The sequence below is a fragment of the Syngnathus floridae genome, chromosome 7 (assembly GCF_059516105.1).
Source record: "Syngnathus floridae isolate MCC-2025c chromosome 7, RoL_Sflo_1.0, whole genome shotgun sequence".
Lineage (NCBI taxonomy): Eukaryota > Metazoa > Chordata > Actinopteri > Syngnathiformes > Syngnathidae > Syngnathus > Syngnathus floridae.
In genome coordinates, this window is record NC_142419.1 from 5,007,291 (window position 1) to 5,295,648 (window position 288,358).

A 288,358-nucleotide genomic window follows, 5' to 3' on the forward strand; every position below is an offset into this window, starting at 1 on the left:
ATACAGATGAACTAGACAATGACAAACACTTGGACAACATATGAAGGGTAGGCTAGAGCTGATTGGGTAACACAAAGGAACGGGCAAACAAGCACCGGTGCACACAATAACTTGATGAGATAGACATTGTGGACACAAGAAAAAACAAAGTCCATCCATCCATCCATCCATCCATCCATCCATCCATCCATCCATCCATCCATCCATCCATCCATCCATCCATCCATCCATCTTCTTCCACTTATCCGGAAGAAGGAGGCAGAAGGTCGCGGAGGCAGCAGCTTTAGGAGGGACTCCCAGATTTCCCTATCCCCAGCCACTTCATCCAGCTCATCCCGGGGATCCCAAGGCGGTCCCAGGCTAGCTGAGAGACAGTCTCTCCAGCGCGTACTGGGTCGTCCCCGGGGTCTCCTACCGGTGGGACATGCCCGGAACACCTCCCCAGGGAGTCGTCCAGGAGGTATCCTGATGAGATGCCCGAGCCACCTCATCTGGCTCCTCTCAACGTGGAGGAGTAGCAACTCTACTCAGCGTCTCTCCCGAATGACCGAGCTTCTCACCCTATCTCTAAGGGAGAGCCCGGACATCCTGCGGAAAAAACTCATTTCGGCCGCTTGTATCCGGGATCTCGTTCTTTCGGTCACGACCCATAGCTCGTGATCATAGGTGAGAGTAGGAGCGTAAATCGACCGGTAAATTGAGAGCTTTGCCTTTTGGCTCAGCTCTCTCTTTACCACGAAAAAACAAAGTCCAAATCAAAAACCATTTTGATGAGATCACAAGCAAAAAGAAGAAAAAAAATACAGTACTCGGAATTCTTAGTTATAAATTGTTTCGTTAGGTATATAGTGACCACTGTGTTGAAATTTCCAACGCATAGTGTTTCTTGATGACCAAAGTTAATTATAACTTGCCCATCTTCCATATTACCAGACTAGACTAAGATCATGCATAGCGAAACCAAAGTGAGTCACGGTTGCACATGAATCTCCTGTTGCATTGTGGTCCAGTACTTAATATTAAAGCTTTTTAAACCCTCCCCAATACTTTTACGCTACATAAACATTTCCCATTCCCTTAATAACCATTCCCACACTGTTCTGTGCATTACCTTTACAGTAAATAAAAGAACAAACACGTGATAGTGTCACGTGTCATGACTCCTTAAGAATTCTGCACCGGTTGATGCTTTTTCCCTTGCACGTGACCGTATACCGCCTCCTGCTTTTTTTTTTTTTTTTTTTTTTACTTTTTTCCTGTCACGCACATGCACGCACAACAGCATATGCGGGAACCGAACTCATGGCACCTGCACACAAGACAGGCGAGTGCACCACTACACTATAAGCGACCCCTGCTGCCTCCTGCCCTTGAACTCAGCACGTCCGCAGTGATGCACATTGCTCAGAGGCACGCCCCGCGCTATCAGCGCTCACGCCTCTGTCCCGACTCCTGGACGGCAGTGGTTTTTTCCTACGTGCGTGGAAGCCAGCTGCGCACCCAGCGCTTGTCCTCAGTGTGGAGCACATTGCTCAGAGGCATGCCCAGTGCGCGCTATCAACACTCATGGCCGCTGTCCCGACCCCTGGACGGCAGCCCTTTATTTCCAGCCAGGTGCGCACCCGCACTTGTCCTCAGTGACACACATTGCTCACAGGCTCGCCCCACGCTATCATCGTGTATTTAAATGCCGTTCTCCCGTCACTTTTAAACCCGTGAAATAGCGCAACCGTGAAAGATGACGCGTGAAGTGGCGAGGGATCACTGTATTTATTACATCGATTGATAACTTATAAAAATTATGTCGTGTCGCTATATGGCCAGCATCGATGTAAATAAATCCAGTTCTCATCGATGAAGCTGGTTTGTGGGGCAGACACATGGATACATTGATTAAATCGATGTACACCCCTAGACATGACCCATCCAAACAACAATTATTGTATATGTGTTGGAATAATTTTAAGTGAAGCTTTGGCCTGCCAGACCTGGAGGCCTCACCTTTACGAGTTTATCTTTCCTTTTATCTAGGTTCTTCCTTTTTAGTGATAGGGATGTCTTTTGATCCCTGTCAGCCATTTGTATCCTTCCTGTCCTTATGTTGTCTGTGTGTTTTGGTTCCCGTAAGAGGCCTTCACTAACAATGAGCAGGGCTTATTTGCATAGGTGACATGTTCTTTGTTTGATTCACAGGAACTTCATTCCTTTTCATTTAGCGGTAGGTTTGGTTCATAGCGTGTAGTTTATTAGACCTGTTTTTCTTTGTTAAAGGTTACATACAGTTAGAAGTAGTTGCATAAAAGTTATCCCATATTTACTCAATGTTTGTTTAAGGAACTGCATACCGGTTACCTCACGTTTGTTTAATGTGTGTTGAAGTGTTTAGGAATAGTTACTTATTATTATTATGTGTTAATTTACCAAGTAGATAAAGTTAGCAAAGGTCTAGTTGCATTTGTTCCACAGCAAAGCGGCAATCAACGTACTTCAAGGTATTTGACCACAGTCGAAGACGAGTCAGCCAACTGTGAGGGAAGACGGTTGGGGACGGCCTCTGCGGGGGGTTCAAGAGCCAACAACGAAGTGCTAATTCACACCACACTACATTCTTTTGCTAATCAGCGTTGCTACAGACACGATCCCCCTTCCCTTTAGTGTAGCAACGCCTCTGTAACCAGGGCAACCATAACATTAAAAAGAGGGGCACGTGGAGAAAGGACTCAGAACTGATGGAGGTTGTAACTGAGATTGCTTTCTCTATCGTTCTCCTCGCGAGTAAACCTGTTCTGGTTGTCTTCTCCTCTTCATTCCAGCGAGTCATTTAATGTCTAATCGTATTTAGACCCAACAATATGTATTTTAATGGAGCCAATAACTTTTTGTTTTACAAAATGCAAATGTATTGCCTCTCAATCATAGACATCACAATTACAATTCATCATCATTTGATCAGCTCTAGATAACAGACACACTCAAGGTTAGATGTACGTAATTTAGGTGAAAACAAGTGAGCAACTCTATGAATATACAGATATTACCTTACGCTGTCATGATAATGTTATTGCTATTGAATTATTCAGTGCTTGATTTCCATAAATCATTCTAACCACATTAGCAGCAGAGCATGTTCTACTCACGTCAGGGTGGAATGAATGTGCATGTGATTAACCTTGGCCACAGCGTTTTTATTGTCTCTGTATCTATGTTAATTGTGTGTGTGCACGGGGAATAAGATACTGTAATGCAAATGCTGACAGGAGCATTAACCTGTGAATGTCGACAGTGTGTTTCCTACCTTAAACGATGGGCCTGGCCACATAGTCATGAATATCAGTGCTTAGATGACACCTTGTATAGATTACTGATGAGAGCAATTGACCTTTGTAGAGAACCTGTGACGCAATGGCAAAAGGCTGTTATGGTACTAAGTGTGCCTCATTTTGTTAAGTGTTTCTATGGAAAATGTAGAGTGCTATGGGCACTTTACTGTCAGGATGAGGAAAGAGGAACCAGAAAATACTGACACAAAACTTCTACATGGGCATTTGCATTACCTGTAGATTCCTCTTGTAGCTATAATCAGTCCCAGAGATGAAAAAGAAAACAAAGGGTGATTTTACAATTTCTCCTTGAGAAACTGCAATATCATGTCTGGTGGCTTCAGTCTGCTTCATTTATTATGAAGGCTGTAAGATGTGTCTGATGTGATCAGATGTGCTGTGACCTCAACAGGATCATTTCCTCTAGAAACAACAATACGTCATGTTTGCCATTTACACAGTGAGCCCCAATTTCAAAATCACACACAAGTATGACAACGTCAGCACCAACAATAATGAGTTTGGTAAATTACTTTGGCTGAGTTTAAGTGCATAGTGCGTGATTTGCCGAAGCACTCGGTGCAAACCCAATAAGCTTGAATGTTAAATGTCTTTTCACGGATGAAGTAATGAACAAGAAGGAGTCATCAACAACGAAAAAGTCCTATAAACTAACATCACCTATGCATATAGCTGAGCCAAAGAATGACCTGCATGTATCAAAGTCAAAGTCAAAGTCAGCTTTATTGTCAATTTCTCCACATGCCAAAGACACACAAAGAAACCGAAATTTCGTTCCCCACTATCCCACGGTGACAAGACACGGCTCACAATAGACAATCAAGTAATAAGTAAACAACAGCGTGCTGAATAAATAATGAATAAATAACACAACAAATAAATAAATAAGAGGAGCAAAAAAGGAGCAAGTGAGCGTAACGCAGACATTCCAGAAAATGTTGCAACAGTTCCGCACGCTACGCAGAAGGGGGTAGAGAGTTCAGGGTCCTAACAGCCTGGAGAAAGAAGCTGTTGGCGAGTCTGGTGGTGCGGGAGCGCAGGCTCCTGTACCTCTTCCCAGAGGGCAGAAGGTCAAACAAAGAGTGAGCTGGGTGACTCACATCACTCGCAATCGTGGTTGCCTTGCGGGCGAGATGGGAGGTGTAAATGTCCTTCAGGGAGGGGAGCGAAGCACCAATAATCTTACCAGCCCACATTGCCTCCACCTCGGGACAATAAATGTCCCGAGGAGGAGGCATCCTTTTTATGTGTTTTCTTTTGTGCATGGGCATTTGGACATTGCAAAATTATACTTGAGTGAAAGTAAACAGAAGTAAAGTGACTTGAGAGTAAAGAAAGTACTGAGTAATCAGTTATGTGCCTATTTTAATGTTGTAAAACATGCATTAGTGTAAAAATCCTGACATTTCAAAAGAAATCTTTATTTATGTAAAATAAAAATGAATAATATTGTCAAGTGGACCTCACTCTTGTGAGGTTAAACTGCAGCTCCCCCACTTGATAAGGTGGCTTGCTTCGAAGATTCGAATGGAATTCACTCAAATGTACAAGATTCGGACTTCTTTTCTTTCTTTCTTTTATTTTTCAGAGTTGTCCAATCCACACAGGTGAAAAACCTTTAAATACAACCAGAAATAGGTGGTCAAAATATAACCCAAAATCCACAAACAACATAACCCAAAATCAAACACTTAATTTAATTTTTTTTTTCTTATCTATTAGAAACGAACTTCAAAATACCGTAATTTTCGGACTATAAGTCGCTCCGGAGTATAAGTCGCACCAGCCATAAAATGCACAATACAGTGAAAAAAAACATATATGTCGCACCGGAGTATAAGTCGCACTTTTGGGGCAAATTTATTTGTCAAAATCCAACACCAAGAACAGACATGAACCAGCAACAACAGGCTAAACGATACGGTATGCTAACGTGACATATACACAAACGAGGAGCTGAGAACGGGCCTGAATAACATTCAGAGTTATTCAAATACCGTATTTGCCGGTGTATAAGTCGACTCGGTGTATAAGTCGACGGAAATTTACGATTTTATGATATATCCTTTGTATAAGTCGAGCTCAATTGTTGCATTATATTAAACTTCAAAATTCAATCAGAAATATGCGAAATTTATTGACGAAATGTGTTCAAATTCCGGGAGGCCGTGCGTATGCGCAGTGGCCGGAAATAGCTCCAGCCGAGCGGATCGGCTGTTTATAAGCACCGCGGAGGAGATCGCGGAGCCTCATTCGACTTCCAGCGGCCGGCGAGCTCGCGCCCACCGCCCAGCACATCCGGGAGGCCATGCGCACGCGCCAAGTGGCCGAAAATAGCTCCCGCCGAGCGGATCGGCACTTTATAAGCACCGCGGATGAAATCGCGGAGCCTCATTCGACTTCCAGCGGCATGGCGAGCTCGCGCACGCCGCCCGGCACATCCGGGAGGCCATGCGCACGCGCCAAATGGCCGAAAATAGCTCCCGCCGAGCGGATCGGCTGTTTATAAGCACCGCGGAGGAGATCGCAGAGCCTCATTCGACTTCCAGCAGCCGGCCAGCTCGCGCACGCCGCCCGGCACATCCGGGAGGCCGTGCGCACGCGCCAAGTGGCCAAAAATAGCTCCCGCCGAGCGGATCGGCACTTTATAAGCACCGCGGATGAAATCGCGGAGCCTCATTTGACTTCCAGCGGGCCGCGCACTCGCGCACGGCTCTTGCGCCATAAAGAGTCCGCCTCGGCTGGTTCCCCATGTCGGCCAGAACAAGTGAAAATTCGGCCTCTTCCCCTGGAAGTCTGGCCAAGTTTGGCGAATATTTTCTAAGTGCCAAGGACTCAACCGCCGTAAAGTGTCCGCCTCGGCTGGTTCCCCAGGTCGGCCACCACAAGTGAAAATTCGACCTCTTCCCCTGGAAGTCTGGCCAAGTTTGGCAAATATTTTCAAAGTGCAAACGACTCAACCGCCGTAAAGTGTCTGCCTCGGCTGGTTCCCCATGTCGGCCATAACAAGTGAAAATTCGGCCTCTTCCCCTGGAAGTCCGGCCAAGTTTGGCGAATATTTTCTAAGTGCCAATGACTCAACCGCCGTAAAGTGTCCGCCTCGGCTGGTTCCTCCGATCGGCCAGAACAAGTGAAAATTCGGCCTCTTCCCCTGGAAGTCTGGCCAAGTTTGGCGAATATTTTCTAAGTGCCAACGACATTCATTTAGAAATGGCGATTGAATGTTTACGTACCGGTAGTTATTGTCGTTGCTTGACACGCGATGACTCGCACATTCGCTCAATACCCAGTACTTCCCCCTAGCAGTCATCGTCGCTGCCTGGCTTTCGATGTCCGTTATTGAGGTGAGAATATTTGAAATTGTTGCTGAGGATGCGTGTTAATGCGATGAACGCTTTATAATGATTCAGTTTCTCGCTGTTTGATGAGCCTGACGGACGCACACCCACGCACAATGAGATGCATGAGAAACGGCCTTGGTTACCATCACATTTGAAGCGATGAATACGTAGTTAAATTTTATGACTCGGTGTATAAGTCGAGGTCGATTTTTTTCGGTCGATTTTGGATCGAAAAAGATCGACCAATACACCGGCAAATACGGTAAGTATTACATAAATAACACGTTTATCAAATCATCTGTGTCACTCCAAATTATTAAATCCGTATGCGCCGCGTATGCGCCGCGTATGCGCCGCGTATGCGCCGCGTATGCGCCGCGTATGCGCCGCTGACGTCGGACTCGTAAGTTGCATTTCTAATTATTCCACGGACCCATATAACGATATATAAAGTACACTACCGTTCAAAAGTTTGGGGTCACCCAAACAATTTTGTGTTTTCCATAAAAAGTCACACTTATTCACCACCAAACGTTGTGAAATGAATAGAAAATAGAGTCAAGACATTGACAAGGTTAGAAATAATGATTTGTATTTGAAATAAGATTTTTTTTACATCAAACTTTGCTTTCGTCAAAGAATCCTCCATTTGCAGCAATTACGGCATTGCAGACCTTTGGCATTCTAGCTGTTAATTTGTTGAGGTAATCTGGAAAAATTGCACCCCACGCTTCCAGAAGCAGCTCCCACAAATTGGATTGGTTGGATGGGCACTTCTTGCGTACCATACGGCCGAGCTGCTCCCACAACAGCTCAATGGGGTTCAGATCTGGTGACTGCGCTGGCCACTCCATTACCGATAGAATACCAGCTGCCTGCTTCTGCTCTAAATAGTTCTCGCACAATTTGGAGGTGTGTTTGGGGTCATTGTCCTGTTGTAGGATGAAATTGGCTCCAATCAAGCGCTGACCACTGGGTATGGCATGGCGTTGCAAAATGGAGTGATAGCCTTCCTTATTCAGAATCCCTTTTACCCTGTACAAATCTCCCACCTTACCAGCACCAAAGCAACCCCAGACCATCACATTACCTGTTAAACGCGGTTCGTTTATCGCGGTTTCACGACATTGCGGATTTTTGAATGTTAAAAATATGCGAAAAAATTCACATAAGTCGCTCCTGAGTATAAGTTGCCCCCCCACCCAAATTCTGAAAAAAAAACGCGACTTATAGTCCGAAAATTACGGTAAGTAGAAAACACCCATATTTAAAGTACCCAAAATAAACTAACTACATTTTTTAAAGCATTTTCCCCAAACAAAGCAGTTTTAACCCCTGTAAATACACACACAAATCAATTACTTCTGGCTCGAATACCTTTTAAACACACCACATTATTAACTGTATTTTCACCCGAATAATATTAAGAATATAATATTTTATCTTGAAGTTTTTACATGATTAATCACAAACACATTTTAATTTATTCATCACATTATTGGTCCATTTCTCTGCAAAAATTCACAAATGTCCAAAAGCTCACCGGCTCCTTCTTCTGTCTACAAGCCTTTGTCCTGCAGTCTCTTTTCCTCACATCCAGCTTTTCCCTTTGTTACACAAACACTGCTTGCTCCTCAATGTCCTGTGTGTGAGTGCCTCCAAACCACACTGATTTTCAACATCTCCACCTGGTGCACTCAATCTGCTGCCTCCAGGCAGGAAGACACACCCAAGCCTGAGGCAGCTCAGCCAGAGGGGTGCGGCCTGCAGCTCAACTCAACAAATATAGACACAGTGACCTCCAAGGAAACTTGTGATCTCAATGTCCTTTGATGCAATCAATGTGTTTGATGCATTTACAATTATCCATGATGTGTAATAGAATGTTGTCTGCTGGGAAAACAGACGAGAAATGTTCCTGCACAGAAGAGGCAGAGACTGGCACTGGTTTTTGATTTTCAGGATTTCATTTGTGTATGTTTTGTCATGTACTCTCCTTGGTGTGTTTGATTGATTGAACGAGGAACAGGTATCGCTCGTTAAGCCGGACCTGATTGCCAACACGCGATTGGTTAAGGAGTGGGTCCCTGGCCTACTTAAACAGCTCACCGCCAAAACTTTGCTTCCTCTCCAGCGTTTCCTCTACCAGAAAATTTGGCCCTCTGCTTGATTTGTTTATATCGCCCATTATCCTGAACAAACCAATATTTGGTACTACTTGTAGACTTTGTTGGCGTTTTTCTAGAAGTTCAAGCACATTTCATACAAATACTGTAAATACTGGTCAATATCTGTACGGTTCAGGGTTCTCACTTAGCAAATGCGTAGCAACTAAAAGTGTGCGTAACCACAAAACCTGAAAACAAACGAAAAAAACGAGACCACCCCATCTTAAGTAACGCTTTAAGTGCCAAGAGTTTTCAGAAATAGACGACCCAAAAAATCTACAAGTTTAATCTTTCTTATGGCACCACTCATGTTTACATAGCCATAGCAAACAATATTCTGTAGGCCTTGAAAAATGAGTGAAAATGCTCAAAATTGTCTGGGATTTCAGGGGTTGTCTTTTCCGAAAACGCTTGGCATTTAAAGAGTTAATGTCGATGACAATTATTTTCGTCGCTGGCATACAAAGTTAACTATATATGGTCAATGTGAAGCAGTAAGATTGTAATTATTTTTATTTTCAATTTTATTCTTTTTAATTTTGGCAATATTGGTCCTCCATCAGCCTTAAAGTGCACCCGTGGGAAACCCACATTGAGGTCTTTCTTGGGAAAGGGATCAATAATGTAAAATTTGGTCAATATCTGGTTTTCCCATTTTTGCGTCTGGTCTTGTATATCCCAAAATAATTCCTCTCTCTACCTTTAATGCATGGCGCCATGTTGGAACAGGTAGCCAGATTGCTTGCCTATGGATGGAAATATTTTTATTTATTTATTTATTTATTTTCGCTAGGTGACTTTGATAAGACGCCATATGAGTCCACTGCCAGCCAGACATGCTGTTTAGCAAACTCATTTCTGCTGCTGCCGCCGTAGCACCTGCTTCCTCATTCGGCTTGTACCCAAAATCCACGCCTCGGGAGTAGACAACACTCATTTCTAACAAATCAGAGTTATTCACCCAGTTTTGCTGTGGGAATTTTGACAAAAACGTTTGTCAATCTGTTATTGAAAAGCTGCCTTCCAGCTAGGCATGGCTGCTGCCACCGTGGCACCTGCTTTCTTGTTAGGCTTGCGAACCCAAAAAATACGGGCAGTAGACAACACCCGCTTCTAACGAATCGAAACAATTATTTATGTACATATATTCTGGCCACACCCTGGCCAGAATAAAGGAAGATATGGCATCTCTCTGAGATTTTTCTGGCCAGGGATGTTTAATGAGATAACAAGTGGGTATATAAACAACACACAAAGACTGTACATGCATTAGTTGATTGTTCCAAGTTCATTTAAAGACTGAAAACCTAATTAACTAAACCATGTTTTTGGCTCTTCTTCCCCATTCAACTATCTCATGATGAATTATTATGAGAATTTGCCTTTGTTATTTCCATGTATTTACTTGTGATTATGCCTAATTATTACAAAATATGCCATTGTCAGGTTTATATATATATATATATATATATATATATATATATATATATACAGTGGGGGAAATAAGTATTTGACCCCTTGCTGATTTTGCAGGTTTGCCCACTTGCAAAGAATGCAACGATCTATGATTTTAATCATATGTACATTCTAACAGTGAAAGACGGAATCCTAAAGAAAATTCCAGAAAATCACATCATATGAATTTATAAAAATTGATAACCGTCTGATGAGGAAAAACAAGTATTTGAACCCCTGGACAAACAGCATGTTAATATTTTGTAGAAAAGCCATTATTGGCCAGCACAGATGTCAAACGGTTTTTATAGTTGGTGACAAGCTTTGTGCACATTTGGCAGGGATGTTGGTCCACTCCTCCCTGCAGACAGCCTCCAAATCATTCAGGTTCCGAGGTTGTCGCCTGGCAACTCGAATTTTAAGCTCCCTCCAAAGATTTTCAATTGGATTCAGGTCTGGAGACTGGCTAGGCCACTCCAGAACCTTGATGTGCTTTTTCTTCAGCCACTCTTTTGTTGCTTTGGCGGTTTGCTTAGGATCGTTGTCGTGCTGAAACACCCATCCTCGACCCATCTTCAGCTCTCTCACTGAAGGAAGGATATGTTGGTCCAGAATTCTACGATACATGGCCCCGTCCATCCTCCCCTCAATACGATGGAGTTGTCCCGTCCCCTTGGCTGAAAAGCACCCCCAAAGCATGATGTTGCCACCACCATGCTTGAAGGTGGGGATGGTGTTCTTTGGGTTGTACTCGGTGTTCTTTGCCCTCCAAACACGACGAGTTGAGTTGAGGCCAAAAAGTTCTATTTTGGTCTCATCTTACCACATCACCTTATTCCAGGCCTCTTCTGAGTCGTCCAGGTGCTGAATGGCGAACTTCATGCGGGCCTGTAGATGTTTCTTCTTGAGCAGGGGGACCTTGCGTGCGCGGCAGGATTTCAATCCATGACGGCGTAGTGTGTTACCAACCGTTTCTTTTGTAACTGTGATCCCAGCTACCTTCAGTTGATTCATCAGTTCCCCCCATGTGGTTTTGGGATGATTCCTCACCATTCGCATGATCAGAGAGACCCCACGAGGTGAGATCTTGTGTGGAGGCCCAGACCAAGGGAGGTTGGCGGTGGTGTGGTGCTTCTTCCATTTCCTGATAACTGCACCAACAGTTGATCTTTTCTCTCCAAGTTGCTTTCCGATTCTCTTGTAGCCCATCCCAGCCTTGTGCAGATCAACAATCCAGTCTCCAAACCTGAATCCAATTGAAAATCTTTAGAGAGAGCTTAAAATTCGAGTTGCCAGGCGACAACCTCGGAACCTGAATGATTTGGAGGCTGTCTGCAGGGAGGAGTGGGCCAACATCCCTGCCGAAATGTGCACAAAGCTTGTCACCAACTATAAAAACCGTTTGACATCTGTGCTGGCCAATAATGGCTTTTCTACAAAATATTAACATGCTGTTTGTCCAGGGGTTCAAATACTTGTTTTTCCTCATCAGACGGTTATCAATTTTTATAAATTCATATGATGTGAATTTCTGGAATTTTCTTTGGGATTCTGTCTCTCACTGTTAGAATGTACATATGATTAAAATAGTAGATCCTTGCATTCTTTGTAAGAGGGCAAACCTGCAAAATCAGCAAGGGGTCAAATACTTATTTCCCTTACTGTATATATATATATATATATATATATATATATATATATATATATACAGTAATCCCTCGCTACATCGCGGTTCGTTTATCGCGGTTTCACTACATTGCAGATTTTTTTTCAAAATTAATTTTTTTTTTTAAAGTCAAAATAAAACTTCTAAATTGAGGAATTATGGCATGAAACTTGCCCACACGCCAGCAGAAGGCAAGGAGTGCCCACACAACTGCAGTGCATACACTTGTACCTTTTTATAAAAAAATGTTATAATAATAATAATAAGAGTTCTAAAAACATATTTACAGTGTTGTACCTTGTTATAGAAACATTGTTATAACAATAAAAGAGTTCTAAAACCATATTTACAGTATATACACTTGTACCTTGTTGTAAGAAAATATAATGAGTCGTTATAAAAACATATTTACAGTATGAATTCTCCATATTTGTCAGGTTCAGAATCAGCAAAAGGATCAGCAGACAAAACCAGTGAGGCAGAATGTTGAGTCTTTTCTCACGAGGAATGCATCCAGACTTACATCAATCCGATTACACTAAAGGTCTGTTTACACTCCTCTCTTTTTATTCAGGAATGCCCTACCTACAATGTGAGACTAGCCCCTGATAGGTGGGGGGGAAGCGTGGGCTTTGTCTCATGAGAGAAGAAACGAGATTCTATGTGAAACTAGAAGTCGCAGACAGGATCCCATGAGAAACGAAAAGTGTGCAAGGACAAAATGCTATGTGAAACAAAGTAGTCATGTGAAAAGAGTGCAAAGACAAAATGACATGTGCAGACATCAACAACTTTCTTGGATTCCCAGAGGTGTAGAAGGTCAGGAAGCTCCAGACAGCATCGTTTGACTTGTTGTGGACTAGGTGATGTCTGCAAGGTGAAACAGCAAGCATTCTGTGCAATAACTTTATTAATAAGTACTCATTAGGGAACGCATGATAACATATATATACAATTTATCTAACAGTCGGTCTCATCTCCAAGGGCGATGAGGTAGCCTACAGAGAGGAGGTCCTGAAGCTGGTTGACTGGTGCTCAGAGAACAATCTCGCTCTGAACACCAAGAAGACTAATGAGATCATCATAGACTTCAGAAGGCATAGCCCTGAGCCAGCTCCCCTCTTCATCAACGGCGAGCAGGTGGAGAGGGTCCACAGCACCAAGTACCTGGGCGTCCACATCTCTGACCGGATCTCCTGGTCAGAGAACATCACCACCATCGTCAAGAAGGCTCAGCAGCGGTTACACTTCCTGAGAGTCCTCAGGAGGTACAACCTCAACACCGACCTGTTGCTGACCTTCTACCGCTCTTCCATCGAGAGTCTACTGACCTACTGCATCGTAGTATGGTTCGGCAGCTCCACCGCCGCTGACAGGGAGAAGCTGCAGAGAGTGGTGAAGGCAGCTCAGAGGATCATTGGCCGCCCGCTCCCCTCCCTTACGGACATTTACACTACCCACTGCCTCATCAGGGCTAAGGCCATCTCAGCGGACAGCTCCCACCCTGGCTCTGTCCTGTTTGACCTGTTGCCCTCTGGAAGACGCTACAGGCAAATGAAGACCAGGACAAACAGACTCAAAAACAGTTTCTTTCCCAAAGCCATAGCCGCCCTCAACTCCAGCCGACACTGATGACACTTTCCTCCTGCACTACTACCGCACTTCATCCGCACTGTTTCCGATTATTCATCTACTTTTCTATTATTCGTTTACTTGACTATGTTACTTGTATCTACCTCTCATGCACTGGATGGAGGTCTCCAATTTCATTGTACTATGTAGAATGACAATAAAGGTTTTCTGATTCTGATTCTGATAATGCCACTGCTCAGGAGAGGTTGTTTGGCGAATACGATGCACACGATTGTGCATGTACTCAAAGAAGCGCCTCGAGTCGTTATAGATGTATCCGAGGACCACCTTGCTGTCAGAGTAGAATTTCAGAGCGTCTGGTTTGTGGTCCAGTTCACTCGAGATCAACTCTGCCAGCTCAGCAGCCAGGACGGCACCACAGAGCTCGAGTCGTGGGATCGTAGCCTCCGGCTGCGGTGACGGCCTTTCCCATCAAATCCCACTTTGCAATGGCCCTCCTTACTGAGTGCTCTTAAATATGCAACCACCCCTATAGCCCAGTTAGATGCATCACAAAAAACACACAGTTCTGTGTACCTTGGCTCCGAGAGTGACATTGAAACATAGCAGCGGGGCACATGGTGGCTGCTCAGCTCTTTGAGTGATGATTCCCATGTTTCCCACATGCTCGCCTTTTCGTCAGGGAGTGGAGTGTCCCAATCCTGGACCCCACTGGACAGCTCTCGCAGCAGCAGCCTGCCTTTGATGGTCACTGGGGCGGCCAGACCCAGCGGGTCAAAGACGCTGTTGACAACTGACAGCACCCCACGGCGAGTGTAAGGCTTATCAGCAATGGCTACGTTAAAGGTGAGCATGTCTGTGTTAATGTCCCAGCATAAGCCTAGATTCCTCTGCGCAGGGAGAGAATCATCATTCTGCCCCAGCTCTCTAATGCCAGAGGCCGGTTTTTCAGGTTCGAAAACTTTCATCACTGTTTGATGCAATTTTGCGCAGCTTCAAATTATACTCGGCGAGTGAGGCACAGGTACGTTTCAGCAGGTCTATGGCAGCAGACTCGGTGGGCAGTGACACGAGTCCATCATCAACGTAGAAATGTCTATGAACAAACTGTGTTGTGTCAGTGCCATACCTTGCTTCACCTTTCTTGGCAGCACGCCGTAGTCCATAGATGGCTACTGCAGGCGATGGGCTGTTGCCGAAGACGTGTACCCACATGCGGTACTCTTGAACCTCTTTAGACAGGTCATTGTCTTTGTGCCACAGAAAACTGAGGTAATCTCTGTGCTCATGCCTCACCAGAAATCCATAAAACATCTGCTAGATGTCCGCAGTGACAGCAATGAGATCTTTCCTGAAACGCAGCAGCACGCCAAGCAGAGTGTTATTCAGGTCAGGCCCTGTGAGAAGCACTGAGTTGAGGGAGAGGCCGTTCAGTTGGGTGCTTGAGTCAAACACGACCCGTACTTGCCCAGGCTTCTGGGGGTGGTACACACCAAAAAAAGGCAGGTACCAGCATTCTTCAGTCGTCAATGAATGAGGCAATCTCTGCATGGTTGTTTTCAAAAAGCTTTTCCATGAAGGAGTTCCTTTTCCGACACGTGGAGACAGCTTCCTGGGCCTAGTCTACTCGGCGCATAAGGGAGCTTTCAAAGCCACCCCCCTCCCCCATCTGGGGCTTTCTGACCATCTCACCGTTTTGCTTTTGCCCGCATACAGACAATTGGTAAAGGCATCCAGGCCGGTTCGGAGAAAGGTTCGAGTGTGGCCTGAGGGTGCCTCCGATGCACTTCGTGACTGCTTCGACACCACTGACTGGGACTTGTTTAAGCAGGCAGCCACCTACAACGATTGGACGGACATAGAGGAGTATACTGACTCTGTTACCTCTTACATCACGAAGTGCATCGATGATGTGACTTGCTCGAAATCCGTCGTCACTCGCGCGAACTGGACGCCGTGGCTGACGGGGGCTGTCCTCAGACTGTTGAGGGCCAGGGACAAGGCTTTCAGAGCGGGGGATGAGGCTGGCTTGAGGACAGCGAGGGCCGACCTGTCCCGAGGCATCAAAGAAGCAAAGAAGGCGTTCTCGTGCAAGGTCTCCACCCACTTCAAGGACAGCAAGGACGCACGTAGCCTTTGGCGGGGCATTCAGACCATCACGGACTACAAGCCCGCGCCGAGGAGCTGTGAGGGCGACGTCCGTCTGCTGAACGATCTGAACCGCTTCTTTGCTCGCTTCGACGCCCAGAACAGCACTTGCCCGCTGAAGACCACTCCCCCCCCACACGAGCAGCCCCTGCGCCTCTCTGCCGACGGTGTGAGGAGGGCGCTTGCCGCTATTGACACCCGTAAGGCGGCGGGCCCTGACAACATCCCGGGTCGAGCGCTGAAAGACTGCGCTGGGGAGCTGTCGGGTGTCTTCACAGACATCTTTAACGTTTCCCTGCAGCAGGCCATCGTCCCCTCGTGTTTCAAGGCTGCCACCATCGTTCCTGTGCCGAAGAAACCTGCACCGTCCTGCTTCAATGACTACTGCCCTGTGGCACTGACGCCCATCATCATGAAGTGCTTTGAGCGGCTGGTCATGGAGCACATCAAGTCTGTTCTCCCACCCACCATTGACCCTTTCCAGTTTGCGTACCGTGCCAAGCGGTCCTCTGAGGATGCCATCTGCTCTGCCCTCACCCACCTGGAGAGAAAGGACTCATATGTGAGGTTGCTGTTTGTGGACTTCAGCTCTGCCTTCAACACCATTGTGCCGCAGCGACTCATCTGCAAACTCGACGAGCTGGGCCTCAGTGCCTCCCTCTGCAACTGGCTACTGGACTTCCTCTGTCAGAGGCCTCAGGTGGTGCGTGTTGGCGACAAAATCTCCGCCAGCATCACGCTGAGCACGGGGGCCCCCCAGGGCTGCGTGCTCAGTCCATTGCTCTTCACCCTGCTGACGCATGACTGCACTGCGACCTACAGCGACAACCGCATAGTGAAGTTTGCTGACGACACGACTCTGGTGGGTCTCATCACGAAGGGCGACGAGACTCGGTACAGGTCGGAAGTTGACCTTCTGACCACGTGGTGCAGGGACAACAACCTCCTGCTGAACGTCAATAAGACCAAGGAAATCATTGTTGACTTCCGGAAGGGTCACACAACACACCTGCCGCTGATCATCGACGGTGCTGTGGTGGAGAGGGTGAGCTGCACCAAGTTCCTGGGGGTGCACATCAGTGAGGACCTCTCCTGGTCCGCAAACACCTCGTCACTGGCAAAGAAAGCTCAGCGCCGCCTGTACTTCCTGCGGAAGCTCAGGCGTGCATGTGCTCCTCAGGCAGTCCTGTCTACATTCTACCGTGGCACCATTGAGAGCGTCCTCACCAGTTGCATCGCTGTCTGGGGTGGTAACTGCACTGAACAGAACTTGAAGGCCCTGCAGCGCATAGTGAATACGGCTGGTAAGATTATTGGTGCTTCGCTCCCCTCCCTGAAGGACATTTACGCCTCCCATCTCGCCCGCAAGGCAACCTCGATTGCCAGAGATGTGAGTCACCCGGCTCACTCTTTGTTTGACCTTCTGCCCTCTGGGAAGAGGTACAGGAGCCTGCGCTCCCGCACCACCAGACTCGCCAACAGCTTCTTTCTCCAGGCTGTTAGGGCCCTGAACTCGCTACCCCCTTCTGCGTAGCGTGCGGCACTGTTGCGCTATTTTCGGGAATGTCTGCTGTACGCGCACTTGCTCCTTTTTTTTCTGCTCCTCTTATTTATTTATTTATTGTTGTGTTATTTATTCATTATTTATTCAGCACGCTTTTGTTATACTTGTTTACTTGTTTGTCTGTTGTGAGCCATGTCTTGTCACCGTGGGATAGGGGGGAACGAAATTTCGGTTTCTTTGTGTGTCTTTGGCATGTGGAGAAATTGACAATAAAGCTGACTTTGACTTTGAGGAAAACTGCTCTTTCATCTCAGCGTTTTTTCTCAAAGTGCACCGTAGAGAGCTGAGACGAGACAGGGCTTGCGCTCTGTTATTTGGGAGCCGAGGTCAAGGTGACTTAAATGGTAGGGGAGCTACCCAGTTATTCCTTTCATCCTGGGCGACTTCCTTTTCCATAATTTTCAAGAAGAATTCGTCCTCAAAGGACATGGCACACTTGTTATCACTATCTGTTCGCTGGAAAACAGTCTGCCCGAGCTGATCCTCGACTGGCAATGCTTTCAACGTATGTGTAGTGTGGCTATGCTTGTCCTCCCCGCTGTAGCATGGTTTCTCTTTCACACAGATGCTGTTTTGGCAAGGAATGAGAAGTGATGGACGTCCATTTTCAAGCACATGAGTTTTGAAGACGCTCAGGGTTGGCTGGTGGGCATTGTCCAGGCAGACTTCGCCTATAATGACCCAGCCTAAGTCCTGGCGCTGGGCAAAAGGTGCGTTATGAGGACCATTGACTTGATCTCTCACTTTGTGTGCACGTATCATATCTCTCCCCAACAGGATCATCATCTCTGCATCAGGAGCCAGCTTGGGAATGAGAGGAACGAGATGTTTCAGGTGCGCATGTGTGAGGGTTACCTCTGGAGTTGGAATCTCAGATTTGTTATTCATTATTTCATTGCACTCAATGAGAGGTGGAAGGTCTAGGCACACACTGCTTCTATCTGAAAACCCGCCGCCTTTCTGCCGATCATCTCTGTGGTGCCGGCGCAGGTCTTCATCAGGTAAGGGGAGAGGCTGCTCTTGACTTTGAAAAGGTGGAAATATTCAGAGCAGGCCAGTGAGCGGTTGCTCTGATCGTCAAGTATAACATACATCTTGACAGAGCGATCTGGCTGTCCCCGAGGGAAGACGCGCACCAGGCACACCTTTGAGCATGAACGTGGGAGGTTGCCCTTGCCACAAACTTTAGTGCATCGTGACGTCACTTCGAGTGGGGAATTGCCTTGTTCCACTGTGTCTATTTGTGGAAGGGCTGATTGATCGGGAGGCAGAGAGGTGTCTGGGTGCATCGCAGAGTTGTGTCTTTGGCTGTTACACTCACCACATTTCAATGATGCCTGACAATCCTTGGCAAGGTGGTTTGGGGCGCAGCATTTAAAACAGCGTTTATGTTCTTTAAGAATGTCTTTTCTTTCCTGTAATGTTTTTGCTCTAAATGATCTGCATTTTTCCAATGGGTGTGTTTTCTTGTGCACAGGGCAATAACGAGCCGGCTCATTGTTTTCCTTTCCATCGTCAATAGAGTTTAAGGTGTTTGCATCAGTGGTACCAGACACGTCTGTTTTGCGCACAGATACTGCAGTCTTAAATTCACTTGGCTTGAATGGAGCTTTCTCACCTTTACCGTACGGCTGGCTACTGATGGACAGGCTGAAGTTTGGGTCGTGACGAGCCTTGGCTTGGCCATACACAAAGTCCACAAAAAACGAAAAGGGAGGGAAAGATGTCCTGTACTTTGAGCCTACACCGAGCCATTTCTCCTGCAGGCCTGAAGGTAACTTCTCCACGATAGGCTTTATCCCACGAGGCGTGTCGAGGTAAGCGGGCCAGGAAGATATCCATCGTTTTTGGCTGCTAATAGCTCCATGAGGAGATCACTGAGCAATCTTAGCTTCGTGTTGTCTCTAGCAGACAGACGGGGAAAATCGTCCACTCTTTTGAACAGGGCATTTTCAATTATTTCCGGTGTGCCATCGCATTCATGCAGTCTATCCCAGGACAGTTGTAGAGCAGCTTTGGGCTTGGTGACATAAACAGCATGGATCCTCTTTACATGTTCAGACGAGTCTTTACCGAGCCACTTCACCAAGAGGTCCAGCTCCTCACTATATGATAAACCTAAGCCTTGTGTTCCATTTAGAAATGAGGACTGCCATGCCCTAAAATTCTCTGGCATATCATCAAATTTTGTGAGGCCAGTAGTCACTAATTCACTGCGAGCAAGAAACTTGGCAAAGTCTATCATGTGTGGAGGGCTAGCATGAGGAGGAGAATACCGACCTTGTTGCATATGTGGACTGTCAGGTGACTTTGGGGCAGATGTGTGCCTTGCTGCATGTAAAGACTGAGTCGGGATTCCGATGTCACTCTGAAGAGGCCTGAGGTTATCACGCAAAGGCCTGAAGTCATCCATACGTAGTGGTGTCGTAGGTGTGGGTGATGACTGTACTCACAAAGTCTGACTGGACCATGAAATGGGGGGCCATAATACGGAGTGTTGATTGCCTCTTGGAACTGCTCCTTTACCTCACGTTCCTCATTCACTGATGGTCTGCAGACGTTGTGTGAGGACCTCTCCTGAGCTGCCGCAGATGGTGGACTATGCGTGGGTTCGCGGCGCCAGACTCCACTGTAGGCTACAAGGGACTGTGCGTTGAGCTGTGTTTGGCTTTGCACATAATCTTCAGTGCGTTTTTGAGCCACATGTGCTGGCAAATGACTTTTTATGCTTAGCACATCTTAATTTTCTATAGCTGCAACTGCTTCCAATACTTCTGCTCTCACCCGTGCCACTTCTGCTTCCTTTTTCATTTCTAATTCTTCTAAATCTATGTCTAGCCTAGCTTGTTGCCTTTTAATTTCCAACTGCTTCCTTGAATAGGCTACCTTGGTTGCCGCTGCTTCAGCCGAAGCTCTGGCTCTGGCAGCTGCCTCCAGAACGGAATTGTAGGATGACGAGCGCTTGGAGTTAGCACTAGCTCTCGATCGACTGTGGACTGATGACTTGGAAGATGAAGGTCGACGTGAATTATCTTCAAAGTCCACCGTCTCCATGTCGATAACACTGGATACATCTTCGGCGACCATGTTTGAATCTTTCGTTGTTTCCTCAACTCACTGTGGTACAGCTTTTCACTGTACTGATCTCCCTGTGCGTTATGTACTTCATGTACGTTGTCACAGTTCATCAGCCAGCCAAACTCATGAATAGAACACTTGAGCCAGGATTCAGAGCGTCTTGCTCCCTTTATTTCTATTCAGTGTTAAACACGAGTGAAACTGCAAGTGAAGCAACAAACACAGTTTCTTCTATAAGTTTTCTTCTTATCTTATAAACAATAATAAAGTTATCCAATGAAACAATGATAACTTACAGCCGTTGATTCCGTGAGCATAAGGAGAGGAGAAAGATTCGCTTAGATGACACGAGTAAAGCCAACGTCTCTCAACTCATCAGTTGTCAAGTCGCTTCAACAAAAACATACGCAGCTTCCAGTGCATTTCAAAATACATTTCCGGTTTGCTTCCGAACAACAAATAACATTGTGTATGCTTCTTTACATAGAAAACATTTCTTACATCATGAAAACAATTCTGAGGGCAGAACACTGAGAATGGCGTTGTCATGATTGGATCACTACCCTGTCAATCAATCAGTCGTGCCCTCTCTACGTACCTAACATGTTTATTGGAGAATCACGCCCCTTTATATCAGACATGCACAAACACGTCAGCGGGAGGGGTACCGCGAGTCATCACATTCGGCTATCGTAAATACCTTTATGACAGCAAAAGACAGACAACACAGTACAAGATATGCAACAGAAACATTCCAGACAGCCAGACGACAACTTCAAACTTTGTCGGTCATTTGGAGAGCCATTCTGCCCAGTAAGTGCTTTTCGTTTATCTAAATAGGTGTGTATATATAGCTTTAAAATTGCAATAATAAGGTGACTTGACTTGGACTTGACTTGACCTTTTTAAGGACTTGGCTTGACTTGACATAATCTGTGACTTGACTTGACTTGACTTGACTTGACTTGACTTGACTTGACTTGACTTGACTTGACTTGACTTGCCCAAGAAAAAAATGACTTGGGACTTACTTGAGACATTAAGGTTAAGACTTGAGACTTACTTGAGACTTGCACATGTGTGACTTGGTCCCATCTCTGGTTTACGTTACATAAAAACATGTCAGAATGCGTACCCATGAGTGGCAATTTTAATTATTATTCTTCCTGAACTCAAATCTCCAACTCAGTAAGCCAGACAAAATTGATGCATGTTTTGTTGTACATTTACAGTATACAGCTGAGAAGCGCCGAGAGAACACCACTCTGGCGTGACCGTGGCAAGCTCAAAATTCCGACTCTCAATTGAACACACCGCAATGTCTTCCAACACTGTAAAAAATTAGGTTTGCTCAATGTGAAAGATAGAAGGAGCAATTTTCAGTAATTTGTAACTTTTTTCTCCTAGGTCTTGTGGCATGTACTCAATGATTGCTGAATTAAAAATATATCTTCAAATAGATAAAAAAGTTGAAAGAGGTACATTTTTTTTAACCAACAGCTTTGTTAGTAGCCAAGCAGTACTTGTTATAGTGTTCAGAAATAAGGTGAAAAATGCAACCAATGCATCTCAATAGAGCGAGAAACCCCAGCACAGCAAAGTTTCATGATTAACATACTATACAAGGGCAAATTCACCTGCACATTACGGCAACTTATAGTTCAGATAAAACTCATTAAATGTTCTTTTCAATGACGTAAAATCTATGACTTGAAAAAATTCCAAGATTGTAACCAATTGTACTATGTTCAAGGCATATAAAAAACTACATATATCTGCAACATTGGATAGAGAGCAGCCATTCATACCCAGTCTCTCAAAACTCATCATGTACAATTACCATTACAGTATTCCATGCAATTTAACAGTGACTGCTTCACAAGGAACAATATACAGTTCTTCAAGTGGAAGTCACCTTACCTTGGGTTGAGTACGTCTGGGAAAGGCAACTTTTGGGTCAATCTAAAGGAAGAGTATAGGTGAAAATATTTAAATAAGCTCGCTTGCAACCCTTATGTCGGCAAGTGGTGTAGAAAATTGAGAGAGATGCATATTACATCATGATTCAACATCAACAAAACAGAAACTGCACATTACAACCAAACGAAAGACACAGTGTTAGAGGCAATTTTAAATTGATTAGGCTTCACTGCCAAACCAACTTATCGGTATTACTAGTATGTATTTAGGCTACTGGATTTCTCTTCTTTTTCTGATTTCTTATCTTGTGCCTCGTCGTTCAGAATGCACCAATAACCAAGTGATCTTCAAATGGACTACATCTGGGTCGGTTTTAAAATGTCAGTGTTGGCAAGGAAAAAAAACTGCTTTGGAAAATACTTCCTGCAATCTGGGTAACAAAAAAAAGACATTTTTGTATCAAAAAAATACTTCCCCGTACCTAAATCAATGCACTTCTTGGATTGTCTGCATCCATCCACAGGCTTTCCCCACACAAGGGCTGCACAATATATTGAAAAAAATATAAATATTGCAAATATTGGCCAATGCAATATGCATATCACAAAGACATGCAACATCCTGTGGAATGGTATGCTTTTATCTGAATTTGACCAGTCAAACTTAAATATGCATCGCTATCCATTAGTTGAAAATTATCTACAGTAATTACATTTGATTGGCGAAGACTACATTGAGCTTGCTTGTTTTGTTGCATGAATAATTGTCATCCTTTCATTGGCTAATAAAATCGTGGTTTCTTTCGGTGCATGTTAAATATCACATTGGTATTAGCATCGCTATATTTTTCCAATATCGTGCAGCCCTTCCCGCACACATGAAGATTTTTGGTTGTAAGTGTTTAATATGTAGGACTACTGGCCTTGTTTCAAACACTACTATCAGTACAAATACATTCTTAACACACCTCAGAGAAGGATAAAATGTCTGATAAGCTTATATGCAGGCTTGTGCGTAATGGAATACATGTACTACCAGCGTTACATTTTCAGAATACAAAAAAAACAAAGTAATCGTATTCTGTTAGGGGCGAACTGGTGATGTATATATGTATATATATATATATATATATATATATATATATATATATATATATATATACACAAATATATATATATGTATATATACGTATATATATACGTATATATGTGTATATAATATTGTATATATAATATATATATGTAGTTCATATGGATGTTCACAAATTGCTTAGATTGCAAAATAACACTTTGGACTTGGTATTTTGTCTGTTGGAGGTGATATTGCAGGTCCTTGAAGCTGCTGGGGTTTTTCTCTGCCTCCAAGACAACCCTTGGTTGACTCGAGCAGAGCCTGTATGAGGTTCGTCGTGATCTGGGACCTCAGTGTCACTGTTTGAATGTATGTTATAAATTTCAACATCAAGGTTGTTTGGATTAGTTCTTGCTGGTTTTTTTTTTTTTTTGTTACGACCAGTGGCTCATCATCATCAAGGCTGAAGTCAGACTCATATGCTTCAGGAATTTCCTCAAAATCTGAATCAACAACTTTATTGAATTATCCATCCACCCATCCATTATGTGTACTGCTTGTCCCCACAGGAGTCGTGGGCATGATGGAGCCTATCCCAGCAGTCGTCGGGCAATAGGCGGGGTACACCCTGAACTGGTTGCCAGCCAATCACAGGGCACACAGAGACGAACAACCATTCGGACACGCACTCACACCTTTGGGTAAGACGCAATCACACCTATGGGCAATTTGGCATGTTGCCGTGCATGTTTTTGGGACGTGGGAGGAAATCGGAGGCACGGGGATAACATGCAAACTCCACACAGGGAGGGCTGGAGATGGAATTAAACCCGCAACCTCTGAACTGTGAGGCGGACATGCTAACCAGTGCTTCACCGCGCCGCCCTTCATTATGTACGATTATGTAAGAGATAAAAAGCCAGATCAGGAAGACAAACCATTTCAATGGCTTCTTTGACTGAATAAAACTTTCGTCAGCCTGCCATAACACGTCGCAAATCCTCCAAAGTATTCTATAAGAACGTTAGCTAAAGATGCTTTCAGTCCAACAAAGATCTATGTTAATATGCTATATCCCATGGAATTTAGTCCCCATCAGTTTTGCTCACTGCGCAGTCAAATGAACATTATATTATACCATTGCCTTTGATCAAATCTGCCTCTGATAGTGTGTAATCAATGTCACTCTAAATTATTAGAGTTTTCGTAGGCTATACCCTCAATGACACCTCAAAGTAATAAGTACATACCAGTGATAGGAAAATAACCTTTGTATGGACTTTTAGTCAAATATAGGCAATAGATAATAGATAAAGAATGTGGTATTCATTAGAACATGTCCGGCCACACAAATTTGCCCTGAAATTGAGCTGCCCTAACCTATAGGAATAAAATCTACAAATTTGCATATAATGTATACATCTATATGTCCATGCTTCATATTATGCAGTATTGGTTTCAAAATAAAAGACATTAGTTGCGATACTTACATGAAATTGATGACGAGAAAATCAATTTCAGTGAAACAAAAAATGCAGACGTTTTGAAAGTGAAAGAAAACGCCACCTTGTGACCTATTGGGAAACTGGTTGTTGCTATTGCGCAACAAAGTTCTGCAGTGATACTTCTGAGTGAAAAAAGGTGAAAGATATGAATGTGGATTAATTAGGGGGTTAAAATTTAGTTGTTCCAAATCTGCGCATGTATGCATGCATCTGCATATGTACCTATGCACACACGTACACACACACACACGCACGCACGCACGCACACACACACGCACATATAACATATATATACAATTTATCTAACAATATTATTTATGTCCTTCAGTCATGCTTTGATTTGAGGTAGGGTGATTTATTTTGAAGGCCATTTTCAGGCGGTACCACTTCCTGTTTTACCTTCGTGTTAGTGATGTGCATTCCAGTTCTTTTAGGACCTAAAAAAAAGATTCTAAAGATTCAGTTCACCTAAAATTTAGGTGAACTGAATCTTTAGAATCAGTTCACTCAAAAGATTCGTTCAAACGAATCGTGCAATGAAGCCCCCCCCCCCCCCCCACACACACACGCACACACTGATATGGCTTTTTTTTTTTTTTTAGAACATCCAGTGGAAACAATATCAAACAATATAACTACACAACCCCCCCGCCCCCCCAAATTATTATATAGAATAATAATTGGCTCGGGTAATTGACACATTTCATTCTATAATACAACACCTACACACTCCAGTCACTCACTCCAGTTCAGGGTGTCCCCCGCCTACTGCCCAATGACGGCTGGGATAGGCTCCAGCACGCCCGCGACCCCCGTGGGGACAGAGCGGTACAGAAAATGGATGGATGGATGGATGGATGGATGGATGGATGGATGGATGGATGGATGGATGGATGGATGGATGGATGGATGGATAATAATAATAATTAATAATAATAATAAATTCACGACTCGTTCGTGAACGGGAAGTTACGTCATTTTCTTCGTTTTGTTTCACGGCAAGGTTGTATAAAATACGGAAATAAATACAAAGATACTGAAAGAAAGACTTCAAAGCAAAAGTGCAATACAAAATAATTTTTGTGCAAAAATAATACAACACTAAGAGCTAGAAAAGTGTTTAAAAAATACAGTAACCAAACAAGCAAACACACCAAAATTGTGCAAAATAATACTTCACTAAGAGGTAGACAACTTAAAAAAAGGGACAAAAAAAATCAGTAACCAAACAAGCAAACACACCAAAATTGTGCAAAATAATACTTCACTAAGAGGTTAACAATTTAAAAAAGGGACCAAAAAAATCAGTAACCAAACAAGCAAACACTCCAAAATTGTGCGAAATAATACTTCACTAAGAGGTAGACAATTTAAAAAAAGGGACCAAAAAAAATCTGTAACCAAACAAGCAAACACTAAAATTGTGCAAAATAATACTTCACTAAGAGGTAGAAATTCCCCAAAAAGTGACCCAAAAATCCAGTTATCAACAAAGCAAACACACCAAAACAGTCAAATAAAGTCAAGTAAAACTGTCCTATGCATTGTACTTTCTTTTGCTCTTACTTCAGATTTGCATTCAAAAATACAAACTGACTAACTTTTGATGAACTCAGTCGATTTCGTCTCTCTGATAATATCTGCCCCATCTTGCTGAAAGTCCTCTCAGACGGGACACATGTAGCCACAATGCAGACTCTCTTTTTCATCACATGAGAAAGTCTTGGATAAACCACACCTCTATTTTGCCACCAAAAGAGGGGGTTTGAACCTCTACTTATAAGGGGCTCCTTCACAAAAGCATGCACCTCCAGCATTGAATCCGTTAATGCATTACGACAGCTGCTCACAAGTCCTGAGACCCGCTGGTCAAATTCCTGCCAAATTTGGCTGTCCTGCCCGGAACTCTGTGGCTGTGCTGTTTCTTCTGCTTCTCCTTCAGCTTGCTGGATGGGGAGTTTCACCTTAGCAGCAGCATTGCTAAGATGCTGGTAGGTCCTATCGGCATCCTCCTCCTTGCCGAAGGCCTTCTTTTTGAACCTTGGGTCCAGTGCTGCTGATTCAGATAGCAAAACATGTGCCTCAATCTTGTGGAACCTGTTTGACATTTGTCTTGCAATCGTCTCCACCATGGCTGTCACAGGCGCCGTCATGTTTGCAATTCTTTGTTTATTTGTGATTATCTTCCGTAATCCTTTCGCAAGAAGAATCACCTTTGATGCAGTCACATATCTGAGACAAGGGAAAAGAAGGTTTGACTCTGATAACAACAATGATAATATGAATGCATGTTGTTGGTGCATATGAAATGTTTAGCATTAGTAGTAATGATTAGTACATTTGCTTGAAAACTATAAAAGGTAAATATTATTTTCCTTCTGATTATTTTTTATTTTAAAGGGACACTGAAAGCAAAGCCTTGAAGGAATGGGGTCGAAATTCAAAAAGTCCTGCCTAGCTACAAAAACAGATATGCTCAAACCTCATTGAATAAAGTACATAAGCAGAAAAGTATATTCACATATTAAATCAATAAAAGAAACACTTTAAGCTTATAATTATACCTGCACACCAAATCAATAAAGAAGACATAACTAGACATTTTTGATAGGTGGTAATGACAAAGGTTTTTATAACTTTATGATCTGATATGTATTTCTGAGCACTTTGAAATAACAAATGTCTTTTTTATTGCCTAAATACCTTAATGACCCTTAAGGAACTGTGTAATGCATGCCTGATGCTTTTTTCTCTAAATCATGGACAAGGCCAGAGTCGTCTTGACCGTTCAGTACTTGATTATATCTTGTGTTTTGACTAAACGTCATATGTCACCTAATGCGAGGCGTCAGCTTTTCGATTACTACTGAACACTCTGCACAGAGGGAAATATTTTGCCTAACAAAGAAAAGATACGGTTGGAAGCATGATTAAACTGAGAATATAATGACGTAAGCAAAGACATGGAGTATCAAAAGAACAAACTTTGCATAGTCAAGGAACAGTAATAGATTAATGATGTCACAGCCAAAAGCTCACACAATTTCGTACAAAATGACAAAATTGAAAGAATGATGAAAGAATGAGGTGTGACAGTGTATGTGCAAGAATGGAGGAGAATGTTCACAGGAAGGTCACGTGGAGATAAAAACCAGCAGGTACCAGAGGGAGCCAGCCAAGGACTCGGCCAAAGATGATCGCCAAGGCCGAAAGACGGGATGGAAGACAACAGCCCCCACACACACAAATTTGCCACACTACCTGAACAGACCCCCAGGAAGACAGAAAAAAAGCCAGTCGATGTCCAGGACTCACCGTTCTCAAAATAAGGGGGGGGGGGGGGGGGGGGGGGGCATATCCTCACGGGACACCCGTGAGGATATGTTCCCCCCCTGTAACTTGGGCTAGGAATGAGGGAACCTGTTCAAATTTGCCACACTACCTGAGCAGACCCCCAGGAAGACAGAAAAAAAGCCAGTCGATGTCCAGGACTCACCGTTCTCAAAAGGGGAGGGGGGCAAAAATATTCACGGCTTGACATTTTTTTACAGCGTTCCTGTTACAATTTTTATCCCACCACCTTTCACTTTGCTTGGGACAAAAGGAGCCTTCAGAACTGAAATTTCTTCTCAGTTATTCATTCAAATCAATTCATTCAAATCATTCTCGTTATGAAAGATTTGATCACAAAATGTGTGTGGCTTTTTCTTAAATGAACACGTTTGACATTGCTATAGTGTCACCTTTTAATTATATTGCGCTGTCATTTTAAAGCAAATTAATAAATGCAACAATATTAATTTGCTTTCAAAATACTTGAGTAATAAAATGGATGGATGAATGATGATCACAATTAAGAATAAAGTCTCCTTTGTAATATATACTCCTTGTAGCATGTAACGGTTCCCAAAAGGAGGAGTTTCTTTGCATCGAGGTTTATGCAAAGAGCTCACGTAATTATATCGTTGCTTTTTGGTGAAGTGAGTGAGTGTTCCGTCTGTACGACTGGTCTTTGAATGCACCCCGCTTCAATGGCAGAACGCGGATGAATTTAAAGACATCAAATGAGAATAATCCTTTATAAAAATTAAAATTGATTGACGCAAACGTGAATTATTTATGTTTTTATTGAAAACAGCATAGTGCTGACGCCGTACGACGCCGTACGGCATCGGTTTTTCGCTTTCCAAACAAGGCGTGCGCGCTCCCGCGGCAGGGGAAACAAAATCTCACGGGGGAACTAAATCGAGCACAACACCTGTTGGCAGTCTCTTCATGCGCTTGCACATTAGCCATTAGCTTGGGGAAAACGAGCACAAAAGACGTGGTGTTTCAGTCTTTCCTTGGAAAAACGTAAATCTACACTTCTACATTTCACCCACTAAAATGTTCACGCCATGAGACGCAACACGTTCAATGACTGATCCGTTGATGCACGGGAAGGCAGTTCACCCATTGACTCGTTCGCGAACGGGAAAGCCAGGATTCGTTCTCGCGGTGAACTGGAAATGCGAATCACTCAGTGATTCGTTCACTCACAGATTCGTTCGTTGGTGATGCAATTCACGACTTGTTCGTGAACGAGAAGTTACGTCATTTTCTTTGGTTTTACGGCAGGTGGCACCAGCATTAGACCCCTACTGGTTGAAGTTATATGGCGGCTGTGGCTCAGGCAGTAGAGTGGGTCGTTTAGTAACCGGTTTAGTAACCGGTTTAGCAACCGGAGGAGGGTTAGCGGTTCGATCCCAGCTCTGTCACATGTCGTTGTGTCCTTGGGCGAGACACTTCACACGCCTTGCCTCCAGGTCGCCATTGTAAATGAGAAAGTGTTCTCAATTGGCTTACCTGGTAAAACATTGAATTAAAGAAAAAAAGAACGAATCACTTTAGGAAGTGATTTGTTCACACTCGTTCACTGAAAAGATTTGTTCTTTTTATACGAATCGTTCACCCACGAGCCAACACTAGTTCGTGTACATATGTCGGCTAAAGTGGTACAGGAGTCATTTACGATGTAACTGGGTCTCCAAACAAGAGAAATGAACTATCACATGCGTCTAACCTTTAGGACAATGTAGTATTTCTCCAAATGTTCATTTACATTCTTTTAGAGGTCTGTTTTCGCGTATTAGCATGATCACAAATTAGCATCTTTCCGCTAACTCGTTAGCCTGCCCAGTACTTCTTGTTAACATGTTACACGCACACACGTATAATATCTATATTTTCAATATTTATACAAAATTTCCTGTATGTAATTTATACTATTAATGTAATATTTGCATGTTCGAAACAATTATTTAATGTGCTAATAAAATATGCACTTGAATGGTTTCATATACATTTATTGACACAAAAAATGTGCAGATTTCACTTATCGCGGGTGGTTTTTGGAACCTATTATCCGTGATAAACGAGAGATTACTGTATATTATAATTATATATAATATATATTTATCTAATCACACACACACACACATATATATATATATATATATATATATATATATATATATATATATATATATATATATATATATATATATATATATATATATATCACAAAAGTGAGTACACCCCTCATTTCTGCAATGTTTTAATTATATCTTGTCATGGGACAACACTGAAGAAATGACACTTTAAGACAATGTTAAGTAGTCACTGTAGAGCTTGGATAGCAAAGTAAATGTATTGTTACCTCAAAGTAACTCAAAATACAACAATTAATGTGTAAAATGCTGGCAACCTAAGTGAGTACACCCCAACTGAAAATGTCAAAATTAGACCCAAATGCCAATATTTTGTGTAGCCACCTTATTTTCCAGCACCGCTGTAACCCTTTTAGGCATGGAGTTCACCAGAGCTTCACAGGTCGCCACTGGAATCCTATTCCACTCATCCATGATGACATCACGGAGCTGGTGGATGTTGGAGACCTTGCGCTCCTCTTCCTTCCGTTTGAGGATGCCCCACAGGTGTTCAATAGGGTTTAGGTCTGGGGACATGCTTGGCCAGTCCATCACCTTCACCCTCAGCTTCTTTAGGAAGTTAGTGGTTGTCTTGGAGGTGTGTTTGGGCTCGTTTTCGTGTTGGAATACTGCTTTGCGGTCCAGTTTACGGAGGGAGGGGATCATGTTCTGCTTCAGTACTCCACAGTACATGTTGGCATTCAATGTTCCCTCAATGAACTGTAACTCCCCAATGCCAGCAGCACTCATTCAGACCCAGACCCTGATGCTCCCACCACCATGCTTGACTGTAGGTAAGACACACTTGTCTTTGTACTCTTCACCTGGTTGCTGCCACACGCGCTGGACACCATCTGAACCAAATATGTTTATCTTGGTCTCTTCAGGAGCTTCACCGAAGAGTCACCCGAGGAGCAATCATTGGTGTCAAGAGAGAAGAGCAGTGGGGAGAGTACGCACCCCTGGGGGACGGCAGTGCTGGTGGTCCGGGTGTCGAATGTGATGGTCCCCAGCCTCACATGCTGTGTCCTGTTGGTCAGGAAGCTGGTGATCCACTGACAGGTCTCCACCCGCGAGCCTGACGAGCTTCTGGTGTAGGATGTCGGGAGCGATGGTGTTGAACGCCGAGGTGAAGTCCACAAACAGGATCCCGGAGTACGTTTCTGGGGTGTCTGGGTGATGCAGGATGTAGTGCAGTCCCATGTTGACCGCTTCATCCACCGACCTGTTTGCCCGGTAGGCAAACTGCAGGGGGTCCAGCAGGGGGCCAGTCTCATATAGCTCATTTAGGCCGCAATCAAAATGTGAAACATCTTCATGGAGACGCTTTGCAGCATGTATTTTGTAGACAGTGAGTTTATCATCATAGACCTCAGCGCTGTTGACCACAAAATGTTTGAGGAGTTCAGCTGCATATGGGAGAAGCAGGTTTCTTCTGTCATGATCTTCTGTGACAAGAATTGTAATTTCCACTGTCAGGCAGAGAAAATGGTGGTACAAATCTGTGTCTAAAATTCCATAGAGCACTACAGGTCCAGTGTAGAGCAAAAACTGTTGAAACTGTGTGACATTAAGATATAATGGCTTCCTTGCTACATCACTCACTATTGCATTTCTCAGTCCAACAATTCTGTTTGAGAGTTCAGCTCTCTGTTGTGAAGGGAGTCTGCGAGGGTTGGGGCCCTGACATAAGTTATGCACCTCACACCTCCAAGGCATGTAATTTAAAGACAAAAGTGATGAGACCTGCTCTGATCAATTCTGATGTGTAGCTAAATTACTAATGACTACTTTTAGAGTAAATTCAGACCAAATTGGACGAGCTAAACACAACCCAATTATCAACGGTTGTTTTTGGATGACAAAATTTGGGTCACATTGGTCGGGCTATAACATAACCCAATTTTCGTCAACTACTTTTGGACTAAATTTGGACATATTTGGACAACCTAAACAAAGCACAAATTTCAATGTCTATTTCCAGACCCAGCTTTCTACAACTACTGTACTTTTGGACTAAATTTGGACATATTTGGACAACCCAAACAAAACACAAATTTCAATGTCTATTTCCAGACTTAAATCAAGTGAGATGGACGGACCAGTTTTGAATTCAAAGTACACAGTATATTGCAGGTGAGGAAGTGTTTTGATTATAGTAGCATAGGAGTAGGACACTTGCATTGAAGATGGTTCTTTGTTCCTTCACATCAGGGGTTCAAATCTTTTTTTCTGCCATGAGATTTTTATGTTTTACTATTTTTACAATTTCTTAAAGCCAGTCAGTAAATTGTAAACCTTTCTTTCACGTGTTAACTGAAGAATTGAACAGTAATGCAGGTGAACAATTTCCATGTAGCTTGTGACAAATCTGCCGACAGGAAACAAGATTAATAGTGTTAGGTTACGGATTCTAGTTATTGATCTGACTCCAAATTGTGATCAACACTTAACTCATAAATTGCTATGTCCTAATCCACACACTGGCGCACCTAACAATTTTGCGAGTTCGTTCTGTCAAAGAGAAGACCAGTAGATCAATTAGACCAAATTTACCAATTATTTATTCCTGACAAAGCGCACTAATACAGGCCTGGGTCCCGGGTCCCTCACACTAAAGCTCGTGCGTTTTTGTGACCACCAAAAGACGACACATTCTTCCGGGTTGCCCAGTTTTAAAGAAACACAATATGAATATTAAAGCATGCAAAATACTGTGAGATGATTGGTGGATGGCCATCTCCTCCCCGTCCAGGTGTCGCTGAGGTCAGACGGTTGGGTTTTCCCCTCGAAGCCCGGTCTCATAGACGTGCTGTTGTTCTCGTTCCTCACCGACCTTGAGATTATCTCGTCCGGTGCTCCCTGTCTGGGCCTATACACAACACTTCCAAGAAAACAAGTTCATGCAGTTTGCCTGCACATTCTTCGCCCCCCACCAATCCACACGAGCACTCTAATACTAGATATTAATATGATTATAAGTTTAACACAACCTTAAAAAATATGTTTGCAAACTGCCGAAAGCACATTTTCCTTTATTCCCTCTCATGACCTCATTTATGAGGTCATCACCCGTTACTTTAGCAAACAGCTACCAGCGCGCTGTCGATCCTTCCTTCCCCCCGCTGCTCATGTTGAGTCACCAGGGCATATTGGCCCATCGGTGGCAACGGGCCAACGGTTTTCTCGATCAACCGGACAGTGAGTGACCTAATACATGGAATACAACAACAATCGCATAAAATCATAACTGTAGTAAAAATAGCCACAGCAACAAGCACAGACATGATGAGGCCTTTCCAGCTTCCGAACGTTTTCATCCAATCAGACCAAATATCGGTGTGTAGGCCTGAATGATCTTTCATCTTTTTGTTCAGTGTCCTTAGTCCTTCCAACACCTGGATCAGTCGGCCTCCTCGTGCCGTGTTGTTTGGGATGAAAGTACAACATGCATCACCAAACATTCCACATACACCATGTTCCTTAGCCAATAGCATGTCCAACGCAATTCTATTTTGGAACGCCATTAACGACGTTGCAGCCAATTGTTCATGAACTGCGGCGAATGATTCAGCTGTATAATTACCCAGTCGTTGGACATTGTAATGAACGTAATTAATACTGTCTACATTTTTATTGGGGGTGATCCATAGGAAGATACTTTCGAATCCCGAGAACACTTGATTAACGAGTTTATACTTATCTGACACACCCCGGGGCACTCCTATAGTGTCAATATATGTGGGATCGTCGTCGCTCAATCACGGGGGCAAAACGTCTCTTTTGGCTCGCTTCTGTCAGGAAGGAGTTGAGCCAGGGCGACCAAATGCAGCTTGAACCAGGATTTATTGCAGGGAAAAGGAGTTGGAAGGGAAGCAGGTGGGGAACCGATGACACAGACGGGAGGAAGACTCACGGCCAGCAAAACAGACAGACTGACCGACATGAAGTCCCCTTGGACAAGATTAAAATTCTGACCGTGAGCCTTCAGACAGACCGAGGGAAAACCAGATGACACGAACAGGAACACTGGGCATGAACAGGAATGGACACAACAGTAGACACCGACAGGGAGAAACACACGGGCAGGGCTTAAATACACAGGGTAACAAGAGGAAGCAGGTGACAGACATTACGGTAACGAAAGGGATGTGGCTGAGCGAAGTGGCACGGGCGTGACAGTACCCCCTCCACAAGGGACGGCTCCCGACGTCCCAAAAAAGAAAAAAAATCCAAGACTGTCCAACATGGGCCGGGAGGAAATGGGGAGGTGGCCGCACGTCACACACCGCCGAAGGACGACTGGGTGACGGCCGCTGGATCCACGCCGCCGGAACTGGTGGCGGCCGCAGCATCCGCGCCGTCGGGACTGGATCGGGGGGCGGCCGTGTGTCATGCGCCGTTGAAGCCGACTGGGTGACGGCCGCTGGATTTGCGCCGCCGGAACTGGTGGTGGCCGCAGCATCCGCGCCGTCGGGACTGGGTCGGGGGACGGCCGTGCGTCATGCACCGTTGAAGGCCGACGGTGACAGCCGCTGGATCCGCGCCGCCGGAACAAGTGGCGGCCGCTGGATCCGCGCCGTCGGATCTGTTTTGGGAGGGGGCAACCATGCATCTTGCGTCGCTTGAACTCATCTCCTTGGCGACCATGCAGCAGTTGCGGGAGCCGACAAAGGGTTGGTCCAAGCGCTAGTCGCTGTGATGGTCGGTGTCTTCTGTCAGGAAGGAGTTGAGCCAGGGCGACCAAATGCAGCTTGAACCAGGATTTATTGCAGGGAAAAGGAGTTGGAAGGGAAGCAGGTGGGGAACCGATGACACAGACGGGAGGAAGACTCACGGCCAGCAAAACAGACAGACTGACCGACATGAAGTCCCCTTGGACAAGATTAAAATTCTGACCGTGAGCCTTCAGACAGACCGAGGGAAAACCAGATGATACGAACAGGAACACTGGGCATGAACAGGAATGGACACAACAGTAGACACCGACAGGGAGAAACACACGGGCAGGGCTTAAATACACAGGGTAACAAGAGGAAGCAGGTGACAGACATTACGGTAACGAAAGGGGTGTGGCTGAGCGAAGTGGCACGGGCGTGACAGCTTCAGGAGCCCCGCCAGTGGGGACTCCAGGTCCCAATTGAGATTCTGTATTTCAATGGGGACAACCACCACAGGCATTATCAAAGACACGAGGGCACAGATACCTGATGCATTCTTCGGCAAGAGATCCTATAATTTGTCATCACCACACCACAACCAGATGTCACTGGTCTTCCTCTGCTCCTTCCATCACTGCTGGGTGAATTCTGGCATGTCCTGTTAAAGCTTGAAAACAAGTGAATTTGGAAAAAACGTTGTATATCACAATTACAAATTGAAACCTACTCACCCATTTCTATTTTACCACTCCCCCTTTGACACATTCCCCCAATGTGTCATTACGTATCAAAAGGAACCTGCAAAGCGTCCCCTCTCATCACCACTCTCATTGTAGCCAGGCCCGCGGAACCTCTAGCTCCCATCTGGGCCCCGGGACCGTCACCCCAAGTCCTTGAAACTTGACTGTCCACCACACACACTCGGCAACACAAACAAAAATCATCGCCCTCCTGCCAGTGAGCTTATAGCCCTGCTGACAGCGGACATTTGTACACACAAAAACAAAAACAGACATCAAGTATCAAAACAAAAACAGTCATAAAATGAATCCTGGCGCCCGCGGATCATGTCCTGAAAACCACGTCATCAACAAGTTCATCATAAAAACCAAAAGGGCAAGGGTTAACATATTCTTGTAAATCCAACACAAACTTTCCACGAACGCAATCGACAACCTGCAAGAATGAAAACAAGTTATGCAAGCAACGCGCAATCCGCTCCTTGGCTGGTGGCTGGTGCTGCAAAAAAAAAAAAATATCAAGTCACACAGAAAAACAAAGCAGAGCGTGCTATTGTCGCAAACACGTTCAAGCGTCAAACAATTGGTCACTGTCCACCTAGTCCGTCACCCCGTCGGGTGAGCTCAAAGTCGTCACACGTCAAATCGTCCAAAGTCTTGCTGTTCGATACTAGTTCTGTCTTGTCTGACCATATCACTGAAATGGGCCTTCTCCATCACACCGTTTTGTTGTCGATGGTGCCCCTGATTGATCATTGAGCCATGGTTCCGGTCAGAACTCATCACTTACCAGTTCCAGACCCTCCAGTCTGTACCACCCCTTCAGGTGAGAGGAATTTTATCCTCAATTGCAAACACATCACCCCAACTTCAGACCTCTCTGGCCAATCATACTGCGCACACACACTCAAAGTTAATATGTTAGTGTGCAGGCAAACATTGACTCCTAATAGTAACTCTTCACATTTGGACATAGTTGTCAACATGACCTATTGTAAAATCTCCAATTCAATTTTCCATAAACTCGCCCATCAGATTCATCGCAAATTGTCATATATGTCTATCTGGGGGGGCCGACTGTGGGACCCGCGTGTCAGGGGAGCCTCCATAACCTCAGATTGCTCCTACAAACTCGGTCTCTATTACTTATCCTAATTAAATTCAATAAAGATGGGTCCGACTATTCCCTCTGGATTTTTACGTCATCATTTGGCTCTCCCCCTTTTTCCTGTTGTCTAGCTCAAATATGTTTCTCAGTCTGCTTCACTTTATTGCCCCTCTTGGCGAGTCTCACTCCCCCCTCTCAAATTTTCAACTTTAAAATTCACGCCCAATTTTACAAAATTCTTTCTATATTTTTATCAATTTTCTGACCAATTCAACACGTTCCAAATTTAAACATAATCTTGTGGCTTTCCCCGAATTTTTATTCAGCCTCTTCGCCTTCACACGCAATTTCTACGGAAATTAATAATTCTAGTTATTATTGTTAATCATCCGTGGCCCTCGTAAGGACAAGCCGCACCAGTAATGGATGGATGGATGGATTGTTAATCCTAACCCCAAATGCCTATCATAAATTGCCATTTAAATCAATTGTCGCAAGGGTCATGTCAATGTATTCGTTATTTAAAGCCCTACTGTATTCTTTTTTTTTAATTAAGTAGTGCCCTTTATTACTATTTTGCTGACTATCCAGAATTCCAACTTTCTTATGGCCCCTCACCCTTTCAAGCTGAAATATGCATCCTATAAATCAGTCGCAGTTGATGTGTAATTAAATTCTGTTGCTTTGATAAAGGTCAATTAAGTTTAGCAATTCAGCCTTCTGTTGCCCGAATCCAAATTTTCACTGGTCCAATTATAACATTTCATTATTTCAGTTAGATTAATTATGTATTAGAAATGCTAAGTTACATATAAAAATGTATGATTCAAATTATTTAATTTCTATTGATCAATGTCCACTTTGCAAAGTTTCTGATCACGCTGTCATATAATTTGTCAGTGCATCTTCACTGACAATATCTATGTATTTTGTTTTTTATCCCCGTTTCAGTGTCATTAAGCATCCTTATTATTCCCTCTTTTATCAAAACTCCTCAGTTATGTCTGCCCCAGCACCCAAACACACTTCCATCCCTTTTGTCCCATACTCCACCAACTTTGTAATGCTTCAGCAGTCTTTAGCAATGTGTCCAGTTTGACTTCATGTGACTCGTGCAAGTCTTTAGCAGCCTCTCCTCTTAGATTCTCATGATGATGATTCAGGGCTGGACCGTCCGCCATTCTCAAATGCATCCATCTTGTCTTTGTTCTTTCAGTCTATTTTTTTTGATCTGCGACTGTGTGTATTCCACCAACTGTATGGTTCTTGTCCTGTGAAGAGCCGTGCTTGCCCCCTTCAAGCATGATAATAGTTCCTGTTGTTCTCCCAAAGGTCAAAGGTGTCTCATGACCAGGGACAGTCCTCTGTTGATTTTGAGGCAGCCAGTAGAGTACAAGGACTCAGTTCAGGACTTGTGCCATGCGCTAGGGCAGAACACACTGGGACACAAATTTCACAAAACTATCTTCGTGTTATCAGTCTTCATGTGTAGTATTTGTTCCTTACACCCCAAATCTTCCTATTAACATTTTGTATCCTATCAGTTGCGCACACTCATCATCTTACTATCAAGCCGCCCTTATCAAATGTTTTTTTTTTTTTTTTGAGTAATCCATCCACCCTACCCATTAACACGGCTAAAATCCTCGTTCCAGTGTTTATCATCAAATAAAGTTCCGAAATCCTTTATAATAAACTGTAATGTAATTTAACAATCTACCAACATGGTTGTATATGCGGTGAATGTTATTGTTCAATCTATAGGTCATACAGCGCCTGTGTTCCAACTATGACACTCCTCCTTGGTTTACCATCTCATAAATTATTGTTGTCAGCAGCGCTAAATGATAGTGCTTGAAAGTGAATGTCTTATCGCCCAATTTAAAACACATGCCGCATTTGAGCGAGTATTTATTCATTTATTTGCCATCCTCATGTTAGCTGGCATGTGTCAGAATTAAAATGTAATTTTGCTTTTAATTTTAAGTCTTTCAAAATTGCTATATCCTTACTGCACCGAGATAAACTGTTAAATATATCTTTAAAAACAAACAAAAACAATCTATGCTCCTGTTAGCCTGCAATTGTCCAAATCAAAGATGTTATTTTCTTTTAATTGTCTTTCTTTTGAACCTCTAAATCGCTCATGTTGCTAACTTAACCTAACCTTAAAGAAAGGACCAACAGGTTACTCCCAATAGCTCCTCATTATTTACGAGTTAGCCCCCCCTTTCTTGAACATTCTCTGATCCATGCAGTCTTCCTCCTCACACGCCTGCACCCACACAGGCACGCACGCACGGACGCACGCACAATCCATCTCTCATGTAGCTTCTTTGCCACTTTCTATCGGTCAATACCATTCACAATTTGCGCTTCCACATCAGCATATACATTCCTTCAATCTCACTGCTTCAAACATTCACTGAGAAACTCACACTGTCCCTGCCCCGCCCGGGCCATAGCACCCCCCGTGCGAGGAGGGGGTCGCGGCATCAATGTTGACTGGTTACAGGCTGGCCATTTCCTGCAACAATCATGATGCCGGCCCACTGCCCGCACGAGCATAGCACAGGCCCACGCGCACAGCCCAGACCCGCGACTACGCGCGAGTGCAGGCACGCTCATCAGTCTCAACTTCTCAAAGGGCAGGCCAACTTTGCTGTTGCGCCCTTCATCATGTTCACATTCGACATCTTTCAATGTCTTCTACACAACATTTGTTGTCTCTTATTCTCATCCTATCAAGCCACCGTTCTAGTAACTTTTTGTCACACGCCTTATTTTCTCTACTGCCACACCTTGCTCATCTTAGTTTCTCTAACCAACATAAACACACCATTGTCCACTTCTCAATTTCCCTATTATCGCTCAAAAGCCTCCTAAACATTCTCCATTACTGATTTCTTCCATAGAACATACATCTCACTCACACACACTCATATACACACCCACTCATGAGGATCCTCTGCGCGCACACACACACTCTCCCCCCAATTTGGTTCATTTTGGATATTTTAGCGGTCTGATCTCTCACAGGAGGAACTGTTACCACCGGATATTTTTTGAGGAGGCCTCACTTCCCCTCGGGGATCTCTTTATTAACCCCAGCTATTTGAATACGATCGTCACCGCACCCTTGTCCGCCACGACGAAGCACTAGGTCCCTGACCTATCCGTAGTACGCGTAAGTCCCTGACTTTACCGTACATGTTACACACGTAAGTTCCAAACTTATTCACCGTATGTATCTTAACTTCATGCACACCTTATTTGATCTGAACGACAGTCTCCTCTTAAATTTCCTCTTTCAATTTGCAGCATTTCGACTTATAGTAACAGGTATTCTGCTTACCTTATCGGTGATGAGCTCAGGGTTGAGGAGACGTCGTACCAGCTCAACGTTGTGCGCTTATTCCAAACGGTTCGCCGACCGGGAGACAGTGTCCCTGACACTGTCCGGTGTCTTGGCTAAAGACCACGAGTTGTCAATTACCCTTCTCTTGACATCACGTCCGCGGTCACCAAGAAATTGTTAGGTTACGGATTCTAGTTATTGATCTGACTCCAAATTGTGATCAACACTTAACTCATAAATTGCTATGTCCTAATCCACACACTGGCGCACCTAACAATTTTGCGAGTTCGTTCTGTCAAAGAGAAGACCAGTAGATCAATTAGACCAAATTTACCAATTATTTATTCCTGACAAAGCGCACTAATACAGGCCTGGGTCCCGGGTCCCTCACACTAAAGCTCGTGCGTTTTTGTGACCACCAAAAGACGACACATTCTTCCGGGTTGCCCAGTTTTAAAGAAACACAATATGAATATTAAAGCATGCAAAATATTGTGAGATGATTGGTGGATGGCCATCTCCTCCCCGTCCAGGTGTCGCTGAGGTCAGACGGTTGGGTTTTCCCCTCGAAGCCCGGTCTCATAGACGTGCTGTTGTTCTCGTTCCTCACCGACCTTGAGATTATCTCGTCCGGTGCTCCCTGTCTGGGCCTATACACAACACTTCCAAGAAAACAAGTTCATGCAGTTTGCCTGCACATTCTTCGCCCCCCACCAATCCACACGAGCACTCTAATACTAGATATTAATATGATTATAAGTTTAACACAACCTTAAAAAATATGTTTGCAAACTGCCGAAAGCACATTTTCCTTTAATAGGTTGACTTTGCCCTAACGGCCACATCTGGGTTTCGGAGCCAGTTCATCTGAAAGACCGTTGAACCATTACATAACACTGGCGTGAATCTGACTAAAAGGATAAATTTACGTGCCCTATTCTTATATTTGGCCACTAAACTAACTGTTGGCCAACTGTATAAGTGAGCAATGCATCGCCACACAGCACCAAGGCATTTTGCCGAATAACACAATAACAATGTTAGGGTTGATCGATTAGTTTGATTATATGCTTATGTTGGAATGTAACCTGTAATAATTAAAGTCGCTTGTCCTGTCTTAACAAAAGTAGTAGAACAAAGTGCTCAGATCTTTTGAACTGAATGACCAGCTGCAGAGGAAGCAATCAAAGTTGTTTTGTTCACACAACATCGTGAAAGACCCCCTGCTGTGCTTTGATCAGCAGGCCAGGGGCTTCGGCCCCATCCGGTCTACTCAGACCCCCACTCTCAACCCCCACTCTGTTTCTCTCAATAAAAATGCTCCTGCAGGAGGCCTGAGTCAGACTGCATTCGATCATCGCTGTGTACAGAGCGACAAATGGACTTTCCACCTGGGACTTACTTGTCTCCTGTTTGGTTCTTGCAAAATAAGTTGGAGTGTGCACAGTGTAGTTGAAATATCGTCATCTCTGAAGATTACCGGAGTTTACTGAACAAAAGCATTTTCATTGTTAAGCGTGTTGCCGTGGGTCTGGGGTTGGTTGCATTCATACATCTAATGAAAGTATACTTAAAATAGTTTTAGCTGTTTAAAATATGTTTGGTTTACGTCACACTTGATTTGATTTTATTTCTTCTCGTGGTGGGGACTTCATACATGTCTTTCATCCTGTCTATTATGTCATAGTGTTGCTCTAAAAACCTTATTATGTCTGTACTGTTGTCATTCAAATTGGTTTCAAGTGTATGTTGATGTGAGGATTGTTTTTGTATAGTTGTCATGACTATACTGCATGTTGAATGTGTTTTTATGTTTTATGTTTTATGTTGGACAATTTAAAAAATGAGCTCATCCCAGGAATACAATTGATTAAAATGCAAACATGTTATGGGTAACAGAATCGCAGTCACTTTATCAAGTAGTTTTATCAGACATTTCTAACTATGACCCAGTGAGCAACATTTTAATGAAGCACAACTGATTAACAAGCTGAAACATTTCTGCACAGATGTCAAAAGAAAAAATACTTTTACATTCTTTGTTCTTTTGTTTCCATGGAGGCAGTGCAGTAAAGCTGGGTCTAAAAGCAAGATGAAGAGAAATATGATCCTTTCACTTGTTCAAGCTTCACTTGAACAGCAGCATTCTGGACAATCTTGAGCAGGGTTATTTTTGTCACGGGCCGCATCATAGTCATAGTTTCCTTTGGAGGGCCATTGAAATCCAAATAAGTGTGGATGTCTCATATTATATATAGTGTAGACTGCACAACAAACTAGTGAAACTACTACTTCAAAACAGAGACTAATAAAAACTGTTTAAATATTTCAAAAAATATGAAAGGTAATAAATATTGCTAGCAATATCGGTATTTTCTAAAAGCGAAAACAATTTGAAATTTTAGCATTGACATGAATTTGATGCACAATTGCGGGCCACATAAAATGATGTGGCGGGCCGTATCTGGCCCCCAGGCCTTGAGTTTGACACCTGTGATCTAGAGAGCCCAGTGAGACGTGTTGCAGCAGTCTGACAAGACAATTAGCTTACAGGACACTGAAGCTTGAACAAGACACAGAAGATACATTTCAGATTTCTGCAGAGGTATGTGGATGTTTTGCAGTACCCGGGAGTTAAAGGAAAAGTCCTGATTATTATAACCCCAATGCCCCTAAATGTTTATAGGAAATTATTATACATACACAATAACATCAACTTATTTGAGTTATAGTGAAAAGGCAAGTAATTAAGAAACCCTTCATATTAAAGATTTTCATTGATATACAGTGCCTTGCGAAAGTATTCGGCCCCCTTGAACCCTTCAACGTTTCGCCACATTTCAGGCTTCAAACATAAAGATATAAAATTTAATTTTTTTGTCAAGAATCAACAAGTGGGACACAATCGTGAAGTGGAATGAAATTTATTGGATAATTTGAACTTTTTTAACAAATAAAAAACTGAAAAGTGGGGTGTGCAATATTCGGCCCCCTTGCGCTAATACTTTTTAGCGCCACCTTTTGCTGCAATTACAGCTGCAAGTCACTTGGGGTATGTCTCTATCAGTTTTGCAAATCGAGAGACTGGAATTCTTGCCCATTCTTCCGTGCAAAACAGCCCGAGCTCAGTGAGGTTGGATGGAGAGCGTTTGTGAACAGCAGTCTTCAGCTCTTTCCACAGATTCTCGATTGGATTCAGGTCTGGACTTTGACTTGGCCATTCTAACACCTGGATACGTCTATTTGTGAACCATTCCATTGTAGATTTGGCTTTATGTTTTGGATCATTGTCCTGTTGGAAGATAAATCTCCATCCCAGACTCAGGTCTTTTGCAGACTCCAACAGGTTTTCTTCCAGAATGGTCCTGTATTTGGCTCCATCCATCTTCCCATCAATTTTAGCCATCTTCCCTGACCCTGCTGAAGAAAAGCAGGCCCAAACCATGATGCTGCCACCACCATGTTTGACAGTGGGGATGGTGTGTTCAGGGTGATGAGCTGTGTTGCTTTTGCGCCAAACATACCGTTTTGCATTGTGGCCAAAAAGTTTGATTTCGGATTCATCTGACCAGAGCACCTTCTTCCACATGTTTGGTGTGTCTCCCAGTTGGCTTGTGGCAAACTTTAAACGAGACTTTTTATGGATATCTTTGAGAAATGACTTTCTTCTTGCCACTCTTCCATAAAGGCCAGATTTGTGCAGTGCACGACTGATTGTTGTCCTATGGACAGACGCTCCCACCTCAGCTGTAGTTATCTGCAGTTCATCCAGAGTGATCATGGGCCTCTTGGCTGCATCTCTGATCAGTCTTGTCCTTGTTTGAGATGAAAGTTTGGAGGGACGGCCGGGTCTTGGTAGATTTGCTGTGGTCTGATACCTCTTCCATTTCAATAAAATTGCTTGCACAGTGCTCCTTGAGATGTTTAAAGCTTGGGAAATCTTTTTGTATCCAAATCCGGCTTTAAACATCTCCACAACAGTATCTCGGACCTGCCTGGTGTGTTCTTTTGTCTTCATGGTTCTTTCTGCGCTTTAAATAGAACCCTGAGACTATCAAAGAGCAGGTGCATTTATACGGAGACTTGATTACACACGGGTGCATTCTATTTATCATCATCAGTCATTTAGGACAACATTGGATCATTCAAAGATCCTCACTGAACTTCTGGAGTGAGTTTGCTGCACTGAAAGTAAAGGGGCCGAATAATATTGCACGCCCCACTTTTCAGTTTTTTATTTGTTAAAAAAGTTTAAATTATCCAATAAATTTCGTTCCACTTCACGATTGTGTCCCACTTGTTGTTGATTCTTGACAAAAAATTAAAATTTTATATCTATGTTTGAAGCCTGAAATGTGGCAAAATGTTGAAAGGTTCAAGGGGGCCGAATACTTTCGCAAGGCACGATTTTCATTGATATATGAAGTCGGGTGTGATCTACATTGCAATGTCATTTTATGGGCCAGTTTTGTCTGAGGTGTCTCAACAAACTTGTTTTTCCTATCGGAATTCAATGAGGTGAACCCTACGTATAATACAATGTGATGGTCAAAACTTTGTTGAATGCATTTGTAAGTTCTAAAGCAAAGGACTAATGCTTCAAATATCATCAACTGAGAATGGAGCCAACAGAAGCAAACTTTGAAGTCTGAAACTGGATCCCAAACAATCCAAAGACCCCAAACCTTTGTAGAAACCGCCCCAAAACTGTTATGAATTAATATTCTCAGAATTAAAAGCAGATCATATTATGAGCAAGAACCTTTTTATTTTTTTTGCACTGAATACAAAATGAGGAATACAGGAATCATTTTGTACAATTTCTGTAGATAACGTACAGTATTTTGACAGTGAAAAACTAATTACAAATGAAATTCAGTCAAAATCAGATTTCAAATCACTGAAATGGATAAGTTTTTTATCTGTTACATTGTGTGGATTGAACACTATGCATCTGTAGTATTGTATTGATGTGGAATGAATTCAATCCAAGTCTGATTGTGAAGAAATCAAAACAACGATATTTAATTGAATGCCTCTTTCTCCACATTCTCATAAAAAAAAAGGTTACAATTCATACCTATAAAATCTGCATTATAACAACAGCTATGTACACTGTACAACAATTTGTTCACAAACATACATCTGTTACAAAAAAAGCCTTAAGCTTAATTAGATCAGTCAATACCTGGATGGTGAAGATGCTAAGTGGCCGACAACTGAAATGTTCAAAGGAAGTGTCTAAGTCGCTTAACTGAACCCTATGGCAGCAATGATTCAAAACAGAATGTAGAAAGAGCCTGACAACAGTTTTTATTCACATTTTTAGTTTAGCAGTTGCACTGCCATTTTTTGAATGTTTAATTTAAGAATAAGAATGATACCAATACTGTTACCAAGGCGTAGGATTCATGAATGTGGCACAACATCTCATAAATATCTCAACAAAACAGCATCACATCACTCACGTATCATAAAGCAAACAATTTCATGAAACACAATTACTGAAGCTACGTTTCCCTGTGGTTGCTAACATACATGGATCTTAAATTCACATTCTCACTCACGTTGCATATTAATTAATCTCTTTTAGTACCTTTTCATCAGTCTGAGCTGTTTTTTTAATACTAGGGGCAGTGCTTTTCCAGCAGCGCGTGAATAATTGCATTAGTAAATATTAAATGTCAATCTGACTTGCATTTACTGAATAGAATAAACTAACCTATTGTAAGTTTGCTCAAATATTATTGTCAGGGTTTTTCAGGTTATCTTTATCGTATGATTAAGTTGGAATGCAACCTGTGATAAATAACCTAGCTTGTCCCATCCTACACAAAGTCGTAAAACACCCCTTGCTATGTTTTGACTAGAGGTCAAGGGCTTTCTCTCTTCAGTCCACTCTTACCCCCACCCTGTTTCTCTGAATAAAAATGCTCTTGCGGGAGCCGAGAGTCAGACCTCCATTCGAACATCTCTGCACGCACAGCGACAAATGGACTCTCTACCTGCAGGTGTCTAAAAAGACTTACTTGTCTCCCGTGTGGTTCTTGCAAAATAAGTTGGAGTGAGCGAATCTCTAACAATTATTGCCAAAAACTGTTGTAGTAGAATTCTTCCTATTTATGATTAGCTAAAAACAAAACAAAAGAATGCAAGCATTTCTATTGGTTTATTATCCTCCTTTGTCCGTCAGCAGTATTACATGATCATTACTCAGACCATTTGCACAGATTTAATATTGTGGGTTGCTTTTGGAGGCAGGACGGTGGTCGGCTGGTTAGCACATCGGCCACACAGTGATGGATGGATTGTATAGTTGGAACACATCCCTACAAAAGAATTACTTACTGTAGAGAAAGATAACTAAACTACACCAAAAGTACTGTGTGGTCTTTATACGTAAAGCTACACTCAAGTTACTGTTCATAAATGATGACACTGTGCTTCAGAAGAGAATCTTGATGTGTGAGTCCCAAATAACAGAACTTAACTGAAAGTACTATGTACGTATATTAGCAACAACAGCAGACCTTATCTTTCATACAATACTAGTCATGGTTTCAGGGGGCACATTCCACATGAAGTAAAATACATGTCTCTTAGAAAAACCATTTTTTCCCCTCACACCTGATTACAAGTCAGGTGATTTTATCATACAAAGTCTGTACAAGCACTTTAAATTGTGCAATAAAGAAAAACAGGAAGACAGTATTAGGGGAGGATGTCTGTGTTTCTAGAAAGAAGTACTCCTTTGGCATCTGTTAGTCAGCAGGAAATCAAACAATCATTTCACTTACATTATTGTCCTTTCTGTTTTCTACATTTCCTCATAATATTTCTAAACATGAGTCACTTGTGAATTAATCTTTCTCAACATTCTCCATCCAATTATTCTGACATTACATATGACTTCCTGTGGAATTACAAAGGGCACTTCTCTTCTGCAAATCAAAAAAAGGGATGACTTTTTTAACGTGTGATTCAATGCAGAAATACAATGGATGATCCTTTAACAATGTTATTGTTTTCATATTTTCATTGTTGTATTAATCGATCAATGGAACTTCTTCAAAAGCATTTTCCTACCATACAGCGATGTTTCTGCACCACTGTGTTTTCTTGATGAGACGTCACTATACAATCAATCACACCTCTGTTTGTTGCTGCGACTCAGTGGTGATGGTGACCCCTCGACGCAGTTCGTCCATACTATCAAAATTGCTGCCATGTTCTGAGTCATCCAGCCCACATGGGGCCGACACGTCCGACGCTGATGATGCTCCAATTGATAGCCGCATATTTAGAGAGACAGAATCACCGTTGTCACCAGTTTTTGAGGCAACTCCGCTCATCGAAGTACTGACGTCCCCGTGTGCTGCCTCCCCCATTGGAATCTGATGGGCGGGCAAGTATTGACTGGGGTGGAAATGAGGCCTGCCATGCTCATGTCCAGTGTCACCAGATCTCAAGGTGCTCTCCTTGGAAACTGGCAAGTTAGCAGGTAGGGCAGTATGGGGCTCTGCATAATCCTCTCCGATGGGCAACGGAGGAGGCAATTGGTCTCGGCTAAAGAATTCTTCTTCATGGGGAGGTGGGTAGTCGCTGTCAACGTCAAAACCCCCAAGGTAGTAGTCAGACTCTAATTCACGAGTGCTTCCTCCGAGTCGTGCAGCGGTGCCCACTGCAATGCCTCCGGGAGAAGCCTCGTAGCCTGGCACCTCTTCGATGTTTGACAGTTTGGTGCTTGGCATCCAGTCTGATGTGTCCCAGTGATATGCTGGAGAGTAGAAAAGGAGACGGTTAGTGACAAGCTAAAATGTGAAGGTGAAGGATCATGGAATTAGTCAGCACTGCCAACACCCTCTTTTCCACAGTACAAAGCTCTGCAGTACACATGCCATTGATATGCATTCGATGTGTCACGCACAAGCAGTTGCGACAATACACAAAGGTGGTGAAGGTCAATGACATGACAAGCACTTAATAGAACACTGCTGTGGCATGCACACAAGAAACCGTTGAGGGGCAAGATCACAGCATGCTCAGGTTCATGGGAATTGCAGCACAAAAGCCATGTTAAAATCATCCACATGAAACATTTTGACATGTTAGAATAGCATGTAAAAAAATGGGAAAATATCTCCTTGATTGACGAGGCAGTCGTATAATCACACATTTGTAGACGCAAGGATGCCCTGGTAAATTATTGGCGTGCCTTAGGGAGTAGTTTGGAGGCTGAAGTAAAAATTCCAAAATACTGAGAATTATTATGTTTATAAATTCAACTGAACTTATTCATAAGCTTAAAATTTTGAGTAAACTATGTATTTGCAATATTAAATGACCATTCTTAATGACACAAAGATATTTAGAAAAAACAAAACATGTTCATTACTTTACCTTTTGAGAAGAAAAAGGTGCAATTTAGTTTAACAATTGTACATCCATAATCTTATGTTCTAAATTCATAGTTGATTTGAATATTCTACAAATAAACAAATTACCAGGATCCTGGAATGTAGCTTTCCTCAAAAACTGTCTGATAACGTCTGGGATATAGAATATTCGAAATGTAGAAAACAATGAAGGTGACAAACTATTGTCATTAGCGCCTCGCCTATTTATTTATTTATTATTTCAGCCTTGTCTTATTACCCCCAGATGCCCAGATACGCAAATGATGGTGCTCTTTTCAATGTCTTGATTGACAACCTCACACACAGACTCTTAAGAGAAGTCTGGCCGAAATGATACCTCTGGTTTTGAATACTAATGCTGACTTTTGAAAGAATCATTTTATACGGTGGCTTAATTTAAACATGCAGCACATTATGGTTCTCCTTGTCGCTTTTCCGTTAACACATTTTATGGGTAGCTCATCTGAAAGAATGATCAGTGTTATTTAAATTAGCAGAGTTCTGGAGTCCTGGTCTTGGAGTCCAAGAGAAAAGTTGAAGTGTTGGATTGAATAATATAATGTTATTATTGGACTGATGCAGTTGAACAATTGAGCAAATTGAATGAAAAAAAAATGGCAAACAAAAACAATAACATGCATCAAATCAGAATGCATATTGCATCATGATTGAGAATGTGAACTTTTATGTCATTAAACACAATTACAATCACTGGTATGGAGGAACAACTCCAAACAACATGATAGTACTGTGGCTGTAGTACGGGTAAGTAAGGGGACAAGCAAGACGGGCAAAAGATAGAAAGAAGGATGACAAATGAGTGATTGTCCTCTGCTGCCAAGCCAACAAGCTGAGGGAAGCGGGGATAGAGCTCAGAAGAGTCATATGAATTTATCAATGACAAAAAGACCATCTGGGTATTTATAGATAAAAAGATACAAGGAGTAGACTCATTTTAAAAAGTCATGCCTGGCTATGTGACGTGCAGGCGGTTAGCCAGTCAAATCTCCATATCTCATTCTGCTGTGAGCTCTTCAGCTTTGAGGGATGACGATAGTTGGTTGGTTTCACAACTGAGGATTAGCACTTTTGGGTGTTGAGGCACTTAATTGGTTCCACAACACAAAGGAGTGTGAAGCTGGAGGGCCTGGTCACATCAAAGTCACAGAATTGCATCCTCACTCCTGTCTGTTTGGACGGTCGGACAATGATTAATGAAGCAATTGCTGAGTGCAGTATTTGTACGTCAGTCAAATGGGAATGTTAGCCTGATGCTAGTCCTAGAGAAAAGGTCAGATGCTTGCAACAAACTTTATGGAAAGTATGTAGGTCATCTTATCTTGCCCGAAACAAAATGTTGTCACGGTTGGATTGATAGCGTGCCATTTTTAAAATATGAATCTGTTTTGTCAGTAGTCATCATTTGGCTCGAACATATCTACAGCTGAAGATGAAGTCTACTCCTTGCTGAGAGACAGAGCGAGGGTGAGAGACACAGGAGAGGAATACATCGGGAGAGGGAGAGAGAGAGCGAGAGAGAGAGAGAGAGAGAGAGCGAGAGAGCGAGAGAGAGAGAGAGATACAGTAGATAGATTTTTCACCTCTGTCGAAGGTTTGACTTTGGTCCATGACTGACACTGTCAGATGGAAGAATAACATATGAGAGGTTTGAAACATTTGTATGTTTAAGTGACGAGATTTTTGCATGATACATTAAAGTCTGAGGCCACCATTAGCATTGCTTGATATGTTATGTTAACATACTAGGAAGGATCTCAGTTTGTTGTTTGTGCCATGTAACGTTAGCATACCGTACAATAATTCAGCTTCTATTCTATTTTTATATTAAATTGTCTTTCAAAATGACATGTCTGTTCTTGGTGTTGGAGTTTATCAAATAAATTTCCCCTAAAATGTGACTTACCGTAATTTCCGGACTATAAGTCGCGGTTTTTTTCATAGTTTGGGTGGGGGGGCGACTGATACTCAGGAGCGACTTATATATGTTTTTTTTTTCACAAATTTTTACTTGATCATTAAGACATCACTTAAAAGTATAGTTGACCACTTCCCATGTTATTTTTAGTATAGTTGATCACTTAACATGCTTTTATATCTTTATCTTGAACATATTCAAAACATAAAAAATAGAGAAAACATCAAATAAAGCAATTAACACTTTAAAGCACCATATCCAAGTCCACTGTCTGTTTGCTCCTCTTATATTTATTATTATTATTTATTATTATTTGTTTATTTATCATTTATTCAACACTCTTATTTATTCATTGTTCATGCCTTCTTGGGTTTTTTTGTGTTGCTTGTATGGATATGTGTACTATCTCACCGAGGGATAGTGGGAACGTAATTTCAATCTCTTTGTGTGTCTTGGTATATGAAAAAAAAATCGACAATAAAGCAGACTTTGTCTTTGATAAAACAACCAAATAAACAAAACAAAAAACTACATTTAAAAAAATATATATTTTCAGACGAAACTGGATGAGGGCGCTTTAAATTTCACCGTTGGCCGTGACTCATCAACTGGGTGGGCTTAAGAAAAATGGCACCAAAAAGAAAGTCATATTTTGCAAGTTACAAACTTCAAGTTGTAAAATATGCAGCTGAAAACAGTAATCGAGCAGCAGAAAGAAAGTTTGGAGAACCGTGATGTACCAATGGATTACTATTTCAAGTGACGTCAGTGGCGCCGCGCGGCGCGACCCACGTAAGGACAACACCGGCATCATTAGCGGTGATCATTTCTAAGTGACACGGAGGACAAAGAGTTTAAAGGAATTAAGGATTTGGAGTGACATAGAAGGTTTGAAAAACTATTATGGCTTTTACGCACGCCCGGTCCTACTCTACTGAGTCGGGGGCCGGCGCTCGGTCGAGTGGCTGTCCGCGAACGGTGCATGGGGCTCGGACATGACCATTACGCACGCCCGGTCCTCTGCCATGGAGCTATCGTCTCTGGAAGTCCACGCCGCCACACGCTTGGAAGTTTGTTTTGTGGAATAAAGAGCCGTTTACCAAACCTACGTCTATCCTTGTACTTTGTTAACGCTACAATATAGTTATATACTAGATCTGTGGAATAAAGACGAGGCTGACGTCAGGGCGCACGCGCGGCGATGTTGACAAAGGACGAGGAATTTGATCGATGGATTTAATGGATTTAAAGTGCACGGATGGTTTGATAATATTATTGCTTATATTATAGTTATTTAAAATATAGTTTATCTATCGTTATATGAGCCTGTGGAATATTGTGCAAGCGCCCTCAGCCACGCGCAGCCATTGTTGACAAAGAACGATCGATGGATTTAATGAATTGGGGTGACACCGATGGTTTTATAAACATGTTATTTATGTAATGGTTGTCCTAAATCACTCTATATGTTACGTCAGGCCCGTTCTCAGCTCCTCATTTGGGTTTGTCACGTTAGCATACCTATCGTTTAGCCTGTTGCTATCGTATCGAATGATCGATGGATTTAATGAATTGGAGTGACACCAATGGTTTTATAAACATGTTATTCATGTAATAGTTGTCCTTAATCACTCTATATGTTACATCAGGCCCGTTCTCAGCTCTTTGTTTGAGTTTGTCACGTTAGCATACCTATCGTTTAGCCTGTTGTTGCTCGTTCATGACTGTTTTTGGTGTGGGATTTTGTCGAATAAATTGCCCCCCAAAATGCGACTTATACTCCGGAGCGACTTATATATGTTTTTTTTCACTTTTGGGGCATTTTATGGGTGGTGCGACTTATACTCCGGAGCGACTTATAGTCCGGAAAATACGGTATACTCCAGTGCGACTTGTATGTCTTTTACTTCTTTGTTACGCATTTTATGGCTGGTGCGACTTATAGTCCGGGAAATACGGTAATAAATTATAAATCTAGTGACTCATTTCAATGACCTATTACAAATTAACATAATATCAACCATATTTTCACACATGTCCATCATCTGAACTCACACGCTGTCATAACCAGCTGAAGGGCCCCAATACTTTTAGATCCTATTAACACAAGAAAAATCACAGATTATGAGGCTCTAACTAGACTCTAAAGGCAAAGTTCTTGGGCAGCATACCTCATTCAGGAAGAATAAATCATATTTATGAATACAAATCTATAATACAATAAAAATCAAATTAATCAATTTTTGTCAGCATTTGGGAGCATGAAAGTATGCTTACTTGCAAATCTTACAGTCTCAAAGACGTTTGACGATTAAATGATTGTTTTTGCTGGACTTAACTTGAGTTGACAAAAATAAATCATAGTTCTGCTACTTCCCTAAGACATACGTGTTGTGGAGAGGGGCGTGGTGGTGGGGTCAAAGCCACTATCTTTAATTTTAAAGGGACTTGTAATGAGAGTTCAAGCGATGGACGCTGTGCCGTATTTGTCCGTTCAAATTGTGCTTTCCTCAAACTGCAGTGTAAAGAAATACACAAATTGGAGAAAGAAAGAGTCGAATAGTCAGAGGTGAGATGCAAAATGGATGAGACATGGTACCTTCACTTTCGATTGTGTCGACAGCGTCATTGACCAGTCGAATGACGGTCACTATGGAGGCTTTTGGAAGGAAAAAGGAAGACAGTAATTCATGGTGATGGTTTAGGACATCCACTCAAAATCCTATCAGTTGCCATTCCTGTCTGAATAGAAGACTACCTTTTCAGCCTTGACCTGAAGACTTCTCTCACATTTTTGCTTTTACTAATAAAAATTGAACAACCCTCCTAAACAAACATGCACAATGACTAAACACTTCAAATGACAAATAAAGCCTCAGGGATCAAAGATAAAAAGAAAATGTAATGAGGCGTCTGGTGCAAAACAACACAAAACACACAACAAAATTATATTGGCTTGAAATGTCAGAAATAATTGGTCAAAATGAATGCTTTTTAATTAATGGGCTATGAAGTTGACATTTCTGAATCACAACTGATCAGAGACTTGTGGCTCTCGATGAAGTGATGTCATGAAATCAAGGCAATACAATCAAACCAAGACACAAAGCCATAAGCAAAGCTCCAGATAAAGGCTGCACTTCATACAATACACTGTGAAAGATTAAAAACCCTCATCTGCAGGAAGTACGGCTGGTTGTCGGAACAACTATAATGTTCTTTGGAAACGACTCAAAACGTTTGTTCAACCCCGTTGCAGGATGGTTCACTATATACTTGTATTTGATGTCACAAAATCAGTGTGAGAAGCAAAGAAAAAACATCCTGTAGATATTCTACAGTTGTAGAGGTTGTTTCATATTATAATAGCAGTACGGACATTGTGGACATGTCATTTGACAGTCCGACAAGAATAATGACATTTCTTTACCATTAGGGCTTGAGGGACCTCTAAGCCACAGTACACTTAATAAAGAAGGATCATCATTGTACAGTAAAATGAACCTAATGCTGCTCCTACTATTGCTTTTTAATCAATTTAGATGAATAGAAAATGAACAATTGCTAACTTCAACTGCTAATTTTGTCAATCAAAACAATACCACATTGTTTACAGGGTCAGAACCGCACGCTTAGTTTCTGCTGTAGAGGAATGATTTTGTTTATGACAAAGGCTGCACAACCCCATGCACTGAAAACTCATTCTGTGAACTAATTTTTTTTGTGAGCTACAGCTCCGCAAAAATAATGCATGAGACACAGTTGGCTGTGGAAATAACACAAGGGAAGCCAGCTTCTGGTTGGAGTAAATGTTCCTCCTTCTCTTCTCATTGATGATTCACCTGTCTTTTACTGTCCCCATCCATTCTTTCATCCTTATTCTCCTCAAGGACACACTAGAGACGTGAGGTCTTTGAATAGTGTTCTATTGTAAGCCAAAAATTTCACCAATGTATGAAACCCATGGGGAAAGCATTTGTATTTGCATTTCAATGTAAAGACACAGTCCAGGTCTTAACAAGCAAAAATATTTTAGAAGACCAACAAATAACACAAGGGAAGCCAGCTTCTGGTTGGAGTAAATGTTCCTCCTTCTCTTCTCATTGATGATTCACCTGTCTTTTACTATCCCCATCCATTCTTTCATCCTTATTCTCCTCAAGGACACACTAGAGACGTGAGGTCTTTGAATAGTGTTCTATTGTAAGCCAAAAATTTCACCCATGTATGAAACCCATGGGGAAAGCATTTGTATTTGCATTTCAATGTAAAGACACAGTCCAGGTCTTAACAAGCAAAAATATTTTAGAAGACCAACATTAACAGAGCTTGAGAAGAAGAGAGGGCGTATCTTACCATTGTCATCACAGGAGTCGGACTGAAACGAGCTCAGCGACTGGACCTCTGAATTACTGCCCTTGTTGCTCCCCGAGAGACAAGTTATTTCTTCGGCCATGTCAACCATCTTACCTGTAAAGAGAGGATACTTGCTCAATTAGAATATTCAGTATTTAATCATGTTCACATTTTGACATCACAACAACATTTCGACACCTATTTGAGCAAAAACACTTTGTCTTTTGAAGGCTTCAAGTGAGATGATGTCAGAGGGAAGTGGCCACTGATCTTAAGGTGTCATAGCAGAAAGAGAAAGACTGGAAGAGTCAAAGAAAGGCATATTTTAGAACTGGGTGTCCTATTTTGTTAAGGAGTTGTGATTTTTTTCCCCGCTCAGCTTCTTGTTATAGAACAGCAAGTGCATAAAGTACTGAAACATTGAACAGCTGGATATGCATATTCAAGAGTTCAGAGAAGGTCAAATTAGGTACACGAGTAACTCTTATAAAGCATTTTCGTTCATTCTGAAATTTCACCAAACTTCGGTGTACATCATCTCTAGTCTAAGTTGAATTTCAGATCAACTGTACGTACAGTCACAAACACCATCACTGTCACTCACCGTCATCACTGTCCCACGGGTTCTTTTGTATGGAATCACAGTCTGATCGACAAGGGGAAACTGGGGGTAGGTTTGGGGCCACGCTGCACACCACAACCCCCCTCCTGGTGGACCCCGACAAAATCCGTGGCGACTCTGGGTGAAAGGTGCTCATCTCTGTATGCTCCACTGTGCGCCCATCCACCATCTTTTCCAATGTTGCCCTTGGATCAGCCTGAAAACAAGGAGTGTATGCCATGGGCCTGACCGGGACCTGTGGAGGTCCCATCATCCCACCCGCTCCCACTACGGTGGGCCCCAGTCCGGTCTCTGAATGAAGATTGATGGGGTCTCCTGCTGTGCAATGCAGGGTCTTAAACTGAACACCATTGGCTTTGTTGAGAAGGGCTGCTGTGGCGGGGTCCTGGATCAGCGATAAGTTGTTTCGCGAGTAGCTCTTTCGGAAGACCTTCTTGCGGAAAGCGATGAAAAGGATGATGAGGGTGGTGATGACAAACAGCACCACGGCGATGCCAATCAACTCCTCCTTTCCGACTACTGCGTGCCCAGCTTGCATGTCCGGGACGACAACGGGCCGCAGGCTGCAACGCTGTCCCACAAAGCCCGCAGTGCAGTTACAGTAGAAGGAACCGTGCGTGTTGACACAGATCCCACCATTCTCACACTCGCCCTCAGGATTGCTGTGGTCACATTCGTTCACATCCTTCTCACAGCTGCAGGATGGAGGGTTGGAGGAAAGAGGGGAAGAAACTGGTATGAGTAGAATGTATAAATAACAAGGGCTGCACAAATGAGTTTATAAAATAATCAACTGTTTTTTAATCCTCATTTCTCATTGTCAAAGTATATTTATGGACCTGAGTGGAAGTTTGTGAAAAATGTTACAACTTGTGAACCTGTTCTGCCCTAAAACGTGTCACCTACACAACCATACAGTACATTCTGGGATATCACACACTGATGCACAATCATCTCAAAGTTCCCACTTCTCAGTGGCGAAATTGACATCTGAAAGGGGAGATCTTCTTGCAATTTCTTCTAAACGTATGATCACCCTGCACTGACTCCAGCGAGTTCCTTATACTTCCGCCATGTAGAACGCGTGCTGAATTTAAAGGAAACGGGGCGCGGGGCATCAATTAGCCAGGGCTCAACTTGGCTGTATTTAGTCGCACAACGGCGCACACACCCATTTTTAACTGTGGCTCTAAGACTCAACCCATGCACACAGGTAGATTGCACTTTGGGTTAGACTTGTGGTGGCCCCGAAAATCGGTCCCTTTGTGCTTAAGTGAATTTAACAGTGCAATAACCACTAAAATTAACGGAACTGTTGACAAACATGATGATTAAAAAATATATAAATAAGGTTATTTTGTGAGCTTTTTTGTTAACTATAATAACCTTGGGTGTTACTGAAGTTAATAGATTTTTTTGGGGGCCATTTTCAGTGAAGGCCAATATGAAATGGAGATTAAATTATATACAATCCTAATGGCAGTATTTAGTGAAAGTAATGTGCTGCTGAAAAACAATTCCATCATGACTTTTGCTACGTATGTTTTTCTAAAAGCAAACAAAAACTACGATTTTAAATAAGTGTAGGATCGTCACTGTTTCCATTTAATTTGCTTAGCTCCTATTCTTCCTGTGGGAAGTCAGAGACTATATGAAAATCAGACAGCGAGATTTGGGTGCTATTAAAATGGTGGACGTGAAGGTATTTCTTCATTTAATGTTAAATGAGGTCAACATAGTCAAAAAGTGAATTACAGTACACTCAATGGTGGAGACACTCAAGACCAAGTTTTACAAAGTCAGATTAATCAAACAGACCAGGTTATTCAACCAATAATAAACTATATTAAAGGTCTGTTGGCAGCTTGTATTCCCTCACATTATGAAATAATAGATGGAAAACGATGTGATCAATAAATAGCTTGAGAAGCCGTCCCTGTCAAACACTGATCCATGATATACATTGTAATATTGCCCCCATGTGGCCACAGAAAGAAAACATTTACTTTTTTTTTTTTTTTAAATATGTGGAAATTAGTCTCTATATCCAAAATAAAATTGTGAGACATTTGGGTTAAAAATTTAAAGCGCTTATCCATCCATCCATTATCTGTACCGCTTGTCCCCATGGGGGTCACGGGGGTGATGGAGCTTATCCCAGCAGTCATCGGGCAGTAGGCGGGGGACACCCTGAACTGGTTGCCAGCCAATCGCAGGGCACACTGAGACGAACAACCATTCACACTCGCACTCACACCTAGGGACAATTTAGAGTGCTCAATCGGCCTACCAAGCATGTTTTTGGGATGTGGGAGAAAACCGGAGTGCCCGGAGAAAACCCACGTGGGCCCGGGGAGAACATGCAAACTCCACACAGGGAGAGCCGGAGGTGGAATAAAGCGCTTATTACTATTATTATTATAATTATTATCATTATTATCTGCACACAAAACTATACAACTTCAATTGCAAATCATAATGCTGATATTCTATTGTGATTAGCCCATTTGTACCTAATGTGAATCAATTATTTTCTGTTAGTACTTTGTGGAGGCAAAATCTTGACGCATTTTCGAATATCCTCAAGCATGTGATGGCTGTGGCCATGTTTTAGTCCTATGCAACATATGTGCCTAATTAATTAATATTATTTTTTTAAATGTGACTGAACAAACATAAGAGCCTCTCTCCTTACCCCTAAATTGAGAAAAAAAAAAAGCCACTATGTGCAGAAATACTCTAGATCACTAGAGCTGTGTTTATCTCTATCCCTATGTTGGTCTCATCAATTTCACCCAATGAATGCAGGCAGATGACCCAGCACACATACTGCAGGTGTTGGTTCTGTTTGAAGATCCCCCTCCCTAAATAAAGCAGGTTCAGTTGATTCTCATTAAACTATATAAGTGAGGATTTCAATTGCAGGGTTTTAGAACTGAAGTAAGTTGGCGGAATCATGAAATAAAGATTAAAAGTCTGTATCTTTAAAAACAATCTTGGATTACAACCACAGACAAGGCAATAGGCAATTATCATCATCCTTTGACGAACCTAAAAAATATACACCAAGGATTCAAGGACAGCAGGATTTAGAAAGCCTCATCTACAAACACTTGTAATTGATTCACAGTGTTGTTGCCTTGTAGTAAATATTAAAGATATTTAAGATCTACCTAATTCTCATCATATTTATATTTATCATCTTCTGTTATAGTTGATGGTTTAATCATGTTTGTCTAAATTTATAATCAAATGAGTGGAGTTACACAATTAATCGTTACAGCCCTCAAACAAATTCTTAAAGGATTCAGAGCTTGATTGGCATGATACTCACGTCAGACCCATGAAGCCTCTTCTACAACTGCAGAGGAACGCATTGCCAATAGCCTTACACATCCCACTGTTCTTACATGGATTGGGTACACATGCCGTTATCTCGATTTCACAGCGCCCACCAGTGTACAAGGGGTTACAGCTGCATGAGAATCCTGGCAGACACAAAAAAGAAACAAACAATTAAGAATTCAGGCATTTCGCAGACAGCATAGGTTGCACAATGTCATTGAACTTGTCTCAGGAGCGACAATGCTGTGATTTTAACAAATGACAAGAGGAACAATAATCTATTCATCGTCAATCAACAGCTCAAACCGCTTTGTATGTGGTGGATAATTCCGCACTCTCCTTCGATTTTCACAGTGGGGCCAAAAAGGGGTCCAAAATATCGCTGGAGCCTATCCATCCATCCATCCATTCATTTTCTGAACCGCTTAGTCCCCACGGGGGTCGCGGGCGTGCTGGAGCCTATCCCAGCCGTCATCGGGCAGTAGGCGGGGGACACCCTGAACTGGTTGCCAGCCAATCGCAGGGCACACAGAGACAGACAACCAATCGCACTCACACTCACACCTAGGGACAATTTGGAGTCTTCAATCGGCCTACCAAGCATGTTTTTGGAATGTGGGAGGAAACCGGAGTGCCCGGAGAAAACCCACACGGGTCCGGGGAGAACATGCAAACTCCACACAGGGAGGGCCGGAGGTGGAATCGAACCCGCACCCTCCTAACTGTGAGGCGGACGTGCTACCCAGTGCGCCACCGAGCCGCCATCGCTGGAGCCTAGCGTTTCCAATTTACTAGTTCTCATTACTTACAAAAGCTGTCCATTTAGAAATAGAAGGCATTTTAATGTTTAAAGTTTTCAATATCTGTTCTTTTAATGATTTTAGGTAATTATACTTTTTTCTAGAGGTGGACTTCAGGGTAAATGTAAGTCAAAAGAACCCTTACCAATTTCAGTTGACTATATAACGACGTATGAACAATTCAGCTTCCATAAAGCCCCATGCTGTGCACAAACGCGTCGTGTTTGTGTGTGTTGGTGAAAGCAAATAGACGTGATAAGGCACTTGAGCTACAGAGAGCCTGCACATTTCTTGCTCTTAAATCAGCCACGGAGAGGCTAATCCTTGTGATATGTTGAAGTTGTCATAAGTAGAGATGCCCATGTTAATTTTGGTGCCAATTGATATCTGTTTCTGGACATTTTTATGTGATAGTCTGTACAATGATTTCCAATGGGGAGATTGTCCTTCCATGACATAGTCAGGCTGATCAAGCAGACGCAGCCCAAACAGTGGGCGTCAGTATGTGCTCTTCTGTTCCAAATACTGTTAAATCATTTCTGAGTTTTTTCCAGGAGGGAATTGTAGTACTGACATAAATGTTTAATACAGTCCTATCACATAAGTAGCAATGTTGTTCTTGCTTTACTGTCCTTTTAATACTTTTAGATATTGTGCTTTTGGTAACATGATGCTCATTGCATTGGTCAGTTTATGAAATGTGCTTCCTTGTCTTTAAATCAATTAAGGTGAGGCAAAAACTTTATTTAGCACAGTCCTGTTGCTTCTCTCTTCTCCTCAAGCCAAAAACACATAATTAGCAACTAATCTGCACAACCCTGAGTAAACTAATGAAAAGATCCTCTTTTTGTGGTTTGAATGTAGCAATAAATGTAGAGAAATGCACAGTGATGCCTTGAGATACGATTTTCACAACTCAAAACATTGAAATCATCTTTCCCCCCATTGAAATGAATGAAACGACTTTAATTCATTTTATACTCCCCACGGACAACCACACATTTTCAATGAGAAAAATAGGATTAGAATGTACTCCAAAATCTATAAAAATATACAGTGAGTACACAAGAATTCAACTGTTTGTTTCACTTTCTCCTGGAATAATACTTATTCTGATGTTTTGCCACCAGGGGACAGTATAAGACAGACAGAGGATATCTTGTTGTGAAGAATCAGCTCCTCTTGTCAGATTCTCAGTACTATATATAGTATTTGTTTGTTGCGAAGGATAATGACTATACAGTTTGAGCATTATGATAGTGGCTACATGTGTTGCGACACTCTTAGTGTTCAGATATCCGTTGCTTACAACAACACCGCCACTCAGAGCGCTGTGGTTTTCCCAATTGTATGCTTTTGGAGGCTCTGATATTTTCTTTGTTTTATGTTAAGTGTGAAGTAAGCTTCAACTGGTATAGGCAATAAACAGCCAGAAGCAATTTTCTACAAGAATATCTATTATTAATGTTATAATTATAATTATTATATCTATTAATATCCACCAAACTGTGTGTCATATTGAAATGATCTATAAGCCATTTATTGTTATGGGTAATGTTTTAAGATGAGTTTGACAGAGTTCTGCGATATTACAAGATGTAGTGTATTGAGAGCTAAAACGTCTACTGTATTGTAGATGTTATTCAATGGACTTACAATTGTTTTGCCTCATCATGGCTAAAAAGCTGTATTCAGTATAGGTATTAAATTGGTCTGACATGACCTGTATTGTATACTGTACTGCATATGGGAGAGGGGGGGCTTGCTTTAAGCAAAGTAATATCATGATGGAGTGATGAGTTTCAATCAGACATACTGATGCAAACAAAAGCAAATACTTGATTGATCACATCAAGTTTGTGTAACTTGTGCTCTTGTGTTGTAGTGTCTGCAGTAGCTGTCACTCACCACCAGAAGGCAGGCTGATACAGCTTCCCCCATTGTGACATGGATGCTGCAGACAGGCATCAGGGAAGAGGACGCAGCCCAACTTGAGGTCTGTAAGTCCCACCACCTCAGCATAGTGTGACCGCTTATTCTGCAGTGGCAGCTCATTGTTGTTCAGCATGACCGAGTCCAGGCAGCCTTGGAAGCCCTCAAGCACTTTCGGGTCCTTTTGGGAGTCAACGAGGCTGCGTGAAGTGGGATGCTGCACCTGAAGCCATGGTGGGCAAGTTTTAGGATAATAACTTAAGACTAAGATACCCAGTGGGTATCCAGGAATAACTTCTACAGTCTTGAGACAGCTGACTGAATTTCCTCTTTTTCTGCAATACCAGACAGAGGAATTAAACACGGTGCATTTGCAAATGTAGTGCAGGTAACAGAGGCAAATTTGGAAATGCCATAAATTTGAACAGTGAGGGCCTTTTGATCTTTGAACATGATACAATTAGAACATTTTGTGTTAAAATTCATGGAATTGTACACATGTAAACTACATACACCTACATCTCGATTTTACACGGACTTTGGAGTCCAGAATTTGAGAATCGTGTTAACCCTGAAAGCGCGTTGTATAGGAATTATTATTATTTATTTTTTTTTTTTAGAAAGGCATATTTTTAGTCAGCCGAAGGGGTCCTTTGTTACGTTAATTTAGGTCACTAATGTTGCAAGGCAGTCGAAGGGGTCCGTTTGCCGTCCGTCACCCACTTTGGAATCTGTTGACATTTTATTAAAAGAGAAGCAATACGCAGATGACAATATTAGGCGGATTGAGTAAGTCATTTGATGCTATGTGAATTGGATGGAAGAGAGGATAAAGCAGACACGTGTCCGGCTACGCTCTTTGACTTGTGAGTGACTGTGAGGGTGAGGTGTTGCCACCAGCATCCCCCTTTCCTAAACAAAAACGATCCTAGCTATCCTTAACACTGTAACACTCATTATCTAACGCCTTTAAATAGGCCACGGAAATTCATCGAATCAGTAGTTAAAGCGCTGGTCATTTAGCTTCATACGGTCCTTATATCATCCATTTAAAATACTACTTGAATATGTATTTACAACAAAAAATAAATCTGGGGTCCATTACCAAACCACATTAGACAGAAAGTCACGTCGGATCGAAGCGAGTAAAATTGAGATTTAGGTGCACTGTTGACATATTGACATATTGAGAGCATGTAAAACATAATGGAACATTTACATCAACACAGTCTGTGTGGTGTTTTTTTTTTTTTTTTAATTAATCAAGACGTCTAAGTTTGAGTTAGTGGCATTATAGGAATGTTTCAGAAATGGTTTAATAGTCTTGGGATATAAGATAAAACCAGAGTACTTAGTTAAAGAAAGAGCATCAGAACTGTGAGGCAGGCAAGCTACGCATTCGAGTACTGTTGTCCCTTTATCCGCACCACATCACCAAATTGTTGTGTTCTTCCAAAACCACCCTTTTGTTTGACTTTGCCAAAGCAAGTGCTGTAAAAAATGTCTATGGAAAAAAACAACTGTAGGCATTTATTATTTGAATTACTAAAGAAACTTGGTCAAATTAAGTCTTAAATTGGTTCATAGACTCCATGGAAAATGGGACAATTTTCCACAGATTCTGCAGTGCATAGACATGGTATGAGGTTCTGCCTTACTTAATCAAAGATGGCGACTGCAGTTGTCAAAGTACTAAAGTGTATGCTGAGAAAGTTTACAGTAATACGAACTAGAAAATGCAATTTCTGGAGAAATTGTGTGTGAAGGCGAAGACTTTGAATAACTTATTGGGGAATGATGCCAAATGATGTTGAAATGAGTTGAATTACTTGAGAAATGTGGAAAATAGAAGTGTAAAACGAAATTTTGGAGAATTTGTGGTGAAAATTTGTAATTTTTGGTAAGTGGGAAGTTGAGGAATACGGAGGAAAATGATGAACAGTTGAAAGTTTGAATGAGTTGAATCGGTTGAAAAATGTAGAAATTAGAGTTGAAAAATGAAATTTTGTAGAATTTGGTTGAATTTCAAATTTGAAAGTTTGAAATTTTTGGTAAGTGGGAAGTTGTGGAATAAGTAGCCAAAAGGTGAAGAGTTGAAAGTTGGAATGGGTTGAATCGGTAGAGAAATGTAGAAATTAGAATAGCAAAACGAAATTTTGAAGAATTTGGTTAAATTTCAAATTTGAAATTTTCGGTAAGTGGGAAGTTGTGGAGTGGGTAGGCAAGAAATGAACAATTGAAAGTTGGAATGGGTTAAATTGTTTGAAAAATGTAGAAATTAGAGTAGAAAAACAAAATTTTGGAGTATTTGATTGAATTTCAAATTTGAAAGTTTGGAATTTTTTGTAAGTGGGAAATTGTGGAATAGGTAGGCAAAAGATAGAGTTAAAAGTTGGAATGGGTTTAATTGGTAGAGACATGTAGAAATTAGAGTAGAAAAATGAAATTATGGAGAATTTGGTTGAATTTCAAATTTGAAAATTTTAAATTTTTGCTAAGTGGGAAGTTGTGGAATAAGTGGGCAAGAGATGAACAATTGAAAGTTGGAATTGGTTGAATCGGTTAAAAATGTAGAAATTAGAGTAGAAAAACAAAATTTTGGAGAATTTGGATGAATTTCAAATTTGGAATTTTTGGTAAGTGGGAAGTTGTGGAATAGGTAGGCAAAAGATGGGCAGTTGAAAGTTGGAATGGGTTGAATCGGTTGAAAAATGTAGAAATTAGAGTAGAAAAACGAAATTTTGGAGAATTTGGTTTAATTTCAAATTTGAAAGTTTGGAATTTTTGGTAAGTGGGAAGTTGTGTAATAAGTAGAAAAAAGATGAACAGTTGAAAGTTGGAATGGGTTGAATCGGTTGAAAAATGTAGAAATTAGAGTAGAAAAACGAAATTTTGGAGAATTTGGTTGAATTTCAAATTTAAAATTTTTGGTAGGTGGGAAGTTGTGGAATAGGTAGGCAAAAGATGAACAGTTGAAAGTTGGACTGAGTTGAATCGGTTGAAAAATGTAGAAATAAGAGTAGAAAAACGAAATTTTGGAGAATTTGGTTGAATTTCAAATTTGGAATTTTTGATAAGTGGGAAGTTGTGGAATAGGTAGGTACGCAAAAGTTGAACAGTTGAAAGTTTGAACGGGTTGAATCGGTTGAACAATGTAGAAATTTGAGTAGAAAAACAAAATGTTGGAGAATTTGGTTGAATTTCAAATTTGGAATTTTTGGTAAGTGGGAAGTTGTGGAATAGGTAGGCAAAAGATGAAGAGTTGAAAGTTGGAATGGGTTGAATCGGTTGAAAAATGTAGAAATTAGAGTAGAAAAACGAAATTTAGGACAATTTGGTTGAATTTCAAATTTGAAAGTTTGGAATTTTTGGTAAGTGGAAACTTGTGGAATAGGTAGAAAAAAGATGAACAGTTGAAAGTTGGAATGGGTTGAATCGTTTGAAAAATGTACAAAATTAGAGTAGAAAAACGAAATTTTGGAGAATTGGGTTGAATTTCAAATTTGGAATTTTTGGTAAGTGGGAAGTTGTTGAATAGGTAGGCAAAAGATGAACAGTTAAAAGTTGGAATGGGTAGAATCAGTTGAAAAATGTAGAAATTAGAGTAGAAAAACGCAAGGTTGAAAAATTTGGTTGAATTTCAAATTTGAAAATTGGGAATTTTTGGTAGGTGAGAAGTTGTGGAATAGGCAGGCAAAAGATGAACAGTTGAGAGTTGGAATGGGTTGAATCGGTTGAAAAATGTAGAGAGAATTTGGTTGTATTTCAAAATTGGAATTTTTTGTAAGTGGGAAGTTGTGGAATAGGTAGGCAAAAGATGAAGAGTGGAAAGTTGGAATGGGTTTAATCGGTTGAAAAATGTAGAAATTAGAGTAGAAAAACGAAATTTTGGAGAATTTGGTTGAATTTCAAATTTGAAAATTTGGAATTTTTGGTAGGTGAGAGAAGTTGTGGAATAGGTAGGCAAAAGATGAACAGTTGAAAGTTGGAATGGGTTGAATCGGTTGAAAAATGTAGAAATTAGAGTAGAAAAACGAAATTTTGGAGAATTTGGTTGAATTTCAAATTTGGAATTTTTGGTAAGTGGGAAGTTGTGGAATAGGTAGGCAAAAGATGAACAGTTGAAAGTTGGAATGGGTTGAATCGGTTGAAAAATGTAGAAATTAGAGTAGAAAAACGAAATTTAGGACAATTTCGTTGAATTTCAAATTTGAAAAAGTGGAATTTCTGCTAAGTGGGAAGGTGTGCAATAGGTAGTCAAAAGATGAACAGTTGAAAGTTGGAACGAGTTGAATCGGTTGAAGTATGTAGAAATTAGAAGTGAAAAACTAAATTTAGTGAAATTTTGCAAAATTTTGTGCAAATTTTAGAAGTGAAAACGTGAAATTTTTGAATTTGGCAAGTTTGGGAATGTCCCCAATGTGATTTGAATGTGTTGAATTAAGTGAATTTTAAACTGGAACAACGTAAATGTGAAATGTTGAATCCGCCATTAAGAATGAATGGGGAAAAATTTGCCGGAAATTTGGGAATTTTGTGAAAACGGAAAGTTTTTTTGAACGAAAAAAATGTAAGCAGCCATGTCATGAATATTTGGAATAAGTGAAAAGTGGAACGGAGTTGAAGTATGTGGAAGTAGTTAAGCGTCAAAAAAGTGAGCGGAATAAGTAGAATAATAAAGGACAGCAATAACAATAGTGTGAAGGTCTTCACCTTCACACTAATAAAGTACAACAATAACAATAGTGTAAAGGTCTTCACCTTCACACTAATAATAAAGGACAGGAATAACAATAGTGTGAAGGTCTTCACCTTCACACTAATAATAATAATAAAGGACAGCAATAACAATAGTGTGAAGGTCTTCACCTTCACACTAATGATAAAGGACAGCAATAACAATAGTGTGAAGGTCTTCACCTTCACACTAATAATAAAGGACAGCAATAACAATAGTGTGAAGGTCTTTACCTTCACACTAATAATAAAGGACAGCAATAACAATATCGTGAAGGTCTTCACCTTCACACTAATAATAAAGGACATCAATAACAATATCGTGAAGGTCTTCACCTTCACACTACTACTACTAATAATAATAACAAAGGACAGGAATAACAATAGTGTGAAGGTCTTCACCTTCACACTAATAATAATAATAATATTAATAATAATAATAATAATAATAAAGGACAGGAATAACAATAGTGTGAAGGTCTTCACCTTCACACTAATAAAGGACAGGAATAACAATAGTGTGAAGGTCTCCACCTTCACACTAATAATAAAGGACAGGAATAACAATAGTGTGAAGGTCTTCACCTTCACACTAATAATAATAATAATAAAGGACAGGAATAACAATAGTGTGAAGGTCTTCACCTTCACACTAATAATAAAGGACAGGAATAACAATCGTGTGAAGGTCTTCACCTTTACACTAATAATAGGGTTAGGACAGGACAATATTCCTCTTATTATTATAATTATAACTTATAACAACAGTGTGAAGGTCTTTACCTTCACACTAATAAAGTGAATGGAGTAGAATAACATGTGTGAAGGCCATCGCTTTCACACAATAATAAAGTGAATAGTGTAGAATAACATATGTGTGAAGGCCATCGCCTTCACACAATAATAATAAAGTAGAATAACAATGTGTGAAGGCCTTCGCCTTCACACAATAAAGGACAGGAATAACAATAGTGTGAAGGTCTTCACCTTCACACTAATAATAATAATAATATTAATAATAATAAAGGACAGGAATAACAATAGTGTGAAGGTCTTCACCTTCACACTAATAATAATAATAATAAAGGATAGGAATAACAATAGTGTGAAGGTCTTCACCTTCACACTAATAATAATAAATAATAATAATAATAATAATAATAATAATAATAATAAAGGACAGGAATAACAATAGTGTGAAGGTCTTCACCTTCACACTAATAATAATAAAGGACAGGAATAACAATAGTGTGAAGGTCTTCACCTTCACACTAATAAAGTGAATGGTGTAGAATAACGTGTGAAGGCCATCGCCTTCACACAATAAAGGACAGGAATAATAATAGTGTGAAGGTCTTCACCTTCACACTAATAATAATAAAGGACAGGAATAACAATAGTGTGAAGGTCTTCACCTTCACACTAATAATAAAGGACAGGAAGAACAATAGTGTGAAGGTCTTCACCTTCACACTAATAATAATAAAGGACAGGAATAACAATAGTGTGAAGGTCTTCACCTTCGCAGTAATAATAATAAAGGAGAGGAATTACAATAGTGTGAAGGTCTTCACCTTCACACTAATAAAGGACAGGAATAACAATAGTGTGAAGGTCTTCACCTTCACACTAATAATAATAATAATAATAATAATAAAGTGAATGGTGTAGAATAACATATGTGTGAAGGCCATCGCACAATTAGGAAACAGAAAATAATGCACTGACCAGTGCTCCAAAGTAGATGGTTCTGTCTGGAGCAAACGATTGCACATAGGCTTGCCCATGGCGCCTTTCAACATAGCTGTCATCCAGAGAGAGACTGCTGAAGTTGCGGTTGAGCTCCATTGCCACTGTGTGCCAGCTGCCATCATTGATCCGCCGGCCAGAGATGCCCAACATGTCGGGACTGTCACTACTTGCAGTGTCAGGTGTGCAGCTGAGCTGGAACCACAGCTTTCCCTCGTCCAGCTGCTCACACACAGATGAGAACATATTGTATGTGACAGTAACTATGGCTTGCCCTGTGGATGAACGCACCATGAATAATCCTGGAGTCTGCAAGAGTTATTATGCTTGGACAAAAATTTGCTTTGAGGATATATCTTTTTTTTTAACGGGCCAGGGAACTAGATGGAGACAGCATACCTTAAGCATGGTGCAAGGCTCACTATGAGTGTACATGATGATTCCTCTAGTCTGCAATGTTCTGATTCTCAGACTGAGTTTCAGCTCTGTTTGGAGTCGCTCTGAAAGCTGGTATTTGATGTAGCTGTTACCTGAGAAACTTAAAGATGAATGGCCTATAGACGCAGACACGCACACAGACACGCACGCACACACGCGCGCACACACACACACATGCACGCGCACACACACACACGCACACACACACACGCGCACACACACACACACACACACACACACACACACACACACACACACGCGCACACACACACACACGCGCGTGCGCGCACGCGCATGGACATACCACAATGTGCATTATTACATTATGTAACAAAAGAGAACAACGTATAAAAGTAATATTTCTGACACCTGCACACTCTCCAAGTTTGCCCGGTGGACATTGACATGCATACCGCCCTCTGGTCTCATCCACCGAAACGCATTGCATGTCTGCTGGGCACTGCTGGTCTTCACATTGTTCCGACAAAGCAGCACAGTTGGCGTCTAGCAACATAAACAGGAAAAAAGCATTTTAACAAAAAAACTTTAGTCAACATTCAATTTATTCATCTATTGTGTAGTTTATGCTTAATGGCACATTTCTGAAGATGACCCAGAGAATGCATTCAGAGCAAAAGAACATTTTCAGCATGAAAAGAAGTAATTTTGGGTGCATGTGACAATATACCCAACATCACCCCATGTTAGTATGTACGAGCTACATATTGGACTTTGTGCATATTGTCACACAGCCCAAGGTGAATATCATCCAGTTAACCCCAAAACAGATTATACTTTGTGGTTAATTATCAAGAGTTGTCTTCCTAAAATGTACTATTGTCTTGTAAAAATGGTTTACATATATTTGGATTAAATGTGTGTAAAATACATGTTCGCGTACTAGGGTTGTATGATTTTGAAAAATTACTTCATTGCCCTTTTTCCCCCTCATTAGGAACACGTGGCGTGTACCTAATGAGGGGGAAAAATATATATAAGTTTACTAAAAAGGGCTGTCTAAAGACATCAGAGACAAAGTTGTCGAGCTGCATAAGGCTGGATTGGGTGGGCTTCAAGACCATGGCCAAGAAGCTGAGTGAGAAGGTGACAACTTTCTGTGCCATTGTTTGAAAATGGAAGAAAAACAAATTGACTATCAATCGACCTCATTCTGACACTTCATGCAAGATCTTACCTCGTGGGGTATTACTGATGATGAGGAAGGTAAATAAATCAGCAAAGTACTACCGTATTTTCCGAACTATTAGGCGCACTTAAAAACCCACAGTGCGCCTTATAATGCAGAGCGCCTTATATATGGATCAATTGATGAATTTGTTGATCCATACTGGTTTTACACAGCGCTCTGCCAAAATGTTTCAGTACGTTTTAGTACGACTAGTAAATTACAAGGTCGCATCGCTTCCCAGCATTACGGCAACCGTGGTCGGGGGGCGTCACTGAATAGCTGTTTCATTTCGAGCGAGGCTATTTCATTTCAAAATAGGCTGTTCCGTTAATGTTTTCGAGTATGTTTACGGATCAGTATCCAACGGAATCATAAATAAGCAGCACCAATGTGTTAAATCAGTCGTCAGTCGGTTCCGATCACTTTTATGGGAGACAGTTTGAGAAACGTGATTGTTTACAGGGGACTGCCATGACACTTTGCTTAGGCTCATGGGAGTCTACGAGCTGAGGCTCATGGGAGTTTGCGGGTGGCTAATGCTATAATGATAGCTGCTATATGCACGAGGCTATTTCATTTCAAAATAGGCTGCTCTGTTAATTTTTCGAGTAAATTTACGAATCGGTATGGAAGGGAAACATAAAGTAAGCAGTACCAATGTGTTAGATCGAACTTTAGTCAGTTTCGATCTTTTTATAGGAGATAGTTTGAGAAACGCGATTGTTTACAGAGGGCTCATTGGTTATTGGCTAGTGGATGCATACCGCAACCCTGGTCAACCTCAGTTTGTTGGAGGATAGCTTCTATTTTATGCGCCTTTTAATCCGGTGCGCCCTACATATGAAATCATTTCTAAAATTAAAAAAAATCAATGAGGGTGCGCCTTATAATCCAGTGTGCTTTATGGTGCGAAAAATACGGTCCACGGGAGGAGCTTGCTAATGATCTCTACTCAGCTGGCACTATAGTCACTAAGAAAACAATTAGTAACACACTAAACCGCAATGGCTTAAAATCCTGCAGTGCCCGCAAGGTCCCCCTGCTCAAGAAGGCACATGTATAGGCTCATCTGAAATTTGCAAATGAACATCTGAATGATTCAGAGACATCTTGGGAGAAGGTTTTGTGGTCACATGAAACCAAAATTGAGCTCTTTGGACGAAGAAAAGTGTTAGAGATGTGCTCACTCCAACTTATTTTGCAAGAACCACACGGGAGACAAGTCCTTTTAGACACCTGCAGGTGGAGAGTCCATTCGTCGCTGTGCGTACAGCGATGTTCGAATGGAGGTCTAAAACCCTCCTTCCTGCAAGGGCATATTTATTAAGAGAAACAGAGTGGGGGTAAGAGTACCGTATTTTCCGGACTATAAGTCGCTCCGGAGTATAAGTCGCACCAGCCATAAAATGCCCCAAAAAGTGAAAAAAAAACATATATAAGTCGCTCCGGAGTATAAGTCGCATTTTGGGGGCAATTTATTCGACAAAATCCCACACCCAAAACAGTCATGAACGAGCAACAACAGGCTAAACGATAGGTATGCTAACGTGACAAACACAAACAAAGAGCTGAGAACGGGCCTGACGTAACATATAGAGTGATTAAGGACAACTATTACATGAATAACATGTTTATAAAACCATCAGTGTCACTCCAATTCATTAAATAGCAACAACAGGCTAAACGATAGGTATGCTAACGTGACAAACTCAAACAAAGAGCTGAGAACGGGCCTGACGTAACATATAGAGTGATTAAGGACAACTATTACATGAATAACATGTTTATAAAACCATCGGTGTCACTCCAATTCATTAAATAGCAACAACAGGCTAAACGATAGGTATGCTAACGTGACAAACTCAAACAAAGAGCTGAGAACGGGCCTGACGTAACATATAGAGTGATTAAGGACAACTATCACATGAATAACATGTTTATAAAACCATCGGTGTCACTCCAATTCATTCAATAGCAACAACAGGCTAAACGATAGGTATGCTAACGTGACAAACACAAACAAAGAGCTGAGAACGGGCCTGACGTAACATATAGAGTGATTAAGGACAACTATTACATGAATAACATGTTTATAAAACCATCGGTGTCACTCCAATTCATTAAATCCATCGATCATTCTTTGTCAACAATGGGTGCGCACTGCTGAGGGCGCTTGCACTTCAAAATATTCCACAGGCTCATATAACGATAGATAAACTATATTTCAAATAACTATAATACAAGCCAATAATATTATCAAACCATCCGTGCACTTTAAATCCATTAAATCCATCGATCAAATTCCTCGTCCTTTGTCAACATCGCCGCGCGTGCGCCCTGACGTCAGCCTCGTCTTTATTCCACAGATCTACTATATAACTATATTGTAGCGTTAACAAAGTACAAGGATAGACGTGTGTTTGGTAAACGGCTCTTTATTAAACAAAACAAACTTCCAAGCGTGTGGCGGCGTGGACTTCCAGACAGACCGGGCATGCGTAATGGCCATATCCGAGCCCCGCGCACCGTTCGCGGACAACCACTCGGCCGAGCGCCGGCCCCCGACTCAGTAGAGTAGAACAGGTGTTGTGCTTGATTTGGTTCCCCCGTGAGATTTTGTTCCCCCTGCCGCGGGAGCGCGCACGCCTTGTTTGGAAAGCGAAAAACCGATGCCGTACGACGTCGTACGGCGTCAGCACTATGTTGTTTTCAATAAAAACATGAAGAATTGACGTTTGCGTCAGTCAATTTTAATTTTCATAAAGGATTATTCTCATTTGATTTCTTTAAATTCATCCGCGTTCTGCCATTGAAGCGGGGTGCATTCAAAGACCAGTCGTACAGACGGAACACTCACTCACTTCACCAAAAAGCAACGATATAATTACGTGAGCTCTTTGCATAAACCTCGATGCAAAGAAACTCCTCCTTTTGGGTACCGTTACATGCTACAAGGAGTATATATTACAAAGGAGACTTTATTCTTAATTGTGATCATCATTCATCCATCCATTTTATTACTCAGGTATTTTCAAAGCAAATTAATATTGTTGCATTTATTAATTTGCTTTAAAATGACATCGCAATATAATTAAAAGCTGACACTATAGCAATGTCAAACGTGTTCATTTAAGAAAAAGCCACACACGTTTTGTGATCAAATCTTTCATAACGAGAATGATTTGAGTGAATTGATTTGAATGAATAATTGAAGAAATTTCAGTTCTAAAGGCTCCTTTTGTCCCAAGCAAAGTGAAAAGTGGTGGGATAAAAATTGTAACAGGAACGCTATAAAAAATGTCAAGCTGTGAATATTTGTGCCCCCCTCCCATTTTGAGAACGGTGAGTCCTGGACATCGACTGGCTTTTTTTTCTGTCTTCCTGGGGGTCTGCTTAGGTAGTGTGGCAAATTTGAACAGGTTCCCTCATTCCGAGCCCAAGTTACAGGAGGGCAACATATCCTCACGGGTGCCCCGTGAGGATATGTTCCCCCCCCTTATTTTGAGAACGGTGAGTCCTAGACTCCAACTGTTTTTTTTCTGTCTTTCTGGGGGTCTGCTCAGGTAGTGTGGCAAATTTGAACAGGTACCCTCATTCCTAGCCCAAGTTACAGGGGGGGAACATATCCTCACGGGTGCCCCGTGAGGATATGTTCCCCCCCCTTATTTTGAGAACGGTGAGTCCTAGACTCCAACTGTTTTTTTTCTGTCTTCCTGGGGGTCTGCTCAGATAGTGTGGCAAATTTGAACAGGTTCCCTCATTCCTAGCCCAAGTTACAGGGGGGGGGAAACATATCCTCACGGCGGCCCCGTGAGGATATGTTCCCCCCTCTTATTTTGAGAACGGTGAGTCCTAGACTCCAACTGTTTTTTTTTCTGTCTTCCTGGGGGTCTGTTCAGGTAGTGTGGCAAATTTGAACAGGTTCCCTCATTCCTAGCCCAAGTTACAGGGGGGGAACATATCCTCACGGCGGCCCCGTGAGGATATGTTCCCCACCCCCCCTTATTTTGAGAACGGTGAGTCCTAGACTCCAACAGTTTTTTTTCTGTCTTCCTGGGGGTCTGTTCAGGTAGTGTGGCAAATTTGAACAGGTTCCCTCATTCCTAGGCCAAATTTCAGGGGGGGGGAACATATCCTCACGGCGGCCCGTCATTGATAATTTTGCAAGATATAATTCAATAAACAGTACTAATACGGACAGACCTTGAGTCAGTAGCCCAAGTTACAGGGGGGGAACATATCCTCACGGGTGCCCTGTGAGAATATGTTCCCCCCCATTTAAAACGGTGTAAATGTAAATAAATGATTTGTGCACTGATAACTTTACAATATTGGATGTTAAATAAATAAATAAACAAATAGATAATAATGTTTTCTTGGTTTCTTGGTTGGTCAAACAATATTGTCTTGAATTCAAACTTCATGTCATTTCGCCATTTGTTTTCTGACAATACGCTGCCGCACAATGGACCCAACTATTTACCAACAAATTATTGCCTACAAAACAAAACGTGAATACCCAAATGGTATTACGAAGAAGGAGAAGTATGTATTGAGAAGAAAAGCTTCTTTTTACGACGTTGAGGGTAAGATACACAACGTACATAAATCAAGCAAATTAGATCCAGAGACGCACCAAAAATTCACATTGCAGAACCTGCTAATTTCTACACTAACGTCAGAAACTTAAGTTTTAGAGTAATTACTCTATAACACAAATAATTGACTTATAAAATGTTGAACGGAATACATATAACACACCTCACTATGAAGGAAATTGTTGAATTTGTTGAGTGCAACTCAAGCTAAAGTTTTTTTTAAGTAACTATTTGTAGATCTATTGAGTAAATATTTGATAAATTATCAAACTAAAGTAACATATTTGGTTGTAGACCCATTGAGTGAAAGTTTGATATATTATGAAACTGTTTTTTTTTGTCCAAGTAGCAAATTTGCAATTAGGTGTATTGAGTGAGTACTTCATGAATTACCACAAGTATGGTGCTAATTCAACGTTTTATTTTTACTTCGACTCAGAAGGGGAGCTGTATTATTGCCGCCAAAAAGGCACAGGCCAGGCAGTCCAAGTGAAGGTTGTCTGTGGTGCTGAAGAGGCAAATGAAATTTTTAAGAGTTTTCATGCCAGCCCGGCAGGGGCACACGCCGGGCAAAATAAAACAAGACACAGCATCTCTCTGAGATATTACTGGCCAGCGATGTCTGTTGACATTAATGAGTGGGTATGTAAACAATACAAAAAGAGTATACTTATTTGTTCATTTTTTTAAGCCTGCAAACATAATGAATGAAACTATTCCTTTGTATCTTTTGCAAACAATTCAAAATGATTATCTAAGATCTTCCCCTTCTTTTTGCATGCATTTATTAACAATGACTACTTTTCCACAAAACTTGCCATTGTCAGGTGTCCCAGTGCACCGAATGTCAGGCAGCCGGCATATCAATAAAAAACCCAACAGAGGTCATGCCTATACAGGTCAGTTAATCCAAATAATGTTCTCTATTTTGACCCAAGGTCTATATAGTATTTTGTATGTGGCATACTTTATATAACTATTTTTCTCAGCAACATCAGTTTAACACAATTTGTTTTTATAAATATTTATTTATTAGGTGTCTCAGCCATTTGAACTCTTGGGGATGGACCTCATTGGCAAACTGGCTCAAACAAAAGATGGATACCAATATATTTGCGTGATGGTCGATTATTTCACGAAATGGCCTCAAGCCTATCCATTGAGGTCGAAGTCTGCTGCTGATGTTACCGCCTGTATCCTAAAATTTGTCTACCAATTTGAGTCGCCCAAAAGGATCTTGACAGATCAAGGCAAAGAATTTGTCAATGCAGTAAGTACTACAGTGTTTGGCAGAAATTATCTTCATCATAGCTGTCAAATACAAGTCCCTGAGGGCATATCTGGCCTGCAACTTTATTTTGTGTGGCCAATGAAAGCAACGAAAGGATGTCGAACTTCATAAAATAGCTGGAGTAAAATAAAAAAAATAAAAAACATTACTTAAAGTCCCAATGGTCATCGTCACACACACATCTGGGTGTGGTGAAATTTGTCCTCTGCATTTAACCAATCCCCATGTGATTTTTGATCCATCCCCTGGGGGAGAGGGGAGCAGTGAGCAGCAGCGGTGCCGCGCTCGGTAATCATTTGGTGATCTAACCCCCCAATTCCAACCCTTAATGCTGAGTGCCAAGCAGGGAGGCAATGGGTCCCATTTTTATAGTCTTTGGTATGACCCGGCCGGGGTTTGAACCCACAACCTTCCAGTCTCAGGGCGGACACTCTACTACTAGGCCACTGAGCTTTTTTTTTTTCTTACTGCTCATTGTATTTTGTCCGTGTTTTGTGACTGTTGCACTTGTGGGTGTTGTATTTTCCTTCTGTGTTTTTGTGATGCAAAGCCAGTGTAGTGATGATGTTAAGCTCACGTTCTCAAACACTATTTCACTGCAAAATTGCCCAACTCAATTACTTATTCTTTCCCCTGGCAACTGCAGATCAACAAGAGAGTATGTGAAATGCTTGACATAAAAAGAAGCCTTTGCTCACCATACCACCCTCAAACTAATGGGTTGGTGGAAAAATTAAATGGGACAATTCAAAGGTGAGTATACTTCATTTACCCACATTAATCTTTGACAATTTCTTGTTATGATGTCGCTCATGAGTTTGTTTTTGTTTTCAAGGCACTTTCAAAGTAAATAACATGCACTATAAAAACTGTTAGGTCAGAAAAAACACATTTTGGTTTAAACATTGTCATTGGAGTCATTTATATACAATTCTCCAAAATTAATAAAAAAACAACAGTCACCAGCGCAATTTTAAAACTGATTTTGTTTTTTAGAGCTCTGAGCAAAGTGGTTTGTCAGCATCCAGAAAGCTGGGATGAATATTTGGATGCAGTTATATTTGGTTTGCGGACCAAAAAACAAATGACAACAAAGTACTCGCCTTACTTTCTAATGTTCGGCAGAGAGGCACGCTACCCCATTCAAGTGCCAGAACACTACGAGGTAAGATTTTGGCACATCAAGATCCATGATCCATTACAAGGATATACAGTATCATGGAGAAGTTTTTATACGATCAAGGGCAATTTGCTTGTTGAATTTGTTTAGGTACATCTTAATTGTAAAACACAAATATAAAACTAAAACTTGTTGACACTTCAATCATGACAGCAAATGTTTGCCTTTTCTGAAGGTTGATGGCACTGTGGAGGATGTGGTGGGGATGGAAGTTATGGCACAAAACCATAACGAACAAGACCAACTATTTGAGCAAGTTAGAGAGCACATTAGAAAAGCGCAGGAAAAAACAAGGCACCCAAAAACAATCTCAGGGACCACACCAACTGTACACATAGGAGATCTTGTTCTAAGACAAAATATCAGATCTCAACAAAGAAAGGGAGGAAAATTGAACCCCAATTTTTTGGGGCCATACAAAATTGTGGCGATTGAGGGTAAGACAGCTGACCTCCAGGATGAGAATGGAGCCTTGGTCCCCAAAATAAACATTGACCACCTAAAACCATACAAAGAAAATAAACAAAGAGTGCCTCATAGGTATGAAAACAAAAAAGGAGCATCCTCCTGGATGACACAGTCACCATCCCCACCAGCCTCAGCACTTCCAGCCACTGCTCCTCCAGCCACTGCTCCTCCCGCCGCAGCTCCTCCAACCACCGCTTCCTCTCCCGCTGCTCCACCAGCCACAGCTCCTCCAAGCACCGCTCCCTCTGCCATTGCTCCACCAGCCTCAGCACTTCCAGCCACTGCTCCTCCCACCGCAGCTCCTCCAACCACCGCTTCCTCTCCCACTGCTCCACCAGCCGCAGCTCCTCCAAGCACCGCTCCCTCTGCCACTGCTCCTCCAGCCACTGCCCCCTCTGCCACTGCTCCTCCCGCCGCAGCTCCTCCAACCACCGCTCCCTCTCCCACTGCTCCACCAGCCGCAGCTCCTCCAAGCACCGCTCCCACTGCCACTGCTCCTCTAGCCTCAGCTCCTCCAGTCACCACCCCCTCTGCCACTGCTCCTTCAGCCACAGCTCCTCCAGCCACGGCTCCCTTTTCCCCTGCTCTTAATACCGCCACACCACCACGACTGTCTTTGACTTTTAGACAAACGAGGCAAAATGTGGACAAATGTAAGATGTATTCATGATAAAACTGTTAACATATTAAAACATACATTATGGATATGTGGCACATAGGTCTTGTACTCACAAAGTGTTTTATAAGTGCCACTTGCTGCTATGGAATGAACCCCATTTCCAATTGCATTTTGAGGTATTGTTCTGACTTATTTTTGGCAGACGTTCAAGATGCCTGGAAGGGAAAGCACGTCCATGTTCTCCTATCAAAAATCGGAGCGTACAAATTGTTCTTTTGGGACATTATGAACGTTGGACCCAAATCTGAGCTGGAATCGGAGGTAAAATTATGTTTTCATATCTGAAACTTAGGTTTCTTGGTTTGACTGTTTTGTTTCAAGTCTTAATTGGCAGCACTGTATTTTTTGGGGGGGATGGGAAATATTTTCTGTTTCAATTTGTTTGCCGTTTCAGTTACAGGTTATAAACGCATACCTCCTGTTGTTGGTGAACAAACGCAACCAAATCAGCGTGGAAAAGGTTTCCTATATTGACTCATTTGCAATGACTAATTTATGGAATGGAAAGAGCCAGAGACTCAAGGTCTGTCTATATTAGCATTAAGACATTATAACAATTTTATTAAAAAACTCAATTGGCATTAATTTTGTTCTTTACACATTTTATTGAAATTATTGACAGACGTATTTTTTTCTTCTGTTTATTTTTAGATCAACCCGGTGGAATACAAACTTATTGTTGGCATTGTCAATGAGCATAATCATTGGAAGCTGGCGGTAAAGAAATGTTTTAATGCCACAAGAGGGAGTAACATTACAGCAAAAAATATATAGTTATGTGCAAAATGTTTGAGAATTCATGCATATGAATAATAAAACCTCATATTTTGTGTTTAAAATATAGGCAATCATGCCAGGAGAAAAAAGGTCCTTACTGCTTGATCCTTGTGGTGAGTCTCAAATGGACATTAAAAAATGCCTGGAATCAACCCGGTAAGCACAGCTTCTAAAAGTCAGAGTTCTATTGTGATATCAACATTTAACTGAAGATGTGCGCTTTCTTTTGAAAGTGGACTAAATTTTTGTTTTTATCAATACAAATTATGTAATTGACGGATAAAACTTGAAATTTGTGTTTATGTGCTGGCTCTTATATTTCAGGGCGTTCATGCGCAACAAAGGGTGCAATGTTTCCAGGTGGACTTGTGGCACTGTCCCCCATCCCAGGCAACAAGATTCAACCTCTTGTGGTGTCTTTGCTTTGAAAGTATGCATTTGATTTACAGACTAAATTTACCAAACTCATCACTCAATTATGCAAAAACTTAATCAAACATTACTCAAAACATCCATCCATCCATCCATCTTCTTCCGCTTATCCGGGGTCGGGTCGTGGGGGCAGCAGCTTCAGGAGGGACTCCCAGACTTCCCTCTCCCCAGCCACTTCGTCCAGCTCATCCCGGGGGGTCCCAAGGCGTTCCCAGGCCAGCTGAGAGACATAGTCTCTCCAGCGCGTCCTGGGTCGTCCCCGGGGTCTCCTACCGGTGGGACATTCCCGGAACACCTCCCCAGGGAGGCGTCCAGGAGGCATCCTGATAAGATGCCCGAGCCACCTCATCTGGCTCCTCTCAACGTGGAGGAGTAGCGACTCTACTTCGAGTCTCTCACGGATGACCGAGCTTCTCACCCTATCTCTAAGGGAGAGCCCGGACATCCTGCGGAGAAAACTCATTTTGGCCGCTTGTATCCGAGATCTTGTTCTTTCGGTCACGACCCATAGCTCGTGACCATAGGTGAGGGTAGGAGCGTATATCGACCGGTAAATTAAGAGCTTTGCCTTTTGGCTCAGCTCTCTCTTCACCACAACGGACCGGTACAGGGTCCGCATTACTGCCGACGCTGCACCGATCCGCCTGTCGATCTCACGCTCCATCCTCCCCTCACTCGTGAACAAGACTTCAAGATACTTGAACTCCTCCACATGGGGCAGGATCTCATCCCCAGTCCGGAGAGGGCATTCCACTCTTTTCCGATCAAGGACCATGGACTCGGATTTGGAGGTGCTGACCCTCATCCCAACCGCTTCACACTCGGCTGCGAACCGTTCCAGCGAGAGCTGGAGATCACGGCCTGAAGAAGCCAACAGCACCACGTCATCTGCAAAAAGCAGAGACGCGATGCTGAGGTCCCCAAACCGGACCCCCTCAACGCCTCGGCTGCGCCTAGAAATTCTGTCCATAAAAATTATGAACAGAATCGGCGACAAAGGGCAGCCTTGGTGGAGTCCAACCCTCACTGGGAACGAATCCGACTTACTGTCGGAAATGCGGACCAGACTCTGGCATCGGTGATACAGGGACCGAACCGCCCTTATCAGTTGGCTCGGCACCCCGTGCTCCCGAAGCACCCTCCACAGAACCTCCCGAGGGACACGGTCGAACGCCTTCTCCAAGTCCACAAAACACATGTGGACTGGTTGGGCGAACTCCCATGCACCCTCGAGGATCCTGCCGAGGGTGTAGAGCTGGTCCACTGTTCCACGGCCAGGACGAAAGCCACACTGCTCCTCCTGAATCCGAGGTTCGACCTCCCGACGGACCCTCCTCTCCAGCACCCCTGAATAGACCTTACCAGGGAGGCTGAGGAGTGTGATTCCCCTGTAATTGGAACACACCCTCCAGTCCCCCTTCTTAAAGAGGGGAACCACCACCCCAGTCTGCCAATCCAGAGGCACTGTCCCCAACGTCCACGCAATGTTGTAGAGGCGTGTCAGCCATGACAGCCCCACAACATCCAGAGCCCTTAAGAACTCCGGGCGGATCTCATCCACCCCCGGGGCCTTGCCACCGAGGAGTTTTTTAACTACCTCAGTGACTTCGACCCCAGAGATTGGAGACTCCGCCTCAGAGTCTCCAGGCCCTGCTTCCTCAATGGAAGGCGTGTAGGTGGAATTGAGGAGGTCTTTGAAGTATTCTCCCCACCGACTCACGACGTCCCGAGTCGAGGTCAGCAGCACGCCATCCCCACTGTAAACAGTGTTGACGTTGCACTGCTTCCCCCTCCTGAGACGCCGGATGGTGGACCAGAATTTCCTCGAAGCCGTCCGAAAGTCATTCTCCATGGCCTCACCGAACTCCTCCCACGCCCGGGTTTTTGCCTCAGCAACCGCCAAAGCCGCGTTCCGCTTGGCCATCCGGTACCTGTCAGCTGCCTCCGGAGTCCCGCAGGCCAAAACGGCCCGATAGGACTCCTTCTTCAGCTTGACGGCATCCCTTACCGCCGGTGTCCACCAGCGGGTCCGGGGATTGCCGCCACGACAGGCACCAACGACCTTACGGCCACAGCTCCGGTCGGCCGCCTCAACAATGGAGGCGCGGAACATGGTCCACTCAGACTCAATGTCCCCTGCCTCCCCCGGGATGTGGGAAAAGCTCTGCCGGAGGTGGGAGTTGAAGCTCTTCCTGACAGGAGATTCTGCCAGACGTTCCCAGCAGACCCTCACAGAGCGTTTGGGTCTGCCAGGTCGGACCGGCATCTTCCCCCACCATCGGAGCCAACCCACCACCAGGTGGTGATCAGTTGACAGCTCCGCCCCTCTCTTCACCCGAGTGTCCAAAACATGCGGCCGCAAATCCGACGACACGACTACAAAGTTGATCATCGAACTGCGGCCTAGGGTGTCCTGGTGCCAAGTGCACACATGGACACCCTTATGCTTGAACATGGTGTTCATTATTGAAAATCCATGTCGAGCACAGAAGTCCAACAATAGAACACCACTCGGGTTCAGATCGGGGGGGCCGTTCCTCTCAATCACGCCCTTCCAGGTCTCACTGTCATTGCCCACGTGAGCATTGAAGTCACCCAGTAGAACGATGGAGTCCCCAGAAGGAGCGCTCTCCAGCACTTCCTCCAGGGACCCCAAGAAGGGTGGGTACTCTGAGCTGCCGTTTGGTGCATAGACACAAACAACAGTCAGGACCCGTCCCCCCACCCGAAGGCGGAGGGAGGCTACCCTCTCGTTCACCGGGGTGAACCCCAATGTGCAGGTGCGTGGAGGCTAGTCCGACTATATCTAGTCGGAATTTTTCTGCCTCGCACACCAGCTCAGGCTCCTTTCCAGCCAGAGAGGTGACATTCCATGTCCCAAGAGCCAGCTTCTGCAGCCGGGGATCAGACCGCCAAGGTCCCTGCCTTTGGCTGCTGCCCGGCTCACATTGCACCCGACCCCTTCGGCCCCTCCCACAGGTGGTGAGCCCATGGGAAAGGGGACCCACGTTTCCATTTCGGGCTATTACTCAAAATAAAAAAACTAATTTAGAGTTCATACAACAAAGGACTAAAACTAATTATTGTCTGACAGTAGAATTTTTTGTACGATATATAGGCTAAAGATGGCAAACATTTAAGGCATTCTTTATGCACTGTCAACATCTGACATTGTCTTTTTCAGTTTGCAGAACATCTTCTTTCAAATGAAGAAATAGATTTCTCAGCAAAGGCACACAATATAAATAGGTACAGGCTGCAAATTGCCACCACACTTCTATTAGAGACTGGTAAGTAATATGCACCCAAGAGATGTTATTGCCACCCAAAGAATGGTCCTGACTGTGCTATCAATGCTATATACAACTCAGTTAAGTTTTACACAGGGAAGTACGATAGCAATTCTTCTGTCTTTGTTTTCACAGATCATTTATCTGACTTGTGCTTTGTTTGTGGGGAAGCTGACACAGACGACAGATGGGTGATTATGTCAGGTCTTGTTAACTAATACATGTGATGATTAAGAAATATATTGAATTACACATGCATTGTAAATTATTGTAAATGTGCTGCATTGTATGATCTTGCTTTTTTCTTTGTTTACCAGATTCAGTGTGACGAGTGTTGCAGGTGGTTCCATCTTGTATGTGTCGGGGAGCCTCCAACCGAAGGCTCTTTTTTGAGTACAGCATGTACAGAAATTAAATGCTAAATATTTGAAGCTTTCTTGAAGACTATTTTGCTTTTTTTTTTATTAAATTTTTTAATTTTTTTATTTTATTAATTTAAAAATTTTTTTTTTTTTTTCTTAATAAAGTTTAAAGTCATTATTTTTGATGTATGTTATATGATAAAGAAACAAAGTTGTTTGACCAAAATAAGGCCAAAGACATTGATAAAGTGCAGTAATAACAGTATCACTGCACAAATCATCAGAAAAAAACAGTTGGAGTCTAGGACTCACCGTTCTCAAAATGAGGGGGGGGGACATATCCTCACGGGCCGCCGTGAGGATATGTTCCCCCCCTGTAACTTGGGCTAGGAATGAGGGAACCTGTTCAAATTTGCCACACTACCTGAGCAGACCCCCAGGAAGACAGGAAAAAAACAGTTGGAGTCTAGGACTCACCGTTCTCAAAATAAGGGGGGGTGGGGAACATATCCTCACGGGGCCGCCGTGAGGATATGTTCCCCCCCTGCAACTTGGGCTAGGAATGAGGGAACCTGTTCCAATTTGCCACACTACCTGAGCAGACCCCCAGGAAGACAGAAAAAAACCAGTTGGAGTCTAGGACTCACCGTTCTTAAAATAAGGGGGGGGAACATATCCTCACGGGGCCGCCGTGAGGATATGTTCCCCCCCTGTAATTTGGCCTAGGAATGAGGGTACCTGTTCAAATTTGCCACACTACCTGAGCAGACCCCCAGAAAGACAGAAAAAAAAACAGTTGGAGTCTAGGACTCACCGTTCTCAAAATAAGGGGGGGAACATATCCTCACGGGGCACCCGTGAGGATATGTTGCCCCCCTGTAACTTGGGCTAGGAATGAGGGAACCTGTTCAAATTTGCCACACTAGCTAAGCAGACCCCCAGGAAGACAGAAAAAAAGCCAGTCGATGTCCAGGACTCACCGTTCTCAAAATGGGAGGGGGGCACAAATATTCACAGCTTGACATTTTTTATAGCGTTCCTGTTACAATTTTTATCCCACCACCTTTCACTTTGCTTGGGACAAAAGGAGCCTTTAGAACTGAAATTTCTTCAATTATTCATTCAAATCAATTCACTCAAATCATTCTCGTTATGAAAGATTTGATCACAAAACGTGTGTGGCTTTTTCTTAAATGAACACGTTTGACATTGCTATAGTGTCAGCTTTTAATTATATTGCGATGTCATTTTAAAGCAAATTAATAAATGCAACAATATTAATTTGCTTTGAAAATACCTGAGTAATAAAATGGATGGATGAATGATGATCACAATTAAGAATGAAGTCTCCTTTGTAATATATACTCCTTGTAGCATGTAACGGTTCCCAAAAGGAGGAGTTTCTTTGCATTGAGGTTTATGCAAAGAGCTCACGTAATTATATCGTTGCTTTTTGGTGAAGTGAGTGAGTGTTCCGTCTGTACGACTGGTCTTTGAATGCACCCCGCTTCAATGGCAGAACGCGGATGAATTTAAAGAAATCAAATGAGAATAATCCTTTATGAAAATTAAAATTGACTGACGCAAACGTGAATTCTTCATGTTTTTATTGAAAACAAAATAGTGCTGACGCCGTACGACGCCGTACGGCATCGGTTTTTCGCTTTCCAAACAAGGCGTGCGCGCTCCCGCGGCAGGGGGAACAAAATCTCATGGGGGAACCAAATCGAGCACAACACCGGGCGTGCGTAAAAGCCATAATAGTTTTTCAAACCTTCTATGTCACTCCAAATCCTTAATTCCTTCAAACTCTTGTTCCTCCGTGTCACTTAGAAATGATCACCGCTAATGATGCCGGTAGTCTTTATGTGGGCACGTTTGTATGTAAACAACCGCCGCGCTACTGACGTCAGTTGAAATAGTAATTTATTGGTACATCACGGTTCTCCAAACTTTCTTTCTGCTGCTCGATTACTGTTTTCAGCTGCATATTTTACAACTTGAAGTTTGTAACCTGCAAAATATGAGTTTCTTTTTGGTGCCATTTTTCTTAAGCCCACCCAGTTTATGAGTCACGGCCAACGGTGAAATTTAGAGCGCCCTCATCCAGTTTCGTCTGAAAATATAATTTTTTTGGTTTTTTTTTATCAAAGTCAAAGTCTGCTTTATCGTCGATTTCTTTTTTATATACTAAGACACACAAAGAGATTGAAATTACGTTTCCACTATCCCTCTGTGAGATAGTACACATATGCATACAAGCAACACAAAAAAAAACAAGAAGGCACAAACAATGAATAAATAAGAGTGTTGAATAAATGATAAATAAACAAATAATAATAAATAATAATAATAAATACAATAGGAGCAAAAATGGAGCAAGTGTACATACAGCAGACAGTGGACTTGGATATGGTGCTTTAAAATGTTAATTGCTTTATTTGATGTTTTCTCTATTTTTATGTTTTGAATATGTTCAAGATAAAGATATAAAAGCATGTGAAGTGATCAACTATACTAAAAATAACATGGGAAGTGGTCAACTATACTTGTAAGTGATGTCTTAATGATCAAGTAAAAATTTGTGAAAAAAAAACATATAAGTTGCTCCTGAGTATAAGTCGCCCCCCCCCCACCCAAACTATGAAAAAAAACGCGACTTATAGTCCGGAAATTACGGTAGACTGAATAGGAAGCCCTTGTGCTCTAGTCAAAACATATCAGGGGGTGTTTTACGACCTTGTGTAGGATGACACAAGGTAGGTTATTTATTACCAGTTGCATTCCAACATAATCATACGATAAGGATAATCTGAAAAACCCTAACAAAAAGTATTGACTACGACCCAGAGAACACAGTCCATACTGTCAAGTATGGAAGTGATAACATTCTGCTTTGGGGGTGATCCCCTGCTAAGGGGACAGAACGTCATCACCACATTAATGGAAAGATGGATGAGTAACGACCTTCTTCCTTCCACTAGGGAACTGAAAATGGGTTGTGGATGGGTCTTCCAGCTAGACAATAACCCAAAACATACGTCCAAGGCAGCAAAGGAGTGTCTCAAAAAGAAGCACATTAAGGTCATGGAGTGGCCGTCAGTCTCCAGACCTTAATCACAAAGAAAATCTGTGGAGGGAGTTGAAACTTCCAGTTGCAAAGAGACAGCCTCAAAACATTAAAGAATTGGAGGTGATTTGCCAAGATAAAAAGACCAAGATTCCACCTGTTCTGTGCACAAACCTTGTAAATAACTACAAGAAATGTTTGACCTTTGTGCTTGCCAAAAAGGTTTTTGACACCAAATACTAAGCGATGTTTTGCCAGGGAATCAAATACTTATTTTCCCTCAATGAAATGCAAATCTATTTACAGTAATCCCTCGTTTATCGCGGATAATTGGTTTAAAGACCACCCGCAATATGTGAAAATCCGCGAAGTAGCGTGACCCTTTTTTTTTTAAACATACATACGTATATTGTTTGTGTATCAATAAGTGTATATTAAACCATATAAGTGCGTATGTTATTATTAGAACATTAAATAATAGTTTCAAACATGTAACTAAATATTAATACGTAGTAAAAATGACCAAAAAAATTACGTATAAATCATTTAAATATAAAAGTGATACGTGTGTGTGTGTGGCATATGTATATGCAGCTAAAGTATACATATTGTAAATATGTTTTTAGAACTCTTATTATTATAACAACTTTTTTATAACAAGGTAAAAGTGTACATACTGTAAATATGTTTTTAGAACTCTTTTTATTATAAAAAAAATTAATAAAACGAGGTACGAAACTGTAAAAATGTTGGAATAATTTTAAGTGAAGCTTTGGCCTGCCAGACCTGGAGGCCTCGCCTTTACGAGTTTATCTTTCCTTTTATCTAGGTTCTTCCTTTTTAGTGATAGGGATGTCTTTTGATCCCTGTCAGCCATTTGTATCCTTCCTGTCCTTATGTTGTCTGTGTGTTTTGGTTCCCGTAAGAGGCCTTCACTAACAATGAGCAGGGCTTATTTGCATAGGTGACATGTTCTTTGTTTGATTCACAGGAACTTCATTCCTTTTAATTTAGATGTAGGTTTGGTTCATAGATTGTAGTTTATCAGACCTATTCTTCTTTGTTAAGGGTTACATACAGTTAGAAGTAGTTGCATAAAAGTTATCCCATATTTACTCAATGTTTGTTTAAGGAACTGCATACCGGTTACCTCACATGTGTTTAATGTGTGTTGAAATGTTTAGGACAAGTTACTTATTATTATTATGTGTTAATTACCAAGTAGATAAAGTTAGCAAAGGTCTAGTTGCATTTGTTCCACAGCAAAGCGGCAATCAACGTGCTTCAGGGTATTTGACCCCGGTCGAGGAAGAGTCAGCCAACTGAGGGAGGACAGCTGGGGACGGCCTCTGCGGGGGGTCACGAGCCAACAACGGAGTGCTAATTCACACCACACTACATTCTTTAACTTATCAGCGTTGCTACAGACACAATCCCCCCTCCCTTTAGTGTAGCAACGCCTCTGTAACCAGGGCAACCATAACATTAAAAAGAGGGGCACGTGGAGTAAGGACTCAGAACTGATGGAGGTTGTAACTGAGATTGCTTTCTCTATCGTTCTCCTCGCGAGTAAACCTGTTCTGGTTGTCTTCTCCTCTTCATTCCAGCAAGTGATTTAATGTCTAATCGTATTTAGACCCAACAAAATATGTTTTTAGAACTCTTATTATTATAACAACTTTTTTAAAAAAAAGGTAGAAGTGTACATACTGCAATTGTGTGGACACTCCCTGCATTCTGCTGGCGTGTGGGCAACTTTTGCACCATAATTCCTCAATTTAGGTTTATTTTGAATCTGTGAATTTTATTTAAATTTTTTAAAGCCGCAATGGACTGAAGCCGCGATAATCAAACCGCGATGTAGCGAGGGATTACTGCATATGTTTTATATAATGTAGATTGCATTTTCATTTCTATATTCTGTGTCTCAGTGTTAAAAAGAAACTACCTTTAAATTATACTTTGTCAGAGGGCAAACACAAAATTAGTGAGGCAAATACTTATATTCTCCACTGTATAAACACAGACAGTGAAACCTCTACTTAGAAACTTAGTTCATCACTTCACTGGTTCTTTTTTCTCAAACAAAATATTTTAGGTTGCATTACATGACCTGTTTCGACTTGTATTTTGTTTGAGATAAAAGAACCAGTTAAGTGATTAACAAGTAAAAACAAAATTAACTTAGTACAACTAAACTTAATTCGTGATCAAGTTTGTAGGTCGAAAAGTTCGTAAGGAGAATACGTTTTCTCCATATTAATTAATGTAAAATGAATGTTTAAGTGCTTTACCTTCAAAGATAGGTGGGTGCTTGAGAGATGGGGGGCTATGGTGAGTGTACCGTATGCTTAATTTATATGTTCGCTACACCTTCTGATTACCCTCGATGCTTTTTGCGTAGGTCTTCTTAGGGGACATGATTAACTACAAAAACTCTGGACGAAATAAGCACGAACTTCTCAATATGCTAACGCACACAGGAACACAGGAGCGAAGGGCAAGAGCAATAAGAAAATAGGTAAATGACACACGCACACACGCACACACACACACAAACACACACACACACACACACACACACATAAACACCCCCCCCCCACACACACACACATCACAACGTCATCAGACACGCTCTGAGAGAATCGTTCATGGGTTTGGAAGACAATTTTGGTTTGTAAGACGAGGCAAAAAATTCTCGAGGCTCCGGTTTCCATCTCGAAATGTTTGCAAGTATAGACGTTCGTAATATAATTTGACGATCGCATGCTAATACGAATTTTACGGGACATTGACAACGTCTCATTGCTTACCAGCGCATGTGCAGCGTGACGTCCGATGGAATCGTGGTGACACAAAGCTGACTCGTGGAGTGCTGTACGTTGCCAGATTGTGTGAATCCAAGATTATGTTTTGTTCACACTGGGCCCCACGACAATCCAGCCCTGAGCAGTTTTTATCCAAGATGGCCGAGACTTTAAGGACCTCCTCTAGCCGCCGCCGGGAAGCACTAAGCTTCTGAGTGAGGTAAGCTGCCTTGTAGTATCCGCCCTCAGCTGTTTCCACAGCGACAAGCATGTCCAGCTGTTTAGTCCCACCAACTGGCTGCAAGCTGAGCAGGTGCAGACCATCCCGTTGCTGAGAGGTGGCCGCTTGCTGCAACACCTTTAGCACGCTTTTCAGGTGTGAGGCAACAAAGTCTTGTGGCGCTACACTCTCAAAGCGAACCGTCACAGCTTCACGCAACATCTCAGGGGTTGCCTGCTCAACATGCACGCTGACAGGCACAGGGACAGCAAACCGGCCATCACTAACACTGGCATTCAGAGAATATCTGCCAGCATCTAAACCTCCCAGGGCAATGATCTTTCCATCACGAGGGCTAATCTTGAATAGACTGCGATGGGCTGGTGGGGCGTGGCCAAATGTCAATGCATCGTAGGAGTCCGCATCTGTGGCATGCAACTTTCCAATGACACCACCGGGAAACTCATCTTCCATGGTCACAATATGGATCTCTAGTGGCAACGCTACAGGCCTGTGTAGGCTCTCCTCAATCACCCTGACTGTCAGCATGGAGGATGAGGACAAGCGAGGCTGTCCAGAGTCGGTCACCTTGCAGAAAGAAAAGGGGAGAAGATTAATTTTGATTCACTGAATACAGGGATTGACGTGCTTTATCTCATCAGGAGGCATTTCTGCAAGTCATGATAAGTCGGACTGGACATGTATTACTATTTACCGTAAATTCCGGACTATAAGGCGTACCTGAACATAAGACGCACCAGCTAAAATTAGGGGAAAATCCCGTTTTGGTCATATATAAACTGCACTGGACTATAAACTGCAGGGTCTTTAAATTAATTGTTTTCAATTCTATTAGTTGTATTACCAAAACAAATCCTTTTATAATAGCATAAAAATCATGAAAAATCCATAGATACGACAAACTGGACTCCAAGCCACAGAGTTCAAAACTTGTGCACAAAGTTGCGGCTTATAGCTCGGAAATTACAGTATATTATTTATCACAACCAATCATTGCTCAGTTTCAATAAATTGGTGAGCCGTGTCTGGTTGTCACCTGAGACCTGGCAACTGTGATGTCATTTTCAGTCAACAGCAAGTGGCAAGATGGCTGCCCCTTGAAATGGATAAAAACAGGTGGATTTTGCCTGTTTAATTTATATTCTACAAATGAAACACCAACCAGAAGGATGTTTTTCAACTACATGGTCTGCACAGAACCTATTATTACAAAGAATATTTTGGACTTGACTTCCACTTTAAGGCACTGAAAAAGGATAAAGCTTGTTTGTATGTAGAATGCATTGAATTATAAAACAAATAAACTAAATCTATTGGACTGCCAGAATGTCTTTGAATACTTTTTTACTACACTAGTAATATTATAATATTTCAGTCTATATCTGAAGATTAAATAATTTCAGGGTGTGCCTGTTTTATTCCATTGTGTTTTTGTTTTTCAGCGTGTTTATTCCTTTGTCTGTCTGCCTGCCCTGGAGTTCTAGTTCCTCCCTTGTGTATATCTTTACCGGAGTCGATGAAGTGATTAGACTTGCTTCATCTCAACACCTGCAGATAATTTGGTGCTATCTCCCCTCCTCTGCACTGCAATCCAAAAATACATTGGCTTCCTTGTTCATGGGTGCTAATTTGTTGCTGGAGGTGTTTCAGAAGTACTCTGTAAGTTTAGAAATTTTGCTTACTGCTGTTTTCTCTTGCCAAAACATCAAAACTAACCATCTGTTTCAAGTTGTTCAAGTGTTTTTGACATACTGTACCACACTCAGCCAGACTCACACCAGCCACAGTTAAAGAACAATTGCGTTTGGTCACTGAGGTATTCGTAATGACACCAAAAACCTGCTCATGATAACAAGAATACAAGTCCCCAGTCTGTTCAGGTTAGGATGGTGTTGCCCTAATTATTTAGGGTAATCTTAAAGCAAGTGACTGTACCTGTATATGGACAACATATTTAGTTGCCAGGTCCCTTCTGAACACCTGATTGGCCACAAGTGTTCCGTCTTGCTCCAGCTCAAATTCTCCTCCCTCGTTTCCGGATAAAATGTGGAAGTCAAATGGTGGGCCATTGTGGGATGAGTCCAGGTCGATAACGGACAGCTGGATGATGCTGGTGCCAATTGCCTTGTTTTCCTAGGGGAGTAAACAATCTGTCAATGGGACTACTCAGATTGGGAATGAATCATTTCCAACATTTTGTTTCTGAATGTTAGAATGTTTTGCTAAATTTAATTTAATTCATTTCTAGTGCTATAGCATAACAATCACGGCAGCTGCATTTCAAGAAATTCCAATATATAGGGAAACTTAATTTATTGAAGTCTTCCACTACAAAAGTGAAAAACATTATAGAGGTCCACAAAGTAAAATATTTTAAGATTTTATCTCATAATTTTGATGATCGTATTATAGATTATATTTTCCCATCATACATTCCCATAAAGTAATTTATTACATAAAAACAAGAATATATTTTCGTATGGGAATATTGACCTTTTGAAAACTAGGTTCATAATAGAGTGAATAGTTGCTTGGAGCTGCTTCTGCATGAATTACTGCATGAACGTGGTGTGGAATGGAGGCAATCAGCCTGAGGTATTGCGGAGGTGTTATCCAAGCCCAGGCTGCTTTGATGACAGCTTTACTGTATTATTGAGTCAGATGTCTCTCATCATTATCACGGCAATACTGTTCAGGTCAGTGTCTGCTAGTTAATGAAAACGATAATATCCCAGTCTAACCAGTTTTTGGTAGTTTTGACAGTGTAGGCAGGTTGACGGAATCCCAAATTTCCCCAAATGTTCCAATGGGTTTTGCATGATAGTCTTCTGAAGCCTGAGGTTATCAGCTTTATTAATGTGCCTAGCTGGACCCTGAACTGTATGAACAGACAGCGTCTTCAGCTGTAACCTGTAGTGGTTTGCCTTACTTGTGGAGGCAGTCTATGAACAGTCAAGTTCTCAACAGTTTCCCCATGACTGAAGGGGCATTTAAAGGCTCAGGAAGCTTTTGCTGGTGTTTTAATTATCAGCTTATTGAAGAAAGACTCTAGCACATAATATTAAACTTTGTGAAATTCTCAAATTTTATAAGGTACTGAATGTGAGGGTTATTATTATATTTGAAATATTTCAAGTCAAGTCAAGTCAAGTTTATTTGTATAGCCCTAAATCACAAACAGTCTCAAAGGGCTTCACATAGCCAAAATTGACAATTATTCTCAAAGCATCCCCTGATCTTAAGCTCCCAAAAGGACAAGGAAAAACTCAAAAAAACCCTGCCAGGGGAAAATGAGAAACCTTGAGAAGGGACCACAGATGGAAGCATCCCCCTTTCAGGATCACCAGGTTGTAATGGATGCAGAGAGGGCACAAGTAATACATAATATGAAAATCAATGATAAAATGGATGTCGGTGAGGCCCTCGATTGTCCTGGCAGTGTCTTCAAGGGGGTTGAGCTGCAGTTTCTTCATCTTGAATTGGTCCCCGAGAATCCAGCTAGCCGCTATCAGCTTTTGAGCCACCTAACCCTCCCCGGCTGGGGAGGGGGGTGGGCAGAGAGAACAAAAAACTCCGGCCAAATCGGCCACTACAAGTTAGTTAAAGGCCATCTCATAGAAATGTGTCTTTAAACGTGTCTTAAATGTTTCTACTGAGGTAGTAGTTCTAATATCCATTGGTAGGGCATTCCAAAGCTCTGGAGCCCGAATAGAGAATGCTCTAGACCCTGCAGACATTTTCTTGGCCCTCGGTGTAACTAAAAGACTAGCGTTTTGCGAACGAAGGTTACGAGACGGAACATAAGGAACGACTAGGTCGACGAGATATGAAGGCGCTAAGCCATGCAGTGATTTATAGGTTAGTAGAAGAACCTTGAAGTCACATCTTAAATGGACCGGGAGCCAATGTAATTTGGCTAATATTGGGGTAATGTGATCAAATTTTCTTGACCGTGAGAGCAGCCTCGCAGCGGCATTTTGCACTAACTGTAGACTTTTGATACTGGACTTAGGAAGACCAGAGAATAATACATTACAGTAGTCCAGGCGCGACGTGACGAACGCATGTATAATAGTTTCCGCATCCCCGGTCGAGAGTATAGGACGAATCTTAGCAATATTAAGAAGGTGAAAAAACGGAATCCTGGTTATATTCTTAATGTGTTTTTGAAAGGAGAGCGTTTGGTCAAATATTACCCCGAGATTAGTTACCGTATCACTCTGAGTGATAGTACGGTTATCGATAGTTATAGTGGTTTCCTTAAATAAGTGTTGATAACGAGTAGGACCAATTATCAACATCTCAGTTTTATCTGGGTCAAGACGAAGGAAGTTGAGAGACATCCATTGCTTGATCTCCGCAAGGCACGCCTCGAGATTACAACAGTCCCGCGGATCTGTCATTGATAACGGCATATATAATTGGGTGTCATCCGCGTAGCATTGAAAGCTAATATTATATTTACGTATTATGTCCCCAAGCGGAATCATATAAATATTAAATAAAATTGGTACGAGTACCGATCCCTGTGGGACACCACACGTAACATTATAAAGCTCAGAGGACGTATTGCCATGGACCACTCGGTGCGTCCTGTCTGATAGATAGGAATTGAACCAGCTTAGTGCTGACCCTGAGATACCAACACAACTTTTAAGACGCCCTAATAAAATATCGAAGTCTACAGTGTCAAAGGCAGCACTGAGATCGAGTAGTAACAATACAGACGACGTATTTGAATCCATAGCTATGAGGAGATCATTAGTCACTTTAGCAAGTGCTGTCTCTGTAGAATGATTAGCTCTAAAACTAGACTGAAAAGAGTCATATCGATTATTAGCGACCATGTAATCAATAAGCTGCTGCGCTACTACTTTTTCGAGAAGTTTTGCTATGAATGGGAGGTTTGAAACTGGCCTATAATTACTGAGACAGTCCGGGTCAAGATTTGCTCGCTTAAGTAGCGGTTTAATAATAGCGGTTTTAAAGGCTGTTGGCACTATCCCAGAGGAAACAGACAGATTGATTATATTTAAGACGGACGGTCCTAAAATTGGAAATAATTCTTTAAGTAGTTTGGCTGGAAGCGGGTCGAGTAAACATGTTTGTTTAGCCGTACTAACCAATTTTGTAAGCATTTCAAGGGACACGCTTTTAAAATTTGAGAGGGTTATTGCATGATCCCCAGCGCTAGTAACCGGCGGAGCGATTGGAATGGTATTCTTGATCTCGTCCCTAATGGACTCAATCTTTTGAGCAAAAAATTTCATAAACTCGTCAGCTGAGTGGAAGGAGCTATCGGGGGTCGGCTGGCGCAGAGTTAGCTTTGCCACTGTATCAAATAGGTATTTAGGATTGTTTTTATTAAGATTAATGACTTGCGAAAAATAACGAGTTTTTGCTAAAATAAGCGCATCTTTATATTTCAGGAGGCTGTCCTTCCATGCCTGATGGAAAACCTCAAGTTTGGTTAAACGCCATCTGCGCTCATGCTTTCTACATAATTGTTTAAACGTACGTGTTTCATCTGTGAACCACGGAGTTGGCCATCTACGGCGAGTTTTCAAACGTAGCGGTGCCACAGAGTCGATGGCTTTTAATAATGTCGCATTGAATTCATTTGTAAGATTATCAATAGAGCCGCTGTATGTGGGAAACATGGCGGTTGCCGGCGACAGTAACTCAGATAGCGCAGTTGCAGTCATGGAGTTAAAAATACGGCTGCTATAATTCTGATTGCTCTCTTGTCTTTGACAAGGAACTAAAATTTCAAATTTTATTAAGAAATGATCAGACAGAACAGTAGTGTATGGCAGTACTGCTATATTTGAGGTTGCTAGTCCCCGGGATAATACCAGATCTAAGGTATTTCCATTCTTATGCGTTGCTGCCTGTACAGCTTGTGTAAAACCAAACGTATCGATTAAAGTTTGAAATGCCGAAGTCAGTGGTTCTGACGGTGAATTCATGTGGATGTTGAAATCACCCATGATAACTATATTATCTGCAGTTGTCACTAGATCAGCCACAAATTCTGAAAATTCATCCAGGAAGCCAGAGTAAGCCCCGGGTGGGCGGTAAATAACAACAAGATAGAATGACGGTAACGCAGTGGATCGTACAATGAGAACTTCAAATGTTTTAAATACGTGAATTGAGCGAGGCCTAAATCTAAGCTCAGAATTTGAGATGAGGGCGACACCCCCACCATTTTTTCAAGGACGTGCCACATGCGAGCTCACAAAATTTGGAGGCGAGGCCTCGTTAAGTGGCAGCAGTTCATTAGGTTTTAACCAGGTCTCGCAAAGACCAAAAACGTTTAGATTATGTTCCGTGATAAGGTCATTAACGAGAACTGCTTTCGTATGAAGCGATCTAATATTCATAAAACCGAATTTAAGTGTAATCGGTTGATCAGGGTGCGTATCTATCGAAGGATTTTTAAACGGGATGCGAGTAAAATTGTGTTCTCTAGGCCTAATATCACCTCTCAAAAGTTTATTAGGGCGGTGGGATGAAACGACCGTGGTAATTTGATGATGAATATTTGTTACACATGTGAAGTTATCTAAAACAGGCACCGTTTCATCAGCAAGACCGGTCGGGACGGAGTGATTGGATTTGTGTACTACCCCAGTAGAAAGTGTGTTTATGTGTACTGCAGCACTATTTAAACTGTCGCGCTCTAGTCTACACGAGGAGCTATGTGTATGCTGAAAGTCTAGCCTAGCGCTAGTTAACTTTAACTTAACAGACTCCAAACCCATCCTCACAGGTGGTCTAATCACCTGTGCCCTGGCCTGCTCTAAAGTGACCTGTCATGAGTGGCTCAAACAATAATCTATATATTTATGTTTGATAAATGTGCCGGTAAATATGACATTTCCCTTTCTTATTGAACTACTCAATTTGTTTTTTCACCGTGCTCTTATTTATTGAGATCAACTTGGTTATTGAGTTGTTAACCGGGCTGTTAATTTGTGTCCACTGTGGAGAACATTTAATTTTGGTATATATCTTTTGACTCATTTACACTGGTCTTTCCAATGATATCTCATAAAAGGACATTTGGTTTCTTACCGGAAAAAAAGAAAGACAGCAGCAAAACACAAATGTTAGAAAAATAGCTATTTAGTAGACATGCTTAGACGTTGTTATAAAGTTATACATTTTGAGATGTAGATTTAGCTCTGTTCAGGCAAGATTTTACAAAAACAAATCAAACAAAAAAATAGGATATCAATGGACTTTTCATGAGGAGAGGTTTTAGACTACACAGTATCAACTAGTTGAATAGTGAGAGCGAGAGAGAGAGAGAGAGAGAGAGAGAGAGAGAGAGAGAGAGAGAGAGAGAGGGAGAGAGAGACTCAAGTAGAGATAAAATCACAGTGCACGTAACATTACTACGATATACCAATGGTAGTATCCAGCCGTTCATTTTCTACACAACTTTCAGCAGTCACATCAGGAGTCTCGTGCTTACCCAATCTTGTGTAGGGCAAATGGGAGACAATTCTCTGATTGTCCGATCAGGATTATTCACAGATGATGTGAGCGGCATATTGAGGTGTCTTTGGCTTTATTTCAGAAATAAAACTAAGACGTTAGTGTGAGGGCGCCACAAACTTTGTGTTTTATATATGTGTCACAAGACGTACTAACCATTTAATTTATGGGCCGTTCGGAGCCTAAAACATGGGAGGAAATATTACCTGACAGGCATATATTTTTGGGCATAAATAATAACTCCCTTTTCCCGGGTGAGCTATCATCATGCATCAGCAACCTTATTACTGCCTACATGAAGGCAGCACCACTGGCTTCTTTGCCAAGATGCTTTCAGTGCAATAATAGAAATGAAAAAAACATTACCACCAAATCCTAGTCTAAATATGTTTCTGTCAGCATGGTATTTACCTGGATCACAGTAGTGAGGTTGGCAGGTGAGAAGGTAGGCGGATTGTCATTGATGTCAGAGACGTCAATCTTGACCATAGCAGTGGAGGACAGAGGTGGCATTCCACTATCCAGAGCTCTGATGGTTAATGAGTAGCCAGGAACCTAAGTGGCACAAATACATTAAAGAATTGTATTGATCATGGTTTACTGTCAGCAGGGCCGGATTGGGAGATTTTTTCAGGCCAGGAGTCAGTTATGTAACCAGGCCACCCTGGCCTTGCTCACACGTGCATGTTCAAAAGCAAAACACATTTGTGTGCACGCACATGCACACAATCATTCTTTGGGTTTTGTTGTGGGTGGTACTGGAAAAACAAATCAAAATCTCTAGAATGAGGGCGAGCAAAATAATCAAAAGGTCTCTCTGAGTCTGACTGTGTCCTGAGTTGGCCTTTCCCTTGCACTGCTCCCTGGACTTGACTTGCCAGTATACCGTATTTTCCGCACCAAATGACTGGATTATAAGGCGCACTCTCATTGAATTTTTTATTTTAGAAATGATTTCATATATAGGGCGCACCAGAGTAAAAGGCGCATAAAATAGAAGGTATACTGCAACAAACAGAGGTTGACTAGGGTTGCAGTATGCATCTACGAGCAAATAACCAATGAGCCCTCTGTAAACAATCACGTTTCTCAAACTATCTCCTATAAAATGATCGGAACTCACTAAAGTTTGATCTAATGCATTGGTACTGCTTACCTATGTTTCCCTTCCATATCTATCCGTAAATTTACTCGAAACATTAACAGAGCAGCCTATTTTAACATGAAATAGCCTCGCGCGTATAGCAGCTATCATTATAGCATTAGCCACCCGCAAACTCCCATAAGCCTCAGCTCGCAGACTCCCATGAGCCTCAGCAAAGTGTAAACAATCGCGTTTCTCAAGCGATCTCCTATAAAATGATCGGAACTGACTAAAGTTCGATCTAACATATTGGGACTGCTTACCTGTGTTTCCCTTCCATATCGATCCATAAATTTACTCGAAACATTAACAGAGTAGCCTATTTTGAAATTAAATAGCCTCACGGGGACAACAGCTATTCAGTGACACCCCCTGACCACGTTTGCTGTAATGCTGGGAAGTGATGCGACCTTGTAATTTACTAGTTGTACTAAAACTTACTGAAACATTTTGGCACAGCACTGTGTACAACCAGTATGGATCAACACATTCATCAATTGATCCATATATAAGGCGCACCGGACTGTTGGCTTTTGAGAAAATGTTAGGTTTTTACGTGCGCCTTATAGTCCAGAAAATACGGTACCCTGCATCTGCTGGGAGTGTTAGAACAACCTGCATAATAATTATATTATCGACAAAAACACATTTAATCAATATTGAAAGAATGATATGGTTACTGTATTTTCCAGACTATAACTTGCGGGTTTTTTTTCCATACTTTTTTGACTTATACTCAGGAGCGACTCATATGTGATTTTTTTTCACAAATTTTTACTTGATCATTAACACTTTATTTACGTACTCGTATAGTTGATCGCGTCACATGTTATTTTCACTTTAAAACTGAAAGAGCGATCCAGGGCGCTTGCGTGCGTTGGCTCATGTTGAGCTCTTGATTTGTGAAATAAGGAGCAGGTTATCAAACCCATGTCTTGCCTGGTACTTTGGTAACGCTACAATATAGTTATATACGTAGATCTGTGGAATAATTGGAGCCGCCAACTGACAAGTTGGCTGACGTCAGCGCGCACGTAGGTCCGGAATCGACAGCTGTTTTTTTTTGTTGTTTTTTTGTTTTGTTTTTTGACACAGAGGATGAATATTTAATGATTTGGAGGGACACGGAGGGTTCGTTAAAATTGTTGTTTATATTACATTTATTTGATACATCTAGTCCGACGTCAGCGGCCCACGTACTTTCGTTGTCAACAGCTGTGTTTTGTTTTGTTTTTTGTTTAAGTGACGCGGAACATGAAGATTTTGATGAATTTATTGATTTGGAGTGACACGGATGGTTTGATAAAATTGTTGTTTATATTACATTTATTTGATATATCTAGTCTGACGTCTGCGGCGCACGTAGTCTTTCCGGCGTCAACAGCTGTGTTGTTTTTTTTTTTTTCAAGTGACACGGAAGACAGAGATTCTGATGGATTTATTGATTTGGAGTGACACGGATGGTTAGGGTTTCTTTTTTTGTCCCTCTCCGCACCGCCTGTTCTCTTCTTTTTACCACGTTCGAAGTCCGTTATCTTCACTTGCACCGCTCGCTAGCTACAGCAGCCGGCACCTGACATAGTAACACACCCCTTCTTCCACACGCGCTCTGTGTGGTTGATACGGACTGTTGGGGCGGGTGTTAATTGATATAAACCAATCGTCTTTCCCTCCTCACATGCTCCTGGCCTGAGTGGCCTCAGTGGCCTGTCTCTCTGATAGGCGCGCCGCCGCACCGGCAAAAAACAAACAGAGATGCAGGTCAGCAGGCCAATCCTAGGCCGGCGCTTCAGGAATACTCCCGGTTCTCCCGATGGTCAGTCCGGGCGTGACTGTCAGTAATGCCAACAAGGCAAGTAACTGGACAATGCCACAAAATATGACAACGTTGTCCCCTTTAAAAGGTAATGAATGTAAGACTTTCGTAATTACACAGTTTGTCCTGAGGGTTGTAGTAGAGAAAGAAGCATGATTGATTTGTCCAGAATTGTGGACGTAGAAGTGTCTTGGCAATTCATAATAGTTTACAAATTATATTAAACTATTTATACTAATCTTATAATACTAGAAAAAATGCTGTGGATCCACTCGACACGAGTTCTGGTCAGTCAGATGTGTACTACTACGGATCATGATTTTAATTTGTTCAATGAACTGATTTTTAAAATGATTCAGATTGTCTGCCTGCGCCACGATCAAATACAACAAAATCATGTTATACCACCTGTGCTACATGCTTGCAGGTAGTCTAAAAGACGTGCTTTTAGGTAGTCTAAAATTTAGTCTACTTTTTAAAACCAAATTGCAAGATATGCCAAAGGGTGCAGCAGCCGCATCACCCGGAACACCTAAAATGAAGATGGCCTTGTTTTAATGTTGAGTGCACAGGCACCTACCTACCAAATATTGGTCCTTAATTGTTTTATTAAGACTAGATTTATACTTTATAGAAATGTAACCAACATGAAAATCCGAGTTGTCTGTGGGTGGAAAAAGAAGACATTTTGAAGCTGAGAAAATGAAATCAGAGCCGTGAGAAAAAATAAAATAAAAATAAAAAAAAACCTCCGCGAGTCGTCACCTTATCGTGGTGGAGGGGTTTGCGTGCCCCTATGATCCCAGGAGCCATGTTGTCGGGGGCTTCATGCCCCTGGTAGGGTCACCCATGGCAAACGGGTCCTAGGTGAGGGGTCAGAAAAAGCACGGCTCACCCAAGCCCCTTATGATGAAAAACATAAATGGACTTTGTTTTCCCTCGCCCGGACGCGGGTCACCGGGGCCTCCCTCTGGAGCCAGGCCTGGAGGCGGGGCTCGAAGGCGAGCGTCTGATGGCCGGGCCTTCGCCCATGGGGCCCGGCCGGGCATAGCCCGAAATGGAAACGTGGGTCCCCCTTCCCATGGGCTCACCACCTGTGGGGGGGGCCGAAGGGGTCGGGTGCAATGTGAGCTGGGCGGCAGCCTTGGCGGTCTGATCCCCGGCTGCAGAAGCTGGCTCTTGGGACATGGAATGTCACCTCTCTGGCTGGAAAGGAGCCCGAGCTGGTGTGCGAGGCAGAAAGATTCCGACTAGATATAGTCGGACTAGCCTCCACGCACAGTTTGGGTTCCGGTACAAGTCCTCTCGAGAGGGGCTGGACTCTCTTCCACTCTGGAGTTGCCCACGGTGAGAGGCGTCGAGCAGGTGTGGGTATACTTATTGCCCCCCGGCTGGGCGCCTGCACATTGGGGTTCACCCCGGTGAACGAGAGGGTAGCCTCCCTCCGCCTTCGGGTGGGGGGACGGGTCCTGACTGTTGTTTGTGTCTATGCACCAAACGGCAGCTCAGAGTACCCACCCTTCTTGGGGTCCCTGGAGGAAGTGCTGGAGAGCGCTCCTTCTGGGGACTCCATCGTTCTACTGGGTGACTTCAATGCTCACGTGGGCAATGACAGTGAGACCTGGAAGGGCGTGATTGGGAGGAACGGCCCCCCTGATCTGAACCCGAGCGGTGTTCTATTGTTGGACTTCTGTGCTCGACACGGATTTTCAATAATGAACACCATGTTCAAACATAAGGGTGTCCATGTGTGCACTTGGCACCAGGACACCCTAGGCCGCAGTTCGATGATCGACTTTGTAGTCGTGTCATCGGATTTGCGGCCGCATGTTTTGGACACTCGGGTGAAGAGAGGGGCGGAGCTGTCAACTGATCACCACCTGGTGGTGGGTTGGCTCCGATGGTGGGGGAAGATGCCGGTCCGACATGGCAGACCCAAACGCTCTGTGAGGGTCTGCTGGGAACGTCTGGCAGAATCTCCTGTCAGAAAGAGCTTCAACTCCCTCCTCCGGCAGAGCTTTTCCCACGTCCCGGGGGAGGCGGGGGACATTGAGTCTGAGTGGACCATGTTCCGCGCCTCCATTGTTGAGGCGGCCGACCGGAGCTGTGGCCGTAAGGTCGTTGGTGCCTGTCGTGGCGGCAATCCCCGAACCCGCTGGTGGACACCGGCGTTAAGGGATGCCGTCAAGCTGAAGAAGGAGTCCTATCGGGCCGTTTTGGCCTGCGGGACTCCGGAGGCAGCTGACAGGTACCGGATGGCCAAGCGGAACGCGGCTTTGGCGGTTGCTGAGGCAAAAACCCGGGCGTGGGAGGAGTTCGGTGAGGCCATGGAGAATGACTTTCGGACGGATTTGAGGAAATTCTGGTCCACCATCCGGCGTCTCAGGAGGGGGAAGCAGTGCAACGTCAACACTGTTTACAGTGGGGATGGCGTGCTGCTGACCTCGACTCGGGACGTCGTGAGTCGGTGGGGAGAATACTTCAAAGACCTCCTCAATTCCACCTACACGCCTTCCATTGAGGAAGCAGGGCCTGGAGACTCTGAGGCGGATTCTCCAATCTCTGGGGTCGAAGTCACTGAGGTCGAACCTCGGATTCAGGAGGAGCAGTGTGGCTTTCGTCCTGGCCGTGGAACAGTGGACCAGCTCTACACCCTCGGCAGGATCCTCGAGGGTGCATGGGAGTTCGCCCAACCAGTCCACATGTGTTTTGTGGACTTGGAGAAGGCGTTTGACCGTGTCCCTCGGGAGGTTCTGTGGAGGGTGCTTCGGGAGTACGGGGTGCCGAGCCAACTGATAAGGGCGGTTCGGTCCCTGTATCACCGATGCCAGAGCCTGGTCCGCATTTCCGGCAGTAAGTCGGATTCGTTCCCAGTGAGGGTTGGACTCCGCCAAGGCTGCCCTTTGTCACCGATTCTGTTCATAATTTTTATGGACAGAATTTCTAGGCGAAGCCGAGGCGTTGAGGGGGTCTGGTTTGGGGACCTCAGCATCGCGTCTCTGCTTTTTGCAGATGACGTGGTGCTGTTGGCTTCTTCAGGCCGTGATCTCCAGCTCTCGCTGGAACGGTTCGCAGCCGAGTGTGAAGCGGTCGGGATGAGGGTCAGCACCTCCAAATCCGAGTCCATGGTCCTCGATCGGAAAAGGGTGGAATGCCCTCTCCGGATCGGGGATGAGATCCTGCCCCAAGTGGAGGAGTTCAAGTATCTTGGAGTCTTGTTCACGAGTGAGGGGAGGATGGAGCGTGAGATCGACAGGCGGATCGGTGCAGCGTCGGCAGTAATGCGGACCCTGTACCGGTCCGTTGTGGTGAAGAGAGAGCTGAGCCAAAAGGCAAAGCTCTCAATTTACCGGTCGATTTACGCTCCTACCCTCACCTATGGTCACGAGCTATGGGTCGTGACCGAAAGAACGAGATCTCGGATACAAGCGGCCGAAAGGAGTTTTCTCCGCAGGATGTCCGGGCTCTCCCCTAGAGATAGGGTGAGAAGCGCGGTCATCCGGGAGAGACTCGGAGTAGAGTCGCTACTCCTCCACGTTGAGAGGAGCCAGATGAGGTGGCTCGGGCATCTTATCAGGATGCCTCCTGGACGCCTCCCTGGGGAGGTGTTCCGGGCATGTCCCACCGGTGGGAGACCCCGGGGACGACCCAGGACGCGCTGGAGAGACTATGTCTCTCAGCTGGCCTGGAAACGCCTTGGGATCCCCCGGGATGAGCTGGATGAAGTGGCTGGGGAGAGGGAAGTCTGGGAGTCCCTCCTAAAGCTGCTGCCCCCGTGACCCGACCCCGGATAAGCGGAAGAAGATGGATGGATGGATGGATGGATGGATGGATGGATGGATGGATGGATGGATGGATGGATGGATGGATGGATGGATGGAAAAATAAAAAACCTGGCCATAGCGAGTAAAAGCATTTTGCAATAAAAATGTACAATGAGTAGCTGCAAAACTCTCATTAGCAAAAATATAATGATCAGGCTAGATTATGACAAAATTATAGAGATGAAAGTCCAAAATTCTCAGACATGGTAATGGTTAAGCTTAAAAAAAAAAACTCGGATCTCAGTCATGATCCCAACTGTGGAGGTAATGTTATGGCTTGGATTTGTGTGGCTTTTCCTTGTATGTGCTCATTAAACTGGATTGGTGATGTCTCGCATGTTGACAGCAGCAATTTAGAGGTCTACAAAACTATTTGGTCTTGAAGAACGACAATAAAAAAGACTTTATGCAGTTGTTACAGCAAAACGATTAGCAAATAATAAAGAGGACACAGTATGGAAAGTTTATTACTTCCCACCATATTAAATTATTTGTTTGTGACCTATTAGCAAAAATGTGTCTGTGAAAAAAAACATTCCTTATTTTACCTAGTAACAATTGTCACGATTCACCTAATCTACATAAACAGCCCTCCCAAGAGATTTTCCTCCCTTGAGTTGGAAGCTAGCTCTGTTTTTCATGGGCGGAGGGGGAGTATTTGTATTTGGTGATGTGACCACACATGCCTGCATGATATTAATTAACAAGTGGAATGTCGACTTCTAGATGAAGTACTGCCTCCATAAGAGAAAATACTCCAAATCTATGGGTGCCTGTTTTTTGTTCTTGCCAAACTCTGGTCTAGCAGACCTCACTGCATTGCAACTCTCTACCTCTGCACCCCTCCATCATGGAAAATAAAAAGTGTTCTTGGCATTGGCCCAGCAGTACAGGGGTGTGAGGTGAACACCAGTTCTTTTCCAGAATGTCAGAAACCTTTAATAACGACACCAGGGAATATGTATACGTTTAGTTTTTCTCTCTATTCTATACACATATTCTCAACAAGAAATGAAGTGTTGCAATCACATTCAACAGTTTTTTTTTTTTTTTACCAATAATGCTTTTTCCAGTTATGTATTAGATCCAGATGTAAATACAGGGGCCGGCAAAATGATCTGACACATTTGTAGGTTTAATAAAATGCAAATAAAAGAAACAAATTTTTTTTTTTTTCGAAAAGTACATATAATGCCATTTTGTTTGTTTTTGTTTCGTTTCGTTTCGTTTTTAAATAATGTTATTTTGGTCTTACCGCTGCCACATTTTCTGGAGTTCTGGCGGTGCGAGGTCGGCCGGTTGATTTTCGTTTCAATGTTGATCCACTGGCTTTGAAGTTAGTAACCCATGACAAGATTGTGTTTCGAGCAGGTACGGGATCATGTCTACCAAGTCTGAAGATCAGCGGAACGCTCGTTGTGTTGCAGTTACAGATTCGTTCTTGATAAATGTTTCCACAATGAAAGCGCGATGCTCATCGGTCCAATTCATGTTACCAACTGAAACGAAACAATATAACATTATTCAAAAACGAAACGAAAATGAAACGAAACCAAACGAAACGGAATTATATGTACTTTTCAAAGACAAAAAAAACCCGTTTTTGTTTCTTTAATTTATTTACACTTTATTAAACCTACAAATGTGTCAGATCATTTTGCCCGACCATGTACATGAAAATACAATCTGAAACATGGATGTTTATTTTCCTCATTGCAAATTTCTGAAAAAAAGACAATTAGACTCACTGTTTCAATTTCACGGATCGGATGGAGCAGGGCGGCCAAATGTAGTTCGGACCAGGGTTTATTGAAGGGAACAACGAACAGACTCGGCAGACTGACATAACTTACTAACAAAACCAACAACAGGACTGGCCGACGACGACGTGAAAGAAAAAGACATTAAGACAACAACACAATGATCCAACTTTGAGGGGCAGACAGGACTTATATACGTACATGACAGGTAACAAGAGGCAGGTGAGAATAATCAAACTAATCACGGGCACACAGGAGGGGCGGGGCAAGCACACAGACAGAAACCATGACAACAGACATTATAGTATATACAGATAGTGGAACGGCTGGGGACGAGACGTGACATTCAATGCGTTTGGATGAAAGGATATAGCATATTGCATTTCCAGAACAGTAAAGATAGTTGTTGTCGTAAAATATAATGGACTATAATTACACAATATATCTTAATTTCAAACAGCTGTGACTTGTTTATTGCCTTGTTTTAACAGTGAAGGATTGTTTAATACACACATGCACGCACACACACACACCACACCACACACACTGATGTGCTGCACAATGCTCTACAGACAGTAAGGGGGGTGTTTTTTTGGTTTATTATTTTTACTAGACTGAGAAATAAAAATAGCGCTAATGAAGTACAATGAAGAGAAATGCCAATGCAGCAGCATAACAATATGAAGAATATGATAGCGACCCACATTTAAACAAATTATTTAACATCCTTGGTCTGCTTCTGAAAAGCAGAAACAAGGAGTATGAGGGAGTGGTAGAGGGGAAGCAAGTGCTATAAGAAATTGGAGGTGAAACAGGTAAACACAAACATCTATTCATTAACACTGACAACCACGGGAGAAAACAATCACTCCATTGTTTTGTGCTATCTCAGACACGTGCAAACACACTAATCCACACAAACCAATGCTCATTGTGTGATAACGTCTAAAACACTTTCATCAGCCTAAAGCTTTGATCCCACCCACCCAACTTCAAACTCCACTCATGTGGCTCATGGACCACACTCATGAATACTTTATCGTTAGAATCTGAACATTACTGAATTTCTCAAGCACTTCAGATGAATAGGAGATGACGAAGTCACTATTCATGCCAGAATTTACTGAGCACATGTGTGAGACTTTCAGATAATTGTTTGCCTGGCTTTCCTGGTTGGGTGTGAATAATTGCCATCTGCTTTGAGATTCATCCACTCCAGAGTTTTTAATTGGCTGTCTCCAGGAGCATTTGGCCAGCAATTAGATCAGATTAGATCAGATTTTCTCTGTGTTTAACTGATAATTTTTAGCTATTATGAGTGTGTGTTTGGGGCGGATTGGTGGCACACTGGTTAGGACGTCCGCCTCACAGTCAGGAGGGTGCTGGTTCAATACCACCTCCGACTCTCCGTGTGTAGAGTTTGCATGTTCTCCCTGTGCCCGTGTGGGTTTTCTCTGGGCACTCCGGTTTCCTCCCACATTCCAAAAACATGCTTGGTAGGTTGATTGAGCATTCCAAATTGCCCCTAGGAGCGAGTGTGAGTGCAAGTGCGGATGGTTGTTCGTTTCTGTGTGCCCTTGCCCTGCGATCGGCTGGCAACCAGTTCAGGCTGTCCCCTGCCTACTGCCCGATGACTGCTGGGATGGGCTCTAGCACGCCCGCGACCCCCATGGGGACAAGCGGTATAGAGGATGGATGGATGGCTGGCTGGCTGGCTGGATGGGTGTGTGTGTGTGTGCGCGTGTGTGTGCGCGTGTGTGTGCGCGTGTGTGCACATACGTGTGTGTGCCCTTACTGTCTCACGGTCCAGATGCTTGTTGACCTTGACGATCCCGCTAAGTGGGTCAATGAAAAACTGGTTGTCTCGGTCCCCACTTACAATGGAGTAGAGGATGGCCCCATTCAGCTGACTGTCCATATCCTCTGCTACCAGCTGCAGAGCACGCATGAACACACACAAGCACACGCACACACACACGCACGCATGCATGCACGCACACACACACACACACACACATACACACATGCACACAAATTTAGCAGCACTTCTACAATTTTTGACCATTATTTAATTATAAAGGAAGATTTTTACAATACTTATGAAGAATAGTTGTATGAGGCTAATTAAAAAGGTGGGCATTGTCCTCCATCCCTAAGTTTCCATCCCTATTTCAGCCTCTCTCAGTCGGGCGGTCTGAGTCAGCCAATATTAATTGGGCATAGCTTTCAATGTTAACCTGTGTTAGCGGTTCCACATTTAGGGATAATTAACAAATCATTTTAAATTTGCACCCGGTGCGAGCCACATATTGTGACAAAGAGGCCTTACTCTAATTCATGCATAATAAAAAAGAGAGAGAGTGAGAAATCCTGGTCGATACAATGTATCATCATTTACAAACTAACAATGATGAATATGTAACATTATTGGCTAAGTAACTACACCTCATATATGATATTTCTTGAGAGAAAGTTTTTTTTAGTCGTACCTTTAAATGCTATGATAATGTGGTGGAAATTAATCACAATGTCTTGGTTAAAAAGGTCATGAATTGATCATACCTGTACAACAGATTCTCCAATGGTGGCATCCTCTGACACAACAGTTGTATACAGGTCACGGCTGAACATGGGGGCATTGTCATTGACGTCCGTTACATTTATGTTCACTGTAGTAATAGCACTCAATGGAGGTGTTCCCCCATCTTGAGCCTCCACTGTTAAGAAGTAGTCCCTGCAAGTTTCATAATCCAGGGCCTGGGCAACTAAAATGGCTCCTACACGGAGGTGAGCAGAGAAAAAACATGACATACTGCAGCACATGGGTATTAAAATTTAACTAGAACATACAATTTCTGGAGGAAATGAATAATGAAATTCTGAAAGTAAATATTTGGAATCATCCATCCATCCATCCATCCATCCATCCATCCATCCATCCATCCATCCATCCATCCATCCATCCATCCATCCATTTTCTATACCGCTTGTCCCCACGGGAGTCGCGGGCGTGCTGGAGCCTATCCTAGCAGTCATCGGGCACGAGACGGGGGACACCCTGAACCGGGTGTGATTAAATGAAAAGATGAGGAATGATATAGTAGAAAGATTTAGAATAACAGAATGGGTTGGAATGACTGTCACTGTCAAATATTTTCTGCCACTATTAAATCTTTTCAGAATTGATTATTTTATAGTTCATTCTACAGATCAATCGAACAATCCGATAATAATTAATTTAGCATGAAAGTGTTTTTTAAAACTGTATACCCAAGTACTGTTTATTAACCAACCAGTGTTGTTTATTTGGTATTGTTTAGTAAACAACAATTAAACAATATCACACAAGAGTTATTAATGTTGTACTGCTCATCAAACTTTTCTAAACTGATTTTGTTACTGGTGTGGTGATTGTTTAGTGAAGTAAAAGCAGGTGTTTGCAAATATCTTGTTTTGATTAACCACTAAAGATGAAAGGTCTATTTTCATGAATGACTAGACAAATTAATGAATAATTACTTTTGAGAGGAAGATTTGCAATTGGTTAATGCGGCTAAAAAAACAACATGTTTACTCGACCCGCTTCCAGCCAAACTGTTTAAAGAATTATTTCAAATTTTAAGACCGTCCGTCTTAAATATAATTAATCTGTCTGTCTCCTCTGGTATAGTGCCAACAGCCTTTAAAACCGCTATCATTAAACCGCTACTTAAGCGACCAAATCTCGACCCGGACTGTCTCAGTAATGATAGGCCAGTTTCAAATCTCCTATTCATAGCAAAACTTCTTGAAAAAATAGTTGCGCAGCAGCTTATTGATTACATGGTCGCCAATAATCGATATGAATCTTTTCAGTCTGGTTTTAGAGCTAATCATTCCACCGAGACAGCACTTGCAAAAGTGACTAAAGATCTCCTCATAGCTATGGATTCAAACACTTCATCGGTATTGATATTACTCGATCTTAGTGCTGCCTTCGACACTGTAGACTTCGATATTTTATTAGAGTGCCTTAAAAGCTGTGTTGGTATTTCAGGGTCAGCACTACGCTGGTTCTATTCCTATCTATCAGACAGTGGTCCATGGCAATGCGACCTCTGAGCTCTATAACGTTACGTGTGGTGTTCCGCAGGGATCGGTACTCGGACATATTCTATTTAATATTTATATGATTCCGCTTGGGGACATAATACGTACATATAATATTAGTTTCCAATGTTACGCGGCTGACACTCAATTATATATGCCGTTTTCGATGACAAAGCCGCGGGACTGTTGTAATCTTGAGGCGTGCCTTGCGGAGATCAAGCAATGGATGTCTCTCAATTTCCTTTGTCTTAAGCCAGATAAAACTGAGATTCAAGATTCAAGAATTTTTATTCGCCATGTTTGAGCATGCCAAACAAGGAATTTGACTTCGGTACATCACAGTCTTTTGATAATTGGTCCAGATTGTTATCACCACTTATTTAAGGAAACCACTATAACTATGGATAACCGTACTATCACTCAGAGTGATGCAGTAACTAATCTCAGGGTAATAGTTGACCAAACACTCTCCTTTCAAAAGCACATTAAGAACATAACTAGAATTGCGTTTTTTCACCTTCGTAATATTGCTAAGATTCGTCCGATCCTCTCGACCGGTGATGCGGAAACTATTGTACATGCGTTTATTACATTGCGCCTGGGCTACTGTAACCCATTATTCTCTGGTCTTCCTAAGTCCAGTATCAAAAGTTTACAGTTAGTACAAAATGCTGCTGCAAGGCTGCTGTCACGGACAAGAAAATTTGATCACACTAACCCAATATTAGCCAACTTACATTGGCTCCTGGTCCACTTAAGATGTGACTTCAAGGTTCTTCTATTAATCTATAAATCATTGCATGGCTTAGCGCCTTCATATCTCGTCGACCTAGTTGTTCCTTACGTTCCGTCTCGTAACCTCCGCTCACAAAACGCTAGTATTTTAGTGACCCCGAGAGCCAAAAAAATGTCTGCAGGGTCTAGAGCAGGGGTCACCAACCTTTCTTAAACCGAGAGCTACTTCCTGGGTACTGATTAAGGCAAAGGGCTACCAGCTCAGTGGCCTAGTAGTAGAGTGTCCGCCCTGAGACTGGAAGGTTGTGGGTTCAAACCCCGGCCGGGTCATACCAAAGACTATAAAAATGGGACCCATTGCCTCCCTGCTTGGCACTCAGCATTAAGGGTTGGAATTGGGGGGTTAGATCACCAAATGATTCCCGAGCGCGGCACCGCTGCTGCTCACTGCTCCCCTCTCCCCCAGGGGATGGATCAAAATCACAGGATGGGTTAAATGCAGAGGACAAATTTCACGACACCCAGATGTGTGTGTGACGATGATCATTGGGACTTTAACTTTAACTTGACCAGTTTGACACAGATTTCTGAAATAGCCAATTTGCTCAATTTGGCTTCCACTATGTGTTATTATTGTCATTTCCAGTTCACATGTAAGTGTGATTTTAACAAGAATAGCAAACAAACATACAGTCAAACATTGGTTTTTGACCACAATCCGTTCCAGAAGGCGGTTCGAGAAGCGAATCGGTCGAATTCCGACTCTATTTTCCCATTACAAATAATGGAACATTTCTTAATCCGTTTCAAGACAAAAAAAAACCTGCCTTTTTTAAGCATTTTTTCATTTGCGCATATTTGTCCGATCACGCAACTGCAGCGCACTGCCGAACGCGCAACCGTAGCGTGTTGCCCACCGCGCAACTGCACCGCGCTGGTCGCATTATTGTGACAGAGCCGTCGCTGAAATTTTGAAAATATTTTTAAAGTCCTGATGTACTTTCCAAAATGTAAGTGGTCCTACGTGTGCAGGGAGCTTAATTTTGTCCGATCGCGCAACCGCAGCGCACCGCGGAACGCGCAGCCGTAGCGCGTCGCCGACCGCGCAACTGCACCGCGCTGATCGCATTATTTTGACAGAGCCGTCGCTAAAATTGAGAAAATATTTTCAAAGTCCTGATGTACTTTCCAAAATTTAAGTGGACCTCAGTGTGCAGGGAGCTTAATTTGGTCCAATCGCGCAACCGCAGGGCGCCGGACGCTCACTGTCACATTGCTTTAAGAGCGTCTTTGTGTTTTAGGATGGCTTTACTGCTCCCACTTGCTTTATTTGGAGGAATGATTAGGGGTTAATACAATCCTCAAAGTAACAAAAACACAATAACAACAGAGTCAGTCGGCATCCGGGCCACGCAGTCGGGTTTTCTCGGGTCTTCCTGGCTCATCTTGCGAGGTTTGACCGCCGAATTTTGTTCGACAACCGAAGCAAAAAAATCTCGAATTTTCCGATTTGATCGAGAACCAGGACGTTAGAAAACCAAGGTTTGACTGTAAAATAAATAGATGCAGCTCACTGACAAGTGCCGCTATTTGAGCTAATAGTCCTGCGGGCAATTCATGCGGTCCTCACGGGCGACCTGGTGCCCGCGGGCAACGTGTTGATGACCCCTGGTCTAGAGCATTTTCTAATCGGGCTCTAGAGCTTTGGAATGCCCTGCCAATGGATATTATAACTGCTACTTCAGCAGAAACATTTAAGACACGTTTAAAGACACATTTCTATGATATGGCCTTTAATTAACCTGTAGTGGCCGATTCGGCTGGGGTTTGTATTTTCGCTCCCCCCAAAAACCCGAAGCCATTCATTTACAAATGTGATTGCATTTTAGTTTACATATTTAAATGTTCAGATATTAAGAGTGATAGACAGTTTTTGCATGATTTGAATGAGGCAAAACAACATGCTTTTTCTCTCGAATATATTGTTATCATAATTATATAATCATTTGTTTCAGATGTAATCATTTTCTGTATAAAAAGTAAATTTGGTGTTCAAAAAGTATTTTTCAAACTTGAGTCTTGAAAAAGAGGGGGTCGTCTTATAATCACGGTTGTCTTATATTCGGGCCAACACGGTAATTTGATAATCGATTAGTTGTCAATTAATCTATTTTAATAATAATTTGGAATGATATTGGGGAAAAGTGTGCACCATGTTTGTGAAAATGTGAAATGATATAGAATGTATAAGCTACAATGCACTGTCTCAGGTGTGTCACAAGTGAACCAATACCAACAACAGCACTTGTTATACTCACCAGAAAGAGAATGGATACTGAACTTTCCATGCTCATTTCCTGATCGTATAATGTAGGTAATCTCAGCATTCGTCCCTATATCCTTGCTGGCGGCATACACCGTGAGCATCTTGGTGCCGACTGGCACATCCTCTGGGATGGTCACCAACTGATCACGACGTTCAAACACCGGTGGATTGTCATTTATGTCCAATACAGTGATTGTAACATTGATCAATGAAGAAAGGGGAATAGGTGAACCCTCATCTGATGCGCGGACTATTAACTGATAAGATGGCTGAATCTCTCTGTCAAGGATGCGTTCAAGTACCACGATGCCTGTTGACTTATCAATAGAGAATGAACCATCAGCAGAATCTGCCAAGGAGTAGACAACCGTACGCCCTGGACCAGCTGCAGAGAAAAAAGAAGTAGTTTTAGTAATTTTCCAGTTGGACAAAAAAAGTTTTGAAAACAATAACAACAAAAAAGTAGAATGACATTACTACTCCAAAGAACTCAAAAACTAAAACCATAGATAACATACATCCATCCCAATTATCCTTTCAAATGTGTAGGTGCAGCCTGCATCCAACATCTTCCATAGCAAAAAGTGGATTGGGCAATGAATGAATATTTTGAAAACTACCTAAAATATTCACTGTATACTCTAATGCGATGAGAAAAAGTTTTTGGGGGGGCTTTTTTTTTTTAGCATAACAAGTCATACATATAAAAAGCTGGACTTCATTGTATAGCTTTACGGACTATTGCTATGGGTGTTGGATATGATTTAAGAGACAGAGGAAAAAAGTAGCAGCATTTATGAGTTACAAGTAATAAAATTCAGTGAATCACCTTCATCTGGGTCTATGGCTTGGATGCGAGTGAGAAGGGCTTTAGTAGCAGTATCTTCATATACTCTTGCTGTATAGTGTGGTAGGGTAAAGACCGGTGGGTTGTCATTCACATCAGTCACTTCCACCCACAACTCAACACGGCACCACTGCCCACCACCATCAGTTGCCAGGGCAACCAGCCAGTAATTAGGTGTCACCTCTCGATCCAGAGCTACAGATGACTTGATCTCACCTGATGAATGAAATTATTAACAGAAAGTGGAATAATAACAGATAGAAAAAATGCGTATAGTGATTTGTATGCACATGTGCATAATTAAAGACTATTAACTTAGGCCATAGATTTTACACACTAACTCAAATTAATTTGAGCTTCATTTCATATAAATACATACAGTAAATGCACACTGTACACACAATGCAAAAGTATGGAGCGTTGATATATCCACACTATGGGCTCTATAGTATTCGTAGAAGGTGCTTGAGCGTAAAAAATGGCACATCCTGATTTTTGTGCCAGTGCAAGCCTTGTTTCACCTGTTTTGGTATTTGGTAGAACGTTTTGAGTTATATTGGGTGTTCTGAAGTACCATGCGGACCTGACAAATTTGTTTGGCTGGAAGTAATTTAAAGTGATGCCACATCCAACCGTTGGTATAAATAGGCCATGTTCAAATGGAAAAGTAGCTGGATTTGTTTAAAAAAAAGTTTTTATTTGTAGTTAGTTTTTTCTTCATTATTAAGTCTTTTTTAAATTCACCTAGTCTTAATTAGGGTTAGAGCAAGTTTTTTTTTTATTAGCTTTTCTTTTGGTGGATGGTGGCTTCCAAGTGCCCACTTCTCCATGCAGATCATTGATCTCCATGGTCAACGTTACATCATTCACATGTGGAGGGCTGCCTGCAGTTCCTTTTAAATCAGAATCAGCTTTATTGGGCAGGGTTTGTGCATGCCAAACAAGGAATTTGACTCCGGTTGATCTGTATTTTTCACAGGTTGACCTCCTACATGGACTGTGAAGGACGACCCCTCTCAGGCACCAATTTAAAAGGGAATTAGAGGAGCTGCTTTGATTGAAAAATATCCTTTTATAAATGCACCGTGCTGTGCTTTGTGAAAATACCAAAACAAGGTGTACTTAGTCTCCCCATGTATTTAGAATGCGCCTTCCGCTAGAACTGCACTGTGACGAAAATAGAGCGTTCCATCTATGTATATATAAGCTGCATTCATACATACCAGTGTCTGGGTCGATACTGAAATCATGTGATCCACGGCCATGCAAGGAATACTGTATCCAAGCACTGATGCCCACATCTTTATCAGTGGCACCGACCCTTAGCAGCACACTATTCACTGGGATATTCTCTGGAACAGATGCAGTATAGCGTGCCTGTGGACATACATTCACAAACACACACACAGCCCTCGGATAAAATATTTTATGAATTGACATCAGCTTGCTACATTCAGTCTAAAATAATTTATAGTCCATCCAAATCCAGTGGATCCAATAAACAAAGACAGTGGCCAACAGCAAGCTTGATCGTCACCTGGTCACAGATGGGTTTGTTATCATTGGCGTCCATCACTGTGACCTCCACGGTTGCTTGGGAAACAAATAGTCCATCGCTTGCAGTGACATTAATAATGTAGAGGCTGTGTTCCTCCCTGTCCAACTGCCCTTTCACGTACATTTTCCATTCACCCTGAACTAGACCCAGCGCAAACACCCCACGATAGTTTCCACCTGTAAAACAGAGAAACATACAGCAATCAATCTGGTTTCTGAGTCTTGGTCCATACAGAATTCTTTGATAATTACAACTGATCAGACTATACAAGCAAGTATTCTGAACAGTATTTTATGCTAGTTTATCATTTATTACTAATACCGTGGACAGACATGATAGTATGTAAATAATATAATATATGCATGGTTTACAACATAATCAGGGTTATTTAAACAGAGCATACTAACAAGAAATCATGGAGAAAGTACAAATTTTAGAAAGTAAGGAGCTTGCTGTTTCAGTAACAATAAATGGCAAAGCCTAAGAAAATCACAAATGAAAGAGTATACTGTATAGGTTTTCATGATTCCATTACAACAATGATTTGAAACACAGGTACTAGTCATACATATTTTGGTAGTTTCCCGATATGTGTGGAAAATGCAGACCGCAGTGACGGGCTAATTTATCTATTTTGGCAATTTCATTCCTCATTCTAGTAGGGCTTCTATTGTGTTCCCATCAAATATATTCATTACTAAAGTCAAACTAACATGTTTTTTATTACAATATGTTAAGATCTATAGTTTTTCATGTGACATAGGACTTTGGCTTGTCCATAATAATGAGTGCATGGGTTCCTCAGTATCAACATAGTCTCAAGTGCGCTAATCATTGTTGTAATTTGCCATTCATTTATTTAAGGTGCCACAATCTGGGGGTGGTCTCAGGGTGCTACCACCTCGGTTGTGGGTCCCATCCCCAGCAAATTTCCTCGAAGTACCCTTGAACTCATGGCGATGTGAATAAGCTGTTGTTTTTTATCAAGACTACATATAGTACAGCGATCCCTCGCCACTTTGCACTTCACCTTTCACGAATGTGCTACTTCGTGGGTTTATACGTGATGGGAGAACGGCATTTAAATACACGCTGATAACGTGGGGTGTCTCTGAGCAATGTGCGTCACTGTGGACAAACGCGGGAAGCGCGGCAGCCAGCCTGTCATGACCGAGGCAGGACAACCACGTGCAACACGGACTGTTTATTCAGAGAATGGGAAAAGAGGAAAAGGGAGGCTGGAACGTCAGCAGAACAGGTGCACGAGGCGACTGACAAGCCGGTCAGCGAGCTCGCGTCGTGTGTCGTGGTGGCATTTCGTTACACAGCAAATCAGGCAAACGAGAATCGGGTGGCAGGCGTGCGTGTGTCAAAGCAGATGAAACAGCGAGGACTGACAGGTGATGAACGGCGTCTATATAAATGCCCTAATAAGCGGGTAACACGAGACAGGTGGTGGCAATCAGCACCGATTAGCACATGCAATACCGTATTGGCGACGGGTGCCCCGAGGTCTAGCGCGGAGGGCGCTCAGCCGGCCAGCAGGGCGCGAGCGAAGACGTGACAGCCGCGCACAAGGGAAAATTGCACCGCCGCACAGAAAGTGTCAGGACAGCGACAATTACCGCTCATAGCGTGGGGAGTGCCTCTATGAAATATGCTTCACTGAGGACAAGCGCGGGTTACGTAGCTGGCTGCTGTACACGTTTCCTACGTGCGCGGGACACCGGCAATGAGCCCTGATAGCGGGGCGTGCCTCTGAGCAATGTATGCACATTCTGCGGACGTGACAGAGTTCAAGCACAGGAGGCGGCAGCCGGCCACGCGCACCAATCGGTGCAGAAGGAGTGAAAATATCACGTGTTTGTTCTTTTGTTTACTGTAAAGGTAAAATACATGCACAAAAGAGTGTCAGAATGGTTATTAAGGGAATGGGAAAGTTTATGTTGCGTAAAAGTACTGGGAAGGGTTTAAAAAGCTGATAACACTATTCATCCATCCACCTATCTTCTTCCGCTTATCCAGGGTCGGGTTTTGGTGGCAGCAGCTTTAGGAGGGACACCCAGACTTCCCTCCCCCCAGCCACTTTGTCGAGCTCATCCCAGAGAAACCCAAGGCGTTCCCAGGCCAGCTAAGAGACATAGTCTCTCCAGCGCGTCCTGGGTTGTCTACGGGGTCTCCTGCCGGTGGGACATGCCCAGAACACCTCCCCAAGGAGGCATCCAGGAGGCATTCTGGTGAGATGCCCGAACCACCTCATCTGGCTCTTCTCAATGTGGAGGATCAGCAGCTCTACTCTGAGTCCCTCCCAGATGACCGAGCTTCTCACCCTATGTCCAAGGGAGAGCCTGGACACCCATTTCGGCCCCTTGTATCCGGGATCTTGTTCTTTCGGTCACGGCCCATAGCTTGTGACCATAGGTAGGAGCGTAGATCAACCGGTAAATTGAGAGCTTTCCCTTATGGCTCAGCTCTCTCTTCAGCATGTTGGACCGGTACAGAGTCCACATCACGCCCGACGCTGCACCAATCCGCCTGTCGATCTCACGCTCCATCCTACCTTCGCTCGTGAACAAGACCCCGAGATACTTGAACTCCTCCACTTGGGGCAGGATCTCATCCCCGATCCGGAGAGGGTATTCCACCCTTTTCCGACTGAGGACCATGCACTCAGATTTGGAGGTGCTGACCTTCATCCTGACCGCTTCACACTCGGCAGCGAACCACTCCAATGAGAGCTGGAGATCACGGCTTGAAGAAGCCAACGGCACCACGTCGTCTGCAAAAAGCAGAGATGCAATGCTGGGGTCCCCAAACCGGACACCCTCAACGCCTCGGCTGCACCTAGAAATTCTGTCCATAAAAGTTATGAACAGAATCGGTGACAAAGGGCAGCCTTGGCGGGGTCCAACCCTCACTGGGAACGACTTACTGCTGGAAATGCGGACCAAACTCTGGAATCGATGATACAGAGACCGAACCGCCCTTATCAATTGGTTTGGCACCCCATACTCCCAAAGCACCTTCCACAGAACTTCCCAAGGGACACGGCCGAACGCCTTCTCCAAGTCCACAAAACAAACGTGGACTGGTTGAGCAAACTCCCATGCACCCTCGAGGATCCTGCCGAGGGTATAGAGCTGGTCCACTCTTCCACGCCGGGACAAAAACCACACTGCTCCTCCTGAATCTGAGATTCAACCTCCCTACAGAACCTCCTCTCCAGAACCCCTGAATAGACCAGGGAGGCTGAGGAGTGTGATTTCGCTGTAGTTGGAACACACCCTTCGGTCCCCCTTCTTAAAAAGGGGGACCGCCACCCCAGTCTGCCAATTCAGAGTCACCGTGCCTGATGTCCACACAATGTTGTAGAGGCATGTCAGCTAGGACAGCCCTACAATATCCAGAGCCTTTAAGGACTCCGGGTGGATCCCATCCACCCCTGGGGTCTTGCCCCCAAGGAGTTTTATAATTACCTCAGTGACTTCGACCCCAGAGATTGAAGTGTCCACCTCAGAGCAATCTTCACTGTAAACTATGTTGACGGTGCTGAGACACCAGATGGTGGACCAGAATTTCCTCGAAGCCGTCCGGAAGTCATTTTCCATGGCCTCACATAACTCCTCCCATGTTCGGGTTTTTGCCTCAGCAACCACCGAAGCCGCATTCCGCTTGACCATTCGGTGTCCACCGGCGGTTTCGGGGGTTCCCGCAATGACAGGCACCGCCACCTTACAACCACAGCTCCGGTCAGCTGCCTCAACAATGGAGGCACGGAACATGGTCCACTCGAACTCAATGTTCCCCGCCTCCTCCAGGATCTGGGAAAAGCTCTGCCGGAGGTGGGAGTTGAAGCTCTTCCTGACAGGGGATTCTGCCAGACGTTCCCAGCAGACCCTCACAGTACGTTTGAGTCTGCCAAGTCAGACCGGCATCTTCCCCCACCATCGGAGCAGCTCCGCCCCTCTCTTCACCCGAGTGTCCAAAACATGCGGCCACAAATCCGATGACACAACTACAAAGTTGATCATCGAACTGCAGCCTCGGGTGTCCATGTGTGCACTTGGTATCAGGACACCCTTATGCTTGAACATGGTGTTCATTATGGACAATCGGTGTCAAGCAAAGAAGTCCAATAATAGAACACTGCTTGGGTTCAGATCGGGGGGGCTGTTCCTCCTAATCACGCCCTTCCAGGTCTCACTGTCATTGCCCATGTGAGCATTAAAGTCACCCAGTAGAGCGATGGAGTCCCCAGAAGGAGTGCTCTCCAGCATTTCTTCCATCCATCCATCCATCCATCCATCCATCCATCCATCCATCCATCCATCCATCCATCCATCCATCCATCCATCCATCCATCCATCCATCCATCCATCTTCTTCCGCTTATCCGGGCTCGAGTCGCGAGGGCAGCAGCTTTAGGAGGGACTCCCAGACTTCCCTCTCCCCAGCCACTTCATCCAGCTCATCCCGGGGGATCCCAAGGCGTTCCCAGGCCAGCTGAGAGACATAGTCTCTCCAGCGTGTCCTGGGTGGCCCCCGGGGTCTCCTACCGGCGGGACATGCCCGGAACACCTCCCCAGGGAGGCGTCCAGGAGGCATCCTGATGAGATGCCCGAGCCACCTCATCTGGCTTCCATCAACGTGGAGGCGCAGCGGCTCTACTCTGAGTTTCTCCCGGACGACCGGGCTTCTCACTTTATCTCTAAGGGAGAGCCCGGACACCCTGGGGAGGAAACTTTTTTTGGCCGCTTGTATCCTGGATTTCGTTCTTTCGGTCACGACCCATAGCTCGTGACCATAGTTGAGGGTAGGAGCATAGATTGACCGGTAAATCGAGAGCTTTGCCTTTTGGCTCAGCTCAGACCGGTACAGAGTCCGCATTACTGCCGACGCTGCATTAATCCGCCTGTCGATCTCGCGCTTCAACCTGCCCTCACTCGTGATCAAGACCCCAAGATACTTGAACTCCTCCACTTGGGGCAGGATCTCATCCCGATCTGGAGAGGGCATTCCACCCTTTTCCGACCGAGGACAATGGACTCGGATTTGGAGGTGCTGACCCTCATCCTGACCGCTTCACACTCGACTGCGAACCGCTCCAGTGAAAGCTGGAGATCACGGCTTGAAGAAGCCAACAGCACCACGTCGTCTGGCACTTCTTCCAAGGACTCCAAAAAGGGTGGATAGTCTGAGCTACCGTTTGGTGCATAGACACAAACAACAGTCAACACCCATCCCCCCACCCGAAGGCGGAGGGAGGCTGCCCTCTCGTTCACCGGGGTGAACCCCAATGTGCAGGCGCCCAACCGGGGGGCAATAAGTATGCCCACACCTGCTCAACGCCTCTCACCGTGGGCAACTCCAGAGTGGAAGAGAGTCCAGCCCCTCTCGAGAGAACATGTACCAGAAACCAAACTGTGTGTGGAGGCAAGTCCGACTATGTCTAGTCGGAACTTTTCCGCCTCGCACACCAGCTCGGGCTCCTTTCTTGCCAGAGAGGTGACATTCCATGTCCCAAGAGCCAGCTTCTGCAGCCGGGGATTGATTCCCTTGACGGAATTAAAGTACGATACGAGTGAATCCCATTTACCATTTTCCCTCTCAACTGTCAAGGGTAAGGGCGTGTAACCAGCCTGTCTTGCTGATGTTCATTGCAATGTAATAAAGAGAAGGAATTTCTTCCACCGAAATTACTCACTTTTTTAATCTCCTGTCTCTTGGTGGTGGCTCTCTCAATCTCGTGGGAAATTACAACTTCATTTTCATCTTATTTGTCAATGAATAAAGTAATCATTTGATTTTAATACATACTATTTAATCAAGGAGATAACTAATCCTGCTTTAATTAATTTTAATTGTTTCTTTTGCCCTCAATATAAATAATGTAACTCTTTGTTTGAGTCACCTATTAGTTTTTGTCACGGAATTTATACATACATATAAATGTTTTATTTGGGAAAGAATATGACATGTGAGTCATTAGGTTCCCAGGCAAAGCCCTCATTAAGAGTTTGTTTAACCTAACAATGTATTAAACAATTACAGAAAAATAATGTTCAGTGCAGCTGGTTTTGGCTTTGCCTCAGTGTTCAAAGACGAATGTGCTGGTTATTATTTGTTTGATCTTTGGAAATTGTTACGTTGTTAGATGATTTCAGTCATGAACCATTTTTGTAGCAAATGTTTCTCTGTGAAAATCTTTCCAAATAATACAGCGCCATGGTCGTTCTTTAACACAATCAGTGGCTTACCGAAACTCTTACCGTGATTTCAACACACATCATTTCAAATACAACAATAATAATAATAATAATAATAATCTTACCTGTAATGTGATAGCTGACTTGTCGGTTAATGGCGGAACTGTCATCATCTTTTGTGTTCAGCACAGCAACCACTTCTCCTGGTGAGTCACTCTCGTTAACTGTACCAACATATCGCTGTTCCAAGAAAATGGGTGGGTTGTCATTGATGTCTGATACTGCCACTGTAACAGTGGTAGTGCTGGAAAGAGATAATGCCTCCCCGAGATCTGAGGCAATCACTGTGAATGTATATGATGGATTGGACTCATGGTTCAGGGTCTTGCGGGTGGAAATCCAGCCTGCGTTGGAGTCAATACTGAAAATTCCAATTAATGTAGTCTGAACTTCTGAATTGACAAAGTCTCCAAGACTATATGTTACTTGTCCATTGGCAGATGAATCTGGATCATGTGCTTGGACTTGAATAACTCTGGTTCCAATTGGCATTCCTTCCAAAACTGTGGCTTCATAGGAGATGGCCTCAAAAAATGGTTTATTGTCGTTTAGGTCTAGTACTTTAACATTAACATCAACAGAAGTTACAGAATCCAGCTTGGCTTGTTGCACAGTTGCAATAACTTTGAAGTGGTATTCTTTGATATGCTCATGGTCCAGGAGCTTATCTATCTTTATCACCCCAGTATCCTTTTCAATCACAAACACCTCATCTTTGTTGTTTTCTCCGTTTTCTCCATTAACCAGGGAAAATGCAGCGATAAGCGTGTCATATCCAGGAGGATTGTTAAGGCGAACTATACCAATAGCATAGCCTATTAGTGTGTCCTCTGGTATGCTGAATGAATATGGATGATGACTAAATGAGGGAATGATGGAATCTGGAGAAAGAACATGAATGTAGACTGACACTAGAGAGTGGCGAACTGGATTTCCATTATCCATGGCTTTTACAAAAAAAGATAACACAGAGTTTCTCAAATGGCTGAAGCTTCCTTTTGTCACCATCCAGCCATTTTCAGGATCAATCTCCAAAATGTCTGCCACAGGGACATGTGCCTCACTGTAGAGAGAATATGTAACACTGGCATTGATACCATCATCAGGATCACTGGCCTGAATCTGTGTCACTAAAAAACCATGAGCAACATCAGACTTGACAGACGCTCTGTATTCAGTGGCACTGAAATGAGGTGCATTATCATTGTCATCCAGAAGGGTAACTTGTACTGTACAGTAAGAAACACGTCCACCTGAGTCTTGGGCAAGCACAGTCAAGACTGTGTCTTTATTTGCAGGGTCCTCACGATCAAACTTTTCCACTGTGGTGATTTGGCCATTCGCATCAATGCTGAACTGGTTCTTGCCAACATCATTGACGAAGGAATAAGCCACATGACCAAAAACACCAGGGTCCGCATCAGTTGCCTGTACCTTTAATTTAATGAAGGGGAAAATGAATAAATATGCCAGGAATCTTTTTCAATTACAAAAAATGACAGAAACATCCAATTAAATAATTTCATAACAGCTCTTACCTGTATAACTTTGGTTCCCACTGCAGCATTTTCTCTTAGCTCTGCTTCATATACTGTCTGTTCAAATATCGGGCTATACAAATTGGCTCCCACCACTTTAACATGAACTTGTGCAGTGCTGGTGAAGACCCCATCTGACACTGAAACATTAAGGCTGTATACAGGTTCCATCCTTTCTTTATTGTGGCTGGACAAAGTGATAATTCCAGTCTTTTTCTCCATCACAAAGATCGTCTTTTCATTTCCAGACAAAATACTGTATTCCAGTTTGGCAAAATCGGAATCGTCTGCATCCGAGGCTTGGACGCAGGTTACAAATTGACCCTTTGGTGCCAGCTCATTCACGTGGGCTTCATAAAGAAGCTGGTTGAAAATTGGAGCATTGTCATTTGTGTCATTCACCATAACCGTGACAGACATGTAACTACTCAAAGGTGGAAAGCCATTATCAGTTGCTCTGACGATGAAGTCATACTTCTGGACTTGTTCATAGTCCAGCATACGGGCAGTCAGAATTAGTCCACTGCTGCTATCGATGTGAAAATAGTCTGTGTTGTTATGTGAATCGGATAAGATCTGGTAAAGAACAATATTATTCTTTTCAGAGTCTTTGTCAGTAGCAATTACTTGAAGAGCTGGAGTTCCAATCACTGCTGTTTCCAATAAAACTACGGCGTAGGACATTTTCTGAAAGATGGGGACATTGTCATTAACATCCTGAATGACCACATTCACATCAACCTCAGAACGGGCACCAGTTAAATAGTCAGTTGCTCTTATGGTCAGATGATAATATGATGCTATTTCATAGTCCAAGGAATGTATGACACTTATGACTCCTGTGTCAAAACCAATGTCAAACTGAAGAGCTGGATCGCCATCAACTATTGTGTAAAAGATAGTCTGACCTTCAGGACTAGTTGCATTAATACCAATGACAGGTGTGTGCACTGCCACATCCTCATTAACAGACACCAAATAAAACGATTTGTCAAAGACAGGCATGGCTTTGTTGACAACTGTAATCGCAAATTCAATTGTAGAAGAGAGAGGTGGATAACCACCATCTTTTGCGTATATCACCATCAGGTATTCCATATTAGATAGGTCAGACTCAAAGGCTCTCTTCAGCTTAAGATTTCCTGATTGTCGATTGATTTCGAAATGACCATGGTCATCCTTGAGGTAATAAGACACCTCTCCATTAATTCCTTTATCCCCATCAACTGCCATAACTTTGAAAATGTGGAATCCTGGCTCAGCTTCTACTTGAACAGCTGCATAATAAGGAAGTCCAACAAATATAGGGGCATTGTCGTTGATGTCTTCCACCTGGACTTTCACCATAACTCTGGCTACATGCAGACGGTCATGCTCCCTTCTTGCCTCAACAATCAGTTCATAGAATTCTTGCTCTTCACGGTCAAATGGCAAACCTGTGGTTTGGATCACCCCAGAAGTTGGACGGATTTTGAAGCGTTTACCAGGGTTCAATAATTTGTACTTCAATGGTTCATTAAGATGGTTTCCAACAGCATTGACAACAGCTACCTTGGTGATGTTAGAAACATTCTCTTGAATTAACGAAGTGTAAAGATTATTGGTGAAGCTTAAACCAGAATCCAGAGCTTCTCTCAAAAGAATGGTTACCATGGCTGTGGTGGAAAATTTCCCATCTGAGACTTTGACAGTGAAGCGGAAACGTTCTCTGGAAAAAGTGTTGTTTTTAACAATTATAATTCCATTGGAAGGTTGGATGGAAAAATGTTCCAGTGCTCCATCTGTGAAAGAGTAGGTGAGTCCTGTCACATGTTTGTCTGGATCTATGGCTGACACCTGCAGCGCTTCCACTCCTGTATAGGTGGGGAGAAGCACAACTGTTTCATATTTACTCTGGGTGAAACGAGGTGGTGAATCATTTGTGTCTATGACTTGTACTGTGACTTCAGTTGGGCTGTCTGCTGTCAACTGTGGTCTGCCATTATCTCTGACTTGAACATGGAAGTGGAAGATAGAAGACGTCTCATGATCAAGATTTGCAATGGTCCTGATAGAGCCAGTACCTGAGTCCACCGTGAAAATCATTTTTGCTGTGTCTTCGACAATCTGATATACGAGCAGAGCATTCTGGTTATGATCAGCATCAGTGGCCTTGATAACTAGTGGGGAATCTTCTGTGTTTAAAACAAGACTGTTGATTGGTGCAGCTTCACTGATGCTGCCATGATAGTGAAGTTGCTTGAACACTGGTACGTTATCATTTTCATCCAAAACTTGAATCAAAAGAGTTGCATTGGAGGCCAAGCCAGCCATGTTGGTAGCCTGTACTGTGAGAGTGAATGATGCTCTAACTTCATAGTCCAGAGACTTTTGAGTTGTAATTACTCCACTATACTGGTTTATCTGAAAAACCCGATCAGAGTTGCCTTGTTTGATCTCATAAGTAAGCGTGGACTGACTCATTGCACTGATTGTGGTGACAGAGGTTCCAATCACTGCATTTTCTGTGATGTCGGCTTGATACTCAGGTTGAGGGAACTTTGGACCTGCATTATTTGAGAGTGTAACAGCTATACGCACTATTGTGGTTGTGGAGAGAGAGGGGGAGCCATTGTCTGTGACTCTGATAGTGAGTATGTAGTGACCTATACTGGACAAGTCAAGGTCACGTGCAACTGTGATGATTCCCAAAACTGGCTCAATATGAAATGAATTTCCAATGTTCCCTGTAGGAACATAAAAAATAATTTGGTTTATTCAAAGATATTACTAAGCATATTAAAAATATTTAGTTGCACCAACCCGATTCAATAGAGTAGTGAAGTTCTCCATTCTTCCCCTTGTCTTTGTCCAAAGCAGTCACCTGTACAGCAGCTGATCCCACAGCTGCTGACTCATAGACTGAACCATCATAAAGTGCACTAGTAAATATCGGTACGTGGTCATTTATATCTTCCACCTCTACCAAGACACGAGCCAAGTTCTTACGGTATGGGAATTCTTTGTCTTTTACCTGTAGGAAGACACATTGTCAAATGTTAGTATCAATATTGAAGCCAGATGTAGAAAAGGTGATTTTATGATTTAGGCCTACACAATGAGACTACATCCAATGAGCATGTCTGCAGATAGTTCTCGACATCTAAGCACCTTTTGTTATTCACAATTTCACATATTTTTTATGGATTCACATCAGTTCCTGTAAATAACAAAAGACAGTAAGCCGTTCTGTATACCTTTAACATTTTTGTTTCACATTCATACCTCCATTAATGCTTTTATAAAGGTTACAAGAACAAAACATTCAAACAGAGTGTCTGAGTAGTGGCAGCAGATTCTTGCAAAATTTACATTTCATTAACACGTCCTCTCTTTCATCATCCCGAATGCCAACTCGTTCCCCTCTGTGCGTGTGTGTTGGTGTTAATTGCAGGATTTGGGTGTGTTGCAGGCACATGGACGTCATTCTACCAATTAACAGCTGCCTTTCTTAAGCTAGTTTTGGACTTCACCACTCTTCCAGATCTTCAACACTTTTCATTGCGTTCATTGTATCCAGCCACTTAGAACATTCAAATTCATATTCTGAAATATTTACCCTGCCCTGTTTGGCATAATTTTCCTGGCTTGCCTACTGCCTGCCCCCTGCTTTTCCCTTACACACCTGCTTCGAATCTTGTTCACGCCTGCTTGGACCATGCACCCTGATACGTCTCTTCCCCTTTAGCCACAGCCATTTCCACTATGTTGCACTAAATGTTTCTTCATTATATCTTCCCATTCATCCCTTGTATCTGCACTTGAGTCCTGAGAAACATAACATTCCACAGTGTTTTTTTTTCATACTGCAGTTAAGCATTAATTAGTCACAGCATTTTTAATGGTTTCTTAACAATGAAGGTTGGACTTCTAAGGCTATTTTTTTGTCAAGGTTCCCAAAAGGCTGCATACAGTTTTTCTTGTTGCAAATAAAATCTGAATGTGTACAATTTGCTTGTGATGAGAAAAACTGTTCTTTCAAACTGTTGGTAATATCCCGTCTCCACCCCTCGGTGGCGCCGATCGCCACGTGGAGTGGAGCTCATGCACGCCTTCTCATAGCCTCGTATGTCACATTGCTGTTGTGGTGTCCGTTTGCGCGTCCGTGCACTCGCCCCTCCCCGCCTGTGTTCTATCCGTAATCACCATCACTTGCCTCCCGTTACCAGTCTTGTATTTAAGCCCTGTCAGCGTGTCACTCCCTGTCGGATTGTCCTGTTTGCCCTGTTAGTTCCTATTAGTCCGGGCCTGTTAGTCCCTGCCTGTTTCCCTGTTCAGTCGTTTGCGTCGCCCACGTCTGGTTCCCATCCGTTTCTGCTGCATGTTTGCTCCCCTCATCATGTCCGCCACCACCCTTTTCCCTTCAATAAACCCTGGTACAAGCTGCATTTGGTCGCCCTGCTCCATTCTGCAGGTGACAGGTAAATATCGGTCGAACGTCTTTGCAACCATTTGCCACCTTGAACAACCCCTGACCAAAAATCTGGGCCATGTAATCACTTGCCAACCTTTGCCGCTCCGTGCGATAACAAACAACAGCAGATGCCGGAGCTCTTTATTTTGTAGAGTAAGTGGAGGATTTGAAGGTACAATATACAGAATTATCTATTTGTAAATTGATTTTTTTTAGGAAAGAATACACATTACATGTTAGTTCTCAGGTAAAATATAAACATTTAACAAACAACAACACATAAAACAGATGAACTCTGCCACAACAAGCTCATGCACTAGCTATAGCTCAGTCAAGCTCCCCCTGAAGATCGCTTACCATAACAGTAAGTATGTGCTGTGCACAAGCCTCATGGTCCAAATTCTGGGTTGTGTAGATAGTCCCCATGGTGGGGTCGATGCGGAACAGACGCATGCTGTTTGGGTCTATTGCACTTTGCAAGGAATAACTCAGCTGATGATTCTCATCTCTGTCCAATGCTAGGACCTGAACCACTTCACTGTCAGGGGGTGTGTCCTCAGAAATAGTGACATCATAGAATGGCTGGGAGAAGATGGGAGCGTTGTCATTGTTGTCAGTAACAGTGATGTGAACCTTGACCATGGAGAGAAAAGACAGAGAGAAATGATATCACTGTTGAGTGGTCTTATTATAACATACTTTTGAAAGTACATGCATATGTAGTTGCTTTCAAGTTACTTTCATACTTTCTGTGGAAATTGACATTCTGTTGGATGTTCTGTGAAAAATTAAATTAGAATTTGGCAGTTCAGCTGATCAATACATATTCTCCAATGCAATTTAACTCTGACTGAAAACTGTCAGGAAACTGATGTTGTGGTAGTTAGACGTTATGACAAGTAAAATTCTGTGAGTCACCAGTGATGAGTGAAAAGGCACAAAATGAGACATCTAAAATCTGACAGGGAAAAAAAATAGTCTTTTGTAACTCAGGGATTACAAAACCAGGTGGTTAGAATTTCATTTTTAAGAAAATAATACTGGTTATATACAGAGCTGCAAAACTAATGACATTTAAATTATTATGCTCAATTACAAATTTCATTTTTTTTATAATCATATCTCAATTCACTAAAAACAATTACCTATTTATACAGTTTGAAATGGGTGACTGTTTTAAGTGAACACATGGCTGATATAATCGCAGGAAGCCATGACTTGTTCTGATTTATAAATGGAAACAGATTTAATGGCAACACTTGTACTCTCCAGTGAAGGAGCTGTAACGCAAATTCAATATGGAAGTGGCAAAGTAAAAGTCCTTATAAACAAACGTATGAGGCAAAAACACTCTACAAGCGAGAAATGAAACAAACAAAGTAACAAAAAAGACGAGGGCCAGGGTGTGGCATTGGTTGAGCGCCTGACGAAGAGGCATGGCAGGATAGGCGTTCTGGCAACAAGTTACTGAAGAGCCAGAGTTTAAATATTGAAAGACGCCAGGCCACGCCCAACCCCGTGACAAAATAAAGGACCAATGCACAGTTATAAAAAAGACATTAATTTACCTGCCTGATGAACAAATATATATTTGTAATGAATTAATACATTTTACACAAATTAAGTGACATAGAATCGCTCATCTTTTTGCAGCACCTGTCATGATCTCTCACAGTATACCGGTGTGCCCCAACATTCTTGTTGGGAATCACTGGATTTGAGACACTTGGTTTTGTAAAAATATAATATAATATAATATAATATAATATAATATAATATAATATAATATAATATAATATAATATAATATAATATAATATAATATAATATAATATATTTGCCACTTTTAGCAAAACTTGTACATCTAAATTAGTGGAAATCTCCATAAATTGATTGTTTTTTTTCACCTTCTTCTCATGTCATCTGTCCCAGAGTTTAGCACACTGGGACGGCACATTATTTATCTATTCTTTCATTTCTTGTTCCTTTACTTCCTCTACAGTTTTTACTGTAAAACTACATCACAATCTCTTTGTATTCTCATTCTGAAATCCCTCGGCCACCATCTCTCCGATGGGATGTACTGAGATGACATTGCAGCGCACTGCCACCCAAATTGAACTTTTTTTTTTCCCCCTGGCAAGCCGGCACTGTGCTCAGTGGAGTGTGAGTAACTTATTGAGTCACCTATTGCATTTTATTTTATACAGGAATCACCGGGCTAAACTGTCAGCCAAATGTTTTGACTAGTTTCATTAGGCGGCGAACATTTCAGATATACCATGATGAGATGTTAAGGACTGACTCTTCTAAGTCAATATTAGGGAATAAACAGAAACTTCAACAAAATAGTTGACCCTTATCAATGGAGCCCACACAGTCTAGCCTTCTTCAAAACGTAGGTGAAAAAAGCAACCACTTCTCTCAGCTTTTGTACTGAATGACTGCTCATCCAACATAAACGAACCAAACTGAAATTCCAGCAGGCACAACTGTATGATTTGCAAGGCAAGGAAAGCGTCAACATGTACTTTGCACACATTCAGAAACTGGATCCTGGGATTTGTAAAGAAAACATAACAAAAAGTGGAAGGAAACCGACTGGAGAGCTGCCAGGCAGTTAGTCTAAATATAAACCCTGCTGCGGCAGTCAGCCTTCTGTAGCTGAACTGCCAAGGCTCTCCCTGGCGGCATGTTGCTGTGCTGAATGTCCATACGAGAGACTTGGTTCCATCATACAGGTGTGTATTTGTGTGGAAAAGAGGAGGCCAAAGGCAAAGGAGCAAGGTCCTTCAAAGACATTCCCTTAACTGAGCAGATGAATGGCAAATTATAAATGACTGACACAATTTTTGTTTTCAATGTTGTGTAACATGCGCTTATGAAAAACTTTCAATGTGGGAGCAGTTTAATAAACCAAAAGTTAACCAATTGTCTTTTCAATCAATTAAATTGGAAGCGTAATCACAAATAGAAATGTTCCACATTAACCAGAAGTAGTTCCATGATGTTAGTATTTACTAGTATCATTAACACACGAGGGCTGTCCGTGTTAACCATTATAGTAATAACTGTTTTTCTGTCTATAGAATCAAAGACTCCAATCAATAGGTTGCATTTTCACATTATTAGCTAACATTTACACTCGCCTATAGGCCAAAATAAGTACATTTAGGTCATGTATGAATGACTGAAGATTTTAGCAAACACAAGTGCCTCCAAGAAATAATCTTCAATAACATGACATAAATGAAACTTTGAAAGTTGGCAGACATGCTTACCACCTCTGGCCAAGTAAAATCAAGTCTATGCATGTTATTATTCTCCCATAGTAGAGCTGACATTTGCTAATATGCATAAACATCCCAAAATGTACATTTACTTTTTGATAATTTAAAAAACCAACAACAACATACAGACTGTGTTGATGTAAATGTGCCATCATGTTTTACAACCTCTCAATATGTCAACTGTATATCTAAATCTCGATTTTACTCGCTTCTATCCGACGCGACTTTCAAACGCGGTTTGGTCATGGACGCCAATTTCTTTTTGTTATAAATACATTCTCAGGTATTTTAAATGGATGATACAAGGACCCTGCCATGGGCTGGCAACTGGTTCAGGGCCTACTGCTCGATGATTGCTGGGATAGGCTCCAGCACGTCTGTGACCCTCATGAGGAAAAGCGGTATAGAAAATGGATTGATGGATATAAGGACCGTACGAAGCTAAATGACTAGCGATTTAATCTTAGTGCTAGTGACACGATGAATTTCAGTGACCAATTTAAAGGCGTTAGATAATAAGAAGAAGCTGTTTATATTACAGTGTTAAGGATAGCTAGGATCGTTTTTGATTAGGAAAGGGGGATGCTGGCGGCAACACCTCATCCACACAGTCACTCACAAGTCAAAGAGCGTGGCCGGACACATTGCTGCTTTATTTTCTCTTCCATCTAATTCACATAGCATCAAAATTACTTACTCAATTCGCCTGATATTGTCATTTGCATATTGCTTCTCTTTTAATCAAATGTCAACAGACTTCAATGTGTGTGGAGCAAACGGAACCCTTCGACGGCCCATTAACATGGCTGACCTAAATTAATGTAACAAAGGACCCCTTTGGCTGCCTAAAAACATGGCTTTCTAAAGAACCAAGACTTTCTATAGAACGCGCTTTCGGGGTTAATGCGATTCCCAAATTCTGGACCCCAAAGTTCGCGTAAAATTGAGATTTAGGTGTATATCAATTGTATGAATGCTGCCAAGTTCATATGGTGTGAGTGACTGTTACCCCTAAAATATTCACCAACTTTTCATACATCTACCACAATTGCGACTGTTAAGTCCATCTCAAATCCAATTATAGTGAAGACAGTTGTGTGGCATACATGTCTTACCTGTGTGTATGCGATGTTGATGCCATCTGTAGCCTGCACAGTTAGGTTATAAAAAGAGCGTTGCTCAGCATCCAAAGTCCTGGCGATGATGATGGTGCCCATGGCCTTCTCGACATCAAATTCACTGTCTATGTTCCCACCTGCTCCAAACAACCGCAGTAGAAGAGAAACAATGTTAATCATGTAGACTGCGTCTGAACACAAAACGGCTTACACAATGAATGCACGCACGCACGCACGCACGCACGCCCACACACACACACACACACACACACACACACACACACACACACACACACACACACACACACACACACACACACAAACACACACACAAACACACACCCACACCTACACGCACATACACACGCACACACACACACACCTACACGCACACACACACGCACACAAACGCATATACGCACACACATGCACACACACACACACACACACACACACACACACACACACACACACACACACACACACAGTAACACTGACAGTGATGTGAGATTTTAGTTTCATTATTTTTGCAATGGGAAAATGGCCAATTTATTACCAGTGGTCAGTTTCTGGAGTACAATAGCAATGATTAAAAAAACAAAAAAAACATGAACAGGCTTTGTCAAACTGATCGTCATTTTCTTTGTAAAGATAGAAGTTATGATACAGTTCCTGTATTGGATCTCATATATCTTGTTGCCACTGAGTGTGTTTTTAATAGGATGATCACATAAGATTACATATGCATCATAACTCCAGCTTTGAAAGGTGGTCTATGTCTTTAGTTGCATGTTTTAGTGAATTATTTATGTGACCACTTTGGAAATCACTGTTTAGAGAAATCTTTGTGCTGGCTGGAAACATACACGAGCACTTTGAGAACAAAAGATTTGAAAGGCAAATGCTAATTTATGATTTTTCCACGTTAACATTGAAGATGCGCTGTTTGTTCAGCAGTCGGAAATGGGAAAGATGACACTAAGAGAGAAAAAGACATTAAAATACACTGTGATTACAGGGAGGTTGAAATTACTATGTCTGTTGTCCAAACCAAGCATCCTCTTTTAGGCCATGTGGAAGAAGGAGGTTTGGCAAGAATCCCACTGAGGCCAGAGAGAACCTCCCATCTGCCAACACCAAATTATATACAAAGAAACCTAGCCTCTGCCAGAACTCAAAATTGCTTTCTGCTGCCTGCAGGGTTTATGATCACTGTCTGTTCACAGAACAAGGCAGTACCTCACCTCACCATGCAATCTTCAATTAAATGCCACAAGCATTATGGTGGCGCATCATAAATTAATAGTATTCATCATTGTAGTGCTTGCAATTGAACAATTTTAGTCTAAAGACATCTGTCACGAGTCAATATGGTGCAGTGTTTCATTACTGCACTGCAGCAATTTATGCTGCTAGTTCATTCTTTACATCTTATAGCAGCTCTTTTGCTTTGCTATTTCCACTCCAGTGCAGTACGTATTTCACTTATATGCAAATGAGGATTAGGAAGTGTGCTTGCTAGATATTACTTTAAAGAAATAATATGTGTCACAAATTAAAAAGAAATACAAAACACAAGAAAATCTAAATGCTCTTGAAATTGTACTTATAAACTACCACCCAACAGATTCTAGATGTTTGCTTATACAAAAGCATTAATTGACATTAATCCCATCAGCAACTTGAGGACAGTAAAAAAAAAATCCACTTGAAATTGTCTTCTCTAGTGCCGGTTCCCCTTAAAGGACCTTCAACCTGCAGCACTATTCAATAACCAGTCGAATGTTTCCTGCAGACAGCTGTTATTTGGCTATTAAACGGCTGTTGGCATAGATTTAAGGTAGTGCAGAGCAACGCTAACTTCTAATTGGATCTGTATTTGTTTTGTAGTGACACACTAGTGCACAAGAACATTTGCTGTGGATAACCGGCAAAACCACAAGTGCAATGTGGCCATCTATTGAATTGGTGCTTTCAAATATTCAACTGTATCCTAACTGTATGCTATTAGTTATTCTATCATGCACCTCCTACGTGTTTATATCACCTACAGTTTGTAATATAAAGTGGCACATTTGACAACTGCAGCAATTACTATCCATGCAAACCAATATTGCTGAATGAAAAGCTGTTTGACACAGTACAGCAGCTCGGACGACAGAATAATGAAAACTGCTTTTGTTTTCTTAGTAACTAAAGCATCTTATTAATGACAATAATACAGTTGCGATAAAATTTTAGTGTCATATTATGGGGAACTGACTAGGTTTTTATGCAGGTATATTTGCAATTCTGAAGTAGTACTCCATAGTACGGAAGAGGATTAGGGCCAGTGAAGAAAAAAAAAAACAGGGGGGGTGACACGATTCAGACTTTTTTTTCCTCAAAATTCTGACTTTAAAGTTAAGGTTTCACACACACATCTGGGTGTGGTGAAATTCATCCTCTGCATTTAACCCATCCCCTCGTGATTTTGATCCCAATTCCAACCCTTAATGCTGAGTGCCAAGCAGGGCGGCAATGCTGATATGACCCGGCCAGGGTTTGAACCTACAACCTTCCAGTCTCAGGGTGGACACTCTACCACTAGGACACTGAGCTGGTGAGAAGTCCCAATTTAAAATCAGAATTCTAAGAATAAAGTCAGAATTCTGACTAAAGTGAGAATCCTGACTTCAAAGAAGTATGTTTTTTTTTGTGAGCTGTCTATTTCTAAAAAAAAAAGTTTGATTTTGGTTGGCAGTGTGTTCTCTTCATGTAGGAAAACTCTGAACTTAAGTACAAGTACAGATAATTGAGTAAAAAACAACTTTACTAATCCAAAAATTCATGCAGTTCTACCCCTGCATAAGCAGACTCAGATATTTAGTACCTACCGGTATGTATAATAATAAACATGAATTTTTACTCTCAATCAAACACAATTATATGGCAAATACCGTAATTTCCGGACTATAAATCGCGTTTTTTTTCATAGTTTGGGTGACTTATACTCGGGAGCGACATATATGTTTTTTTTTCACAAATTTTTACTTGATCATTAAGACATCACTTACTTACAAGTATAGTTGACCACTTCCCATGTTATTTTTAGTATAGTTGATCACTTAACATGCTTTTATATCTTTATCTTGAACATATTCAAAACATAAAAAATAGAGAAAACATCAAATAAAGCAATTAACACTTTAAAGCACCATATCCAAGTCCACTGTCTGTTTGCTCCTCTTATATTTATTATTATTATTTATTATTATTTGTTTATTTATCATTTATTCAACACTCTTATTTATTCATTGTTCATGCCTTCTTGGGTTTTTTTGTGTTGCTTGTATGGATATGTGTACTATCTCACCGAGGGATAGTGGCAACGTAATTTCAATCTCTTTGTGTGTCTTGGTATATGAAAAAAAATCGACAATAAAGCAGACTTTGACATTGATAAAACAACCAAATAGACAAAACAAAAAACTACATCTGAAAAAAAATTATATTTTCAGACGAAACTGGATGAGGGCGCTCTAAATTTCACCGTTGGCCGTGACTCATCAACTGGGTGGGCTTAAGAAAAATGGCACCAAAAAGAAACTCATATTTTGCAGGTTACAAACTTCAAGTTGTAAAATATGCAGCTGAAAACAGTAATCGAGCAGCAGAAAGAAAGTTTGGAGAACCGTGATGTACCAATGGATTACTATTTCAAGTGACGTCAGTGGCACGGCGCGGCGGTTGTGTACATAAAGGACAAACGTATCCACGTAAGGACTACCGGCATAATTAGCGGTGATAATTTCTAAGTGACACGGAGGACACGGAGTTTGAAGGAATTAAGGATTTGGAGTGACATGGAAGGTTTGAAAAACTATCATGGCTTTTACGCACGCCCGATCCTACTCTACTGAGTCGAGGGCCGGTGCTCGGCCGAGTGGCTGTCCGCGAACTGTGCATGGGGCTCGGACATGGCCATTACGCACACCCGGTCCTATGCCATGGAGCTCTCGTGTCTGGAAGTCCACGCTGCCACACACTTGGAAGTTTGTTTTGTTTAATAAAGAGCCGTTTACCAAACCCACGTCTATCCTTGTACTTTGTTAACGCTACAATATAGATCTGTGGAATAAAGACGAGGTGACGTCAGGGCGCACGCGCGGCGATGTTGACAAAGGACGAGGAATTTGATTGATGGATTTAATGGATTTAAAGTGCACGGATGGTTTGATAATATTATTGTCTTATATTATAGTTATTTGAAATATAGTTTATCTATCGTTATATGAGCCTGTGGAATATTTTGAAGTGCAAGCGCCCTCAGCCGCACGCACCCATTGTTGACAAAGAACGATCGATGGATTTAATGAATTGGAGTTACACCGATGGTTTTATAAACATGTTATTCATGTAATAGTTGTCCTTAATCACTCTATATGTTACGTCAGGCCCGTTCTCAGCTCTTTATTTGTGTTTGTCACGTTAGCATACCTATCGTTTAGCCTGTTGTTGCTATTTAATAAATTGGAGTGACACCGATGGTTTTATAAACATGGTATTCATGTAATAGTTGTCCTTAATCACTCTATATGTTACGTCAGGCCCGTTCTCAGCTCTTTGTTTGTGTTTGTCACGTTAGCATACCTATCGTTTAGCCTGTTGTTGCTATTTAATGAATTGGAGTGACACAGATGGTTTTATAAACATGTTATTCATGTAATAGTTGTCCTTAATCACTCTATATGTTACGTCAGGCCCGTTCTCAGCTCTTTGTTTGTGTTTGTCACGTTAGCATACCTATCGTTTAGCCTGTTGTTGCTATCGTTTAGCCTGTTGTTGCTCGTTCATGACTGTTTTTGGTGTGGGATTTTGTCAAATAAATTGCCCCCCAAAATGCGACTTATACTCCGGAGCGACTTATATATGTTTTTTTTCACTTTTTGGGGCATTTTATGGCTGGTGCGACTTATACTCCAGAGCGACTTATAGTCCGGAAAATACGGTATATAATACACAATACCCATTTTGATAACCTGGTTCAATGAAAATAAAATGTCTCTACTCACAAGCTTTCCTTCTACTATGAACTTACTGGATAGTGTTAGTACTGAGAAAGGGGGGGTGTCATGTTACATGTCACATGTAGCATCAAAACATGTTTCCATACTGTGTAGCTTTGCCAATGTTGTGAATTTTGTAACAAAATATGATCTACCACATAACGTTTTCTTTTTCAGAGTAGGCGGAGTATTTTTCTAAAGTAGCCCTTAGATCAGGGGTGTCAAACTTATTTTTGTCGCGGGCCACATCATAGTCATGGTTTCCTTCGAAGGGCCATTGAAATTGCCAACCCAAATATATGTCTGAACGTCAACAAAACAGAGACTAAGAAAAACTGTTAACATATTTTAAAAATATGAATGGTAATAAAACTTGCTAGCAACAGAGTTATTTTTTAAAAGTGAAAACAATTGGTAATTTTAATATTGACATATGAATTTGATGCACAATTTGTCTTTGATGTGGCGGGCCGTATCTGGCCCCCGGGCCTTGAGTTTGACACATGTGCCTTAGATCATTCAGAAGCTTCAAATCGCTTGATAATTGTTTCTAGTCTTTCACAAATAATAACAGAAGTCAAGTCAAGTCAAGTTTATTTGTATAGCCCTAAATCACAAACAGTCTCAAAGGGCTTCACATAGACAAAAATTGACAATTATTCTCAAAGCATCCCCTGATCTTAAGGTCCCAAAAGGGCAAGGAAAACCTCAAAAAAAACCTGCCAGGGGAAAATGAGAAACCTTGAGAAGGGACCACAGATGGAAGGATCCCCCTTTCAGGATCACCAGGTTGTAATGGATGCAGAGAGGGCACAAGTAATACATAATATGAAAATCAATGAAAAAATGGATGTCGGAGGTGTCCTCGATTGTCCTGGCAGTGTCTTCAAGGAGGTTGAGCTGCAGTTTCCTCATCTTGAATTGGTCCCCGAGAATCCAGCAAGCCGCTATCAGCTTTTGCGCCACCTAACCCCCTCCCCAGCCAGGGAGGGGGTGGGCAGAGAGAACAAGACAAACTCCGGCCGAATTGGCCACTACAAGTTAGTTAAAGGCCATCTCATAGAAATGTGGCTTTAAACGTGTCTTAAATGTTTCTACTGAGGTAGTAGTTCTAATATCCATTGGTAGGGCATTCCAAAGCTCTGGAGCCCGAATAGAGAATGCTCGAGAACCTGCAGACATTTTCTTGGCCCTCGGTGTAACTAAAAGACTAGCGTTTTGCGAACGAAGGTTACGAGACGGAACATAAGGAACGACTAGGTCGACGAGATATGAAGGCGCTAAGCCATGCAGTGATTTATAAGTTAGTAGAAGAACCTTGAAGTGACATCTTAAATGGACCGGGAGCCAATGTAAGTTGGCTAATATTGGGGTAATGTGATCAAATTTTCTTGTCCGTGAGAGCAGCCTCGCAGCAGCATTTTGTACTAACTGTAGACTTTTGATGAGGGATTTAGGAAGACCCGAGAATAATACATTACAGTAGTCCAGGCGCGACGTGACGAACGCATGTATAATAGTTTCTGCATCCCCGGTCGAGAGGATCGGACGAATCTTAGCAATATTACGAAGGTGAAAAAACGCAATCCTGGTTATATTCTTAATGTGTTTTTGAAAGGAGAGCGTTTGGTCAAATATTACCCCGAGATTAGTTACAGTATCACTCTGAGTGATAGAACGGTTATCTATAGTTATAGTGGTTTCCTTAAATAAGTGTTGATAACGAGTAGGACCAATTATCAACATCTCAGTTTTATCTGGGTTAAGACGAAGGAAGTTGAGAGACATCCATTGCTTGATCTCCGAAAGGCACGCCTCGAGATTACAACAGTCCCGCGGATCTGTCATCGATAACGACATATATAATTGGGTGTCATCCGCGTAGCATTGAAAACTAATATTATATTTACGTATTATGTCCCCAAGCGGAATCATATAAATATTGAAGGAAAAATTATTCACTCGTCCATTGCCTTTCACTATTCCTAATCTCATTCTCGCTATGGTTCCTCAGAACTGTTCCACACAGCAGTGCAGGTATAGACCTGCCCATCCCAACATGCAAAATCAGCCACCACAGTTTCTCTCAGGTTTGATAAATCACACTGCATGTTAAATTAATCTGTTTTCAGACATCACTCCCAGTATTTTGCATGTTTGGGTATTTTTGCGCAAAATTGATTGAGTCCACATTTTTGGGCCTCCAAAGTTGGTAACCAGGCCACCTTATGTCTGCACTACTTGGAGTTATATTTTTGAGAAATTAAATTAAAACTACACCTCAGTCATTCCAATGAAGCCTGGGAGCAAAAACACAATTACGTGTTATTCCTAGTTAAGGTAGCAATTATATACACAGATGGCCATCCACTACCGTGGGAATGTCTAATCTAAAGCAGTTCATAATTATACCTGTTTCATCTTCTGGGTGGAGTATCAGCTTTAACTGGATAATGAGGTGTTTGATATAAGGGTGTGGTTGGTGCATGCTTATATTTGGTTGCCATGACATCATATTTTAAATGTGACTGCTGTGTACAAGACAAATTCAAACAGCAATCATCACTGCATTATCATCTTGCCAGAGCAGTTTCCTTTTGGCAATTGGTAAATGTTTCGCATGTTTTTTTTTTTTTGTTAAATTGTACAAAATTGTGCCTCCCCGGAATAAAATTGAAGTTATCAAATGTCTGGAAAAATCTCTTTCTCAGCGAGAGTATAAAGTAGCTAAGTCGATCTCTCAAAGATAACCTCCTGAGACACAGCAATTCATTTTTGTCCTCTGTAGAGAACGTATGGTTTTGCCCTGTATCTCTGAAGCCATGCATGCCACTGTGTTAGTTCCTGTTGGTCCTTACAGAGAAAATCCTAGGCTTTTCAGATTTGCCACAACCGTTTTCTTTTCACCCCTAAGAATTATGTCGTCTACAAAAAATACCGTAATTTCCGGACTATAAGTCACAGTTTTTTTCATAGTTTGGGTGGGGGGGCGACTTATACTCAGGAGCAACTTATATAGTTTTTTTTTCACAAATTTTTACTTGATCATTAAGACATCACTTACTTACAAGTATAGTTGACCACTTCCTATGTTATTTTTAGTATAGTTGATCACTTCACATGCTTTTATATCTTTATCTTGAACATATTCAAAACATAAAAAATAGAGAAAACATCAAATAAAGCAATTAACATTTTAAAGCACCATATACCATACCATGCTGTATGTACACTTGCTCCATTTTTGCTCCTCTTATATTTATTATTGTTATTTATTATTATTTGTTTATTTATCATTTATTCAACACTCTTATTTATTCATTGTTTGTGCCTTCTTGGTTTTTTTTGTGTTGCTTGTATGCATATGTGTACTATCTCACCGAGGGATAGTGGGAACGTAATTTCAATCTCTTTGTGTGTCTTGGTATATGAAAAACAATCGACAATAAAGCAGACTTTGACTTTGATAAAACGACCAAATAAGCAAAACATGAAACTACATCTGAAAAAAATTACATTTTCAGACGAAACTGGATGAGGGCGCTCTAAATTTCACCGTTAGCCGTGACTCATCAACTGGGTGGGCTTAAGAAAAATGGCACCAAAAAGAAACTCATATTTTGCAGGTCACAAATTTCAAGTTGTAAAATATGCAGCTGAAAACAGTAATTGAGAAGCAGAAATAAAGTTTGGAGAACCGTGATGTACCAATGGATTACTATTTCAAGTGACGTCAGTGGCGCGCCGCCGCGCGGCTGTTGTTTACATAAAGGACAACCGTACCCACGTAAGGACTACCGGCATCATTAGCGGTGATCATTTCCAAGTGACACGGAGGACAAAGAGTTTGAAGGAATTAAGGATCTGGAGTGACATAGAAGGTTTGAAAAACTATTATGGCTTTTACGCACGCCCGGTCCTACTCTACTGAGTCGGGGGCTGGCGCTCGGCCGAGTGGCTGTCCGCGAACGGTGCATGGGGCTCGGACATGGCCATTACGCACGCCCGGTCCTATGCCATGGAGCTCTCGTGTCTGGAAGTCCACGCCGCCACACGCTTGGAAGTTTGTTTTGTTTAATAAAGAGCCGTTTACCAAACCCACGTCTATCCTTGTACTTTGTTAACGCTACAATATAGTTATATACTAGATCTGTGGAATAAAGACGATGCTGACGTCAGGGCGCACGCGCGGCGATGTTGACAAAGGACGAGGAATTTGATCGATTGATTTAATGGATTTAAAATGCACGGATGGTTTGATAATATTGTTGGCTTATATTATAATTATTTGAAATATAGTTTATCTATCGTTATATGAGCCTGTGGAATATTTTGAAGTGCAAGCGCCCTCAGCCGCACGCACCCATTGTTGACAAAGAACGATCGATGGATTTAATGAATTGGAGTGACACCGATGATTTTATAAACGTGTTATTCATGTAATCGTTTTCTTTAATAACTCTATATGTTACGTCAGGCCCATTCTCAGCTCTTCGTTTGTGTTTGTCACGTCAGCATACCTATCGTTTAGCCTCCTGCTATTGTGTCGAACAATCGATAGATTTAATGAATTGGAGTGACACCGATGGTTCTATAAACATGTTATTTATGTAATAGTTGTCCTAAATCACTCTATATGTTACGTCAGGCCCGTTCTCAGCTCCTCGTTTGTGTTTGTCACGTTAGCATACCTATTGTTTAGCCTGTTGCTATCGTATCGAACGATCGATGGATTTAATGAATTGGAGTGACACCACTGGTTTTATAAACATGTTATTCATGTAATAGTTGTCCTTAATCACTCTATATGTTACGTCAGGCCCGTTCTCAGCGCTTTGTTTGTGTTTGTCACGTTAGCACACCTATCGTTTAGCCTGTTGTTGCTATCGTTTGGCCTGTTGTTGCTCGTTCATGACAGTTTTTGGTGTGGGATTTTGTCAAATACATTGCCCTCCAAAATGCGACTTATACTCCGGAGCGACTTATATATGTTTTTTTTTCACTTTTTGGGGCATTTTATGGCTGGTGCGACTTATACTCCGGAGCGACTTATAGTCCGGAAAATACGGTAAGTAAATTTTATTTTATTTTTTTCTGAGTCTCGGGAGGATATAAAGCAGCTTCTAAACCAGGGGTGTCCAAACTTTTTGCAAGGAGGGCCAGATTTGATAAAGTGAAGGGGCCCGGGGGCCAAAAGATTTTTCTGACATTTCTTAACTACAAACATTTCATGCAAATGCACACTGTTATAAAACAAATTTCACTGTCCCTACTGTCTTTATTTTTTAAATGACAAAATAACCAAATACAAGACACTCAGGCAGATGTAAACCACTCTAAAAACACAAATTCTGCCTTTCATTCATATCTGAAGCGTCAGATAACATTGAACAAACTGTATGAAATACCTTAAATTTACATGAGTTTAAAATGACTTTTGCCTCATGAACATTTTAAACAGGAGTTATAAGTAATGCAAAGTTGTCTGTTATTATTAAAACTTAAAAGAAGTGAATTTTGCTCTTGTCATTTACAATATCTTTCAGAAAGTAATAGTTTGTGTCACATCTACAGGTTCATAACAACAGTACCATGGCCACTTCGAATTATTTAATATTAAGTAATATTTACTTTTGATTTACTCTTGACTCACAGCCCCGCATGAAGAATCGCTATTGTGGTGCCAGTTCAGCTTGGAGCTGCTTCACTTTATCAGCTCGGTCACTCCCTGTTAGCTTGTCGTATGTTTATGTTTTCATGTTTAGTCTAATATATTAGACTCTAGTGTCTCTTTAGGTTCAAATCCTTAAACAAGACAACTGTCTCTTTACAAATTAGACAAACACAATTGCCTTGATTTTCAGTGAAGAAGTATTGTTATTCCCATTTTTCTTGAAAGCAACGGCCTTCAATATCAACTTGACTCGTTTTCTTTGCAGTCGCCATGGCAGAAATGAGCGGAGAGGGGTGGTGCCGCCAACTTTTGATAATAGAATGAATTACAGTTTCAAGTTTCATGAATTTTTTTGTTTTCAATTTGACAGTGCAGGCGGGCCATAAATAATACATTATAAGACCGTAGCTGCGGGCCGTATGAAATCTGACCAGGGGCCGGATTTGGACTGCGGGCCGAACTTTGGACATGCCTGTTCTAGACCAAGAGAACCCGATCTACCAAATGGTAGACTGCAAATTGAGCTCAAGTCGACCATGGAGGTTTGTGATGTTGACACTGAATTAAAGGTTGGCTGCTTGAGAAGAATATCGTTAAAGTGTTGGACACCCCTGATCTAAAACGATTGCCCCAAAATGCCACTCTCGGAACAGAGCACAGTGGGTGACTCTTACAGGGCTCCTGACTGCCCCAAAAAGGTCACATAAAGCGTGAGTACATTTTTACCTGCAAATTTGCGCCTAGTGTTTTTTTTTAATAAAATACTTTTTGTTGCTAACAAACCTCTGCTTCACACTTAAGAGATATAGATAAAATCCTTACAATAATACTTTACATTAACAGATGAAGTGTGCACATGGCCAATTGGGAGATGCAGACCACTCACTAAAACATTCATGAAACTAAACATTTATGCCATCCCTAGTATGAATGTTAATTGTTGTAATAGTGGGAGCCGTCTACTCAACAAGCCAGTCTCATCCTGGGGCAACTTTTTTATCTTTCAAAAAATGCTTGTCTTTGACAGTTGGCCGTCAGCATAACTGAACGTAAATCATTCCGCTCAGCTGGAGTTGAGCATTGAAAATAAACTGAAAAAAGTCTCAATATTATCCGCCAATGGGCTAACTCACAATGACTAATTGCTCCACTTAATCAGTTTTCAGTCTTTGATAGCTTTCTTGAAGTCTCTTGTAATAGTCAAGTCAAGTCAAGTCAAGTTAAGTCAAGTCAAGTCAAGTCAAGTTTATTTGTATAGCCCTAAATCACAAACAGTCTAAAAGGGCTTCACATAGACAAAAATTGACAATTTTAATAGTTGCATGTATTGTAACTGCATCCAGACTTTAAGTGCAATAGGATGTTTCACCTTCATGGAGTGCTTGACCTACTACACCCTCGGAAGTGCAAAAGGAAAAGTGCAAGAGGGGAGAATACGCAGAAGGCCAGATCAGACAGAAAAGGCCACATGAGGATTGCTCCAGCCAAAGTGCGTATCTGGCATGAAGACGCATGAATGACACACTTTAAGGGGATGGAGAATCTGTGCAGCCAGACAAGCGTGCTTTTTCCCTCTTACGCACTGGAGAGTATGCTCCACTGAACATATGTACTGCCACGTCTCTGGACAACAAAGGTTTCAGCATGACAGCAAACCAAAAGAAGTGGCAGCCATATTCTGACTATCATTATTAAACAAAAAAAAAGGTGGGTGATCCTGTCAGATTATGGCTACAACACCAACATTTCTTTTCACAATCACTGCTCGTAGGGGTGCTGGGGTCAAACACTACTGAATTCACTCATCTACTGTATGTGGTGGTCAAATGGACAGCAAAGTAAGGCACGCTAACTTGGATAACGTTCTTACAGTCATTAAATAACATTTGTTAGAAACAGAAACCATTCCAACGTGACCAAATAGGCAACCTGTAATTAGGACAGTCTAAATTCACATTCCAGTCACCTCTCAGTGCTCTGTGGCAGCCTCTCGACCACCCTCTCTTTGTTATTTTATTTTTTTTCTATTTTTATAATGTTACAACAAGAGGTATACTAGACCACCAACAGCACAGCCCCATCTGTGATGTATTTGATCTAGCTATATCAGAACTACCGATATTTGTTACCACTTTTTTTTCCAGACCGATACCAATACAAGTACTCAGTTCTTGAGTAGTCCCCAATAGCATAACAACGTGCAATACCAATAGTACTTTTGAAACAATTTTTTTTTTCCGCAAATACAATGACAGATGATTTTAATGAAACCTATACATCCCAATAGAGCAATTTTCCTTAAAATTGCATGAAATTAATTGCAATTTTCTTTATCTCTAATTTCTAATCCCTGATCATGAAATGGCTCAATGAGGTCGGCTGATACTAGTACATGAAAATACCGATACCTTGAAAAAGGCTGGTATCAGCACTGGCCTATCAATAATTAGAACTAGTTTACACATCGACAAAGAACAAAACAAGTCGTGTGGATACTGAAGGGGTGCAATACTTGGCTCATGCGTCAATCAAGACTGCAGCTGGCTGCGAAAAATTATACAGATCTAACGCAACTTGCTGTCCATTGGGTGGGGCCCATTGATTTGCTCAGGATAAATAATAGGCAGTGGCCCCTCTCTGCTCAGCATAAATATATTGAAACGCAGAGGAAAACAAATTATGGGAGTCTCTCGGTCACGACAAGGGAAATCTAGAATCGAAAAAAAAAATTAGATCAACATTAGAGGGTTCTATTGTATAGTCTTTTTTTTTTTGCAACCAGCGCTACAGTGTTTTGTTATATTACACAGCTCTCCTTCTGCCTGATCTGAACCTCCTGGTAATTATTTATTGCTTGTCAATAGACCAGACATGAGCAAGCACAAGTCCATAGTCAAATATTTGCAACCAGCAATCGACAAAATGATAAAACCAAAACCAATTAGGTCACATGGGTGGACAATGATTACAGTGAAAACAGCCCCAAAGAATATGAAGAAATGAAAGGAGACCAAGTGGAAAGTTGACAGCATAAAAGAGGAAGTGGAAGTCAGATACCTTCAGAGGAACAGTTCCGGGTGCAAGTGTTCTGCAGAATAATAAACATCTCAAGGAAAGACCGGGGACCTTTCAGTCATGAAGCATTAAGGAGAAAGAGGAGAGAACAAGTGAGACAGAAAGACCAAAGGAATAGGACAAAAGGAGTGCATGATGAAGACACAGCTTTAAGAAACCACACCAATAGAGCCCACCGAGATTGTAAATGTTTGCCGGCCTAGAAAATGGATACTGAAAAAATAAATAATGACTAGTTTGAATTGTACCTCCACGAAGTACGTGAATGGGAGAGTGATAGAGGGAGAGAGAGAGAGAGAGAGAGAGAGAGAGAGAGAGAGAGAGAGGCATGGTGGAGAACTGGTTAGCACGTCACCTCACATTTCAGAGGTTGTGGGGTGGGTGGATGGATGGATGGATAGATGGATGGATGGATGGATGGATGGATGGATGGATGGATGGATGGATGGATGGATGGATGGATGGATGGATGGATGGATGGATGGATGGATGGATGGATGGATGGATGGATGGATGGATGGATGGAAAGAGAGAGCAAGGGTTGTCAGAGTCATCTTAACTTTGACATTTCGTTACATTGGATAAAACTAATTTGGCTTGGATGTCTTCATTTTCTGATCTGCAAAGGTAATATTTAATAACACAGGTCAACAACAAATTAGTTGTCTGAGTTTTTTCAGCTGATTTAGGACGAATCTGATGCGCTGAATCCAAAAATCACATTGGTTTTGCTCAATCAGGTCAGGTTTTTGAGATCTGGCCATGTGTGCTTACTATGCATATTTCGGAATTAAACTTGGTGACCAGGATAAAGCCTGGGCACCGCACATAGTGTGCAAGCCATGCACTGAGACTCTGTGTGGATGGACCAATGGCAAGAGGAGTCTGAAATTTAGGATTCCTATGGTTTGGAGGGAGCCGCCAAACCATGTCACTGACTGCTACTTCTGTGCTGTTGATGTGACCGGTATCAACAGAAAGAACCGAGGAAGCCTCAAGTATCCTGATCTTCAATTAGCACGTCGTCCTGTAGCTCATTGTGATGAAATTCCAGTGCCTATCTGCGGAGAACGTCCTGACATTAGTGACGAAGATGTCTCCAGTGTTGAAGAACATGAAGAAGAAGCAGAAGTGGTTTTTGAAGATGATGCTCGACATCCATTTTCCCAAAACGAGTTGAATGATCTAGTTCGCGACCTCAGCTTGTCAAAGGACTCTGCCGAACTGTTGGCATCCAGATTGAAAGAAAAAAACCTACTCTCTAACAGTGCTCGTATCAGTTTCTACCGCAATAGGCATCGAGAGTATCTCCGTTTTTTCTCTGAGGAGAAGGACTTGGTGTACTGTGCAGATATTGCCCAGCTTCTGCTCACGCTTGGTGTGTCACAGTACGAACCCAAAAATTGGAGACTCTTCACTGACAGCTGTAAGGGATCACTGAAATGTGTTCTGTTACACAACGGCAACCTGTTTGCCTCTGTACCTATCGCCCACTCGACTACGCTGAAGGAGAAGTATGAAGCAGTGAAGTACGTACTGGAGAAAATTGGCTATGATCAGCATAAGTGGTTTATTTGTGTTGACCTGAAGATGGTGAACTTTTTGTTGGGACAACAGTCTGGCTTCACCAAGTACCCATGTTTTTTGTGCATGTGGGATAGTAGAGACCGTGCTCAGCATTACACGAAGAAGGACTGGCCTGTGCGGGAGGAATTGGTGCCTTGTAAGGAGAGGAACGTCATCAACGACCCTCTGGTGGACAGAGACAGAATACTCTTCCCACCTCTGCACATCAAACTTGGCTTAATCAAACAGTTCACCAAGGCTCTGGACAAAGATGGTGACTGTTTCACTTACTTGTGCCAAGCTTTTCCAGGATTAACCATGGAAAAGTTGAAAGCTGGCATCTTTGACGGTCCTCAGATCCGTGAGCTCATCAGAGATCGAAAATTCAATGAACGAAGTGCAACTGGAAACTTGGAAGGCATTTGTTCTGGTAGTGAAAAACTGTGATTTTGTCACAAGATCTGATTTTTTCAAATCAACTTGGCACAAAAACCTGACCTGATGGAGACAAATGGATGTTATTTCCTGATTCAGCAGCGCAAAGCTACCCTAAATCACCTGTAAAAATCAAGACAACATTCAAAAAGTAAAAAATTGTTGCCCAGTGTAATGTATATACTAGTATGAAATATAAAAATGAATAATATGAAATGAAGCATAAAAAACAAATGAAAATTAAAATATGTAATACTGAAAAAGTCTTACGTTTCAAGAAAAATGTTTGAAATCCTTAGGAACAATAATATTGAGACACAATCAGTGAGTGGTATGAAAAAGTAAAAAAAAATGTTTATGGACAGGAAAGATGCAACTGGTCAGTCAGAAGCACTCCAGTAGTCAGAAAGTTGGACACATGCTGACTTTCTATGCTGGGTGACAAAGAAGTGAGACCCAGACTGTGCAGAATAAATGCAGTACTATTTTTAGTCACACTGTCACACCACTTGAATCATGTGGATTTACAGCAAAAACTACTGGTAATTGGATCACATCACTTGTACCACACCAGTCAGTGCTTAAACACATGCAGGGAAATTGGGCTTAGCGCAATTCACATGACATAATCTCATTTAAACCTCTCAAGTGGAGAAAGTCAATTTTGACGCATCAAAGCCATATTAGTGTACAATGTTGGACAGGATAAACATGTTGATTCTTTATATGATAAATTGTGCAAAAATGTATTTAGTTGGACAAAACCACATTTTTGGGCACAGCAATGATGCCGCATGACGAAGGTGTCATGAATGAGCAATGCGACGTAATTTACTAACATAGCCTAGTGCATAACGGTTCAGCGGGGCTCATCATCACACCCTATTCCAAGTTTAATGATGTACTTTGTTAAAGTTCTTTATAGACTGCTGGTTTAATTTATTATTTCTTCTCCGATGCATAATACAACATATATCTGTTACCATGGTGACAGAGATGAGCAGGGCGTAACGGAGCAAACAGTGAGGCGACGGTACCTGAGCTACACTGATAATGCAATGATCTATTGTGCCAAACAAGCCATGCCCTGAGCACTTCACTCGTTGCCAGAAAAACATTTATTTTTACCTGTGATGTCAAACCATAAGGGTGCTGAACTCCGCTGGATGGAGACCACGCCAACAATTTCTGTGACTTTATCATTTTCCATAACAGTGAAATTGTAGAAAGGCTCATCAAATAGAGGTGGCAGAGCCGTGGCTGGAGGACGGCGGATCCACTCAATGTGGAGGCGAGCTGTAGAGGACTTCTGAGGACGACCATTGTCTGTTGCCTTGATCTAAAGAAAGAAGTCATCAAACAAGTTGTAAAGGAAGTATGCAAAAGGCTCATAATAGTGTCAGTGGAACACAATTCAAATGAATTGGATCTACATCATTGATTTTTTTTCCCCTAGAATTGAGCTGTTACTCGAGATTCTTTTCTGTCATCTTAAATGCAGGAGCCCTATTACAATGCTGCTACACTAGAGGACTGCAAAATACTGAATTAAAGCAATTTACATAAATTTGCCATTTAAAGGATGTGCTTTGTATTGTATTGTATTGTGTTGTATTGTATTGTATTGTATTGTGTTGTGTTGTGTTGTGTTGTGTTGTGTTGCGTTGCGTTGCGTTGCGTTGCGTTGCGTTGCGTTGTGTTGCGTTGTATTGTATTGTATTGTATTGTATCGTATTGTAACACACTTCATGATTGTTTAATTCTCTGCCTCAACATTATCAATCATTTTGCTATACTGTATTATTTTCATGCGAGAGTGCGTATTCACTTAAAGAGTTGCAGGAGTCTTTTCTCATTTAGCTAGGAAGTAAAGTCATTCTCTAATCTGCAATGTGAAAGTTGTTCATTTGAATTACTAAAATTATTAGTAACAGCAAATATACACATTTGGTTGCATTTCATTTGTTCTTTTCAAACACTATAATGATTACAGCTACTCTGTTACCAGGAAATGGACAAATATCAGTTGTACATACTGTCAGGATATCGTAGTTCCCAGCAGTGAAGGCCTTGCGAGATGACACCATTGCCGTCTTGGGATCAATGAAGAATTTCCCATCTTCGTTGCCATCCACAATGCTGTAAGAAAGGTCTCCGTTGGGTCCATCATCGCGGTCATAAGCAAAGACGCGGTAGATAGGCTCCCCCTTCTTTCTCCGCTCCCTCTCCGGTAGTTTGACTTGGTAGACTTTCTCTGGAAATGTTGGCTTGTTGTCATTTTCATCTAGAACCTGCACCATCACCCACACTGTAGTCTGCCTCGGACTGGGCCCACCATCTGACACCATCACCTTAATGGGCAGAAGAGAATTACGAGCATGAATGCCTATGCCAAAATATTTGCAAATTCCTCAAATGCATCTTTCCAAGAATTTGTACATGTTTCCTTGGATTCACTCAGAGAAAGCATGACATTTACCTCCTTGAATTACAGTCATTATTACATATGCAAGGTTATGCAAATTAATAGATTTAAAAGAGTGACAGTTATTTTCCTGGACCATACATGTACAACCAGAGATTTAGTTTGTATCCATGATGTGCGTGCGCGCGCGCGCGCGCGTGTGTGTGTGTGTGTGTGTGTGTGTGTGTGCGCGCGTGCGTGTGTGTGCATGTGTGTGTGTGTGTGTGTGTGTGTGCATGTGTGTGTGCATGTGTGCTTGTGTGTTTGTGTGTGCGTGTGTGTTTGTGTGTGCGTGTGTGTTTTAAGACACTAGATCTAAATCTCTTTTCCATACACAGCAAATCTACTTTAACCACAAAACTGAAATTAAGAATCAAATGTTATTTACCTTAAAATCCAGACATAAACATGATGTCAATTGGGGATGCGTGAGGAGCTAAACTCAGTCCCGCACCGCCTCAAAAATAATGCTTTGCAAGGTACTACTACCACATTACAATTGTGTGAATGCCAAAACTATGCATGTTAAATACACTTGGATTTGAACCAAGAGTTGAATTTTTCTCACACTTTGCAATTCTCAACATTAAATGTTTTAAAATAAAACAGTCCGAGTCCGAGTCTGGCCTTTTGACCACCGAGTCCGAGTCCGAGTCCGGCTGTCCATTTTTTCTGTTAATTCATGTGACTGCTTAGTCTTTATTCAAGGCTAATTTAGATCAAAATCTAAATAATTACAACAGTTTTGTGATGGCTTTGTCTTTATTAAACATATAAACGAATACAATAAAGAGATACTTTCAAGTTTCAATTCAACGACTTGAGTTTGTTCTTAGGAACAAAATCACCTCAACCAAGTCAGCCTTCATCGCGCCGCGCTGATCAGACATGATAAACTTGAGCCCGGAAAACAGGCGCTCTCCGCTGACTTGGCTGATTGGCATTGCTGTTAGTGTCCGAGTCGCTGCCTTGAGCCGGACGCATTCTCAGCAGCATGATGAAAATAAAATTGCACGTATTTTTTTTATTGTCGGACTCGGTCAAAATCAGCACCGAGTCCGAGTCCGAGTCCGGCAAAAATGACCGAGTCCGACCGAGTCCGAGTCCCCGAGTCCGAGTCCACAGCCCTGGTTATAAACATTGAATACAATTATTTCCTGGCTCCGGGAAGGGGAGGTACTGAGCCCACTTTAAGACACGTTTTTTTTTTTTTTTTTTGTCAAAGTCCTTGATGGTAGGCACAGTGCACGAACGCGCTTCTCTGTGCATGTTTAGGTAGTTGATTAAATAGCACCAGTTGCCCCACTCCTGACTCCATAATGGTGTTGTGTGCAACATTTCCCTTGTTGCGAATTTAATCAAGACGCTTTTTTCGCTCTGGTGACCACTTAGGGAAGCTGAGGGCTTTGATGTCATCAAGTTGGTCCTAATGTGCATATTCTAAGTGCCAAGCCATTGTTGCATAAATATTGGACTCAGAACAATAAAATGAAATACGTCATTTGCTGTACGATTCTTGTAGGTAGCCACAAACAGGGGCAGATCTGTCACATTTTCACATGGATGCTGTATTCTCAAATCCCATGATACTTTGTTAAATGTTAATTATATTAACTGCATCTTTAAGAAATAAATACAACTAATCTAAATGATTGAATGTTTAAAACTATCTGTTTGAACTAAAGGACCTTAAATTGCACACAGTCAAAATCAATCACAACATTACTTAAAAACCACAGCAAGACAACAGCATAGCCGAGGAGTCATCGTTTATCATACCATCCAAGTCATGGTTTCATTCAATAAAATGTGTACATATACCAGTCTTGCCCATAATACAAGCAGTAAGTAATTTAAGTAATAAGGCGACATTTAGAATTGTGAAGCAATAAGAGCTTTTGTGTCGTTGTGATTTTTCATGTGATTTGAATGAATGAGCCACTCTATGCAAACTGGCTTTGATTGTTAGTGGCGATCGATCACCCTGATTGGCTTTTTGCAAACAAATCAGTGCATTAGATCAGTGTTTCCCAACCTTTTTTCAATCACGGCACACCTTTTCATTGGAAAAAATCTCGCTGCACACCGCCAACAAAAAACTGTTAAGCTCCTATATTAAAATCAGTTATATTACAACGAAACACGTACAGTCCTATTCCTATATATGTATGGAGAGTCGAATAATTTAATAGAAATAAATACTAAATATTCTTTAAATTGTATTCCTTTTTTTAAATAAAAGTGACAGTTTTTTAAAAAGGTTTTAGACGGTGTAAGAAATAAACTATTTAAAGTGATTGTGATTAAAATAAAAGAATCAACGTGATTTTGTTTACTGTTTTAGACTAGGTCTATAAATATTGCAACAATAAGAACAAAGTCACTTTTAAAGACGCTCTGCTGTTCTGACAGCAGCTGAGTGGCTATCACAGTCGAGGAATCTCGACTTGCTGCTTATTTTACGTATGTGAAAAATAACCAATCCAGGTTCTCCGGTTGAACTGCATGCTCTGATTTCCATTGGACCACAAACGCACCACAACCGTCTTAGTGTCTGTCACTGTTAGCAAAAGCACACAGCAACACACACAAACTGAATATGTGCCGATGCAATACAATCAGATCGACACAATATGAAATCTCAAGATTCTCCGATTCTCCACACATGCACGATTAGCAAGTGGCTGACCAGGCCTTGCGCGAACTGGCCAGTGGTTTGGCGATCCTGTTTACAATGCGCTCCGTAATTAATATTGGACAATCCCACGGCACAGCTGAACGTCTCTCACGGCACACCAGTGTGCCGCGGCACAGTGGTTGGGAAACACTGCATTAGATAGCAACAGCAAAGAAAATGAACCTTTGCTGAAATTAGTTTTTGAAATGACTAGCCCGTGTGTCCTCATCAACACTGGCCATTACACGGACTTGGAAGGATTGGGTATCTATGAAAATTCTTTGCAGGGGGCAGACACGTCGAGGATATTTGCTAGGTTCATTTAAAATCGTTCCCCTTATAAGTAATTTTTGGTCCCAAGACCGCAAAACATACACATACACACACCTGAAACAAGAACTCCACACTGCTTTCACTCAACTCTGAGTCATGATGAGAAAGCCACTGCATGGCACAATTTATCACTAATCATGGGAGGCCTGAGTTGATATAACTTCTCATTATTGTTAAAAGGGACCAGAATGGACTGACTGTCCTCAAACAAGCTCTATTACTAAGCTAATGAAAACCACATTGGGAAAAGCCAGACGGAGCAGAGGGGATAGAGCTGAGTATGAGCCGTAGATGAGATGGGAGAGGCTATTTGTTTTCATCAAAACCTTGGCAGCTTCTGAAATGGTGCAGGGCTAAATACCGGCAGCACAATGTCAACCATATGTCATTTATTTATGAAGAAAGGGTCACCATTGTGAGTCTTGGGGTAACACAACAGGGGTGAATATAATTTTCTTTTGGGGGTTTTAAGTTCATGCGATGTGAAATTGGATAACTGTTGTCACGGATTGGATGGAACATGGAGCAGGGCGACCAAGTGCAGCTTGGACCAGGGTTTATTGAGGGAAAAGGGAAGTGGAACGAGGCATCGAGGGAAGCAGACGAGAAGTGGCAAACTAATAACATGACAGACTGACCGACAGGGATGGCAAACAAAAACAGACTCGAAACAGACAGAAACCACAAGGACAGCAAACAGGACGACATCGACGATCCGACAGGGAGTGAGGGGCAGACAGGACTTATATACACGACAGGTAACGAGAGGCAGGTGGGAATAATTACACTGATCATGGGCACACAGGAGGGGAGGGGCGAGCACACAGACACACGAACAGAACTATGAAACGATCGGGGACGAGTCCTGACAGAACCCCCCCCCACAAGGGACGGCTCCTGACGTCCCAAAAAACAAACAACTAGGGGAACCGAACCGCACTAGGGCGGCAACTAGGGGAACCGAACCGCACTCGGGCGGTGACTTGGGAAACCGAACCGCGCTCGGGCGGCGACATAGGGGACAGAACCGCGCTCGGGCGGCGACTTGGGGAACAGAACCGCACTTGGGCGGCGGCTTGGGGGACAGAACCGCGCTCGGGCGGCGACTTGGGGAAACCGAACCGCGCTCGGGCGGCGACTTGGGGAAACCGAACCGCGCTCGGGCGGCGACTTGGGGAAACAGAACCGCGCTCGGGCGGCGACTTAGGGGACAGAACCGCACTCTGGCGGCGACTTGGGGGACAGAACCGCACTCTGGCGGCGACTTGGGGAACCGAACCGCACTCTGGCGGCGACTTGGGGGACAGAACCGCACTCAGGCGGCGACTTGGGGGACAGAACCGCACTCAGGCGGCGACTTGGGGGACAGAACCGCACACGGGCGGCGACTTGGGGGACAGAACCGCACACGGGCGGCGACTTGGGGAACCGAACTGCACTCGGGCGGCGACTTGGAGAAACAGAACCGCACTCTGCGGCAAACGGAGAGTCTGAACCGCGTGCAGCGGCAACAGCCACACGCACGGCGGCATACAGGAAACCAGAGCTGCACGTAGCAATAGGAGTCAGTGTTTCAGCATTGGGGGCAGGGTCTGTGATGATCGCGGGTCCGGCATTGTTGGCACGAGGCCCGGCAATGCCGCGGGTCCGGTGACGCTGGGGTGGAGCCCGTTGGTGGCCGCGAGTCTGATGGCGCAGGGAGGCACTCCGATGGCGGCCGCCGGTCCGGCGTCGCTGCAGTGAAGTCCGATTGCGGCCGCGAAGCCGCTGGTGCCAGAAGCACTCCGATGGCAGCCGCAGGTCCGGCATCGCGGCAGCAGAGTCCGATCGCGGCCGCAAAGCCGCTGGCGCCAGAAGCACTCTGATGGCGGCCGCGGGTCCGGCGTTGCCGGAACAAAGACCGATGGTGGCCACGGGTCCGGTGTTCCGGCAGCAGAGTCCCAACGCTGCCGCGAAGCCCATGGCGCTGGAACATGCACGGATTGGCGGTCGTGGATTGGGCATCGCAGCAGGATCTGGTGAAGGAGGGGCGTCCAAGCGCTGGTCGCTGTGATGGTCGGATCGTTCTGTCACGGATCGGATGGAACATGGAACAGGGCGACCAAGTGCTGCTTGGACCAGGGTTTATTGAGGGAAAAGGGAAGTGGAACAAGGCATCGAGGGAAACAGACGAGAACTGGCAAACTAATAACATGACAGACTGACCGACAGGGATGGCAAACAAAAACAGACTCGAAACAGACAGGAACCACAAGGACAGCAAACGGGACGACATCGACGATCCGACAGGGAGTGAGGGGCAGACAGGACTTATATACACGACAGGTAACGAGAGGCAGGTGGGAATAATTACACTGATCATGGGCACACAGGAGGGGAGGGGCGAGCACACAGACACATGAACAGAACTATGAAACGATCGGGGACGAGTCCTGACAACTGTATCTCAATGCCTCAAGTGGTTTGCCATGTTGAATCCTTACCAGTAATACTTATGGTGGATGGAGCAGTTTTTAATTATATGTGTTAATAAATAAACCTTGTGTAATAATCATGGTTAAAAAGTGGGATATAAGTTAAATGGTATGTTAATAAACAGAATTTTTCACCCAATTAACTTTCTTTTAGCAAATGTGTTTTACGTTCGAAGATGCGGAGATGCGTGAATTTTATCCTCTGACATTTTAATGTCATTTTATGTATCAGTTGTATCCTATTTATGCGCTCATTATTTTGGTAAAAAAAAAAAAGTCCTCACCTCTAAAACATGTTCAGTTTGTTGTTCACGGTCCAGTTTTCTTGACGTTGTTGTAATGAGACCTGAGGCAGAAAATGAGAGAGAAAACATGAAGCTATAGTTTGTTTAAACCACACACCAAAACCCATACAAGTGAACCAAATGTCTAAATTATAGTTGTTTTAACTTGTAATTAGACTGAAAGACATAAGGAAACAAGCTGTTTCAAAAAGTTGATGTACATAAAACATAATTAACTGTATAAGCGATATAGTATCCTTAATAGTTGGACAACTACACATTTAGCCTAGCCCAGCTGATTAGTGTGAGAGTCAGGGTACACCATGGACCGAGCGCTGACATTGTCAAAAAATCTGAACAACATATACTGCAATGAGTTTTGTTGAATGCACATATTGCTGTTTGGCAGAAAACACATGATTGCTATGAGAAGTTGTTGATGCAGTCATGTGGGTGTATTTGTGTTGTCTGATGTACCGTATCTAATGAACCACACTAATTGATAAGTGTAGTATTTAGAAATAGGAAATGTCAAACCAGTTCCTCAGATAAACATTTAATGTCACATCAGGCAAGCAAGCCAAGACACGGGAATGAAGTGTATTCAGGTATGTGCAAGACACACACACGACTCAGCTTCATTTTCAATTTTCCTGAGGTATTTTCATGTAATTTAATGCAGTTTGTATTTTTTTACCATCACATAATGTAACTTACTGTGCACATACATCATACTTGTAATAGATAAATATAGAGAAAATGAAAGAGAAAAAGAGAGCGATAGACACTAGCAATAGAGATAGAAATAGTGAGATAGAGAGATAGAAATAGAGCTAGAGAGAGACAGAAAGAGAGAGAGAGATTGCGCGCGGGAAAGAGAGAGATAAACCAAAAATGCACCAAAAATATGAATAAAAACTGAAATGTCACTTTGATGTATACTTTAGGCTCTATTTCTGTGAACGGCATAAATCCTGTGCAACCCGCTGTGTAACTTCACAGAAGTCCGCTTTTTGCTGTATGCCACCGCTTCTTGGATAGATTCAGGCTCCACCTGATCTAAACAGGATAAATGCCATAGAAAATTGATAAATCAATGGAAATCCTCATGAAACCAATGCAGACCTGCTTACAAGCGAGCACGGAAAAGTATTTGCAGCATTGTTAATGTAACCCAATGAGAAACCAACAATGAAAATATATCCCAGAAGAGACAGATTAACAGGACAATAAAGTTGCTGTGTTGAATGATTGAAAATGACTGCTGTCAAACAGTTCACATTATACTTTAAATAGAATGCTAATGCATATGTAGTGTTGTAGAGGAGATAATGTACAAGACATCTGAATGTAAAATGCATGACGGATTTCCTCCATATAGTTCATTAGTTACTCACTTATCAATGCCTTGCGTGACAAAAATACATCACCATATTCATGAGTTGCACTTTGTGAACGTCAGCGCTGTACATCACATACACAGATTCAATTTTGATTGTCCGCTGAAACTTAAAAGGAGCATGAAGAGTATTAATGTCAACGCTCTTGTTCTATAATCGACCCTGTGGTTGTCAGTGCCATCAGAAAAAGACACTACAACAGTGGCAGGCCATGCATTTGGTACCTGGGCCTTTAATGGTGACTGATCTGACTTAGTCTACCTCTTAATGGCATTTCTATCGTGTTGTAATAATAACATTTAATACGATACAAAATCTGAATGAAGAATCATGCAACACAAATTACATTTATTTTATTTTATTTTACAACAGCTATAGCTGTCACAATAAAACAGCCATAACCAACCACTAAAATATTGTTTTCCTTTCCTACAGTGCTTTCTATATCATCTAGATCAGAGCGTGTCAACCGGTGGTCCGCGGCCCTCGAGTTTTCCATGGTGGTATTGCAGGTGGTCTGCGAAATTGGAAATAGAAAATAATTGTAAAATTTTTAAAAATAAAATGGGTTTATTATTTAGGTTTGATTTATTTTTCAGCTAATTTTGTGAATCATTTACCCATCCAAATTGTGTCAAATGTAGCTGAGATTCCCAAAATAGACATACAGCTGCAAACAAATAGCCTGTATAGGTCTACCCTCCTTCAGTGAAAAAAAAATAGTATTCCGCCAAAGCAGTGGTCCCAGAGTTGCTTTTTGGTTATAATGGTGGTCCCTTGGACAAAACCAGTTGAAATCCCCTGATCTCGATCACATCAGAATGAATATTTATCTGATAACCTGATAAAATCTCATTAAAAAATACATTGGACTTACCCAAGATGCTGATTATTAAATGTGTTAATGTGAGCGCATATATTGTGCGAGTTGTGCTTGGCTTATTCTGACCTACCAATTGGAATGCCACTATAGGGCCGCTAGCTAGCTCCATCCATTTTCTGTACCACTCGTCCCCACTCAGGCATGCTGGAGCCTATCCCAGCAGTCATTTAGCAGTAGGAGGGGGACATCCTGAACCGGTTGCCAGCCAATCGCAGGGCACACAGAGATAAACAACCATCTGCACTTGCACTCACACCTACGGATTGCCAGTAATACCAGTGGACACCTACGGGACATTTGGAGTGCTCAGTCAACCTACCGTGCATGATTTTAGGAAGTGGGAGGAAACCGGGGCGCCCAGAGAGAACCCACGTGGGCACGGGGAGAACATGCAAACTCCACACAGGGAGGGCCCGAAGTGGAATCGAACCCGCGCCTTCTGAACTGTGAGGCTGATGTGCTAACCGCTAGCTAGCTCTCTGAGGCTGATTTGAAATCTGACTGGTTAAAGAAATAGCTTCAGGCTACACATGCTGGAAGTGGTACAGCCAAGAAAAACGCAATCAAATTAAGATAATACCAGTGGACCGTTGAGAACAAATTAATGCCATTTTATGCAATAAATGTTAAGGTCGTAAATGTGGGTCATTGTTTCTGATAGATGTTGTAGTACAGCAAATCAAGCAATTCAAGTGATTAATGTCGTAAAAAAACCAAAAAAAAAAAAACAGAAGAAATACAATGTTCCTGGTGATCTGACCGTTATAGAAACATATACAGGTCCTGAAACTAAACAATAATCTATTCAATACAGAATAACGTGATTTGGTGGTACAGGAAAATATTATTAACCAGGAACTCTGAGAGCAACAGAAGACGGAAGAATGATGAGTGTGGAAAAAAGTAGGAGGGATGGAATGTAAAGGAGGAGGCTTGTGTGTGGGTCTGAGAAAGAGAGAGTGACTTGATTACCATATAGATGCGTGTACTGAAGTCTGGGCAGTAAATGAATGGCTGAACGCTGCCACAAAATCTGCAATTTACTTGAGCAAAAATAAGAAACAAGCCAACAGCAAAGTATAAGAAAGGTCATGGAAAATAAAACAATGGCATCAGAATCAAATCGCATTCTCCTCTACCCATACAATATCAGCCATTTCAAGAATATACAGAATCCGATTAGTCAAATGAAAAAAATTCCAATGACTCGGATGTCTGTCATCTCTGGTTGACACAAGAAAGCACCCTCTGGGAAATCAATACAACTGTTGTACGGTTTCTTGCACAACCATGGTGTGGATGTCATTTTTCAACTGGCTTAGAAATGAATAATGAATACTATAATTTCAAACAGTGCACGCTTGAGTTGAAATGAAGGCATTTTAATACATGGAACATAAATCTGCCATAGTAAAAAATGGTGCAACCAAATGTACTGGTAGTAGTGATCATTATAGAATAAATATGAATAATATATTAGATGAAATAAATGTCTTCAACACAAGCTTATACTTCTGTACTCCCCTCCTTACTTGTTGAAGAGTCCCTGCTAAGGTCTCTGAACCCACTGTTACGACATTTCTGTCCTTGTCCAGTGCATCTGCAAAGTGTTTACAGTGTTTCACATTATTACCTCCTCATCACAAAATGAATGAACGTTTTTTCCTCTCAGAATACTACACACACCTCATCATGGCGGTGTAAAAAAAAAAAAAAAGTGTATACTACATGCAAAATCATTAACCAATTTTTCCTCTCAAAATACTACAAAAGACACCTCATCATAATAATGTAGAAAAACAATTACTAATAATGTACTACTTGCAAAATCATTAGAAAAAATGACATTACGTGTACATTCATACTCTTTGCTCAATATTTTGGCAGTATTTACACGTTTTGATGCCTAAAGCTTATCACATCACTTTGGCCCATTCCTCTTTGGAGCATCTCTCAAGCGCTATCAGGTTGGATTGAGAGTGTCAGTCCATGGCCATTTTCAGATCTCTCCAGAGATATTTGAGAGAGTTCCTAACCACTATGGCGTGGGTTTTCATCGAGGATGTCTCTGTACCTTACAAAATTTATATTTACCTCAATCCTGACTAGTTTTCCAGTTATATGAAAGCCTCTTGGAACATGCCGTGTTTGCATATGTTGGTAACTGATGAAAGGAAATCGACAGATGTGACAGGGCACTTAAGCTGCAGAGAGACTGCTCATTTCACTTAAATCGGCCACGGAGAGTTAAGCGATGGTCTGCACAATGATTTTCAATTGGGAAATCATCAACTATAATCAACCAAGACATGGAGGGGGGAGGGGGCTATTCCTCATTAAAAGTGGGCGTCTTTAAAGGCATTTGTTGTTTCTTTATTTCTCCAAAATGAATGGATAAAATATAAAATGCAAACTTTTTTTTATTTTGCTGATAAAAATAATACATCTGGGCTACTTAGTGAGAAATTAACCATCCTAGCTTTACCATCCCTTTAAGTGGGGTAATTGGAAACAAAATTGGAAGCATTGAAGCATATCCCTGTCACAACTCGTCCCCGGTCGTTTTATTATGTGTATATGTTGCCATGGTTTCTGTTTGCGTCGCCCCTCCCCTCCTGTGTCTGCTCGCAATCTATGTAATCGGTGTCACCTGCCTCTCGTTACCTGTCACGTATTTAAGTCCTGTCTGCGTGTCATGCCCCTGTCGGATTATTTCATGTCTTTCTGTTCATGTCTCTGTCTTTCTGTTCTGTTTCTGTTAGCCAGCCCTGTCAGTCAGTCCTGTTGTTGTCTTGTTAGGCCGTTATGTTAGTTTGTTCGTTGTCTGTTCCCCTTCATCCTTTATTCCAACACCCCTTTCCCTCAATAAACCCTGGTCCAAGCTGCATTTGGTCACCCTGCTTCATTCCGATCCGTGACAATCCCAAAAAATATCATACTGAACTAACATAAGAGAAAAGTGAAAAAGTGGTCTTGCTCAACACCTAATCAATTTATGAACTGGGTTTATCTTACTCATGCTTTAGTTTGTAATGTCAGGCAAATTACCTTTTTACGCACACCCCATTCCCTAACCTCTGATTTGACTCCCTTTAACATTTATGTATGTGTTGACAGGACAGAACTGTTTTTTCTCTGCATCTCATTTTTAATTCACACTTCTGCCTAATCTCCACAGTGCACACACATGCACACACACGGACGCACGCACACGCACGCGCACACTAACACATTCATTTGAATAAGCCATTATCTATTTTAATATTTTCCCTCCATATTATTACTGTGTATCCAATTAAACCTATGCAGGATCACCCAACTCAAGTCAAGTCAAGTCAAGTCAAGTCAATGCTGATGTTCTTAAAGACTACGGGCCCTATTTTAAGGCCCAGCAAAAGTCTTGAGCAAAGTGCAGTGCAACTGTGCGCATGTGTGTTTTCTCTCTTTGGGTATTTTTGTAGATGTACACAGTTGGAAAGAGGTGTTTGCGCTCTGTGGGAATGAACACGGCCAACTTACTTCCGAGCCAATGAAAGAGGGTCCACTCATTGCCATTAAGTTCAGCACAGGGGCACAAAATACCGTATTTATTCTAATTATCGCCCATATTCTAATAATCGCCCGGTGTGTGTTAGCGATGACATAAATAAAAAACATTGATACCTCTAATTATTGCCCATGCTGCTATAATTGCTGCGATTGGACATTGCGCGCGGCCGTTCCGATTGGCCATTGCACTCGATCGTTCTGATCGACCATTGCGCGCGGTCGTTGCGCGCCGCCGTACCGATCGGCCATTGCGCGCGGTCATTGCGCTCCTGTTGGATTGCCGCTGTGGGAATGTCGCCCTCCGGCCAAAGCCCAAAAGTAAATGAATGGGCCATAGCACTTTGCGTAATTTCAACCGAGAGGAAGTGTGCAACTTGGGAGCGGCCGTTGTGGTCGGCCATTGTGCGCAGCAACTCCGATCGGCCATTGCAGTTTCAACCGAGAGGAAGTGTGCGGCTTTGGAGCGGCCGTTGCGATCGGCCATTGAGAGTGGCCGTTTCGATCGACCATTGCGCGCAGTCGTTGCGCGTTTGAAGTATGTTGCGTTCCTTAAGAACGCCAGTGAGATGCAGGTATTGCATACTACATAAGGAAAATATACATATTATCGCCCATTTCAGTGCCCCTTGGCGATCGGACAAAAAGTGTTCTCTATTAATTAAACCTTCTCTAATGATCGCCCTGGGCGATAATTAGAATAAATACGGTGTATTTATTATAAAAGGAACTGCACTTGTAGATGGTTTGAAGTCGGCACTTGGAGACTGCCTTGAACCCCTGATCTTGCGTCGGTGTGCCCTCGCCACACACACACACACACACACACACACACACACACACACACACACACACACACACACACACACACACACACACACACACACACACACACACACACACACACACACACACACACACACACACACACACACACACACACACACACACGCCAGTTTGTGCCATGGCCTTTTAAAATGATCTTGATAATATAAATAAAATATAATAGTATTACCGTATTGGCCCGAATATAAGACGGTGTTTTTTTGTATTGAAATAAAACTGAAAAAGTAGGGGTCGTCTTACATTCGGGGTCTAGACATTATACTCATTCACAACGCTAGGTGGCGCCATATATCTTCAAAGCGAATGCTGAACTTAACTCCCCAGGCCAAAGCGAACCCCTGTCACGAAGAAGAAAAATAAAAATAGCGGTAGCAGTTTGCATTATTTTATTGCAATGTTTTTCCTTATTCAGGTTTGTTTCAAGACTACAGTTACAGTTAAACTTTACTTTGATGGTTAATGCAGTTATTGCAATTTTGTTTCATCACAGTAGATTGCATTATTTACATTTCAAAACCCAGAAGCCATTCATTTACAAATGTGATTGCACTTTAGTTTACATATTTAAATGTTCAGATATTAAGATGTGATCAACAGTGTTTGCATGATTTGAATGAGGCAAAATAACATGCTTTTTCTCTCGAATATATTATCTTTTTTTTCAGATGTACTGTAATTATTTGCTGTATAAAAATCAAATTTGGTGTTCAAAAAGTTTTTTTTTCTCATAATCAGGGTCGTCTTACATTCTGACCAATACGGTAATATTGCAACAATGTATTCAATAAAGTGATTTCTACACTGATTTAGAGGATGTAGGGCACATACGCTGTTGTCATATGAATGAAATATGACATCTTCCACCATCCACGAACGTTTCAGCAAAGCACAGAATCTGTCAGCCTTCCTTGTATCATATCCACCAAAATCATGTTATACTACTTGCGCCACAACTTAGACCTGGTTTCACTTGGTCTAAAGTATAGTATATAAAGTATAGTCTACCTTCTGTCACCAAATTGTCATGTGTGCTAGAGACATTTAAACAAAAATACACTCGGTCTGCCGGATTGCCTGGCGTGGTGCATTATGATCCGCCAAATTCCCAAACACTGTAAAATGGACTTGACCCGGCATGAAAATAAAAGTGCGTCAGTTTCTACGCATGTGTGCTTGAGTGAGTTTGTCACACTATGTTTTTTCAATCAGATGATGTCCTGTGTAGTAACCAAAAGGGTAGTGGGACAGGTAGTTGGCAGGTAACACCTGTCAACACCTGTCAACAGGAGAAGTAAGACACCTCCTTCCCTCCACTAGTCTGCGGGAGGCCCTTGGGCAAGGCCGAGTACCCGCTTAGCCTCCCTATCTGGGTTACGTAAAGTCGTGGCAGGCAGGCGACGGATGAAGTGGGGGAGCAGCTGGGGGAGCGCCAGAACTGGTCTCGCATTTCTTTGTGCCGGGCAGAAGATACCAATGTAGGTACAATGGCTGGGACTCCTGTCCAGTATGGGCACTGCTCAGGTAGAAAGCAATGGCAAACTACTACCAGTAAACGATGCTGTGGAAGCTTGAACCATGAATGCAAATAACGCGAAGAACGATATGGGACTCAGTGGTGAGACCCCCAAGCTAGATGAGTCTCTCCTGTGTATTGGGGAAGAGCTTGACACCGGGAGGAGTACCACCCAAGCTGATGAAGGCAGAACGCCTGATTGTGCTGGAATGAGAAACAACCGGAATAAATGGCTTAAACGGAGACACAAACTGGGAACATGGAACGTAAGAGGTATGCCAGCTGGTAAACTGAACACCATCACAAAGGAAGCAGTTAGAATCGGAGTAGACATCCTAGGGCTGGTCGAGCATCGCTGGCCAGGAAGCGGACATTTTACAACAGATTGCGGTGGTCGCATGGTATATTCAGGCAGGGAAAAGGCAGGCCAGGGAGAAGTGGCAATATATTTGTCAAGAGCAGCAGCTCAAGGTCTCATAGGCTACAAACCAGTGAACGACAGAATTATAACAGTTAGATTGAAGGGCCACGCAAAAGATATTACATTGATACAAGTATATGCACCAACTTCTGCAGCAACAGATGAAGAATTAGAAGAATTCTACGAGAATTTACAAAAAGAAGTAGACAACAAAGAACGGTAGGACATCTTAATCATTTCAGGAGATTTCAATGCCAAAGGAAGCAAAAAAAAACAGTGAGGAAGATGGACTGATCGGAATGTCAGGGCTAGGGGAAAGAAATGAGAGAGGCTCTAGACTTGTTGAATTTGCACTCTCAAATCAATTGGCAATTAAAAACACAATGTTTGAGAAACATCCAAGAAGGCTGTATACATGGACATCACCAGATGGAAAAACAAAAAATCTAATTGACTACATCATGGTTGAAAAGCGATGGTCATCTATAATACAAGATGTCACGACAAAACCAAGTGCTGACTGTGACACAGACCATGAACGTCTCGTAGGAACAATGAAACTGAAATTAAAGTGTAAGAAGACAACAACAAGACCTGTCCGTTACGATGTACGAGACATAGATCAGAACTTCACCATAGAAACAAGAAACCGTTTCCAAGCACTGTTGATTGACATTGAAGAAAAAGAACCGGACGACATTGCAAATGAGGCAAAAAAACATATTAATGGAAACAGCCAAAAAACATCTAAAGAAAAAGCGAGGCAAAAAACAACCTTGGATGACAGAAGAGACACTAAACAAGATCGACGAAAGAAAAGAAGCAAAGAAATCCTATGGACTACATAGCAAACAGTACAAAGCAATAGCAAAAGTTGTGAAGCAAATGTGCAAGGAGGATAAGAAGACATACCTGGTTAAAAAGTGCCAGAAAATTGAGGACCATATGAGAAAAAACAAAAGCAGAGAAACGTGTGAAGAAATAAAGAGTCTCACAAAAACGTTTCAACCCGGTCTTGGGGTAATTAAGGATGAAAACGGCAACACACTGACCGAGAATCAGGCAATTGTGGACAGATGGAGGAGGTACTGTGAGGGGATGTACGCACAAAATGATGCAGAAGAAGTGTTGGATCAGATAGAACCAGAAACAGAACCACAATTACCACCACTCAGATCAGAAATTGAATGGGCTATCAAATCCCTTAAAGAAGGAAAAAGTCCTGGATGCTATAACATACAAGCAGAAATGTTGAAAGCAAGTGGAGAAGAAGGAGTAGAGGTATACCATAAATTGTGCACAAAGATATGGCAAAAAAAACAGACTGGAAAAGGGCAATTTTCATAACTTTACCAAAAAAGGGACACTTACAATTGTGTTACAACTACAGAACAACATCGCTTATCAGCCATGCAAGTAAAATACTACTCAAAGTTATCATGAAAAGACTGGAAAGTAAACTGGAAGAGGAAGTTAGCAAACAAACAAGCAGGATTTAGAAAAAACAGAGGAACGAGAGACCACATTTTCAATCTACGAATGATGATTCAGAAACATCGGGAAGTGAATGTAAATCTTCATACATGCTTCATAGACTACTCAAAAGCCTTTGACTGTGTCAATCATAAAAAGCTCTGGCTAACTCTCCAGGAAATGAACTTCCATCCACATCTGACTAACTTGATTAAGTCACTCTACAAGGGCCAACAATCAGCTGTACAACTCGAATGTGGAACAACAGAATGGTTCCCAGTAAAAAAGGGAGTGAGACAAGGGTGCATACTTTCACCACACCTATTTAGTCTTTACACTGAAGGAATCATGAGGGAAGTGGAACACGACCATAGGAGATGTGAATACAATGAAGCAAGAATGCAGGGGCTGACCATCAGAGACCTAAGGTATGCCGACGACATTGCGCTGCTAGCCACTACTCCAAGAGGGCTGGAAAATCTCATCAGGGCGGTCAAACAACACAGCGAAGAGAAAGACCTATATATGAATGTGAAGAAAACGAAAATTATGGACACGGACAAGTGTGAAGAGAAGGCGGTAATAACGATTGGTGATAAAGAAATAGAAAGGGTCAGTCATTTTGAGTATCTTGGAGCCAGAATAGAAGCAAATGGAAAAACTACCCCAGAAATACGGAGAAGACTGGCAATGGCATTTGCCAAAGTGAAAAAGATGGAGAAGCTCTGGAAAGGACAGTGTATAGACGCAAAAATGAGAATTCTAAAAAGTACAATATTTCCAATTGCAACTTACGGTTGTGAGGCGTGGACCATCAACAGTACTGACAGCAAGAAGATCACCGCCTTCGAAATGAAATGCTACAGAAGGATTCTGCGGATATCGTGGATTGATAGGCTATCAAATGGCGAGGTGTTGACACGAATGTGAGTTGCATCACCAGTACTGCTGCAGACTGTGAAAAAATTGAAACTGCAATATTTTGGGCATATCAAACGCCATGAGTCACTTGAAAAACACATTCTGGAAACAAAGATGGAGGGTAAAAGAGGAAGAGGAAGACCAACAAGAAGATGGGAGCAAGACATACAGGACTGGTTGGGGACGACAACAACAGAAGCTGGCAGAATAGCAGAAGACAGAGTGCTGTTTCGCAGGAAGGTTCAAGAGGCAACGTCCTACAGCGGGACAAGCTGAAGAAGAGAGAGAGAGAGAGAGTAACCAAAATGATATCCTTATTTAGATTTTTTATTCCAGTATTAGTCCTCATACTTTATTCCCAACAGCTCTTATTTTTGGGTTCTGTAGGCAAAGCAATTGTAAGAATCAAATAATCTGTTACAGTAATTTATTCCATGTTTCTAAATTTAATTCTGATTATTTAAATCATGGAAATGTTCACATCACTGCCTGTGTTGATGAAGGATGGGTACAGCTGATATGAATGAGTAAATAAACAGAGGCAAAAGAAAATGATAAGTGGAAGCAAGCTACAATCAGATTCATCATGTTTGAGTTACAGAAAGACAGCTCAGTCCTTTCTGCTTCTGCTTCAGCAATCAACAGCTTCCCTGATCTCTTCATTTGTAAACTCGTCTTTTTTTTTCAGATTAGCTACTTTCCTTTTTCTAGCAAGATTTATATGTTAAGTTTTCACCTCGAAAGAATGTCTTTTGTGAAATCATTCTCTACAGTGACATGATGTAATTCCAGCCTCAAGTGAGCAAAGTGTACATGTGCCAATCTTTAGAAATGTATCACATTCATTCTTAATATTAAGATGCACATTGTGCATGTGGGTGGAAACTGTTTAAATGGGTGTCAGTCATTACTGGCATCGGAGAATGATAAGAGGTGTCTGTCGAATCAAGTCACAGCTAATGGAAAATTCAGCACATTTATTTTCATCATTTAGCAAGTAATTATGGCTAAGCACAAATAATTACTGACCAGTCCGAGGGTTGATGGTGAAGAAATTCTGCGGGTTTCCGCTGATGATACGGTAGTTGAGCCGATCAGTCGATGCGTGTGGTGTGGCGTCGGGATCCTGGGCTTGGATTTGGACCACAGAAAAATCTCGAGGAGAGTTCTCTGGTATTGATGGCCTGTACAGCGGCTCAGATGTCAGGGGGGCGTTGTCATTTACATCCTCCACTTGGATGAATACTTCAATTGTGGCAAACTGAGGGACCACACCGTGGTCACTGGCATACACTGTTAGCCAATAGGAGTCCTTGGTCTCACGATCTAGCATGTCTGTTGTGTAGATCACTCCTGTTAGAGGAAGAAAAAATGTGAAAGTCAGACCACAATATTTTATGATAAAACAAGACTGCAACATTTGATTTGAGAAGGTATATTTTTTTCATCCTAATCCATACAGTATGGTGTTCAAATGCACCCCCAATATAAACAATATTGTTTGTTTAATATTATTTGTATTCCAGTTGGAATGCAATGCTCATAGAAGCTTTTACGTATTTGCTTGAGAGTGACACAATATACTATAAATACGTGAAATGAATGGTGTTTGTTTATCTGTATTTTTATGTTTTCAATTCCACAGGTGTAATGAAAGCACAATTTGAATAAATTTATGGCCCACACTAGGATCTGAAATACAGTTCCAACTATGAAAACTGCAGATGTGTTGTGCACATATAACATTCAGTAGGAACAAATGCGGCAAACAATATAAATCAAGTATACCGCTGTGGTGGAGTATTTTATGTTAAAACACCTTTGTTGTATGTGTTTTCTACATCATTATCCCAGAAAGTCAAAATCAAGCACATTCCGCATAATGCCATACTAATTGAGTCACTGTCACACACTTTATTTATAATTCATAGTTATAGGAGAATGGTGTACATCATGTTAGATTTAAAGCTGCTAAACCCAAAAGAAACAGTCGCATCAGCACCACCTTTCAGGGGTGACTCTGGCAATTTTCCTCTAGCAGGCCTCAGTCTGTTAGTCACTCATCCTCAAGACACAATTTATGACTGAGCCCCTTGAGGGTGTGCACCCATCTTTATACACTGTACTTTATTCACTTCTCACCCATAACTACAATGGTTTTGTGGAACCAAGTCATCAAAATTGTCTTGAGTAATCCTTTAGTAATGCAGCCTGAACCTAGACTTCCTTCCTCTCTCCTCGCCATCTCAAGCTGTTCATATCCATGTGTTGTTTAGGTATGTGTCCAATTTACAATACATCCCATCCAGTAGTAGATAGTGCTTCTTTGTATTATATTTATTGTATGACAGCACAGTGGTTGAGTGGTTAGGACATCTGCTTCACATTGCTGAGGTTAAAATCTCAAGTCCCGCTTTCCAGTATGGAATTTGCATGTGCCCATGTAAATTTCCAGCAGGTACTCCAACTTCATCCAACATTCCCAAAATATGCTTCCTAGGTTCACTGAAGACTAAATTGCCTGTGAGTGTGAATGTTTCCTGACGGCATGTGCCCTGCAAATGACAAGCAACCACTCAAGAATGTATCCTGGCTCATTTCATTTAGAATAGATTCATCTTAGAAGTATAGAAAATTGATGGATGGGGATGGATGGATATTAACTGTATTTTACCAATGTGATTACTGTAATTTCCGGACTATAAGTCGCGTTTTTTTTAATAGCTTGGGGGGGGCGACTTATACTCAGGAGCGACGTGTATATGTTTTTTTCACAAATTTTTACTCTATCATTAAGACATCACAAGTATAGTTGACTACTTCCCATGTTATTTTTAGTATAGTTGATCACTTCACATGCTTTTATAGCTTTATCTTGAACATATTCAAAACATAAAAAATAGAGAAAACATCAAATAAAGCAATTAACACTTTAAAGCACCATATCCAAGTCCACTGTCTGCTGTATGTACACTTGCTCCATTTTTGCTCTTCTTATATTTATTATTATTATTTATTATTATTTGTTTATTTATCATTTATTCAACACTCTCATTTATTCATTGTTTGTGCCTTCTTGTTTTTTTTTGTGTTGCTTGTATGCATATGTGTACTATCTCACCGAGGGATAGTGGGAACGTAATTTCAATCTCTTTGTGTCTTAGTATATGAAAAAAAATCAACGATAAAGCAGACTTTGACTTTGATAAAACAACCAAATAAACAAAATAAAAAACTACATCTGAAAAGAATTATATTTTCAGACGAAACTGGATGAGGGTGCTCTAAATTTCACCGTTGGCCGTGACTCATCAACTGGGTGGGCTTAAGAAAAATGGCACCAAAAAGAAACTCATATTTTGCAGGTTACAAACTTCAAGTTGTAAAATATGAAGCTGAAAACAGTAATCGAGCAGCAGAAAGAAAGTTTGGAGAACCGTGATGTACCAATGGATTACTATTTCAAGTGACGTCAATGGCACGGCACGGCGCAGCGCGGCGGTTGTTTACATAAAGGACAAACGTTCCCACGTAAGGACTACCGGCATCATTAGCGGTGATCATTTCTAAGTGACACGGAGGACAAAGAGTTTGAAGGAATTAAGGATTTGGAGTGACATAGAAGGTTTGAAAAACTATTATGGCTTTTACACACGCCCGGTCCTACTCTACTGAGTCAGGGGCCGGCGCTCGGCCGAGTGGCTGTCCGCGAACGGTGCATGGGGCTCGGACATGGCCATTACGCACGCCCGGTCCTATGCCATGGAGCTCTCGTGTCTGGATGTCCACGCCGCCACACGCTTGGAAGTTTGTTTTGTTTAAAAAAGAGTCGTTTACCAAACCCACGTCTATCCTTGTACTTTGTTAACGCTACAATATAGTTATATACTAGATCTGTGGAATAACGACGAGGCTGACGTCAGGGCGCACGCGCGGCGATGTTGACAAAGGACAAGGAATTTGATCGATGGATTTAATGGATTTAAAGTGCACGGATGGTTTGATAATATTGTTGGCTTATATTATAGTTATTTGAAATATAGTTTATCGTTATATGAGCTTGTGGAATATTTTGAAGTGCAAGCGCCCTCAGCGGCGCGCACCCATTGTTGACAAAGAACGATCGATGGATTTAATGAATTGGAGTGACATAGATGATTTTATAAACGTGTTATTCATGTAATCGTTTTCTTTAATAACTCTATGTAACGTCAGGCCCATTCTCAGCTCTTCGTTTGTGTTTGTCACGTTAGCATACCTATTGTTTAGCCTGTTGTTGCTATTTAATGAATTGGAGTGACACCGATGGTTTTATAAACATGTTATTCATGTCATAGTTGTCCTTAATCACTCTATATGTTACGTCAGGCCCGTTCTCAGCTCTTTGTTTGTGTTTGTCACGTTAGCATACCTATCGTTTAGCCTGTTGTTGCTATCGTTTAGCCTGTTGTTGCTCGTTCATGACTGTTTTTGGTGTGGGATTTTGTCAAATAAATTGCCCCCAAAATGCGACTTATACTCCGGAGCGACTTATATATGTTTTTTTTCACTTTTTGGGGCATTTTATGGCTGGTGCGACTTATACTCCGGAGCGACTTATAGTCCGGAAAATACGGTAGTAATATTACTAGAGGTCCCAAAAACCTGCGTGGTATGACGTAAAAGCTGCAACAACATCAAGTTCAGTTGTACTACTTGTAATACCGTGATACGTCTCCCTAGTTCTCTCTCTGTAATGTCACATTGTTTTTGAACAACAGCTGAGCTAAGGTCAAAACTGTACCATCCAGCCAAATAAAACATTCTCAAACTGGGTTATTTACAATGACACATTTTTCATCTTCAGCAGTATGCTAAAAATTCTTAACGCACATCATCCACCTCAGATGGGAGGCACTCCCTTTTGAAGACACAGTGGAAGTGTCACATCTCGTCCCCAGCCGTGTTACTATGTGTCTAGGTTGTCATGGTTTCTGTTCGCGTCACCCCTCCCCTCCTGTGTCACCTCAATCAATGTAACCGCGGTCACCTGCCTCGTGTTTCGTGTTTTGTATTTAAGTCCTGTATGCCCCTCACTCCCCGTCGGATCCATTACTGGCATCGGAGAATGATAAGAGGTGTCTGTCAAATCAAGTCACGGCTAATGGAAAATTCAGCACATTTCTTTTCATCATTTAGCAAGTAATTATGGGTAAGCAAAATTAATTACTGACCAGTCCGAGGGTTGATGGTGAAGAAATTCTGTGGGTTTCCGCTAATTATGCGGATGTCTCACGTTCCGGTCAGTCAGTTGAGTTATTGTTTTTTTTTAAGTCATGTCAGTTTGCCGCGTCTGTTAGTTTTGTTTTCTCCAATAAACCCTGCTGCATTTGGTCGCCCTGCTCCATTCCGATCCGTGACAGGAAGTGCCTGTGTAGTGAATTACAAATGTCTTCCACTCCCACAGATTAGTGTAAATGCTCATCACTCCCTTAATTATCCCGACCTAATTTCCACTTAAGATTGATACTCAGTTTGTCTGTCTTGCTGAAATGAACTTACTAAGACATTGCCGTGCCCCCAGGACAGTCAGGCATCTTCACACATTAACTGAGCTGGAATCCAACAACTGAAATGTATTTACCGTATTTTCCGGACTATAAGTCGCTCCGGAGTATAAGTCGCACCAGCCATAAAATGCCCCAAAAAGTGAAAAAAAACATATATAAGTCGCTCCGGAGTATAAGTCGCATTTTGGGGGGCAATTTATTTGACAAAATCCCACACCAAAAACAGTTCATTAAATCCATCGATCATTCTTTGTCAACAATGGGTGCGTGCGGCTGAGGGCGCTTGCACTAAGACAAAAAGTGAAAAAAAACATATATAAGTCGCTCCGGAGTATAAGTCGCATTTTGGGGGGCAATTTATTTGACAAAATCCCACACCAAAAACAGTCATGAACGAGCAACAACAGGCTAAACGATAGCAACAACAGGCTAAACCATCGGTGTCACTCCAATTTATTAAATAGCAACAACAGGCTAAACGATAGGTATGCTAACGTGACAAACACAAATAAAGAGCTGAGAACGAGCCTGACGTAACATATAGAGTGATTAAGGACAACTATTACATGAATAACATGTTTATAAAACCATCTGTGTCACTCCAATTCATTAAATCCATCGATCATTCTTTGTCAACAATGGGTGCGTGCGGCTGAGGGCGCTTGCACTTCAAAATATTCCACAGGCTCATATAACGATAAACTATATTTCAAATAACTATAATATAACACAATAATATTATCAAACTATCCGTGTACTTTAAATCCATTAAATCCATCGATCAAATTCCTCGTCCTTTGTCAACATCGCCGCGCGTGCGCCCTGACGTCACCTCGTCTTTATTCCACAGATCTATATTGTAGCGTTAACAAAGTACAAGGATAGACGTGGGTTTGGTAAACGGCTCTTTATTAAACAAAACAAACTTCCAAGCGTATGGCGGCGTGGACTTCCAGACACGAGAGCTCCATGGCATAGGACCGGGCGTGCGTAATGGCCATGTCCGAGCCCTATGCACCGTTCGCGGACAGCCACTCGGCCGAGCGCCGGCCCCCGACTCAGTAGAGTAGGACCAGACGTGTGTAAAAGCCATAATAGTTTTTCAAACCTTCTATGTCACTCCAAATCCTTAATTCCTTCAAACTCTTTGTCCTCCGTGTCACTTAGAAATTATCACCGCTAATGATGCCGGTAGTCCTTACGTGGGAACGTTTGTCCTTTATGTAAACAACCGCCGCGCTGCGCCGTGCCGTGCCATTGACGTCACTTGAAATAGTAATCCATTGGTACATCACGGTTCTCCAAACTTTCTTTCTGCTGCTCGATTACTGTTTTCAGCTTCATATTTTACAACTTGAAGTTTGTAACCTGCAAAATATGAGTTTCTTTTTGGTGCCATTTTTCCTAAGCCCACCCAGTTGATGCCATGATAGTTTTTCAAACCTTCTATGTCACTCCAAATCCTTAATTCCTTCAAACTCCGTGTGCTCCGTGTCACTTAGAAATTATCACCGCTAATGATGCCGGTAGTCCTTATGTGGATACGTTTGTCCTTTATGTACACAACCGCCGCGCCGTGCCACTGACGTCACTTGAAATAGTAATCCATTGGTACATCACGGTGCTCCAAACTTTCTTTCTGCTGCTCGATTACTGTTTTCAGCTTCATATTTCACAACTTGAAGTTTGTAACCTGCAAAATATGAGTTTCTTTTTGGTGCCATTTTTCCTAAGCCCACCCAGTTGATGAGTCACGGCCAACGGTGAAATTTAGAGCACCCTCATCCAGTTTCGTCTGAAAATATAATTCTTTTCAGATGTAGTTTTTTGTTTTGTTTATTTGGTTGTTTTATCAAAGTCAAAGTCTGCTTTATCGTCGATTTTTTTTCATATACTAAGACACAAAGAGATTGAAATTACGTTCCCACTATCCCTTGGTGAGATAGTACACATATGCATACAAGCAACACAAAAAAAACCAAGAAGGCACAAACAATGAATAAATGAGAGTGTTGAATAAATGATAAACAAACAAATAATAATAAATAATAATAATAAATATAAGAGGAGCAAAAATGGAGCAAGTGTACATACAGCAGTGGACTTGGATATGGTGCTTTAAAGTGTTAATTGCTTTATTTGATGTTTTCTCTATTTTTTATGTTTTGAATATGTTCAAGATAAAGATATAAAAGCATGTGAAGTGATCAACTATACTAAAAATAACATGGGAAGTGGTCAACTATACTTGTAAGTGATGTCTTAATGATCAAGTAAAAATTTGTGAAAAAAAAACTATGTAAGTCGCTCCTGAGTATAAGTCGCCCCCCCACCCAAACTATGAAAATAACCACGACTTATAGTCCGGAAATTACGGTGTATATGTGTGTGTATATATATATATATATATTGCATGCTGCGCGAACGACTCCTGGATCCAGCTGTCAGAAACCATTCAACATGCTTCAACTAATGGCAACATCAGGGCAATATACGAAGGCATCAAACAAGCTACTGGAAAATTAGTGAAGAAATATGCACCCATAAAATCCAAGACTGGTGAAGTCATCATTGACAAAAGCAAACAGCTAGCGAGATGGTTAGAATACTACCTCAACTTGTATGCCAATCCATCGTCAGTTTCGCAATACGCAATCAGTACGTTAGAAGACCTTCCTGTGATGGACGAGTTAGACTATGAACCAACTTTAGATGAGCTCAGCAAGGCCATTGATGCTCTAGCATGTTGGAAGTCTCCTGGTCCGGATGGAATACCTCCCGAGCTAATCAAATTGGGAAAACCAGCGCTTCTAAAACCACTCCATGAACTCCTGTGTTGGTGTTGGAGAGACGGCAAAGTACCACAGGATATGAAGGACGCAAAGATTGTTACACTGTACAAGAACAAGGGAAATCGTAGTAATTGTGATAGTTACTGAGGTATCTCTCTACTGAACGTAGTTGGCAAGGTCTTTGCCCGTGTTATCCTTGCCCGCCTACAGGTCCTAGCTGACCGTGTGTATCCGGAGTCGCAGTGCGGATTTAGAAAAGAAAGATCTACAGTCAACATGATCTTCTCATTGCGCCAGCTACAGGAAAAATGTTGAGAACAACGAACGCCACTTCATATTGCATTCATTGATCTTACCAAAGCTTTTGATTCGGTGAGCCGAAGTGGTTTATTCCAAATGCTGAAGAAGATTGGCTGTCCTTAACAGTTGCTCAGCATCACAACCTCCTTCCATTAAAATACGCAGTGCACCGTTAACTTCGGCGGTACATCATCGGAACCATTCACCACAAAGAATGGGGTGGAACAGGGTTGTACTCTGGCTCCAACATTATTTGGAATATTCTTTTCACAAATGCTCAAGTTGGCATTCAGTCATTCTGAAGAAGGCGTCTATCTTCATACTAGGAGCGACGGAAAGTTGTTCAACCTATCTCGCCTAAAGAGTAAATCCAAGGTCCGCACCTTTTTAGTACGGGAACTAAATATAGTATATACATATATATATATATATATATATATATATATATATATATATATATATATATGTATGTATACACACACGCACGCACGCGCACACACACACACACACACATAGAATACTGTACAGTCCTAGGATTGAGCACAGCAAGTCTTCGAGTGGACTAGCAGACAGAGGGCTTTTCGTGCGTCACTGTGGACAAAGAACAAGGCAATCTCGTAGTCTGGGACGGGCGAATGATTAAGCCTGACAGGGTATGTAGAGTCCCAGAAAAAACACCAGGCAGGAAGTGAGGGAAAATTGTGACCGAGAACAGGCGAGTGGTCAGGGCAGCCAGCGTTCGGGTTAGTCGGTCAGACAGACGAGCAAACAAAGTTGGCAACAGGAATTAGATGTTAAATGGAACATAAAGAAGGAGCAACAAGGGACAATCTGACAGGGAGTGACGGGAATGAAGGGTTAAAGTCGTTCAGTAGATAAACCGGTGACAGGTGGCACGTAATCAGCAGTGATTACTGTAGGCGTGGCTGTGAATGATGTGTAACATGGAAGAGTAAGAGGAACGGAACTGGCCAGGGTGCTGAAGATGCTGACATAGGATGTGTGTGTGTGCGTGTACGTGTGTGTGTACTGTACTGTATTTCTTTTGACTGAGCACTCCATTCTTCTCTTTGACTATCACTACAAAGTACAAGAACTCCTGCTAGATTCTTACATGTGTTATGCACACACACACATACACACGCACACACACATATCTACACGCACACACCACACAGCATGTACGCGTAAAGCTCTTAGGCCCTCAATTTGTGCTCATGCTTTAATGGAGAAGCTCATAATAAATTCAGACTACATTTTTCAGCCCGACTTCCCCAAGTGAAACTATCAATGTCGACAAATCCTACATACGGTATGAATGTGTGTGGAGAGGAAGATATCATTTACTTCCTCAGGTTTGTTACATTGATGATTCTTTGATGATGTGAGTCACCCTGCTCACTCTTTGTTTGATCTTCTGCCCTCTGGGAAGAGGTACAGGAGCCTGCGCTCCCGCACCGCCAGACTCACCAACAGCTTCATTCTCCAGGCTGTTAGGATCCTGAACTCTCTTCCCCCTTCTGCGTAGAGTCCTGTACTTATTTATTGTGTTATTTGTTTATTTATTGTTTATTCATCACTCTTATTTATTCATTGATTGTGCCTTCTTGTTTTATTTTTCTTGTGTTGTTTACTTGTATGTACATTGTGAACTATGTCTTGTCACCGTGGGATAGTGGGAACGTAATTTCTATCTCTTTGTGTGTCTTGGCATGTGAAGAAATTGACAATAAAGCAGACTTTGACTTTGATCTGGAATGACTCCCCGCCCCGCCCATTATACTATAATTGTTGAGAAAAAACAGACAGCAACATGGAACCCAATGATTACCTCATTAAGCTTTGACTAACATTCAACAGCAGAAAAGCAGAAAGTTGTACACACTGTACAAAACAGTGTAAAACAATTAAAATTACAATCTGAGTTCTAATACATAATGCAGGCCGAGATTAACTACAGGTTATGATACCCGACAACAGAAAGCATCAACAGAAAGTATCCCGTAGGACGCTTGAACATCAAATATTTGCATCTCATATCATGCTTACATCAGTCGGTAGTGATTTGGAGTGCTAAATAAATTTAGTGGAGCAGCACCTGCTGTAAGGTTTGGCTACTCTACATCAACAGCTTGTGTAATATTTTTTGTTTCTGTATTGTTAGTATCTTTACCCGGAGGATGCGGGTTTCATTCTACATCCGGCCCTCCCTATGTGGACTCCGGGCACTCCAATTTCTTCCAACATCCCCCCCAAAAAAAATGCTTGGTAGGCCAATTGAGCTCTCCAAATTGCCCCTAGGTGTGAGTGCGAGTGCGGACGGTTGTTCATCTCTGTGTGCCCTGCGATTGGCTGGCAACCGGTCCTGGGTGTCCCCCACCTACTGCCCAATGACTGCTGTGATAGGCTCCAGCACGCCCGCGACCCCCGTGGGTATAAGCGGTATGATGAATGAATGAATGAATGAATGTGCTCAAAATTGTGGATTAAAAGGTCAATTCAATTTGGAATTCCTAATTCTTGTTCAAAAGTAAAACACAGAGCTCACTAAAAATGGAATAAGGTCTGCATGAAATCACTTTAAAATACTAGACATTGTCTTTATGAAGTTAGTATAAGTATTATTGCGTTAATGATTGCTTACAGGCAAGCAAATCTTAATTACGAACGGGCAAAAACTTTAATTACAGTCATTACATTAAATTTGGTAAAAACATTTATCAGAAAAAGACATCCTTCCATAATTCACATTTAATCGCAAACAGCAGTGGTAACTGTGTTAAACCATAACATGGCTGGGCTCGTGTTGCTGACGGTAAGAGATGAATTAAATTAAACTGATTATTGTGAAGTAATAAAACAATTAGATGAAACCTGAGGCTGGATTTACAGATACTGTTTAACTCATTTTTTAACAACCCCAGAAATGAACGATGATCTCGAAACCACTAAATGCCCCAAATAAAAGGAATACCGTAATTTCCGGACTATAAGTCGCGGTTATTTTCATAGTTTGGGTGGGGGGGGGCGACTTATACTCAGGAGCGACTTACATAGGTTTTTTTTCACAATTTTTTACTTGATCATTAAGACATCACTTACAAGTATAGTTGACCACTTCCCATGTTATTTTTAGTATAGTTGATCACTTCATATGCTTTTATATCTTTATCTTGAACATATTCAAAACATAAAAAATAGAGAAAACATCAAATAAAGCAATTAACACTTTAAAGCACCATATCCAAGTCCACTGCTGTATGTACACTTGCTCCATTTTTGCTCCTCTTATATTTATTATTATTATTTATTATTATTTGTTTATTTATCATTTATTCAACACTCATATTTATTCATTGTTTGTGCCTTCTTGGTTTTTTTTTGTGTTGCTTGTATGCATATGTGTACTATCTCACCGAGGGATAGTGGGAACGTAATTTCAATCAATAATTTGTGTCTTAGTATATGAAAAAAAATCGACGATAAAGCAGACTTTGACTTTGATAAAACAACCAAATAAACAAAACAAAAAACTACATCTGAAAAGAATTATATTTTCAGACGAAACTGGATTAGGGTGCTCTAAATTTCACCGTTGGCCGTGACTCATCAACTGGGTGGGCTTAGGAAAAATGGTACCAAAAAGAAACTCATATTTTGCAGGTTACAAACTTCAAGTTGTAAAATATGAAGCTGAAAACAGTAATCGAGCAGAAGAAAGAAAGTTTGGAGCACCGTGATGTACCAATGGATTACTATTTCAAGTGACGTCAGTGGCACGGCGCGGCGGTTGTGTACATAAAGGACAAACGTATCCACGTAAGGACTACCGGCATCATTAGCGGTGATAATTTCTAAGTGACACGGAGCACACGGAGTTTGAAGGAATTAAGGATTTGGAGTGACATAGAAGGTTTGAAAAACTATCATGGCTTTTACGCACGCCCGGTCCTACTCTACTGAGTCGTGGGCCGGCGCTCGGCCGAGTGGCTGTCCTCGAACGGTGCATGGGGCTCGGACATGGCCATTACGCACGCCCGGTCCTATGCCATGGAGCTCTCGTGTCTGGAAGTCCACGCCGCCATACGCTTGGAAGTTTGTTTTGTTTAATAAAGAGCCGTTTACCAAACCCACGTCTATCCTTGTACTTTGTTAACGCTACAATATAGATCTGTGGAATAAAGACGAGGTGACGTCAGGGCGCACGCGCGGCGATGTTGACAAAGGACGAGGAATTTGATCGATGGATTTAATGGATTTAAAGTACACGGATAGTTTGATAATATTATTGTGTTATATTATAGTTATTTGAAATATAGTTTATCGTTATATGAGCCTGTGGAATATTTTGAAGTGCAAGCGCCCTCAGCCGCACGCACCCATTGTTGACAAAGAATGATCGATGGATTTAATGAATTGGAGTGACACAGATGGTTTTATAAACATGTTATTCATGTAATAGTTGTCCTTAATCACTCTATATGTTACGTCAGGCCCGTTCTCAGCTCTTTATTTGTTTTTGTCACGTTAGCATACCTATCGTTTAGCCTGTTGTTGCTATTTAATAAATTGGAGTGACACCGATGGTTTTATAAACATGTTATTCATGTAATAGTTGTCCTTAATCACTCTATATGTTACGTCAGGCCCGTTCTCAGCTCTTTGTTTGTGTTTGTCACGTTAGCATACCTATCGTTTAGCCTGTTGTTGCTATTTAATGAATTGGAGTGACACCGATGGTTTTATAAACATGTTATTCATGTAATAGTTGTCCTTAATCACTCTATATGTTACGTCAGGCCCGTTCTCAGCTCTTTGTTTGTGTTTGTCACGTTAGCATACCTATCGTTTAGCCTGTTGTTGCTATCGTTTAGCCTGTTGTTGCTCGTTCATGACTGTTTTTGGTGTGGGATTTTGTCAAATAAATTGCCCCCCAAAATGCGACTTATACTCCGGAGCGACTTATATATGTTTTTTTTCACTTTTTGGGGCATTTTATGGCTGGTGCGACTTATACTCCGGAGCGACTTATAGTCTGGAAAATACGGTATCTCAAATCTGTTAACACACACACGGATGCGCGCACGCACACACAGGGATGCACGCATCTCACACACACACACACACACACACACACACACACACACACACACACACACACACACACACACACACACACACACACACACACACACACACACACACACACACACTAAATAAAAATACAATCATCACATCAACAGCATGCCAGGTATTAGGTATTTACAGATAGAGTAACTTGTATGCATGCAAGTGTGCGTCCCCGTTTCCATCTTCTGTGCTTTGGATTAAAGACGCTCTACAAAGCTGGTTTTGTTGGGAGACAAAGATGCAGCCCTCCCTCCCAGTTACAAATTAATTACAGTACAAATAGAGGCCATGAATTCTGTTCCACACTACCCACGCCTTTCTATCATTCTGTCACCTAAAACAGGAGCGGTGACACAGTAATTAAGAGTCTTGATGTGAGGAGCATTCAACTCAACTTAGTGGGTGGAGGCATAGTAGAGAAAGATTAGGCTTTGGAGGAAATGTTTGCGCATTTGCTGATAGCTCTTTAACAAATGTACACGCACACACGCACCCACACGCACACGCACGCACACACACACACACACACACACACACACCACGTTTGTAACTCGAGACACTTGTCTCTCAAATAATCTGTTCAAGCACGCACACACGCATAGGTGAGGGTAGACTGATCGGTAAATCAAGAGCTGCACCGATCGGCCCGTTGATCTACTCGTCAATCTCCCGCCTCATTCCCCCATCACTTATGAACAAGGCTCATCTACATTGTACAGCATCTTTTTTCTAACCTACAGAGGGCACGCCTCCCTTTTCCGACTCAGACCCACGGTCCCAGATTTGGAAGTGCTGATTTTCATCCCAACCACTTGACACTCTGCTGTGAACCACTCCAGAGAGGGCTGGAGATTGTGGCTTGAGGAAGGCAACAGTACCTTATCACCTGCAAATAGAGATGCATTGCTATTGACACAAAACTGGACCCCTTCAACGTCTCAGCTGAGCCTAGAAATTTTGTCCATAAAGTTTATGAACAGAATCTGTGACCAATGGCAGCCTTTGCAGAGTGCCAATTCACTGGAAACATTGCAGTGCAATGTTAGTTCAATTAATTTGTATTTATTGCTGACTTTGTTCATGTTGATGATTGTCAGTATGCTCTAATAAAAAAAAAACTTTCCACATCCTTCAAGATTGATATTTTGCTTTTTCTTAAGAAAAAAAGGTTTATTTTTACCGAAGTCATAGTAATATCAGTGCTTTATCATTATCGAGAAATTTGGCAAAATCATCTACGTAAGTCTGTACCGTATTTTCCGGACTATAAGTCGGAGTTTTTTTCATAGTTTGGCCAGGGGTGCGACTTATACTCGAGACTCTAGAGCAGGGGTGTCAAACTCATTGTTTTCGTGGGCCACATTGCAGTCATAGCTTCTTTCGGAGGGCCATTATGACTGTCAACCCAAATAAATGTATGAGCACCTAATATTATATACAGTAAAAGCTACAAAACAAACTGACAAATAACTCGTTATCAAATCAGACGAGTAAAAACTGGTCAAATATTAAAAAATATACATATTATTAAAAGTGAAGACAATTTGCAATTCTAGTAACGACACACGCATTTGATGCACAATTTGTCTTCGCGGGCCACATAAAATGATCTGGCGGGCAGTATCTGGCCCCTGGGCCTCAAGTTTGACACCCATGCTCTAGAGCGACTTAAGTCTGAAATTATTAACCCATTATTATATTATTTTAAATGTTATTTTCACACTAAACCGCAAGAGGGCACGCTAGGTCTGTGTTGATATTTGTGTTGATGAGTCTGACATAAGCGATGTACAAGAAGAAGCGCCGCATCTTCTACCTACGGTGTTAACGGAGTTGTTTAAAAGTGACGAAGAATGGATGAAGACTTCATTGAATTTAGGGATTTGGAGTGACACGGATGGTTTGGTAAACTTGTTAGCATGTTATTTATGCTATAGTTACCTGAATAACTCTTAATATGTTAATATATCAGGCACGTTCTCAGTTCGTTGTTTATGTGTTATGTAACGTTAGCGCACCTTACAATTATTCAGCTTGTTGTTGCCTCTATTCTATTTTTATTTTAAATTGCCTTTCAAGATGACATGTCTGTTTTTGGTGTTAGATTGTATCAAATAAATTTTCCCCCAAAATGCGATTTATACTCCAGTGCGACTTCTATGTCTTTTCCTTCTTTATTATGCATTTTATGGCTGGTGCGACTTGTAATCCGGAGCGACTTGTAGTCCGGAAAATACTGTGTAAAAGTTTGTCCATATCACCATTTCCATTTGCAGGGTTAATTCAAAAGGGGCTTTATTCACGTAGGAGAATATTATTAGCAGTACCTGTTTTAAAAATGGCTTTGTCTCTATTGCCAACATTCCGTTGTCACGTATCAGCACGATCAGCACCTTAGACAGTTTGATGTCTCTGCTCCTTCCCCTCCCGTCCTGTTATGCTCCGTGACCCACATTGCTCTCAGCCACATCCGGCAGTGATCACCACTGATTGCACGCACCTGCTGTCACCACACCTGCTCAAGGCTCATTCACTCTCCTATTTAAACACTGCACTCCATCCACTCCAGGTCGGTTCATCTGCTTTGACACAGGAACACCTGTTCCTGCTCTGTTCCCTGTTACCTGAATCGCTGTGTAGCGCCTGTTTTGCTTCCTCTCCCAGATCTGACCTCTCCCTGATTATGCAGTAGCCTTGCCCTTATCTGCCTCGACGACGCACGATGCTTGCTCCCCAACTGTTTTGTCAGCCTGCCTCGTGCACCTGCCCTGCTGCAGTTCCAATTCCCCTTTTCCTGTCTCTAAATAATAACGTTCGTGTTGCACATGGTTGCCCTCCCTCGTCCGTGACTGAACGAACCGGCTAAGAATGCAACCACCACGAGGTTGGTCATGGACCGTCTTGAACTCGTTCGTGACATCCGTATTTCACTTTGCCCATCTTGGACTGTGGAACTGTAAGACTTTTTTTTTTTAATCAGCTGTTGTGATTCTATCCAAGTACAAATCAAATTTCACTGTAACCCGAACACCCACTCCCATAAGGCCTACTTATCCATACCTCTGTGATATAACAGTTCAACACAATAAATACAATCATGAAGCAGTGACCCCTCCGTGAGTCGTCACCTTATCGTGGTGGAGGGGTTTGCGTGCCCTTATGATCCTAGGAGCCATGTTGTCGGGGGCTTCATGCCCCTGGTAGGGTCACCCATGGCAAACGGGTCCTAGGTGAGGGGCCAGACAAAGCACGGCTCACAGAAGCCCCTTATGACGATTGAAATAAATGGACTTCGTTTTCCCTCGCCCGGACGCGGGTCACCGGGGCCTCCCTCTGGAGCCAGGCCTGGAGGCGGGGCTCGAAGGCGAGCGTCTGGTGGCCGGGCCTTCGCACATGGGGCCCGGCCAGGCATAGCACGAAAAGGAAACGTGGGTCCCCCTTCCCATGGGCTCACCACTTGTGGGAGGGGCCGAAGGGGTCGGGTGCAATGTGTGCTGGGCGGCAGCCAAAGGCAGGGACCTTGGCGGTCTGATCCCCGGCTGCAGAAGCTGGCTCTTGGGACATGGAATGTCACCTCTCTGGCTGGAAAGGAGCCCGACCTGGTGTGCGAGGCAGAAAAATTCCGACTAGATATCGTCGGACTAGCCTCCACGCACAGTTTGGGTTCCGGTACAAGCCCTCTCGAGAGGGGCTGGACTCTCTTCCACTCTGGAGTTGCCCACGGTGAGAGGCGTCGAGCAGGTGTGGGTATACTTATTGCCCCCCGGCTGGGCGCCTGCACATTGGGGTTCCCGGTGAACGAGAGGGTAGCCTCCCTCCGCCTTCGGGTGGGGGGACGGGTCCTGACTGTTGTTTGTGTCTATGCACCAAACGGCAGCTCAGAGTACCCACCCTTCTTGGGGTCCCTGGAGGAAGTGCTGGAGAGCGCTCCTTCTGGGGACTCCATCGTTCTACTGGGTGACTTCAATGCTCACGTGGGCAATGACAGTGAGACCTGGAAGGGCGTGATTGAGAGGAACGGCCCCCCTGATCTGAACCCGAGTGGTGTTCTATTGTTGGACTTCTGTGCTCGACATGGATTTTCAATAATGAACACCATGTTCAAGCATAAGGGTGTCCATGTGTGCACTTGGCACCAGGACACCCTAGGCCGCAGTTCGATGATCGACTTTGTAGTCGTGTCATCGGATTTGCGGCCGCATGTTTTGGACACTCGGGTGAAGAGAGGGGCGGAGCTGTCAACTGATCACCACCTGGTGGTGGGTTGGCTCCGATGGTGGGGGAAGATGCCGGTCCGACCTGGCAGACCCAAACGCTCTGTGAGGGTCTGCTGGGAACGTCTGGCAGAATCTCCTGTCAGGAAGAGCTTCAACTCCCACCTCCGGCAGAGCTTTTCCCACGTCCCGGAGGAGGCGGGGGACATTGAGTCTGAGTGGACCATGTTCCGCGCCTCCATTGTTGAGGCGGCCGACCGGAGCTGTGGCCGTAAGGTCGTTGGTGCCTGTCGTGGCGGCAATCCCCGAACCCGCTGGTGGACACCGGCGGTAAGGGATGCCGTCAAGCTGAAGAAGGAGTCCTATCGGGCCGTTTTGGCCTGCGGGACTCCGGAGGCAGCTGACAGGTACCGGATGGCCAATCGGAACGCGGCTTCGGCGGTTGCTGAGGCAAAAACCCGGGCGTGGGAGGAGTTCGGTGAGGCCATGGAGAATGACTTTCGGACGGCTTTGAGGAAATTCTGGTCCACCATCCGGCGTCTCAGGAGGGGGAAGCAGTGCAACGTCAACACTGTTTACAGTGGGGATGGCGTGCTGCTGACCTCGGCTCGGGACATCGTGAGTCGGTGGGGAGAATACTTCGAAGACCTCCTCAATTCCACCTACACGCCTTCCATTGAGGAAGCAGGGCCTGGAGACTCTGAGGCGGATTCTCCAATCTCTGGGGTCGAAGTCACTGAGGTAGTAACCCTAACCCTAACTCCTCGGTGGCAAGGCCCCGGGGGTGGATGAGATCCGCCCGGAGTTCTTAAAGGCTCTGGATGTTGTGGGGCTGTCATGGCTGACACGCCTCTACAACGTTGCGTGGACATTGGGGACAGTGCCTCTCGATTGGCAGACTGGGGTGGTGGTTCCCCTCTTTAAGAAGGGGGACCGGAGGGTGTGTTCCAATTACAGGGGAATCACACTCCTCAGCCTCCCTGGTAAGGTCTATTCAGGGGTGCTGGAGAGGAAGGTCCGTCGGGAGGTCGAACCTCGGATTCAGGAGGAGCAGTGTGGCTTTCGTCCTGGCCGTGGAACAGTGGACCAGCTCTACACACTCGGCAGAATCCTCGAGGGTGCATGGGAGTTCGCCCAACCAGTCCACATGTGTTTTGTGGACTTGGAGAAGGCGTTCGACCGTGTCCCTCGGGAGGTTCTGTGGAGGGTGCTTCGGGAGTACGGGGTGCCGAGCCAACTGATAAGGGCGGTTCGGTCCCTGTATCACCGACGCCAGAGTCTGGTCCGCATTTCCGGCAATAAGTCGGATTCGTTCCCAGTGAGGGTTGGACTTCGCCAAGGCTGCCCTTTGTCACCGATTCTGTTCATAATTTTTATGGACAGAATTTCTAGGCGCAGCCGAGGCGTTGAGGGGGTCCGGTTTGGGGACCTCAGCATCGCGTCTCTGCTTTTTGCAGATGACGTGGTGCTGTTGGCTTCTTCAGGCCGTGATCTCCAGCTCTCGCTGGAATGGTTCGCAGCCGAGTGTGAAGCGGTCGGGATGAGGGTCAGCACCTCCAAATCCGAGTCCATGGTCCTCGATTGGAAAATGGTGGAATGCCCTCTCCGGATCGGGGATGAGATCCTGCCCCAAGTGGAGGAGTTCAAGTGTCTTGGAGTCTTGTTCACGAGTGAGGGGAGGATGGAGCGCGAGATCGACAGGCGGATCGGTGCAGCGTCGGCAGTAATGCGGACCCTGTACCGGTCCGTTGTGGTGAAGAGAGAGCTGAGCCAAAAGGCAAAGCTCTCAATTTACCCGTCGATTTACGCTCCTACCCTCACCTATGGTCACGAGCTATGGGTCGTGACCGAAAGAACGAGATCCCGGATACAAGCGGCCGAAATGAGTTTTCTCCGCAGGATGTCCGGGCTCTCCCTTTGAGATAGGGTGAGGAGCTCGGTCATCCGGGAGAGACTCGGAGTAGAATCGCTACTCCTCCACGTTGAGAGGAGCCAGATGAGGTGGCTCGGGCATCTTATCAGGATGCCTCCTGGACGCCTCCCTGGGGAGGTGTTCCGGGCATGTCCCACCGGTAGGAGACCCCGGGGACGACCCAGGACGCGCTGGAGAGACTATGTCTCTCAGCTGGCCTGGGAACGCCTTGGGATCCCCCGGGATGAGCTGGATGAAGTGGCTGGGGAGAGGGAAGTCTGGGAGTCCCTCCTAAAGCTGCTGCCCCCGCGACCCGACCCCGGATAAGTGGAAGAAGATGGATGGATGGATGGATGAAGCAGTGAATGATACACACTCCCAATCAACAATAAAAAGTGTTTTAGTAATACAGTAATCCCTTGTTTATCGCAGATAATTGGTTCCAAAAACCACTCGCGATAAGTGAAATCCGCGAAGTACGGTCACCCTCTCATCTGTACATTTTTCGTGCGTCAATAAATGTATATGAAACCATTTAAGTGCATATTTTATTATTAGAACATTAAATAATTGTTTCAAACATGGAAATAATACATTAATAGTACAAATAACATGCAGAAATGTTTGTATAAATATTAAAAATATAAATATTATACGTGTGTGCGTGTAACATGTTAACAAGAAGTACTGGGCAGGCTAACGAGTTAGCGGAAAGATGCTAATTCATGATCGTGCTAACACGTGAAAACGGACCTCTAAAGGAATGTACACGAACATTTGGAGCAATACTACATTGTCCTAAAGGTTAGACACGTGATCGTTCATTTCTCTTGTTAGGAGACCCACTTACATCGCCACTGACTCCTGTACCACTGTAACCGACATATGCACACAAACGTAAAACAGGAAGTGGTATCGCCTGAAAATGGCCTTCAACATAAATCACTCTACCTCAAATCAAAGCAAGGCTGAATAACATAAATAACATGGAGAATTCTTAACACAGACTGTAAATATGTTTTTAGAACAACTTTTATTATTCAATTTTTTTTATAACAAGGTACAGGTGTACATACTGTAAATATGTTTTTAGAACTCTTTTACTATTATAAAAAAATTCTATAACAAGGTACAACACTGTAAATATGTTTTTAGAACTTTTACTATTATAAAAAGTTTTTATAAAAAGGTACAAGTGTACGCACTGAAATTGTGTGGGCACTCATTGCCTTCTGCTGGTGTGTGGGCAAGTTTTGTGCCATAATTCCTCAATTTATTTTGACTTTTACATTTTTTTTTTATTTGGAAAAGAAATCCGCGATGTAGCAAGGGATTACTGTATAGAACTTTTTTTTCCAAATTAATGTAAAATACGCTTTGCCCAAATGTTGAACACACCACAATATTAGTGAATGAGTTTATACGTAATTATTGTGTTTTAAAAAACTGGCTATATGCTGATGTGAGTGCTTGTGTGTGTGGACGTGGATAATTTTTGTTTTAAGTTGTAATAGCATTTATAGGGTTTTTTAACAGCTTCGAGCTGATTTATGAGACCTGCCACAGCTCAGTAAACAAGAGCAATAAATCCTAGCCTTCACTGTGCTCTTGGTCATCACCTCGGGACAAGCACAACGAGTTAAAGGCCTAGAGACTCCCCTTTTTTTTTTCAATTAGAACGGAATTCAAAAACAGACACGAACAATCGGCTTTTAAGGTAGTCTTCAAGTGTCTTCTTCACAGAGCTGTGATCTCCATTGCCAACTTTATATCACACGACCACGGAGGTCTTCTTGCAACTCAGCTAGGTTCATATCCAAAGTGATACATAAAGCAAGATAAAAATACCAGAACTTGGTCTAGTTGGCCTCTGCACAGATTAAGGCTACGCGTTGTGCAAGATTTGCAAAATTAGAGCTTGATTTCTTCTCAGACAAATGAGGTTAAAACAAATGAATCCTATCAAAAGCATGGCTATAATGCATAATTTTCAAAGAAATCCTACCTGTTTCTTCATCAATGGCAAACCGTCCGAGTCCGCTCCCATCTCGAATTGAGTATTCTATTTCTCCATCTCTGCCATCATCCTCGTCATTAGCACTGACTTGCAGAAGGGTAGATCCAATACGTGCGTTTTCTTTAATTAAACCTGACAAGGCAAACTGGGAAAAGTATGGCGTGTAGAGGTTTTCATTAACATCCAGGACCTCTACCTCCACAAAGGTGACAGAGAGAAGAGAAACTGGTTTTCCCTTGTCTTTGGCCCGAACAGTGAGGTTGTAGATCTGCTGGGTCTCATAGTCCAGCTCCTTGGTCAGACGAATAGCTCCGCTTGCTTTGTCTATCTCAAACCATCCGTTGTAGTCATTGGCTAAAGAGTAGCGGACTTGGCCACCCAAACCGAGATCTAAGTCTTGGGTCTCTATCCACGCTACAAGTGTTCCAACTGGGAGATCCTCTAGAACCCTGGCTTTGTACACAGTTGGGATAAAGAGTGGGGGACAGTCATTTACATCTTCTAGTATGACTTTTAATGAGGTTACAGAAAACCTCTGGCTCCCTTTATCTGCCTTGTCTCGAGCCTCAATTTTCAAAAATAAAGTAGAGCCAAACTCTCTGTCAAGTTGCCCAGCAACATATACTATTCCATTTGTGGAGTTGATACCAAAGTGAGTTGTGCTGGTCAAAAGGGAGTAGAAGACTTCCCCATTAAGTCCATGATCTTTGTCAATGGCCTCCACTTGAATGACATCTGTCCCTATGGCTGTGTTTTCAGGTATGACAATTCTATAACCTCCTTCTTGTAAAAACCGAGGTGCGTTATCATTGGCATCCGTGATGTAGACAGTAAGCAACCGCCAGGCAGCTTTCTGTGGCAGGCCAAGGTCATAGATGGTTATGTTGAGGAGATAACGATCTCTTTTTTCTCTGTCCATGGGAAGAAAGACGCGAATAAGACCTGTCTCCATTTCAATTGTAAAACAGCTATCAGTATTCCCATCTGAAATCGAGTAAATAAGGCGGCCATTGAAACCCGTGTCCCCATCGTAAGCATTAATCTGGAAAACCCTTGAGCCTACCATTAGATCTTCAACCACAGAGATATCAGTAGGAAAAGAGCTTTCAAATTGGGGCATTTGCCGATTGACAGAAAAAAGGTCAATAAAATCTTCCTCTATTTTGGGCTTGTTGCTTATTTTTGACTTTTTGAGTAATTTCTCTGCTAATTTTTGAGCTACCCTTGTTTCCTTGCAATTAAATCCTTTGGGAGAAGATTTCCCATGAACAAGCGAAATGTTAACAAACATGGGTTCAGAAAAATTCTCACCATCTGTGGCAGTTATTTTGAGACTGAAGACACCATTCTTTGGATTGGCTGTGGCCAAGGGCCGTCTCAATGCAAGGACTCCTGAATCAGGGTTGAGGTCAAAGTACCCCCATTCATTACCTGAAATTATTTTATATTTTATTAGATCCAACTCATCAATATCAATAGCGGACATTGTTGTGATGACTTCATCCATTGGGAAGTCTCTGGAGATCACTCCCTGACATGCTACTTTCTCAAACAAGGGCTGGTTATCATTGGTATTCTCTAACTGAATAGTAACACTTACTTCACTTTCTCGCCGATAAGGTGAGCCCCAATCAGATGCTCTGACTACAAACATGAAGCTCTCTGATGATGATTCAAAGTCCAACTCTTTTGTGGTGGTGATGACACCAGAGAACTGATTAATTTTGAATGGCAGCGTCACAAGACTGGAAATACTGTAAGTTATGTATCCATTTTCTCCTTTATCCACATCAATTGCAGAAACTGTTAATACAGTGGTCCCAACTGGTACACTCTCGTTGACAAAAGCCTTGTAAAAGGACTGAGTAAATGTTGGCGTATTGTCGTTGGTATCCTCAATAGAAATCTGGACTTTAACTTTGAGCTCACTATCAATTTCCATAATCTCCAGGTTAAATACATTTTGAGCTACCTGGGTAAACCAACGAGTGGTGGAGATGACTCCTGTTATAGTATTTATTTGAAAAAATGTGGAATCTGCGGAGGGTATCAAGATATATTCTGCATCATCTGGCTCTGGTTTTATTTTCACAGCCTGTACAATTGTACCTGGTGGTGCTATTTCACTCAAATTAACATCATAAAACTCATGTTCAAACTTGATATCCACTATTGGTTGGTTGTTAACGACAACATGGACAACTTTGACAGCAGAGAATTTTGGTGGGTTGCCTCGGTCTTTAGCTTGTAGTGTGAGGTTGCAGCCATGTGGGTAAGTCTCCCAGTTAATTGTCTCGGAGGCCTTTATGACAAACTCGCCTTCATCAGCTCTTTCAATGTAAAACTGATCAGAGAGGTCTCCTCCAACTATGACTACAGAGTCTACATTACCATTTAAACCTTCATCTGGGTCTTCAACAGTGACTATGGCATACACTGAGTTTTTATCAAGCCAAGAGGGGTTGTGGGAGATCACTTTGATAAGGGGTGCATGCTCATTTACACGCTCAACATGGACAAAGAGTTTGGCCGTGCTACTGACTCCGTTATTTCCATAAAGCTTCAGGCCGCGGTCCACTGCCAGTATTTCCAAGTCATACCGGCTTTGTTCCTCAACATTGAGCTTTCCACTGAGGGACACAACACCACTTGTTGGATGCACTGCAAAAAGCTCTCGTTTTTCTTTGAAAAAATAGTAAAACTCCCCATTGGAGCCAATGTCAGCATCGGTAGCCGTAACTTGTGCTATGCTGGTCCTGAGTGGGGTGCTTTCTGCTATGGTCACAGAGTAAGTGGTGGGGGAAAACAATGGACGGAGATCATTCATATCCAAGACTTGGATGCTGACTTTAGCCCAGGTCTCGAGTAGCGCCTCTCCCTTAATGGAGGCTTTGACTGTCAAAACATAGTTGTCCTGTATTTCTCTGTTTAAGATGGCAGCATTGCCACCTTTGGTTCTTATGCGCAAGAAGCAGAAGTCGCCCAGCACATACTCCTCAGCTTTGAAAAAACCCTCATCATCTCCTGATGTGATTCTGTAGCGAATCTCCCAGGAGCGCTGTGCCAGGTGGATGCCCATTTTAATTTTACTGTTGGCATAGGTGCGAGCAGCTGAATTTTCATAGACTGTGGCATGGTACACAGGGTGAGTGAAACCAAAATGAGGTGTGTTCGGAGGGGCCCCTTGGGTGTTCTGGCCGCAGCAGGGTGGTGGTTTGAAGAGAAACAACAGCAGCAGCGAGATGAGGCCGAGCAGAGGGGCACGCATGCCTGCCCACTGGCCCATATTCACATCCATCCCATCATCACTCCATCCTGAAACAGAAAAATACAGATGATCACAGTGAGAGAGATTTACTGCGACAAAAGGCACCAGAATTTGACCTTTGAACGCTCTACTCTCATGGGCGACTAATTATGCAGTAGACCAAAAGACTGATTGGATGTGGGGAGGGGGAGACAGCGAGTGCACGTTTCTTGGGGAACCAAAATGAGGTCTGACATCATCCTTTTGCGGTTACAAAACAATGACCATCAGTTGCAAGTTTTATAAAAGCCACAGGCGGTTTGAGCAGGAACAAAATAATTATATAGCTAGCAAGATAAGTGTAACATCACCAAAACAAACACTGACGAAAATAACTGCATAGGACTAAATGATGGGCTACTTCATCATGACCCTATCATAATCATTTTCCTCAAATACGCGGAAACTGTAGACTCAAAACCATGTAATAGTTCCAGAGGCAATGGGATATGGTTTTGAACAAATTGTGTTCAGAGTATGTTCTCTTTTTAAAAGAAAAAAATGTAACCGCAAATATGTGCAAAGCTAGTCTTAGGAAGACAGGCCTGATCCGGTGAATGTCATGTTGTGGTCAAAGGAGAGCCACACTAGTCTGCAACTTGATGATTTGGCACTTTCCACCGCAAGGGATACATACAGTTTATATTGGGCGGGACAAGAAAGCATACTTATAATAACATATTGCCAAGTACAAATATAACATTCACAGCCACATATAGGCTCATGTACATATTACTGTTACAAAAGCAACATTTTATTGTCTTGCACAACACTCTTGACCTCTTAATGCTTGTTTGGTTTTGCCTGCCTGGCCAAAAACCACCTCTGTGGAAGCAATGCAAACTGACTACGAAGTCAACATTTAAATATAAGTCAAATCATCCAGGGAAGTCAGCTTCGAATATACACCAGTGAAATGAAGATGAAGAACCCTGCAATTTTCATCTGACCCTAAACTGTCATCAGAATATCAACTTCAGTCAGTGAGGAGGTTGAGTGGTCGTGGGGTTTGGGAATGGGAAGAGAGGCATTTTGGGACTTTACTGTGAAAAGTGTCTGAAAGAAATCTCTGTCACTTTTACTAGGTCAGTCCATTTTTGTTAAAAAAAAATATATATAGCGAAGTGAGACCTAATAGATAAGCAGTCTTATGATGACTCAACTCATCCCAGACAACATGCAAAATAGCAGGTTTAGATTGCTAATGGTGACAAAGATGTAGCAACAACAATGACAAGGATAACACAATAAACTCAATTTAAAAGGTAAAGAAAATGCAATTTAAAGGTATTTTGGAAATGCCATAGACATGTTATTAAGACACTTGGCAACTGTTTTAAATTATGGGCATAAAATGTCTTCTTTAATATGTAGATGTAATTCTCTTAAACACAGGTTCCACCATGATGCTAATACCTCAATGTTTTAGTTAAATTGTGAATTTGGCAGAACAGTACATAATAATTCGGCACATTCGTTCAACAGCTGATTGGTTGTCTCTCAACTTGAAGGTTGCAATCCACGATTACCGTATAACCTTGCCCCATTATCTTTAGGAAGATAGTGAAGGTCCATTTGCTCCTGATACTGCCTCAGCAGTTAGTGAATGAGCTCTTAACACTGCTTCCATTGTAGTCTATGCCACCACTGTTAATTGTTTGGATAACAGGGACAAACAAAAACATAAAAAAAGTGAAGAGAAGGTAATATTTGAAGAAGGTGCTCCACATGGTACACATTGCGGCTTTATGCAAATACAGTATACTACTTTATCTAATGTCTATTTTAAATCCGTTGCTTTGAGTTCACTTGTTAAGTGTAGCCACGTCCTTATTTTCACACAACATCGAATGTTATCTCAGAAACTGCGTGGACACTGAAATACAATGGAAGGCTGTCATTGTTTATAAAAGCAATTCACAGAACACCCATTTCCTGAAGGTGCTTATTACAAATTGTACATGTGGCGTATGCTTATGAGGAGTGACATCCTGCATTGCCACTACTGTTTGTTTAAAGTCAGATGTGAATGAGTTTAGTCTGCTGTTTATTTTGAGTTATGATACTATACTACCCCAGAGATAGCCATACTTTGAATAACTATAAACACAGAGGCAAAGTATTCCCTCTGGTTTGACACCACACAAGCACACTTGTGGCCACCAAGATTCATTTCTGCAACCCCTATACTGTACACATTTATAGTTTTGCCACAGGGGCTTGCTTTGAAAGTAGGAAGGAGTAGTTTGATGCCGAACACATGTATCCTACAAGCTGCTCTGCTCTACACTTAAAATATTTCTGTTGAGATCAGATATTTTACCAAGTAGTCTGTGCGTTCGTATATTAGAGCTGAGCAAAAACTGCACACGCATATACGCAGGCACATACGCACGCACACACACACACACACACACACACACACACACACACACACACACACACAGGGGGAGTACGGTGGCACACTGGTTAGCACGTCCGCCTCACAGTTCAAAGGTTCGATTTCAAAGTTTGATTCCACCCACGGCCCTCCCTGTGTGGAGTTTGCATGTTCTCCCATTGCTTGCGTGGGTTTTCCCTGGGAACATGCTTGGTAGGCCGATTGAGCACTCCAAATTGCCCCTAGGTGTGAGTGCGAGTGCAGATGGTTGTTCGTCTCCGTGTGCCCTGGCAACCAGTTCAGGGTGTCTCCCCCCAAAACTGCCCGATGACTGCTGGAATAGGCTCCAGCACGCTTGTGACGCAGAACAGATAATGTGTGTGTGTGCGTGTGTGCATCTCCACTAAGGAGCCCCTCTTACTGTTTAGCCTAAACACCCTCTCATTAGCTTGTTATCCTCGGCTGATTGGATTTGAATTGTGTGTAAAAACCAACCGCCTCATCACCCTAGATGAGTTACTGTCGCTTCTGGTGGCCCAGACATCTTGCTCACATAGAGTATGTGTTATCAGAAAGACAGGCATCCAGTGACATGGGTTTATGTTTTCACTGCCTTTGTTACAAGTTGACATGCTGACAAAAGTGCATGAAGAGCCCAGTACAGAAGCTGGCTGTTACTTTATTTGAATGAAATTGAATCACTAATCATTCTAACTGCTCATTTTGTTTGTATTGTTTTGCAACTGTACGTTTCACCAGAAACAAAACAATTCTTCATAGGCACAAAGGCACCGAAGTGATGTATTGGTGTTTTTGTGTCCATTTTTTACATTAGTGTTACAATAATTGTAACAAAAATAAATCCAGCAGTTTTGATCAGCAGTGGCTTATCAAATTAATATTCCTCAGACATTTTGTGCAATACAGTGTCTGCCAGATGCATTGTGATACTGTGAAGTAGTCACTTGCTGCTGACAGATTACAGGCTGAATACCGTTAACTGGATTGACAGCTAGCTATAAGTCAGCAACAGAATAAGAAAAAGAAAAAAGAAAATAAGAAGACTTCAAATATAAGATTTCACTCTAAAAGTGACAAAAATGATACTGGTTGTAGAAATAGATATTTCATTGTGTCTTTACCTTTTAGGGAGAGCACTGCACTGGACTAAGAGGACCACATGAGGGCATTTTACAAATTAACAACAGGCATCTTAAATCTTAAAATCTATCCGGGATCTCGTTCTTTCGGTCACGACCCATAGCTCGTGACCATAGGTGAGGGTAGGAGCGTAAATCGACGGGTAAATTGAGAGCTTTGCCTTTTGGCTCAGCTCTCTCTTCACCACAACGGACCGGTACAGGGTCCGCATTACTGCCGACGCTGCACCGATCCGCCTGTCGATCTCGCGCTCCATCCTCCCCTCACTCGTGAACAAGACTCCAAGACACTTGAACTCCTCCACTTGGGGCAGGATCTCATCCCCGATCCGGAGAGGGCATTCCACCATTTTCCAATCGAGGACCATGGACTCGGATTTGGAGGTGCTGACCCTCATCCCGACCGCTTCACACTCGGCTGCGAACCATTCCAGCGAGAGCTGGAGATCACGGCCTGAAGAAGCCAACAGCACCACGTCATCTGCAAAAAGCAGAGACGCGATGCTGAGGTCCCCAAACCGGACCCCCTCAACGCCTCGGCTGCGCCTAGAAATTCTGTCCATAAAAATTATGAACAGAATCGGTGACAAAGGGCAGCCTTGGCGAAGTCCAACCCTCACTGGGAACGAATCCGACTTATTGCCGGAAATGCGGACCAGACTCTGGCGTCGGTGATACAGGGACCGAACCGCCCTTATCAGTTGGCTCGGCACCCCGTACTCCCGAAGCACCCTCCACAGAACCTCCCGAGGGACACGGTCGAACGCCTTCTCCAAGTCCACAAAACACATGTGGACTGGTTGGGCGAACTCCCATGCACCCTCGAGGATTCTGCCGAGTGTGTAGAGCTGGTCCACTGTTCCACGGCCAGGACGAAAGCCACACTGCTCCTCCTGAATCCGAGGTTCGACCTCCCGACGGACCTTCCTCTCCAGCACCCCTGAATAGACCTTACCAGGGAGGCTGAGGAGTGTGATTCCCCTGTAATTGGAACACACCCTCCGGTCCCCCTTCTTAAAGAGGGGAACCACCACCCCAGTCTGCCAATCGAGAGGCACTGTCCCCAATGTCCACGCAACGTTGTAGAGGCGTGTCAGCCATGACAGCCCCACAACATCCAGAGCCTTTAAGAACTCCGGGCGGATCTCATCCACCCCCGGGGCCTTGCCACCGAGGAGTTAGGGTTAGGGTTACTACCTCAGTGACTTCGACCCCAGAGATTGGAGAATCCGCCTCAGAGTCTCCAGACCCTGCTTCCTCAATGGAAGGCGTGTAGGTGGAATTGAGGAGGTCTTCGAAGTATTCTCCCCACCGACTCACGATGTCCCGAGCCGAGGTCAGCAGCACGCCATCCCCACTGTAAACAGTGTTGACGTTGCACTGCTTCCCCCTCCTGAGACGCCGGATGGTGGACCAGAATTTCCTCAAAGCCGTCCGAAAGTCATTCTCCATGGCCTCACCGAACTCCTCCCACGCCCGGGTTTTTGCCTCAGCAACCGCCGAAGCCGCGTTCCGATTGGCCATCCGGTACCTGTCAGCTGCCTCCGGAGTCCCGCAGGCCAAAACGGCCCGATAGGACTCCTTCTTCAGCTTGACGGCATCCCTTACCGCCGGTGTCCACCAGCGGGTTCGGGGATTGCCGCCACGACAGGCACCAACGACCTTACGGCCACAGCTCCGGTCGGCCGCCTCAACAATGGAGGCGCGGAACATGGTCCACTCAGACTCAATGTCCCCCGCCTCCTCCGGGACGTGGGAAAAGCTCTGCCGGAGGTGGGAGTTGAAGCTCTTCCTGACAGGAGATTCTGCCAGACGTTCCCAGCAGACCCTCACAGAGCGTTTGGGTCTGCCAGGTCGGACCGGCATCTTCCCCCACCATCGGAGCCAACCCACCACCAGGTGGTGATCAGTTGACAGCTCCGCCCCTCTCTTCACCCGAGTGTCCAAAACATGCGGCCGCAAATCCGATGACACGACTACAAAGTCGATCATCGAACTGCGGCCTAGGGTGTCCTGGTGCCAAGTGCACACATGGACACCCTTATGCTTGAACATGGTGTTCATTATTGAAAATCCATGTCGAGCACAGAAGTCCAACAATAGAACACCACTCGGGTTCAGATCAGGGGGGCCGTTCCTCTCAATCACGCCCTTCCAGGTCTCACTGTCATTGCCCACGTGAGCATTGAAGTCACCCAGTAGAACGATGGAGTCCCCAGAAGGAGCGCTCTCCAGCACTTCCTCCAGGGACCCCAAGAAGGGTGGGTACTCTGAGCTGCCGTTTGGTGCATAGACACAAACAACAGTCAGGACCCGTCCCCCCACCCGAAGGCGGAGGGAGGCTACCCTCTCGTTCACCGGGGTGAACCCCAATGTGCAGGCGCCCAGCCGGGGGGCAATAAGTATACCCACACCTGCTCGACGCCTCTCACCGTGGGCAACTCCAGAGTGGAAGAGAGTCCAGCCCCTCTCGAGACGGCTTGTACCGGAACCCAAACTGTGCGTGGAGGCTAGTCCGACGATATCTAGTCGGAATTGTTCTGCCTCGCACACCAGGTCGGGCTCCTTTCCAGCCAGAGAGGTGACATTCCATGTCCCAAGAGCCAGCTTCTGCAGCCGGGGATCAGACCGCCAAGGTCCCTGCCTTTGGCTGCCGCCCAGCTCACATTGCACCCGACCCCTTCGGCCCCTCCCACAGGTGGTGAGCCCATGGGAAGGGGGACCCACGTTTCCTTTTCGGGCTATGCCCCGCCGGGCCCCATGGGCGAAGGCCCGGCCACCAGGCTTGCCTTTGAGCCCCGCCTCCAGGCCTGGCTCCAGAGGGAGGCCCCGGTGACCCGCGTCCGGGCGAGGGAAAACGAAGTCCATTTATTTCAATCATCATAAGGGGCTTCTGTGAGCTGTGCTTTGTCTGGCCCCTCACCTAGGACCCGTTTGCCATGGGTGACCCTACCAGGGGCATGAAGCCCCCGACAACATGGCTCCTAGGATCATAGGGGCACGCAAACCCCTCCACCACGATAAGGTGACGACTCACGGAGGGGCAAAAAAATAAAATGACAAATAAAAATAAAATGAATGTACGAATTTGTAATTTACATGTTTGTGCAAGCCAGTGGGGGATGTGGCATACACACGTGTATGAATTACTAGATTACAGAAGTTCCATCACTGCCTCAATTGGAGCCAGGAAAAAAACATATCTTTCCTGGATATATGGACAGATGGATGCATGGATTCATCCATCCGTCTAGCTAACCAATGCTCTGTTTTGCAGTCACAACATGTAAGATTTTATGCATGACTGCAATGAGATTCAAGCATCAACACCATCACTGCACCAACTCTACAAAGAAGGACAACATGCTTCATAAAAATTATTTTTATATAATTTGTCCTTTAGTGTATCTCACTGCCAAATTTTTCTTTGCAGAATGAAAAACTGGCTTGTTTTGGATCCCTACTGTGATGATCAAAGCTCAATCTATCTGGAAAGAGTGCAAGAAAGCAGATTGGTGGATGGAATAAAGAACACTATAGCTAGAGGAGAAAACAAACAAAAGCAAAAAAATGGAGTGTGCATTATCTCATCCATACAGAGAAAGAACTGCACCCACAAGACTGCCTGAAACCATGACTGTCATCTCTGTTTAACACATCAATCAGCAGAATGACATCCATTGGGCCGAGGACAAACTCAATTGCTCCGTTATTCTTTTTTCTTTGCCTCACAACCGTTTCAAAAGATTGAGCATGGCAAATCCCCAGATGATTCATAGTAAGTCCAATTAAAATCATTTTTTGAAAATTTTGATTTGGCTTGAGCCAGTATGTGCATAAATGTTTGTTTTGCTTCTATGTGAGGGAAAGAAAGCAAAAGCAAAAGAAAGACTGAGTACACACACACACACACACACACACACACACACACACACGCACACACACACACGCACACAAAACACACGAACAGAAAATAGGTCAGGCACCAAAAGTTCAGTTTCATTGCCTTATCAAAAGCCATCTCTGAGACAAACAGTTGGAATGTGTCTAATCTGTTCAACTCATATACGTTTATATAACTCATAAACCTTTGTTGAGTTTTTGGTTAAATCAATAATAGAACCCCCAATCATAGTGTCCTGTTTTCACAAGAAAATCGTATTCTGTAATTCAATGTCCTGGGGCCAAGGAACCAACATGCTGCTTGCCAACTGAGGAGATAGGAAAATCCTTCGATGTAAACAAATGTAAAAAAATGTAAAAAAAAAAAATTGTGAAGCTGCATTTCTGGTGTAGAGATAATACTTTTTCTGTGTGTTGTCTTTCAGCAAAAAGCTGCCGCAGGTGAAATTAAGATCAAGTTCAGTTTGTGGGAGAGCTACTTCAAGCTTGGCTAGGCACTACATTGAACACAATCAGTGCTAATTGTGGGAAGTCAGTGAGGGATCAAGTCTCTCGCCACTCTCAGCCAGGAGTGTTTAATCTCCTTGCTTGTGAAGGAGGTAGAATTGAGAGGGTGGTAAGAAAGTGAAGAAACTTCCAAATGAAGAAAAACATTGTATACAGGTATTTTCTAATCATCATTTTATATATATAAAATCAAAAGGTACACCGCAAGTATCAGACTGGCAAAGGAGTGCATCTCAACAATATTACACATGCCATATTTTGTACAAATGGTTTTTACTAATGTAAAATAGCTCAGGAGTATCAGCAACAAAAATAACGGTTTGTATATAATAAATGAGGGTGCAGGGTGCAACTCCCACACACATACACAAATATCCATTAGGTAGCAGGCTATGAATGCCAGTGCCAGTGTTTATGTCCTTGGTGTATACGTAATCTGTCCCAGAGTAATGGATGAGCAATTACCAGAGCAGCCGAGTCAGTTACTCTGTTCAACTCCCCTCCTATTGTGCATAACTGTGTCACACCGTACACAGTTTAAGACTTTTGAGCCAGACTGTAAGAACTTAGCCTGCGGACTGGTGGTAGACCAGAATGTACAAATTGGGACAGGCTGGCACAGATGAGCCAGTCAATTCCTAAAGCACAAGTGCTCTATTGAAGAGCAGTGTTCTTTCATAATAACGTGGGCAAATTCTGATCCAGGTGTTTTTAATTACCATATTTTCCGCACTATTAGGCAAACTTATAAACTTAAAATTTACTCAAAAAGCCACAGTGCGCCTTATAATGCAGAGCGCCTTGTATATGGATCAATTGATGAATTTGTTGATCCATACTGGTTGTACACAGCGCTCTGCCAAAATGTTTCAGTACGTTTTAGTAAATCAAGTAAATTACAAGGTCACATCGCTTCCCAGCATTACGGCAACTATGGTCAGGGGGCGTCACTGAATAGCTGTTGTACCCGCGAGGCTATTTCATTTCAAAATAGGCTGTTCCGTTAATGTTTTCGAGTACGTTTACGGATCAATAGCCAACGGAATCATAAATAAGCAGCACCAGTGTGTTAAATCAGTCTTTAGTCGGTTCCAATCACTTTTATGGGAGAGAGTTTGAGAAACGTGATTGTTTACAGGGGTCTGCCACGACACTTTGCTGAGGCTCATGGGAGTCTGCGAGCTGAGGTTCATGGGAGTTTGCGGGTGGCTAATGCTATAATGATAGCTGCTATACGCACGAGGCTATTTCATTTCAAAATAGGCTGCGCCGTTAATGTTTCGAGTAAATTTACGGATCGATATGGAAGAGAAACATAATTAAGCAGTACCAATGTGTTAGATCGAACTTTAGTCAGTTCCGATCATTTTATAGGAGATAGTTTGAGAAACGCGATTGTTTACAGAGGGCTCATTGGTTATTGGCTAGTGGATGCATACCGCAACCCTAGTCAACCTCAGTTTGTTACAGTATAGCTTCTATTTTATGCACTTTTTAATCAGGGGCGCCCTATATATGAAATCATTTCTAAAATAAAAAATTTGATGAGGGTGCGCCTTATAATCCAGTGTGCCTTATGGTGCGAAAAATACGGTATGTGTGTTTCTTTTCTAATTCATTGCTTAATTTGATCATTCTGATCCAGGGAAATATCTTCAGTGAAAGAAAATCATTAAACAAAAGTTTCCCACTTCACATTCATTCATAACAATACAGACGCTCCTCACATTTGTGGTGAATGCACGTAGGTAGAACTAGCAACAACATGCATAGATGGTTATAGGTCATGTCAATAGTGGAATTGGGGAAATTATTTATTTGGGGGGAATTATCTATACTGATCTAATTTCTTATGGCACAAAAACCTGGCATTTGAGCAGAGATGTGTTGACTTTTTATAACCACTGTACATTAAGGACCCTTGTCATTCCACCAAATCCTCAATCAATCTTCAGAAAGAAAGAAGTGAGTCCAAACAAAGAACTACTGTTCATTCATTTTAAACATCTCTTATCCTGTTCAGGGTTGTGGAGGGTGCTGGAGCCTATCCCAGCTGACGTCGGGCAAAAGGCGGACTACACCCTAAACTGGTCGCCAGGCAACCATTTACACCCACATCCACACTGTCACAACGGGAACCGATCCCGGTGATCTGTATGTGTGTGTGTGTGTGTGTGTGTGTGTGTGCGCGTGTGTGTGTCTGTGTGTGTGTATGTCTGTGTATGTCTGTGTGTGTGTGTGTGTGTGTGTGTGTGTGTGTGTGTGTGTGTGTGTGTGTGTGTGTGCGTGTGCGTGCGTGTGCGTGTGTGCGTACACACGTGCATACATTCATGCCTTTCCCTTGAACATGAGATAAATTATTAATTAGGACTCATTAGTATTCTACTGTCTGATGGTCAGATGCAGTTTGATGCAGCATGCAGGTGACATGATTGACATGAAATATTTCTGTAATTTCATTTTGCCTCCCAGTTACGTATATTCTAAAGGTCAAAGGATGATTCATTGATTTTCATTTCCATGCGACCTGTGGTCAGCTCTGTGAGCACTGCCAATGCAGAATAGTTGATCGTATTCAACACCCCCCCGACCAACTCACCTAATCAGCAATCATGCCGCTACATACACAAAATCATTCTCTCTTTGATAAGGCCTTTTTAATTTTTCGTATCTGCTCTTTTATTGCTGATTCCTAATCTTCACATTCTTTGCTCCTTTGCGTAGGTCTGATTGATCATTCATTTTTGAGAATCCAGCCACTGCTTATAAGCCTAGATGTTTGATTGAACTTATTTCTGTGGTGGTTCTGGCAGGATTGACAATCCTAATGCAGGGAAGCAAGCCAGTAGTGGGCAGTTTAATAAAGGGGAAACAAAAAGGCACAACAAGGTACTGAGATGATCAAAATACAGAATCAACAAAAATCCAAAATCAAAAGAGTAAAAACAAAAATCAAGTAAAACAGCTTGGAACTCTGAGCATATAACCAACAGTGAGAAGAGAATGTGTCCAAAACAAAGACAAAACGAACCTACAAGGACTTGAAAGGTAAATGAACACGAGAGAATTACATTAAACTAACAAGATAAAAGCACAAAAGAACAAATCTCCAAATCACAAACCAAATCAACCAAGTCAATGACACTTTGTGCCATCCTCTTCTATGTCCCTCTTCTAAACTGTAGCTCCTTTACATCACAGCTCTTCTCTTAATTTGTTTTGTTCTATTAAACCCTGCACCAATTCCCACTTGTTGCTCTCACCATTCCCTCCTACACTGAAGAGGCAGGCAGACATCGGTGATAATGAATGCAATTAACCCATTTCTCTCACTGCAAGAAGGGACAAACATTGGCAAACGCTTCATCTTTCACTTCTCGTCATTCTGATATACAAGTCTTCAGTGACGTCTCAAAGTTTGTTTTTATACCCAATCCCAAGAAATGTGTTTTAGATGAGTATTTTTAAATACCACAAGGTCATTATTTTTTGAAAGAGATGAGGTGCAGACTTAATTAAAATCACAAGACGTGTTTAATATGAGGAGTGTCACATTACCATCAGGAATTGTTCTCGCTTATGTTCTTTTAGAGTTCATCTGAGCAACCCCGATACACTGAAGCAAAGAAATAATAAACAAACAAGCTTGAATAATCCTTCACTGTTGTTTTAAATCCCTAGAACCCCGAATAAACAGTTTTGCTTTGCAAATTTATAAATGTACTGGTACTCATACTCTAGTCTACTCTAGTTCCTTAGATAATTAAAGGGGGCTTACGTTTTACACCACACTACACAATACTGCACAAAACTAGCTATAAATACACTGATGGTACACAGAGAGAAACAAATGGAGAGAAATGGAGACCGAAATATTTTTATTTTGTCTTTTGTCCAGCTGTAAATCTCTCATCCGCCATTGCACATACAGTATGTGGTGGAAATAATCCTGAAGAAAACCTAAATCTAATCAATTTAGTATTCCTGATAATAAGACTAAAATTAAATTACTGTTTTGAGATGATTGTTAAGTGAAATGGGGATAATGAGAAAGTCATCTTAAATAAGTGTGAAATCAAACCCATGTTTTTGTTAAGAGTAAGAGCCCATTATTTCACTGCCATACTTCTTCCATCCCTCTGCTTTGTAGGGTAGTTAAGTGATTTTGCACAGATCTTTTCTGCTTAAGACCGCCTCCTCTACCAAAGCATTTGTTCTCCTCAGCTTATTCTCTCGCTCGTCTTTTTCAGAACGTTTTTCTGGGTAAACACAGGCGTTCTCATGTTCCACGGCAGCTGGATGGGGGAGGAAGAGTGCGTGACACCGCTTCATTCACTGCTTCCATTTTGTCCTTGTACCAGCACTATTTGATTAACAATGTGTGTGTGTGTGTGTGTGTGTGTGTGTGTGTGTGTGTGTGTGTGTGTGTGTGTGTGTGTACGTGTGTGTGTGTCAGCCTCACAGTCATAAATTACAATGTCACTGCCAAGGACGGAAGGCCGCAAAAGATTTAATTGTCCTATTACTCTTAAATATTTTATTTTTAGGGACTCTCAAGAATTTAATAGCACGCAGGTACTTCTCTGACTCAGAATCAACTCACAGTCTCACGCCCCATTTGGCATGCTAAATAATCACTTTTTGAGAGTGGGTCTGATGCTAGGTTTGGTTTGATAATAGCTTTTACAAAACATATCAAGATTATTCACTCCTGCCGTTTTTCTTTCAAGTATGAAAGAATTACAGAAAATTGCCGTTTGTAGAATCCCGAATCCACCCGGTTGGACAATCAGATTTGGGAAGTCATGCTCATGTTCGATGTCCGCTTGCATTACAAACATTGGAGTCAGCTGCTGCAGCTTCAAATGCTTAGTGGTTCTGTTCTAACCACTAAACCCGAAATGGCTTCATGTCTAGTTACATTAAATAATCATTGTGGGTAAAACACACAAATGTATGTTTATTACAAATGTCTCTCAGCCTCCAGTATACTGTGACCCATTAATTTATTTTATAGACTACAAAAGCAGTAAGCTAGAATGGGGTTAATTATTTTCCCTTCTAATATACGGATGTGCATGTTATGTATTAGCAGAAATTCTATACGTGTACAACAAAACTATGTACTCAATTTGCATTTTTTTTATGATGTTCGTGTTTTTAGGGGTCACATGGAGCAATCCCAGCTGACCATAGAAGTGGGGTTCATAATCCACTATCACCAACCAACTGCAACTTCGTGCCTTCAACATTATTTATCAGGATTTTTGTGTTTGCACAGATGCTGTAGTAATAAGTTTGCAAAATGTTTGTTGTATCTTTAGTCATCATCATCATCATCGGTTTAAAGTCCGTTTTCCAGGCGCCGCTGGGTTGGACTGGGTTCTTGATATGGCTTTCTTCCACCGGGAACGGTCCATGGCCATCTCGTGGTTGATGCCGAGTGTCTTCATGTCGGCTGACACGGTCGCCTGCCAGGTCTTTTTAGGTCGGCCACTGGGTCTTGTTCCCTCTACGTTATACGACATAACTTTCTTCACCCTTCCTCACTACATGTCCGTACCATCGCAGTCTGCCTCTCCTCACCACATCCACTATGGCCTCCACTCCCATCTTCTTTCTCAGCTCTACACTGGTCTTTTCCTCCCTCATTGACACACCACACATCCATCTGATCATCCTCATTTCTGCTCTGTTTAGTTTGTCTTCGTGTTCTGTTTTCAGGGCCCATGTCTCACTTCCGTACGTCATACTACTTCTGACGCAGGCTGAGTACACTTGGCCTCTCAGCTTCAGGGATGGGGCCTTAGATGTTAAGAAGGGCATGAGTTCCCTGAATTTCTTCCACCCACTTCTCACCCTTGTGGTCACTGCTAGGTCCAACCCCCCCCATCAGCGTTAAGCATGTCTCCAAGGTAGCAGAAGCTGTCCACCACCTCGTACATCTCTCCATCTACTATGAGCCCCACTTGCTCAGCTGGGTCCGCTTGGGCGACTTCTCCCCTGCTCCGCTTGCATTTGAAGGTCTCACTTGCAGCTAGTAGGCTGCCTTTTAGACTTAGACTTAGACTTAGACTCAACTTTATTAATCCCCTGGGATTACTCCTTCAGGGAAATTCAGGCCCCAGCAGTATCCATACCACAGAGCGGGTATACAAAAGACACACAGATGGCATGAGCGCAACTCAATAGGCCCTCATAAGGCTGCCATACAACGGCGCCACAAAGAAAGCCAGAAAGTGCGAAAGATAAAAGCCATCAAAGCAAAGCAAAGCAAAGCAAAAAGACAAAAGAAAAAAGTAACAGCGCCCAACCAGCACCCCTCAATATCAGAAAACACCCCAAAACACACAAAATAGCCTCCACGGGGTCCACAGACAGGTGTAAGGGTAGTCCAGTTCAACGGCACCCAATGGACCGTGGTCGTGAATCGGTGAAAACATCACAAAGCAGGCAAACGTGTGAGCAGCGTCCTGGGCACCCAGTCGGGGCACGTGCAGATGGTCACCACGGGGCTAGCACGGCGAAGGTCGCTGGTTCTGACGAGCACGAGGGAGCACAGAGGTCGCGGCTGCAAGGCAAGGGACCCGGTCAGCATCAGCCGGATAAGCAGGAAGCCGTCGTAGAGGTACGCCGGTCTCGACCGAGGTGCGCAGCCATCCCGGTCCCAGGGAAAAAAAAAAAAAGAAAATCACATCCACAGCGATACCGAGGTGCGGTAGAAGGCACCAGCATCGCCGAATGGACAAAAAGACAGAAAGAAAAAGGAGAAAAGAAGGAAATAAAGAGAAAAAGAGAGAACACTGCTGGGAGGCTGCCACTCATGTCGGCGCCATACCAAAAAAAAAAAAATAAAAAAATAAAAAAATGATGATGGTGTACCCATCTCTGACAACCCTTGCACCGGATAGACTTAGCTTGCACTCCCTTCCCGCAAACTCCACATGGCCATGCTCCTGACTGCGGTACCACTCCCAGGCCAGCACCACCAACCATGACCTTTGATTTTGCTGCATTCACCTTCATTCCTTTCACTTCCAGGCAGGTCTTCCAGGCTGCCAGCTTCCTAGCTAGGTCTTCTTGACGGTGAGCCATCAATACCAGGTCATCCGCGTAGAGCAGCTTCCATGGTAGTCCACCCCTCACTTCCCTCGATACCACATCTATCACGATAGCAAACAATAATGGGCTGAGCACCCCTACCCTTACTTCAAACCCATTACTGTCGCCAACTCCTTTTCTAACAGCTGTGCATGTTCTGCAGTAGAGAGCCATCACAGCCTTAACCAGTCCCTCTTCCACGCCCGACTTCCTTGTTGTATCTTTAGTCATACTTTGGAATGGATGATCAACTTTAAATTTGACATATCTGTCAAACTAAACTGACTATTATTATTAGTTCTTCCAACGAGCATAAAAGTAATTAATTTCCACAATGTTGGGGGGGGGGGGGGGGGGGTGAATGCCTCTGGTTATAATACTTACAATGTCTTTATATCCATTGTCAGCTAGGATAGGCTACAGCTCACCCGCAACCACAATGAAGACAGGCGCAACAGAAAGTCAACAGAGTAAAAATAAACAACTGAAATGTGCACAGCTGGGATGTGGCTGTGTCCACAATTAACAAATCACACTCATTTCAAAACAACTAACGATGAATGTACATACTTTTTTAAGAGTTTGAGACTCTCTACCTAATGCAGGAAAATGGCACTAATCTGTTTGTGTATGGAAGAACGTGATTGAAAATAAACATTTTGGATTGAATTTTGTTTTTTATGTTCATATGAGTCTATTTTAATTGAAAAACAATGTTTATTGTGTCATATTTTTATTTCATTAAACGACATGAATTATTTACAGACACCATTTAATTATTTTAGTGAGTGACTTGTAGTTCCACCTCTGTTAAATTGTTCCCTGTCTTTGTCCTTTTTGTTCAATTTTGCAGGGTTTTGCTTGCATGAAAATTAATTTAAAATTCCCATTTCTTTCCTTTGTGTATTCAAAATGAAACAAGATTCCGATGCTTTTGGTATCTGTTATTTGTTATCTCTACTGTGGACAAAGATTTCAAAACAAATTATGTTTCAGGTTAATCTTTGATTTGCGCCTGAAGAGCCACTATGATAAAACCAAATGAGCAACCACATCCATCCAACTTCTTCCTTTGGTCTAAAAGGAGATACTTGAACACCAAGGACATACAGTATGCTGCCATCTTCCCAATACTGCAGTAAAATGAGTGGCAATTTCAAACACTTTTAAAAAGACTGATATAAATATGCACATACACAAAGTGAGGGAGCAGCTTTGACCTTGAAGCCGCCTGAGGAAATGCGATCTGCACTAATGGTCATCTGGCAGCAGGATAAGCAGCATTACAAACTCACTCAAGCAATTTTGTGATACATAGGTGAAGATAGAGCGATTCTGGCTCGTGCTCGTCCATAGTAATTCCTCGGATATTGCCAGAAATTCTATGTTCTCACTTCCCATGCTTTCCTTGTTTCTGAAAGCATTCATTTTTCACTAGAGACGTGTGGGTATACCGCTATGATGTGAGGAGGTACCCATTATAGCTCCTCTCCGCACACACATACGCGTAGTTCAGAAAGGATGCATTGCAGAGAGGCAGAAATACGTAATTGCATAAGTCTTTCTGAAGACTCTTTTACTTCAGTGGAAGGCAGGGGGTATGCGCAAGTGGGCCAGTCAGTGTGTGAGCAGTTGCATGCATTCCTGCAGAAATGCTCCAGCACTCAAACAGTTGTTTGTGTTACTCCGGTCCACCCCACATGAGAGGACACTAAATCCAATCAAGCATTTTTTTTCTATGCAGTTTGCTCATAGCTAAAGCAGCGGCAGGGTCTATGCATAAGCGTCTGTCCTCGAAGACCTTTGGACACACAGAGCATGATAACCGCAGCCTCGCCCAGACCACCCCTCAGTTCTGCTTCTGTTTCGAGGGTGCCCATTTGTTCTGCTGTAAGAGCAAAGACCAATTTGAGGCTTATGTGTCTGAGGGCGTTTTGGGTTCTGCGCTCATTTAAGCCCACGCCATGTAATGCTATCTCTGTCATGTCCCTCCGAATGTCCCCAGAGTTTTGGACAAGAAAAATGGGCGAATGGGGTGGTGAAATGTGAGAAGAAAGGAGGAGACGTGGATAAGGAACAACGATTTACATTGAAATCTAATCCCGTCACTGGGAATATGGTGTTCACATCATATGGGGTGTGTAAAACACACACAGCCTTTCTAAAGTATTCAAAGTGAGTCCAAGCCCTTTATTGTTGCTGAAGACTGAAACCATTTGCTTGACATCAAAGTGGTCAACGTTACCAGGCGCTCACATCTGCGTTTGATGTAGGATTTTAAATATTTAGCATATTTTATTCAAACCCACCAATTTTTCCAGTGAGCAAAAAGTATTGGAATATGTGACAATATTTGTGTTTTGTTGTGGTATTGTGTCCTATTACATTGTTTACTCAAACAATAAACATCGCTGAATGTTTACGCTCAGTTTCAGATTTGGTATTTGTAAGGAAAGATAACGGAGATTTGTCCAAGCATGGAGGAAAAAGTAGAGCTGAATCAGTGAGATGGAAAAGCATCAAGAGCCATGGGCTATCACGAGTACAGTCAGTTGGAATTTCCTAAAGACTCAATTTCTGGACTACCAGACACAGAATATTCCCTCAATGACTGGTCTCCCGGTTGCTGCTGAAAAACATCCCTGCAGTACGATGCTACCACTGCCATAGTTCACTTAGGGGCAGTATTGCCCAGTTTTGCTTTTCTCTGAACATGGCATCTGGCATTCTCACCAAAAATGAATGTATATATTGTTTAGCTCATGTTCTGAGTCTCCTTCAGGGGGCTTTAGGAAAAGTGTGGGTGGACTGCCAAGTACTTTTTACTAGTAACTTTTGTCTAGCGTCAACGTTGAGTGCTGTATGTACAGTAATTTTGAGGGGAAAAAATAATGTAGTCAATTTTGTTATAAGATGAGGCAATGTGAAAAAACTGAACTGCTGACTATTTTGTGGACGTACATTATTTGCATGACAAAGTCGTTATTGCTGTTTCATTGTATGTTGGAAATAAGGCATATCAGACAGGCAATTCCTCCAGATTTTAGTGTTGCTATGAAAAAAATTACAAAAAGCATTTTAACTAAAGAGGACATGTGTTATTATGGGTGTGGACAGTCTGCCCACCCGAGAGTTACGTTAGTCTTTTGTGAGCTGATATATGTCTATTAAGTAAGCCATTCTGAATTTTGCTGAATTTTGTTGGTGACCACTGCATGCGCCACATGAATGTGCATGCTCACTTTTTTCCTTCACATCTGGGATACCGCTTCCGCAGGCAGAATCTATTGCCTCATCTAAACCTTCTTGTTCCACCCATTGTCGTCATGATACAGTAAATCATAATCAATACTGGCTCAGCAGTGGATTTTGGCATGGTAAACTGTGGCTCATTTTCATGTAACAGGATTACATCGTTCAGTTGTAAAACAGAGGTAAGTGCATAGGTTTTTATCCTATGGATATTTTGACAAAAATTTCTCATTTGGGAACTGTAAATTTCGTGTGTGTGTGTGTGTGTGTGTGTGTGTGTGTGTGTGTGTGTGTGTGTGTGTGTGCGCGTGAGTGCGCGTGTGTATGTGTGTGTGTGTGTGTGTGTGTGTGTGTGTGTGTGTGTGTGTGTGTGTGTGTGTGTGTGTGTGTGTGTGTGTGTGTGTGTGTGTGTGTGTGTGTGTGTGTATGGGTGGGGCGGTATTGGACATGTCTCCACGCCATGGAGTTAGCTGGGTTTCGGCTAACGCGTGCAGATCGCAGCGCGGAGCTCTCCGGAAAATCAAAGGGAGGTGGTCTCTGTTTCTACATTAATGAACATTGGTGTACCGATGTCATGGTGTTGAAAGAGTTTTGCAGCCCTCTCCTAAAAACACTTTTCATAAACTGCCGGCCGTTCTATTCACCACGGGAGTTCTCCTCGATCGTCATGGCAGCTGTTTACATCCCACCACACGCACGTGCGAGTGAAGTCACGCAGATGCTAGCTGACCAGGTGACAGACATGAAGAAACTTCTACCAAATTCACTAATCATTGTTCTGGGTGATCTTAACAGGGCGAACCTCGCACACGAACTCCCCAGATACAGACAGCACATAACGTGTCCCACCAGAGGGGCACAGACACTGGACCACTGCTACACCGTAATTAAGGATGCATACGACTCTGTGGCTCATGCAGCTTTAGGACTCTCGGACCACTGTCTAGTTCATCTGATCCCTGCCTACAGACAGAAACTAAAAACTTCTAACCCTGTGGTGAGGACTGTCAGGAAGTGGACAGTGGAGTCAAGGCAGGACCTCCAAGCCTGCTTTGACTGCACCGATTGGAGAGTTTTTGAAGCTGCAAATTCAGACTTGCATGAACTCACTGACACTGTCACATCATACATCAGTTTTTGTGAGGATCTGTGTGTGCAGACTAAGACCTTCTGCACGTACAACAACGACAAACCTTGGTTTACACCGAACCTTAGGAGGCTGCGCAAAGTCAAGGAGGAGGCCTACAGGAGCGGCGACCGGGACCTGTTCAAGCAGACCAGAAACACACTGAACTGAGAGGTCAGGAAAGCCAGGAGTTGTTACGGGGAGAGCCTGGAGAGACACCTCTCTGCCAATCCTGATCCCTCAACAGTGTGGAAAGGCCTGCAGAGCATCACGGGCTTCAAGAAACGAATGCCCCGTCCTGTGGAGAGCCCAAGGCTCGCTAACCAGCTAAACAGGTTCTACTGCAGGTTTGATCGGTCCTCCCACACAACGGGACCTCCTGCAGCACAATCCACATACTCACCTCACCCCACAACTGCTCTGTCCACACCTCCATCACCGTGGTCACCGACTCTCTCTTTTGCAGAGGCCACGCCCGCACTCCAGATTCGCGAGAAGGAAGTGTGCCAGATGTTCCGGAAACAAAAGATCAGGAAGGCACCGGGCCCAGACGGCGTGTCACCTTCCTGCTTGAAAGTCTGCGCTGAGCAGCTGGCGCCCACCTTTGCACGGATCTTCAACCGTTCCCTGGAGCTGTGTGAGGTGCCCTCGTGTTTCAAGAGCTCCACCATCGTTCCAGTGGCCAAGAAGCCCGCCATCACAGGTCTGAATGACTATAGACCTGTTGCACTGACATCTGTGGTCATGAAATCTTTCGAGAGGTTAGTGCTGAACCACCTGAAGGATGTCACGGGGCCCCTGCTGGACCCCCTCCAGTTTGCCTACCGGGCAAACAGGTCGGTGGATGATGCGGTCAACATGGGACTGCACTACATCCTGCAACACCTGGACACCCCAGGAAAGTACGCCAGGATCCTGTTTGTGGACTTCAGCTCGGCGTTCAACACCATCGCTCCTGACATCCTCCAACAGAAGCTCATCCAGCTCACGGTACCTGCCTCCACCTGTCAGTGGATCACCAGCTTCCTGACCAACAGGAGACAGCGTGTGAGGCTGGGGAGCATCACATCTGACACCCTGACCACCAACACTGGAGCCCCTCAGGGGTGCGTCCTCTCCCCACTGCTCTTCTCCCTCTACACCAACGATTTCTCCGCAAGTGACTCTTCCGTGAAGCTCCTGAAGTATGCAGACGACACCACTCTCATCGGACTGATCAAGAACGGTACGAGACTGCGTACAGACAGGAGGTGGAGCGGCTGGTCCACTGGTGCAGCCAAAACCACCTGGACCTGAACCCGCTCAAGACCGTGGAGATGACAGTGGACTTCAGGCGAGGCCCTTCACCACTTTCACCCCTCACTATCCGCAGTAATACTATTCTCTCATCAGACACCTTCAAGTTCCTGGGAACCACAATCTCTCGGGACCTGAAATAGACCGGCCACATAGACTCTGTCCGGAAGAAGGCCCAGCAGAGGCTGTACTTCCTGAGACAGCTCAAGAAGTTCAACCTGCGGCGGGAGCTGCTGAAGACCTTCTACACTGCCATCATCCAGTCTGTCCTCTGCACCTCCATCACTGTCTGGTTTGGATCAGCCTCCAAATAAGACAAGCACAGACTGCAACGGACAATAAGGACTGCAGAAAAGATAATTGGAATCAACCTCCCATCTATCCAAGACTTGTACCTGTCCAGGACCAGGAAACGTGCAAGTAACATCTCAACAGACCCTTCGCACCCAGGTTGCAGCCTGTTTGAACTACTCCCCTCCGGACGCCGTTATAGAGCTCTGTACACTAAAACCAGCAGACACAGAGACAGCTTCTTCCCCCAGGCTGTCGCTCTGATGAACTCACACCACTCTTAGAGTCTCAGAGTCATTACTGTGCAATAACATCCCGCTTTCCACACCTTTTTTGTCTACACTGTTTGTACTATGTGTCCTCTCTGCATCCATTGCAGCCTGGTCATCCTAGAAGAGGGACCCTCCCATCTGTGGTCTCTTCTCAAGGTTTCTCATTTCCTCTAGCTGGAGTTTTGAGTTTTTCCTTGCCCTCTTGGGAGTTTAAGATCAGTTTAAGATCAGGGGGTGTTTGAGAATATCTTTCATTCTTCACATGTCCTGAGTGTTGTTGTTAGTCACCTAAATGTTGAACAGAGGCTGTGATTTACCGAAGTCAAATTCCTTGTTTGGCACGCTCAAACATGGCGAATAAAAAACTCTTGAATCTTGAATCTTGAATGTCTCCCGTTACATACAAGGGAACATTTATGGTCGTATATACCGTAATTTCCGGACTATAAACCGCACCGGACTATAAACCGCACCAGCTAAAATTCAGGGATATTTTATTTTTTTTCTTACATAAGCCGCACCGGACTATAACCCGCACGTGCACATGAGTTTTTTACAAAGAAAGACAGTACACAGAAAGCTGTAAAAATCCATAAATACGCCACGCCGCCATTTAAGCCTCAGGGTTCAAAGTAACTTTCTGAATAAAATGCATTAAAAGTTCACATTCATTACAACTTGTTTTTGGTGAGCAAAATGTCAGAAGAATTTAATTTAAATGCTGATTGATTGGGTTTTAATACAATGCATATGGTCCAAACAGCGCCACTGCTTTGTGTAATCTCTGAGTCACATGGCAGAGTAAAAGAAAGGGTTTAGAGCCCTTTGATGCAGATTACCTAGCGTGCATTCCTACTAAAGCTCATAATAGTCACAAGCAACACAGCCAGAATAAGCAGCAGCCATAGTAGTGTTTCAAAATAGTATTTTTGTTGTTGTTTTTTTCTTCAAGATACCGCACAACAGTGGTCCACAGCCTTTTTACGAGTGTATAAAAGTGATCAAGTCATCACAAAAATCACGAAAAAAATCTTATATAAGCCGCACCTGACTATAAGCCGCAGGATTCAAAATTTTGGATAAAAGTTGCGGTTTATAGTCCGGAAATTACGGTAATCAATTCCTAGATGCTGGTCAGATTTTGCGCAGTTTTCAGGGTGAAGAAATATGTGATTAGGGATTATACAATTTAAATTAATCATTTAATTCAAAACTGCATGTGAAGGGCATTAGAATTTAGCGGTCCCACTTTGATGTATTTTAATACTTTGTTGACAGTTCTAAGACTTTGGGGAAGTAAGTTATCGACATAATATTTTAGCCACTGATTTCATGGCTCACGTCCAAGAGAACACAGATAAAGTCAGAAAGTGAAACTCAAACTGATACTGCTGTGATCTGATATAAGACTGGATTAGGGAGTATCTTTTAAAGCCTTGTTTCAAATGGAGGAATTGTGATAACAGATCTCATTTTTTTCCAATAAAAAAGAGGAAAAAGACAAATCTCGGTGTCAAAACAAGCCAACAACTCATTTTAGTACCATGAAAATTATGATACATTGACTATTCACCCAACCAAATGATAACCTCCTTCCCTTTAGAAACATTTAAAATCAGTTATTTTTCTGGCACTTCTTTTGTGAAACAAATCATCTGACTTGTCTAATTAAGTGTGGGGATTCTCATAAAGATGGCATTAAGGCACAAATTGTATCAGGATACACATCAACTGTGTCATGTGAGTGTGTTTAATTAGAACAGTGATTAGATTGTCTCAGTGGACCATGTGCTACCATGTCTTGTTTTAGTTGTGCGCACGCACGCACACAGAGACAAAGACACACACAAACACAATGAGAGCAACAAGTCAAAAGTTCAGTTCACAATTAGCAATGTATTCGTCTAGCGGACTTTGCATAGCAACGAAACCGCAACACGACGTTGGCTAGGTTGTGATATTTGTGTTTGACTGTGAACATCCAAATTACAATTAATGTTGAATCTAATCAGTGACAGCTGTGAAACAACTCAGAACTCACTTGTGAAAAACAGCAAGCAGTGACAGAAAACTCAAACAGCTCCATGGAATAAGGGCAGATATAACAAAATGGCTGGGAAGTCAAACAAACTGTTGGCCAAATAAATGAGCAGATGACTAATGATCTAACCACCCACAATGCACAGACCACAAATATTTTTTCAGCATATTTAAATGTCAGGTCAGGTCAGGTATGGGGGCACATGTCGAGGTGACGCTTCGTTGCGCTCTCCTTCTTGCTCCACTCCATCGGTGACCTTACGGCGTTGGACCGAGCGCCCGCCCGGCCCGACACACCCACAATCTCAAGATGCTTCCCGAGCTGCTCCAACCACCGCGCACTCGGTCGCCCTACTGGGCGCTTCCATCCCCTCGGGTCCGGAGTGGACAAAATCCTGCTCACTGGATCCGAGGGCAGGTAGCGTACCACGTGGCTGTAAAAGCGCAGCTGTCGCTCCCATATCTGGCAGTTGACGCACTCCATCCCCCCTCGCTCGAGTACCGTCTGATTTGACACACGGTCTCGCCAGTGGATCCTGAGGATGCGACGGAGGGAGGTGCACATAAAGGTGTTGAGTCTTTGCCTTTGCCCGCCAGTCAGTGTCCATGCTTCACAAGAGTAAAGCAGGACGGGCATGACCAGTGAACGAAAGACTCGAACCTTTGTCAACGTGCTCGGATATTGGGAGCGCCAAACAGTCCCATTCAGCGAGCCCATTGCTCCATGCGCAAGACCAAGCCGACGAGCGACCTTAGCCTCACATGAAGCGGAGCGGTGAACCACGCTGCCGAGATAAGTGAACTTGTCTACGATCTCCATCTTCTCACCCACCACATCGGCTGACTCGATAGCAGCGTCCAGAAAGTCACCGAAGACCTGGATCTTCGTCTTGATCCAGGAGACGCAGTCCCAGCGGCTCCGCCTCCTCACTCAGCACTTCAAGTGCTTCGGTCAAGACGTCTAGGGTCTCCGCAAAGATTACAGCGTCGTCAGCAAAGTCCGGATCAGTGATCCGAACATTGCCGAACGACGCCCTGCAGTCCATCCTGTCTACAACGCGGCCCACAATCCAGTCCACACAAGTGCTGAAAAGTTGGTGCTGCCTCACCCCAGTATTGACTGGAAAGAAGTCAGAGGTGGTGCCTCCGTACTTAACAGCACTTTCTGTGTCGGAGTATAGAGCCAAGATGAGATGGGCTAGCTGCGGGGTGATCCCACGTAGCCCCAGAAGTCTCCACAGAGCATCTCTACTGAGTGAGTCGAACGCCTTCTTGAAATCAATATAGGCTGCAAGCAGCTTTCAATCGAATTCTTGAAAGCGCTCGGTGAGAACGCGAAGCACAAGGATGCGGTCTACGGTTGATCTTTTTGGTGTGAAACGGGACTGCTCAGGACGCTGGTGGTCTAAGAGCTGCTGACGTATCCTGTTTAGAAGTACCCGGGCGAAGACTTTGCCTGGCACCGAGAGAAGGGTAACCCCTCGGTGGTTGTTACACTCCTGGATATCACCCTTCCCCTTCCAGATAGGGACGACAATGCCCCTTTTCCAGTCGGTGGGGATGAGCCCTGAGCTCCATACAGAGCAAATCAGCGTGTGCAACCACCGGAGCACATCCCCTCCAGCTTCGAGCATCTCTGCACAGACACCGCAGATTCCCGGACCCTTTCCATCCCTCAGCTGACCCAGAGCCTTTCGGACTTCCTCAAGGGTAGGCGCATCAATGCTGAGGGGTGGGTTAGGCACCAGGCTCTGGATGCCTACAGCAGAGAGCTTGCAGTGTGGAGGTTCGGCCCGATACAACTCCTCAAAGTACTCGGCCCAGCGCTTCAGCCCATCTACTACCGAGAGGGCACCGCCATCAGCCGTGAGGACCATCGAGCTGCGCAGGTAGGGCCCAGACGAGCGGAGTTCTCGAATCATCATATGGTCATTTAATTTACTTGCTGTCCCTTCTGTTTGGAGGAGTTATAAAATGACCTTGCAGTGTCAACATCATAGCACATCGGGAAAGGGGCATAGGGTCAGCACAGGGAGACAACGGCTTGTGCACAGTGCATGCACACGTGCACACACACACACACACACACACACACGCACGCACACACACACACACACACACACACACACACACACACATAAATACATACGTAGGCACACGCAACATTAAGTGTTTGAGCAATGGCGAGCATTTTTCTGTATGTGACAGTGTCCTTCCATTAGCTGGTGCGTTTTCAGGGTGGCAGATGAATTAAGAGGGCCTTTGATTTAAGAGAGCATTGTACAACTGTGGCGTGAAACTGTGGTCTCTAAATGTGCTTCTAGAGTGGAGAAAAATTCTGTCGTATTGTCATGGAGGTGACAAATGTTAGACCAGGTTTAAAAGTACTCACTTAACATCAGACATGACCATATGCAAATGAGCAAATTCGTTTTTCTTGTTTTATATATTTTTGTCTTTATCTTATTGTAAGTAGCTGGGTTTTGCTAAATATATGTATATATATTGAGAGAGAGCATTACAAAAGCAACATGGAACTACAAACAAGAGAACAGTTTGTCCACAATTATTATTATTATGTGCTATATATATTATGTGAATACAGCTCTCCATTTCCTTAGTGCACGCACACACACACACACATAGACAATGCTCCAGCATGAGAACAGACGGATGGCATGAATATGGATGATAGCGTTCCGATTAGTATGCAAGAGCTTCAGAGTCCCAGTGACTTCTATCAAGCTACTGCTCATGCATAGATTGGAAAGAAATAACCCTGTAGACCTGATTACACAAAATTATAACATTCATTCCCTCAACAAATCACCGTGCATATCTGATAGAAACACAACTCACAGCAGGAATTGGAAGACCATCCAGTTTCTTCTTTTTGGATGTCACACAGTGGCACACTGAAACAAAGAACTCACGTTTTGTTTTTTGTTTTTTTAAACAAGCCTTTGTAATTGTGTGTGTTTTAAAAAGAGACTCCACCTAAGGACTTTGCTCACAGCAATTGATTACAGTACAACCTCGAATCTCAATGCTAATTCGTTCCAGAAGAAAACGAAACCGTTGAGTTCCAAAGGAATTTTCTCCATTAGAAAAAACTGAAAATGCAATAATCCGTTCTCAGCCAGCATGCTTTTACCCTAATGTTTATACAAAAATTGCAGTGCAAAAATGTGCAGGGTTGAATATGCAAAATAAATTAAATAAGAAACAGGTCATTAAAAGAGTAAATGAAGATCTACATACATTGACATTGATTTGGCACTGAATCTAGGTGGACGCACATTTTACGTACAAATCGGTACATAAACGTTAATAGATGAGGGCCATTGTTTGCATTTTTTAAGTGCTGAATTTCTTTTACCCACAACCCTGTACAGGATAAGCGGTGTTGAAGATGCATGGATGGATGAACGGAGGGACGGATAGATCTCTTTTCAACTGAACTCATAAGGACAGGGTAAACAAATTTATTCTGAGGCTGGAATAGATTCTTCATTATATTTTTATTCATTTCAATGGAAAAGATGCTTTGGTTCATGAACTTTTGCTGTATGGAAGCAATTAACTTCATCAACCAGGATTCCACTGTATCCTAAATAAGGCAGTTAGGTAAATTTAAGCTGTTGTGTACATTTGCAAAACCAATATCTTTAGTTTTCTATATTTTTTACATTTTAGTGGAAATATTTGAATTCTTGTGTAAAAGCATGACACAATATACTGTACATTGTTGAGTGTCTCAAACAATCAGGAAAAATGTCAACCAATGAAATATGAATCAAAGTTTTAAGTGCCTATTCTTCAGAGCAGTGGTGCCATAACAAAGAGAAAACTGATGATGATTTGACTAAAAGGGGCTCTTAAAAAGTATTTTCAATTTGCAGCTCTGAGGTAATGGAGACAAAAGTGATATTCATTTGAAGGGTCCCAAATCCATAACCTTTCTAGAATTAATATACCTTTCGGAAATATAGGTGTTATAGATTGCACCTAACCAGTTTCCACGCTTGTGAGAAACATGAGCATGATGGCATTTGACGGCAAGCATGTTAAATCATGATCGTATTCCTGGATTGAGATTGACGTTGTACTTAACAGGACGGCTGACTGGTTGGTTTACAGCATGACTGGAAGCTGAATAGTGAGGTTGCTGACAATAGCACTTGACACAACTACTAAACGTGTTGGTCCTCCATTTATAATGTTCATTGCACATTGAGTTTTGCACTGTTTCCAGTAGCCGTTATTTTTTTGTTCTTTCTTCATCTCCAGTCAACTGCATTTACTGGCGTTCCATTCCAAGTGACAATAGTCACAGCCATTTTTTATTTTTTTTTTACTATTCAGAATTGTAGGCCCTACGTTTTCCAAGGACAGGAAATTTGTTATTCTTAAAATAACCAGTTCTTGCTCTTTTTCATGGGGAAAGAAGAATCAAGATTAAAATCGACTAGATTATTATATGTGTACAGGGTTGCACAATACAGCGAAAAAAATATTGTCATCACGATAATGGCCTATGCAATGTGTATTACAAAGATGTGTAATAAGTTTCATGTGAAATTGTTTTAATGTCTAATGTTAACAGCGCATCACCAAAAAATAGAATAGTAGTGGCATTATCAACACTGAACAACGTTTTACTTTAATTGCTGTTACAATTAATTAGCTAAGGATTGAGGCTGCTTATTTGGCTGCATGAAAAAATTATTTCATTAGATGACAAAAGATTCTATATGAAAATAATGGTTCTAATATCGATATCGTAATACTCAAGACCTACATTGCACATTGAATGTTTTTCCACTGTCGTGCAGCCCGAGTGCGTACCAGACTGAATTGGATGCAAAAAAGAACGGAATGAGAGAATGCAGTGGTGACAAGCTGGGCGGAGAAGATGAGATACATTGAAAGAAGTACTCTTGAGACTGATCCTTGCAAGAAGCTGATGTCTGAGCCAAGCATAAGGCAGCAGCATAAAGCAGATCTAAAGGGTGTATTCCTCCTGGGTGTAAATTAGGACCATGAACATAACTGCTTGCGCTGCTGCAGTAACGAGGAATTTGCTCTCTGGGATTTATGTTAGGCTAAAGGCTTTAGACCATTTTTTTGTTGGTCATGAGCACAATCAGGCGGTATTTATAATCGTGGCATTCCCGTTCTGACCTGAAGTAGTTACTTTGGTGAGACGAAAAGCTCCTGTTTCTCAGTAATCGCCTGGAGGTCTGCACACAATAATAAAACATACACATTCACACAGATCCAACTGCACACCCTGACTTACACACAGCTGTTTTCTTTGACAGTAATGGAGCAGGAACATCTGGGGAAGAACTTAACTGAGGGGAAAAAAAGTTTGTGATTAAGCCTTAACCAACACCAAATAGACCACCACTAAATGCATGCAGATGAATGGCTGTGTCCCAATAGCCCCTCCATCTATTAGATATCCTATTTTCAACCCACGCAATGACGGTAGCAGACTACAGGTCAGTCATTGACTGGTTAGCAACTTGGGCAGTCTGAATCATTACATCACAAAATCACACCAAACTACAATACATACTGTAAGTAAACATAAACAGTACATCCATAAACATCCATACACAAGTCCTAATTACAATCCTCTCCTGCTCAAATAACAGGTTACACTCCCTTCTCATAGAATCAGAAATTGTCAAATACAAAATGTAAAATAGCACAAATGAAACCTTGGCCTGAAGAAAACAAAACAACAGTTACTTGAATGTTTACCAATTCATAATCTTTAGTCCATTTCACATTCTCCATTTTGGTCAATCAAGACAAATGGAACCACAGCCAAATCCACAGAGCACGAGTTAGATTGTACTCCAAAAGTCTAAGAAAGCAAATATGTCAGAATTGATGTTGGGAAAAAATAAACAAACTGCGACAGACAGTATAGTTTAAGCCGACAAAAACATCCTAGCTTTGAAGATTTACATAAACGTAAAAGCGTTACATAGAACACTTGCACATTTGTGAATGTGTCAAACAGGAAAAATGCAGCAAAGCCAGGGTTAAGTGCTTTTTTTTTTCTAGAGTTAATAAACCATCTGGAATCTTAGTTGGTTGGCATAAACTGCACTGAAGTGTCTGATCAAAACAAACAGTTTATTTTTTGTCTCTCAAAAAGATGTCTGTTGTAAGGATGTTTTGACTTATCCACAGTTCCCAAATGCTTCTTTGTAGTATTCCATAGACTTACTCCTTATGAGATGACCATTGCAAATATGTAAATAAAATGAATTACCTTGACAGCTCAAATTGATTGATTCTCTTCCAACTGATTGAATTTGTATTTGACCGACAATAACCTCACATTCTACATTTTCTAAAAATAAAAGATTTCTAGCCTTATTACTAGTGACAAACCATATTGTGGTTCACACAAAGATAACAATGTACAAGCTGAAGCAGAATGTTATATTGAGTGTACACATGAATATGTGTGGCATGTATTTTTTACATTATCATATTACTGCAATAGACCTTCACCCCTTTCCTGATTGTCTAATGCCAACCAGCCAGCAGCAAAACATGAACTGACTGCTCCGTCTTAACATTTCAAATGGTTATGATCTCCTTTCGCTATCATTACCCCGTTTGTGGTCTCTGTACTGAAGAAAAAAGAACAAAAACAAAAAAACGCTTCTTGAATTTACATTCGATTTACATCCAACTGCAATAAAATCCCACTTGAGTTCTCCAGGCATGTTTCTAGACTGTGTTCAATATCCTGGACCTATTTATCTCCTTCTCAGTCAAGTTATTACCTGGCCTACCATACCTTTATGTTCGCCTGTGATATTTGCCTTACCTGTGTCTCATTACTTTTCACTACTAGGTATCTCTATGTTGTATGCGGTTTAAATTTCTTTGAAAGACAGAAATGGGAAAGGAAGCTATTCTGTAAGTATGGGCATCAGTAAGGAGGGAACAGGACAAGTGCCTGTATTTTCCAAATCTGTGCCCTTTGTAATTCCCACACTTTAACAGCCAAGAAAACGTTTCAGCTATTGTTGTACATGTCATAGCACATTTTCCCAAGTTGCCCTTTTAACGCATCATGAACAGTTGCTGTGCAGATTATATGATTATGTGTATACAAAAAAAAAACTTGTACGGATACTCTCAAAAAAGAAATGTACATTGAATAACTACCGTATTTTCCGCACTATAAGGCGCACCTAAAAACCTCCAATTTTCTCAAAAGCCGACAATGCGCTTTATAATCCGGTGCGCCTTATATATGGACCAATATGGATTCGTGGATGAGGACTAACTTATTAAAGTAAGCTTTACGTGTTTATTTTGTGTTGTGTGATATTAACGGTTGAACAACGTTGAGTTATTGATATATTGTTATTGTTTTCACTATTTCGAGTGTTACTATATTGTGATTGCGTGAACGTTTGAGCAACGTTGACTTATTTATTCTATGTGCTTTATAATCCGGTGCGCCTTATATATGAACAAAGTTTTTAAATGAGCCATTCATTGAAGGTGCGCCTTATAATCCGGTGCACCTTATAGTGCGGAAAATACGGTATGTTCCATGTTGATAATGCAGCCAATTTATGAAAAATTAAAATGATTATGGCAACGCCTCATGATTCACACTTTTAGGCATGTGCAAATCGTATTGTAGTGGGGCACATCCTGCCCCGTATGCTTCTCCAGTATCCTAGCTCCAGTATCCACCATCGTAAAACGCCACAACAGTCTTTATAAATCCAAGCCAAGATTGTATGTCCATAAAACAGACAACTTGGAATCACAACTTGATGAAAGTCGATACGTTCATGACTGAGTTGTTTAGGATATCATAGGAACTTGGCTAAACGCATGTGATGCTGTTGTTAAAAACTGGGAGGCACATTTATGAACTGTGATCATTCAAACACTGTTTACCTGATTTGGATGTAAATTCTCTGAAATTAAAACTGAAAGACTATGGTTACAGTACATCTCGTTTCATTTTAAACCTATTGTGATGTTTTCAATAAAGAGAATTGAGTGTCTGTGTGTCCTGTGAATAAACAGATGAAGTCTTTTTTATGTTTGAGCTGAGCTCATTTATGTATAATTATTATCAAATGGATAATAATTATAATAATAATCATCATCATCATCATCATCATCATCATCTTTCTTCTACACCTTGTTTAATTTACGTCATAAAGGACTTATTCAATAACTCTAATTTTGGTGAGTAATGTTTGGATTGGTGTTTTCCAACTTGTTGTGCCAAGGCACCTGTTTTAAATACAAAGTAAGTACTGGTGGCCTGCCAGCAGTCTACTATTGAAAAAGTTTGGTTGAATATGAAGGGCAAAATGCAACCATGGGGACTCTGCACTGTTGAAGTTGGTCAAGCAAAAATAGGAAAGAATTCCACCTACAAAGCTTCAACAGCGAGTCCGCAGTTCCCAAACGGTTAGTTACATATGTCCAAAGGAAAGGTAATGCGACACAGTAGTACAGATGTACTTGTAAGAGGGTTTTTTTGGAAAGTGGTATGCCAATTGTCCAATCCAAATAGTCCGTAAGTGTGAGAGAGAAGCAAGTGCAAATGGTTGTTCGTCTATTATGTGTGCCCTGCGATTTGCTAGCAACCAGTTCAGGGTGTCCCCCGCATACTGCCCAAAGTCGACAGATGCATACTGTCTAATACTAGTTCCTTTCATTTTTCAAAGCACGACGATTCATGTCTTTTCAAATGGGGTAGTTAAGATGTATGTGGGTGTGCGTTCTCATCTAGGATGAATCCCTTCATTTCTGTTCAGTATATATTCTGTTGCTGGAACTTTCAAGGTGCATGAATCACATTTCACAGGAGGAGTGTGTAGTGGCCACTTAGAGCTATTTTCTTTAGACTGACACAACTTCACAGTTCAGTTTGGTTACTCTCAGTCTTGCCTGAATTTAGTTCAGTTTAGTCAGTTGACAGCAACACGGAACCTGGCACCAAATTAACTGTCATGGTCTGATTGAAAACAACAAGCGTTCAGCCTGGCCACGGTAAATTGAGTGTAATCCTGTTTACTTGGGCTTACGCAGGCTCATACGATGCCTGAAACCAAAAGAACTCCTCCTCTTCACCGCATATATGGGGCACTTTTAATTCTGTCTCTTTGGAGTCAAAGTCAGAAGCTAAATGCTGCCACATTACTCTTTGTCTAGATTGCAGAAACTGCGCACCTACGATAATTTGTGTCTCACTTTGAAGCTCCTTCCCATTATTTTGGCTTTACACCTCCCTTTCATCTCAGTCTTGCTGGGGTGATTTTAAGTTTCTAGTCTTATACTCATTAGTTCAGGCGCCTTATAATCTGTTACAAACAAACAGGCAAACATCCAAGATGAATGGCAGTTCAGTGACTGAGAAAAAGGTTGGCTGAGATTTACTGTAAGGCTACTTTATAGCTTCACACTTTCCCACATACACACCTAGACACGCACACCCACTTGCACACACACACACACACACACACACACATCAGCCTCAATTTATGTGTGAGAGGAACTTAGAAAGTGACCGTTATTTTACCTCTGTCTTTACCAATTGTTCAGCTTGTCCTTCACTCTTTGTTTTTCTGCCCCACTCTTCCATCTAAGCCTACAAATGTGGCTGTAGCAGGGGGGACTACCATGGAAGCAGATGCCAGGGACTCTACTGGCTCATGCCCATTGCTGAGCATTCCAGCATCCTAACACTATGCTTTCAGCCAAATGCAATAACAGCCACCAGCAGACAAAGGCTGCCTGGCTCCCACCACCTTAGGATGTTAACGGTTTGGCAATGATATCATCATTCCAGATCAAGCATGAATGAGTCAATGCAGTCTGTGTGTGTGGGTGAGTGTTCACCCAGGTGCCTCTTCTGTCTCTGAGAACCAGTTTGAATTTGAGCCTTGTTGAGTTTTAATTGCGCGAGATAAAACATGATTTAATGACTTTAACTGACAGAACGGAAGGCGCAGCATTACAAGCTGGAATGATGCAAATTGAAGCCAGGGGTTGACCATTTGATGTTCTTATTATGCCCCCTTTAAGATTTAATGGATAGTCACAGGATTTAGAAGTACTGTATATTTAATCTGTAAATGCAGGTTATCAAATGTAATCTTCATGTGAATCTATGCCAAGCGCAGCCTGTCCTCATACTGCTCATTAAGGCAGCTCTGTGCTCTGAGGAGATGACAGATATGAAACAGGTGGACAGTAAAAACAACAGGCCCCTTGTGTTGTTGAGTATTTTAGCAGGATACTTAAATTCCAACTGACTGCGAATCTATTAATATAGTTACTTGATACTGCAAGTCATAATGGGGCAACCGATGGGCCATATTTCTTGTGTGAGCAAGTTGATTATAAAGCAATCACAAATGACCTCAGGCCAGCATTTTTTTTCCACAAACAAAGGTTCTCTGCAAACTTATTTTTGTAATTTCTTTAAGTAACAAGGTAAAATACAGCAGCAATGTGTAGCACGTGATAGTATTTGACTCACGTCATGGGAGATGGAGACACTAGACTAGACTCTATTCCAGCGTGTTCACAATAAACTCCATTATGACTAAAACAGATTTCCTGTGGTTTGCCAAAGGCAAGATCAGTTTTCTTGAACCACTGCAGTTCATATGAAATCATAACCTTTGCAAGACATGGCTCCATTACATTGTGGTGTCAGAACGTTCGAGCTATGTGTTGCTGTTGAGGAGCAAAATCAGGTTTGGCATGATGACATTTTCCATAACCCATTCTTCAACATGACTCATCATAAAAGTCTGCATTGGTGATTTCTTCTCTAAATCAAAGTGCTGACAGGATTGTAGTGCACTCATAATACACCAACTCATGTTCATCCCTTTGACTGTTTCTGAGCAGCTGGGATGATTTTTCTCATCAGAAATGTATTTGGATTAACATTTTAGTCAACAAATCTGTCATTAGTTTCAGAGCTTCTTTGTTTGAAATGATCAACTCGTGCCAGCCGAGACATAAAAACTGAGTGCACAATAAACACATTGAAGTGACGAAACCAGACATGGGCAAACTACAGGGCCGTTTAATCCGGCCCGCCAAACCTGAATAAATTGTATTATTGAACTTTTTTGGGGGTCATTTTCCCTGCAAATAGTATGTTTCCCCAATAGATGGGGAAGCGCCCGCCCACGCATTTACTCCCGGAAGCCGTGTCAGAAAGCTCGGTGCACACTCACAGGTGCATGTACGTACTAAGTCAGGGGTGGGCAATTACTTTTTCCAAGGGGCCACATGAAAAACCTGAGTCGTGTCAGAGGGCCACACCTACGATAACTTAAACCTGCTCAATGTTCTTCCATTGTAAAATGCAATAAATTATTTATTTTAAATAGTTGGTACTGGTAATTAGAAGAATACAATTATTCTGTTTATATTTATATTAAGCTATGTGAAATTGTGGTGTAAAGGTCAAATAAAAACAATTATTAATCAGTACAATTTATTCTTAACTTCTTTAACGTTTCCTCAAATGACAGCCGCTCCATCTCTGGGTGTGAAGTTTGATAAAAAGTCCTTGTTGGGCTTCCAGTTTTGCTAGCAACGCATCAGCCTCTGATGCGCCCTGTTTATCAGACAGATGTATTTTTTCTCATGCTTGGTCGTGTAGTGGCGACTCAAATTATATTCTTTAAACACAGCGACCTGTGTACCACAAATCAGGCACATGGCTTTACCTTTCATATATGTAAAGAAATACTTGGCAGTCCATGTATTGTTGAAAACACGGCGCTCCTTGTCAACTTTACTCCGCACTGTTCACCTTCACGCACAGCTCACATACACGTACGCAACACGGAAGTGCGATGCCTTTCAAAATAAAAGCGAAACAGTTGTATTGTACGCACGACACAATTTTTTTTTTTTTTTTTTTTTTTTTTAAATTACGATTGGCCTCATGCGGGCCGGACAGGGACGCATAAAGGGCCGAATGTGGCCCGCGGGCCGTAATTTTCCCAGATTTGTACTAAGTAGTACGGAACCGGCGCACTCCGCGCTCTATTTCCATCAGTGCCGAATTTCGAGTGTGGGCTGTGACGTCACCATCTCGTAATTCGCGCACTGAGTTTTCAGATACAGTGTTACGTTAATGCCACCCACAAACCTTCCAGTGGAATCCTTCCACTAAAATGAGTGGCCCGAGGAAAAGAAAGGTGGACACTAAGTGTTTAAAAAAAAAAAGAGAGGACAATTTGGCTCGACATACGTGTGTGAGCAGACGTTCCGCCACATGAACGTCAACAAAGCCCGTCACAGCTCTAGGTTAACGGACCGACACCTCGGCTCTATCGTAAGAATTACCACAACAGATTTTACTCCAGACCATAATGCACTAGCAAAAAAGGGAGACCAACAATACTATTGATTTCTTTATTACTTTATTTTGAAGTATTCTTTCACTGAGTCTTCAAGATGATGTATTTGGTCAGAATGTTTGCCGTTTGATGTGATTTCGCCTCATTAGATAAACATATTTCATAAATCTGACCTGCAGGCGCTGAAGTGATGGAAACTATTATTCATAATAACAGTGTCGTATTTAATGAGAATCACTGATAGTAGCTTTTTGGTGAAATCTTTTTTTAATGCTGTTGATAAATGTATTCGTTTTCAAATATCTTTTTTTCAATATCCATGCTTTACTACCTACAAACCTTTTATGCAATGACCTTTACATGTCATTTTTATTACTTCACACAAACACTACATCCATCTGCTCCTTGTTCGGCCCCTCGATCAAAATTTAGAACCAAATTCGGCCCGCCAGTCAAATGGTTTGCCCACCCCTGGACTAAACCCTATAAAGTCGCTTCCCAGGGCTGATGAACGGAGTTAGGACGTGTGCCTTTGTACTTGACGCAGTAAGCACACAGAAAGTTCGGTTGGTGTAGGTAAAGTGAAGACGTGCAGGTTTATTATCCAAATCAAACAACACGGCAAATAACTAATAACATAAAAGTAACCAAAAAAATCACATATATTGCCATAAATTCACCGTGAATTTTATAGACTTCGCAGTATAATGCATGATACATATATGATATTATACATAATACATATAAAAATACATATAATGGTACTGTACTAGGGGTGGCTCGGTGGAGCACTGGCTAGCACATCCGCCTCACAGTTAGGAGGGTGCGGGTTCGATTCCACCTCCGACCCTCCCTGTGTGGAGTTTGCATGTTCGCCCCGTCTCCGCGTGGGTTTTCTCCGGGCGCTCCGGTTTCCTCCCACATCCCAAAAAAACATGCTTGGTAGGCTGAGTGAGCACTCCAAATTGCCCTTAGGTGTGAGTGCGAGTGCGGATGGTTGTTCGTCTCTGTGTGCCCTGCGATTGGCTGGCAACCAGTTCAGGGTGTCCCCCGCCTACTGCCCGATGACGGCTGGGATAGGCTCCAGCATGCCCGCGACCTCCGTGGGGACAAAGCGGTACAGAAAATGGATGGATGGATGGATGGATGGATGGATGGATGGATGGATGGATGGATGGATGGATGGATGGATGGATGGATGGATGGATGGATGGATGGATGGATGGATGGATGGATGGGTACTGTACTGGAGTCCCTCTAGTGGCATGGAGGTACATTACATTAATGCAGAAATGGCTTATACACACATTACAAAATAAAATGTCAAAACTGAAGGCGATTAAATTGATTGGCTTTGTTTAGATCTCAAATTCAGTCAACAACAAAATAGTGACATACTAATTAAATCTATGTAGGCATACATATATATACACACTATAAATCGTGTAATATTCAAAGCATGATACAAATGCTTCATTTATAACTGGGCACAATAAAAACATCTGATAGTTAGTTAGGTGACCAATGCAAACCATCCAGTGATCATGCAGTAATCCCTCACATGTTGCCTTTCCACCAATCAAGAAATACTTTGTCAAAACAGGTGTTGGAAAGTCCCTCAGTCTAATGCCACTACTACTACATCTGAATTTGTAATTATTCATCCATATTGTAATTGTTTCTCTAGAGTGGAATTGCTTTCTTGAGTTTGCTATCCTGTTCTGTGATAATTGGTCTGAAATCCTGAAAGAGCGCAATGTTCCATTTATATTTCGCTGTCAAATTAGGGCTAGAACCGTTATATAAAAAAAAATCTTACTGCAATGCAGGGAAACCCGAAGGAGACCTGTGGCATGTAGACAGCATAAATGATGAAAGTGTGAGGGAGTGAATGTGAGTAGAGAACTGTTCTTTGCTCATGTTTAGTATGCAAAGCCATACTCCTCGCAGTGGCACGGTAGCAGAGTGTTGATTCAGATCAAAGATTGCCGCTGAGCTCCGTTCAGTCACTTATTCACAACTCCAGAGCTTGCATCCTAATGGTGTCTGGAGCGTGATCTTGACTGAAGGGTGATTACTTCTCACATCACGATACATTCTGTTTTGACATTCAAAAAAAAAAAGAATCATACTTATTTTGTCATACTCTAGCTAATCCTCCTATCTATATGCTATATAATGTAGGATTCTATTTGATACAAAAGATGTGGGTTATGTTCTGGGTTTAAAAGTCTGTGCAGGCCATTCTATCTGTAATTTACTGCATGTTCGTTCTTCCTGTTCTTTGTGGTTCTCGCCAGGTAATCTGTAGCTTTTGTTTAGTTTACATAGACCGATACATTTGCCATTGAAAGTGTAGTATCGAGTTTGTTGACAGGAGGATGTGATCATTAGCTAGTTCATTAGTCTAAGATGGCATGATGCTGTGGGCTCAGCAGACTCCACATCAAAATATTCAAATGTGCCTCAGTCATGCAAAGTGACATTTGTCGAACAAACAGCTCTGCTGACGGATGATGGACAGGTGTTACTATCGGTATGCTGCAACATGTCACTGAGATTTCACACCGGATATGCGGCCTGAGAGAGGATCACAGAGTAATTCAGTATGCGTGTCCAGTCTATTTAGCCTCCCAGGGTCAAATATTCACACCCCATCTCTTGACAGAAGGATTTTATTGCATCTTCTGCAGGCCACAGAAAGCATCACACACTTTCATGCAGTCCTACCAAACGTATCCAGTATGAATTGCAAGATCAAGACTAATATGGAACCATTGTAATTTTACCAGCAGTGGATGAGGTCAACTATTTTCCGATTTGCAAATCCCAATATATAAAAATCTGTATAATGGTTTATCCCTGTTCACAGTAAAATAAAACTGTCAAGCATTTTTTTAAGCAATGGTCTTGGATCTTTTGCTTATCCATTCCAATTTTTTTAATTACTGTATTTTTTGCACCAAAAGGCGCACTGGATTATAAGGTGCACCCCCATTGAATTTTTTATTTCAGAAATTATTTCATATACTATAAGGCGCACCGGATTAAAAGGTGCATAAAATAGGAGCTATACTGCAACAAACTGAGGTTGACTAGGGTTGCGGTACGCATCCACTAGCCAATAACCAATGAGCCCTAAGTAAACAATCGCGTTTCTCAAACTATCTCCTATAAAAGTGATCAGAACTGACTAAAGTTCAATCTATTACATTGGTACTGCTTACCAATGTTTCCCTTCCATATCGATCCTTAAATTTACTCTAAACATTAACAGAGCAGCCTATTTTGAAATGAAATAGCCTCGTGCGTATAGCAGCTATCATTATAGCATTAGCCACCCGCAAACGCCCATGAGTCTCAGCTCGCAGACTCCCATGAGCCTCAGCAAAGTGTCATGGCAGCCCCCTGTAAACAATCGTGTTTCTCAAACTATCTCCTATAAAATGATCGGAACTGACTAAAGTTCGATCTAACACATTGGTACTGCATACCTATGTTTCCCTTCCATATCGATCCGTAAATTTACTCGAAACATTAACGGCGCAGCCTATTTTGAAATGAAATAGCCTCATGCGTATAGCAGCTGTCATTAATAAATCCCGTTTCTGCCCATAGAACATTAGCCACCCTCAAACTCCCATGAGCCTCAGCTCGCAGACTCCCATGAGCCTCAGCAAAGTGTCGTGGCAGCCCCCTGTAAACAATCACGTTTCTCAAACTCTCTTTCATAAAAGTGATCTGAACCGACTAAAGACTGATTTAACACATTGGTGCAGCTTATTTATGATTCCATTGGACATTGATCCGTAAACGTACTCGAAAACATTAACAGAACTGCCTATTTTGAAATGAAATAGCCTCGCAAGTACAACAGCTATTCAGTGACGCCCTCTGACCAAGGTTGCCATATTGCTGGGAAGCAATGCGACCTTGTAATTTACTAGTCGTACTAAAACGTACTGAAACATTTTGGCAGAACGCTGTGTATAACCAGTATGGATCAACAAATTCATCAATTGATCTATGTATAAGGCGCTCTGCATTATAAGGCGCACTGTGTTTTTTTGAGTAAAATTTAAGTTTTTAAGTGCGCCTAATAGTGCAGAAAATACGGTATTGCTCAAGTTGGACAGTGTGGGCTGGCATCCAAAAATAATGCTAATTGCACAGATTTAGTACAGCAAGGTAAGTCAAAATGAGTCAACATGTAAGAAAATAATTTTTGAATATTTTTTGTATTTATTTGTATTGTATTTATTTACCGTATCGGCCCGATTATAAGACGATGTTTTTTTAGCATTGAAATAAAAGTGGGGGTCGTCTTATATTCGGGGTCTAGACATTTATACCCATTTTCACTTGTGCGCAGCGGTAAGTTAAAGGTTGCTGGTATCGACTGAGTATGTTGCTGTGATCGCGTGCGTCTATGTCGCAAAATGAGTATATAGATTTCATTGTTACTACTGTCCACCGTTTTGCCGTTTGTCCTTTCGCGGTTTGCTTCTTGTGCGCGCCGTTTGATTGACAGCTCCGGCGCGCTCCTTTAAGTTTGCCTCGCATCGTACGAGTAGCCGTTACGCAGCGGCACAGCTTACGGTCGCCAGCAAATGTATTTTGTTGTCTCGATCGATGACTTATGTTTGGTGTGTTGCCGAGAGTATTTCATTTATGGTTATTTATTATTATTATTTGCCAATAATTCAGTAAAGCAATCAAAAATGTGTTGTGACCGACACCCGTGGGTGAAAAGAGCATAACCATCTGAGCCAACCCTATACAGTCCTCAGGCTCCCCAACAATAGCGGTAGCAGTTTGCATTATTTTATTGCAATGTTTTTCCTGATTCAGATTTGTTTCAAGACTAGTTAGACTTCACTTTGATGGTTAATGCAGTTATTGCAATTTTGTTGTTTTATCACAGTAGTGTCACGACCCGTCCCTGGTTGTTTTATTATATGTAAGTTGTCATGGTTTCTGTCCGTCTGTGTACTCGCCACTCCCTTCCTGTGTCAACTCACAATCAATGTACTGATCACAGTCACCTGCCTCTCGTTACCCGTCTTGTATTTAAGTCCTGTCTGTGTGTCACTCCCTGTCGGATCATTGTGTGTTAATGTCATGATGTCTTTTGTCACGTCTGTGTTTAGTTTCTGTGGTTGACTTTGTTAGTAAGTTAGGTCAGTTTACCGAGTCTGTTAGTGTCAATAAACCCTGGTCCAAGTTGCACTTGGTCGCCCTGCTCCATCCCTTTCGTGACAGAATGATCCGACCACTAATGCGACCAGCGCTTGGACCCCCCTCCTCCATTAGCTCCCGCTGTGATGCCCGATCCACATCCGTCGTCCGAGCATGTTCCAGCGCCATGGGCTCCGCAGCCACCATCGGACTTTGCTCTCGCGACGCCGGATCCGCGGCCGCCATCGGAGTGCCTCCCGGCGGCATGAGACTTGCGGCCGCCATCGGGCTCCACCCCAGCGTCGCAGGACCCGCGGGCATCGCCAGACTTCAAGCCGGCCGTCACCAGACCTGCGGCCGTCACCAGACCTGCGGCCGTCGCCGGACTTCGAGCCAGCTGCGCTGGACTCGCGATCGCCCCTGGCCCCGCTCCCACTGCTGCAGCGTTTGGTGGCTCCTGCCGCTGCGCACAGTGCCAGCTCCCTGGTGCCGCCGATTGCAGCTCCGCCTCTCGAATGCCGCCAATTGCGGTAATGACTCTCCGAGTGCCGCCGATTGCGGCAGTATTGACTCCCTGAATGCCGCCGATTGCGGCGTGGACTTCCAAACGCCGCCGATTGCGGCTCTGATTTCTCAAATGCCGCTGATTGCGGTAATGACTCTCAGAGTGCCGCCGATTGTGGCAATGACTCCACAAATGCCGAGATTGCGGTCCTGACTCCCCAGAATGCTGCCGATTGCGGTCCTGGACTTTCAAATGCCGCCGATTGCGCCGCTAACTTTCGTCTGCCGCCCGAGTGCGGTTCGGTTCCCCAAGTTGCCGCCGAGTGCGGTTCAGTTCCCCAAGTGGCCTCCCGAGTGTGGTTTGGTTCCCCAGTGTGTGCCGCCTGAGTGCGGTTCGGTTCTCCAGTTTGTGCCGCCCGAGTGCAGTTCGGTTCCCCAGTGTGTGCCGCCCGAGTGTGGTTCGGTTCCCCAAGTGGCCGCCCGAGTGCGGTTCGGTTCCCCAAGTGGCCGCCCGAGTGCGGTTCGGTTCCCCAAGTGGCCGCCCGAGTGCGGTTCAGTTCCCCAAGTGGCCGCCCGAGTGTGGTTTGGTTCCCCAGTGTGTGCCGCCTGAGTGCGGTTCGGTTCTCCAGTGTGTGCCGCCCGAGTGCAGTTCGGTTCCCCTGTGTGTGCCGCCCGAGTGCGGTTCTGGTCCCCAGTGTGTGCCGCCCGAGTGCGGTTCTGGTCCCCAGTGTGTGCCGCCCGAGTGCGGTTCAGGTCCCCAGTGTGTGCCGCCGAGTGCGGTTCAGGTCCCCAGCGTGTGCCGCCGAGTGCGGTTCAGGTCCCCAGCGTGTGCCGCCGAGTGCGGTTCAGGTTCCCAGTGTGTGCCGCCGAGTGCGGTTCAGGTCCGCAGTGTGTGCCGCCGAGTGTGGTTTAGGTCCCCAGTGTGTGCCGCCGAGTGCGGTTTAGGTCCCCAGTGTGTGCCGTCGAGTGCGGTTTAGGTCCCCAGTGTGAGCCGCCGAGTGCGGTTTAGGTCCCCAGCGTGTGCCGCCGAGTGCGGTTGAGGTCCCCCGAACGCCGCCGAGTGCAGTTCTGTCCCCCAAGTTGTTAGTATATGTAAGTTGTCATGGTTTCTGTCCGTCTGTGTACTCGCCCCTCCCTTCCTGTGTCAACTCACAATCAATGTACTGATCACAGTCACCTGCCTCTCGTTACCCGTCTAGTATTTGAGTCCTGTCTGTGTGTCACTCCCTGTCGGGTCATTTTTTGTTAGTGTCATGATGTCTTTTGTCTCACGTCTCTGTTTAGTTTCTGTGGTTGACTTTTAAGTAAGTTACGTCAGTTTACCGAGTCTGTTAGTGTCAATAAACCCTGGTCTAAGCTGCACTTGGTCGCCCTGCTCCATTCGTTTCGTGACAAGTAGATTGGTTTATTTACATTTCAAAAACCAGAAGCCATTCATTTACAAATGTGATTGCACTTTAGTTTACATATTTAAATGTTCAGATATTAAGATGTGATAGACAGTTTTTGCATGATTTGAATGAGGCAAAATAACATGCTTTTTCACTCAAATATATTGTTATAATCATTTTGTTTCAGATGTAATTATTTTCTGTATAAAAATATAATTTGGTGTTCAAAAAGTCTTTTTTCAAACTTGAGTCTTGAAAAAGAGTGGGTCGTCTTATAATCGGGGTTGTCTTATATTCGGGCCAATACGGTATCTAAGATGCAATCTTAATTGCAACTGGAATTCCATAGAAGCACACTTTTATATGAGAATACAATATCATTATTTATATATTATTCATGGTGTGTTTTTCAACACATTCCATGAAAAAAACACTTCTCCCAAAACTGTTTGACCCCTATTCTTGCTCTGCATCATTAGTGTCCTTTGTGCTAATGCCGTTATGCTTAGTCCTAAAACGAGACACCAGCTCAGATTGGTAGTATGTGTCAACCTTGCCGTCCACATCTGCTAGGAGCCTCTCAGATGTTAAGTGGCTGTTCCAACATCCATGACGAACTGGAGAGTCGAACTTCACCACAGTACTATGTCATTCATGCCATGCTGAGTGAGCTGACATTTACCAGTTGACCACCATTATTATTCAGTAAAAATGTGTTGACCAGTGTTATACAGTATAACGTGAGCCAAGGTCACAACCACTCGTCAGAGGACCTTGTAAAAGTGTTTCTTTAAAATCGCATATTGTTTTTGCTAAGTCCAGCACCCTGTAGCAAGCAAGTTCTCATTAGGGAGACAGTTTCTGCTCACCCTTCTACTGGCAAACTCCTGCTCGACCTGATTTTCTTTCTTTTTTTTTCTTTTTTTTTTTAGTCTTTCTGCATGTTCTGACGGTTCTGTGAGACACTGAGGTGTCAGACAAGGGTGCAAAAATATCTCACGCACTGCATCACATAGAGAAGAGTCATCACGATAGGAGTGACAGAGACAGAGAATGCCAGGCAGAAGTTAGAAGCACAAGATATAACCGCAGACTCAAAATCATATGAAGTGAACTATAGACTGCCACAATTATGATCAAACACTATATATATGAACAACATGCAAAACTTCATATGATGTACTATATTTACCCTTATATATTTAACAGTTCAGGAATACTTTATGGTAAAAAATATTCTTAAAATTTACCTTAGTAGAAATTTAAAAAAGGGAAGAAAAGTGAAAAGTGAAGACACATTTACTTCTTTTAAGACATAATTATATGACATTCACAAACCTTGAAATGTTTCGGATTTACATCATTATATGGAGTGGATTAATTAAAGGTCCATTGTGGCTTGTGCTTGAGCTCAGAGGGTCCAGTTTTTCTGAAATAGATTTTTTTCTAAATAAATACTATAATAATATACGGGCCTTACCGGTTAATCGGTCTTTCAATAAAATCGTCTGATTGTGTCAGCCAAAATAATAAGCCAAATGAACAATGTTTACAGATCATTTTTACTTTTATGTATTCTTACCATTTTCAGCAAGCATACACAATTGTATTTCATATGCATTCAGTTTAGTCAACAATTTACAATTTACCATTACTTTTACCATTACTTTTACTTTTTTTAATTTACCAATAATAAATTCACAACATCAACTGTTTCTATACACCAGTGTGTTTAACAAGGAATGAATAAGGCAACATTGATCTGGATGTCACTATTACATACACAACATAAAGTCACAGTTTTTTTAAAAAAGAAAAAGAAAAACAATGTCAACTTTCATGACACATTCAACTACTGTTAACAGGATAGGCTATATGACAAGGATTTATGTCCCAAGTTCATTAATGTAATACTTTGCGGCATGCAATGCACTCTGGGAACCGATTGGCTAAATCATATGACTGAATGAAAAAATCGAGGACATATGCTCCGTATTTATGGCTGTGAGTTTTGGCATTGACAATAGAAGTTAGCCTTAGGAAAACCGATTTTCAATGAACAAACATTGGCTTTGCCTATGGGAGTAAAGGAACAGCATGCAGAGGACTAGCATTAGCATAAGTGCGCTTAGCTCACCTGTTGAAAATGAAATTTTTGATGGCTACAGACAGTTTCAGAATGGGCAGCAGTTGCTGTCTGGACTTAGTGATATTCTAATCTCAATGGTCAGTCCAATATTTATTTATTCACACATTTGTGGCATAGAAGACCTAAGTGATATGCGTCATGTCACATTTGCTCTTCTTCAATTTCACATGGGTGCCATACAGGGTGCAGAAAGAAACACTACAATTGAAAACCTAAATCTTCACTTGAACTCATCATTTCCCTTCAACAACTTTTTTTTTAATACTTATATTGAATAACATTAGGACGGAAGAGTGGCACACTGGTTAGCACGTCCGCCTCACAGTTTAGTGGTGCAGGGTTCAATTATGGCTTCGGCCTTCCTGTGTGGAGTTTGCATGTTCTCCCTGTGCCTCCGTGGCTTTCCTCTATTTCCTCCGGTTTCCTCCCACATTCCCAGGCATGGTAGGTCGATTGACCACTCCAAATTGCCCATAGGTGTGAGTGTGAGTGTGAATGGTTGTTGATCTACTGTATGTATGCTCTGCCAGTTCAGGGTGTACCTCGACCACTGCCCAAAGACAGCTGGGATAGGCTCCAATACGCCTGGGAACCTCGTGAGGATAAGCAGTTCAGAAAATGGAAGGATGGATGAATAACATTGATGATCAAATTATTAAATTCATTCATTCATACATACGTATAGGATTGGCAACAGTAATGTAACACCTCTTTAAACCCAAAGAAATTCCATTTTGATTTGCCCTGTAATGAGTATTTTCATAACAATTGGTAATTTGGTTTAATTGTAATTGAAGTGAAGTCTGACAAGTGATTATCTTTGTGTTTAATCTGTAAAGGACATTTGCAAACAGCTGCTTTGACTTAGGGAAAATAATGAGCCACATTTCCCCTCTATTATCTGATGTTACAGACCCAAATAGAGACTGAATCATAATTGGTTTTGTGCATTTTCTACGCTGTCTAGTTGAAGCAAGTTTAATTGGTATCAGCTATTTAGAAATCAAGAATCACTCCAGACAAATTGAACATTCGTGTTGAAATGGGTAGCGCCTTCCCCCATAACCCTAAATGATACTTGGCAAGACACTGACTTTAATAGCAGACAATACCGCAGTCAGTTAATTGTGCTTCCTTGTCAAAGCCACTTTTAATCTGCAATGGCATGGCATGGCATGGCATGGCATGGCATGGCATGTAATAGCAGGACAAGCAATAGGACACACAGTTGGTGAACTGAATCCAAGTCTATTCTGTTCTATTTCTTTTGAATCATGGAGGAGCTTGGGCTAATCTGAAACAGTACTTTCTCTATTAGCAATGGTGTTAGCAATGGTTTATCTATTTACAGTACTGTGCAAAGGTTTTGGGCCACCGATAGGGCTGTGTTCATGAGCCTTTTTAACAGTCGTCAATATTATTTGTGAAACATGAATAGGACACAGCACATTTACACAAATAAATACACAAAATTTGTAGAGGAATGGAGTGTGAAAGAAAACACAATTACATTTCAATTAACAACCCAATATGTCTCATTACTTTTTCGCAATGAGTGCCTTTTTGATTTTTGTTTTTTTTTGTTTTGTTTTTTACAATATGAGTCAATAATTGGAATTGTCCAACCATTAGAATTATTTTGGCACCTCCCATCTGTTCTCCATCCTCCATTAACAAGATGGTATTTGCTAACTAACAAGTAGATTTACAATCAAGCCCAAATGCAAGACTCCACAGTATGAATTGTTTCATTTGCAGCTCATCCATGGTGAAGTTCTGCAATTTTTGTAGCAATCTAGTTTTTTCTTCTTCCATAATGGAATTGCTAACAATGTTATGGTGGCCTTAATAGCCTCTGTTGTGTGCTTTCAACAGTGAAGATATAAAAAAACAAAATCATTTATTGCAATTATAGACAGTAATGGACTTTATGTAGTGATGAAAGCTCTGTCCAGAATAACAAACTGCAGAATTTCAATTTGGACTTTCATTGCACCCTGTGGTGTCCATCCTGCTGGGAAGTCTTCTAAAAGATGTGGCTGAATGCTGTTGCTGGTCTATAAGAGTGCCTGGAACACAATCTCTGTTGTGGTTTATCCCAAAGGTTTTTGTGAGCGAGGTCAACACAAAGCAGTTAAGAAATACCTCAGATCAAGTCTTTGAATTGTGGTAATGATGAGAATAAAGCATTGAACTAATGGCTTTTAAAGCTCATTCAGATTTGCTCCCTTTCTACTGTTCTCAGTACCAATTTCTTTTCCTTATGTTAGCTCTAGTGACCATGCTGGCTGCAACATAGTATTTCCATTGGCAAGAATAGGAACATTTCCCAAAGATAGAGGCATGACCATCAAAAATTGTGGGAGAAAGTTGCACTGACTAACGAGACAAAGATTGTCAATGTAATGGCGAGGCTAAAAGCTTTGAGAAAGAAAGGATCTATGGTAATATTATGGCTTTGGCTTGCATGGCTTATTCTTGGGCAGGCTAAATAATCTTTATTGACGATGTCGCATAAAATAGCAACATCAAAAAGAACTCGAAAGTCCACAGAAACATTTCGTGAAGGAGTGAAGAATCTTATCAATGGCCACAATTTTAGCAATATTACAAGCTTGTTGTAATGACTTAAAGCAAAAGATTTGTAACTGAATCATACGACATTAACTGCAAATGATTCGAAATGCATCTCCAGCAACATTTTTACTTACCTAAAATGTAGACTTTTTTCAACATAAATAATATAATCTCCTGAAATGTCATGTATAGTCAGGAAATCTGACCTCTGCATTTAACCCATCACCATAGGGAACACAGCAAGCTCACACTATGGGTGGCAGACAATGAAGCGGGGGACAAATTACCCCCCCCCCGGGCAATAGTTTAGGGCAGGGGTCATGAACTCTGGTCCTCAAAGGCTTTTATCCACAGTGTTTTAGTTGAATCCTTCATCCAACACATTTGATTCAAATGATCAGCAAGCTCTCTACAAGCATTCTTGATCATTTCAATCAGATCTGTTATACAAGGGACATACGTATCTAAAACACTGTGGATAGGTGCCCTGGAGGACTGGAGTTGGTGACCCCTGGTTTAGGGTATCAGTGTCTGCCGTGTGTCTAGGGCGGGGTGGACCATTGCCGCATCCTTTCTAGCTGTGTCTGTCCACGCTCGACAAAACTGATTATTTTTAACAGCTGCCCTAAACTGTACCTAAGCTCATCATTCATCTATCAGTGCTCCCCAGTGCTCCACTGACTCAGACTCAGTGCCCTTATCACGATAGCCAGATGGAGTAGCCATCTTGTTTGTGAGACCTGACAACCTAAATATACAAATCTAATCTCTATGTCTAGGTTTCCTCAAGGGATAGTAGCCTTCAGTAGTTGTTTCACTGCTAGGTCTTTGGAGTGACGTGCAGTCATTACAATCATCAAAATTGACTCCAATCTCTATTATCCAAATATGTTTGCCAGTTTACTGTGCATGCCAATGTCATTTCACACGGATTCCTGCAGAGAAATTGCCAATTTAGCCAAGTCAGGAGTCCAACTCCTCTCACAGAGCCGCAGCCTGCCCCAAGCTCCACCCCCACCAAACACACCTACATAGTATGTGTTCAGTATTTTAGCAACGATAGCCTGAGTTTTTACGAGATTCGATTAAATATCCTCAAAACAACATGAGTCAAATCACCAGGTCTGGCAGTTTTTTTCTATGCCTTAACGCAACATAGGCTGTCAGAGCCAATTAGCTGAAACATGGCATAGGCTGCAGCACAACCTGTGAACTGAGTGAGAATAAGCGGTGCAGAGAATGGCTGGATGGATGGATGGATGGATGGATGGATGGATGGATGGATGGATGGATGGATGGATGGATGGATGGATGGATGGATGGATGGATGGATGGATGGATGGATGGATGGATGGATGGATGGATGGATGGATGGATGGAGAAAAACAGTGACACGTGATCAGAAAACGTTGCCTGTTAGTAAACTGTGTAAGACAAAAGAAACATCAAGTAAAACGGAGTGATAAAAATGCCAGATTTTCAAACAATAGATAATTCCATGTTGTACTGCAAAGTGATGCAGACTAGTAATTACTGCTAAATCTCGATTTTACAGGAACTTTGGGGTCCAAAATTTGAGAACTGTGTTAACGCGAAAAGCACGTTCAATAGAAAGTCTTGTTTTTTAGAAAGGCATGTTTTTAAGCAGTAATCATACAATAATTTACGTCAATCATGCTGTTGGGCAGTCGACCCTTCCGTTTGCCGTCCGTCACCGTGAATTCTCCCCACACATCTACTAAATCTGTTGACATTATTGTAAAAGAAAAGCAATACGCAGATGACAATATCAGGTGGACTGAGTAAGTCATCTTGATGCTATGTGAATTGAATGGAAGAACTATTAAACTACCCAATTATTCTACTACTGTGTCCGGCCACACTCTTGGGCTTGTGAGTGACTGTGTGGATGAGGTCCTTCCCCGAACTTCCGCCTTTCCGAATCAAGAACGATCCTAGATATCCGTAACACTAATAAAGCAGTGATAAAGATCAAACAGCCCGACTTCTTATTATCTATCACCTTTAAATTGGTCACGGAAATGCATCAATTCACTAGCGCTAAGGTTTACGCACTAGTCATTTAGCTTTATACGATCCTCATATCATCCATTTAAAATACCACTTGAAATGTATTTATGACCAGAAAAAATTGCCGTCCATGACCAAACTGCGTTAGACAGTAAGTCACATAGGATCGAAGCGAGTAAAATCGAGCTTCAGGTGTCGTGTGTACGTTACATTTTATGATTTGGTGTTTGAGTGGAAGCAGACCAAATGCTTTACTTGTGTATATACTCTACTTATGATGTTATGGTTTAGTAAATACACACTAATAGCAGTTAATTGCTGGTAATCATTTTTGACAAGATTTTATTCATCCCTTATTGACTTAAGTGACATTTCCATTCTGCAATTTATTTCAAAAGCAATTGTAATCATTTTGTATAGCTAAATTTTGCTGAATTACTGCTATAAATACATGGTAAGTGAACAAGAATAGTCAGTTATTATAGGCAGATACACTGTGAGTGAGGAAATTTATCCGCCACGATGTTCAACTGCCTGTCAGAGTGTGTGTATGCGTGCGTGTGTGTGTGTGCATGTGTGTGTGCGTGTGTGTGCGCGTAGAGCGAGAGGGAGTAGGAGAAGGGGCAGTGAAATGTTAATGAGGGCAGTCGGCTATGAACAAACAGCTTCCAGCCTGATGAATCTATTCAGACAAAGACAGAAAGCGAGACAGAGAGCGATAGCTGCTGCAGGAACAACGTCAGGGGTCAAACACTCAAATTTGAATATAAATGGTCGCAGATGACCAGGGATTTAGTTTATCTGGGATATTATTCTTTATATATACACTCATATATATATATATATATATATATATATATATATATATATATATATATATATATATATATATCCATCCATCCATTTTCTGTACCGCTTAGTCTATTAAACTTAAATATTTATTATACTTTGTAGCTTTATTGTTTATTCAAATAGAAGAATATCATAGTAATCTGTAGTTATCATATACACATCCCTGTCATGCCGTTATGTTTTGTGGGTTATTGTTGTCTTGTTTTTTTTTGTCATATTGTCACTTCCTGTTTTATTTTGATAAGTAACTCTCCTCTCGTTTCAGTTCGTGGGCTCTTCCTCTGTGCGTCAGTCTGCTTGTCTTCCCTGATCCTAATTGTGTGCACCTGTGCCCTTACCCTTCTGTGTGTATTTAGTCAGTCTTTCCACTTGTCTTGTGCCAGTGTGTCTTGTCCCTTCATGAGCACCAGCGATCGCGTGAGTTTAATGATATTTTTTGAGAACCCAGTTTTTTGTGAAGAAACATTTGTCGTCAACCTTGTTTTCCCTCTTTGAGGCGCTTTTGGTTTTTTGCTGACTCCAGCTTGTCAGAATAAATTCCCTTTTTTTTTGTCACTCTGCATCCGAGTCCTCTCCTTGATCCAAGTATGACAATCCCTTTATTCAAAACAAGCTATACTTTCAACTTCAAAAATGTTATTATTCAGTTCAGGATTTGAATTTGTCTATGACATATCTATATATGCAAAAAAAATTCATATTTGTTTTGACCGTCAAGGCAAATGTTTTATTTTGATCCAACAAAAGGATATGTAGTCTGCTTTCATTGAGGACAAGAATCTGGTCAATTTTAAATTTACAAAGGTATTAGGAGTACCAAAAATAAGTGATAATATGATTGTTCAATTAGTTGTTGACTTAATTGATTGATCATTGCGCCTCTAGATTCTACTATCTCACATTGTGCTGTACCCATTGCTTGGTGTCATTACAGCCTCATTTAAACGTTGTAGTTTGTTTACCAAAATGTCTTGACATTGCTGGTTTTATAAACCCAAGTTATTTTGTACACAAGCCCAATCAATAGCTGTGTGTGTCATAAAAAAGTTAGACTAATGTTCATATGTTCATGGAATACTGCTGTCCTTGTTGCATTAAATGTGAGTTGTGTTAGGAAGACAGAATTGTGATTCAGGTCACAGTTATATACTGGATTAACGCTAAGAAATGTAGTGTTTTGTTTGGTTGGTTTAACTGAATTTCTCGTTCTGACATAAAAAACTTTGTTATTCACCTAGAGATTTCTGTGTTTGTGCTCCTTGCCGAGATGGGACTTTTAGAAGAGATAAGGATTCAAACAAGTTTAGAACCATGCTCACCATCCATGACAGCTTGCCAGGATTAAGCAGGTCTTTAGAGTTTACTGATGTCACTATTTAAAGATTTCTTTTTTCCTTCACCTGCCAACCCTTTCATAAGAGTCAGGCACATTGAAGGAAAAAAAAAAGAGCTTTCTTCTCTCAGAAGACACAAAGATGAAAAAAAAATGCACTGCTACTAATGCTCTGACTAATACTCAGTTTCTGACTCTGGCTAATCAGTAACCAGTGAGGCTGACATTGGATATTCTCCAATATATTGCGGCAGTAATCTGTTTTCATTGCAATTAAGCGAATAACAAAATTCAATAACTGTAAAACGAACTTCTTAAGAATCTTAGACTTTAGTTCAGCTACAGCCACTGCAGACTTTGAAAATGGCCTTTATTTATTTTTCTAATAGTTAACCAATCCGCCTCTTGTTTGTACTATGGGTTGTCGGTGACTTTATGCCAATAGCTTCGTCAAGTACATAAATAGTGTGATGCCACACAGGTTGACCAACAGTCTTGAAAGCAACGTTAGAGTGAAAGTTCTGGTGTCAGTTTAATGCATTAATGCAATTAATCCAACCCCCTTTTAATGCCATACATTTTTTTTAATCGTACGGTTAAGGCTCATTTCTGCCTAATAATATTTGCACTCTTATCACGTCCTGTCATAGAAAAACTACAACACCTCACTAGAGGTTGCGAGACCGGAAATAAACATCAAGCACACCACACTGGTGACACTAGTCTGGGCTTTTTAAGCAGAGATTTCATCTGTTTTTAGAAATAAAAGCATCATGGCGAGTGGTCTGCTCATTCTTTTTTGAGAAATCAAAAAAAAGGGTTACCGTATTTTTCGGATTATAAGTCGCTCCGGAGTATAAGTCGCACCAGCCATAAAATGCACAATAAAGAGAAAAAAATATAAGTCGCACTGGAGTATAAGTTGCACTTTTGGGGCAAATTTATTTGTCAAAATCCAACACCAAGAACAGACATGAACCAGCAACAACAGGCTAAATGATACGGTATGCTAACGTGACATATACACAAACGAGGAGCTGAGAACGGGCCTGACGTAACATTCAGAGTTATTCAAATAACTATTACATAAATAACACGTTTATCAAACCATCGGTGTCACTCCAGTTCATGAAGCTAAGCAAAGTTACAAGCTACAACACAGCTATAAGCTACGCGACAAAGCTACGCTGCAAGCTACGCTACAAGCTACGCCGAAAGCTGCAAGCTACAAGCCACAAAGTTACAGAACAGAAAACATCATGCCTGGAGATAGACACACAGGTCGATCTTGGAAACGAGGAACCTCCTCACGACCAGCATTGACAATTCTATCTGTGAACATCGAAGGGTTCTCCTCTGCAAAACGAACAATCTTGCACAGCACCGGACTTAGCAGAGTTTATTGAGAAGGGACAGAAATGTGTTCAGCTGTGGCTGAACCACATCTAGCGAAGCCTTGTAACTAACTGCCTTGTAGCCACGATAAGAAGAAGAACTCCAATTCATTAAATCCATCGATCGTCCTTTATGTAAACAATGCATATGCGCTGCGCCGCTGACGTCGGACTCGTCGTGAGTTGCATTTCTAATTATTCCACAGACTCATATAACGATATATAAAGTATATATCAAATAACTATCATATAACAACAATATTATCAAACCATCTGTGTCACTCCTAATCATTAAATCCATCGATCAAATTCCTCATCCTTTATGTCAACAACGCCGCGCGTGCGCCACACAGATCTAGTATATAACCATATTGTAGCGTTAAAGTACCAGGAAAGACGTGGGTTTGGTAAACGGCTCTTTATTTAACAAAACAAGAGTTCAACAAGCCAACAACTACTGAACTGTAATGATAAAAACATATACAAGTTGCTACACGAAATAAAATATATCAAATAACTATAACATAAATATGTTTTTCAAACCTTGTGTCACTCCAAATCATTAAATCCTTCAAACGTGAGGCCCTTCGTCATCTTTGTCATCCCGTGATCGAATCCTTTGTTCTTTATGTAAACAACCACGCGCGCCGCGCCGCTGATGTCACTTGCAGTTGAAATTACAGTAATCCCTTGCTACATCGCAGTTCGTTTATCGCGGTTTCACTACATCGCGGATTTTTGAATTTTGAAAATTTGTGAAAAAATTCACATATAAGTCGCTCATGAGTATAAGTCGCCCCCCCACCCAAACTATGAAAAAAACCGCGACTTATAGTCCGGAAATTCAGGTAATAATTATGGTGAATCAAGACATTGCTATTGCTGCTAAGTTCAAATGAAACTTCAAAAATGGTTTGTTGCGGATGAGTCCTTGTTTACATTTCATATGCATGTTGTATTTTTTTCTATTGCCCAAATTTTGAAATCTTAATAGACTGTTGAGGTGCTGTTTTTATAAATTGAATCAAATGTGTCTGCACAAGAAAATCAATCCTCTTCTTCATGTTAAGGGTATGAGAATTTGCTAAAATAATGCCACAGAAAAGAAATCAAGGGATATTTTACAATAAATAAATTGTGCCATTAACTGAGTTAACAATAAAAAAAATAGATTAATCACGATTAAATATTTTAAGTGCTTGACAGCAGTAAGCGGAAGTATAAGTATGCTAACAGGAAAAAAAATGGTAGAAGTCAAAGTCACCTTAATAATAAGTATATTATACGAATATATACAGTATATGTGTGTGATGATTCTTTGGTAAACAGCTCAAACCTTCAGTATTTAACACACACAGTATTTTGTATTTAACACAGACAGTGTTTGACATCAAAGAAAAAAAGTGGAATGAGGTAGAATAAGGGGTGCCTCATAGTTCAGAGGGTAGGGGTTCAATTCGACCTCTGGTGGAGTTTGCATGTTCTCCCCGTGCCTGCGTGGGTTTTCTCCCACATCCCAAAAACATGCTTGGTAGGCTGATTGAGCACTCCAAATTGCCCGTAGATGTGAGTGCGAGTGCAGATGGTTGTTCCTTTCTGTGTGCCCTGCGATTGGCTGGTAACCGGTTCCAGGTGTCCCCCACCTACTGCCCGATGACGGCTGGGATAGGCTCCAGCACGCCCGTGACCCCCGTGGGGATAAGCCGGCCGGCCGGACGGACGGATGGATGGATGGATGGACGGACGGACAGATGGATGGGAGGTAGAATAAGCTCCAAAATCCAATGTCCAAAAATCAATGAGATAAAGCACCCGGACCAAGTCAAAACAAAGGAAGGAGGGAAAAAAAGCAGACACACAAACCAACGTCAACAGAAGATGGCTAAATGAGAGCAACTAAAAACTGAACAGTGACGTACACAATAGATTTGTTGCAGTTTAAACTAAAACTACAGTATGGATCAAGAGGACAGCCTTCAATAATTAATTAGATGTCAAGTGTCATTTTTCCTGAGGTTCTTTTCCAAGAACCTGCTCTATTTTCACAAGATGCGTTTCCTGGTACGGAAATGGGGGGAAAAAAAGAAAGGAAGCAATGAATGACATTTCTTGTGGAGTGAGTGAAGGAGAAAGAGAGAGAGAGAAGGAAGAAGCAGTCCCAGCAAGATAGCACACACACACCTTTTACATTACATTCTTCCAAATCACAACTTTTCTATCATGACTAAATATTCCATTAATCATTGTATCAAATAGGGTGAAACAATGTATATTTTACAAGAGTTTTGATTAGCTTGAAGGTAGCAAAGCGCAACACAAGTTTTACAAATTAATTGCTCCATGTTTATCTATGAAACACTAGCTTCCTTCATCACAATCTCATTTTTTTTTAAAGTTTGTGAGGGATTGCACCTGTTTTGAGCCTTTGGAACCTTGAACCATGCGTTAGTATGTCACATTGTACAGTTTGTTGTCTGTCTATTTGCATTTTCTTTTTTTTAGCTTTTGCGGGTCAGCCTTATAAATGATCATCTGTTTCAAATTACTTTACCTGGATAAGTAAAGGTGGAATAAAAAAATATAAATAAATGCACCAATTTAGCAATTTGTTGTGTGAAAGCGATCTATAGGAGAAAAAAGGAGGCTACGGCCATCTTCCAATCTCTATCCGGATACAAATCATGTACATATTACAGGAAAGAACATCACACACCACTGACAACCACTTGGTGAAAAAGTGCAGGCACTGAAAGTAAAAACATGAGGCCTGTGAAATAACCCCCACCCCTGTTTCTTCTCTCAAACACATAGTATATATGCCTCAAGATAAATCCACAATCTGCTGCTGACAAAGCACTTTCTCCCCACTTGTCTGAATTCTCCACCCCCCTCCACCAATTACTTCCTGGTGCTCATGTATTGCTTTTCACCAGAGTCAGTGAATGTTATGAAAGTGGGTGATGGCATTTATATACTAAATACCGTTTTGGCCCGAATATAAGACGACCCTGATTATAAGACGACACCCTCTTTTTCAAGACTCAAATTTGAAAAAAGACTTTTTGACTCAAGTTTCAAAAAAGACGTTTTGAACACCAAATTTAATTTTTATACAGAAAATAATTATAGTACAACTGAAACAAATGATTATAACAATATATTCGAGAGAAAAAGCATGTTATCACATCCTAATATCTGAACATTTAAATATGTAACCTAAAGTGCAATCACATTTGTTAAATAAATGGCTTCTGGTTTTTGAAATGTAAATAAACCAATATACTGTGATAAAACAACAGAATTGCAATAACTGCATTAACCATCAAAGTGAAGTCTAACAAACTGTAGTCTTGAAAGAAATCTGAATAAGGAAAAACATCGCAATAAAATAATGCAAACTGCTACCGCTATTGTTAAGGAGCCCCCGGGTGTCGGTCAGAACACAGGAGGGAAGACGTGGTTCAGTTTTGATTGCTTTACTGAATTATTGGCAAAAAAGTAACAGGAATTGTAGCTCATAGGGACATACAGGCAAACTAGCAAACCAGACATGGGCAAACTACGGCCCGCGGGCCACAACCGGCCCACGGGGCCGTTTAATACGGCCCTCCAGACCTGAATAAATTGTATTATTGAACTTTTTTTTTGGGTCATTTTCCCTGCAATTAGTATGTTTCCCCAATAGATAAGGGAAGCGCCCGCCCGCGCATTTACTCCCGGAAGCCATGTCAGAAAGCTCGGTGCACACTCACAAGTGCGTGTACGTACTCAGTAGTACGGACCCGGCGCACTCCGCGCTCTATTTCCATCAGTGCCGAATTTCGAGTGTGGCCAGTGACGTCAACATTCTCGTAATTCACACGCTGAGCTCTAGGTTAACAGACCGACACCTCGGCTCTATCCTACCACAACAAATTTTACTCCAGACCATGATGCACTAGCAAAAAAGGGAGACCAACAATACTATTGATTTCTTTATTACTTTATTTAGAAGTTTTCTTTCACTGATTCTTCAAGATGATGTATTTGGTCAGAATGTTTGCCATTTGATGTGATTTCGCCTCATTAGATAAACATATTTCATAAATCTGACCTGCAGGCGCTGAAGTGATGGAAACTATTATTCATAATAACGTATTTAATGAGAATCACTGATAGTAGTTTTTTGGTGAAATATTTTTTTAATGCTGTTAATAAATGCATTTGTTTTCAAAAAGCTTTTTTTGAATATCCATGCTTTACTACCTACAAACCTTTTATGCAATGACCTTTACAAGTCATTTACATTACTTCACACAAACACTACATCCTGGTTCGGCCCCCCGATCAAAATTTAGAACCAAATTCGGCCCGCCAGTCAAAAAGTTTGCCCACCCCTGGTATAGGCATATGTTTGGCCATAAGGATGTGAGAGCAGGTGTGTGTCGTGTACATGTACATGGGAGTCTTTGGGTGTGTGAATGTGATTCTTGTGTGTGTGATTATTGTATGAAGCGTGTGAAGGGTGTGTGTGCGTGTGTGCGTGTTTGTGCGTGCGTGCGTGTGTGTGTGTGTGTCGTTCTGCAACAGACAGAATTACAGCACGTACCGTATTTGCCGGTGTATTAGTCGACCTTTTTCGATCCAAAATCGACCGAAAAAATCGACCACGACTTATACACCGAGTCATATAATTTAACTTCGTATTCATCGCTTCAAATGTGATGGTAACCAAGGCCGTTTCTCGTGCATCTCATTGTGCGTGGGTGTGCGTCCGTCAGGCTCATCAAACAGCGAGAAACTGAATCATTATAAAGCGTTCGTCGCATTAACACGCATCCTCAGCAACAATTTCAAATATTCTCACCTCAGTAACGGACATCGAAAGCCAGGCAGCGACGATGACTGCTAGGGGGAAGTACTGGGTGTTGAGCGAATGTGCGCGTCATCGCGCGTCAAGCAACGACAATAACTACCGGTACGTAAACATTCAATCGCCATGTCTAAATGAATGTCGTTGGCACTTAGAAAATATTCGCCAAACTTGGCCAGACTTCCAGGGGAAGAGGCCGAATTTTCACTTGTTCTGGCCGACCGGAGGAACCAGTCGAGGCGGACACTTTACGGCGGTTGAGTCGTTGGCAATTAGAAAATATTCGCCAAACTTGGCCGGACTTCCAGGGGACGAGGCCGAATTTTCACTTGTGGTGGCCGACACGGGGAACCAGCCGAGGCGGACACTTTACGGTGGTTGAGTCGTTCGCACTTTGAAAATATTTGCCAAACTTGGCCAGACTTCCAGGGGAAGAGGCCGAATTTTCACTTGTGGTGGCCGACACGGGGAACCAGCCGAGGCGGACACTTTACGGCGGTTGAGTTGTTGGCACTTAGAAAATATTCGCCAAACTTGGCCAGACTTCCAGGGGAAGAGGCCGAATTTTCACTTGTTCTGGCCGACATGGGGAACCAGCCGAGGCGGACTCTTTACTGCTGCGCACAAGCTCCAACAATCACGATAAGTTGCGGTAACTCACGCAAGACTTAAGGCGCGGTGACGTAACTTCACTTTAAAGATATCTGGCGCCATCTAGTGTTGTGAATGGTTAAAATGTCTAGACCCCGAATGTAAGACGACCCCCACTCTTATTTCAATCCAAAAACATCGTCTTATATTCGGGCCAATACGGTAACTGGCTTCCATACTTTAATGGCTCTTAATTGTCAACAAGATCTCAAGGCAATTAAATTAGCGCCTTTTTCTTCCCTTATAGAGTGCCGCATTAAGTATTACTTATCAACAGTGAACCTTAGCTGCTCTGCTTTTTAGTCCCTCTCATTTAGAACACTGCAATGCTTCTACTCGCTAACAGCTTGCCAATTAATTGCCTTAAGGAGACACACTGTGCATTTTTTTTTTACTGTTCCCAGGTGTCTTAATAAAATGGTCTCCAAAATTACTCCATCAAAATATACAGAGGATAAAGAATTATAACATAGGTAATAACCACTGTTTGAATTTAATCGGTAATTTGAAGGGAAGGCATTCCAAATCCAAATCAGTATAGCTTTCATTATGTCATGACCAGCGGCAGAGAGGTAGGGCATATAACGATGCAAGTAGCAACTCAGCAACAACTTTGTCGCTATCATACTATGTTCAGACCGAAGGAAAAATATCACTTTGCGCGGGGCTGAGTCTGAAAAGAATTATATTTTCAGACGAAACTGGATGAGGGCGCTCTAAATTTCACCGTTGGCCGTGACTCATCAACTGGGTGGGCTTAAGAAAAATGGCACCAAAAAGAAACTCATATTTTGCAGGTTACAAACTTCAAGTTGTAAAATATGAAGGTGAAAACAGTAATCAAGCAGCAGAAAGAAAGTTTGGAGCACCGTGATGTACCAATGGATTACTATTTCAAGTGACGTCAGTGGCACGGCACGGCGCGGCGCGGCGGTTGTTTACATAAAGGACAAACGTTCCCACGTAAGGACTTCCGGCATCATTAGCGGTGATCATTTCTAAGTGACACGGAGGACAAAGAGTTTGAAGGAATTAAGGATTTGGAGTGACATAGAAGGTTTGAAAAACTATTATGGTTTTTACGCATGCCCGGTCCTACTCTGAAGCCCAACAGAAAATCACAAGTAGAGGTAAACAAAAAGCAAAAGTCAGATGCAGCCCCAAGCCATAATTTTGGAGTGAGGAGGAAATCGACAACTTTTAGTGTGGTAAAAGACATGAGTATAATGGCTTTTGTTGACCATAGAAAATAAGAAGCAAAAATGGCATCTATTTTAACAGGAAGTCGTCACGTCACGGTTTAGATGGGGACACTCCAATTGATCCAGCTACAATATATACGGGTGTAACTGAGTTATTCCAAATGTTGACTTTAACTCAAATGTGGATGGCCTGTAAACATCAGCGAGGCAATGTCATCTTTGTACAGTAGATGGTAAATGGCCTTTCACTGATCTATCACTTTTCCACATATTGAAGTCCTCAAAGAGCTTCACACTAAATTCAAATTTACCTACTGATGACACCATCACAAACTGGGGGTTCAAGATACTTCGACCTGGTCACAATACCAGGGGATCTAACCCTCAACCTCTCGGTTGGAAGACGACCACTCTACCACTGAGTTATATAATTTAATTTGCAAAAAAAATATTGCAAGAAAGGCACTGTGCCTGAGATGGGAATGTTTGCCTAAGGTAACAATTTTCTGCTTTTGGTCAGCTGTAACGTCAAAGGGTGTGAAGAGTTTACATCTCAGTTCGTTGCTGAATCACTTTCCCGATCAGACCTAACAAGATATTGATTCCCCAAATGCCACCAAGCTGCACTATAAAAGCATTTTCCCATTTTCTGTCAACAACACCTCTTGCAAGAAAATCTATCTCTGACAAAAAGGCATTGGCCACAGTGGAGAAAGGCCAATTTGTGAACATCTGAACCACAGATTGATAGTAAGGTCAGTGCTGACAATAGCTCAATTGTCAATTGAAACAATGTGAAGTTAAAAAAAGTAAAATTACATAGTTGAGCCCAGAGTGTTGACCAATGACTCACATTCAATCAGCATGTAAACATCACTTCATAAATAGAACCAAGCCTTCTGCAGAAGGCCAAAATATAGTACCTGTTGCATTTGCTCTAAATTCAGGTACTGTATCAGATTGGGTGATGAATGACCCTTCACAAATGTATGCTAAGTGTTCTTTAGAACATTTCGCAGGTTCTTGACGTGAAAAAATCTATTTTAAGCCCTATCACCTGCACATAGATCAAAGTCAAAGTCAAAGTCAGCTTTATTGTCAATTTCTCCACATGCCAAAGACACACAAAGAAACCGAAATTTCGTTCCCCCTATCCCACGGTGACAAGACATGGCTCACAACAGACAAACAAGTAAACAAGTATAACAAAAGCGTGCTGAATAAATAATGAATAAATAACACAACAATAAATAAATAAATAAGAGGAGCAGAAAAAAAGGAGCAAGTACAGCAGACATTCCCGAAAATAGCGCAACAGTGCCGCACGCTACGCAGAAGGGGGTAGCGAGTTCAGGGCCCTAACAGCCCGGAGAAAGAAGCTGTTGGCGAGTCTGGTGGTGCGGGAGCGCAGGCTCCTGTACCTCTTCCCAGAGGGCAGAAGGTCAAACAAAGAGTGAGCCGGGTGACTCACATCTCTGGCAATCGAGGTTGCCTTGCGGGCGAGATGGGAGGTGTAAATGTCCTTCAGGGAGGGGAGCGAAGCACCAATAATCTTACCAGCCGTATTCACTATGCGCTGCAGGGCCTTCAAGTTCTGTTCAGTGCAGTTACCACCCCAGACAGCGATGCAACTGGTGAGGACGCTCTCAATGGTGCCACGGTAGAATGTAGACAGGACTGCCTGAGGAGCACATGCACGCCTGAGCTTCTGCAGGAAGTACAGGCGGCGCTGAGCTTTCTTTGCCAGTGACGAGGTGTTTGCGGACCAGGAGAGGTCCTCACTGATGTGCACCCCCAGGAACTTGGTGCAGCTCACCCTCTCCACCACAGCACCGTCGATGATCAGCGGCAGTTGTGTTGCGTGACCCTTCCGGAAGTCAACAATGATTTCCTTGGTCTTATTTACGTTCAGCAGGAGGTTGTTGTCCCTGCACCACGTGGTCAGAAGGTCAACTTCCGACCTGTACCGAGTCTCGTCGCCCTTCGTGATGAGACCCACCAGAGTCGTGTCGTCAGCAAACTTCACTATGCGGTTGTCGCTGTAGGTCGCAGTCCAGTCATGCGTCAGCAGGGTGAAGAGCAATGGACTAAGCACGCAGCCCTGGGGGGCCCCCGTGCTCAGCGTGATGCTGGCGGAGATTTTGTCGCCAACACGCACCACCTGAGGCCTCTGACAGAGGAAGTCCAGTAGCCAGTTGCAGAGGGAGGTACTGAGGCCCAGCTCGTCGAGTTTGCAGATGAGTCGCTGCGGCACAATGGTGTTGAAGGCAGAGCTAAAGTCCACAAACAGCAACCTCACATATGAGTCCTTTCTCTCCAGGTGGGTGAGGGCCGAGTGGAGGGCAGAGCAGATGGCATCCTCAGAGGACCGCTTGGCACGGTACGCAAACTGGAAAGGGTCAATGGTGGGGGGGAGAACGGACTTGATGTGCTCCATGACCAGCCGCTCAAAGCACTTCATGATGATGGGCGTCAGTGCCACAGGGCGGTAGTCATTGAAGCAGGACGGTGCAGGTTTCTTCGGCACAGGAACGATGGTGGCAGCCTTGAAACACGAGGGGACGATGGCCTGCTGCAGGGAAACGTTAAAGATGTCCGTGAAGACACCCGACAGCTCCCCAGCGCAGTCCTTCAGCGCTCGACCCGGGATGTTGTCAGGGCCCGCCGCCTTACGGGTGTCAATAGCGGCAAGCGCCCTCCTCACACCGTCGGCAGAGAGGCGCAGGGGCTGCTCGTGTGGGGGGGGAGTGGTCTTCAGCGGGCAAGTGCTGTTCTGGGCGTCGAAGCGAGCAAAGAAGCGGTTCAGATCGTTCAGCAGATGGACGTCGCCCTCACAGCTCCTCGGCGCGGGCTTGTAGTCCGTGATGGTCTGAATGCCCCGCCAAAGGCTACGTGCGTCCTTGCTGTCCTTGAAGTGGGTGGAGACCTTGCACGAGAACGCCTTCTTCGCTTCTTTGATGCCTCGGGACAGGTCTGCCCTCGCTGTCCTCAAGCCAGCCTCATCCCCCACTCAATGAGTTAAGATTGTTATTTATTTATTTATTTATTTAGTTAGTTAGTTAGTTAGTTAGTTAGTGAGTTAGATATCGTTCGCTCACTCGTTCATTTGTTTATTTATGCATTCATTCATTTATTTATTTATTCATTCATTCATTCATTCATTTACATACCGGTACAGTATTCCCTTGATTATCACAGGGGTTACAATGCCCGCAATAAGTTAAATCTGCAAAGCAGAGGCAGACTTTTTAAAATATTTTTTTAGTTTAATTTTTCGATGCCTCTCTTATGCTGTCACGAGGATGGGCGGGTGGATGGATGGATGGACAGACGGACATACGGATGGCTGGATGGATGGATGGATGGATGGATGGATGGATGGATGGATGGATGGATGGATGGATGGATGGATGGATGGATGGATGGATGGATGGATGGATGGATGGATGGATGGATGGATGGATGGATGGATGGATGGGCAGGTGAACAGACGGAGGGATGGTTGGACGGACAGATGAGCAGGCGGACAGATGAACGGACAGTTGGACGGATGGATGGATGATCGACCGACAGATGAACGGATGGCTGGATAGACGAGAGGATGGACGGAAGGATGCATGTGAGAGAGAGCTATGATCTGTCATTCAGAAGGCCAAGTCTCGAATGAATTACCGTAATTTCCGGACTATAAATCGTGGTTTTTTTTCATACTTTGGGTGGGGGGGCGACTTATACTCAGGAGCGACTTATGTTTTTTTTCACAAATTTTTACTTGATCATTAACACATTACTTACAAGTATAGTTGACCACTTCCCATGTTATTTTTAGTATAGTTGATCACTTCACATGCTTTTATATCTTTATCTTGAACATATTCAAAACATAAAAAATAGAGAAAATATCAAATAAAGCAATTAACACTTTAAAGCGCCATATCCAAGTCCACTGTCTGCTGTATGCACACTTGCTCCATTTTTGCTCCTCTTATATTTATTATGTTATTTGTTTACATGTCATTTATTCAACACTCTTATTTATTCATTGTTCGTGCCTTCTTGTTTTTTTTGTGTTGTTTACTTGTATGCATATTGTGTACTATGTCTTGTCACCGTGGGATAGTGGGAACGTAATTTCGATCTCTTTGTGTGTCTTGGCATATGAAAAAAATCGACAATAAAGCAGACTTTGACTTTGATAAAACAACCAAATACACAAAACAAAAAACTACATCTGAAAAAATATATATTTTCAGACAAAACTGGGTGAGGGCGCTCTAAATTTCACCGTTGGCCGTGACTCATCAACTGGGAAGGGCTTAAGAAAAATGGCACCAAAAAGAAACTCATATTTTGCAGGTTATAAACTTCAAGTTGTAAAATATGCAGCTGAAAACAGTAATCGAGCAGCAGAAAGAAAGTTTGGAAAACCGTGATGTGCCAAGGGATTACTGTAATTTGAATTTCAAGTGACGTCAGTGGCACGGCGCGGCGCGGCGGTTGTTTACATAAAGGACAAACCTACCCACGTACGTAGTACCGGCATCATTAGCGGCTTTGTTTCTAAGCGACACGGAGGACAAAGAGTTTGAAGGAATTAAGGATTTGGAGTGACATAGAAGGTTTGAAAAACTATTATGGCTTTTACGCACGCTTTTGTCACGTTAGCATACCTATCGTTTAGCCTGTTGCTATCGTATCGAACGATCGATGGATTTAATGAATTGGAGTGACACCAATGGTTTTATAAACATGTTATTTATGTGATAGTTGTCCTTAATCATGTCAGGCCCGTTCTCAGCTCTTCGTTTGTGTTTGTCACGTTAGCATACCTATCGTTTAGCCTGTTGTTGGTCGTTCATGACTGTTCTTGGTGTGGGATTTTGTCGAATAAATTGCCCCCCAAAATGCAACTTATATTCCGGAGCGACTTATATATGTTTTTTTTTCACTTTTTGGGACATTTTATGACTGGTGCGACTTGTACTCCTGAGCGACTTATAGTCCAAAAATTACGGTACTGTGATGTACAGTTCTACAAACAAGTGACTGATTTGCCAACATCCACCCACTATAAGTACCCATCTGCTCTGGTATCATGTGGTGCCAAGAATACATAGCAGCAGTAAGAACGAATATCTATCTATGTGGACATTGCAACACACTCAACACTTAAACACTGTACATACTGATTAGATGATGAATATTACTACAAAGGAATTAAAAGGTTGTTCCAATGAAATAAATTGAAACTAATGACACCTATCAGATGCAATGATGACAGCACCTAAAAAATGACATGTGGACTACAGAACCTCCAATACTCTTCACGATGTACAAGCTGATGTTGGCACCACCTACTCATGTTTTGTCCATTCATGCCTTGAGGCATGATTTTAAGCCCAATTAGACACACCTCCAGGCTAGTTATATGAGCCCTTCACTGCAACCACTTTGTGTGCACAAGCACAATGAGCTCACAAATCCCAAATCATACCTTCTGTTCACTTACATACAAGGTTAGTTGGGAAAGCTAATGCGGGACTGATGCCAGACCTGTTACCTGTCTAGGGTGGGAAATGAAATGCATGGGGGGGGTTGTAATTACCCAATAAACAACTGCATTGGTGTGTGTATGCACAGCTGCACAGCTACAGTGCAAACACATGTACACGCTTTACTTTGCGACATGATGGGCTGTTGCACATTAGATTTAACAAAGCATGGTTAAGCTAGGTACATTTAAGCACAACTTCCAGTTTATGCTCTTGTGGTGGCACTGAATTGGTACCACTTCCTGACTTTGCGACGTTACACCAACTTAACAATCACTGCGCTGTAATGTGGAGACATCAAAACCGCTGCACAATTTGGCACAAAGGGGAATGGCCAGAAGCAGAATAACAGTTGAAAGTCAGTCAAAAGGCAAAGAATAATGGATCTTCAAACGAGTTTTAAAAATGAAAAGAGAAGGGGCTTGCCTGACATTTAAGGGGATGTCATTTCAGAGGGAAAGATCGGCAACAGAAAAGGCCCGATCCCATCTAAGATTCCGCTTAGTCCTCGGCACCTCCGGGATGCAAAGTTACTAAAATTACTAACCATAATACTAGGTTAACCATACTCTTTGACTTTGTAGCCTTTTCAACAATACTAAAATACACATATATTGTGATTAAAAAATATATTTTTCGGAGACTCAAGCCTCAAGGAAGGGGGGCACTTATGGTTCAAGATGGCGGCGCGTGCACACGCAGCGGCCACTGTCTGTCCCGTTCGGTGTTTTATGAGTGTTTACTGAGTGTTTGTCCGGCAGTTTTGTGTGTGTTCGTTTCGTGTGATACGTCGTGCTACTAGTGCGGCGGGCATGTTCTGCTCAACATCGGCGGAAGTGGGTTTTATGGCGTTCTGGACTTTGGTGCGGAGAGATTAAGGGCGCTCGGGCTGTTTCGTCATGGAGCGACGCCGGACTGGCCTGCTCTTCCTCCCCGGGTTGGACTGCGTCGTGAGCTCGGACTGCTCCGTCCTGGAGCATTGTTGGGATGCGTCGGCAGCGGGTCTGCGAGGCAACGGAAGAGGGGCCAGCGCGAAGACGTCGGGCCAGGCTTGCGGCCAACCCAGCTCGCCCAGCCGTGCCTTCCATTCTCCTGGCGTACGTTCGTTCGCGGGACAACAAGATGGGTTGCGTTCGCCTGATAGGATCCACGAACCGGACAGTGCGTGCCTGCTGTGTGCTCGTGTTCGCAGTGGCCTGGTTGACTGTCATCTTTCCGGACTCTGCTGTGCATCGGGAGCGGCTAGCGTGCTATCACTCTTATATGTTCATCTTCTTGTTTTATTTTTCCTGTGTTGTTTACTTGTATGTGCGTTGTGACCTCTGTCTTGTCACCCTGGGATAGTGAGAAACGTAATTTCGATCTCTTTGTGTGTCTTGACATGCTCTGAGTTCATCGATAATTATGGTGAGAAGGCGAGTTCTGTACCGTCTCCAAATATGGGATTTTAAATAATTATTCTCCATTAATATTAGCTGAAGTCCAATTTGTCACCAGTAATGACCTTTTCCAGCAGTTAGAAATGGGGGATGGTGAAATTATGATTTCTGCGCACAGGTAACAGATTCATCTATTTTTGCAAGCATGCGGAAATTAAAATGGGACGCCTGTCTTTGTGTTGCCTAAAACTTAGAAAATGATGGTGGTGTACGTGATCAACCATAAAGAGGCTTGATGAAATTATGTGTACTGATAAGAGATAATGGTCCTTAATGGTCCTCTTTAACGGCATACTGCATGTATAATTAATTTGAGTCTGATAACAATCACACCTTCATTCCCTAAATTGGTTTATTATGGTCAAGTACAGTAAATGCCAGTGTGACAAAGTGTTACTGTATACAGTAGGCTGCTGTGGACACTGCAACAAATTTAGACAACAGCCTTGAGTAATCAAATGCACAGAATACAGTGAATCCACATCTGACTGCTGATTGCAGCACATTACATATTACATACGTGTTAAAACAGCTGTATATAGACAGAAAATGATGCATTGGGCTCCCATTAAAAGTTCTTGGGATGGCCTTTCTTAGTTCTCAAAGACTCAAGTTTTTGTGATATGGGAGTCTGATTTGACTGCTCCCAAAGCAGACTCGAAGAACCGACATGAAAATGAAATAATTTAAATAACTAAATTTAAAACAATAAGGGGGAAATTGATGTGATGCATAAATAACTCACATTGTAATTAATAAACAAAAAAAAAGATGGTTGACACTTGAGAGCGCTACAGCGGAAACTAATAAAAAGTAAAACCTACACAAGAAATGAAAAACATAAATAACAGAAATCGCAGGTGTACTGTACTTACTGTTACCAGAAGTCAGGCAAAAAACAGTAAGCGCATTCTAAGTTTCACCGGAAAGACAATCCTTGGAAACCAAGACGATGAAGGAAGCAATTAAAATAATCCCGTCTCGTCTCCCATCGGCTACTGCTGCACCTACAACCCCAGCTCATTGAAAGTGCCCGAATGTATGATGCAGGAGGCTCCGCCCGTTAATGCTCACGGAGGAAAATGACAAACAAATCACACACACTACATAAGAACATAAAAGAATACGTAATTCCTTTTTTTATGGAGGTCCATTTCTACACACAGTAATTGCATCACATCATATCTGATGGAAATGCCATTGTCACTCTGCTAATTCTACCACATCAAATGGTTGTTCTGCTGAACTCATATATAGTGACAGAGAAGATTCAGCAAGCCATAAATTATGTTTGTATTTAAGTCCCGGGATCCACATGGTACTGCTGGTCAGAGTGAACAAACAAAACGTCTTTCACAATATCATATTACTGCCACCATTTTGGACAGTCTTGTAGAATAGGTTACACTAATACTGTAGATTCCAACAGTCAATTCTGAAACTAGCAACACACAAAGGCCTTCTATGAGTTTCATTGTCAGCATCTCTTTGTCAGATCAAATCAGTCTCACCCTGAGTTAACCTTTTATCATTGAGGCTTTTTAAACACAGTTCTGCAGCTCACTGTTTGTCACGCCATTCTGTTGTGTCCTGAAGTGTCCAAAAGTCCTAGACGACAGTGCCTTTTTGAAATCTATAATAATAGATCAGTGCTGAGCAAATGAATTGGAAAAAAGCATTAGTTATAGTTCCTAGTTTTTTCCTGAAAGCTTAATTAAATTAGTTATAGACTACCTACGGCCTGCGTCAATATTAACATGGAAAGTGATTATTGTGCTATATTTTTTAAAAACCTTCAACTATGTAAAACAATACCAGATTTCACAGACCATTTGCATAGACCAGTGCACCATTTAAATATTTATTGAATGTCACAATAAATCAGGGAGACATACTGCCGAAACAATCATTGGCTACCTCCTGCCTGCTGTGATGACTTGCACACCACAAGAACTTAGACAAAATTCTCTCTGACCCTTCACATCCTGGTTGCCACCTTTTCCATCTCCTTCCCTCAGGTAGGCACGATTGATCTATGTGCACTAAAACCAGCAGACTCACATACCTTCTGAGATTTGTATATTCATGCGGACACGACCACGCTGAAAACATAGCGGACGAGCAACTTCTGCCCGACGATTGTAGATACAGTTCAATCATTTGCACAATTGAAAAACAAGTTGCTGGGACATTACTTGGAGTAGACAAGGAGGCGATTAAAAACGTTGGAACAATTTAAGACATTGCTTCCTAAAAGCAAGAAAGGGTGCCTTAGGGTAGAGTGGTTCCAGGAAGAACAAAGAATACACCTTCTGAAAGATGTGAGTGTGTTATCAATCAAACAGTTATTATTCATTAAACAGTGTGTCATCACTGATTAACCCTCGAGTATTGCCACGTTATAAAATGTAGTAGTATTCACAGTGTAGTGTGGTTCGTCTGCCAAACATTCATTTCACTGCCCCCTACAGTATGGGAGGATATTGGCTAACTGCAGTTGCAAGCCACACAATAGAAGATACTGCAAAATACACGGCAGATTCCGCTTGTCTTGTTTTTGAGCAGAGCATTCACGCGTCAAGCATGAAGCAAGGTTTACCGCATCGATCATTGTAGGATTGACTCTACATATTTGTTTAACTGTTGCTGATCATTATTTCACCCCCCTGGACAAAAAGGATTCAAGGACTCTGCATCATTTGCATGATCATCTTTATATCCTAATTACTGCACGCCTGTTCACTTTATTTTGCTTGAAGACTCTCAGCATCATTTGCACAGCTGTCACTGTTTCGTACTACAGCACTAATGATATCCCTACATTGTTTAATGGCTCTCTGTACTTATTTGTGTGTAAATGTTTCTTTGTTGCTTGTTGCTATAATGCTAGTGTGACTCAAATTACCAGAGACAAATACCTTAGGTCTTCTTACTTGGCCAATGAAGATGACTCTGATTCTGATTTCTCTTATTCAAGAATATCACATTTGATATTGAAAAAATAATCAAGTTAATTTGCGAATTTAGGGCAGGGTTAAAATTGTATTTTTATGAATCCGTTCAGCCCTACTTTTAACATATTTGAACTGCACCTGCAAATCCTATCAGCATATTCCAGAGATTTAACTACTGCTAATTACTCTGAATGAATATTGATGTTAGTCGTTTATGGCAAAACTGATGCAGCATATTGCTTTAGTCCACAACCTTATGTACAGCAGACCAGACAGTGTTTAGGGCAGAGAAGCAGACTCATTGTGAGGCAAGACAGTCTCACAAAAGAGGCCAAAATGGTCCATACACATACAAAAAATGACAAAGACAGACAATGCCGCTGTACTGCCACGACCACTATTCAACAGCATTCCAGCAGTTGCTGAGAACAATAGTGGGTCCTTGCACACAAACACACACTTACTCACACTATCCAACCGCTCCGACACGAAGGAGCACATAACAGGCACCCCCAGCTTGTATGGAGAGGGGAACCAAAGAAATCCCCCAACTCACTCTCTCCTACACAGTCAGAGTGAGGGAAGGGGGCTTTCGGAGTGCTGGCATTTGGCACGAACAGACGCTCACAAAGCCCTCGGGACCCCGGAGATGAAGGAGAAATGTGGGGGAGGGTGGAGGAGCACGGAGGGGAGGGGTTGCAGTAATGCCATTTCCAAGCAGGCAGCCTGTGGAGCGAGGCGCTCAGGGAGAATGAGAACAAAACGAACAGGGGGATGGCCCTTTCCTCCTCCTCCTCCTCCTTCATGTGGAGGTCAGTATGCTTGGCAGAGAGGTCAGCCGCTGCAGCCGGAGACACACATCACCCCTCTTAAAAATCTGCATGTAGTGTACATCTGCAGTCATCATTACGACACAAGATTCAATAAATCCAAGCTGTTCGCCAGAAGGAAATGACATACATCTCTGCAATACACGTACAGACAAGTATTTGCCTCCTTGGTCATGTATTCAGATTACGCTCTACTAGGGCTGGGCAGTTATAGAAAAACAATCATGATTGTTTTGAAAATGGCTGAAGTCATGATTAAAACACATTTTCAGTGATTTTAAAACTGGATTTATTCAACTACTAAAACTTAATTACTCAAAACTATCAAAAGAACATATTTTGGTCAGGCCTTGGTTTATGCAAATAGAGCTCAACAAAACAAACACACTACTTGAATGCACATTGAAGTAATAAATGAGCAAATTTGGAAAAGAGATATTCTTTTAACAGTCACGATACACTATATTATAGAATACATATGATACATTATATACATAAAACTCCTGAAGAGCAATGCAATGTTGTTAATGAAGCCAACATTAAAAGTCAATTTAACCTGCCGCTTGTACTGCCGTAGAGATGCTCATCCAGCTAGCATTTCTTTTCTGCTAAACCAGTTCAGAGTCACGGGTAGAAGAGCCATACTTACCAAATTAGCTGCATGGGTAAAGGTGACAGATGAGTTTATTACTTCAAACAGTTTCGACAATTTGTTGTCAGTAATGGAATGGAATGGAATGTTAATTTATAATCCTAGCTGATAGTGTCAATCAAAACTGATCATTATTAAATTTGTAACAGCAGAATATAATCTCGTGAAAAAATATTTGATTATGTCGTGCAAATACAGCGTGAAGTAAAATGGATTAATTTTGTGTATTCAGTAATGACTGTCGAATGACTACCGTAATTTCCGGACTATAAGTCGCGGGTTTTTTCATAGTTTGGGTGGGGGGGCGACTTATACTCAGGAGCGACTTATATATGTTTTTTTTCACAAATTTTTACTTGATCATTAAGACATCACTTACAAGTATAGTTGACCACTTCCCATGTTATTTTTAGTATAGTTGATCACTTCACATGCTTTTATATCTTTATCTTGAACATATTCAAAACATAAAAAATAGAGAAAAAATCAAATAAAGCAATTAAAACTTTAAAGCACCATATCCAAGTCCACTGTCTGCTGTATGTACACTTGCTCCATTTTTGCTCCTATTATATTTATTATTATTATTTATTATTATTATTTGTTTATTTATCATTTATTCAACACGCTTATTTATTCATTGTTTGTGCCTTCTTGTTTTTTTTTTTTGTGTTGCTTGTATGCATATGTGTACTATCTCACCAAGGGATAGTGGAAACATAATTTCAATCTCTTCGCGTGTCTTAGTATATAAAAAAAAAAAATCAACGATAAAGCAGACTTTGACTTTGATAAAACAACCAAAAAAAATTATATTTTCAGACGAAACTCGATGAGGGCGCTCTAAATTTCACCGTTGGCCGTGACTCATCAACTGGGTGGGCTTAAGAAAAATGGCACCAAAAAGAAACTCATATTTTGCAGGTTACAAACTTCAAGTTGTAAAATATGCAGCTGAAAACAGTAATCGAGCAGCAGAAAGAAAGTTTGGAGAACCGTGATATACAATGGATTACTATTTAAAGTGACGTCAGTAGCGCGGCGCGGCGGTTGTTTACATACAAACGTGCCCACACAAGGACTACCGGCATCATTAGCGGTGATCATTTCTAAGTGACACGGAGGACAAAGAGTTTGAAGGAATTAAGGATTTGGAGTGACATAGAAGGTTTGAAAAACTATTATGGCTTTTACGCACGCCCGGTCCTACTCTACTGAGTCGGGGGCCGGCGCTCGGCCGAGTGGTTGTCCGCGAACGGTGCGCGGGGCTCGGACATGGCCATTACGCACGCCCGGTCTATCTGGAAGTCCACGCCGCCACACGCTTGGAAGTTTGTTTTGTTTAATAAAGAGCCGTTTACCAAACCCACGTCTATCCTTGTACTTTGTTAACGCTACAATATAGTTATATAGTAGATCTGTGGAATAAAGACGAGGCTGACGTCAGGGCGCACGCGCGGCGATGTTGACAAAGGACGAGGAATTTGATCGATGGATTTAATGGAATTAAAATGCACGGATGGTTTGATAATATTATTGGCTTGTATTATAGTTATTTGAAATATAGTTTATCTATCGTTATATGAGCCTGTGGAATATTTTGAAATGCAAGCGCCCTCAGCCGTGCGCACCCATTGTTGACAAAGAATGATCGATGGATTTAATGAATTGAAGTGACACCGATGGTTTTATAAACATGTTATTCATGTAATAGTTGTCCTTAATCACTCTATATGTTACGTCAGGCCCGTTCTCAGCTCTTTGTGTTTGTCACGTTAGCATACCTATCGTTTAGCCTGTTGTTGCTATTTAATGAATTGGAGTGACACCGATGGTTTTGTAAACATGTTATTCATGTAATAGTCGTCCTTAATCACTCTATAGGACTGACAATATTCGGCAGTGCATAATCATCAGCGATATGTTTTAATGAGTTGATTCATCCATTTCATATGCCACCTGTACTTCTTAGAGCCAGGGGTGACCAGGGGCCTTTCAGCTGGCACAAATTGGACTGGTCCACCAGCCAATCACAGGGCACACTCATTTTCAAACTCTGGTCAATTAAGCTTCTTCAATCAACCGAACAAGCATGTTACTGGAATGCAGGGGAAACCCAGAGAACCAGATACCAGAAAGTTCGGAAAGTACAAGGAAGACGTCCATGCAACATACATAAAGGCTGGAGCAGAATTACAAACCTCAGAATTGTGAGGCATGCCTACTAAACACTTGAGCTGCCCTCACTTCAATAAAATGACAAGATGAGCAACATGGATGGATGGATAAATATTTTCCATATGCAGAGTTATTTAAATAAGTGTAATTTCATTTATATTCACGTCTAATGCAAGCGAGCACAAACTATATACCCTTAAAAATGCTGTGGTAAAAACAACCCAGTTTGGGTTAAAAATTGGACCGACCCATGCAGTGTGCTCAATTTGACCCAACTTCCTGGGTTGTTTTGCCCAGCAGTTTTAAGGGTGTACAGTTTCGTCTTGGTGGGATAGACTCTAGCTTCTCTCTAATACCCAAACAAGATCAATCAAAAATGTATGCCAGGATGGGTTCTTTGCCCAGAACTAAGAAATATGACCAGTCAAAAACAACAAAAAAGTTTCTGCACGACCTCTTGCTCCACTACATTGCCTAAATTTGGAGATGAAACAATTATTCATTGATGATTAATTTTGATAATCAATGGTAAAGAAAACGTGATGCCACACTTGAGGCGTCACTGTCCACACACTCTACAGAACAAAATGTAAGCATTTCTGCTCAATAAAGAGATGAACTACAAAACCAGTATTAAAACCAGTCCAGGCGATCTATACATTTTTAAACCAAATATAATGGTGCATTATGTTGGGACGATCACTTCTGTGCTCATTTCCCCATATGTCAAACAGCAATAAACTAAATCTTCCAAGAAGACCAAATGTGTTTAAAAATTAATTCGACAGAATGATAAACACCTACAGGCTCTGTTTGGTTACGTGCTAGAAATATTATGTAGGCTACTGCAAGGACGCAAGTCTACAGTGAGCCGGGCTGATCTACAGCCCAGACTATGCAAAACTGTTGAAAGCAAGAGGAGTGTGATAAAGGAGGTGGAAGGATAAGAGGTGAGAGGGTGGAAGAGGAGGAGGTGATATGGTGCGAAATGAGGAGGAGCTGTAAACACAGGCCCACCAGGCAGCAATACAGCTGTGCAGTTGTTTGGCTGCCTGCCAGCTGAAAGGTGAGAAGATGTCGTTTAATACACAAAGCAGTAGATGTGTGTACACAGGTATGTGTGTGCGTGTGTTATTGTGTGCGAGTGTGTGTGCATGCTCGCTTGCGTGTGCGTGTGATGTATGTTGTAATCAGAGAAGCCAGGCTGTAAACTAAATAACCACTTTGGTCACATCAGAAATTGGTATCATGCATCCTGATGGCTTTTGCAGAAACTCGACTGTAAATATTCTCAACCCCGCCAAAGCAGCCCTATAATGACTGGTGGTAACCTTCATGATGGAGATCCATGGGACATTTTAGACCAGCCCCAGTTGTTGCTTCCATATGCTTCGCTGCAGCTATATACAATCCTGCAGGAATCACAATGATCACTATGAGTTCTCTCTATATCTGAAGGTTGAGTGTGGAAACTAATTAATATCAAGGACACAGTATACGTTTGTACTTCATGATTTTTTCAAGCAAATGGAACCAAAACCATTGATATTCAAGTCGCTGACGGGTTGTACTCGCGTATTCAACATACACCTGCCTCTGTGGAATACTCTCAAGCTGAGCGCTCTGACACGTGTGGCTATAGTTCTTAACATTCCACAGGGCTTAGGTTCGTAGTAATATGAAAACAAAAAACACGGAGACGCTAGCTGAGCCCGGACAGTCCCACGCGACTGAGACTGAAGCTCTATGCTCAGCTCACCAATCATCAGCAATCACCTCTCATCCGCTCTTCCTTCCTCCACCACCCTTTTATTCAGGACACACACTGCTGCAGGACTTCATTTACAGTATTGAGGTGCATCATGCTCTTGGTCATTTTTCGTATCCAGCACATGATAGGTATCCATTTAATACTGTATATCGCATCACTGGTTGCAGAAATCCGCGTTGCTCCTCATTCATCCTCACCGCACGTTTACGTGCATGTTCCGAACTTCGCATACATCATCTAAGAAATACATGGGGGGACTTACCGATATATGCTGCGGAATATCCCAGAGAATAACTCCGTCGTACTTCTGATTACCATCCACACCGGTATAACTGTAACGCACAGCAACTGCTCACCGAGTGGCTTCTCCCGCTGTGAGCGTTCTCCTCTGCTGCTTTAGCGCGCTCACGACGGAGCCGTGTCGCACGCAGAAGTGCGCGGGCACAGCACAGCCTGCAGGAGAACCAACAGATTGTATTCTAATATGTTCAATTCAGTAATTCCCGTCGTGCAAAAACGAATTATTTCACTTAATTTGGTCTGTTGTACACCTAAAAAATTCGCCATTGCAACATGGTTTATTTTTAAACAAACATTAATGTTAACCTATAAAGTTTGCAGCAACGTAAACGTTTGGATGTTCGCAAGTAATACATTTCTCGTACACATTTTACATAATTTCATGTTTCACCATGTTTTACCAATAGCCTTTTTTAACAAATTCAGATTTTGGTGATGAAATAAATACAAGCACATGTGCAAAGTTGATAAATTGGGGCTATTGCAACATGGTTTATTTTTAAACAAACATTAATGTTAACCTATAAGGTTTGCAGCAACGTAAACGTTTGGATGCTCGCAAGTAATACATTTCTCGTACACATTTTACATAATTTAATGTTTCACCATGTTTTACCAATAGCCTTTTTTAACAAATTCAGATTTTGGTGATGAAATAAATACAAGCACATGTGCAAAGTTGATAAATTGGGGCTATTTACCTACCTGTGACTTCATGGATGCAATAGATGTCGGAAAATATGTGAAATTTAGGGCAGTTTTAATATTCTCTATGCAAAAAAAGTCTTGTTTGTTCCATTTTTTTGTGAGGTTTTGCAGTTCGGAGTTGGGGGCAGGTGGACCCCCCCCCCCCCCCACACACACACACACACACACACACACACACAAACCCATGAAGTCTAGGCAGGCGTTTTATCCATTTTTTTACAAATCAACTCTGAGGCCTCGTAATGGAATTAAATGTGTAAAAATTAAGTAGTTAATTGACTGTGCCAAAAAGAAGAAATCAATTAGAAAATTAACTGTCTGAAACCGGTCTTTTTATCGGGGGCAGTGTCAAATCAATAAGTCTTAATTAGTCTACAATTCCAGAACTTGAATTTAGAATGTGAAAGTAGGAAATATAATTTCTATCGGTGCTGTGTTCAGATGGCTCAAAAGTGTAAACAGTTCAGTTATTTGATCCTATCTTCCTAATACTGGGTTTACAAAATATTCTGTCACATGGTATTCTTGGATGGCAGCAGCATGATTCTGTTATCTTGTAAACCTAAGGTGTCACTACATTTGCCTTGCAAAATCTTTATTCTAAGAAACTGTCATCAAAAGACACGGGGAAGCCATTGAGAAGAGGCTGCTGTGTTCACTGGGTTCAACTTATTGACAGACCTTGCCATCTGCAGGCCTTACCGATAAATCCCATAAATCTGAACTCACAAGACACTGTTGTCAAGGACTCCATCCAATGCAGGAGTTATCCCCCTGCAATCGTTTTATTGTACCCTTCAATCACTTTAACAAAAAGGATAGCACATACTTGGTACAATTTATTTTTCATGATCATTATCCCAACCAACCTTTTCCAATAAGGATTTATGAATGTAATCTTGATCTTTAAATAGCTCTGCTGTATAACAACATGGAAAGGGGAAGTGACCTTTGAATCCGATTTTGTCTCCACAATCATTATTTTCAGCAAATGGTGCAGAAAGCTGTCTTTTATTTCCGTGTCATGTTCAACAGAGCTGGTTGTGTGTTCACTGACGCCATCGCTCCCCCCCCTAAAATAAAATACAAAAAAATTCTGTCTCAGTGGACTGACGCTGGTTTTTCATACTTTTGGATCCATTTCATTTAGTGCGACATTTGTTTTGGAATTCATTCTTTCACCAACTACTGTAAATCATATTATTGGTAATTAGTGAGTCTATATGATACCCGTTTAAACCAAGAGACTAGATAAAACAACATCGGAATATCGTCATCACTGAAATTTTTATACAGGCAGAGTAGCATGCATAAATATTGATTTTTAAAAAAATACATACAGTCCCAGTCAAATGTTTAAACGTTCTTGTCCCTAATTTCTTAGAGACAGTGTGTTGTCATCAAGTGGTGAACTATTATAATGCATACAGTATCTACGATCGAAACGCGTGCATTTGAAGCATCGCGCACTACGGTGCCTCAGAAAGACCATACTTTGCAAGCCTACCTCAAATTTCTTTAGCAGAGGTGGAAGCAAAATGTCATCACAAAGTACTTCTAGTACTCCCTCAAGTTACAAAGTAAAATTTGTGATCGGGTGATTGTCTCCTTTCGGTTTCTGTAGCAGAAAGATGGCAGCGAGAGATCTTAGCGTCCTGTATGGCAGAGCGTGACCCAACTGATATAATTAGCATTTACTAGACCTACAATTATATAAACTATATAAACGTTGATGTGATAGAACTCTTTTTTTCATTTATTTAATAGTTTAATAGCTTTTTAAAATGAATGCACATTGAAAGATCAAAACATTCTGCACAGTGTCTCTTAAATGGATGATGCAAGAATCTTGACTAATGAAGTAAAGGCAATACTCCCTGTGGCTATCATAGGTGCAGAGCCAAATTAGGATTGCTTGACTGTGGCAAATGTCTCCACCACTAATATGTAAATGAGAATTCTGTCTTACTGTAGTAACACAAAGTATTTTCAAGTTATCAAGGAGGTGACGCTTCCAACATTTTATAACATTTTACATTTTAATCATTTACATTTAACGCAGTGGTTATTAACCTTGGTTCGATCGAACCCTAGGGGTTCAGTGAGTCGGTCTCAGGGGTTCAGCAGAGCCTCCACTGCGGAGGTCCGAACACACCTGATTTATTGTGTAAATTCGGGATGACACATATTTCTCAAAGGCAACAGCAGAAGTCACACTGATTTGCGGTTATGTAATTTGCTTATTTTATTATTTATCATTTATTATTTTTGCTTATTTTGACTTTGTGCTTATTTGCAACGTATTAGATAATTTACGCAATATTTGACACATGAGTAGAATATCTTTGATTGTATCTACTGATAGAACAAATGCACTATTTTTTGTTGAAGGAAATCTCTGACCTCAACAGAAAAGACTCACTTTAGGTCAAATTGTCAAAATATTGAACAGCAAGAATCAATAATATGCTGTCTTCCAAGCTACTGCACGAGCAATGTCAAAACACTGACACCAATACACTCAAGCTATGCTTTCATCTAAGTGCCACACTGCCCACTATTTATAGCAGTGCTGACAGGATCTTTGAAATTTGGAATGTAAGGTGTTCAATCAAGCATTCTGTTGCACAAGGTACACGAAAAGCAAAGTCAGCTCAATGATGGGGAAAAAACATAGATAGAAGAAAGGCAACCATTTATCATTTGCATATCATTAATATTTTATTTGTGCATCCACTTTTTATTGAACTGAGAGCAAGATACTGTAAAAATGTTGCACATGCAAAGCTCAGTCAACAAGACTGATTTTTCACCAAAATAACAAATTACATTTTGTTATTCTTGTATAAATCGATTTGGGGGGAGGGGGTGCGTGTTATAGCATACATATTCATTTATCATTATCTTCACAGTCTATATCAGCTGACTTTGGGCAGTAGGCAGGGTACTCCCTGAACAGGTGGCCAGCTAATCACAGGGCACACAAAGACAAACATCCATTCACACTCGGGCTTACAATTTGGAGTGTTCAATCGGCCTAACGTGCATATTTTGTGGACTGTGGGAGGAAACTGCATGCACGTGTATGATATTTATTAATATTCATGTTTAATTCAAAGAATGGCAGTGGCAATCTTGAGCAAAGACAAGAGGCATCACAAGATTGGGAAAACTTTCAAATACTCAGGCTGCAAAATAGATAGATAGATAGATAGATAGATAGATAGATAGATAGATAGATAGATAGATAGATAGATAGATAGATAGATAGATAGATAGATAGATAGATAGATAGATAGATAGATAGATAGATAGATAGATAGACTAAAAGGCTGAGGAGAATACACTGAAAGAGATGTAAAGAAATGCATATAAAAAGATGGACAAAGACCAAGATTAATTGAGTATGAGTTAGTGATCTTTTGTTACTGGAACAAAAGGTGACTGTGTCCTCTGAGTGCATACGGCATGACTGAAGTTATGGGTAGTTTTTAGATGACACCACTGCTACATCTATAATTTATGTGTTTTGGGGGTGGTTTTGTGGGTATAGTTTAATCTTAGCTGATTCTTTAATGAAAAAAAAAAACAACAACCATCAACTCTAAATCAAAGCACCAGCATCCAAGATATTTCCTAGGGGCAAGAATAGACATTTTTCTTATAGATTAGATAGGGAAGATTATGTATTGGGTGGAGATGTTAATTTATCTAAAGGAGTTATTTAATTTTTATGCAAATCTTGCACATCCATTTTGCATATCTCTTGTCCTCATTAGTCAAAGTCAAAGTCAGCTTTATTGTCAATTTCTCCACATGCCAAAGACACACAAAGAAACCGAAATTTCGTTCCCCCCTATCCCACGGTGACAAGACATGGCTCACAACAGACAAACAGTAAACAAGTATAACAAAAGCGTGCTGAATAAATAATGAATAAATAACACAACAATAAATAAATAAATAATTAATTAAGAGGAGCGCAAAAACGCGTACAGCAGACATTCCCGAAAATAGCGCAACAGTGCCGCACGCTACGCAGAAGGGGGTAGCGAGTTCAGGGCCCTAACAGCCTGGAGAAAGAAGCTGTTGGCGAGTCTGGTGGTGCGGGAGCGCAGGCTCCTGTACCTCTTCCCAGAGGGCAGAAGGTCAAACAAGGAGTGAGCCGGGTGACTCACATCTCTGGCAATCGAGGTTGCCTTGCGGGCGAGACGGGAGGTGTAAATGTCCTTCAGGGAGGGAAGCGAAGCACCAATAATCTTACTAGCCGTATTCACTATGCGCTGCAGGGCCTTCAAGTTCTGTTCAGTGCAGTTACCACCCCAGACAGCGATGCAACTGGTGAGGACGCTCTCAATGGTGCCACGGTAGAATGTAGACAGGACTGCCTGAGGAGCACATGCACGCCTGAGCTTCCGCAGGAAATACAGGCGGCGCTGAGCTTTCTTTGCCAGTGACGAGGTGTTCGCGGACCAGGAGAGGTCCTCACTGATGTGCACCCCCAGGAACTTGGTGCAGCTCACCCTCTCCACCACAGCACCGTCGATGATCAGCGGCAGGTGTGTTGTGTGACCCTTCCGGAAGTCCACAATGATTTCCTTGGTCTTACTGACGTTCAGCAGGAGGTTGTTGTCCCTGCACCACGTGGTCAGAAGGTCAACTTCCGACCTGTACCGAGTCTCGTCGCCCTTCGTGATGAGACCCACCAGAGTCGTGTCGTCAGCAAACTTCACTATGCGGTTGTCGCTGTAGGTCGCAGTGCAGTCATGCGTCAGCAGGGTGAAGAGCAATGGACTGAGCACGCAGCCCTGGGGGGCCCCCGTGCTCAGCGTGATGCTGGCGGAGATTTTGTCGCCAACACGCACCACCTGAGGCCTCTGACAGAGGAAGTCCAGTATCCAGTTGCAGAGGGAGGTACTGAGGCCCAGCTCGTCGAGTTTGGAGATGAGTCGCTGCGGCACAATGGTGTTGAAGGCAGAGCTGAAGTCCACAAACAGCAACCTCACATATGAGTCCTTTCTCTCCAGGTGGGTGAGGGCCGAGTGGAGGGCAGAGCAGATGGCATCCTCAGAGGACCGCTTGGCACGGTACGCAAACTGGAAAGGGTCAATGGTGGGGGGGAGAACGGACTTGATGTGCTCCAAGACCAGCCGCTCAAAGCACTTCATGATGATGGGCGTCAGTGCCACAGGGCGGTAGTCATTGAAGCAGGACGGTGCAGGTTTCTTCGGCACAGGAACGATGGTGGCAGCCTTGAAACACGAGGGGACGATGGCCTGCTGCAGGGAAACGTTAAAGATGTCTGTGAAGACACCCGACAGCTCCCCAGCGCAGTCCTTCAGCGCTCGACCCGGGATGTTGTCAGGGCCCGCCGCCTTACGGGTGTCAATAGCGGCAAGCGCCCTCCTCACACCGTCGGCAGAGAGGCGCAGGGGCTGCTCGTGTGGGGGGGGAGTGGTCTTCAGCGGGCAAGTGCTGTTCTGGGCGTCGAAGCGAGCAAAGAAGCGGTTCAGATCGTTCAGCAGGCGGACGTCGCCCTCACAGCTCCTCGGCGCGGGCTTGTAGTCCGTGATGGTCTGAATGCCCCGCCAAAGGCTACGTGCGTCCTTGCTGTCCTTGAAATGGGTGGAGACCTTGCACGAGAACGCCTTCTTCGCTTCTTTGATGCCTCGGGACAGGTCGGCCCTCGCTGTCCTCAAGCCAGCCTCATCCCCTGCTCTGAAAGCCTTGTCCCTGGCCCTCAACAGTCTGAGGACAGCCCCCGTCAGCCACGGCTTCCAGTTCGCGCGAGTGACGACGGATTTCGAGCAAGTCACATCATCGATGCACTTCGTGATGTAAGAGGTAACAGAGTCAGTATATTCCTCTATGTCCGTCCAATCGTTGTAGGTGGCTGCCTGCTTAAACAAGTCCCAGTCAGTGGTGTCGAAGCAGTCACGAAGTGCATCGGAGGCACCCTCAGGCCACACTCGAACCTGCCTCCGAACCGGCCTGGATGCCTTTACCAATTGTCTGTATGCGGGCAAAAGCAAAACGGTGAGATGGTCAGAAAGCCCCAGATGGGGGAGGGGGGTGGCTTTGAAGGCTCCCTTTTGCGCCGAGTAGACCAGGTCCAGGAAGCTGTCTCCACGTGTCGGAAAAGGAACATGCTGGTGAAGCCTCGGGAAAACAGACTTCAGGTTGGCATGATTGAAGTCTCCAGCGAAGATGGTGAAACCGTCAGGGTGCGCCGTTTGCTGTTCACTGACGGCCTGGTACAGTTCGCCAAGCGCCGCGGTCCTGTCTCCTTCGATGTTAGAAGGCGGGATGTATACCGCGACTAGCAGAATCGCGGTAAATTCCCTCGGCAGGTTCACACGTATGTCAGTTTGTCAGTTTTACGACATCAGCAAACCAGATTAAAGACATTAAAACAATGGCAGGGGAACAGGGTATATGTGCAGTGTTAATAAAGATCCTTTAATGGTTTGTTTTCTCTTTCACAAAGTGATGATGATGGCAGTGGCTACAATGGCTGGCAGTGGCTACAAAGTAACAAATGAACTCATTCGCTGATCCCACACTATCCAGAGCAATTAGGACTTCATTATACTTTTCAAAAATACACACTTCAAGTCTCAGGAGGAGGGTCAAATTAAAATAACCATTCCTGATTGCCAGACGGCAACTCCACCAGCCGAGCCATGAAGTCATAAAAGCAGTGCAAGTAGGCAAAATGATCAGACTAACACTAACTTAAAGTCAAATTAAACTTGTCCATACAATATATTCTGTTTCCTTCCACCGGTCAAAACATAATATTCAGATTAATATTGCATTAGATTTAAGCACAAAAAAAACAAATCTATGATTTTTTTTAAACCCACCTCAGGGATTTTGTCATTTTCAGTCGACAGTTAGTGACAAAAGAATACCTAGACAAATGGATTTGATGTTGCTGCTGAATTCATATTCCACAAATGCAAAATTAATCAGAATACAATGTTCAGACCAGTTGGGGCACAGATTTCACATGGTGGCTCCCCAATGAATCTATCTGTACTAAATTAGACTATATTTTTTTCTTATATCGTCTCCATGTTAATGAATGTCTTAATAACCAGTTTAGAATTTACGCCCGGACTCTAACCACCTTTAAAGAAGATAATGGTTGCATCCTACAGCGCAGGCCAGGGTGCACCAATTAAGGAAAGACCGAACATCAATGCAGTTAGGCTTTGTGGTGACACAATCCACTACCAATAGATGAGCTCTAACAAAACAGTATACATGTGTACAGGACTGTCTCAGAAAATTAGAATATTGTGATAAAGTTCTTTATTTTCTGTAATGCAATTAAAAAACTAAAAATGTCATACATTCTGGATTCATTACAAATCAACTGAAATATTGCAAGCCTTTTATTATTTTGATATTGCTGATTATGGCATACAGCTAAAGAAAACTCAAATATCCTATCTCAAAATATTAGAATATCATGAAAAGGTATACTAGTAGGGTATACAACTAATCACTTGAAGCGTCTAACTAACTCGTAACACCTGCAAGGGTTTCCTGAGCCTTGAAAAACACTCAGCTTGGTTCAGTAAACTAAATCACAAGTATGGGGAAGACTGCTGATTTGACTGCTGTCCAGAGGACCATCATTGACACCCTCCATCAGGAGGGTAAGACACAAAAAGAAATTTCTCAAAGAGCAAGCTGTTCACAGAGTGCAGTTTCAAAGCACATCCACAAAAAGTCTGTTGGAAGGGAGAAATGTGGCAGGTAACGCTGCACAACCAAGAGAGATGACTGCAGCCTTAACCGCATTGTGAAGAAGAGTCGCTTCCAGAAATTGAGGGAGCTTCAAAGACGGTGGACTGAAGCTGGAGTCCAAAACCCAAGTTGCTTGAAATACAGTGTGAAGTTCCCACAGTCAGCGATGGTTTGGGGAGCCATTTCAGCTGTTGGTGTTGGTCCACTATGTTTCATCAAGTCCAGAGTAAATGCAGATTTTAGAGCACTACATGCTTCCGTCTGCTGAAAAGCTCTATAGAGATGATGATTTCATTTTCCAGCATGATCTGGCACCTGCCCCCAGTGCCAAAACCACCATTACACCATTTGGTGTAATGACCATGGCATTATTGTCCTTGATTGGCCTGCCAATTCCCCTGACCTGAACCCCATTAGAGAATTTGTGGGGTATTGTGAAGAAGAAGCTGAAAGACACCAGATCCAACAATACAAATGAGCTAAAGGCCGCTATTGAAGCATCCTGGGCATCCAACACCTCAGCAATGCCACAGGTTGATTGCCTCCATTCCACGCCGCATCGGTCGCAGTCATCCATGCAAAAGGGTTCCCAATCAAGTACTGAGTGCATTAATGGACATTTTCAAATGTTTGATTTTGTTTTGCTGTTTTAAATCTTCTTTTTTTACTTGGTCTTAGGAAATATTCAAATTTTTTGAGATAGGATTTTTGAGTTTTCTGAAGCTGTAAGCCATAATCAGCAATATTAAAATACTAAAAGGCTTGCAATATTTCAGTTGATTTGTAATGAATCCAGAATGTATGACATTTTTGTTTTTTTAATTGCATTACAGAAAATAAAGAACTTTATCACAATATTCTATTTTTTTTAGATAGTCCTGTATACATACATGGATTGTGCAACAACATTTTGAGCTAATAAATGTAAATGCCTTCATGGCAAATTTTTGTTTAATACTCTGTGTTTTGGGGCTTTTTTGATATTTTAAATTGTTTTATAAACACATAAAATCGGCTCATTTTTGGGATGTTAGTACATTTTTGAAAATATTACGCAAAAAGGTTTTCACTAGGACTGAATACTGTTAAATGATATGTGAATGTTATCGGTATCGAATTCTAAAATTCTTTGAATACCAAGTTCTGCCTTGTGAGCCCTTATTTGATCATGTGGCGGAAAACAAAAGGATCAAAACGAGGGGAGCGTAGCACTCTTGCATTTTGAGTATTATGAGTGGGATTTTTCCCATGTTGCTTTGAAAATTTGACCAATTTCTGTTGTTTTTAATAAGAATTCGATATATTGTGATCTGCACTCTTTATTTTAACTTCAATAGTTGAATTTTCATTTTTCCAAAACGGGTACGTTCTTGCTAACAGTAATCTGTAAGTAATGTAGATAATATAAAAAGTAAAATTATGTGTCCTAGTGACAAAGCAGTTGCTGCTTAGGCCCTAACTAAAGGTGTCACTCTATAAACCTACAGGATCTGGGAAAAGCACCTCTGCCGTGGAATCTGAACAAAACAGGCACATCTGCAGACCAACGACCGTAAAGACATCTATTTGCGTGACGATGTCCGTGCGTCAACGTTTGAATCGGTTTATTCAAATGCGGGAGTAACACTCACATAAAGAGGTTATTACGGAATCAGAATGTTCACCCGACTCAAATATTGACAACATGTAAATGTTCTGTTTAGATTTACATTATGGTGGCGCATTGCTTAGTACCTCCGCCTCACGGTGCAGAGGTCGTGGGTTCGATTTCGACTCTGGCCTTCCTGTGTGGAGTTTGCATGTTTCCTCTGGGTACTAAAGTTTCCTCCTACATTCCAAAAAAAACATGCATGGTATGCCATTTAAGCACTCCAAATTATGAGTATGAGTTCAGATGGGTTTTCATTTATGTGTACCCTGCGATTGGCTGGCAACCAGTTCTGGGTGTCCCAGCCTATTGCCCGCAGTCAGCTGGGATAGGCTCCAGTACGCCCACAACCCTCATGAGGAAAAGCGGTTTGGAAAATGTATGGATGGCTACACGACATTAACATTATGTTTTATTAATTGTGATTTATGGTGGCTCGGTGGCGCACTGGGTAGCACATCCGCCTCACAGTTAGGAGGGTGCGGGTTCGATTCCACCTCCGGCCCTCCCTGTGTGGAGTTTGCATGTTCTCCCCGGGCCCGTGTGGGTTTTCTCCGGGCACTCCGGTTTCCTCCCACATTCCAAAGACATGCTTGATTGAAGACTCCAAATTGTCCCTAGGTGTGAGTGTGAGTGCGATTGGTTGTCTGTCTCTGTGTGGCCTGCGATTGGCTGGCAACCAGTTCAGGGTGTCCCCCGCCTACTGCCCGATGACGGCTGGGATAGGCTCCAGCACGCCCGCGACCCCCGTGGGGACTAAGCGGTTCAGAAAATGGATGGATGGATGGATGGATAATTGTGATTTAAGTTTGCAGTGGATCTGTGATTAAGCTAATTAATTCTTAGTGGCTTTTCCTTTTGATCAAATCATGGGGATGCAAACAAGAAGATGCAAAAATGAGAGAATTATTTTTTTAATCAATTATTTGTCTCTGAACCTTTGCAATCAGCCTAGGGGTTGTATCAAAGGTAACTGGTGTTTAACGGCAACTTGTTTTTAAATCTTTTTAATCTATATCTTGACTGCCCGAACAGGTTTGATTTAAAATGAATGATCCACCGGTCTCCCTTCACTCTTTTCCATTCATTATACATCTCTTTTCTATATATTTTCTGTTTCATCTGTTATCCATCTGAACAAAACTGAAAGTGATCAATACATTAGAAGACCAGATTTCACATGCTATAACCTTATTGTGTCCTTGTCCGTTATACTATCCTTTTGCTCTTTCACTAGTGTCCAATAAACATGTCTAAAAGGATAGATAGAAAACTTAATACCAAGGTATTCCCAGCTCACTTGTTTTGAAGCCCCTAAAGACGCAAACAAGAGAGCGTATCCGACAAAAGACTGCCATTGGAACACATTGTGAAGAAAATGGGGAAAACTGTCCTTCAACAACCTCTCTGCTCGGCAGTGAGAGGCAATCTGTTTGGTTCATATGCAAGCTTATCTATAATATATGTAGCTTCACTCCAATGTAGTTAGCTTAGCTGGCTAACTACATAACTACAGCAATCAAACGCTTGGAGTTGCCGAATTACATTAAAAAAAAATAAATGTCAATTCATTCCAAAAAAATACATATGAGGCATTATAACTCATAACTCGATTTGGACAAGGATCGCGTTGTTACAAACATGGGACATGCACCTATGATACAAGCCACTTGTCATTTTATAATCGGGGCTTTAACAAAGAGACCATAGTAGTTAAGGCTCTATGTATTGAGGTCTATGCTGGTGACTAATGGCCACCTGCTTGAATAGTACATCTTAAAATGATCTACAGTGTGCGGGTGTTTGGTCTAATTTGCTATTTATTTACACAATTAATTTGCCAGTAATGAATGTGCCGCAGTCAAGGATATCTACAATTTTTGATACCCATTTACATCCATATGGATAGTTCCTGGTTCCTCTGTAGTAAGCACGCTGACTGACTTTCTTTCTCACACAGCAGTCATCATTTCTCATTCTATTTGTAGTCTTCTACTCGTCTTTCAGCTCACACACACTGGCTGTTTGGAATTCATGACTTGTCCTCAGACAAACATCACTGCATACATGAAGGTAAAGGTGACAATGACCCTTCACCTTTTTCCTAATACCAGGTTTTGTTATCTAACCTATCCTACCTGCATGTGTGAAAGATAATGCAAATAACACAAATGTACATGGTGACACTTATTGTTTGTACTGTATATTTGGCCTTGCTTTGTGTCCTTTGTGCCTGTAGGTAGTATGTGTGTGCATGCAAGAGCCTGCTTGTCATTGCGTGTAATGAACCAGTCTGGTGCAATGCCAAGCCCTGACTCACATACACAATGAAGATGAAGGACAATACAAGGGTATTTGAATGATGGCTGCTCGCTCCCCAGGATTCAAATTCATCACCATGCCGACATGTGTATGTGCAGGTCAACACGCACTCTTTGACGTGAGTGAATACATCAGTGTGTGATGTGTGCAATTTCCCATGCCACACTATGTTAACAGAAAGTTGATTTATGAATGTCATGAATAAAATTATACTTGTTTACATACTGCCCAGTGCATGTCTATTATTACATGTGCATTTTGTATCAACGCATTTGGCCGTGACTGAGGAAGGAATAGTCCAGGTGTGTATTCATCATGTTTCTCTTGTTGGAAAGCAAATATATTAGTTGAATGCACTCAGCTATCTGTCTTCTGGCAGTAGGCGGGCACGTCCTGAACTGGTTGCCAACCACTCGCAGATAGTTGTAGTTTAAGTAATATTGGAACATTCTTAAGTGGCATACTTTAAGGATAAGTTCACCAGTTTTGTATTGAAATGATAAGCTCTTTGACTACAAGTGGGAATTTTTGTTGTAGCCATGTCTTTACTCATGCGGTTTAAAAAACAAACTCGCCTTATTTGACCGCTCTGCTCCATGGTACAGCAGCTTCTCGAGCTCAGAGGATTAAGCCTCTTTACAAAGATGATTTTAGGTCCATCTCAACACTAATGACGCATGTGAAGTTTACCTTGGACAAACTATACCAATTTAGAAAGAGTTCAATGACAATTTCATCTCTAATGTGAAGAATTCTGCAACAGGGAGCTATCCACACATAATCCAAATTGTGGTAAACAAGCCGGTTGGCTTGCTCAGCTCGTCTTGCAAGCCACCAATGCCATCACTCTTCAGAGCCAACATTTGCCTACTGGTCAATAAAATTCACTTACTACTTTACCCAAGGCTTTCTAGTTCAAACAAGTTTAGAAATTGTTCTCTGCTCTTTTTTTCTCTTATGGAGACATGGCTACAACATGCCAGACTCTTTGTCTTTTAAATAGATAGAGGTGGTGTCATACAAGGAATGGAGCTGGGCGACCAAATGCAGCTTGGACCAGGGTTTATTGAAGGAGCGCAAAAGACAAACTATAGATGCTCGACTAGCGGCGTGAATAACTGAACAGAAAGACTAGAACGGAACAGACTGGAGACTAGAAACAAGAAGACGAGAGACGAGAACAATCCCACAGGGAGTGACACGCAGACAGTCTGCCACGAGAGGCAGGTGACGGCAATTACACTCCACAGGAGGGGAGGGGCGAGCACACAGACACGCGAACCGAAACTATGACATTAAAACAAGGAAACGAACTGTGACAGATCTTGACAGGTGGCTTTATTTATCCTGTCCGTCATTCGTCCTTTTGTGACGAGGGCAGTCAGTCAATCATCAATACTCCTAAAAATATTTTATTATAATAATGTGCTCAATGAATTTATTTCGACAATGATTCATGGGGTTTGATCCCCACTGGTGTTATATTTATGAATGAATCATCAGAGGTCTAAATTTTGCCGGTCTGTCATTCGTCCTTCCTCCTTGACCTGGCTCCTCCAACAGCTGTCTTCTGAGTCCCCTCCTGTTCACACTACTGACGTATGAAAGGTCCACGAAAGTCCACAGCTGTCATATAGTGAAATTTGAAGATGACCCATGGGTCACCTGTACCAGAAACACTGTCTGCTAAAGAATGACCAAAATCTCCACTTCATCTAGAAGCAGCATCACGCCGGAAAGGGACCTGTGTCTTGAGGATCTACTACAGATGAGTGGTGGAGAGCGTCCTCAACTCTGGCATCACGGTGTGACACAGCAGCTCACACAAGGACACGTATGATTGGAGAAGAAGGCTGTCCCCAAGTGCCCACTTCACAGATCAGCACTATGGTTGTGGAATAATTGGAGCCTCACTGACAATGAGTTCCATTCACTGACGTCCGGAGTCAGGAGATTTTTATAATATTTTTCAAGATGGCGGCGCGTGCACACGCAGCGGCCACTCTCTGTCCCGTCAGTACGGTGATTTGTTCGTCTAATGAGTGTTCGTCCGACAGTCTTATGTGTTCGTCTCGTCGTGCTTTATCGTGCTACAAGTACAGCAGGCTGGTTCTGCTCGACATCGGCAGAAGTGGGTTTTGCGGCGTTCTGGACTTTGAAGCGTCGACATTAAAGGCGCTCGGACTGCTACGTCCTGAAACGTCGCCGACCTCACCCGCTATTCCTCCCCCGGTTGGGAGCCGTCGGAAACGGTGTGCGAGGAGGCAGAAGAGGGGCAAGCGCGGAGGCGTCCAGCCCAGGCTGGCGGCCAACCCAGCGCACCCGGCGGTGCCCTCCATTCTTCTGGCGAATGTTCGATCGCTGGACAACAAAATGGATTACGTTCGCCTGCTGAGGTCTACGAACCGGACCGTGCGGAACTGCTGTGTGCTCGTGTTCACCGAGACCTGGTTGAGTGACAACATTCCGGACTCTGCCGTGCATCTGGAGCGGCTAGCGTGCTATCGGGCGGACCGTGCCATTGTACGAGGGGGAAAGTCGCGAGGAGGTGGAATATGCGTCTACATCCGAGAAGAATGGTGCCGGGACTCTGTGATGGTCTGTAAGCACTGCTCGCCGCTTGTGGAGTTTGTGATCATTAAGTGCCGTCCTTTTTAATCTGCCGAGGGAATTTACCGCAATTCTGCTAGTCGCGGTATACATCCTGCCTTCCAACATCGAAGGCGACAGGATCGCGGCGCTTGGTGAACTGTACCAGGCTGTCAGTGAACAGCAAACAGCGCACCCTGACGGTTTCACCATCTTCGCTGGAGACTTCAATCATGCCAACCTGAAGTCTGTTTTCCCGAGGCTTCACCAGCATGTTTCTTTTCCGACACGTGGAGACAGCTTCCTGGACCTAGTCTACTCGGCGCAAAAGGGAGCTTTCAAGGCCACCCCCCTCCCCCATCTGGGGCTTTCTGACCATCTCACCGTTTTGCTTTTGCCCGCATACAGACAATTGGTAAAGGCATCCAGGTCGGTTCGGAGGCAGGTTCGGGTGTGGCCTGAGGGTGCCTCCGATGCACTTCGTGACTGCTTCGACACCACTGACTGGGACTTGTTTAAGCAGGCAGCCACCTACAACGATTGGACGGACATAGAGGAGTATACTGACTCTGTTACCTCTTACATCACGAAGTGCATCGATGATGTGACTTGCTCGAAATCCGTCGTCACTCGCGCGAACTGGAAGCCGTGGCTGACGGGGGCTGTCTTCAGACTGTTGAGGGCCAGGGACAAGGCTTTCAGAGCGGGGAGATGAGGCTGGCTTGAGGACAGCGAGGGCCGACCTGTCCCGAGGCATCAAAGAAGCGAAGAAGGCGTTCTCGTGCAAGGTCTCCACCCACTTCAAGGACAGCAAGGATGCACGTAGCCTTTGGCGGGGCATTCAGACCATCACGGACTACAAGCCCGCGCCGAGGAGCTGTGAGGGCGACGTCCGTCTGCTGAACGATCTGAACCGCTTCTTTGCTCGCTTCGACGCCCAGAACAGCACTTGCCCGCTGAAGACCACTCCCCCCTCACACGAGCAGCCCCTGCGCCTCTCTGCCGACGGTGTGAGGAGGGCGCTTGCCGCTATTGACACCCGTAAGGCGGCGGGCCCTGACTACATCCCGGGTCGAGCACTGAAGGACTGCGCTGGGGAGCTGTCGGGTGTCTTCACGGACATCTTTAACGTTTCCCTGCAGCAGGCCATCGTCCCCTCGTGTTTCAAGGCTGCCACCATCGTTCCTGTGCCGACGAAACCTGCACCGTCCTGCTTCAATGACTACCGCCCCGTGGCACTGACGCCCATCATCATGAAGTGCTTTGAGCGGCTTGTCATGGAGCACATCAAGTCCGTTCTCTCCCCCCACCATTGACCCTTTCCAGTTTGCGTACCGTGCCAAGCGGTCCTCTGAGGATGCCATCTGCTCTGCCCTCCACTCGGCCCTCACCCACCTGGAGAGAAAGGACTCATATGTGAGGTTGCTGTTTGTGGACTTCAGCTCTGCCTTCAACACCATTGTGCCGCAGCGACTCATCTGCAAACTCGACGAGCTGGGCCTCAGTACCTCCCTCTTCAACTGGCTACTGGACTTCCTCTGTCAGAGGCCTCAGGTGGTGCGTGTTGGCAACAAAATCTCCGCCAGCATCACGCTGAGCACGGGGCCCCCCCAGGGCTGCGTGCTCAGTCCATTGCTCTTCACCCTGCTGACACATGACTGCACTGCGACCTACAGCGACAACCGCATAGTGAAGTTTGCTGACGACACGACTCCGGTGGATCTCATCACGAAGGGCGACGAGACTCGGTACAGGTCGGAAGTTGACCTTCTGACCACGTGGTGCAGGGACAACAACCTCCTGCTGAACGTCAATAAGACCAAGGAAATTGTTGTTGACTTCCGGAAGGGTCACACAACACACCTGCCGCTGATCATCGACGGTGCTGTGGTGGAGAGGGTGAGCTGCACCAAGTTCCTGGGGGTGCACATCAGTGAGGACCTCTCCTGGTCCGCAAACACCTCGTCACTGGCAAAGAAAGCTCAGCGCCGCCTGTACTTCCTGCAGAAGCTCAGGCGTGCATGTGCTCCTCAGGCAGTCCTGTCTACATTCTACCGTGGCACCATTGAGAGCGTCCTCACCAGTTGCATCGCAGTCTGGGGTGGTAAATGCACTGAACAGAACTTGAAGGCCCTGCAGCGCATAGTAGTGAATACGGCTGGTAAGATTATTGGTGCTTCGCTCCCCTCGCTATTTTCGGGAATGTCTGCTGTGTACGCGCACTTGCTCCTTTTTTTGCTCCTCTTATTTATGTATTTATTTGTTGTGTTATTTATTCATTATTTATTCAGCACGCTTTTGTTATACTTGTTTACTTGTTTGTCTGTTGTGAGCCATGTCTTGTCACCGTGGGATGGGGAGAACGAAATTTCGGTTTCTTTGTGTGTCTTTGGCATGTGGAGAAATTGACAATAAAGCTGACTTTGACTTTGATTTAATGATTTGGAGTGACACAGATGGTTCAATAAACTACTTATTTATGTTATAGTTATTTGATAGGTAGTTTATTTAGAGTAGCAACGTGTATGTTGTTAGACTTCAGTAGTTTCTGATTGTCTAGCGAGGCTGTGAAGGGGGGGGAGAATGGGAAGAGCCATCCAGGGCGCTTGCTTCGAACACACACTCATATGTTGAGCTCTTGTTTTGTGAAACAAAGAGCCAGTTACCACACCCACATCTTGCCTGGTACTTGGATAACGCTACAATACAGTTGTATAGTATATGACTATATTGTACTCCCCGGGAGTCCCAGCCGCAATCAGCGGCATTCGGGGAGTCCGCGCCGCAATCGGCGGCATTCGGGGAATTTGCGCCATAATCGGCGGCATTCGGGGAGTCCGCGCCGCAATCGGCAGCATTCGGGAAGTCCGTGCTGCAATCGACGGCATTCTAGGAGTCAGCGCCGCAATCGGCAGAATTTCGGGAGTCCGCAATCAACGTTATTCGGGGAGTCCCAGCCGCAATCAGCGGAATTCGGGGGTCCGTGCCGCAATCGGCGGCATTCGGGGAGTCTGCGCTGCAATAGGCAGCATACGGGTAGTCCCTGCCACAATCGGCGGCATACTGGGAGTCCCAGCCGCAATCGGTGGCATTCGGGGAGTCCGCGTGCAATCGGCTGCAATCGGTGAGTCTGCGCCGCAATCGGCAGCATACGAGGAGTCCCAGCCGCAATCGACAGCATACGTGGAGTCCCAGCTGCAATCTGCGACATTCGGGGAGGCCCCACCGCAATCGGCGGCATACGGGGAGTCCCAGCTGCAATCGGCGGCATACTGGGAGTGACTATAATATATACATAGATCTGTAGAGTAATTGGAGCCGCAACTGACAACAAGGCTGATGTCAGCGGTGCACGTAGTTCCAGAGTCAACAGCTGTGTGTTTTTTTGGGTTTTTTTGAGTGATACGGAAGACAAAGATTCCGATGGATTTCATGATTTGGAGTGACACGAATGGTTCGATAAAATTGTTGTTTATATTCCATTTATTTGATATATCTAGTCTAACGTCAGCAGCGCACGTAGTTCCGGAGTCAACAGCTGTGTTTTTTTTTCTTTGAGTGACACAGAAGATAAAGATTCCGATGGATTTATTGATTTGGAGTGACACGGATGGTTCGATAAAATCGTTGTTTATATCACTGTTATTTGATATATAGTTTATATGTTGTTATATGGGTCTGCGGAATAATTTGAACTGCAACTGACAACAACGAGTCCTACGTCAGCGGCGCGGTGCACACGCGGCGTTGTTTACAGAAAGGATGAAGGATTCGATCGATGGATTTATTGATTTGGAGTGGTACAGATGGTTTGATAAACATGTTATTTATGTTATAGTTATTTGAATAACTGTTAATGTTACGTCAGGCACATTGTCAGGTTCAAAGTACTAACTGAATATCTGAATAAAAGAACAGGATCAGCAGACAAAAACAAGCGAGGCAGAATATTGATTTTTTCTCACGAGGAGTGCGATACAGATTGCTTTCTACAATCTGACTACACTAAATATCTGTTTACCCTCTCGCTCTTTTTATTTGGAACGCCCTACCCACAGTGTGAGACGATTAGCCCCTAAGGGTGGGGGGAAGAAGCGCGTGGGCTTCGTCTTGTAAGAAAAGAAACAAAAGTAATGCACAAAGTGTTGCGTGCAGATATGGCTATATCAGCGAAACAGTTTAAGCAATCAATAACTTTCTTGGATTCCGAGAGATAAAAAGAGAAAGTGACGTTCTTTAAGGAAGATCAGAAGGTTCATGACGCATCGTTTGACGTGTTGTTTTCACGATCTGTTCTGGTGGACGTCATTTTTCTGCTGAGTTGTCAGCAGTATCTTGTTTGACACAACCGTCATCTCACCCCTGACCCAGCCGTAATCCTTCTGTTCTGTTGCACAAGATAAGAATCAGCAAGGCAAAGCAGCAAGCATACTGAGCAGTAACATTATGAATAAGTACTCATTAGAGAACGCATGATAACATATATATACAATTTTTCTAACACCCGTTCTCAGCTCCTCGTTTGTGTTTATGTCACGTTAGCATACCGTATCGTTTAACTTGTTGGATTTTGTCAAATAAATTTCCCCCAAAATACAACTTACACTCTAGTACGACTTATATATGTTTTTTTCCCTTTATTTTGCATTTTATGGCTGATGCGACTTGTACTCCGGAGTGACTTTTAATCCGAAAAATACGGTATATTCGCACAAAATCAGCAGTCCAAACAACATAGGGTAGATATTTAATATCCATGTATGTACAGTATGTGCACACACACAATATATAAAAACACATACCCACACACACAAAGCAAAATAAATGGAGGGGCAAATATGAATTCTTATCTTGTGCGAATTCTTATCTTGCGTGTCACACACACATACATGCACACGCACACACACACACACAAACACGCACACATGCACACGCACGCACACACACATATAAACACACACACCACAAAATTACACTCAACTAAGAATGTCTTTTCATCATATTACAGGACAACCGATATGCTATTGTGATGTATGATGTGATGAAATCAATTCTACTATGTAATTGTTAGACTGGTGATAAGAAGATTGGCATAAGTTATTGTATGATATGATGAAATTAGATCCATTCTAGTGTCTAATTGTTAGACCAGTGTTAAGAAGATTGGCCTTTCACAGATCACAATTTGACAAATGTGATTTCAAGGCAGTGGAAGCCCCAGTCAGACACATTTAGAGAGATTTTATAGTATTAGAGCAGGTCGCAAAACTAATCCATGCTGGTAGTAGCACTGTAACAGTATATCCACACAGAGTGTTCGTTTATGAAGCATATTTATGAATTCTTGTCCTAAATAGAATATACCATATTTGCCGGTGTACAGGTCGACTCGGTGTATAAGTCGACCCCCTAAAATTCGACGGAAATTTACGATTTTATGATATATCCTTTGTATAAGTCGAGCTCAATTGTTGCATTATATTAAACTTCAAAATTCAATATGCGAAATTTATTGACGAAATGTGTTCAAATTCCGGGAGGCCGTGCGCATGCGGCTGTTTATAAGCACCGCGGAGGAGATCGCGGCCGGCGAGCTCGCGCACGCCACCCGGCACCAACGGGAGGCCGGAAATAGCTCCAAGCCGAGCGGATCGGCACTTTATAAGCACCGCGGAGGAGATCGCGGCGCCTCATTGGACTTCCAGCGGCCGGCGAGCTCGCGCACCCGCCCGGCACATCCGGGAGGCCGTGCGCACGAGCCAAGTGGCCGAAAATAGCCCCCGCCGAGCGGATCGGCTGTTTATAAGCACCGCGGAGGTGGTCGCGGCGTCTCATTCGACTTCCAGCGGCCGGCGAGCTCGCGCACCCGCCCGGCACATCCGGGAGGCCGTGCGCACGAGCCAAGTGGCCGAAAATAGCCCCCGCCGAGCGGATCGGCTGGTTATAAGCACCGCGGAGGTGGTGGCGGCGCCTCATTCGACTTCCAGCGGCCGGCGAGCTCGCGCACCCGCCCGGCACATCCGGGAGGCCGTGCGCACGAGCCAAGTGGCCGAAAATAGCCCCCGCCGAGCGGATCGGCTGTTTATAAGCACCGCGGAGGTGGTCGCGGCGTCTCATTCGACTTCCAGCGGCCGGCGAGCTCGCGCACCCGCCCGGCACATCCGGGAGGCCGTGCGCACGAGCCAAGTGGCCGAAAATAGCCCCCGCCGAGCGGATCGGCTGTTTATAAGCACCGCGGAGGTGGTGGCGGCGCCTCATTCGACTTCCAGCGGGCCGCGCACTCGCGCACGCCGCCCGGTTCAAATTTTCTAAGTGCAACGCACAATGAGATGCATGAGAAACGGCCTTGGTTACCATCACATTTGAAGCGATGAATACGAACTTAAAT

The 288,358-nt window shown here is 42.6% G+C and overlaps 3 protein-coding genes and 2 long non-coding RNA genes across 8 annotated transcripts; 3 read left to right on the forward strand and 2 right to left on the reverse strand.

Annotated features, from left to right (window-relative positions):
- Positions 1–12,532: 12,532 nt before the first annotated feature.
- LOC148394846 (uncharacterized) lies at positions 12,533–22,897 on the reverse strand. Of its 2 annotated transcripts, XR_015859551.1 has the most exons (4): positions 20,651–22,897; positions 19,730–20,555; positions 19,557–19,654; positions 12,533–14,915 (listed from the first exon to the last, which is right to left on the reverse strand). It is a non-coding gene; the product is annotated as an uncharacterized LOC148394846 (long non-coding RNA). The 2 variants fall into 2 exon arrangements; XR_015859550.1 differs by having other exon boundaries at positions 19,557–20,555; positions 20,651–22,891.
- LOC148394847 (uncharacterized) lies at positions 20,951–25,278 on the forward strand. Its single transcript, XR_015859552.1, has 4 exons — positions 20,951–21,167; positions 23,591–23,714; positions 23,915–24,046; positions 24,152–25,278. It is a non-coding gene; the product is annotated as an uncharacterized LOC148394847 (long non-coding RNA).
- Positions 25,279–44,933: 19,655 nt separating this feature from the next.
- fat3a (FAT atypical cadherin 3a) lies at positions 44,934–226,629 on the reverse strand. 3 transcript variants are annotated; one of them, XM_088382034.1, is made up of 31 exons: positions 226,517–226,629; positions 188,105–191,431; positions 167,232–167,555; positions 155,200–155,261; positions 149,004–149,318; positions 148,096–148,306; positions 144,949–145,017; positions 131,167–131,306; positions 127,120–127,395; positions 125,112–125,322; positions 122,310–125,035; positions 120,837–122,205; positions 114,486–114,682; positions 114,172–114,325; positions 112,931–113,164; positions 112,094–112,486; positions 107,514–107,728; positions 106,747–106,884; positions 96,819–96,962; positions 90,837–91,034; positions 88,667–89,468; positions 68,887–69,021; positions 68,479–68,633; positions 68,059–68,301; positions 61,570–61,816; positions 58,851–59,004; positions 55,499–56,211; positions 54,895–55,008; positions 53,138–53,197; positions 50,204–50,239; positions 44,934–47,962 (listed from the first exon to the last, which is right to left on the reverse strand). In XM_088382034.1, exons 1-31 carry the CDS (start codon positions 226,521–226,523, stop codon positions 47,331–47,333), a joined length of 14,001 nt encoding a protein of 4,666 aa, XP_088238160.1. In that variant the 5' UTR covers positions 226,524–226,629; the 3' UTR covers positions 44,934–47,330. The 3 variants fall into 3 exon arrangements, with proteins under 3 accessions (XP_088238160.1, XP_088238161.1, XP_088238162.1); XM_088382035.1 differs by lacking the exon at positions 144,949–145,017; XM_088382036.1 differs by lacking the exons at positions 50,204–50,239; positions 53,138–53,197; positions 144,949–145,017.
- Positions 76,065–77,913, forward strand: LOC148394849 (uncharacterized). The gene is made up of 3 exons (XM_088381331.1): positions 76,065–76,348; positions 76,592–76,760; positions 76,951–77,913. Exons 1-3 carry the CDS (start codon positions 76,263–76,265, stop codon positions 77,911–77,913), a joined length of 1,218 nt encoding a protein of 405 aa, XP_088237457.1. The 5' UTR covers positions 76,065–76,262.
- On the forward strand, positions 77,944–79,141 carry LOC148394850 (sentrin-specific protease 2-like). Its single transcript, XM_088382037.1, has 5 exons — positions 77,944–78,183; positions 78,323–78,445; positions 78,574–78,639; positions 78,767–78,855; positions 79,024–79,141. Exons 1-5 carry the CDS (start codon positions 77,944–77,946, stop codon positions 79,139–79,141), a joined length of 636 nt encoding a protein of 211 aa, XP_088238163.1.
- Positions 226,630–288,358: the final 61,729 nt, after the last annotated feature.

Bases quoted from the DNA above. Each gene is read 5' to 3' on its own strand.
- LOC148394849 (XM_088381331.1), top strand. From the start codon at position 76,263: ATGCTTGACATAAAAAGAAGCCTTTGCTCACCATACCACCCTCAAACT. The intron at 76,349-76,591 runs GTGAGTATACTT...TTTGTTTTTTAG, and splicing joins TTAAATGGGACAATTCAAAG to AGCTCTGAGCAAAGTGGTTT. The intron at 76,761-76,950 runs GTAAGATTTTGG...CCTTTTCTGAAG, and splicing joins AAGTGCCAGAACACTACGAG to GTTGATGGCACTGTGGAGGA.
- LOC148394850 (XM_088382037.1), top strand. From the start codon at position 77,944: ATGGATATGTGGCACATAGGTCTTGTACTCACAAAGTGTTTTATAAGT. The intron at 78,184-78,322 runs GTAAAATTATGT...TTTCAGTTACAG, and splicing joins AATCTGAGCTGGAATCGGAG to GTTATAAACGCATACCTCCT. The intron at 78,446-78,573 runs GTCTGTCTATAT...GTTTATTTTTAG, and splicing joins GAAAGAGCCAGAGACTCAAG to ATCAACCCGGTGGAATACAA.
- fat3a (XM_088382034.1), bottom strand. The intron at 149,319-155,199 runs GTGAGGACTTTT...CTGCCCATTAAG, and splicing joins AAACTGAACATGTTTTAGAG to GTGATGGTGTCAGATGGTGG. The intron at 69,022-88,666 runs GTAAGCAATGAG...TTATGTTGCTAG, and splicing joins GTCACGCTGCACATGCGCTG to ACGCCAACTGTGCTGCTTTG.